This window comes from Aythya ferina (assembly GCF_964211825.1).
Source record: "Aythya ferina genome assembly, chromosome: 4".
NCBI lineage: Eukaryota > Metazoa > Chordata > Aves > Anseriformes > Anatidae > Aythya > Aythya ferina.
In genome coordinates, this window is record NC_140300.1 from 42419146 (window position 1) to 42626359 (window position 207214).

The 207214-nt window shown below is 41.6% G+C and overlaps 4 protein-coding genes and 3 long non-coding RNA genes across 20 annotated transcripts; 4 read left to right on the forward strand and 3 right to left on the reverse strand.

Moving 5' to 3' along the window:
- Window positions 1-3101: 3101 nt before the first annotated feature.
- LSM6 (LSM6 homolog, U6 small nuclear RNA and mRNA degradation associated) lies at window positions 3102-7956 on the forward strand. Of its 2 annotated transcripts, none has more exons than XM_084518668.1 (4): window positions 3102-3191; window positions 3356-3467; window positions 6041-6154; window positions 7797-7956. In XM_084518668.1, the coding sequence occupies exons 2-4, from the start codon at window positions 3374-3376 to the stop codon at window positions 7829-7831; spliced, it is 243 nt and encodes an 80-aa protein (XP_084374794.1). In that variant the 5' UTR covers window positions 3102-3191; window positions 3356-3373; the 3' UTR covers window positions 7832-7956. The 2 variants fall into 2 exon arrangements, with proteins under 2 accessions (XP_084374794.1, XP_084374795.1); XM_084518669.1 differs by having other exon boundaries at window positions 3186-3233.
- A 7222-nt stretch (window positions 7957-15178) lies between these two features.
- Window positions 15179-26087, forward strand: REELD1 (reeler domain containing 1). Of its 5 annotated transcripts, XM_084518653.1 has the most exons (8): window positions 15179-15587; window positions 16657-16988; window positions 18101-18323; window positions 20246-20415; window positions 20529-20594; window positions 21111-21408; window positions 22134-22197; window positions 24284-26085. In XM_084518653.1, the coding sequence occupies exons 2-8, from the start codon at window positions 16769-16771 to the stop codon at window positions 24872-24874; spliced, it is 1632 nt and encodes a 543-aa protein (XP_084374779.1). In that variant the 5' UTR covers window positions 15179-15587; window positions 16657-16768; the 3' UTR covers window positions 24875-26085. The 5 variants fall into 5 exon arrangements, with proteins under 5 accessions (XP_084374779.1, XP_084374780.1, XP_084374782.1 ...); XM_084518654.1 differs by lacking the exon at window positions 20529-20594 and having other exon boundaries at window positions 24284-26087; XM_084518656.1 differs by lacking the exons at window positions 15179-15587; window positions 16657-16988 and adding an exon at window positions 17374-17425 and having other exon boundaries at window positions 18070-18323.
- A 95-nt stretch (window positions 26088-26182) lies between these two features.
- Window positions 26183-30740, reverse strand: LOC311436454. The gene is made up of 3 exons (XR_014692865.1): window positions 30578-30740; window positions 28822-28912; window positions 26183-26549 (listed from the first exon to the last, which is right to left on the reverse strand). It is a non-coding gene; the product is annotated as an uncharacterized lncRNA (long non-coding RNA).
- Window positions 30741-30943: 203 nt separating this feature from the next.
- On the forward strand, window positions 30944-37252 carry LOC311436457. Its single transcript, XR_014692868.1, has 2 exons — window positions 30944-31076; window positions 34264-37252. It is a non-coding gene; the product is annotated as an uncharacterized lncRNA (long non-coding RNA).
- SLC10A7 (solute carrier family 10 member 7) lies at window positions 36719-178259 on the reverse strand. 9 transcript variants are annotated; one of them, XM_084518659.1, is made up of 12 exons: window positions 178007-178256; window positions 174817-174899; window positions 169603-169739; window positions 164903-164978; window positions 129983-130021; window positions 84850-84885; window positions 71366-71449; window positions 61547-61712; window positions 58550-58601; window positions 56954-57027; window positions 41791-41936; window positions 36719-39419 (listed from the first exon to the last, which is right to left on the reverse strand). In XM_084518659.1, exons 1-12 carry the CDS (start codon window positions 178104-178106, stop codon window positions 39375-39377), a joined length of 1038 nt encoding a protein of 345 aa, XP_084374785.1. In that variant the 5' UTR covers window positions 178107-178256; the 3' UTR covers window positions 36719-39374. The 9 variants fall into 9 exon arrangements, with proteins under 9 accessions (XP_084374785.1, XP_084374787.1, XP_084374790.1 ...); XM_084518661.1 differs by lacking the exon at window positions 71366-71449 and having other exon boundaries at window positions 178007-178257; XM_084518664.1 differs by lacking the exon at window positions 174817-174899.
- Window positions 178260-183976: 5717 nt separating this feature from the next.
- Window positions 183977-196526, reverse strand: LOC311436408. The gene is made up of 3 exons (XR_014692822.1): window positions 196344-196526; window positions 187580-187687; window positions 183977-186235 (listed from the first exon to the last, which is right to left on the reverse strand). It is a non-coding gene; the product is annotated as an uncharacterized lncRNA (long non-coding RNA).
- A 4765-nt stretch (window positions 196527-201291) lies between these two features.
- POU4F2 (POU class 4 homeobox 2) lies at window positions 201292-203091 on the forward strand (the record flags this gene model as incomplete). The annotated part of the gene is made up of 2 exons (XM_084518586.1): window positions 201292-201585; window positions 202105-203091. 2 exons carry the CDS (start codon window positions 201292-201294, stop codon window positions 203044-203046), a joined length of 1236 nt encoding a protein of 411 aa, XP_084374712.1. The 3' UTR covers window positions 203047-203091.
- Between the last annotated feature and the right edge of the window lie 4123 nt (window positions 203092-207214).

Consider the following 207214-nt stretch of genomic DNA (forward strand, 5'->3'; position numbering starts at 1 on the left):
TGTTTCAAAAAATTAAAAAAAAAAATTGAGTCTTTACTTAATGTAACAGAAAGCACAGTTTTCACGTGATCTATTAAACTATACTTGAACCAAACAGAAAGCTGCAGACAAAAACATGTTACAAAAGGTAATCATGTCACTTAATCCGTATCGGATGACATGAACATCCCGGGTTGGGGAACGCAAAGCAAGAACCTGAAGACAACAGAATTTTTTTATGCTCTTTGTCTGAAATCTGTGGCACAGAACCTATATATATGTATATATTTTATTAAGGTCCAATTTAAAAATGCATTAACTTTTTAATTGAGAACATGGCTGGGAATCAGCAGTTCTGATGATCTTAGCATAGCATTGGATATAATGTTGGATAACTAAGCCTTCATTTAAGGGAAAAAACCTTTAATCTTTCACTGCATAGGAGCAGATAGAATGTCATTCAAATGCCAAAAGGCTTGAATTCTCCCATCAAAATGCATGCAAAGAGAATTTCAAACCTCTTAAGGCTCACAGGAAAGCTTATCCCTTGGGTGAACCAAGGAGAGCACTGCCAGGAACTCTGAGGGAGTTACATGAACTCTGAAAGCTTCTAGAGACCTTCCCTTTCTTTTCTACAGACCTGAAAGTCCTGGAGGAAGAGAGAAAGCCTTGGGCTGGGTTCTCACGTTGTTATCCTCGGCTCCCTGAAGACCTGCCACTTGGATTGAAAAAGCCTTTTTGCCGTGACACTGAGCAGCACGAGGCACCAATGTGCTCAGTTCTTCCTCAGGGATCCTCTGGGATTGCTTCGGAGAAAACACCTGCGGCGATTCCTTGATGCAAACAGCGTGGCACGGATCTGAACCTGAGCCCCCTCAAGACTGTTGGATCAGGCCAGTGGGCCTGGAAAAAGAAGTTTCCCTGGATTTGGTTCTCAGCCCCATATTTCCTTGCATATTTTTCTTTTTTATCTAAGTAGGTTCCAAAGTTGATTCTTAAAGTCTTGGGGTATGCCATGACTTTGGCCCGAATAGGTTTGTCCTCTGTGACAGAACTGTCAGGTGAGGATTGTTTCATACATCTTTTTTCATCCACTGATTGTAGCCAGGGATTATTTAGGCTGAATTCAAAGCCTTCCCACAGATATTCTTTTGTCATCTGGATTGTTGTTCTCCTGCATTTAACTTATGTAAATGGTGTTCCTTTCAGAAGAGCTAGAAGAATTGGATGACCCTTTTTAACACGTTCTGTGTTACACGGCCATCTCGCTCTACGGAAATGCTTTTATTTCAACTGGCTGGAAAGAAAAATCTCCCTAACTTTGAAGTGTTTTTTATTGCATTGAAAAGAGAGAACGAGAGACTGTCAAATCCCATTTCATTTTTTAAAGCTAACTGTAAAGTTTTAATTAGGTCCTCTGAACAAAGATTCCAAGATGCTTCATGTTTAAGAGTTAGCGATAGTATACGAGCTGCCGACTTCCATCATTAAGTTCAGTTGACAAAGGCCAATGCAACTTTTTCTTTGTAACTTTGTAACCATTTATGTTTGAGGTGAAGATGTTAATATGGAAATTTTGCGAGCTGGGAATGAGTACGAACTATCATTGTAATTTATGACCTTTCATCTAAGGCCAAATGTAAAGGCAATCACAACTGTTCTATATCTCAAGGCCAGCACATAGCAGATGTATGAAATTTGGAAGTGTTAGACATAAACTTTTATTACCAAATTATAAATAATTTCTACCACTTACAATGTTCACCTTTCAAGTTCATCTTGATTAAAACACAAGGGCAGCATCTCGCTGACTTCAATGAGTTGCACAGCTGGAAAAACTCTCTCAGTGCACTACGAAAGGATAAAGCAACACAGTATTTAGAAGAATCTACTCATAGCAATGCACACAAAGTTTTAGATTTAAATCCTTTTCCATCTAGATGACCGAAACAACAACAAAAAAAGAGAATCATTAAACAATGAGGTCTGAATTTTATTTTAATTCCTGAAGCTTTGAATTCTGTAAGCAATCTGCTGGATGTGGATTACTTAAAACCTTTGAAGACCACCTTCCTGAGGTCATTTGGATTTCATCACTCAGGAAATAAAGCATTCTTTAGGTTGTGCATTAACAGATGTAGATTCAGGAAGATTATGTAATCACAAGATAGGAATTTTCTTTCCAGGTCAAATCCCACCACACCAAAGTGCTCGTTAATGTATGTCTTATTGCATGAAGGTTAATTTACCCCTAAGAACAGCACATGAGATTGTTTAGAGACCTATGGCAATGCTGGAAACATTAACAGAGATTTGGACTCATGACTTGGCCTCAAAGCATGGGAGCGGGGAGGATATGAAACCGTTGGCCATTTCGATTCGGGTGTCTCAGAATAGACACATTTGTAAACGCAGTAATGGTATTAAGAAGGGAATTAGGAGGATTTGGGTGGCATCAAACACCCCAAAAACAAACCTGGCACCCACCTGACACGGTGCCGCCTGCTCCCCGAGGTGCCCGTGCGTGAGGCAGCGACGGGCCCGGTGCTGAGGGGCGCCCGCCAGCACAGCCATGGTGGGCCTGGCTGCCTGACCGCGGCTGGTCTGCAGCCCCAGGATGAAGGCCTCCTGGCCCGAGGTTTCGGCTGTTTTTCTTTTATTTTGAGCAGTGTTTGGGGGAGATGTGGCTGAAATTGCGTTTAAAAAGAGAAGGCAACTCAGGAAGGGCGAACGCTTGGCCGTGCTCTGAAGAAAAAATTTTTCCCTGTTCTGAAGAGCACGTTTTCTGGAGCAAGTTTTCCCTCTATTACAAGAATTAAAAAGTTTTTTTAATCAATACTGGAAGAATAAAGAAAAAAAAGTCAGTCCAGATGCTTTCACAGAGGGTCAACTCCACCAGGAGTTTGGGTCACGCTACCAAACTCCTAAAAACCAAGGCGTTTTGTTTGCTCGTTTTTTTTTTTTTTTTTTAATTAATTATTATTTTATTATTAATAAGTATTATTATTCGTAATCTTCTTGAAGAACAGAACTTGGCACAGTTCCTAGCCGTGGGGACCAGCCCCCGCGGGTTCCTGTCAGGGCGGGCCGGCTGCCGCCGTTGCCCGGGCGGCGCTGCGCGCGCGCTGCGCTTTGTCCCTACCGGCGCGCCGTAGCGGGGCCGCCCGCATTGGCCGCGAGCGGGCCGGGGCGCGCGCAGGAGGCGGCGGCGGGTGAGCGGCGGCGCCCAACGGTCCCGGGCTAACGGCCGCGGGGTAACGGCCGCCGTGACAGGGCCGGGCGGGAGGGCGGCCGGGCGGTAGGGAGGGAGGCTCCGCGGGGGGGTGCCGGGCCGCCCCCACAGGGGCTCAGCCGCTGCCCGCGCCTCTCCCCGCAGCCACGCTCGGAGCCCAGGATGAGCCTGCGGAAGCAAACCCCCAGCGACTTCCTGAAGCAGATCATCGGCCGGCCCGTGGTGGTGAAGCTGAACTCCGGCGTGGATTACCGAGGTGAGCGCGCGGCCCCCGCCCCGCAGCAAGCCCCGGACAGCGCTGCTCGGAGAGATGCACGGCGAGACCCGGCCGCAGGGCGGGGACAGCAAGGGGAGGGAGGGAGGAGGGTAACGGCGGGTTTACTGATCAGAAATACCCATCTAAGTCATTACAACCCCTAGCCGCAGCGGTTGACTGCAGTCTCAAGACGAGCCTGAGTTTCTAAATCAAGTTTTTTAGAGGTGGGCTTGAATCACAGCTCCTGAAATGGTCAGGCCCTCATTGCGCTGACAGCACGCCTTTTGGAAGCCACCCCTTTCCTGTGCCTTCATGTTCCCCAACTCCTGGCACAGACCTTGGTCCAGAAAAGCTTCAAACAGTAACCTGTGCTATCAGCAACTACATGGGGATGAAATAGGACGAGTTGTGTGCTTGGTTAAACAGCTCCTAAACTCCTGTTGGATCAAGACACACAGGGATACAGAAGAAAGCTCAGTGTGTTTTTTGCACCTCTGTGCCCAGTGTTTTTTAAACGCAGTCCAGCAGTTTTATTCCAGAACTCCTTGGCTTATCTGCAGACCTTCATGCACTCTATGTAGGATTATAGGGTGTTTTTTAAGCAGTAAATTAAACTTCTGTTAAGTTTAATTTACTGCTTAAAAACACCCTATAATCCTGGGATTATGTAAGGGGAGTATGTTAAGTTCATACTCCCCTTAGGCTAAGACTATCAGCCTGCCAATTTTTTTTCCCCCAATAGCATCCAAACGTAACTAAAACTATCACAATCTCCTATCGAACACAAGCTAGGCACTTTATTCTAGAATGAATTAAACGTTACCATTGTGCCAGAGATACCTGTTACAGGTAGGTTCAATTCAGTGGGCAAAGCTTAGTGCTTGTGAGACAAGACTGGTTTGTCCTGTGACAGGAGCCTTTGCATTCTGACAGCTTCAAATTCTTGCTCACTGACAGGGCAAGCAGTGCCTTATTATCCCTTCCTGTTCCTCTTCAGTGTCTCTCAGCTGATGAAATTTGCAATCTGTCATTTCTGTAAATTCATTCTTGCAGGATTATGTAGTGGCAGCTCATTCAAGTTAATTAAAGCAAGTCATCACTTGCCTAAGAGTACGTGCAAGGTGTTTTTTGATACACTTCCTATGTTCCATAACAACATTGGTACCTTTTACTCATTAAGATACATTTGTAACCTGCCCCCTTAGCTAGGCCTGGAACTCTGCTAGTTTAATGTGCCTACAGTCAGGCCTACAAGGAGCTAAAAAACACTGAGCAGTCAGGTTTTCCCCTTTGTGTGGAAACAGAGAAGAAAAACACATACAGGAAAATAACAATCCTCAAACCATTACAAGTTGGCAGAAAAACCTAAATTCCTAATTATTTAATGGAATATATTACAGTAACACTTCTGGAAAATGAAAACATGCCCCAGAGGAAGATTCTCAGTCTGGAGTTTTCTTTCTCTCCTCAATACAGCAATGTACCGTAATTCCTGAGTTTTAATACTAGGTAAATAAATGAGGTTCTTCTCAATTTTAGTAGTGGCAGTAGTTTTAGTGGTAGGGTCTGTGCTGCAATGAAGTTGGAAAAATGCACAGGCAAGACTGAGGTTAGAACAGCTTGTTAGAAGTTGTTTCATGTACACACAAAATCAGAGTGCATTTTCTGAGCAATTCTTCTGTTAATCCCCACGTTCAGTTTGTTACAGAAATGGTCTGTTCATTAGCTAAGTTTAATTTAGCTCTGGCTGTAGTGGTGAGTGCAGATCCCGAGGAGTGCTTATGAATAAAAATGCCATTGTACTGCCAGCACAGTGCAAGTACTGTGTCAACAAGGTGCAGCCTGAACAGGGGCTATGAGAAGTCAGAATACCAAAAACTTCTAAAGGCAGTGCATGTTATGCATATTTTGCAAATGCATATTTTCCTGATCAAGAGACCATCTAGTATAACAGGTATTTTTTTTAAGCTGTGCATTAATTAAGCAGTGTAATTTCATTTTTGTGGGAAGATATCAGTGTCATTTGGAAACTCCTTGCCTGTTGAAAGTGATTTAGAACTTTGCTCACACAAAAACAGACTGGCAGCCCATGTTATTCTGGGTCTGTAAGCATAAAAATCAATCTGAAAAATGTATACGGTGTCCTGTATTAAAAGGGTTATTTATCAGATACATCCTTGACAAGCTTTAATTAAACTGAACTTAATAGTCTTGTTCTTAGGCTACCCCGTTACACCTAATGTCACAAGTTCTTCTTGGGCATAAAACAAGCAAGAAGGGACAACTAAACTTTCAAGTGGAGGTTGTTGATCTTCTGGAAGTTGTGCCTCAGTGACTCCTGCCCCCCATCCTTATATCAACTGATAAAGTTGCTGCTAGAGGACCTGGGGTTCCTTACTCACAGCTTCATTCTTTTAAGAATACTCTGATCCACTGACTCACCTGCAAGCTTGGGCTTTTAGTTTGTTGTAAAGAGTTTTGTTTTCTTCCCTGTACTGTTCGAATGCAATGCATTTTTATTTCTTTAAAAGTAAGTTTAAGCTGATTCACTGTTAAACTGTCACTACCTTCAGGTGTCCTGGCTTGCCTGGATGGGTATATGAACATAGCTCTGGAACAGACAGAAGAATACGTAAATGGACAATTAAAGAACAAGTATGGGGACGCCTTTATCCGAGGAAATAATGGTAACTCCTCCTCCCTGTGTTATTGCTCAGTAAAATAATGGTATTCTACTTCTGCATCTGAGATGTGACTGAGGTGTTAGTAGGTTCCCTTTAAGAATGTTCCTTTCATACTTCCTTGGAAAACTTAATGTTTACTTTTTATAGGACACTTTTTCAGGGTCTGTGCTTTTCCTCATTCCCATGGCCCTTTTTGCCTCTGAACTCAGAGTTCTTTAGGAGAAGGGTGCTCTTTTCTATTCATTCACAGACCTCAAGTTCCTGTCACTTGACAGAATTACTTTTGCACCCGCTGCCTGCCAAGGTGACCTCTCCACAGGAAGTTCAGTGTTTTGCTAGGTAAACTGCCGGACACATGGATGATACGGACAGCACATGGGTACATGGAGACACAGAGAGCTCTGTGTCCCTGAGGTGTGAATGCCCCAGCCTGAACACACCTGGATGAGTGGTGTTCATTAGTACTGCAGGCTATTTTTATAGTAGAGGTTCTGTGATCAGTCAAGAAAAATCACTTGCCCTTCACTATTGAACCTTGAACTGTCCCAGTGCAGTACATGAATTTTAGTGTGCTGCAAGGACAGTTAGCATCCTTCCCCCTGCAAGAAACTTGCTTCTAATCATGGGCTGATGGTATCCCAGGCTCCTGGAATGATGCTGTGGTATCAGACAGTTAGGCTGTAGCAGCAGGACACGCCAGGGAGAAGAATATCTAAAAACAGAAAAGGTTCAAAAGCCAGATGTGAAGAGACGACTTGTAGAAAAGGTAAGTTAAGCAGCGTTTGCCTAAGTTACTAGAAAAGAAAGCACAAGCCAGGAAGGGGAATAGAAAGAAACAAGAACTGAATCTCGCATTACATAAATAGTCAAGGAGACTGTGTCACCAGCGTGAAAGATTCTGTTCTGTTTTGGGAGGAGAAACAATCCTTGAGCAAGGCCAAGTGCTTTTTTGCAAGGAATTTAGCTTATTATGATAGGAAGTACTGTGGCACTGCAGCTGGACAATCAATTATGGAAATAAGAATTTATAATAGAAGTTAGTAACAATTGGATAAGAGGGAGGAAAATGAAGTACAGGCTGGGCAGAGAGCTTAAGATATCCCAGGTTTAGGAGCACGATACAATTTCATGTTGTGGACATTCAAAATACAGTTTGCATAGTCCCACTCTCAGGTAAGAAACATTCCTAAGAAGTGCCTGGGAAACATTGCGTCAGACGGTGCTCTGGTGTCACCAGCCAAGTAGGCGAGAGATGCCTGCTGTCGCATGGGTAATTAGCTTTGCCAGAAGTGCCTGGGATTTCGGCTCTTGTTGAAAGACCGTAACACTCGTGTCTAACACCCTTAATTCTGCTGCGTAAAGATTTTATCATGCTCTCCTCAGTAATGCTGCAGGGTAGCTGGGTTTATTCTCATCTGCTGGAGTGTATGGTTTGGTTCTGGATATAATACTGAGCCAAGTTAGTACATAATGTATAAATTTAATAACATTTCTTGAAACTTGAATGTTTCAGACTTCGTTCATGCTGAAGGGGATTCATTACACTTAGTTTACAAGCCATGGAACTAAGATGTTTTAAATAAACAGTCTTCTGCACGGCATTTACTGGAGCCCTCTTATGTGTGCCATTTTCTCGTTTTCACAGTATTGTACATAAGCACACAGAAGAGAAGGATGTGAAGATGCCAGAAGGAGGCTAATTTGTACTTGTGAACCTTTCCAAAGGGATGAGAAGTATTTGATTTGCAGTTAATAACTCACAAGTGTTTAAATATTTTTTTTTAAATAAATGTAAATGAATCTAAGCTTCCTCAATGTTTTTGTTTCAAAATACTGCTTTGTTCCACAATACAGAAATAAGTAAAAATGAAGCATGTAACAGTACCACAAGACTAATTCAAAGCAACAGCTCATTTGGTTACACTAGCAGTCACAGAAATACTGATTGGAGGTAAGCAGGCGTAGAATCACAGCCATGCAGCCATGGCAAAATGATCATTTAACTGATATTGGGAAGGAAAAAGAATCAGGTGACAGCGACCTGTCTTTTTTGGAAAAGATTCAGCTTTAAATGCCAAACTGTAGCAAGAGTCACTGGGTAAAAAGTTCAGCTGCTGACTGTTAAATTACCCAAAACATCTTGAATTGTGGATTGGAATCAAGGGATGCAACAGTGACAGTTCAACAATTAGGGGTGGGGAAAGAATTGAGTCAAATGGAAGAAAAACCCTAAGGGGGAGCACTGCACCCGCTGTGGAAGTCAGTCACCAGTGAAAAGCTCTCAGCTGGTAACCCAGCACAGCTAGCAGCCACTTCACCTCCCACTCCGTACTTCCCTCCCTCCCCGACTGCAGTAACCTTTGTTTTGGTTTTGCATCTCTTTCCAAACACAAAGGACTTCTTCAATAAAAAGCATTTTAAGCTATTATTTAAAGCTATTCCTCAAAACAGACAAGAAATCTAAAAGCTTTTGCTATCATATCACGCGTATCCTGTTCAGATAGCTTGCTCTTTTTCCTCACAACTTAGCACCATCCATACATTGTTTTCTTTATGTGCTAGCCAGAAATGTGAAAAAAATACATTGAGCTCATAGCATGGGGTATGCATAAGAGAAAGAGAAATATCTGTGCAGGCAATGAAGTCGGAACTGGTTTGTTTACATTCTGCAGCAACCCTCCCAGTTAATCAAAGACAAGCAAGTAAATCCAGCTCAGTTTTAGATGGATACTTGCATCGATTTATAAAACCTCTCTTCTCCTTTTACTTGCAGTCAGACAAGAAATAAATATGAAGGTTCAGGTGTTTCTTAGTCTGAGCATTACTGCACTTAACATCCAAATTTTTCAAAAACACTTTCTTGTTCCTCAGGACAAGGTTATAATTTAGGGTACTGTGCCTCATGGTGAGGTTATTTAGCCTTTTTTTTTTTTTTTTTTTTTAAATGAGTTTTCTGAAGCCCTCCTTTATTCTTTGAGTAGCTTACAGTGTCTCCAAGAAAATAAGAAAATACTTCTAGCTGTGGATGGACTAACACAAGACAATTGTGTTAGTGTAACATTGCCCCATTCTTTTCAAGTACCAATAGCTCTAATGCGAGTAACATTTCAATTATCCAAGGCAGAAAATGTAGGTTGCTTTTCTAAAAAAGTCAGGGAATAATTCCAAATTATTTTGCAATTAATAGTTAACCTTTCTACATTAAAGACTTCAGAAGCCACTACAGAACACACAAATAGAGACGTTACTTTATAAAATGCTTCAATAATTTATCTTTCTTTGACAAGGGCTTGAAAATGGTCCAGGATGTGAGTACAAATCACCAACGTGCTCTTCTGTAAGTGATTTCTAAAAAAGAAGAAGATGTGCTCCAAGTGGAGCATGCAGTTGCTCATTTGTTTTGTCATTTTTATACAGCTGGCAGGTTACTGTGCTCTTTCAGTCCCTGAGACTTTTTTTTTTTTACCTGCTCTACCTACCCAGCTGTAGCAACACATGTTGTATAGACTTTACATTATTCTCAAGTGCTTGCACCTCTAACTTGATCACTGCAGTTCTGTTCCTAAATGGCTGATTACAGAACAAGTTTAAATTGTGATTGGCTACTTCAAAAGGCAGTGCATGGTCTAATCACAAATTAAACCCCAACTTTGGAAAATACTGTTTAAATACTGAGATTTTAATGTGGTTTAGATTATGAAGTCACAATTTGCTACACGAGATTGATAAAATTTGTGTTAAAAAAGAGCTGTTGCAATCCACATTCAAGTTTAAAAATAATTAAATGTTTAATTCCCACAATCACTGACCTTCATGTACATTTTTCAAGGTTTTCCTCTTAATTCAAGCTTCAGCCCCTATGTTGAATCAAGCGAACATTTAAGCCTTACTTCAATTATTCATTCCAATGTTTGTTTTGAGCTGGATACAACGTTCATCGTGCTTTTATCTTACTTCTCTTTATTTTGCCTATCTTTTAGATTTTGTTTTGACTTATAGTGTTGTATGTGACAACATACCAGCTACAAGTAAATCAGATGCTGGGCAGTCAGCTCTCAGAGTAGCACATGGAATGCTATCCAAAACTTAAGGCAAGCTTTCTCATGATACATGTATATAAACGCCGTAGAATGATGCATTTCACAAACTCTTGGTGCTTAGAAATCACTCAGCCACGTTTATACGATCCTTACTCCACTGGGAGAAGATCCACCAACAACACGATGCATTTTGCATACTCTTACAACTAGAAGCGTATCTTCCTGCAGACAGGATCAGGCAGTAACACTTACATCCTTCATTTTACCTAACTTACTATGTCCTGAAGCTCTTTCCCTAGCAGCTAGGTGTCAAACTTAACCTGGAGCGACTTACACGTGCTTAGCCATAACAGCAGTCACTTCACTTAAAAGAATGCCTCCAAAATCAAATAATCAAGAACTAACCAACAAATTAATTGAGTTTCAAAGGACAGAGCTGTGTTTCCCTACCTTAGTAACTTCACACAGGATCACTTCATGAAACCAAGGCCACCCAAGCGCTTCCCCAGCCCCGCCCCCTCCCATGCTCTCAGGCAGACCCTGGGAAGAGCAGTAACTGCAGAACCAATCAAGAAACCAAGTGGAAAAGCCCAACTACACCACAGCACCTTCAACAAAACCCTGCCCAGGAGCAGCAAGGCAGCAAGAGGAAGCATGCCTGGAGAAGGAGCTGGGTACTTACCAGCAGCAAGGAGCAGGCCAAGGTGCGAGGTGCAGTTCCCACTAGGGCCCCAGTGCCCTGCAGTGCCCTCTCTGCAGGGAGCAGGGGGAGCTGGGAGAGGTTTGCTTTAAAGGTGCACGCGCTGCTGACCACTCACTTTTCCGATCGCCACCTGGCTCCTTGCTGAAAGGAAATGTAATGTAAAAGCGCTCCGAATGGTATTGCTGTGAGCTCTGCACAGCTTTCTCACAACATTATGGGGACAAAACAGCCGCCCAGAATGCTTTTGGGCACCACTTGCCCATGAAGCCCTGAGGTTCATGCCCGGCTCCAAAATGGGTTACGCCACAGCGCTGCAGGTTTTGGCCGCATTGTTCACGGTAGCCAAAAGAATGTGTGGAAGTGTTTGCGAAGTGACGCCTTAGAGCATTTGACTGATGGAACCAGAGGGATGCCTGAGCTTTAATATGCCAACCCATGCCTGTGGCCGGCCCCAGCTCATTGTCATTTTTGAAAGCAAACAAACTGCAGAGCCAGTGGTTTAATGTCTGAGGTTCCTGTGCCAGAGAAAACGCACGGGCACGAGCTTTCCCTGGCCGGTGCTGATCCTGCCCATGAGGCTGCTTCGCACGCAGGGGCCAGTGCTGCAGTCAGGTTACCCTGAGCAGGCGTAGCAAGCCTCCTGGCTGTGGGATCGCCAGCGCCAAGCAGCACAACAGGAGCCCGCGGGCAGCTCCCCCTGCCTGTGCCACCTGCCTGGCCTTGCCCTTATCGAGCAGGGCAGCCAGGCGTTCTCATGAGAACAGCCTTCAAGAAGAGAGTTGTTTTCACAGGAAATCACATAACAGTTCAAATGGCCGAAAGGGAGAGCGTCTCTCCTCAGACAGGGTCAGATCTGCTCTGCACAGCATGACATGGGAAAAAAAATCCATCCAGGCTGTCTGATGCTACCTGAATGTGGGGTGCCCAGCACCTGAAGGGATGTGCAGTTTACTCACTATCTGTATTTCTCCTGTTCTGCCTCACTAAAGCAGTTTTCTTAGTAAGCTCTTTGTTGCCAGGCCTCTCTTACTGAAATCCAGCAAGAGCCCTGCACCATCCCTCCCCGCTAATCCCCACCCGCACCCCCACGCAGGCTCCAGCAGTTACCAAATAAAATAAAGTGGCAGGGGGTGGTTAAGCAGAATTTGTAAGAGAATGAGGCTCAGGAGGCCACAATGTATTTTGCATGTGTGTGTGTGTGTGAGTTCATTCCCACCAGTAACATTTGAATGCACTGCTGAACCAGAGAGTCTGACAGAGGAATAGCAAAACCAGCTGATGGAATAGAAGCAGGAGGCCCTGCTGGCACTTCTGACCTTCCTCCTAACTAGACATAGAGAAGCATCCTGCTTTCCCTGATCTCCCCAAACACAGAGCCACAGACATGCACGGGTCAACCCTGAGATGGCAGTTTGCAGGCATTATTCTTCATTCTCCTTGTGGGACTTCTCACAATTTTTACCAACCTCCTTCCGCATTTAAATGTTGGCCACTGCTCCCAGTTTAAAGATGACACGAAGTACTTAAATAAGACAGTACTTGCAGCTTTGTGGGTTTAGTGATCAGTTCCTTGTGAGCCCAACTCAACTAGCTGTTGCCACCTTCTGTCTCGCTAATTGATCAATCTGCTCCTACTTCTCTAATCTCCCAAAACCGTTCAGAGGACTGAAGTGGCTGCTGGCTGAGTGGGAAGGACTGCTAAAACTTGTTATAACCCCGATTATCTTGCAGTATCAGAGCATTTCTCAACCTGTTAATGAAGCAACCAGCTTGCTCCAGTGTCAGCTCAGGGTTGCTTGCGTCCATGCCCGCATTACAGAGTGACCTTCGTGGTACTTCTAAACATCCGCTGCTCCATGCCTGCTGTCGCTGTTGCACTCTGCTGCTGTGGAGGTGTACAAGCAACCTGCAAGAAGGAGAATGTTTCTGCATCAAAGAGCCTGGACTGTTGCTGGGTTTACAATCTTTCTGTGCACTACGTTGCTGAAATTTCAAATTACACGGTCTACAGACTATTTTAATTATCAAGCTATTATGGAGCATGTACAATTTTCCCTAATTCTATTTTGAAGCCTCAACTGAGTATTTTTCTCTTCTAAGAATCTGTAACACAAATGTTGCTGAGAAATCAATGAAGAGGATGTAAGTTGTCTCACATCCCTTCTCTGTGCCAGCTTCCTACTAAGAAAGAAATTTATGACAGGAAAAAGCCAAAACTCTTGCTAGTGACAGCAGTGCCACATGATCTTTCCTAGTCTGTGTCTGGGCCCCATCACAAGAAGGACATACAGAGCCTGGCTGAGCAAAAATGACTCCAGTAGGTCACAGCTCTGGCCAGAAAAGGCTGAGGCAATGCTGTCCTGTTGGGTGATGCAACCAAAGGCTACGGGGAGGACTATATTTCTTAAGGAAACATATGCCTGTCACTTGGCATTAGAGCCTGCAGCTGGGGGCTGCTGGTAGGTGCTCATGTCATGGTAATGACTGTGACGGGATTTTTCCATCTCTATCAGGAGGTGGTGGTGACGTCTGGTTTGACTGCGGCTTTGAAGCCACTGAGTTCTCTGCTCGAGAGCAGACAGCAGGGCTGAACTCTGCGCCAGGCTGTATTTCAAACCTGCCCAGCACTTACAGCTGTGCCCGGGCTGTGCAGATCTCTCTGACCTGGCGCTGAGCAGAGCGGGTGTACCTGCACACAACACACTGCATGCAGCCCAGCCCCAGCTCCAAAGTGTGCAGGGACAGCTCCGTGCTGTGTTACATCCTGTGCTGGTGCAGCTGGGTTGGTGCTGGTCTCATCAGTTTGAGGCTCTGCTGCTTTCCCCCATACCTTTGCACAGAGCTACAATGAACCCTCGGTGCCACTTGCCTCAGGACCTGCACACTCCCTGTGCTGCTGAAAGCCTCTTGAGGCCTGGAGCTCACTGGAGATGGTACAATGAAAATGTGTGCTCGAGGCAAGCAGCAGCTGCAGAAGGCCGTGTGGTGCTGTAACTCCACACGGTGACTCGGTGACACACTTACCTGCAGCGCTGGTGTTTGGTGGATTCAGTTGTTTTCCCTACACATGGGCAGAGGTCTGGAGCTGCTTCCTTATTACACTGGAATTACAAGAAAGGGATTGTTTAACTTGGGAGTAAGTTAGTAAGGAATAGCCAGAAGAGCCTGCCTTGTTTCAAGAAAGGATTAGGCACTAACATAGCATTACTTAAATGCACATATTTTTTTTTTTAAATATATAAAGTATGGGCAATTGCAAACAGAAATAGAAGCAATAAAACAAACTATCCCTCCCCGCAACTACTACAGCTAAGACTTTCTGCTTTCACTGACAAAAAGAAGGGAAACTATAAGCCTTACATTATATCCTGAAATTCAGTGGCTATAAAGCCTTTTTCACGTACAGATCTCAGATGAGAGGCCAGTACCACCAGTTCTGCACTTTCAAACCAGTCAAGCAGATGAAAGCTGGGCTCTCAGTGGTCACGTCTCCCCAGCACCGTACAGCAGCTTCACGCTAAGGCACGTATCCACCACCTCCACTCAGCAGGGCAGGCTGTCGTGGCTGAAGCACCTGCAAGAACACATTTGTCAGCGGAGGAGGACTGCAGGTACCAAACCCTCTTCCATCACCCCTCCGTCAGTAAGCGCTACAGCCGTGTGCGTTGCCCTGCCGCAAGGACAGGCCCCAGCCCTGTGGCATGGCGGGCACCTGATGCTGCCTCCTGAAGAGAAGATGGCCGCTGAGGTGGTCGGTGCCTTCATCCCTGTCTGCCTGAGGCCGCAACGCTATGGCACTATGCTCAGCCCCTTCTAATGGGGGCTCTGGGGCGACGAGGATTGGGATTGAGATTTCCAAACAGGGCTGCCAGAACTGTCAGGGGGCTCCAGCAGCAGCTGCACCAGCCTGGTGATGGTGGCCACGAGTCCATGCCAACACAGCAGCCTGAAGAGACCAGGAACAACCCAAAATTGAGCTGGGAAGTGAAGGGCCAGGACCAGCACCATGGCTGGGCGCTGGCACAGCTCAGGCAGGGCCCAGGGGTGACCAAGGACCAGGTTGAGGCAATGAGGGGACACTGGTACGGCCAAAGCCACTTTGCTGTCACCCACCGTGCCGCCTCCTGAAGTACAGCAAAGCCGATCACAGGCAGGGTGACGACAGGCAACAGCGATGCTTTTATGGCCGTGTCGATTTCGTACTGGCACGCAGACAGGCTGTTTATGCAAATCTGCGCACAGCACAGCCACAACAAAGCCCACTTTCAAGCTTTTTGGCTTGAGCAGGGTAATCCCTGGTCTCACCAGGGACCTGAGGACGAGGGGAGCGTACTTGGAGGAGCTGGCACCCTGCCCCACCCAGAGGGCTCCCAGGGTGTCCCACGCACACCCCATGGCTTGCTGCTGCCCCCCTGCCCCCCTGCTATTTGCCTTTGTTTTCGCTGCAGAAGCTTGGAGATTTTTATTTTTTTTTAAAAAGGGGGGGGTGGGAATGGGATACGAAGGGGAAAACTAATGTGATTAAGGCTGGACTTGGGCACTGCCGGCGCGTTCCCGTAAGCAGCGGGTGTCAGCAGTAACAGCTGCTGCACTCCCCATTAGAGGAGAAGGCGAAGAACTTCCCTGACGGGATGCGTCGCCGGCAGCCTGAGGGACGCGGCGGCAGCGAGCGGGGAGGTGCGTGTGTCCTGAGGTAAGTGCGTGGAGACGGCGTGGGTCTGGACCTGCACCCAAACCCAGACCCCAAACCAGGTGGCCAGGGCCCTGGAGGTGACATCCCCGCTGCCTGCGAGCGTGTGGTGAAGGGTGCAGGAAGCAATGGGGGTGGGATGGGAAGGGGGAAAACGCAGCCTGGGAACCTCCCGAGGAGCAGAGCTGCTGCTCAGAGGTACTTGCATGAGCTGCTGAGAGAAATCTCACCCAGCAAGGGAGATTTACGTGTATCTGGAGGGGAAGGTTTGCTATAAGAGCACAACAGCATCCTGCCTCTAGCACAGGGGCTGGGGTGTTTGGCAAAGGCTCCCGTGAATCCCAGAACGTCTTCTGGAATGGGAACATGATGATGCTCGGTTGTAGGTTAAACTGCATCCATCTGCGCCCAGCTCCAGGCGGGGCACAAGCTGTTTCATGTGATGTTTTTTTAGAGTCAGCTGGTGAGTTTCAGAAGCGATGTAAATGGAGGTGCAGGCTGGACCTCCTCAGTCTCTGATTCCTTTTGATGCATTTGCATCTGTTTGTTGATTGAGTGTAATGAAATCTAAGCCAGGAAAAGCTGCGTGTTGAAAGGATGTTAGAAAGAGCTACATTAAAAGCAGGGCTACCTGCTTTATGCCACCTTACCACTCACAGTAAGTGTGGTGCTCTCACTCCTCATCTTCACTTTCAAAAGTGCAGTCTAAAAAATGGGAATAAAATACTCGGTCTGATCTGGAAATATGCTCTGTGCCTGCCACCGAATCTGAGTGACACTAAAAGCAAGGCATGCAAAATATTGAACTTCTAGAGTTCAGAAGAGGTAGACGGTGCTGAGCTGACTCCCGAGCATATCCTCACAGAGCCTTCTCCTCCCGCTAAATGTGACCCACAGTTCCGGAGCATATCTCTCCCAGCTACTCGCTCCACAGATGCTTCACAAGAGATGCATCCTCTGGTGGGATCTCTCCCCTCCCAGCCCCAACAATTTACTTCAAAATGTGAAATTCTGTGGATCCCCAGAGAGGCTCCGTATGCTGCAGAGATCATTTATTCCTCTTCATTTAAAGGCTGTGGGAACGGCTGCTCAGCTAATTCAGAGGCGACGGACGCGTGTACAGACTGCAGCTGCCAGAGGGCCCTGCTCTGAGGTGAACCTGCCTGCTGTCCCCCCAATGCGGCATGGAGGATGGGAGGAAAGCCCACCTGGTGATCGCTGGCTGGCTGTGCACAACCCTCTGCCTGGCTTCCTACACGGCCGCCTTCTCGCATGGTGCCAGTCTTTCCGCCTGTGCTGACATGATGCCCAAGCACCTGAGAGCTCAGCTGCACAGCCCCAGGAACAACTACGTTACCATCCACACCAACGTGTCCTTCTACTTCCCGGGAGGCAAGGTTCCAGGTGAGAAACCACTGCTGATTTTATGTCTTAGCCAGACCTTTCCAGTCATGGGCAGAAAACATAAAGCGGTTATTAATTCTAGCTGGTGGCAGTTCACAGACTTTCAAATTATATCCATTTGTGACTCAAAACCCTGTGTACTGAGCTTTCTGCTCTGTGCTCCTGACTCAGAGGAGCAATTATTTAAGAAACTTCCATGCGTCTAAAAAACACACGCTAAGTAATCACAAGTGATGACATTAATCTTTGTGAGGGATGGGAAGAGAACTTCCACGTGGCACTGCTCCAGGTGCGCTGTGCTGGATGTCTCATCACTGGGAACCGAATGTATTTACAGAGAGATTCTGGTTGCAGCACTTTGCCTAAAGCCTCCTCAGGTGGCGCCTGGCTCCAGATTTTCACCGTATTGCAGACCAGGTGGTTGCCAGAGCAAGCTGGTAGGTTCGGGTCCTTCGGGTGGGATTTGTCTCAGCTGCACCTCAACCACACAGGAACCCATCACACAGGCACGTGAGAGGCACCTCCAGAGGGCAAAACACCTTCTCTGCCTCTCATACCTGCATGGGGACAGGAGGAACCATTCCTGGCAAGGGATGGGCTCTCTTCAGGCCATGAAGGGGGCAAGGGGACTGCCTTGACTCTCAGGGAGAGTTGGGCAACGTGACCCACCCCGAGCACTGCTGCACCCAAGGAGGAGGCAGACAGAGCTGCGAGGTTCTGTCCTGCAGCCTGGCCACCTGCCTGTTCATTCCTGTCCAAAATAATACTGCTCTGAGGGCTGCAAACAACCTTCTGCACAGGCATAAAACCCAAACCTCACTCCTTAAAAATGGCTGCATGCTGCCTAACGCAGCATGGTTAGCATTATAATCAAGGGGGAAAAAGACTGAAGCAAATTGTCCGTGCAAGGTCATACGGCAAAGTTAAGGGTAAAGTCTGGCCCCCTGTAGCTAGCAAATCCAACATAGATTGTAAGGACAAATATTGTAGGATGCTGGTTTCTTTTTGATGGCTTTCTTTTGATTTCACAGTGTCAATGGAAATTCCATTTTAAAAGATTAATTTGAGCACTGGAACACAGCTCCCGTTGTGTCCCATGTCTTGTCTTGCAGTGACGGTGAGGAGCAGCCGGGATTTCATGGGCTTTTTGCTTCAAGCCCGCAAAGTGTCTAACGACGAAGTTGCTGGCACGTTTGTCTTCATTCCTCCTGGTTCCAAGCTGCTGACGTGTTTTGAAGATGGTGATACTGTCACCCACTCGGACAAGTCCCTGAAGAGAAACCTGTCCTTTGTATGGAAGGCACCAGACCAACCCATTGGAGACATCAAATTTTTGTAAGAACATGCTGGCTCCTAACCACAACCAGTGTCTGCGCAGTTTCAGGCTTTCTCATCTTTCAGTTTTCAAAGACTTGGCTGTATTTTTCCATCGCACTTGTCCAGCATGGTGGTTTAAAGTCTTTTGAACCCCATATAGCTAAATACTTATTGAGTGATGCAACAGTGCCCCAGCTGGTGTATAAATCTCCATTTGTATCTGCTGGGTAGTGCTGCTTTTTATTTACATGGCCACTATCTTCTCAGAATAAATGCCGTGGGAGATGACAGCCTAAGCACTAAGGAAATAGGAATATTAAGGCATAAGGAGGGAACTGTGATCACTCTGTCTGCCTTTCTAAGTAACACAGCCCATAGGACTTCCCTGCCTACAGGACAATGTCGTATATCATTGCTGTGTTGATGTTTTTTTTAACTTGGTGTGTTTTTTTTTTTTGTTTGTTTGTCTGTATGTTTGCCTTTTTAATGTTAAATGTAAACAGAATTATTCCCAGAAGGATTAATTCCCTGTTTTTTGACCCCAAGCTTTGCTTCCTAACGGAGCAAAGCTTGGGGTCAAAAAACAGGGTCAAAATTTGGCATTGCTGTTCTGCACTGAAGTCCAAGTATTTTGGTTCTGATCTGGAATGAAGTTAAATTTTTTCTAACTGGCTGTCTTAGAGGGAGAACAGTGATTTTTCATTTTGGAATAACTTGTTACGTTTTGACTTCACAAAATTACTCAGAAGCTGCAGGGCCAGCTTGCTGGCTGCTCCCCGAAACACAAGCTTCCTGGTGAGTGCCACGGCTTGAGCATCTTATCGTGATTCAACACAAATTCATTGAAACAAAAATATTTTTGCTCAGCATTTCCATTTTGCCTGCTGCTTCAGAAAATACTATTAAAAACATGGAAGGAAAAAAAAAAAAAGCAGATTAAAAATAACCCAAATGCAGCAGTGCCTATCGCTAGCCACCCCCTGCAATTCTCCCCGCACCCTCTGTCTGTTGCCCCCCCAAGCTGACCACCCGCAGCCCCTCCCCACCAAGGCCAGGCTGTGCCCCCACACGCATGCCATGTCTCCAGCAGAAACCTCCTCCCCTGCTCTCGCCCCATCTCCTGTGTCTGCTCTCGCTTCTGCTCTCAGATCCCCCTCAAAATTATTTATAAATCAGTAAAATTTGGGCAGATTTAAGGCAGACAGCAAGAGGCACATCCCGCAAGGGTGACCCCAGCCACACCGTAAATCTGTGTTTCGAAACTTGTGTCACGGCATCCGAGAAAACTCCTCGCTGCACTTCGAAACCTCTCAGAGGAATCAGTCAGCCTAGGAGGAGCAGGGCTGCCTCCCCCTCATCTAATTTGCAGAAGCAGCTGAGCAATCTGGGTTGAAATTCCCCAAAAAGATCCAGCTTGAATAAGGCTCTGGGGACGACTGGCTACGGGCTGGCCAAGCGCAGCTTTGGCACCTGACAAAAAGCAGAGCGAGAGGCAGGCACAAATATTGAAGGGCTGAGAAGAGAGAGCGCCTGTGGCTTTCTCTACCTATTCTGCTGTTTGTACAAGTTACACTGACTTGTTTTAATTAGTAAATACCTCTGTTGTTTCCCTGCCTACGGAAGATTATATGTAGAGCTATTCAAACTTCTCCAAATGTGCTCCTACAGACACAGGCTTATAATGGCTTTTTTTTTTTCTCTTCCCTTTCTGTTCCCACACATTTTTTGACTGATCTTAATTATGAGTGATCCTTCAACCAGTATCTTTCACTTGGGACCTGCTATCTTTTATTTGTAATATAAGATGTGCGATGGGCTAATCCTTTAAAATATTTGTGCGCTGCCTTTGGATTAAAGCACTCCTTGTGATTAGCTAAGCGTTCTGATCTTTTATTAACGGGACGGAGTGAGTAAATTCCTTCCTCATTATCTTTTAACAGCATCTCTGTAGTCCAGTCATACTTTGTTTACTGGGCAAGGATTGAGTCTGCTGTCGTGGCTCAACAAGGGCTGAACACCACGTCTGCTGGCACCAAGAAGGCCGGCCCCCTGACGTCTGCATCCTTGCAGGAACGCGCTGACCCGCGTGTAGCTGGCACAGCAAGCAAAGGTACGTGGTTTGCTGCTGACAGCTTCAAGCAGAGTATTTTTATAGCTTATTTCTTGCAAGCGTTGAAGACAAGTGAGATAAACAAGCTACAGAGGGCCATTTAACTTTTTTAGCTGCCAGCGAGATCAGCGACGGCCATGAAGAACTTCCTGAGGTGAGGGCACAAGTCGGCATCCAAGGTAACAGAGACGGTCCCACGAAAGGTAGCAACAAGACAGAGAGAGCTGCCAGCTCCTATGATTTAAGAGCTAAAATGCTACTGAAAACGCTAAACATACTTTGCCTAAAATCCCATCTCAAATACAAGCAAGTGCAGTTAGCAATACTGCCTAAATAACATCTCTAAATGTGACTACTACCCTTCAGGCATGTAGTTATTTGTATTTATGCAGCCTCTGATCGGTAAAATACTCAAAGAATTTACGTATACTACAATGAGATGTGTTTCTCAGCCTTTTTGGCATGGCATCAAGACTGAGTTGTAATTATTTTACTTGAATGCCTTTTAGGCAGTGGGCTTTGTTGCTTTACTCTCCATCTGGGTTCCTATTTAAATTAAGAGACTTAAAATAAAAGTCACTGCTATGATCCTTACTAGTAAATGCTAGCACCAGGTGGGATTTGAAACAAACAAAGCAAAGAAAGTCGATTGCTGCTCCTCGTCTGCTTTGTGCTCTGTCTCCATGTCTTGCAAGGCTCCAGCTCTCCTGCTGCTGCCCCCAGCTCTCCCCAGCACAGCAGCCCAGCTCCTGCCAGCCTCAGCCTGACACCAGCAGCGGGGCCAGGTTTTGGTGCACACCCAGATACATCACCTGCTGCCAAGCCAACGCAGTCCCAGCCTTTGCTGGATGCACGCAGCGGGAGCAGAGGGAGCAGCAACTCCAGCGGCCCGGGGCTGGAGCCATCGCTCACCTTCCAGGAGCCGGGCATGGCCAGTGCCCTACAAAGCTTCCTCTTCCAGGACTACACCTCCAGCCAGAGCCCCTCTGACGGGTACTGCACGGACACCCCATAACCAGGCAGTGCGAGCAGCCGCTTCCCCAGCAGTCCTGGGGAAGGAAATCAACGCTGGTTTCACTGCGGGCGGATGAGGGGCCATGGAGCAAGGCGTCTGTGGCTGTGGAGGGGATGTGAGAAGGTGTTTGCTTGCTGAACTTACCAAAAATAATCTTTTGGAGATGGCACACGCCAGGCAGTAGCAGCGAGGTAACAGAGCAGTCAGGGAACAGCCCTTCTGCTGATTAGCCAGGCAGAGCTGCCTAGCCAGGTGACTGAAAAATGTGATAAAAGCTATTGACCACAATTGATTGCTGAAATATTCTTCTATAAGTGTGCAAATGTTCAAAGAAATGGTGAACTTAGCAGAGCTATTTCTCCACCTGCAGGGAAAAGGAAGAAAGGATTTCAGGCAATTATGAAATTTTGCCTTGAGGGTGTCTACTCAGATGTCTTAAAGGGCTTGGGCCACGTGACCTTTCATGCAAAGTTTTATACAGGGGGTGTAAATGAGTAAATGATGAGGCTAGGACTAAACGATCAGACATTATTAAAAATATGACCCTGTATGGTGGGTGTTGGCTGTGTGCATCACGAGGTTGCTCCAACAAGTGGCACTCCTTACAAATTGTGCATACTGTAGGCCCCGGGGGTTCTTATAACGTGATCTGAAGCAAGAGATACTGGGTATTAACCGTGTCTTTCCTGTTTCAATACTTTAGAGTACAAAGCACTGCCAGCACCACCAGACCGTACCCATGTTTGATGTGTAAAGAAGACAGGCAGGTAAGCACTGGGCATGGGGAGGATGCCTTCTGCCATGGCAGAAATTGTTGGAAGCTGGTGAAAGGTCTAAGAGAAGATGAGGATAAAACCTCTCTGCTCCTTCACAGGACCACGCAGGCTGCATAGGACTCCAGAGTGACTAAAACTACTTAGAGATTATTAAGTTTTATTTGTTAACCTTAACTTGGAAAGGTTTTTTATTTATTTTTTTTTGTTTGTTTCGTTTTGAGCCTGATGGCTGGATTTCTGAGTCCTTCTGCAAAACCAATGTGAGATAACTTTTCCATATGTAACCATGACTCCAGGCTGCTGGATGTTACGGGGCTGGAAATGTGCATTTTATTCCAGTGGAAGGCTGAGATATTCCTTTCCAGAGGTGCCCGTTACATTCACTGGAGGTCAAAGATTTCATCCATTCTGGTAAAAGCTGAGGGTGCTTTCAGAGGGTGGTTCCGCAGCACTCTGCACACAACAAACCTATATTCTCCTCAGCCAAGTGAGTAGAGACACACATCTGGCAGTGCTATGGAGAGAAGTGAAGAAATGGCAGAAGATGGTAACTAATGGACAGGAAATTACTGTGCAATGTAAGACCGGACCAGCATAATGAAATAAAAATACTGAAAGGAGAGAAGCAGTACAAAGAGAAAGAAGAAAAATGGTGAGACGGGGCAAGGACATGCAAGGAAATTCCATTTCCTACAGCAAAGTCCCAAGTCCTGTGCTATATGCCTACCTCAGCTTCCATTATGAGGTCTTGCAAACCATACACACATGATATAACTTTGCCAGCCAGCTACCCTACAGCTTGCAGTTCAACCACTCAAATTCTTTTATTTACTACCTGTGCTTTACTAGCGCCTTCCTTTCTTCAGAAATTGTCTCTTCCACAAAGGATGCTCTGACGCCACCCCTGCCCCCCATTGGTTCACAGCTTGCCAGGGTTCCTACCTCAGCTTTGTGCTCCTGTCACACGGCCTTCCCAGCAAGCTTTAGAAATCACTAGTGATGGGAGAGGGTGAGATTTTTCTCCGCTGTAATTAATGGATGTGTGAAAAAGCCTGCCAGGCTGGACAGGCTGGAGAGTAGCCAGCTACTAAGGGCCAGATCCAAATCTCAGTGGAGCCAAAGAAAAGACTCCAGCACATTTCACAGGTTTTGGATTGGGCCTCAGGTGCGCAGTGAGAACGGAAAAATTCTGTGGGGGCCTCCTAAATTGCGAGATCATTTCACAGTTAGTCTTGGATGATATTTGCAGCAAAGCCTGGACTGCAGAGCTGGCATGGGGTGGCTGTCATTTTGTGACTGATGAAATAAGGTGCCTGGCACCAAGCAGAGCCCCTAGAAACGCACCGGAGCAAGGAGCACTATAACACATGGTTAACCAGTGCTGAAGGGCAGCAGATTTCAAACCGGCTGTGCAGACTGAGAAACCAGGACAGGCCTTGGGGAGAGTTCACAGCTTTTATGGGCTGCCCCCAAAATGCTGATGCCAAGGGCCATCTCAAGCCTTCTCAAGGCCTCTCAGCTCCATGGCCTGATCCACAATCTCAGAAGGGCAATGCTGAATTACAGTGGGCCCACTGTGACCCCCAGCACAAAGCTTGGCTGGGAAGATCACATCTGTCCTTTGAACATGACCGTGGCATCACTAAAGGCAGGAATTTATTAAGTGATTTTTCTGTGGTAACAATGCCTGTGAAAAATACCACTACATCAACAATGGGACCTGCAGACCTTTACTTATGCAAAGCAGTGACCTTCCTCTCTGCCCGTGCCCTTCATCTCTGCCCATTCAACACGCTTACCTTGCCCCTGCAGGATCAGCTGCCTGTGCCTCACCTCCCGTGACTACATGTATTTGATACAGAAGGAGCAGTTCTGAATCTAGTTTGTTTGCTAAACACTACTACTGAGTAATGTAGGGATGAAACAAGAGTTTTTCCAAGGCCAGGGGATGCTTGAATCAGAAACAGAGTCAGAATCAGAATCAGAAACTACCACTGGAGTTGGTAGTGGATGAGAATCTAATTGTCCTCCTTTCTGTTCCCTCATTGGATATTTTGTCATGTTTTTGCTTTCAAAGGCAAGCACTGAGAACGGGGCCACCTTGAAAACCTCCCTGCAGGCAACAGCTTCGTGGTCTGCCCTACAGATGGGCCATCACCTGGGTGAAGCCACTGTGATGACAGCCTGGCTTGGCGAGGCAGACACTACCAGCAATTTGTCACTGGCTTCGAGGCAGATGGCAGAAAGCAAGCCACCACTGCCGCTGGAGGAGGCAGGCTCCGTGGGCGAGGAGGAGGAGGTCAGAGAGGAGGTGGGTGGGAATACACTGCCGTGGGTGACCAGACCAGCTCCTGAATCTGCCGTTCCTGGGAAGGGAGAAGGCTCTCGCAGAGGGACCCGTCTCATAGCAGCACAGCTTGGCATCCTCCTGGTCTGCACAGCTGTCCTGGGCCTGGCTCTGGCAGCTGGCTTGCGCTGCCTCTACGCCCAGTACTGCCACAAGCGGACGGAGGTGTCCTTCAGCGAGCCAGGCAGCGACGTCGTCACCGTCAGGGAGAACGGGGAGATGCTGCACTTCCGCAAGGTCCGGGAGAACAGCTTCGTGCTGGTCCAGGCTGAGTACAACTGGGTCAGCCCCTCCAGCAGCGGGAAAAGGAGAATAATCTAAATGTTTGCAGCACTCAGGGCAGAGCCACGTCGGTGAGCCAGCTGCCCGTAGAGGTGAAAATGGCCCAGGTGTGCAGAACACGGACTCTAGGAAGCAGTAGTGTTGTTTGTGTACATGCACACGTAGAGGTAAACAGAAGTGACGCAGCCAGTTCACACAGAGGTGTTAGTCAAAAATATCTAAGCTCCTGCTAAGAAAACAAACGTAGATAGACTGTTCTGTGTTACACTTACCACAATTAATATTGTATATCTACTCATTAACTGTCACTGCAGCCATTACACTTCCCCTGTTGCCTTAAGGGTGTAGCCAAGAATAGAAATTCTTCCTGTGCACTGTACTGTTGTCTCCTGTTTAATCTCAGCAAAGGTTTCAAGTGTTATATTTTCTCCTCCTTTCTAGGAACTAGAAACCCCTGATTTAGACAGCCATTCTCATTTAGAAGCTTACAGGTTTAGGTCTGTGCACTTGGTATGTCTCAGATGACAAAATATTTGCCACTAGATTTAAAGTTTCAATTTAAAAATAAAAAGCAATAACTCACTAGTGGAGAACATTGATCCAAAGGATGCTGAATTGATCTAAGGGAAGGAAACACAGGGTAGCCGACACCAGCTTTTGGGGGAGAAACATGCTGCCTCATCAGGTGCAAATGGAAGAAAACCTTTTCTATCCATTTGCACCTGATGAAGAAGCTTGTTTAAGTCTGAGAGCCATCATTTACCTTGTCTTTTATTTTGAGCCAGTTCAGTAACACTCTGTGCAGAAACACACACTGAGAAGTACCCTTTCCAGGTCACTTTGGAGGTCTCCAGCAAATGGTAAGTTATCTGCATCCTTCTCCGAGTTGGCAAACTTCCCTCCGACCGTGTGATTTTCTGCAGGAGGGCACTAAAACAGCCCTTGGAAAACATGAAGACCCTTGACAGGTTCCAAGAATTAAAGGTGATGAAGGCAAGGGCAAAGGTTTGTTTTACTGAAGCCTTAAAAGAGCAAAAAGTGTAATCCTGACAATAATCCTCCTGAGATGTAAACTTAAGAGCCGTTCAGAGAGCAGTTATCCCCTCTTCTGGTGTCCTTTGCTATGGCGCAGGGGCTAGGTGGTCCCCTGAGCTGTGTAATCCAGAACAGACTTAAACCTTGGTGCTGTGACTTATGTTACAGCCTGCAACACTCCCGCCCCACCAAGCTAAGCAGATACTGATGGGATCCTGATAGCTTTCACTTCCTTCCCCAGGATGGGGACACCAGACAGCTCTGTCAGCAGGGCACTGTGGCCGTCTCCAGCTAGCTGGCCATCTTCATGCTTGATAATCAGTCAGTGCTCTGCTCTCAGTTACTCCCTTGCACTGCCACTGACTTCAGTGGAAACGTATGATCTCCTGTTCAGACCCCTCGGGGTAATGTAGCACATCTTTGGCTAACAGAGACTTCCATCTTGAGGAAGGGCTCGTTTCTGACCATACTGCTGCACTGTGATTAGCAACATGAAGCCTTGCAGCCCCTATGTGGCCAAACTTCTGTCAAGTAACAATAAAGTAAATGAGTAAGAAAATAAGTGTGCTCACAAATGCAGCTTGCAGAGATGACCTGGGCAGTCTTAACCACCGCACTTTGATGAGAAGGGTGGCTGCACCGGGGCACTTCTACTGCAGAGTAGCCAAGGTTAGCCAAGCTGTAATTGAAAGTACATTTGTTTCAGGACTCCAAAGGGTGTTAGGTGAATGCTTTTATGTTCAGTAAGTCCAGTTTAAGCACTAGCTACTAGGAACTTTATAGTTTTTTAAGCACAAGTCTAGACACACACAATGAAGTTTGCCTGCTATGTCATGCTTTAGAAAGAAATCATGTTTCTCTATCCCGGTGTTGCTGAACTGTCTAGTGATTGAAGCAGACTGCATTTAATTCATTGTTAATGCAGCCAAAAAAATCCTAATTAACTGAGAAAATAGGCCAACAAACTCTTAAATATTTAAAGAACTATCACATATTATTTTAAGAAGTTTCTCATGAAGGCATAGTTGTTTATAAATAAATTACAAATACCTATGTCCTCTTCCTATTTCTCTCTAGGTTTAATGTTATCAGACTGGTACAGCTTGAAAACTGTACCCTTCTCCCCAGCACCTTCCCTATAATCCAGCACTGCTTCCTACCAGACTGATTGCAGGAAATGAAGGCCTGTCTGAAAGAGGGAGATGTTTGATTAGGATAGGAGCACTGAAGTGCTCCTCTTGCCTTCTGCCAAACTCTACCTTCTGTTAAATTTATGCAGCTCTAGTATTATTAGTAGTAAAAACAGTAATGGTGAGCTCTGAGGGACACATCTCCTTTGAATTAGTAATGAGTTCTGCTGCTTTGTGGACTTGGCTGAGACTGAAAGTGCTTGTGTTTTTTTCTTGACTTCTGAATGACGTTTCGCTTATTGTAGTTGCCGTGGCAAGAGGGATAGAGGTTTTATCTCTTCTTAATGCTGCTAAAAACATGAGCAATAACTTATTAAAAGGCCAATCATTCAAATGCCCCACATTCTTAAGCGACTCACCTTTTAGTGAAATTAACCTATGCTCATATTTGTAGCAAGTTTAAGTGAAAAAAAAAAAAGTCAGAGGTAGGGAGAGAAAGACACAAACCGTTCTAATACTTATTAGAGTGAGAAGTGAAAGAATTTCCCTCTCCGGGTGTACGACTGTGTTGGTCACAAATGCAGTCAGTCTGTTGGCTTTATTTCAACAGTGGGGAGTCTCAGTTCCTCCACTGCAGGTCAGCCTGAAGTAGTCTGTGGCCCACGTGAGGCCGCCATCCCTCAGGCAAGTGACAGTGCTTTGTCTGAATTGCTGACAGAAGGTGGCAGAGGAGCTTCCATTCAGCTCTAATTCACACCCATCCTAAGCCTGTCTCCCCACCAATCAAACAGGCATCAAACACAGTTCACAGTTTTAGCAGTGAAAACTCTTATGGCTGAAATACTTTCTTGTTGTTATGATGCATAAGCTATCCTAATTAAAAAAAAAAAAAAAAGGTTTAGAGAAATAACTACTGGACATGCCCAGTTATCACTCCCTTACTTGCATACTCATTTTCCCATCTTGTGTCACTGTAATTCCCACTTTCTCCCTGCTTCATTAAAAAAAAAAGAAAAAGAAAAAAGAAAAAAAAGCAAGCACTGTCCCCAAATCATCAATCCTGTGTACTGAACACGTAACACCATCACTTATTGATTCTTATTGCTTTTTCATGGTATCAGCACCAGTTTGGATCAAGCCCTTCCGTGACTCTGTTCCTCTCTGCCCGGGAGATGATGTTGTCTCACACTATGCTGCATCTGCTCTATTAAAAGATTCCTGACCCAAGTGCAGTTAGCAGGGGATGGCAGCCCTCCAATACATTAGTGGCATTAAACGTAGTGCAGAGAGGTTACATTAAGCAGAGCGTTTGGCCCAAAGCTTGGTTAAGTCATCACAGACATTTCCTGCACTGGTTGAATTGTCACTCGTGAGAAAAAAGCCAAACATGCACTACTTTTGCAGCCCCAGAATGGGTGATGAGACTCACGCGAAGCCTTCCTTGTTGAGGTAAATGGGAGTTCTTCCACCAACCCTTTTTGAAGCCCGGTTCACGTCCCTGCCCCAAGTGTGAAACCTAATGCCCACCCCCGTGGGCCCAGCTGCAGCAGTCCTCAGGGATGTGCAAGCTCAGGCGAACCACTCCGCAGAGCAGAGCTGGGAGAGGCCCTAGGTGTTATGGAGATCTGGCAGGATGGCTTGGCCAGCTCTTTTGGCAATAGTTTCTGCAACTACTGGAGAACATATAAACCAAGGGAGGCAAAGCAGCTAGGCCAGTAACCCAGAGACTAAAACATTCAGCACGTCTCCACAACACACTGAGCACGGGTTGAGGTCACACTAGCTGCTTGCTGAGGGGTGAGGTTTTGACTTCTCTCTCACCTCTGTGGGGTCACCTGTGCTTCAGCCAGCTCCTTGGTCTGCAGACGTATGCATTGTTTATTTGCTCAGATTACCTAACAATGAGAAATGCCTGTAAAAAGAGGGGACGCTTTAATGATTTCTTGCAGCATTCAACTGCAAAAAGACATTTGCTTACCAGCCAAAAAAACCCTGACAAAGTAGTGATTTGACCTACCCAGCTGGTGAACAGCCCCGTCATTCCTCCTGATAAGCCAGACTCTCTCCACTGCCTCTGCCATAGTCTCAATAGTCTGAAAGTCAACAAGCCTGAGCAGCTCTGCAGTGCTCCCTTCCTATCTTTTCCCTCCCCGTTCCCTGCCATTTCCTCCCAGGTACCACATCAGGCGCAGTAGGGCAGAGAAGTGCCTTCCCACCCAGCTCTCCTGCAGGATCTGGGGAGTCACAACCACCTTGGACCACGAGCTTATCTGGAACCTCTCCCCAGCCTCCCTCCCACCACTGAATCATTTCCCCCTTTCACGTCTCATTGCAGAAGTGCTCTTTTCTCATTAGTGTATGCGTGACTCTCTCAGTAAACCATTTTGTTATATGATGTATGAAGGATCATGTCTCAAACCACATTTTACTGTATATTTAAGTGCATGTTTTGCTGATTTACTGCTGTTCTAGAGAACATCTCCTTTTCTTAGCAGGGCAGGTCCGTAAAGGATGTATCAGCTCTGACTAATGATTATTAGTACATCCCAAGGTTATGTACTACAATCAAATAATGTGCAGAAGGGAAGAGAGGCTCCAGCTTACTAGGCTAAGGACAAAGATCACAGATAGTCTCTTTGAATCTTCAGATTGCAATATCCATTACAGATTGCCACCTTCTAATGTCAAAGCATAATTTGTTGTTCAGAAAATGTGTCCCTATTTCAAAGGCAAGTCAAAGATCAGACTTGCTGTATATCACTGCACGCTGATGTACATTAGGAAGTGGTGTCCAGGTACCAAGGACATTATGCTGTTGGTATAGAGGGAAACACAGAAGATATGACTTGCTGATCTTTATTATGCAAACACGTGGCTCAAAGTGGAAAAATATTTAACCCAGTCAAGTAAAATGTCACCAGTAATTCCCAAAGCTTAATGTAGCACAAACACTACATGTCAGACAAGTTAACTGCGATCTTCTATGCTGTTAATAGACATGGCAGGCAGACCAACCCTTTGTGCTGAAATTTGCCGGGAAGGGTTAAAGATACAACAACAAATAAGAGAAACTCTCCTGTGGGGAAAGCATAGCTTGTTCCTTTCATACACCCGGACAATGAAGTGGGCAGTGTGGCACGCAGAAACTCTGGCATAACTCGCTAGCTCTTGGCCAAGCAAGCACCGAGTGTTTGGTTTCCAGCCTTACTGTAGATGCGACTGGCACTTGGACTACTGCAAGGTGTATGTGTACAGTGCACAAGAGAAGGCAAATATACTCACACGCTGGTTTCTAGACTTTAAAAAAGGGTTTTATGAAAGCTTCTCACGCATATTGTTTCAAAAAAGAAAGAAATTAAAATAAGACTGTGATTGTCACCTTATGTATATTTCCTATTTATTTCTACGAGAGGTAAAAGTGACCTAGAAAAATGCTGGTGCAGGCTTTCATGCTCACTCCTGTGACAGTCTGCGCACCCCGCTAATGAGAACATTTTCCACTTCCAGCATCTAGCGCAGCGGGGCTCTGATCTGGGCTGTAACTCCTCACGCTACTGCAGTAAAAATAACAGAGTACCTGCTTGACTCTCGCTTCACTCGGACGTTTGATCTGTGTAAGCTCTTCTGCCGTTTGAAGCAAGCCAGTTACCGGGTGCACACACACAGGATTAGGGATGAACCTCAAAAAACACAGTCCCGCATGCCCTGAGCGACCTGTGAGGAGAGAAGCAGCGCGCTGGTGAAGGTGTGACGGTGAGGACGGGCCATAGCGAGGCGCTTGTTCCCGCCAGGGGGCAGCCTTGTCCCGCCGATGGCGGCGGCTCCCCCGGCCCGGCCCCGCCGCCCGCTGCCCCCGCCGCCGCCATCTTCTGGCCGCCGGCACCGAGCCCCTGGCGCCTCCCCGGGGCTCAGCGCTGCTAAAGCGGGCACAGGATGAATTTGAGGGCACAAATTCATTCTTAGAGACCGAGAGCCCAGGCTGAGCCCTCCGCCTCCGTCATGTCCTGACCCGCCGACACAAGAATAAGGCCCCCGACAACCCTCAGCCCAAGCCCGTCTCTTCGCTTCAGGTCGAAGTATGGGCTTGACTCTTGATTTTTTATAGCACCACTATCATGATTTTTAAGCTATAATATGCGCGAGAGATGAATAGCACACTTAGTGGATTTATTTGGCACGGCCTGTTAATTCTTTCTGGAGCAAATTAATAATAATTCTCATCTGTCAGCGTGAATTTAATGCAGGCTAAAAAGTCATGGGAAGTTTTCTTCAGATGGAAGTCCATTCAAAACAGAACAAAAAAGATGACTGAGAAAAAAAGCTTAATAAAGACTTTTTTAAACGAAAACCACTCAAGGCTTGACTGTTAATCAAAAGAACATTACTTACCTTACTCAGCATCGCTGGAACCAGAAGCTGCCAAAAGGTTTTAAAAAGGCACCCTTTTGTCTTTCTTTACAGTCATAATTTATAAAAGAGTTCAGCTGAATTATTGGCTATAAATACTCTTTTCTCTCTGCTAATGTATTGTGCTTCTGGGATTTTGTTCAGAGCAAACATTTTGTTACTAAGACAATAAACCCCTAAATTTGGGCTTCTGAAAAAATTTCAAATGCGTTCCCAAACAGCAGCTATGCAAACAACACTGCGATACCATCTTAACGAACTAAATTGTGAATATTTGCACTGATATTGAAAAATGCATTGAAATTTCTCGCAAAATTTAATTTTTAAATACAGAAAGCTGCTGCTTGCAGTACACTGGGGCATATTTATTTATAAGTCCAAGCTAAAAATTCAAATGGGATGAATTACCAGAGAGTTTGGTGCCAAAAATAATAGCTAGACAAGCACAACTTACTATAGACATGCAAAATTTTAAATTACAGAACATACAGGGTAGTGGTTTAATACACATACTGTTACACTGGGAGAGTGTTTTTTCTACATGCAATATGCACCTTACTTTAAAAAAAAAAAAAAAAGTTACCTAAAAATCTGCCCAGGAATGGTACCAGTAAGATTTGAATGTTGCTGTTTTTAGAACAATGCCCTGTTAGATACTTTAAATGAGATTATTTGGGCACGTTTATATATGACTGTATAACAACACACAGCTCTTTATGCCCTTCGTAAGTGGAGAGGCTACGTGTTAGCGCCGTGCATCACAAATACACGCTGCCCGATCTGAACCATGATCAGGTCAAGACTCCACAGCCTGCAGCACTCATGTTCCACTGACTCACAAACACCTCATGTATCACAGCTCCGCGATGGTTTTACATTGGGAAGGGCCAGAAGGAGAGGAGTTTGTAAACACAGGGTGGCACAAATACGAGCGTGCTGGGGAAGTACTGCTCCCACGTTGCTGTTAATGGGGCTGTGGGATTTGACTCCGGCTTGGAGAAAGAGCCGTGCTCGATGCTTGTAGGCAGCTGAGCTGAAAAGACACAGACTTCCCACGTTAACACTCCATGAGCTGCATCAGAGTTACTGTATTAGCTGGCTGAAATTGTCATACTCTTATTTTTAGTACACTATTATGCCTCTGGGATATATTTTATTTATCGAGGAATTGGACCTAAACAGAGATGTTATACCATTTTCCTAAAGGGCACTTCAGACAACTCTGCAAGTACTTGAAAGGCTGTACACGTGTTCTGGAGAAGGGCAGAGTGAATGCATCAGCCAATACTGTACATGCATCTGAGTACTGAGCCACTATTTGGAAATCACAGTTTATTTTTCAGACAATCTGAAACAGAAATATATAAAATATTTCACTGGAAATAAAAGGTTCTTTGTAATTGTTATAAATATTGAGTTCCTCCTGAAATTATTATAATTTAAAGCAACACCATGAAACAGAACAGGCAACAGTTTGCTGAAGATCTTGGCAAAACATATCACACCAGAATTGATACATACATTTTACATGCTGCCATCAGCACCAACGCTGGGTGGAGGCTTTGGCTCTGGGGCATCAATGCAGACTCGAATCCCGCTCCGCAGTGCTACGTTGCATCGGACAGCTGAGAACGCAGAGGAGGGTTAGACTCTGCTCTTGGAAAAGCGTTATCTTGACTCTGGATTTTTTTCCTAGAGAATTCTTTGATCCCCGACTGAGATGCAGTTTTTCCAGAATCCCTTAGCTTTAGCAGCTATATATACAGCCTAGATTACCACCAAGGCTAAAGGAAACCATCAGCAAAGGTAGGACTGCCTGATGGAGCAGCAGTGACCGTGATAGATCCGACAGCCAGCTGCAGGCCCACATGCGTGGTGGCACCATGGCACAGGGGAGCAGCAAGTCCTGATGAAGAACATAGGAATAGGAATTTGTGTGTCTAAAGTTCTTCAGTGTCAGGTTGAAGATAGGGGAAAAAAAGACATTTTACTGCAGATGTCATCAAGCACTGCTGGTGAGAAACAGAACTACATGGGGAAGGCCCCAGGAAATGAGAGACAATTTTGGAACACCGGGTATGGGCTGTGCAGCAGACAAAGGACGCTGATTGGGAAGGACTGCAGTCACAATGCGAAGGAACGGACAGAGCAGAGACCTGTAAAAGCTTTTGTCAATAGAATTTCATACCCAATTATTGTCACGGGACTCTCAAATTTTATTTTCCACAATTCCTCTGGCAAAAGGCCAGTTCTCACATGACCTCCATAATTTTTTAAATCGTATCAATGAAATCATCTTTCCTTCAAGGCAGCCCATTTTCTTCCTGTTAAGAGTTGATTTCCTTAAGAATTTGGAAGCATTTCATAAGAAAACTGACCATAAATAGTAATTTTTCCTCTTACAGAGATGAACATCTGCATACTGACATCTGTAAGCCTTTGATTTCATTAATTATACTCACTGGAGACCACCCATGGCTGATGCTGTCCAGAGAGGGTTTTTTCTTCTTCACTGGGTGAAAAATGGTTTTGCCAGGTGGCACCTCTGAACACAGGTAAAGAGCAGACAATATGCACCAGCACAGGATGCCTTGGAGACAGACGGCCTCTTCTGTGTGCTGCGGCTGCTAAGTACTGGCTGCCTCTCTGAGCAGGGATAACGAGTTCCTAATCTCTTGCTTGCTTCCAGTCTGGGCTAGCAACACAGAGCCAGAGCTGATTTGGACCTGCCAGATATGTTAACAGTTAAATAGGTTATTTTAATAGCCATGTTGTTCTCCTTGATTATATTGCTTTTCAGTAAGAGTTTGCACTGACTTTTTTTTTTTCTTTCTTTTTTTTTTTTTTTTCTCTTAGGTGAGCTGAGCCCAGCTTCAGGAGAAATACTGAAATCTAGGAACAGTACTTTACTTAGGAAATGCTGATGTTGGGATCAACTCAGTGGGGCTCTTTTCTGCACAATGATGACAAAGACCTTCAGTCTACCTGCCCTCCATGCCCAAAACAGCAGTCAGCAGGGTAGGTGGCAGGGAACAGAGTGTGATTCAAGAGCAGTTACTGCTCATTTCGTTGTCAGTCTTATAGGTCACTGGCTGGCAGAAATCTCTACAGAAATGCATCTAAAAATATTTTGAAAACTTGGCCTCCACTGATGAGAAAATTAAGTGGTGACTCATGCTCCCATCAGCTCCAGACTTGATTACTGCAATTTGATGGACTGAGAAGCCGATATTCCACTGAGACTGCAATTTGCTTAGGGGAGCAGCTGAGAGGCCTCATTGGCACCAATTGCTTCCAACACATCTCTCTTGTCCTTTTAATCACTAGCAAATTTAATTTCACTTCTCACTGAAGATCTCACTCTCCACCTTTCTGGCAAAAGAACAATTTAGAGGCTGATTTTGTGACCTCTGCTACAGCTCTACATGCCAGCATGAAGCAGACCTGCCTGTAGCAATGCGTCGCACCTCTATTTCCTGGCGTTTCCTTTTCTACTCCTGCAAATCTACACCCACTGGATAGTACGTGTCCCTACTACTCATGATTACTTACCATCAGGTAGGGTGTTCTCTGCTGAATGAGAATTGTAGAGTAACTGTACATAAAAATTAAAAAAAAATGAATTCAAAATGCCTCCTCAAAAGAGCTCACAGTCTAACGATTGCAAGTGATACGTGGTTCACAAAAGAAAACTGCAAAGAGGAGACAATCTCACTCTTCAGACATTGTGCCTGTCAGATGCCGTACCTTTGGTCTGGGAGACTGGGGCTACCCGTGGAAATAGGGACAAAAGAGATTAGGTTTGTTACATGCTGGAAAGAGCAGGCCATCAAATATAAAATATAAAATACTCTTTATTTAACTCTCTTCATAGGCTACATTATCACAGAGCATTGTTAGGCAGGGCTTTTCAAACAGCTTCCCTTGGGAGCCTACTCCACAGCTTAACAGCCTTTTCATTGGAGATGTGCAAGTGAAACCAAGGACAGAATTTAGTCTCTTGTCTATTTAACGTGTTTGCAAAGGTCTCTGTGTGCTCTGGCACTTTATAATAATAGTAATATAAACACATTTGGATTATAACAGAATGGTGAAACCGTGATTTAGCCTCTTACTGTGTTGTAATTCCCAAATGCATCAACATCTATTTAAGTGCAAAATAGTCCACAGTTTACAAATACAATGCTGTGATCATCTGCTCTAAAGGCATAAGAATACGATTCAATACAAAAGACGATTCGGTGTCTGAAATTTCATTTTTAATGTCAGAATAACAGCAAAAAAAAAAAAAAGAGTCTCTTTCTCCATATGCAAACTGGCAAAAAATATATACCAGGGACTTGGTCCTTTCTAGTATTTCTACATATGTAACTGCTCATATTTTATGCACGTATGCACTTACACATAAATAAAAGTGCTTGCAGACAGACAATATTTCATCTTTCCTTCTAACCTCCTGCTGTCGAGATATTTTCACAGAAAACCATACACAAATAAAAGTTCCTCTTTCTCTGACTGCTAGTATAACTGAGGGGACTACTTCTGTAAAACCAAACTGCTAGATTACTCTCCTTTTGGTCCATGAACAAGCACAACTGCCCAGCTTCTGCTGAGACTGTGGCTCTTCTGTCATATAACCTATTCACACGAGCTAAAGGATATATAAGAAGAATTACAACCAGAAAATAAAGATCTTGCTTTTAAATGTGTAAAAAATGATTTATCTTGGACCTATTACTGGGGTCATCATAAGCTTCTCAATTTACTGCACAAAAGGGAAAATTAAATGTTTGAATAACTCAACACAAGGTGCCAAGATTCCCTGTGAACTCTGAAGTGCTGTTTTATTGTCTTTTTTTTTTATTTTTTTAGCTCTGATAATGTTAAACAGGATTACAGATATGTAAATTTAAGTATTAATGATCAAGAAAATCCGTATGTTTTATAAACAAAGTCCTCATTTGTCACCAGTTTTGCCTGGTTATGTTCTATACCAGATCTCTCTGTTAAATTTAAGGCTAAAAAAAAAACAAAAAACAAAAAACCACGTTTCTAACTCTCTACTGAACAATTGTTGGAACTCAATGAATTAACTTCCATTTGATTATAATTTACAGTATTCTGAGAACTTTCTTTCCCCAAGTTTAGTTCATAAAATATTTCAGTACAGATCACAGATTTTTTTAAAGGACAAGCAAACAATTTAAAAGCTTACTCACAAAAACAAACAAACAAAAAACAAAACAAAAGGTAATAAAGGTAAAATGTTGACCTCAATAAGTAATTGTATCTTGTTTTCCTCTTTGCAAAATTAAATTCAAAATCATTCTGTTTATTAAGGACATACCAGCATAGCAAGTCAGAAAACAAACATCTTAATAGTCTTTAAACATAACAGAATTGATATGCATTAATAAAGTTTCATTAAGTATGGATTTAATACATGTATTTCAGTTTTGCTTCATATTCCCTTTAGATCAACACCTCCAACATTCATACACAACATTTACGTTGCCCCAAGCAAAAATGACTTTGTAAAGGCTTTAACAGAACTCCACCTTAAAACAGTCTGAAATATTCTTAAATGCAGAAAGTATGTAACAAAGAAAGGATGTTTTCAGTGGAATCTAAGCAAGTTGTTGGATGTACTGAAAGTATGAGATTCAGTACACAGAGGTAGCTCAGTAAGGGTAGCTGCAGTGTTCTGACTATTTAGTGCCAACACAACCACACTAAATTACTGTATGCTTGAACTTGTCCTGTATATTAAAAAAAAAAAAAAAGTCACTCTTCCTGGGACTGTTGCTTTGCCATTCAAAACCAATGGAAAGAGACATTAATTTCAGTGGGATTAAGTCCTTACAACATTCTGGATGTTCAGGTTTATAGCAAACAAAAAGGAGCTGTCCTGAGTCTGGACTCTGCTGCAAGGAGAGTTTTTAAGCACAGACAAAGGAGTTTTTAAGAAAGGGCCCAGGAACGTGCATGTTACTCTCTCCCTCTCTCGTTACCTCCCAGGTTAGCCGGTTGGTGGATCTGACTGCCATCTAGGGACATACTAATCCAAACTGTGAGCTCACTGCCTGCTGTCCTTTGCATTACTGGCTAGTGAGAAGACAGCACAGCCCTAGAGGACACTGGGGGTGTCTCTCAGCCCTCCCACATACTCAGTGTGCAGAGTTTGATTCCTCTCCAGGGAATGGCAAGAATTCAGCTTATTACCACATCACGTACCTTTGTTATGTGGTTGTTTTATCAGTGACGACAATTTTGAATAAGGTGACAGTGTTGGCTCCTGATAGTTTCTCATACAGATGGCAACAGAGCAGTCTTGCACTGACAGACCATCAGGTAAAGCACTGATGATTGGTACCAGACTGCTTTCCTGTTATTCACGGGAATACCAGACTAGAAAAAACACACTAGGTAAACCAAAGATGATTTGTTTTTCAGTAAGGCAAAAGGATATGAATTTCACATGCCTATTCTCATTAAAAAAAAAAAAAAAAAGACCTTTAGCTTGCATAAATGCCTATAGCCCTACCAGAGCTATAATAATTTACATCTGCTAAAGATCGGCTCAGTCGCATTTGCTGCAATGTTACCTGTGACACACATGATGTTTCTGCACTTACATTGATCTGTGTTTGACCAATTTCTTTCATTCCTTTTAATGTTTTAACCCACAATTGCCAGCACAGCTTTTGCAGATAGGAACCCTCAGAGTCTAGTGTAGAGTTCTCTTCTGAAATCTCAATCTCTCAGGCAAAATGCAGTGCTGGCTAGGTGCTTAAAACATATGCCTGTGTTCCCATCTCTTCAACTCTCCCATTAGAAATAGTATTTTGTATATGTTTTATATAGTTTCACTAAAAAAGGTAACATTTGATTTTCTAAAAAGTTGTGACTGATTGTCAAATTAGCTAAGATAGTGTTCCTGTTACTGTAAGGATCTTTTTAATTGGCAACAGAAAATAATTGTCAACTCTTATCCTCACAAACTATTATTCATTACCAATGCAGCAATACAGAAAACATAGCTTGGCTTACTACAATAAAGACTTTGCTTCAATATTAACATCCTAAATTCTGTCACTGTAGATCTCTGTGCATTGCACCAGGGGAAGAAAAACAAAAACAACAACAACAAAAATAAAAAAAGAAAAAAAGAAAGAAAAAAACAAAAATGTGTTCTTCAGGGGTAAATTATAAAAGATCTCCTAGCTGCAAACACAAATATTTCACTCATAACCCAAGCACCAGACCATTTCTTTGAAGAAGCTTATGAGGCATTTAAGATATACAATGGCACAATATCATACAATGGAATTGAAAGAATTTTCTTGAGATACCATTAACTTTGAAGGAATGTCTAGACAACTGTGTCAACAAATGCAAATAATTCATGCTTCTCAGCTTCTATCCAATAGATGGCCCCATGCTGAGTATACACAAACTCAGAAGAAAAAGGCATGTCACAGTCATATGACTAGGGAGTGTAACAGAATCACACAGGAATTCAAGTCAATCTTGAAAAAAAACCTTCAAGAAAGCTCTTCTCCAGGGTAAGCCAGCAGTGGGATAGGCTTCTGGTCATTTTGGCTAGTTTAAAACAGAAACTTACAGCTGGTGCACCCTGGCATCAAAGCAGGGGTAATGGAAGGAACAGCTACTAGTCATGACCTCTTCATTTCACTCTGTTAGAAAAATAAAAACTAAAGGACTCCAAAATACTGTACAACTTCTTGCAGTAACCAACAAAGTGGCTTCTGGAAACAATGCTTTTGCCAAAAATGCATCTGTAAGGCACTTAACAGGTATCGTTTTAATATATATATATAATATATGTATATATAAAAATAAAATATGCACTGAAGCAACATTCACAAATACCCAGTTGTCTCAATTGTCTGTGTGTACAGTATAGTACATATATACATTCACTGTGACACAGGCCATCTCCATCATTATACCTTCACAGGTACTTTGGGCTGCCTGGTTAACTTCAGTGCCTGTGAACAGGGAAAGAAAAAAAAACATCACTTTTTTTATATTAAAAGAAGATCAACAGTACATGACAAGCTTTTTATTGAGGGTTGACAAAATGCTCCATGTACTTCTGGGATGGTAAGTTATCAGCATGCAGCTAATAGGCCACTCTATTTTGATGTTCTTTTTATCTCTGATAGCCCATCACAACCTCCTCATATACAGACAGACATAACAGAGGAACCTTAAGGAATACGGCTACATTGGCAGTGAAGGAAGCTGGGGTGGGTCTCAGATGTCTTTTAGAAAGCAACTGTTGGGACCCCAGTCAAGAAACCACCTGTGGCATGGATACAAGAGCTTCTGAGCTACTCAGGGTAAAGACTGTGATGAGAACTTCTGCAAACACTTTTTTGGTCCTTGGCCTCTTTCCATGTGGCTCAAAGCCTGCTCACAGCATAGTCACTGTAACAGTGGTGGATGTCATGCACCTTGGGTGTTTACACCTTCCTTTCTGAGGGTATGTAAGAGTAAGCCAAGTCCAGAACTGATCTTATGCCAGGTGACTGATGCCTGAGGATCTTGTTTAAAATGTCTGTAGCTTTAGTCTGCTCTTACCAAACGTTTTTACAAGGAGAGGAGAAACCCCATGGAGAAACGTTGAAGCAATGGCAGGGTCAGCCAATTATGGTAGCTGAACTACTCAGTATGTGACAGAGGTTCAGCTCAAATAATAAGTGGTCGTGTTTCCAGTTTGGCAGGAAGCACCCTCTCTAACCTAGGAGGCAAGCGTGACAGGCTGAAATGGGGTTAGGCTTTCAGCTGCAAATTTATACAGATGTGTGCACTGTGCAGGATGCCTTCTTTTGGTGTGCTGTTCAACAAAAAATACTTGGTGTTTCTTGTGGCCTGAGAGGGAAATTCATCAAATTTGGAACCTTTGCTTTCCGTGTCCTTTTGAGGGAAGTGCCCTGACAGACGCATTTGCTTGATGGGTAAGACACTTGTTTCTGGAGGATTGTTGGCTAAACAAGCAATTTTCAGTCTGAGAGATAAGTCTGATGGGTCTTCTTGTTGTAGATATTAACCTTTAATAGTGTACATTTCAAGCTTGTATACACTGCTGAAAAAACACTCTAGCACAAATGTAAACCCTTTAAAAAATCTAAACCTTTAAAAATAAATAGGCTATATTCCCCTCAGAAACACCAGCTTTCAGAAACTCCAGCATTTAACTATTGTTAAATCTAGCCATTTGAGATTAGTCTTTTGGATATTATTCAGCGAGAGACTTTGGAGAGAGACATCATCCCACATTTTGTTTGGGGAAACAATATTTTAACTTTGTAGTTTGGCAGATTCTGTTGCCATATTTACGAACTAGAAATACCGTACTGCAGATGAACCTCTAAATATTTAAATTCAATTTCATACAACCAGATCACATGTACTATCATAATTAAGTAAGAATGTCACTGCAGTTGAGTACTGTGACTGGATAACCGTCTCCCCCTGCAAGAGAGATGCCAAAACGAAACCAAGGTGTTTATAGAAAATAAACATCAAGGGTGATGATGACATGTTTATTTTCAAAGCGGGAGACCATTATCCAGTCACAATATTCACTTCTATTATACTTATTGCAACTGTACCAACCCCAACCTCATTGATTTTTCTTATGAGAGTAATTAAAATAACATTTGTGAATAATACAGAAGACCAACTGATAAATCTGCTGCAACAGAACAACAATCCCCTGAAGTGGCTCTATGGTAGCATTACAGTCTGATTAACACAGAAGGTTTATTTGAAGCTTAATGAATAAGAAACTAGTGCTGGTGAACTGTAAATCTCTCCAGTACTGGTCTGACTTTTCTGATGCCCTGTTTAAAGGCTGTGCTAACTTGCAGCAACTGACAGCAGCCCTTGAAAGCCAGTACCACCCCTGAGGACCAGGGAGGTCTGGATGAACTCCAGCCACACTCCTGGTCTTGGCAGCAGGGAGCAGCTAGACAATGAAGCCAGCATTGCAGGGATTGTTCTGCCACTGGTAGCGTCAACTTTGGGCTATCATTCTTCAGGAACAGCATGCAATTTTCTTTAAACAACCTGTCTCCTGATTATGTCTGTAATTATTTAATTTTGATAATTAAGTAGTTATCATTACATGAAACTGATGGAATCTCAAAATTAAATATGATTCACAATTGTCCATTTTTGGATGCTAAGATAAGTATAGCTTAACAAGACCTGATTTCTGGACTCAGTTCTGGAAAACTGGGACCTTTCCCACTTTTCATAACTCAGGTAACCAAAATGGAGCCACATACAGTGAGTAATTTAAGGATTAGAATTCAAGTTAGCAAGGTGATTTTACTGAAGTGAAGCTCTTACCTTTTGCCTAGAAACCATCCAAGATTTTATCGTTGGTACCAAAAGACTGCCAAGAAGAATCTGAGCAGGATGATAGATGAGTAAGGGGACAGAAATTAAGGACAGGTGCTCATATCCCGCAAATACTATCTTCAGCATTGGAATCCCTGCAGGCAGAAAAGCAGGAGACAGATTCTCAATTCAGATTTCAAGTCAAGGACAAAAGCAAAGCATTTTGCAAAACAACCCAACCATCCAATACCCTCCAAGAAAACAGAACATGAAGGCACAGAGGTTGTATATATATTAAAAAAAAAAAAAAAAAAAAAAAAAAACTACCAAAAAAATCCTGTAAGAAAATGAACAGCAACAAAAAAAAAAAAATACATTGCAGAGAAAGCTCTATGCCAGAAAGGAAGCAGTAGGGGAATGCCATAAAGATCTTTTCTAATTTTGCTGATAGCTGCAAACTCCTGCTGAAGATATGCTATAAAATACATCAGTGCTACAACATGATTGCTCAGTTGCCAAGCATAGGTCTGTACTGTTTATTTATAACCTTATCTTGCTATGCTGTTTCATATTTTCATGATTGTCCGCCATCCAAGCAGCCCAACTCCTGCTTGTAACCTTTTCTTCAGTCCATTCACCTCTGGAGGAGGGTTGCGTTTTCCTGGCATACTCCCTGCCAGTTAAGTACCCAAATGACATCCCTAGACTGATTCACATAGTTAAGTTGGAGAGTCAAGTATTGTGCAGGTGAGTGTTCACGTGTTAGAGAGTAAAACTCTCTGCTCTACCTGTATGTTTCAGAAGAGAGACAGCTTGAGAGAAAAAAGGTTTAGTGAGCAATATGAAGAGGCCATATGCAGAATTGGAGAGCAGCTGGAGTAGAGAAGTTGCTAGGTGTTGGAAGAGGTAAATTTTAAGAGAGAGACATAGGCCATTTTTCTGAAGAGCTTGAATTTATGCTCAACAGTGCTACTTCTATTAGACATCTCCATGCGTAATCTTCCCACTTGATGAAGTGATATGTAAGGTTACGTTTGATTTAGTTCTTGCAGTAATGAAACTGATTAAGCTGACACTGAACACTTAATTGTTCAAAATAGTCTGTTTAAATCTTGCAGCTTTGTTACCTGCTCCACAAAGCATAGGCAATCCTCACAACCATCTCTTGTCTTGTTTGACCAGTTGCAGACAAGAGTCGCTGCTAGTCCTCAGGACCCCCCTGAGAACATACCTTACTTTTTCTCTGGTTTACATGTCAGTCTAGGAATCTTCCACCAGCATCAACCTTGCAGCGAACGAAACTAGACAAGAGTTTTCACAGAGTTTATCTGCGTCTTCTTTCTTGGCAGTGACAATAAACTGAGCACTGTGGCACATGACCTTCATTCCCCCATTAGTAGATGATTTAGATCAACCAAATTTGCCATTAAAAAACCAACCAACCAAACAAACAAAACAAACAAACAAACAAAAACTTATCTATGTCTTGAATAAATTTCTGTTCTCAACAACCTTTCCCTTAATAAAGTGTCTCCCTTCCTTTGGGAGGAAAGCATATCTTATTTGCTGGATATTTATGCTGCCAGTACCTCTTTATTGCTCACACATAGCTAAACTTGCCAAAATCTTCACAGTTGCCACAGCACAATTTCTTTTAATTATTTTAATTAGCTTCATCACATTAAACCACTAACAACCTCATCCCCATATCAGTTGCCTGTTCTTATGTGGCTATTTCCAGCAAAAGACTAAATCAAAAAAATAAAGGCTTGCATACTTAATTCAATATTAATAAATAATTACCCTTAAAACAGTATCAGGGACATATCACCAACACAATAGGACTGCTTATTATTAACACTGATTTCTAGGGCTTAGGAATATACAGTATTTTGATAGGAATTAAATGGGAATTTGCATTCTATTATGGAGTATAATTTACTTCAAATACCCATCATATTGTTTTTGTAAACAGATAATGATTTTATTGTCTGTTTCCAGTCTCAACTTCCCCCTAACATGTCTTTTCCTGTTTTCTAACCACAGAAAAATAAACTAGAGTCCCAACCTATGAACACGTTATATTTATGTTCATAAGACAGGACCTGGCATTTGTCATCCATAGATTTAAAAACACTTCAGTATGCTGAACAGGACTCCAACAAAGAATCTGGGAACTCTAAGATGACCAGCCTAAGATCACACAGAAAACTAATGGTGGAGACATGAACAGAATGGATCCAAAGCGACTGAGGCATTCTTTAAGTTACTGTACATTTTCTGAACTGAAAGAAAATAGGAGAAATTCTAGACTAAAAGGTAAATTCTCTAGAGGAAAGCTATTTCAGTAAACTAGGAAAAGAAAATTAAAGTTGTCAAATATAAATACAAAATACTATAATTAGTGTGACAATGTAATTAGATTGCAGGGTGGAAAGAGGTTCTTAATTCACAGCTTGTTTAAATACATGTCACAACAATAGGTTCTTGTAAGCCACTAATGTGCAATTAAAGTTCCTGCTATTTACTAGGAAAAACTAACTGGTGAAAAGAAGAAGTAATATTTTTTGCAGGTAAGCAGTAGTTTAAAGAAAAGCAAATTCTCTGTTCCCTTTTTATGTACGTTCTGGTTTTTGCAATTTCAACTTTGCCAGCATGCAACTCTCTCCAAAACTATTTCATGACAGAGATCCATAGACTACAGTCACAAATGCTTATGTCAGTCATAGTACCACAGAGCTAAACAAAACAGCATGGGATTTTATTTTTTTTTAAATATTATCTAAACTTTTTTTATTCCAACATATAGCAACTGCAAGCATCAGGATGATTGATGATGTTTTTCATGAGCATAAAGCTCACACCAATTCCTTTTTAGGAAAAATTTTTTTTCCTCTCTTAAAAATATTAGTAACTGGGTGTTTGTTTTTTTCTTGCTTGTTTTTAAATAAACCATTTGAAAACAACAACAACACAACCGGAAAAGAATGAAAACCAAATCCCAGCTGATGATTGGGGTGCTGCTGTTTGCTGTACCTTAGAATGCATTTTCAAGATGAGACTATGAACTAGCATTGTAAGAAGCTATTGTAAGAAGAGTTTAAATCTTTTGGATAGATGGCAAGGAATAAAGTTGCTAAGCAAAATGGAGCTTGCTGTCTTTATTTTGGGCTGTCCATTCTTCTTTTCCTCATTTTTATAACATATTGTTCTCAGTATTAATGGAGTATGATAGCTATATCTTTAGTCTAAGGTAAGTAAAATTTTGCACGGGATCAAATCACTTGTTGTAGAAAACAAGCCACTGGCATAGCTATAATTCTTGTTTCCTCAAAGTACACAGCAGACGCTCCCTTCCCCCGTGGCCTTCCAGTAACACTAGGGCATTTACTTACAGAATGGAGCATTCACATGTGTAAGGAATGACACCTGTAAGGATCTGTCATTCTGTTTTCACAGAGCCATTAAATCATGCTTATCTGCATTTCAGGGAAGTTGGACTGACTTTCTTGGGTCTTCATCCTGACTGACACTGACGGAGGAATGCTGGAATTAACAAAGGTTGTATACAGGCTGGTGAGTTTTAAGACTGCCGTCATGGTCTGAAGTCTCACATCACAGACACCAATCCATGCTGCTCCAGTTTATGAAGTTACAGGCTTCCAGCATCTTGGTTCAACTCCTCTGCCAAAGACCCTCACTCACTATGTCTGACGAGAGGACAGAGAGCAGAAATGGGGTACAGGCCCACTGCAACTAAGACAGGGAAGTAATTCCTGTGACATGGGAGTACTGTTCACTTTTCTCTTTGTCTCCATCCTCATCCAGCCTCTTCCCATCACGCAACAACTTCGCACACCTGAGGAACTGAAGCAAGGAGGAGTGAGAAGACTGCTCATACGGTCTGGGACAGGAAAGTCCTGGTTGCTTTCCATTGCTCTAGAGTATCCCAATCTGGTCTCAAGGCTGTAGTTTATCAGCCCTGGTCTAAGGCCACTGTTCCTGTAGTAGTCTACAAAACGGAAAGCTATTTATCCTTCCTCCAGCTCTGCACCCAGTATAACCTCCCACATGCTCCCCTTTCCTTTTTGCTACTTTCATATTTTGTAGTCACCTTCGTAAAAGGCCCATGAAAATATTATGCTGCACTTCTCTACATTTAGTTAACTGTAAAATAATTATAATAAAAATCCTAAAAGATTTGAAGGTATTTTTAAGAGAATTTAAATATAGGTCTCTTTTCATCTAGCTATCATGGCAGTAATATAAATGAAGCAAATTAATTTTAATGCTCCAAGGTACTGATTCTGTGTCACTGTCACTGACAGGATCCAACCAGACTTTATGAGATGGCATTTGACTTTATGGAAGTGAGCACTATGCACGCATTTACAATTTTACAGGGACTTTAAGCTGTCATGCTGAAAAATGTTTATAAAACATTAATCAAAAAATGCCTCTTTAATACAATGCATTGTCTGAAAGATGTTAGAAGGCACATATTGTAAATGGATTCTTTTTCTGACTAAAGTAATTTCTACCAAAAGCCTTTCCCCACTGCTATACAAGTACACAGCGCGGAGAGATAAAGAGCACTTTCTCAGCACATTACTACCTGATCCAAACACTTGGGAAATCACTAATGTACAGCATGCCATATTTCCGTGTCACACATGACACATTTGTCTAAAATTACCCAACAGAGTTTGACATTGCAGCATATTCCATAGCAGAGCTTTCAACTGACATCTGCCAAGTAAGAACTTCAAGTAAGAGCTTTCTTCTTCTAACAAGCAAGTAAGAGTTTTCTTTTATCCTATACCCATGATGGAAGTGATAAAACAATAAGTACTGGAAATCAGTTGTTTTTTTTTCTATTTTAATATGTTTATTTTATGCTCACTGGATGTGTAAGCTCCCCTCAAAGCAGTGTTTCATCATTTGCTGTTTTCTACCACATTGCGATGGATTCAGAGAACTTAATAGAACATTTTTATTACCACTGAAACATAGGCCATTATCTCTCACACCCAAAGCAGAATTATTGCTAGATGCTCTACTTACATACTTCACTGTATAGGTTTTTCCCCTTAAATGTCTTTATAACAAACAATTTATCCTAAAACTTTATAGCTTAAATTACTGAAACATATTCCAAATCACAAAATGCTCCTGCATTTCTTCTCCGGAAAAGAGATTTAGGTACAAAACAAAGAGGTCATCACTAAGGCTATGAAATCACAAGGAATCAGAGCGTCAAACAACTGTTAGAGAGAGGCAGTGGAAATACTCAGAAGAAAATCCTTAACCTGTGCATTTTTCAGTTCTCTTTTCTCCTCATCTATACATTTCAGAATTCGCAACTGCCATAATCTTTAACTGCAATATACAAAATGAAGCAGGTGTATGAATGGTGGCTTCTCTGACACTCTCTGTGCTATGCTGTCTTTCTGAAGAATCCTCTCAGGAGTTGATGTGAAGGGAACATCAGTAGGCCAAAAAGCTTTTTTTTTTTTTTTTTTTTTTAAACTGAGAAGCCCGCAAAGGGAGGCATATATTGCATTAAACCCCTCCTAAACTGCCAAAACAGGAGATTTCTGAGTTTCTCTCTGCAAAGACAGTGCCAAATGAGCACCTGAAATTTTACTGCTGAATTTCAGAATAGCATCACATGCAGTCCAGTGACTGCATGGTAGGAAAGGGTGGTGAGATCTGGAAAAATCCAGTACACAGGATGAGAGAAAGGTTGCTCATGCAGATAGCTGCCAGAATGGCAACATACTGCTAATCTCCAGTTCTCAAACTTTCTTAAAGATTTCCTTGCTTTTCTTCCAGGTAAATCAGATTGCAATGGTTAGTTTTGAGGAGGCAGAAGTTCATATACTGGGCCTCTCCTCAGTGAAGGCAACCCAGGGATAGAAGTTACTGCCCTTGTTAAGACTCTGCTATGACATACTGATATCATGATGCTTTTGACAAAATAACCAGATAAGGATTCTTTACCCTCACCTAAATATGCACTGAACTCAAGTTAAATGCTTTTCCCTCAGGACCAGTTTCTTTCAGTCTTGGGAACAGCTGAATGATATCTGACTACCAGTAACTTTACAAATACGTGCTCTCTGCTGAGTGCTTTCAGCTGAAGAAAGCATCTTCCAATGTAATATGAAATCATATTAAACTATTGCACGACACTAGGTGACTTACCTCTCTCAGAGGACTAGAAATATTGGAAAGATTGGAAAGGCTCTGTACTGAATTAGACTGATGTGATCACACGGTGTGGTCCATGCAATTACCCTACGAGTGCAAGAATTTCACTGAGACCCACACTATGTTGTAAGAGACTTAGCTGGTCTAATACTCAAATAAAGAAGGAGAAGAAAAGGAAATAAGGAATATATATTTATATTTTGTCATAACTAAGAAAAACCAAAACCCTAGTATGGTTTGTATGCTTTTAGTAATTCCTGTTCTTCAGGTAACTGGCTCACTATACTCATCATAAATCAGCAATTTTAAGTGAAATCTAAGTAGTTACTAGAAAATGACACATTGTGATACTATCAAAATTTTAAGTAAATAAATGTAGAAGATGGAAGAGGAAGAAAGTACAGTTTGCCTATTTCTGGGTTTTCAATGCATGTGTTCAGATTGGAAGCGATGTTTAGTGAACAACACAGGCGATCTTACCAGCTGCTAGCAATGAAACATTTAACATCAACAACTGAAGACTAGTGCCTCAGACTCTAGAACACCTCCTCCACCTGCCTGACAACATGGTAGTAATAATTAGTTAAGAGGGAATACACGAATGAATTGAACCATCATGAGTCATATTTTACAGGCGACTTATCCTTAATTTGGGACCACAGTGCAGGCACAGCAGTGGTGTAAGCTGACCATAACACTTCACTGCTTTTTATTGCTTAAAGATCAATTCACTCTTCACACACATATTATATTCAAGGCATAGGGTAAAATCTTCCTTGTAATTCACTATTAATATCTAAGCTATGAAGTTTAAACAAATAGAATTTAAACACTTCCTTCCCTTCTCTACAATTCCTGTATTCAATACTTTTTGAAGGTTTAATATGTTAGATCCACTATTGAAAGGAATTCTGGACAACCAGATTGACAAATTTCCTAAAAACATAAGCTGAGATTTGATTAATTTGATTATTTCCTTGAACGTTACTGCCCCTTCCACACACAGCTGAGGCTAACATCTCTCTCAGCATTAGAGTCTTGATTATGTGGATTTATTTACATATATATATTTTTACAAGTATAATTTTATTTTATAGTCACACCTGTTATTTTTGTAAACACAAGAAGGAAAGGATTATATCCCAAACTGTTTCATATCTTCTAATTTTATTATTATTTTTTTTAAGTCTTTTTCTCCTGAAGCTTTGACACAAAGGAAAACATGATACCACAAATTCATTATAAATGATAAAACAAAAAAAGATTCTTTTCACAAAGAAAGAAAAATGTTAGGAATGCTAGCATATTTTTCCTTCAATCATCTCTTTACCTGATTTCTGAGTCCAAGAAAAAGAGCTATGAGGCCAGAAAAGCTTAAATGTTGCAGTCATTTGGGAAGGCATTTTGAGAAAACAGCATACTACCCAGAAATACTAAGGGATACTATTTCCCATCCTAAAATTCCATGAACTGTAGGATTTCTAATTTTTGTTGCTGTTGTTGGTTTTTTTTTTTTTTTTTTTGTTTGTTTGTTTGTTTGTTTGTTTTTTTACATCTTTGCACCCACTCTTTCAGAAGTGTCTGGAGTCAGCAGCTCAGACTGGCTGCCAGAAGGTGCACTGAGAGCAGCAAATGTAGATGCAACTCTCTCAGGGAGACTCAACATCATCTTCAATACTCAGGTTTAGCATGGGTGACACTTGTAGCCTCTGCCAGATTGAAGTAAAAAAAATTCTTGAGTCATGTCCAAATGTGGATCTTCCCGAGGGTAACCTGTCAGCTGTCTGCTGAGTATAATGTAGTTTCTTAAAGCAGATAAATTAACTTTAACTGTTTTTGGTGGGGAGGGAGGGTTGGCAGGGCTCTTGTGTCATTATCATTTTACAGATGGATATGTGTTTATTTTTTTTATTTTTTTTTATTATAAAGAGGTACGAGCTTGCTGTCATTAAAAACCTGCAATCTGGTTTTTAGTGTCTGATCCAATTATGTGTACATCTGGGAAGACACACAACCAAATAAATAATTGGAGAGGTGCAACTCTGAAATGACAATTGTTATTCATCGATCTCTTTCTGTAAGTCGAGATTGAGAGATGTAAACTTCAAGTGAATGAGATCTCCTGGGTGAGATTCTTCAGTTCAAACACAGTAAACAACTGTTGTCCTCTGATGCACATTTTAGTACTGCTGGAGGCAAACTTTCTAAATATTAATAAAAAACCTACTACTGGCAGAGTATACAGATGAAAAGGAAGCCCTGGGAGCTGGTGCAGAATTTCTAGCCACATTCAAAGTCTAATCAAAGAAACATACGTTTCAGGTCAGAAAGGAAGAGATTCCCTAATTTCCTCCAGTATTTCCCTTCTGGAATCACAGAGAGGTCAAAATTGAGTAAATTGCAATATATTAGACATGCTATATTGCCAGTCTTGTGATAAAAAAACGGAGAATCAGGCACTCTGCGTCTGAGAGCCACTAGAACTCATTGGACTAAAACACTTCCCACTTTCGTGTTGGCCTGCTAGGGCATGTCCTTCCTGAAAGCACAGCCCCTTGGGATGCCCTGGTATGAAGCAGACGAGCACTGGGTACTTTCCCAGCCACATATGTCAGTAGCAAGGGGGAAATAAAAGACATGTTCTGATATCCCAGTGACCGCACCCTACTCAAAACTGTCAGTTTGACTTCTCATGGAGAATCTCCTTAAAGCAAGTGGTGGGATTAGTATTAGAGAAATGTTTGCACATGCAAAATGGCACGTCACCTCGCGTGGATTAGGCAGTCTGTGCAAGCAGGAAACATATATACTATTCCCAATTATATAAATCTTTGCCTTGAAGATTATATTTCGTTTTGCTAGTATTCTGATCTGGCAGCCATACTGGAAATAACAGAACTCCCCAGGCTTCCTTTAGGGGTCTGCTAAGAAAAAAGACATACTGATTACATGATAATGACCTCTTTGATAATATCATTTGGTAAGAACTAAACATTGCTTCTACAAAACTAATGAGCTAGGAAAGACAATCCAGCTGCCCTCAAGTTAGGTTACAAAGAAAGATGTGGACAGGAGAGAAGTCTAGTGGATTTGGGTGCTTCTGCTCATCCCGCTCTCATCTCATGTAATACAAAATCCTCAGTTCTTATTTTCCAGAGACAAAGAGGTGGTGAACTACAGAGAAGAGGAAAAAGCCCAACCAATGACTTGCTGCTTCTTCCAAGCAACTGCCGCGTGAAAACTGAAGAGATGAGAAAAACTTCAGTTTGACCCAAAGAATCACGCTAAGAAAACTAGTGAAAAGTAGCCACTATATCCCCTGGGATCTCAGAAGCAGGCATGGGATCAAGAGGGCCCTTCTGTTCCTAACCCTCTGGAAAAAGTGAGGGATGCGCAGCCCAGATGTGGTATCTACATGACACACACTCTTTCTACCACATTTCTCCCATTGGCTTCCCTTCTTCTCTGAAGGTCAGCACCCTACCAATTCCAGTCAGAGTAGCAGCGAGATCATTTTCACTTACATCACTCTAACAGCTGGGTAGGAAATGAGATTAAAAGTCTGGAACAGGTAAGAGTATCTGCAAATTCAAGCACTAATAACATGGGGAAGTATAACAGGATACCAGCAGTAATGCCTCTCGTTCAACATTCACAGGAAAATTTGGAAGTAGAAAAGACTATCACAAATCTTACTCTTGAAAACTTTTAGAGCGCAATTAACCGGGATTATTTTTTACATCTTTATGGAATTATTCACACATTCACAGATAACCACAGTTAGTCCCTTGGTGAATAACCACCTTAGAGGACAATTCTCTGCCAGGAGCAGAGAAAAACAACCACAGAGTTTGGCTTGAATATTCACTTAGGGCAATGCATCTGATTTTGCAACCTTACTTTCTATCACAGAATTATTAAGTGAGGCCTCCTTTTTAAAATCAAAGTGACCTACCTTTTATCTTAACACAAGTTAGGACACTTTGGCATTTTTCTGTCTAAAGAAAAAGGTGATTATCACCACAAAATAAGAGTCTGCTTTTGATTAGAGCAGCATTTCGCAGACTTTGGGTACAGGAACAACCAGATGAAGCTAATATTAAACAGCAGTGGCTTAGGTTGTGCAAATATAATTACTTACCTCTGAAAAACTTGCAAAGAGATCTGTAGAAAACATGAGCAAACTCTAGATAGCTGTGAGCAGATTAGCGCTATATGTGAGCACTATGCACTCTGTCACATTGTGCAGCTGGGGAACTTGAGGGAAGGCATGGGCTGATTAATCCATAGCCTAGATGATCTGCTCACACACAATTGAGCTGTCTGTGAATCCACTTGTGCATTACACAGTGCTTTTAAAAATTGTTCAAGGACAGACTATCAATTCTGCACTCACAGAGTAAGCAGCTGAGTATTTAAAAAAAAAATGAATGAAATTAAAACAATACAAAGGGCTTTGTCTTTTATTTTGAAAATTATTCTTTCCTGGAAGTACTTTGTACCCTAGAAACTTTGATTACATTACCTTAAGAATTCCGTAATGAAAGAACAGCAACATTGTTAAATACAAATGAGGAAAAATGTACTATGCATCACAAAATACCCTGATTTCATTATAGGTGTTTGTTGTTGTTTTTTGTTTTTTGTTTTTTTTTAAACTAATCTGCTGTTCATCATACCTACATTACAGACATTTGCACTTGTGAGAGCCAAATAAGTATCACTACTCCATTTTCTATTCATAAAATACATTTACTGAGTAAATTAAAAATATCACAAAGTAAATTAAAAATATTTTTTTGACTATCCTAAATTTTCATTTCAGAGTTGTAACTTCTGGCTAGTAATTCACACTGACAACTCTGCCAAAGATAAAATAATATTCCGTACTTGGCTGCAACTTTCGTGTAAGTCCAAGCAACAACTCTGCAGTATTGTTTAGATGAGCCACACTGATAGCTTTGCACTTCCTTGAGGCCTCTTCTCTTCTTACTGAATGAACTCCAGGGAATGGCATCATGTCGGGCTTTCCAGATGGATTATGTGAAGCCATAGCTCAATGTCATTTTCAATAGCAAGGCTCATAATTAAAGGTCAAATAGTCACTTCATCTGCAATCAATCAATAGAAGAAGTACTAATACTAAGTACTAATCAATCAATGGCAAATGCACTAATAAAAGCCATGCATCAAATGTCCGCATATGTGTGTGCTCACATGCACTATGCATATATGTGAGTAGGCGGAAGGAGAGAAAGAGAACAAAGTGTGGGTGAATATGCCAGAGGGCATTGTGAATGCTATATTTATCTTCACTACTTGTAAGTTTATATCCCGTTTCACTCATTACGTGAAATCCAAATAACATTATTTTTTCTGCATGTGTGATGTACTGTATTCAAAAACTGCCAAAGCATCCACCTCTATTCAGAAATACCGGCTTGTGCTCCTAACTAAGAAACACAAAGGCACCTACCCTGTGTAATTTGTCCTTACACAAACATGCCCTGCACTCTGATCTGTGAGACAAAAAGTGTGTCAACTGTTCTGTCTACAAAATAAAACCCAGCATATGGGAACAGCACTCATCTCCGTGCAAAGCAAGCACTTATTCATGGATTCAACACTGGAAGTGGCAGTTGGCCTCATGAGCATGCACTGCATGGGAATTAGTTGGTTTCATAATATGGTGTGGGAGAAAGTGACTTATAAAAGTCTTCTCATGCCTCTCCTATTACCACTTCTAAAGCTTTAAAGCTGTCAGCTCTTCTCCCACTTTTGTCGGTGCCATCGTAAATTCCCCAGGGAAGGGACCAGACGTACCTATCTGGAGCTTTACCTGCCAAGCTGAGAGAAATCAATTTCAAAGTGAAAGAACAAGTGTTGGGGGGTCATTTATATACTACCACTGGAATCTTGAAGACAAACAAAGCACAGCTCCACAATGGATATGAAACCAGACCCTGAGCTGTGTTTGTGCTTTCAGGCACTGAAACGACTGTGAGAGAGAAAAACTCTCTCTGCTACAAGAGAACAGAAGGTTTCTTGTTGAGTGGTTTATCGTAAACACCTCTGGACATGGAGAAATGTGACAGAACAACAAAAGAATAGGAGGTAAAATACATGTGTCTGTTCTTGTTTCTGCTAAGATCAGGGTGGACAAGACTACTAGAAATAGATTTAACTGTCATTCAGAAATGGCTGATCCTTAAGAACTAATCGTATCTACTCTGCTTTCAACTTCAGTGAAGAAATAAATGCTAGTTGCTCTGGTTAACAATTCCTGTTTACATCATCAGCTACAGGGGCATATCTCGTCTCACAATGGCTTTACAAAACCCAATCCTCTTTATTTACACAGAAATGTGTACTTACACAGCTCTGTCTTATCTAGACCTGGTACTAATACCAAACAGAGCAGAATATGCCTTTAATGAGACACAGGCTCTTCAAAGATGAAGGTAAAGCAATCTGTCCTGAAGCTCACAAATGAAACTATCTGTAGCCAAGAAACAGTCCTGTAATACTGTGTTCCACCATGAGTCTGTTTCATTTCAATTTGCACACTTATTCATATGAGACATCTGTATGAGATAAAAGTATATATGGCTGAGGAGAAGTTGTAGGAGTCCTTGAAGTCAAGGTAGTTGAAATAATTTTTTTTGTTGTTGCTGTGATAGGGCAAAGACAGCAGCAAAATATAAAGTATATCTGACTCCTCAGGCTGTGCTAATCAGAGCAGTAACCTGGAATTGGGAAAACGCAAGTCAAAAAGACAAGCAAACTACAAACCTGGAAATAATCTCTTTTAGATAAGAAAATAAAATACCAAAAGTAGAGTGTATTAGCAGATGAAATGTGCACTGACTGAGCTGTTCACATAGCATACGAGTCAAGATGGTCTACATGAGGATGCTTGGCAGAGCAAGTCAAAGATATGAAGAGTCCCTAATGGTTTTTCTGGGTGAAGGTGAGCAAGGCCCTTCAGGACTTAAATATTTTTAAAAAGGCTTTGTGGTTATTTTCTCAGTGCCATCACATGCTGCAGAAGTATTCACAGAGTGTATATAGAACTATTTTCACTGGGGAGGAAAGAAGCAAATTACACATTTGTGCTGTCAGATACAACCAACTTCTCTTCTGTAATATCATGGTTGTGTCCTAAGTTCCTATACATCTCCATATAGCAGCAAGTACAGTAGTGTGTTATGATTTAGGTGTGGAGTTGCTTTCTATAAATGCAAACATAACCGTCCTCCTGAATGCAAGCACATTTACTAGTTGAAGCTTCAGTTTCACTGAACAATCGGCTGGAAAGAACCTCAAATGTCATTTAATCTATCTACTGCTCCAAGGCAGGGTCAACTCCAGTTTATCTAATTCCTGACTGAAGCTTGTCTACAATGATAAGATATTTCACTACACTGATAGGCAACATATTCCACGGCTGAAGTGTTTTTTTACAGTGAGGCTTCCCTGACTGCTTGAATCTTCTTCATTGTAACAAAGCTCTTCCCTTTTCAAAGTCCACTGTAAAAGAGTCACTTCTCCTACTTTGCATCAACATTTTATGCATTTGAAGATCATTACTGTATTTCAGCTGTTGTCTCAACCCAGTTGTTTGAACCTTTCTCATGGGCCATATTTATGAGACTTAGGATCATTTATGGCACTCTCCTCTGCTCTCCTTCCAATTGGTCCACATCATTTTTGAACTACGGAACCCAGAACACCATGCAATAGTGTCAAAAGTCAGGATGCTCTTAACCCATGCAACTTTTGCTACTTTTCCACAAACCACAGGACCTTGTGTGAAAGGAAATTAATTTGGTTTGATTTGATACGCATTTGACAAATCTCATTTCCCCATTTCCTCCTACACTGTTAAAATTATTTACTTGTTTCAGTAGTTTCCTATGAAATTAAGTTAAACTCACTGTCTATAATTCCTTGGCCCCTCCTCAATGGAAAAGAGGCATTATGTTTGCCTTTCCCTTGTATTCCTGGAACTCTTTCACCTCCCACAGCCTGCCAAGGGTGCTTCCAACCATTCTGCAGCACAGGCCTGGTTGAAGCAAAGAACCCTGGGATGAATTTTACCTTATCAAACTGACTTGAAAACATCTCACCTCTCTATCTTTGAACTAGTTCTTCCCCTGCTTCAGGCCGAGCTTTTAACTCCCTTATTGACACTAGCTGTGTTTAGGTCTTGAAAAGGCATACATCTAGTTGCATATGCTCTATCAAACGTTTTCATATTTCAAAAAACAGCACAAAAATATTCAAGTCATTTCACTGACTGAACATAATGAATGAAGCAGTATCAAGTGAGGCTAAGCAGGACTCAGAGACAGTATTTTGTGACTTTAGAACATCTTATCACTAAAAGATTTTAAATGACAAATATCTCAATAATATTTTGATAAATTAATTCTAGTAGTTAAAACACTGCCCTCCAAAATGTGCAGACTTAAACACAGACATTTCGCTCATGTTAAGTAAAAGACTGTATTATCTGTTTGTGATTACTGAATACACTACATGCTTTGTTTTCACTTCTGCATCCTAGTTTTGAGGTTTAAGGAATTTATTGTGAGACTGCGAAGATATACCTTAGAATATTTTTAGTAACAAAGCAGAAATTTTATCAATATCGGAATAGGCAACAGAACAACAATATAAGAACAGAAAGAAAAATCCAGCTTTCCATAAGGTCTTAATGATATTCCTGAAATCTGAGCTCAGAAGATTACGTTGCGTGTCCTGTAATAACCATTTATTTTATGTATGTAAAAATATTATCCTATGATTAATATCATACTGGTAGCATTACTTGCCACACTGAAATTAAAAACATTTAAGCAGAAAAGCCAGCAAACAACTACTTTTATTTCCTTTTCAACAAAACAGGCTATGAGTGTTACTGTTATTTTGCTCAAAAGCTTATCTTCTGACTTACCAAGGGTGAGGGATTTGTGTGTGGAACAGAAAATGATAGCCACTGTGTCTGCTGGTGTGAAACCAGAGTCATTCCTAGAAAAGAAAGAGTTTTAATAACCTCTAATAGCAAAAACCTTCTTAAAACATCATCAATCAAATATATTACTTTGAGGATCCATATGCAAGTTCACATCACTTTGATCAGTTCTAGTGACAGAAATAATTCTACCCACAAATGAACAGTAGTGTTTGATTTATTTTTTTTAAGCAGAATTGTTTCTCAGTTGTTGCAAGCTATATACTGAATATGCTCCTGTGTGAAAGAGAGGAATACAGTATGTAGGACAAATTTTATTCCAGCCAAGGCTATTTTTGCAAACATGCTATATCACAGCAGTGGCTGGCTTGCCTCTGTGAAGAAAAACAAACAAACAAACAAAAAAACCCCTATGATTTTCTTTCCTGGTATGTAACGGTTACAAGATGCTCAATTTAGACAGCAAACTGAGTCTACACTATAAACATTGCTTAGAACATGTCATTATCTTCTACTTCAGAGAAAAACTTCATCTAAAGGTTTACACATTGGAAGAAATGCCAGAAAAGGTGGAAAAATGACATGCAGAGGTCGATGACTGGTTAATGGATCACTCTTTGGTCCAAATTTGGAATGATTTTCTGAGATACTAAATATTTATCATACTGTCTGAACTGGTTACTACTTACAGCACTTTAGATTTTACAGTTGGGGCAGATCTTTCCTCCAGATCAAGTATAGCCATTCAAAAGTTATATAAAATTGCCTTCCAAGGTCACAGTATGACCTTGTCACAGAGAAATTTCCTTGTGGCACTAAAAAAAGCATAAGTAGCTGTAAGACATGGCACCTTTCTTTATGATTCCCCCTTACAGATATTGTATAATTTATATAAAGCATATGTCTGGAGTCTGCTGTATTGTGACACTTCACGTTCAGCAGAGTGCTGCTGAGGAAAATACTCCAGGAAGCACAAATCAGAGGACAGTGCTGGATATTCTAACTAGCTCAAGTGATGCACTAAGCCTTCAGCTAACACCAGTCTCATAGTACTATTTTTTGAGAAGTGAACATACAACTGTTCTTCTTAGTTGATATTTAAAAAGAAAAAGAATACCTATACCAACGTTAGTTTGGGACAACTGTCTTTTAAGAGTCACCATATAAATGTAACAGATTTGACATATACAGAGAAGAGTGGATTGCCAGCCCAGCAAATGTATCTTGAGATGTAAAAAGTCAAACTGAGTTCTCTCTCTCATATGTCATCAGCATGTCTGCAGGGCAAATTATACCTTCAGTGACATCTGTGCAAATCCATTTTTTTTCAGTGGATGAGGTATAGCAGTGATTGATTGAGATTTAACAACTCTGTAATTAACACACAAGAAAGGACAGAATTCAGGTCCTGCTCTCTTAGTCTATGAAATGCTAACAGAAAATGCAGTAAAGACAATATGAAATATCAAAATGAGGTCACCCCTATTCAGGAACCTGTGCTTTCACATTTTTGTATCACACAAAACCAAAACATCACACAAAAATATTCAAGCACTCTGTTATAGGACACTCATTTACCTTGTAGAGAAGAGGAAGGTCAAAAACATGAAGCTCATCTGAACAGAAAATACTGAAAGAGAAACAAGGTAAAATTGGACTTACATCACAGAAGTGAAGGTCATTTAAATCTCTGTGAGTGCAGTGTATGCGCCTCTTGCACTCACACAACAGATCAGAAGGTAGGCTGGACCGAGTCAATTGAGAGAAATCCAGTGACAGAGAGACAGCCTTTAAAGGCTGGTGATTAGGACAATCATGTCTGCAAGAACAGTATGTATCATCACATCCCAGACAGAGCTGGTATTCTGGCTACACAAGTTCTTGGCTACACAATGAATTACAGAGAATTCACTGTTGCATGCTGCACATCTGTTTTCACTAGTTTTGCTTATGGGATCAACAACATAAAACCTCTTGGAAGTGCTCTGGTTGCCAAGTGTTTAAATGCAGCCCCTTTCTATTTAACAGAAGAAAGTACAATGTGTAAGCGTGATTGCAATAAATATTCTCATGCAGTGGGTATATTACTCTCCTGATGAATGATCACTATTAACAGGAGATAATCATACACATTTAATTCCCTCGGAGACAAAGGCTAATTCCTGAACTGGGCAGCATACATCAGACAAAGCAGCTGTTCATTCAAGCTCAGTCAACTTTGTAAGTGTGGATGGGTTTTGTGCATCCTGAGGGGAGGTCTCCTCTCTGCCAGCTCACGTGATGCCCGCAGGGGTTCTGGGACACGCAGAGCCCTCACTCGATCTGCAGAGATGTGGGGAATGAGCTCAGGGAGCAGAGGCGGCTTCCCAGCTGTGCTGCGAGTAGCTGCTGGGGCTGCAGAGACCAGCTCCGCGCTGGAGGGCAGGAACTCCCCGCAGAGCTGGAGGAGAAGCCCTATGACCAGTACGGCCCTTTTCGGGGGGAGCGTGCTGGGGGGAAGGCTTTTTACTTTCAGCAGAATCTGGGGATGAGTCCTCTTCCTTCTCCTTGCAAAACTTGTGAATGCAATAAGGCTAATGTGTCCCTGAGGGTAGTGCAAGCCAAGACAATGCATTTGATTTTGACCCCAGTTTATAACTGGGCAACATGGCAGGGATATTAGCTATTACCAGTGACATTTTCCATTCTCTTACATAACGTTTCCTAGGATGTATAAATGTCACCTCAGCATGCACTTAATACTTCCTTCGTGAACTACGGAAGCAATCCATTGTTCCCGAATTACAATATTTCTGCAGCTAAGTCCATTAATTTAATATGCACAGAAAAAAAAATCCCTTAATACGTATACCTCTGTAAAGCAATATGCATGTGTTACTACCAATTATCCCTCGTGCATATTTTGCTGTGGCTAGCATATTAACATAAAAATTCCATGACAACATGCATCAGCAGAATAATAAATGCAGTTTCATCTCAAAATCCTTGTGCTAATTTCACATCCTGGTAATAACATAACACACGCATCCAGCCAACACATCCAATGTAGGTTCAAAAACTTTTTTCTAGAATATAGCATCCATACTTACCTCCACAACTTCCTTATCGTTCAGTTTTATAAATGTTTTAGCAAAAACAAATGCCTAATATGTTCCTAGCAGTTTCAAGGCTTACATTAATATTTTTACTAAGAAACTCCAATTATGCACACTGGAAATAAAAACGTATATATAATCATTTTAATGCACTGCACTACAAGTGGTGCACCTAATTACACATGGCACAAATGCAGAGCTGTCTCTGCAAAACGAAAGTAAAAGAAAGGCAATGAAAGCAACCACTCTACAGCTGTTCAAGGAAAAACATGCCTTTTTATCTCAAAGGCAACTTTTTTTTCAATGTAGTGGTCATCACAGCAACAAAATTACTTTATTCTGTTTCTCTGCACTTTATGTCAGAGTTGGAGATTTCCATGTCCCTCTTTTTCTTTGACAACCCTACACTGATTTAAGCATATGTGGTCCTTCTCAGGTGCCTGTGCAAACAAGTATTTCCTCCGTTTTGCAAAAGCTTGTTAGAATGGCTTCTTTCTTTGCTTTCAGAATAAAGCAGTTATGCAGTACCAGTTATAATTCCATGTAATGTTTTACACACACATAGTGTTTCATGATAAAAAAAAAGCCACAACTAGAACATGTAATACGAATAAAAAGTGACCCACGAAGTGCAGGGGCGAATTTCCCACTGACTTCAGTGAAGGTTGGATTTATATAATATAAATGATTCTTATTAGGTAGAAACATGTGCACGTACACATACTTCAGGAAAGTGATGCACTGATTTTAGAAAACATAAGATATGATTTATACTGCAGTTACCTCTGCTTCAAGCAAACAAATCTCTGCAGTCTGAAGCAAGACAGGAAATACCTACAGGGAGAGAAGACAGTGCCTGTATACCACTGCCCTTCCCTGGGAGGTAGTGATCTGCAAGTGTATTTTTAACTGATGGCAAAGATACCAGCAGTCTATTCTCATGTGTGCATTATTTAAGGCTGAATGAATAGAGTGCTTCTAAAACAAACTCTGCACCAAATGTGTTCATCCACAGAAATGTATCAACACCTTCGAACTCCCAACTAGTTTCTAGGTTTGTAACATGGTCAGGAACTATTTAAAAGTTTTGACAATGCTTTTGAATAACAGCTTAAACCCAGATATTTCCTTTCTGCTTGGAATGTATCATTTGTGCAAATATGGCTGTTTAAAAAACAAGAAGACAAATCAGAACAGTCAGAAACACTTGGAAAGTAATGCCATGCCCCTTTACAAGGCAAGGTCCACTGAGTAGTCTCAGGAACCCCTACGTAGCAGGGTTCACCTTTCTCAAAATGCTTACTCAGTCTCCTAAAAGCATCCAGCCCCTAAGAAGTCTGGTAATCTATTTTGCTAGACACGTTAAAAGTACAAGCTCTAGCCCCATTTCAGCATTACTCCAGCCCCATCCTTTGCAATACCTATAGCTCATTGCGCCCATGAATCACTGATAAATGAGAAGTTTTACGACTGAACTTACTTATGAACACTATGACGATCAAGCTAAATTTGTCAAGGTCGATATTTGGATTGGCAAAAGTATCACAGAATGTGGTGTAGATGATCATCAGGAGCACACAGCTGCTGATAGCGCCAAATGGAGGCTTCTTCCTTTCAAGCCAGTCCCTGATGTATCTTCGGACAATCTGAAACACAGAAATCAACAGGTTGCCTCTTTTCAAAGATGCAGGGAGCCAAGTTGGGCATCACAAAGTGAATCTGACAGCGGAAAGACACAAAGAGAAGAGAGTAATTTGGATGACGGCCACAGTGGATTTCAAAGCTTCCCTGCCACACAACTCTTCTTCTGGGGAATTTAACATTTGTAGTGCAACTTCCACTGGGCGTCCATAATGAGAGTATATTTTCAAGTACATTCAAATCCATCCTTAATCATGCCAAATGTTCTTTGCTAGCTGTCACCGAGACATGCCCATTAAGCCTCCCCAAAGTTTATCTCCTCTGCTGATACTAATGGATGTATGTAATTATCACAGTCCCCTTTGCATCAACAGACAATTCCAAGTGCAACTTTGGGAATCTTAAAAATCTGACATCTTCAGGAATTTCATGACGGTAGATAATCGAAAGTGATCCATGGAACATTTTAATATTTAAATAGCTAGCGTTGCACCAGAAGTTTTTAATTAAATTATAACTCAAGCTTGAAAAGCAAAAGTGCATGTGTTGTGGGAGTTTAAATAATTCAAACTCTGAATATCTAGAGTTTTTGTAAATCCAAAGACAAATGCCATTTGCACGCTTTCAGAATACGAGAATTAACACATGAAAACAAGCAAAACTACTCTACTTAGCCTAACTTTTGCAATTTCAGGAAATTGAATCTGAAGTTGTTTTTCAAGATTTTTTTTTTAGAAACAACTATAAATTTTAAAGGAAATTCAACTCTCAAATTATGCCAAACACAACAGGACTACGCATCAGCAGATACAATACATCTATTTCAGCCCTGCCTGGGGAGTCGCTTTCATTTTTTCTCTTCACTTTATATGGCTTGAAAAAACTTTTTAAAGCTTTTCTCATATAGCTGTGACTTCTGTTAATTTTTCAGCGATCCCATTATCTTGCCTAATTTCTCCTGAGACTTCCCGATACTCTCTGTTACCATACTCTTTCAGAAATAATAGCACAAGATCCTGAAACAACTCTACCAAGAAGGCTCTAAAGGTGTCTCATTACCTTCCCATAGTGGTACCATTAATAAGCAACACCCCTATCCGTTTAATAATACAGAGCGTTTTAGAGGTATTCAAGATTAATATCAAAACATCGTCACCAAAGCTACCACAGGACCTTTTCACACACTAACCGCCAAAGCCACAGGATTGACCTCAGAGCTGTCAGCTTTCCTCACTGCCTTCCCAGCTTGTTTGCAAATCTCTCAGCAGAGAAGTCCTGTAAGCAGCTATCCTGGTAACCACGGAAAATAGGCTTGGTAAGCCACATGGCAGGGCACCCACTAAAAACTTTGTGTGTGAGGTTCACAAAAAGCTAAGCAGGCTGAAGCCCAGTGCTCACCTCACAGTACGTGTAAGCTTCCTGCTGATAAAGAGTAAGAGATTTACAGGAAAACACACAAAAAGCTCAGCACCTCAGTGAAAACACAACTTTAAAATTTCACACTTGCCAGATGTTAAAGAGAGAACACAACTCAGGGATACAGCCAAACTTCTGAAAGAGCACTGAGAGGAGTCCAGCAGGCAGCTCCCTACAGGCCAGCAGGTAGGAATACACCGCCACGCTGATGGAGGGGAGCTGGGACAGCTGCGTGCACAAATTCAGTGTGCAGCGTGACAGAGATCAACCAGGAAGACCAGATGAGCCTATTCTGGACTTTGCAAGCAATAAGCACAGATTTTCACCTCTAAAGTGAGTGTTTTCTAAGGAAGTTAAAAATAATTCCTATTATAACTTAAATTAAGGTCAATTTGGGGAAAAAGACAAGCTAGGTGAGACCACACATTCATGGTCCTTCCACCGTGCTCATTAATGAGATGCTGAAAAACGAAAAGTTATGGTTAATTATGCCTCAGGTATAATTAACTGGAGGTATTTATTATGAGACCTATAACCTTGTGTCTGTACAAGGTATAAATACAATGTGCATGACAATATGAACTTCATGCACGTATTTAACGCAGACAGATGTATAAGAGAAAGGAAAAACATTTTAAAGCTGCAAGTTGTACTTCCTCAAAATCTTCAATCAGCTGACACCTTCTTTAGATAGCCACCTTCACTGAGTCTGCAACTATTGTGAATGAGCAAGCATAACTACCACTATGGGTTTTTTATCGCACTTTATATAAAACTACAACAACAAAAAAGACGTAATCAGATTCTGAAGAACTGAACTGTGGCTTTAGAAAATCATCAGATCAACCCAGTGTCATGCTACACATAGATTGTAAAAACACCGTTAAGTCCATCCTCTCTAACACTGTATCCAATACCTTTTGATTCTCTCACAGGTTCAAAAAAAATCTAGAATTTCAGAGGTGGATTCAGCCTATGATCATTGATTCTACGTAACCCAAATTCTTATATAATTTAAGAGGAGAAAAAAATAACCCTACAGGTATTTGTAAGAGCTCAACTAGATTTTTTAACAGGGAAGCTCATGTCAGCTGATTCATTTTGACTGAAAAACAATCTATTTGTTACTTATTCATGCCCTGCAGAGTTGTTTGAGGACAAGGATACTTTGAAAGCCTTTTAATTCTTAACCCTATAACTTTCCAGTGTTAAAATATAGGAGCTTAAACAAAACAAAACAAGCTTATTATTTCACTACACATCTTGGCAAATCCCACAAATACAACACAGACAACACACACTAGTACAGAGTCAGCCAGGGAACCTGGCAGCTCTGTGGCGACAGCACACACTGACAACAAGTCTAATAGAGGTTGAAAAGCCACGAACAACACAGGTTGAAATGATTAAATAAAGAACCTGCTAGGTAAAGTTGGAGCCTGGACAGAAATGTTAAGCTTCATTTGTCTGCAAACAGAGAGAGCTACCACAATGATTTTTGCATGTTATGAGCTGTACTAAATACGCCAGACTCGAGCACTATGCTGGGGTGCTGCTTCTTAGTTGAAATGATAGATCCCACAATTTTGAAGTAAACACCACTACAAGGGGGGACAAGAAAAGGACAAGCACCAGAGACAAGCACTTGAGAAAATGTCTGAAGTGATATTCCTGTGAACAGATGAACTCACAGCCTGGAGCAGAAATGTGAAGGACTGACATCCAAAACAGATGCATCAGACTGGCACACTGATGAAAAAGAGCAAAAAGGACAGTACTCTTTAGATGCAATAAATCCACGGATCCTAGTGAAAGGGAATTCCTCACATAAGAAATGCAATTAAAAAAAAATGCGTTGTTAAGGGATGGGAGAAAGGGCAGAGATGTTGGAAAAATAATCACAGTGAAATATAAAAGCATGAAAGTTAGGTAGTAACTAAACAAAAATGTGTCCATCAGGCAACCACCTCCTGCTGCCTTGGTCCTGGTAACCTCCAAAGGTTCTTGAAAAGGCATTGGCTCAAATTCACTTTGAAGCACAATTCCAGGCTCAAAATTTCCTCTTGCACTGAATTTATTTTCCAGCAACAACGGAATGTAATAATACATGAATTAACAGTCATATGTCCATTTCAAATTAGCTCTTCTACCAGAGTGGTTACATCTAGAGTATTTTTCCTCTAGACTGCTCGGTATCCTGCCATACCTTCTTGTTCAACTACTCTTCCCAAGCAAATGGGCTAACTGCTCATCTGCTTAATTCACTTAAGGTGCCCTGTACAAACACGATCTGCTCTTCCAGGAAAGCAGGTAAATAAGACTCATCCATTAAAAAAATCTTACATGAAAATAGTAGGAGATACATTATAGAAAAACAATTCACTTATCTTATTATACTTTCACAAGCCACACTATATACCTAGAGAAATCCATCAGTAAAATACAGTTAGACTGTTTCCACCTGCCTGCTCACATGCTGGACAGGCAAGATTTTTTTAAAAATGTAATAAGCAATGTAATTCATTAATGTTCATTATTAATTGAACTAAACAGAGCAAGGAGCTTTTTTCCCCCACCAACAAATATGCAATGGAGCCATCTCTGACATATGTAATAGAGTACATCTTTTAAAACCTACCTAGATCTTTAACTTTTCTTTTTTTTTTTTGTAAACTCCTGAAATGACGAACTAGGGGAAATGGTTATGAAGCCACTTTTTCTGTTCCTAGAAGAGTATCTCTTGGTATTTGCATCATTATGCAAAGTAGTTTTTTTCTGAATTTATCTATTCTTGGGGTTTAATTTAGCCTTTAAGAGAATTTACAACATTTTTACTGCACTTTTGCTCCTCTTGATTTTTAGCTGTTGGTATGGACTTCAAAATACCTGGACAAAACACCTGGGCTTTAACAATTCAACAAAGAAATGCAAGCCACTTCTTCCTTGTGTTGAAATGCACATGGAAACAAGCTGAACCAATGCTGGATTTATCACTATCCCTAAATGCCGCAGTTACCTTATTTACTTTGTATTTTGAGGTAAGATTACTAACTCATTCCTAACTATTACTTATAGCAACAGAACTTTGCAAAGCAACATTTTCTTTTGAAAAGCTATAAGCTTGGCTCAAAGGATACCTGTAAGAGTTCTATGACTTCTCAGCAACCCTTCTTACATAGTGACGGCGAACTAAGAAAGAAGCCTGCACGGAATACTGGGAACTACTGCAGTAAAGCTGGAAAACATTAAAGGGGGGAATATACTGAAAAATTAATAAAGAAAGTGAACGAAGAAGGCAGAGATTGTGAAAACCACTAGGAAGCATTAGATACTGGGATAGAAGGGAGATTATATGGGTTGTAAGAAATAATATAGGTAAGTTGCAACTTCTCAGATTTATGTTATGTCATAGCCCTCCATGCCTCCAAGGTCCATATTGCAGTTCAAATGCACAGACCCTTTTTCCAGAGTAGAGCCCACATCGGTGCAGCCAGACCCTGCCAGGACCATCTGTCTGGAGCAGTACCTGTGTCCAGGTGTGCATTCTCACCTACTCCTGTATGTTTTCATACAGGCCCAAGCTTTGTACCAGCTCACCCACCATTCTGTAGCTTCTAGGACATCAACAGATGTCAGATCTGCCCTTATTTTAGAGCATGCAATCTAATTTAGTTTTTCTTTTCTGAAGCTAGGAAAGAGAATCACAAAATTATTTTTGCGATCTGGAAAGTAAATATTTACATTATTTGTTTTCTTTCCTCAGCTTACCAAATTCCTCTAAAAGCTACTTCATTCCATTTTTCCCATCAATTTACTGCCAAGAGGTAACTCCTGACACGTATACACCTTCAAACCAAGCTTTATAAAGCCCATATGAGGCCATTTTGAAAATTAACTTTCACATTTTGGAGCAATTTACAACTGTTGCTTTAAAACATTAAGAACAGATGCAACATGGCAAGAAATGTGAAGTGAGTCTGTAACAGCAGTGCGTTACTTTCTTCATATTTCTGTAGGGATTAGGTTCTGTTCCCTCTTTGAGTCAAGTGTCAGTAGGGAATGCACTGTGGTACAAACGTTTATCTGCCACCTCAGTTTTCTGCAACAAGCTTCCAGAAGCACTCGTTTCCCAGGACGGCATTCTTCCTCCTCCTCTCCTCCCTGCAACTCCCCAGAGTCTGAAGAAAAAGCAGGGTTGCTTCTGTATAAGTTACAAGAACAAAAGCATTTGACACTGCTCCCTTTTTATGACAGTTTCTTTGAGTATTGTTTCCCCTCTCCACAATATACAAACATTATGTTTGGTGAATGGTTCCTCCTGCTCACTAGTAACTGCTACATGACCTTCCCTTTTGATTTCTTATTCTTTAAAAATAAATCCATTGCTAAGTCTTTTAGCTTCAATTTCACTGACAACTTGTATTGCAACGTAGAACTCTTTTTAAATTGCATTTATAAACACACCTCCAAAACGCTGAGAAGGTTCCTCTGGAACATTCTGGGCAATGACGCAGAAGGCACTTAAAATCCTTTACTTGTAGAACATCAAGATTTTTAGTGTGACTACGTTCAGCTAGGATTTCTGTTCAACTGACTTCATTTTATAGATTTGGGAAGAAGAACTACTAGAATCATAACATTAATTTTAGCTTTAGTTAAGGCCTGTTTAATATGAAGTGCCCACTTTACGCTGGCAGACAAATTACCAATGGGGCAACTAGAGAATGCATGAATGATAATGTACAGACAAGCTTTTTATTATTTATTCATAGAAAACAGTGGGTTTTGGTGTGCTGCTTTGAAAAATGTTCAAACTAGTAGAATATAATGAAAGCACAGTGAAAATTCTATTTCATTAACATTTAATCATAAATCGCTCTTTAATATAAAACATAAAATAAGTCTGTCATAAGCACTTAGGTGTAGAGAATGGAGAAAGTCTGCAAAACGGGGAAAGGAAATATTGCAGTGGCTTTCGCTGTTCCTGTTATCTGCCACTTCAGAAGACAAAAGTAAGCACAGAAACAACAGTCTTCAGCCAAATTCTCAGAGCTGGTCAGGAAGAAACCGTTTTGACATTTTATGAAACCACACATTTTGCTGCCTAAAAGTATTACCAACACCTAAAACCAAGGAAACAATTATTTTTCTGCAAAATGACAGCTCAGGACAGCAGCAATCTTCATCAGACTTTACAGAACTCTGCTGCCCAGAAAAAAAAATCAGAACTTTAAGATACCAGAAGAAATTCAAAAATCTTATCCACGACGATCTATTAAGCATGTTTGTTGTGTAACAAGTATTCTCAAATTCCCCTTAGAGGTGTTCAAGAGTGGTGCACAGTAAGTTCTTACACACTACAGATGTTCAAGGATTATAGCACATTAGGTCTTTATAAAATACTATCGATTGTATCTTTCTTTGAGATCTCTTCTCAGCGGGATCTTATTTTTAACTCTGTAAAAACAAATGCAATATTGTGCTATCCATATCAACTTGCATAATATCATATTGCCTACTACCAAAACACATTTATAGACGCAGCAGATGCAGGCCACTGCAGACACCCCAAACATCTCTGACCAAGAACAGAGTAACCCTCCTCATTGAAGACAATGCCTCAGCAACCTGTGAGCCTTGGTGGCTTCCAGATAACACAGTGTCTTCCTTCTTTACCAGTTCTCTCTTTAACTATCAAATGGCAGTCACCACCTGAGCAGAGGCTGTACCTGCAGCCCTTTACACATTTAATTGTCAGCGGCTAGAAAAGCATGTTTGACTTCTGTCAACAGCAGTCTTGCCACATGCTAAAAAATTGTTAGAGACAGCAGAAAGCAAGCATCGATTACACTATTGTGACTTCTTTCTACCAGCCATCATTAAAAAAAATCTGACAAGTCAGCCAAGCAACCAAAACTCTAGATACGCTTTGCCATAAAGCAAATACCACCACAAAACAAATGTAAAAGCACCTCCTCATCTGCTTTGCTCATATCCTTGGGGGCTGCTCAAACAGGCAGCTTTGCAGCCTGCTCAGGAAATGAGCATTTAGGCAACACAGGTTTTCCCAGAGGCGAGATTTTTTTAAAGGAAAATAACCCCCTTAGAAAACGCTCCCTTTAGCAGCCTCCTCTGTTTTACACTGATGTGGAGAGAGCTTAAAGCCTCTGTTGATCACAGCTGAGTTCGGAAAGGTGATGAGCAGTAACCCTCCTCCAAGCAGGCAGCTTCCAAGCTCAGTTTTTCCCAATCAAGCTCTTTGCTTCTAGGGAACCTTAACGGGCATCCTCGTGCTGACTGTGCTGCTGAACAGCGTGGCTCTGCGTGGTAAGGAATTGAGGGCATGAAATGATAAATTAGAAGTAATTGCTGAAACTGTCATTCATGAATTGTGGGCCATTATCTCTTAATGCATCTGGAATCCCAGAGTGAGCAGCCTGTGATTCACAAAGCTTTGCTACGTTGCTACACCACGCGTTGTGCAACAGTCCAGGAGTGAGTGAGCAGTGGTCCACACATGAAATGAACAGCCTCCCACTTAATTCAAAGCAGATCCGTGCCACCTCTGGATCAAGAGTAATCTGACATATCCCCGCACCTCCTGATGTTAGTGCTTTACTTGCTTATTGTTTTTCCCTGAGTTACTGCACATTACTTTTGGATATCTGCCTTCAAAAATGGCTTCTATTCCCATCTGGGCAGGTTGGTTTACCTTCGTACAGTTCTACATGATCAAGACAATCAATGCAAACTATCCTTGGCATTTCTGATCTGCAGCTACCCTTAGCATTTCCTCTCTTCCATATCCTCTAAATAGATATAATCAAGCAGAGTAACTTTCAAAACAAAGTCTTTATGTTTAGAGGAAAGTGAGCTATTTCTGTTCATCATTTATTTCCAGATGCTGCTTCGAACAATTGTAAAGGAGAATCATACTTCTGTTTCTTACTGAAATGTATTCAAAAAAAAAGTATTCAAAATGCAACTGAGTTACATAAGCTCAAAAGATTCTCTATTTTCTTTCCTTTTAGTCTTTTTCAAAGCTCCTAAATCACATCTGTTCCCGGTTAAGTCTCATCACGTTTATGATTTTATATTTAAGATCATTCAGAGTATTTGTTTTGTATGCTTACTGCTCAGTTCTCCACTACAGATTCCAATGTTATTTACCTATATATTTTAACCATGCTTTGCATTTCAAAGCCTGGTTTGGGCTTACAAAATTAAGAAAGTTCCTGCTGACCCCAGACCAAAACTCTGGATTCCAGAGACAGCAACAGTACTCCTCTGGAACTACTGGCATATTCCTCTGATGTTCTCTCAATGCATTCTGAATGCCTGGGAACAATAAATACTGACAAGTATTAAAGATTTAGGCTCCAGGTGTTTTGGTATGCAAAACCAAAAAATATATAGTGGACACTTCTTATGATTTTTGGTCTTAATATAGCAACTTTCCACCATGAAGTGAAAGAAAAGACATAATATTAATATTTCTGAAAAAACATATACCACAGACAAGTGTTAGAGAAAACCTTATATTGTAATTAGTATATTTGCACTTGGTGAAATGTTTCAACCATACACCATGAAAAATAAGGCCTTGTGTTTCAATATGAATAATGCGTAAAAAATGAAATACCGAACAGCTGCTCATTCCATGAATACCCTCCATCCAGTGTTACAAATGATGGAGGAGTCATGTAGGAAAAAATAGTTTGCAATTGTACAATTACCACCCTTATCATAAAGGATATGCTAAATGGCTCAAGCAGCCTTAATTTTACTATTTCTTAACTTCTGGCTGTTTAGCTCTTATATATATATATTTAAGGTAGAGAATTTTTGATTCCTGTAATTAATAGCAGATACTACACAGGGAGAACTTCCCTCATCATCCAGGCAAAGGGCATGTGACAAAAGGACTATATAGTATTCTCAAAGCTCATTTGTATGGAGCTGGAATTTCTCACAGTCTGGGCTGCCATTTTTCCCGCTTTATGTTCACAAACTCCCTTCTCTATATGCAGTAGTGTATGTTTGTGGTAGTGAGGGACAGATGCTCAATCTCCACAAAGATCAATGTGGCTCCAGGGAGTACTGTAGCATCTTTTCTCTGATATTAGACTTCACTATCCTGAGGCTGTTTCCTATGTGGAGCACACAGTGTTGCCAGTCTGTCTTTAAGATTGCTTTCTTTATCTTATTTTTTTAAATAAGAATGTATATTCAAAAGACATACCTGTCCAATAATAAGGGGGACTACAACAGTCATAAACAGCTGCGAGAATATAGATGTAAAAGGCACAGAGGAGGATGATCCAAGCTACAAAATAAAAACATACCATTAATATTCAACTTTTTCTTAGTATCTACAATTACATAGATATTGCATGCTAACATGCCTTTATTTTATGCATAAAAACTTGGAAGTATGTGCACACGTTTAATTGTTAAGTCCCAATAAAGCATTTGGTATTCCACAATACAAAAGCAAAACAATCCCTGGTTGATTATTTTATAACCTCAAATGATAGTTCCATCAAATACTCATTTACTTGAATCCCTACTACACACATATGCAAAGTAAAGCATATAAGCATTTGTAGGATGATACTCTACAAAAGACAGGGAGCGAACGTCTTCCTAACTAAGCAGTTAATTCAACTAACCGTACCATCTATACAAATATCAAGCAAAAAAAAAAAAAAAAAAAAAAGTGTCATTATTTTCAGAATAAAAATAATAGAAAAGTTAATAGTGAAGATATTCAGTTTTTATTTCAATGACATTAAAATAAGAGAGATCTACTGAAGGCATATTGCTATTCTCTCATTATGACAACTAGACAGTGACAGGCTTTGTTTTCAGACAGGTGATCTCTTAATTACTATTTTAAAGCTAGAACTGTGTGTGTTATATTTTTTAAGACGCAAGAAGGAAAGATGAACCAAACAACGTTAGTGGGATTTTTTTGCAACTTAGTTCAGGAAAATTTGGGAAAATACTATTTTTTAACATTCTGACTGGAATTATTCTATGCTAGATCATTGAAAAGTTTCATGTAATTTCATTTAATACATCTTTAACAGCAATAGAACATACATTAAGAAACATATACTAAGACAACTGAAACAGCACTGTCAGAGCTTCCTCAGACAACCTTGGTTCAGGAGGAGGGTAAATGATATTAAACTGAGGATTTCACAGATCCACATTATTCTACATTTTGCACATCACCTTAACAATCCTCAAAATGAAAACAGAATTCAGAATCATTCCTAAATGATGTTGATTTCCTACAACATTCTCACACAGACATCAGTCTCATAAATTACGTTCTGACAGCACATTACACTTCTGACATGTGTCTTCCTTTCAAAGCCACCTGCAGGCATGATAGACAAGGTGATCACACAGTCTAGTCACTTCCTATAACTCTGCCTAGAAAAAATCAACATATGCCCATAAAAATGGGTTTGGCATAAAAACATTCTTCAGAAATTCAAAGACCAGGACAAAAAAAAACAGAAGTTTCCCATGGTGAAGCACTTCATTTTATTCAGAAATGTAAAACTATAACCTGTATCTAAAGAAAGTCATCTGAGGAGTAAAGGGCAGGTAGATCACTGTTGCAGACTTTGTATGTACTGCCTGGGAGAACAGTGTACACACCAGTCGGGCTGTGTATGCATGCAAGCTGGACTCTTGGTGTACATGGGTGGCAACTGAATTGGGAAAAAATACAGCATTGAATTCCCTTTCAGCACCCTAGGAAATCATGCGACTTTGAGTGGGACCAGACAAAGTCTGTTCTCCTGTAAACATACTCCACCACTTTCTTTGATAAGACCTGTTCTGAATGTACTCTAGGTAGAGAGCCCTAGGCAGAACACCCAGGGTAGGACTGTTTCTTATGTGTTACTTTGACTGGCAGCACCAGGTGAGATTCAGCCTGGCCATTTAACAAACTAGAGCTCATCTGTTTCGTGCACAGCCCCACCATCCCCAGCTGAGGGATGAGGGTGCAGCAGATGGCTGGAGAGGAGCTGAAGATAATGTCACTGCTGAGGCTTTCAGTCTGCGAGCAGGGTGGTAAGTGAGAGCACCGAGATTACAAAGCCTAAATTCCCATGGTGGCAAGAGGGAGAAGTGCTTCCAGGGGAAGACTCGGATCACCCACACAAGTACCTGAAGTTAGACAGTACTGGTATCTCATTCTCAAGGGACATGGGGCTTGTCTGCATGATTCCTTGCAGAAAGCAGAGCATCAAAATGCCATCACAGCACTCATGTTTGAATTATTGTAAGGAGCTTTTGAAATTTTAAAAGGTTCATAGTTTTTCAAACTGTATTTGGACTCTTTTTTTCCTTCTGTATGCTGAGGAGTTAAAAGCATTACTTACTGTGTATTCAAAGAAGCTTTTTCAAGTGAAAGTGAAGATTTTTAAACTTTAAAATCTGCCTGAGTCACAGAGGAGAGAATCTAACCAAGCAGTCCACATTCCTTCATGGCTTCACGAAACTGTGACACTTTGACAGTGGCTCTTGTGCATTTTTATAAAAGCATTGATTGGACTTCTCTGTTTTAAAGTTTTATGCTTAGTGGGTGTTTAATCAGTTTCTAAGTCAAGAATGAAAAGCTGTTTAACAATGTAACACACTGCTGAAAAAGGCAACCGTTCAAACATCAATTGTCTTGCCAGATTTTTTAAATATTACTTCTAAAACAGCATCTTCAAGTTATCATGGATTTGTAGCACTGGGTATATATACAGATAGACATATTTTTACACAATTAGAAACTGAATTATACGTACTGTGGTTGGATGCTAAAGGAAACCACTCATATCACAGATTGATTTCCCTAAGATAAATTCTCTTGGCAAAAAAAAGTCAAGTTTTGTTGCTTCTAACATGACTCGTCCCTCTTCTGGATGCTCCTACGATCACACTATTTTTGATCCCATTTCAGTTGTGTAGTTGAGAATTCCATTTTTCTGGAACAGAGTGGAGCTGGTTTCTTTCTGGGGTCCCAAAACTCTGCTACACAACAGACAGGCACAGAGGTTTGGAGCAGCATGTTTGCTCAGCTCCATGTCCCCTTCCTGCACTGCTCTGGTGTTAGACTTCCCTGTCCCATCTACGGCACTGACATTATTTATTCCTCAGGCAGATTTCTGAATTCTACTTCCCTTCTGTATATTGTGATAATAACTTCAGTGGGCTGTTTGTTTTTTGGTAAGAACATGAGACAACAAGCCTATAAAAACTCCTGCATCATCTTAATCTTAAATCTACTCCCAGAGAAAGACACAGGAGATAGATAAAAGCTGAAGAAAAAAATAAGGCAGGAACTTTTCAATCACCCAGAAGAAAAAGAATTTTTAACTCAGCCTCTGGACATCCAGAGGCTAACCATGAGGAATCGCACATGCACAGGGAGCTGCAGATAATGGATGCAGAACTTGACCAAGAACTGCCTCGGTGTTTGTAGTATGCGAACTCATCAGGCTCACAAATGTAAGTGTCCCATGGGATCTCAGGTGCTGCCTGTGTTCCAGACTTACTTTGAACTTGGCTCTGCTGGTCCCATCCATTATAAGGATGAGCAGTGACGATTTAGGAACAGAGGAAACAAAGTTCAATGTAATGTTGATCAAACCTTTTTACACATTTACAAATTCAAATATTCTGTCTGAATGAATAATTATGACTTTACTCGGGTTTTAGTGGGATCAAGCTGAGGTCTGTACTGCATTTGCTGTCAAGAAACAAACAAAACACAAAACAAACAAAAACAAACAAACAAACAAACAAAAACCCTAGATCTTCCACGTTGCACTGAAATTAGCACTGTGTTAAAATATCTGTTTCTATTTGGCTGCCCTCCTTGTTATAACAACATCCATGACTAAATAGAAAACTTTCATCACAGGGAATAAACAAGCCCTGTTAAGAATGGCTGTAGGAACATCAACAGATTCAAGCTGATGATTTACAGCTGTATAGAGAAAATCTGCTTGCAATCTCGAATGGAAATAAGACATACCATTTTATCCAGTGATCAAAATTTTTCATGCCAGCATACTGTCATGCCAGCCCTTGTCTATGCTTATTTTAAAGAGAAGTTTAATATTGTAAAGTGATTGTCATGTTCTAATCTGGATAGCAGCATTTCAGTTAAAAGTCTATTAATGAGACCGACCTGTTTGAATAAAACTGTTTGAATATTATAAATAAATAAATAAATTAATTAATTAATTAATTAATTCTGAGTATTCCTTCCTGTGGGAAGGAACAGGCACTTTTTACTTAACTATTCTGAGTGATTTCAGAAGGACAGCTCACATGAGCAGGGACTGGGCCTTCTGCAAGTATTTGCTGGATCTGGCTGTAATAAGAGAGAATTCCAGGGACACCTTTCCAAGCAACTCAGACAATTCTGTCCCCATGCAGTACTTCAAACCTCACCTGCAGCATTCTTGCTAATTCAGTCTCAGACTTTTCTTCTCAGCAGACTTTTCAGAAAATCAGATTATTTAGTAGGCTTATTTATGAGTTCATGGTAAAAACCTTGGCTTATCCTTAACTGATAGGATGTACTCAATTGGTTGTGGTAAAAACAAAACCAAACAAAAGCCTTGCTTGCTTAACACTGAGACAATTCCACTTCCAGGCCTGACTGCCTGCACAAGCCAGATGCCCCCTCCACTCACATCTTTCTGGCAGACTGGGCAGGTCTCACAGCGGGTGTTCCCATGTCTACAACTGCCACTGATTCAGAAGAAACCGACCTCCCACCAGTCATACCAAATCATAATCCAGTGTCACATGTGTTGCACACATTGAGTCCACTTCAGAGGCAGCTGTCCTCTGGGACCTTACTCCTCCAGTGCTCTCCTCTAATTAACATGTTTCCTCAGATTGTGTCTTTGTACTCTAAAACACTGTCAGCCAACTTCAGCCTCACCATTTGTTAAGAACAGACAAGGAAGTAAGGTAGGGGTGAAAACAGGACTGAACTGTCAGGGAGGATCACTGGCTGCTCTCTTATGTGAGATGTTAAATTTAAGCTTTTCCTTTCCACCTTTGGGACAGAGTACTTCGAGACCTATCTTTCTAATTTTTTTCTTCAATGCTGTCTTGTCACTGCTTCTGGTTACTTTCATCCAGTCCAGATTCAGCTGCCTCAGAGGCCTGCTTGGACCACCCTGCCCTTTACGCCCTGCTGTGAATGACACCCCTGTTACAGAAAAGAAGTGGAAAGTGATGTGCTTTTAGAAAAGATGTGGATGGGGTCCTCTTCAGTAATGAAGGACAGCGAACAAGAGCGACCAGCTAAACTAAACCCTCCCTTGCTTTGACTCCTGCCAGAACCCTTATCTTGACCCAGTCATTGCAGTATGCTGTGTTACAGCAGAAAAGTATACACATCACCCTAAGTGACCCAGGTACTTGGTCAGTTACTGCAGTGATCTTCCCACTCTGAGAAGTAGAAAGCAGCTGTGCTGCTGCATGGGGATGGTGCTGACAGGCACCTACAACTTCTACATTGCCTGGCTACAGGTTTCAGGCAGGAAATGGAGCTTGGATGTCTGACAACAAGCAAAAGAAGTTCCTTTGATCTCTTCAAGCATGCAAAAAATACGCTGGTAGGAAAGTATAAATCAGCCTTCTGACAAAAATTGAAAAACTAAAGACTGATCCTCCTTCCCTGTTCTGCAATGTAGATTTCTATGAAAAATGTCTGAAGATGTTTCAGTAAGAACATAGCAAGCCAAACTATTTACATTAACCAACTACCAAAGGGGAAGGAAAAAAAAAACCAAAAAAAAAACCAGTAAGTCTTCATTTTATCTTCTTGGGAATACAAGCTTGTCTGGCCTTAGGTCCTTAATTTATTCTGATCATGGGAATTGCAGAAGGAGGTTGAAAGGGATGAAGTAGTCATTCCTGCCTAACATTTCACAACAGTCTACACTGCGCTGGCAGGTCACTAGGATGTTCCTCCTGCTCCACTGCTTACCCTTCACAAGCAGTGTTTAGATAGCTCTGTGAGGCAGAGGTGCTGTGGAAGGGATGCCAGCTCCCAGAGACTGATCAAGTCATTGGTACTGAAACTGTCTGCCTCTAACAGGTGCTGACAGCAGGAGAAGGAAGGAAAGGGGAGGAACGTCACTGAGAATGGAGCTTCTATACCATGAGAAGAAACAAGGTTTGGTATTCAAAAGCAAATAAGCTTCAATTTCCTAGCACTGGCAGAATTGGAGGTACCAAAAAGAATATAAATAAATTTTAAAATAAAGCTTTAAAGTCTGCCTATCCAAACCAACAAGTTGACTCTTCCCTCAGAGAAAGGGACTAAAGGTACGACACGGATCATGTCCAGTGCTTTGGCAACCCTGTATTTTAACAAACAGATCTTTTATTGCTATTCTTAAAAATTAAATGCAGAATTAGTTCTCTAGTTCTGCTAAGGAAAAGGATGTTCTGGTCTCATGGTATACATGTATTTCCATACCTCTATACACTTCTGTGGCCATGGGAATTCATTTGGTACAAACATAAAAAACCCTGTCTGCATATATCCTCCAGTTCTGTTTCCAAAAAAAAGTCAGTTTCATAGTCAGATGTGTAGTAAAAGAAAAGCTGACAAACTGACAACTTTTAAAATACTTTTTTTTTTTTTCTTTGTAGGGCAAGGAGACTTTGCAGTATTTCTTGTTGAAGTGATCAGATTCCTAAGCCCATGCTGGGTTCCTCTATGACACATTAAATACCAAGACAACCAAAACATACTTGTCAATTTTAAAGCCTTTTATAGAGCTGTAAACATAACCACAGGTATTCTGAAACTATACCAGAGTCACAATTCTGCTTCACCACAGAACAGTGATCTTCAGGGCTCCTGTAATGAAAAGAGACCAAACGTACAACCCAAAGGCACCTAAGCGGGAGTTTGATGGTTAGTACCCTCAGAGAGCTGCGACTTTGGGACTAGCATCCAAAATTTCTGCTATGAACATGGGGTGACTAACTGGAAACAAATAGATTAGTAAATCACAGGATAATTAAGAACCTTGAATATTATGCATCCATGAAAAAGACAGCAGCGATGTACCAGAAGAAATAAATTATTCAAAATTGCTTGTACAAGGCCTGGATAAGCCCTTGTGAAGAATTCTCTGCTACTGTGCACAATCCTTTTTACCTGAATGGAAGAAAGAATTACAACTAGAGCAGGTGCAGAAAACCTGAGAATGAGGGTTCTGTTTTATGAGCAAAGATTAGAAAAGCATGGTTCGTTCAGCCTAGCTGAATGAAGTCTGGGAAAGGGGATAAGATGTGCACTATGTCTGAGCCAGGAAGCTAAATCTCACAGAAATGGTGTTCAGGTGCATGTAACACTGGCAACAAGGACAAATGCACAAAAGACCTGTCACAGATACTTAACAAGGGGAAATCAGAAAGTATCTACAAGATAGAAAGTTATCTACAAGACAGCAAGTTTCTAGCATTGCAAGGATGGAGGGGAAAGCAAAAATGTTAACTTTTAAAATGAAATACGTTCCATTTTGAGATAAATTGCACAGCACGAAATAGCGGAGGACTGGCTGTTCTGGGACTGGTTCTTCCCAGTGTCCTGCTTCTGTGCATCCTGTCAAGAAGTACGTTCAGCGTCTGCTGCGTAGAAGCAGGATGTGTGCATAAAAGACTCCCCTAGCACTGTATAGATGTAAAATTCCAAGAGCAAAAACAAAGTAGATAAATGTTTTCCACAGAAATATTACATATATTAGAGCTTTCTGCCTACACAAATATACGATAATTTGTACATGCATCAGGAAGAGAAGGACCCCCTATTATTCCCTGGCTGTTATTTGTATGCAATTTTATATAATAAAGCCATAAAACCTGCATTTGAAAATGTACTAAAATGCTATGCAAATATTTCACAATAGTCATTTCAAACTTCTTGTTAATTGTAATGGGTTTGGATCAGATCTGAGTATTTTGTCTTCTCAGTGATTAAAGAGAAAGTAAATGGTGAGGTAAATAACCAGGTAGAAATGATGATGCACTTTAAATCTTTCACATGAACGAGCTAATGCACTGTGGTGCTTCTTTCCTTGCCCTCCCTTCTCCTGTAATCAGCCTTTTGTCACATACTAGTGAAATCCATTATCAACTTCCTTATCAACTTCCAAGGCTTTCCAGCTCCTACAGTATTTGCATATTTAACAATTCATCTGACTAGTATCAACTTTCATTTACCAAATGTGTGGGAGGAAAAACAAGACATGGTGTGTAGAAATCCATTTTTTTTTTTTTGTTTATTTTGAGTAACGAGAGCTCCTTTTAATAAAAAGATTTATCTGGAATACAGTAGCATGGGATTGGAGAAGACTTGGTGAAAAATTGAGAATTATTAACTTTTAAAACAATGTTTTAATTTAGGGATTTTGAATTTAGGGGGAAAATTTTTAAACTTCAATATTTCAATCAACACCTAGTTTCATTCATGTCTTTCTTCACCAGTCACCTTCCTTCTGTTTCCTCTGCAATACTTGCACAGAATTTCCTTCACTGACTACACCCAAATTTTTGTCATTTATGACATCACCACGACAATGCCACCATGAAAACATCTACTCTAAACACCAAAACTTTTAGAAGTTACCAGAAAAGAAAACATCGCTGAATAAATCAAAGAAAGGAGCAAGCTGATAAAGCCTTAGGAAGACTCCATTGTGACACAAACATCACTGTAACCCCCCTTGGTAAATAGCAAACATGGGAGCAGTGTGTGACACTTACAGGAAGGTTTTGCCAAGTGTATTCTTAAAAATACACAAGGATTTTGTTTCCAGTTTTTAACATTCCGTGTTGACTGGTTTGCAGGCACACTTCTGAAGACTGTACATACAAATCTAAAACACTTTAACATTTGCTTTGATAGCTTTCAATAACGATGCGTAGCTTCATGCAATTTGACTTTTTCTTTGACAGCTAACTGACCGTGCTTCCAACAACTGCAGAGACCATTTCTGTCAAGGCACTGAACCTCAACAGTAATCAAGAACATGGCAGAGCTGTGATGCTGTGCCATAAGAACTGCAGCTTCACATTTGGCCGCAACAAGTGTGCAGATGACTGATTTCTTGTATTTTGATAACAAATGCAATCACCAAAATCATAAGCCTCTGTGCCTTGGTATGACTGTGAGTCCATGTGCTCAACCAAATTTCAGGACAGAGAGGGAACCTTATTCCAGTGCAGCTGGAAAGCACAGAGCCATGCTCAGAAGAGAAAGGTCACTGCTTCCTCTTGCAGTGTAGTACAGTATCTACGCTCGCTCTGATTCCAGGGCAAATCCAAGGGACGTGGACCTTGCTGAAGCATCGGGCTGCCCTCCATCCTGGGCAATACAAAAGCATATAAAAGCTCTAAAGGAAAATAAAATTCCATTCATACCTACATGTACTTCTGCTTTTCAGTCACAGACATGCATGTGTGATACTATAGAACTGCTGCAGAGCACAGTACTCCTGAAGTTCTGTTTTTTGAATGAGACGTTATAAAAAGGCACTGACAACTTGAGGCTATCAGAGATCACAGCACTTATCTCTGCAGCGTGACAATACCTTTTGTTTAACTGTCTTTTAGCAATGTCAATATGCCCAAATGCAGCATACTTATGAATTCAAATCATAAATACTTGCAGGTGGATAGGAGTTAGCCTCTGCCTCAGCCACACATCAGTATGGACTGGAGCTTCTTTTACCTATATTTATGGAGAGTTTACGTGAAGTCAGTAGAACTAGGTTAAGAAATACAAGGTTCAGTAGTCAAAGCTGGAGTGTCAGATTTGGGTCAGTTCCTCTTACCTCCGCTCCCTCTGCTAGCTCACTGGATACTTGGTCACCTCCCTGAGTAACCACCTTGCTCAGCTCTCAAAATTTGCTCAGAAAAGGTGCTAGGACAGGCAGTTATTTAAACCACTGAAATGTAAAGGTTCTTTACAAAAACTTTCTTTTGAAAGATTACAAATAAAGGGGAAATGTTATTACAAAAATAAAGGGAAGTAATAGTACTGTTTCATGCCCAAGTGACTAAATTCCTCAGGAATTACTTAACTATATCAATAAATAATGATTACAAATAGGTTATTTCCAAAAGCAAAATTTCTTCTGTGCTACAATTTCTAGCATTTTTTTCTCTACAATATACTTTTGAGCAAACAAATCAAAACTTATTTCTCTGCCTTAAAAATCTTCACGATCAATTGGTTTCAGCTACGTACCTGACCTGACAAGAAGAAGACAGACAGCATCCTTCTCTGAATGCTTTGGTATACACACTCCTAATCACCATTAATGAAACATTGCAGAATGTTGCAAAGAAATGTGAACAGCATAAACCTATGTTAACTTGAAACTGATGTATCTTACAGTACTTTGTTTCAATGCTTCTCCTCACCATATATATGAACCCTAATCAATTATATATAGTTTATGGGACATTGCCCATTTATAACACCATTGCTGGGAATACATCATATTAACTGTTAATAATAAGAGTTAACATGAAGATGATGATATTGCAGATTAATGCATCTGGAAGCCAAGATTCAATAGCTTCTTATTAGGTAAAACGTTAATCAGAGGTATCCATGCTGAAGGCTGCTATTCTTTCAAGTCTAGCTAAGCGTTCTCACAAGGATACAGGCTGGTAATTACATGCACAATATTTAAGGTTTCATTAAATCAAAAACCTCTTAGAAACCTTTTTTTTGAGTAAGCTTTATAACCAAAAGTTTCATAACAGAAATACAGTTTTCAGAAATGTAACTGACAATCTTACATTTAACACCATTCATTTAAGATGACAAATTATTTGCATTAAATGCATTATTTATTATAAGCTTCAACATGTCTTTATCAATGTTGTTTAGACAACTTACATTTACATTACCAGGCAATTAGGAACTGGAAAGGCAGCACAGAACACTATATTCTCCAGTGCACGTGGGACAAAATTTAAACCATAAGCACTACCACAGGTTAAGCTATATAACAACAACAAGCTAATGGACAACAATCTATTTTATTTCTGGCAGCACTAAGGATATTTTATGTGCTATATACAAGGAACCTTACAAATAGGATCACTAATTGAATATAGCATTCAGACTATATACTAGCATGACTCCGTGGAAGAACTAATCCCAGTGAGCACCAAATTCATGAATCAAAATTCACCGGAGGCATTGAGTTCACAGCTCCCTGAATGCTATTCAGAAGCCCAGCTCAGTTACTGTTGAGGTAAACGGTATCTTCAAACTTGAAATCCCACCCTGTATTAATTAAGCTCTAAAACTAAGTTGGCATGACTAAATTAATGAGTGATACAGAAAGCTAAACAGAAAATTACTAGTCATAGTTTCTCATTCCACTGTAATTATGCAGTACGATATGAAATGATAAAGCAACAGGTTTAAAACAAGCCAACAGAAGCATGTGAGCTATGTCCTTGCTGCCACTGCATGTTGAGGAAGTCAGATGTAGCAAGGAAATTCAATGAAAAATTAGAGAGGTTCACAAGAAAAAAAGTGTTCAACAGTCCAAACCATACATTGCCAGGGTACAGGAAGACTACAGAAGAGCACATACATTTAGTTTGCTGTCCCAAATACCTGCCACTGGATAAACTGAACCTTCAGAGAGGGCCACATCTTGGCAAGATGTGTGGCTAGTCTGATCCGAATGACTGTTCTTCGTGTGTCAAGACCTCAACAAAGATATCAAGGAGCTTTAAATATTTACGTAACTCCAAGAGGAGTCCTCAAGTTTGGGGCTGTGTGACAAAGACTGCAGCTTTGGCAACTCCCCCCACCCCCAGACTAGTTTGTTTACTACTCTGATGAAAAAGTAATACGTGTTTATCTTCCTCAAAATGAACAGCTCGAAGTCATGTTACAAACAGCAGAACAATTAATGCACATTTTACACACTTCTTATACAAGCATCTCTAGGGCTTGTACGAAGAACAGAAGCATATGCTATGCCTTCTGGTTCTTGCACACAAAAAGTTTTACCATCTCTACTGAGAAGTAATAGTGAAAATTGCAGTTTAGGGGACAGAATATTTTGTTTTCTGTCCATAAAGTCACTGAAAGAAAGATCCTTATCTTGCTTGAAAGGTATGCAGATCATTCTTTAACATTTCAAGTTCTACAAAAAACAGTCCTTTCTTAGGTTTGGCTGTATAGAGCACCATAACTCAGTGAGACATAGCAGGGGGAAAGTTGCCAGAGAGATAAAGTAAAAAGAGATGAAGTTTCAGTCGCTTAGAAACAAAGGCACAGGTCTCCAGATGAGTGCTTGCCTGGAAGATACATGTTCCATATGGGAGGTAAGAAGAGAGGAAAACAGTGAGACAGATCATCTGGAATCAATTTATTTGGTGAAAGAACAACAAAACATCCATTTTTCTTAGAATAATTGTCTTTCTCAACCTGCAGTAAGTCCATGGTCCCAAGAATATGAGGAAAGCTCTGCTGGTGTGTATTGATATAGATGATGTAGTCAAAGCAGGTCTTGTGTAAACAGAGCTGTGTCATATAAATTACAATCTGCTACAGTAAAATAAAAATACTCTAAAATAAAAATCTTCCCACACAGCTTTACTGAAACAGTAGCTGATGTTACAACTACTCTCACAGTACTATTTGTCCCAGTTTAGCAGTATACACTGCTATATGTGTATATAGTACATCTGCTGCTTGAACATCCCTACTACAAACAACCTGCTGCTTACAAATTGCTTCAGACTAACTCCACACTTGCTTCCCTTTCCAGGGTGCTGGCTTACACGTCATATGATTAGTAACATAAATAAGTAAGACAAGTTACGCCTCTCCTGAAATCCTTGAAGTGCTTCAGCCTCCTTCCTTCCTCTTCATGAAGCCACAATCCCCAGTAACTTGCACCATACTTTGCCTGCAAATCCTTCACAAGCATCACGACTTGCTGACGCAGGACTTACTGAAGAGCCATCACCTGTCTGTTAACGTCCCTTCATTGTATATTCACTAATATCTACTAACATCCTGAAGATAAAACTAGGTCTTTGCCCTTCTACCCCAGACTGTGAGGATCCTGACTGAGCATAACAACTGAGAAAGTCCCGAACTAACAGGAATGAAGCAGCATCACCTTAGTGATAAACAGGGGCTCCAGTCATTTGTCTTTCTGCTTCCGACATCACTGACCATTACCACAGAAATACCCATGAGCTAAGTTGCCCAAGAGTGCAGCTTCGTTGATCTCAGCAGCACTCTCTCCAACTGGCCTGTCACCCATTCCAGAACATATAATCTTGTCCAACTCCTGCATGTGAGAGCTCTTCAAGAGATCACCTAACTGGGTGATCACCTTATGTGGCAAGCCTTTGCATTTGACCCAGCCCAGCAGCATAGGGTTTTGTGGTGCTGCAACAGCAACAGGTTTTGGTCTTCTTACAATAAAGTGCACTTACTGTTTGCTTTCATTGTGACACAATTTTATGTTCCTTCTGGAAGGCAGTTTATTTCAAATATCAACCAGAAAAATCTCCTGTTACTTAAGCATGGCTATACCACCCAAATCTCTGTCTTAAATATGCTATTTAATAGATGCAGAATTACTCAGTAAAAAGACATCTTAAGATCAAAATACTTACAAATAGCAGAAGCAGAAGTGGAGTTACAACAATGCCCTGGAAGAAATAAAAGAAATTGTCTATTAGTCAGGGAAGCAGAATACTCCTTTCTTCATTTTACCACGATGCGTGGAAATAAACAAATGCCATTCAACATCATGGAAATTAAGTGAAAAAAAAGTTCAACTTCAACTCTTCAGTGTACATTCCTTAGCACTTGTACGTCGATCATTTTATAAACTATACTCAGTACAAAGTTTTGTGTTTTGTTTTTTTTTTTTTACCTCTAGCTTTTCCCATTTTGGGCCTAAGCCTTTCTAATCTGAAAGACGGAAATACAGATCAATTATTTTAAAAAACATATTAAAGCTCTCCCCTCACTGTGCTGTATCTTAACTCCACTAGGCTGCTCCTCCTTAGGGGGAGACTTGTGATTGAGTCCCGTGCTACCCAATCCCAAGTCTTCTTCTGAGCAAAAGCCACATCAACTGTGATGAATTAGGTGTCGTGACTGTGTAATGTAAACTGATACTCCCCAAGGAAATGAGCTGAGATCTCAAAACTCATTTCACTTGATTAGACTTCGTGTCTCACTGGTAGAAGGCAAGTCTTTCATCTAATTTAATCACACAGGACCACCTCAGCTTTCCACATCCCCCAGGCAGACGCAAGCAAAAGGATTTTTTGTCTTCACTGACAAGGAACAGGTTTAAAGCTGATGATTGGACAAAACAGAGGGTTTTAAGTTTCATGAGAGCAAATCTTTAAATGAATTGTTTGGGTTGGGAGTTAACATGACATGCATCAGTTTCATGGCTGCAAAGAGCAATTCCCCATCATCCTTCCATCTGACTTCAATATTTTATTGTTGCTCAACAAAATTATTTTATCATTTAATGTATGCTAATTCACAGAGCTTGCTCAGAATTTCTCTAAGACAAGACTGTTCTTCATCCAAACATTTCTCAAGAATAATTCCTTTGGCTATTCACAAACTTCATGGTATAAAGGATGACAGTACAAAATTTGCTTATGTTCATCTTAAAGGATGCTTATTTTCTATTTGGTTTTGTCTCCACACAAAAAAAAACAATTAAACAAAAAGGCAGCTTTTCATTTAGCCTACAGAAACACACCTTTACTTAAATATTTTGGAAGCCAATATAAAGAAAAACCTTATATGACTAGTTTTGTATTTACTTTCTGGGTCCACAAGTCCCTAATCCAGACACTAGTGCCCACTATGCACACAGAGTTCCTCTTGTGCTCTTAAAACAAAATGCAACAAGTAAATGCCACAAGAAGGGTAGAGGAGACAACAGATAAGCTGCGCAACTTGAAGACTGCAGAATTTTGAAACATATTTTGAAATTAATAATATATGCTGTATCTGACTGCCCCACAGCCTAGCTATCCATAATCATTTATCTTTTTGCAAATGTCACAGCTGAGATGGATCATAAAAGACTAGAAATAGTAAGAATTGCTTTAGGGAGTCGCTCACTGTTTACAGGGGAGCCTAGACCAAAATGCAGATACAGTTATAAAGAAATATAGGTGTTCAAGTACGTCAGCTGTAAAGGATGAAACAAAAGCTGAGAAAGGGAGGAGGCACTAAGAGCTGAACTTGTGAACAGCAGCATCTACGGTGCTTGGAACAGAGAGCTGACAGTAAGATCTGTATAAAGCAGATGCAGCAGTCACTCCATCAGAATGGGCAAACTCTGGAAAAACTACTAAGAATACCTGAGCCTCTTCTTCCCTTTTCCCCACTGACAATGACATTGCACAGCTCAAACAGTAGCAAGTGGCTGAGTACTGCCTAAGCACCCTGCAGTTTTGGGATAGCAGGAAACAATTGCAATAGGCTTTCAACTTCAGATTTTTCTGGGCATGAGCGACGTGGAACATGAATGGCGCAGGAGGCAATGCACCTACATCATCTCCTCTTTTGTTTTTACCTTTGCTTATGATGCATCTCCACTAAACCTGAAGGATCTCAGTGATTCAGCACCATTAGCCATTTCTTGCGTGCTTCGTGCCTCAGTGAATCCCACAGCACTTTTATACATTACAGAAAAATGCAAAAACAGAAACAGAAGAAAACAACCCTCTGCTTTATCTTGATGATGGATAAAGACAGCATCCTTCCTCTTTAGGATGGGATCTCCGACTTGTTATATATTTGCTATGGAAGCTTTGAGATACTAATGCAATGGGCAGCAACAGCTGCTAGTTCAAAGCACATTATTTCATAAAAGAAAACATTACCTCCATGACAGTAACACTTCTTCCTAATTCTGTAAGTGGAGGGGAAGAGAATCCCTGCTTACATCATAAATAGAATCCTGACTGTGCTTGTTGAAAATCTAGTGTTCAAAAGGTCAATTCTAGCAATTCTTTAGAAAGTTTTGCAATTAAACCTGGAGGTCTTGATAATCAGAAGGAAGTTTCCCGTTGTCTCACCACAGAAAGGATTCACGAGGTTGAATTTGCCCATTTGCAACACACAGGCAATTCCCTGGGAAGCTAAACAATTACCCGACAGTACAGACAAGTTCATATTAAAAAATAGATACTGTTGCAGAATCAGATTAATTTGATGTTAATGTTTTATTTTGATAGGGAATTCTCGCTGGAAAAAACAAGGACTACATTAATACCAAGGATTTTTTTCAGTCTGTTGTGCTGTGCTGACTGTGATTGTTTACGGGGGCAAACAAGGCAAGATTTGTTAGGGGAGAGAATCTGCCATCAGGCTGCCTGATAGAGATGGAAAAGAACAGCCAAACCCTGTGTACATAAAGCCCATTTATGCGCTATATGAACACACTGTTGTGCTTTTATTTGCAAAAACCCTTTTCTTTAGGTTTCTATCCCAGGCTTGAAGGATTCACATGACTAAAGCATAGCTAACAAAAGGTATTATTACTTTTCCCTGCACACACCACCTCACTTCAACACATTACCTTTTCGTTAGAAATGTGCTCCTCAACACGCTCATAAGCACTACGTGACGCATCTCAATTCATACCCACCAAAGAATAACATACAGAGCACATTCAGTCTAAAACCAACTGACAGAAGTTACAGATAATGACTTCGGTTCCTAAGGTAAAAACAAAATGTAGTTCACTCAGGAGAAAAGGAGGAAGAGAATGGTTACTCTACGCTGTTCTGCTCATGCACTAGCAGGCTGTTAACCAGGCATGTTCTGCCCTGTCTGATGTGGCTACCTTCAAAGTAAAGACAGAAAAAGAAAAAGAAAAAAGGAAAAAAAAAAAAAGAGACTATTTTTTTTAAGTCAATTGGAAACAAACACCATCAAAGAGGAAAAGTATCTAACTTTGACTGCTCTTCTCCCTGCCTGGCTTTCGAGGCAAGTGCTGTCAAACACCCAGTGTATGGAGATAAACAGATTGGAGATTAGCACTTCCAGCAGAAGCCGAGCAGCTGCCCTTGAGAATGCAAGGTCATCACACAGTTTTAGCATCTCCAAAGTTCGGGTGGAGTGTTAAGTTTTCTGACTGCTGCCCACAATGGAGTCAAAGTTGTAAAGTGACTGCCGTTTGCCATCAGCAGAAAAACTTTCAAGAAATCCATTTACACCTCTGATGTGAAAGACTGACAGAATATATTTCAATGATTTTAATGGAAAAGGAAGAAAACAAAATCTCAGCCTGACCTGAGACACTGATACAAAATAGGAGTCTGAACAGTCAAATTGGATACCTGCAAATACACTTCTTTTTACGGTATCAAGAAACACATCTTCACGTTAAACTATCTTAACAGAGTTTAAAGACGTGTGTGCGCATGCATATGCACATGCCCTGTAGCAGGAGGGAGGATACCTGGAGATGCACTTAATTGCTATTTGCCCTGTACAGATAAAATATGTTCAGAAGGTTTTTAGAGGTTTCATTCAGTACAGCACTGCTGTAGAGCAGATATTAGAAGGTGTTTTATTCTCCAAGATAATACGTAGAATCAATACATGTAATTGGCTGCCAAATTGGACAGCAAAAGGAAGTAACATAATGGATTTGAATCTATAATGGCAAATCATTAAGAAAGAAATTATGCAAATAGTAAGAGCAAGGTGGGCACAGATCCAAAGGGACACATGGTAGAAGACAAGTAAGGATTATTGTAATGAGGCATGAAATACATGTGAACTTTCCTTCGTTTCCTTTACCCACAAATTTCCCATGCAATTTTTCTTCATTCTCACAGGTCATCAGTATGACACACATATGGCAATTACTAAGTGGGAAAAAAAAGTTTAACCAAAGCAGCCTCTGGTTTGTTAGAAGTAGGATTAGAAGGCAAAAAATATATATAATACCTAATACACGTATATTTTTTATATATATATATATATATATATTTGTAATCAAGGCACAGAAGAAATGCATAATTTCTGAAATCAATTACCTACTCATGTGCTTAAAGGTAATTTAGTGCAGGGCACAAAAGGAGCAAAAGCATAAGCCTCCTTAAGTTATAAACTGAATAAAGGTTACTAACAAGTTAACTGGATGGCTTTTCCATTACTACTGATAGGGTAATATGTGAGAAAACTGGCTATGAACTCTGGAGAAGGTATTCAGAAAACAATCTCCACGTGTGTACAACAGTACTGCATGTTCGCTGTCCCCCTCAAGAGTCAGCGCCACTTTTTGGAAAAGAAAGTGCAAGTCCCTCCCCACCTTACCTCCCAACAAAAACCAATCTAGGCAGTTTTTCTGCTTGCAGTGTGAGATGGACTTTACCTCAAAACACATATTATTTCTATTTCTTTTTCTGTCATTTGTTTGCTTGCTTTTGTGCTTGGAAATGTTTGGTGGTGGTGTTTTTTTTTTGTTTGTTTGTTTTTTGTTTTTTTTTTTTTTTTTTTGTGTGTGTGTGTGTGTGTGCCACCCACTATATTTCTATTTTTATTTTTGACAAATTTGCAGACCACTTCATAATGTTTTTCATTTTAAATAGTAGCCTTGCCTCTAGTAAAGTACTTCTAGGTCGGAATTAGATATGTTTGTGAGCAATACAGGTAAACTAGTACCAAATTTCTGACAATACACAGAAGTTCTCAAAGTCTGGTACCATCACAACAGGAAAACAAGCAGGTGATCCCAAAGGCCCAAAAGCTTATAGAAGATGATACAGAGATCGTAAAGACCACAACAGCACTTAGATTCAACTCCATCTATTCAAGAGAAGGACAGCAAGAATTCCCCTACCTTCAACCCTCACAGCTCTACAATTCCACATGGTGACATGGCGCCTGCATAACATATTGCTTACTGGATAGGACATTACATTACACACCCTCTTCAATAGGCTGATTTAAAATACAGTCCCATGCTGACCTGTTCTGTAGTAATCTTTATTTTAGACATTACAACAAGATCGACTCTTACTTCTGAAACAGGGTTTTCACATACCTGGGTAACCAGCCAAAAGTCCCAGGAAAGAGTAGCCTTCCCCCTTCTTTCACCCACTCCCAATTCTCTGGAATGATGCATAGCCTCACGACACACACCACAGAACAAGTTTAAAACCTCCATGCTAAATATACTTCTTTGGTTTCAAACCAGAAAAGTAAAAAAACTAAAAGTTACATTGGGAAGGCCTGTGCAAGGCCTTATGAAAGCATCATTCTGTGTTTTATGGAGTCCTAACAGAAAAGGGTTGCATAGGCAACTGTAAATTTTGCACATCTTGATGTTTCGAGTATTAAACCTTTTTAATACGATTTCAAGTCTGTAACTGAAATACTTTGGAAAAAAATTCAGTGCATTAGTACATGGACTAACTGACTGCAGGTGCTTTCGAGACATCCCTTTTCTGGATTCTTTGAGCAGTTTTTAGTATTTGTATAAGCATGGCTATAAAGACGATGCTATTCATTTGTTCCTATTTAAAGGCAACACTGGAATTGACAAGTTTGTGTTGAATTAGATGCTGAACTAGATCTCAATTTCCACACTGATGCATACATTCTCCTCACCCCCAAACAAAGCTAACTGTCCCCATGAATGATGTGTTGGTTTTCACCGCTTCCAATTTCAGAGATAGCGTTAGAACTAGACTTTCCGTTGTGCTTGTGATTTCAGTCACTGCCTCACAATGCATCTTCAGTGTTCCTGTGTTGTTCCCCCATGGACATCACAGAAGCTCATGATTCCAAAATAACCACTTGTCTTTTGTTCTCCGATTTTATTATTTTCGAAATTATTAAAGTTGCAGAACACGGGCTTTTAAAAGTCTCCTATCTCACATCCCTTCCATGTCAGCTACTCCAAAGATGTTATTTGCCCTGAGAAGTCTTCTACAATTGTAGGTCTTCAAAGCGAAATAGTTAATTTAGCTCATTACTGTACTGTTTTATATCAAATGACTGATTTGAATGCTGAGAAGAACAAAGGCTTTATGAATTGATACTTTTTAGAATGCTAGATGCACCCATTCTCCCCACAATATACAATACGAAAATGCAAAAGGACATTGAGAAGAACATAAAGTTAAACTCACACGTTTTGTTAAATTCACAGTCTACAGCATGAAGTCAATGAACTACAGTACCAAATTGAAAATACAGCTTTGCATAACCCTAATTCAACTATAATTATAAATAAGTACAACAATAGCTGCAACTCATCGAATTAGGCCAATATTGGATTTTAATAACAAAACTGTAAAATTAGAAGTCCTGTGTCAAATGGCTTTTCCTTTATTGAAGGAGACAAAATAAAACTGATTTCACATCAACTATGAGATTATGCAGAGTACTTTGTGAATTGTTCCAGATGTTGCACCACCTTTGTTCTGTTGTGACAATCCAGTGTTCTCTACTACGGGAAGGGAAATTTGAAGAAGAAAAAAAAAAGAAAAAGATTAGATTAAAAAGCATGTTAGCATCAGATACTCGTAGAAACCAAACGAATTTTCACTATTTATTAGGAATTACTAAATACGAATGTTCCCCTTACACACACTTTACACAAGTATGAAATCAACACAGAATCAAAATGAATTAAAGAAGCCAGAATTCAGTACTTCCAATGTAACAGAACCTGGAAAGAAATACAGTGGTCTGAAATACTGGCATAACATTACTACCTCTGTTGTAAATTGAGTGCAAAGAAAAAAAATCAGAAGGAGAAATTATTTTTTCCAGTAGTTTTGAGGGGTCAGGCTCCAGTACAGGGTAGAGAGTTAAGTGAAGAGTATGAGTCTTTCAGAAAGGTAAAACTCCATATAAATATAGTTTGCCTGGCTTCCCAGCAGAGGGCATCTTCAACACATCAGAAATTTTCTTTTTACACAGCAGTAAAGTCAGTAAGGACCCTGAGTTTTCAAGTAACTACAAAAACTTCTTTGGGTTTTGAAAGTGAAGAAGAGCACTTGAAATGATGCACAAAATACAAAAAAAAAAAAAGTCTGAATCAGAGTCGTAAATAAGTGCTTCCATCAAGCATCCTGAAACCTGATAGCTTACATTAGCATGAGTGAAACTCAGTGACAGAGGAGTTGTCTGGCAGCATGTGGAACAGCTCCCGGGATGGGCAGGGAAATGCTGCTGGCTGAGGAAACTGCTGCTGGCTGCACTTCCCTTCAGCTGCAGCAACCTCTTGCTACTGTGTGTGACCAAAGGGATCATGGAGAGCCTTCGCACACCTGTCTGGGACAGGAGCGAGCCACGTTCCCTGCTCAAACCTGCAGCACCCTCCTGCAACTTTTTATTAGCTCTCTTTTGCACAATGGAAGAAGTTGGGTGTCTTGTTAACATCTTCGGTGCATGCAATGATACTGCCAAGCCAGTAGCTCCAGTTCTTTTCCATATCCTCTTCTGTCACTCTCGCTGACCATCATTCCTGGCCCCAATGCTTTCTTCCTCTCCTTCACGTCCCATCCCGAGAATCTTTTACACTTCCTCACACATGCAATACTTTTTCCAAATACCAGCTCATTAAACCACTGTCTGTTCCTATTCAGGATTATTTCTTGTGCAGTGTCAACACAGAACAAGATCACTAATTCTGTATGTCAGCACAGGAACTCAATTTATACATTGCCATTAGGTGGGTCTTCCCTAGAGGAGGCATAAAAGGAAGAAAGGGATTTCTCAACCATCCCCACCTGTGCATTTCTCAGATTGATCCCCTTCCCTTTGCAAAAATCATTTAGACACAATCCTGTAACTTCTTGCAGGCAGAAAGGTTCCCACAGCACCTAGCAAGGCCTCAGTGGGACTGAGCGGGAAAGCAGAGCAGCTCAGGGGATTAGGGTGCCTGCAGGTGTAAGCATGGCCCTTTCTCGATAACAGCTGCATACATGATAAGGATATAAGAAAGAGTTACATGCTTTGGAGCTTATGTCAAGTGCAGCATGTATGGTAGTGCAGTGCTAAGAATGCACTACAATTTCTCCTTGTTTTGAATGTAGGAAACAGAAATGCAGTAACATACACACTTTAGGAAAAAAAAAGTTATTTTTCCATTTAATTTTCAAGTATGTTTTCTTGAAAAAGAAAATTACAAGTGAACCTACCTACATTAATCAGCAAACCCTAATTTTAATTAATAGGAAGACATTAGGTAGCAAAAGATGCCAGCCTCAGCACCCCTGCCATCACAACACCATTTGGTAGCAGGAAAGGATGGCACACTAGATGGTGCTGTGGGACCTTCCAGGGAAAAGAACTTCCTTCTAAAAGAGAAGTTGTAGTATTAAATTAGCCATATAGTTGATTCCATGTTTTGAAACACATTAAAGAGTATTGAGTCACAACTAAGAGAAACCAGAACCACAGAAATTAAACCAATGCACTAAACAAACATCATGTGTTGCCTGATCCTGCTTTTTGGAATAGTTAAGTGCCCCTCTTCCATGGCAATGGTTTCTTACCTCTTCTTCCCCAAACAAGAGAAAGCAGGTTTTCTTATGCTTTACACCAGCCTCCTTTTTTATTTCCAAAGGCTTATTCAACATGGAAAACAGAATTAGAAAAGTGATGTCCAAGGTCAGAGATCAGATACAGACAAAGGTCCCTACCAGCCTTTTCTGATCTTTTTTATGAGCTGGACCTAATTCTGTCTAGAACTCAGTATTTTATTCTGTGAGGGTGTGTGTCTGTATGTGTATATATATAATTATATGTAATGTTTTAACACAGTAAGCTTTGAATTGACTAAACTTTAAATTAACTTTTCCTGCTGCGATTATCAGTTGTGTGAAAAAAAAAAAAACAACACACACAGAAGCATAAGGAAAAATTACAGAAACCTGAAAGAAGAGCTATAACAAATACAGAAATAAGCAGTTATCAAAATTGATTGTATTTATTTCTTTGATAGCCTTCCTTGTAACTGAAAACTATTTAAATACAACAGTGTCTGCATGAACACACCATCCATATTTGAACCAAAGAACACTTCATATGTTCAACACGCATACTTTGTTTAAATAAACTCCTATCTCCCAATTTTTCTTAAAGCCAAGAACCTCAAACAGTACAAGAAGAAAGCCTTGTACAACTCTTCTATGACATACGGAAGAAAAACTTCATGTAATGGGCAGGAATGTTGTCCCAGTAAAATCCTGTAAGCATTAATTCATTTAACAGTAGCAATAAAACACTTAATTGGGCTTGAAAAGGTCTCTTGGTGACTTACTATTCAGAAATACCACTTCAAAACCTATGAAGTGCTGGCATAATTACTCTCACTCACCCAAACCGTGGGTTTGGGCTGTGGTACCTGTGAAATAAGATACTGCCCATCCCTCAAATCAGACCAACAGCACTGTTAGTCTGTAAGTATCAATACAGACAAATTAGACAGCTTACATGTGTTTTGTCAGCAAAATTCCTCATCAGCAATGGTACTACCTACACTCTGTAAGGTGAGAAATACTCTCCAAATTCCCTTACGATAAATGATGCTCAGGACCCCTCAGGATTGCTGCTAAGACTGCTAGAAAGTTAAACTAATAGTAATTAGTTTGTGAGCGAGCTCACTCATATATTCTCTTTCTCTTCCTTAGTCTAAGTGCCCCAAATTGTTTTATTAAAATGTATGACAAAGCTCATTCGATCTGTTTCCCTTTCTTATTCCCGGATATGATTTCTGTTCAGAATTGAGCATTTCCAAAGCGTTAAGCCAAACCCAACCAAAACACACGCACACGTGTGTGTGCGTGCGCACGCGTACACACAACCCCCCAGACCCAGCCCCCAATATGGTAATCTATATTGCTTGTGTTCTCTGCTGCCTGCCTGGCCCCAAGTCATCAATAATGAATAGAAATGTACAGCTACAGCAGTAGCCTGTGTCATGGGCTTGTCAGGGATTTTTGAAAAGGAACAAAAACACAGGTTTGCCATTTCATTGTATCTTCTTTGGCAAACACAAGACAGAGGAAACAAAGGGGTATTTTAAAAAGGGAAATATGATTAACCCTTTTTGTACTAATTGGTGGTTTCTCCTACCATACAGAATAAAAAATTATTTGCTTGTAATGCAACCAGTATTCTCTTAGGTCTGGGAATTCAACAATAATGTTGATTTTGAGCACAGGGAGGGGAGGTTGCTCCTATTTTAAGATAATGAATACATACCGAAGAGGAGTCAAATAGCATGGTTTACATAGAGGGAGGGAAAAAAACAGTTTAGTCTTCCAGGAAACCCAGCAAGTTCAGCCTCAAATAAAATTGTTTTTGAAGAAGAAACTTAATGCACGCAAACACATACCCACACAGCGTTATTAAAGATATGCAGATCCCAATAAATTAGTTAGACAATGTTAGAAAGGATGCAGTCATTTAATCTATCATTTCCTTTTAGTGTTCCCAAATACATTTCTACAGACATTGTGACTGTAGTCTTGCAGTAGTGATTATCTTGCATTTTCCAAACAGACCACACCAGCTGGTACACTACCAATCCACCCCCTGGGGAGGGTGGGTGGCAGATTACAAAATGTCCACAGGACATGCAAAAACTAAACTGATTGAAAACCCAATTGTAACCCTAAATCTTTCTTGCTTTCTGCCTCTGCATAAATTCCAGAGTAACTCGTGCACTGTGTTTTGATAACATCAACTTCTGTAGGAACTTCGGTAGTAGGTGGGTAAATATTCTCCACTTTGGAAGATGGGACTGAAGATGCAGCCTTCTTTTCAAAAAGCCTGGAACTAAATAATTCGTGTAAGAAATTAAATGATAGAAGCATTTGCTTTCAAACGGGAATCAAAAGCAAGATGTCTCAACTCAAATTATGCTGCCACACCACCTTTTCCAGAAGCAAATAGTAAATGGTTTAAAAACAACTGAAGAAAATCTTCAGCAATCAGTAATACGATTTGAACAGCCTACTCTGTGTGTGCAGACCTAATGTTACCTTGTGATAACTGTTTTTACTGCTTAGAATGGATTATTACAGTATTCAGCTGAATTGTGCATAAATTGCTGAACATTCACTGGTTGAATATGTTAGCAATGACTGAATAAGGAAAAAGGAACATAAAGCACCTTTTTGTGGCAGACATTAAAATAACTGCCTCAAAAATCACAAATCACTACAGCACACAAAGGTTAAGAGTACCAAACTGCAGAACAGTGATTCCGTTTAGATTAACTAGGTGCAGGCAAAGATCTTTTAGTTACAAAAAAAAAAAAAATCTCACTTTATTCTGCTTAAAGAGTTACTAAACTATTTTATAGCAGAGAAGTCGTTTCACAGTTCTGACTCCAAACATGCTTTAGCACGACTGCAGTGATTATTATCCATTTTGCCGATTCTATACAAGCAGTAAAAACTGCTTCTTTTCTCCTGGTGACAAGTTTTTGTGCTCTTGCAAGAGCTCAACCATCTCTCTAGCCTATTGTCCAAACACAGGGCTGAGAGCATGAAACTTTGGTATTGCCTTTTTTTTGCATTGTTTTGGATATCCCCACAGCACGGACATCTGCTTAATACACGTCTTAAAATGCCCAACATGCACATTTGGAACAAGAAAATGTAGCTTTTGTTCATCTGGAGTAGGGTGGGCCAAAGCCCACGCTCTTGTTATCAACAATGCCATATGGGTCTCAGAATATCTTGTAATTTTATTTTAGTTTAACCATCTACTTCAAAGATGTGCATTTTTTTAAAATGTTATTCCTTAGGTACGGATGAGGATCTCATTCATGACACACAAAAAAACCCACCATTTTTTCAATTACTTGCCATCTCTAAAGTCACAGATGACCCAATCGCATGAGGTCTTGCTTACAGCAGCCTGCCACTTAGCTGAGCACCCTAAATCGCTCATCTCACCGCCTTAAAAAAATGACAACCACTTTGAAGCATGCACGCAAATGGTGGAATCTACAGCTCTCTCTCATCAAAAGAGAGCTGTCTACACTGATTTTGTGCAAGCAGGTCCAACAAAAAACCACCTCCACAAGTCACGGGGTGCTCACCATTGCCATCTTCCTTGCAAGCAGAGAGAGGAGTGCTGCCTAGGAAGGCTCTTGGGTTACACTGCTCAAACTTGCCGTTAGAAGGAGCCTGCTTTTCCACCCTCTGATACAAACACCAGTTTTGGCTTAAATCATCTGCTCTGAAATGTGGATCCTTGATTTTGTAACATAACAGAGTATTTCTTGAGGGGGAAAATTGTTTCTGAAAACAAAACAGTCCTAGTCTAGCAGAGACTGCCTCGGCAGGAAAGGGTAATTCACATGAGCGGAACCAAACAGAGAGAAAATACTTCCTTCACGGCCCCCACAAGACAGCCTTTTTTGATTTGCACTCCCAAGGGCTCAAATGGCAAGACAGTATTAACTTGGAAGGTGTTTCCTACTTTAGAAGAGATAAAACAAGGAAATGTTTTACAAAATGGAAAGATGTTGTCCAAGATCTCTACCTTCCCCTTCTCAAGTTATCATCATACTTTTTAGCTCTGTTCTCCCTCCCCAAACTTTGCCCCAGCTCTTTACACAGCACCACCATCAGGCTGGAAGTTCACCGTACAGGATTAGATCACTGTGTACTTAAACCTCAAAAGGCCCCAGTCCTCCATATCCAGGATAATTCTCATTCTGCATGGAGAATACTTCCCTTTTAAAAGTGAAGTCCCTTATAATCGATCAGTTAAATGACAGGCATTCACAGAACCTCATTAGCCGGACAACACATATCCCTAATGCTCTTAATTTTTACGGAGGACTTCTAGGACTCTCTAATCAACAAGAGACTTGTTTGTGTCTACTGTCATCATTAACTTCTTCCATGAACTGCCTCACCTGGCAAACAGTACTGCTCTCCATAGAAGACAGGGAAGGAGTAAATCAGCCGCTATCTCCACCCTGAATGTGTGAGTTACTGAGAGAACTGCAAGATTTAAGCCATCCCAAGATTAATAAGTGACTTGATTTTCAAAGTAGTTCTCAGGTTCCTCAATTTATCTAACAGAAATTCAGGTACACAAGCTCATGTTAGTGTTATACACCATTGAGATCTACCAGCTGAAACTATTTCAAAAGAAAAAATAATGAAAAATAAAACACCATCATCCAGCTCAGTATCAGTTGTTAATAACTATTGCTTATCCATTATAAAGCAGCTTTAGTTCCCACCAGATGAAGGGTTAAACAACAGCCTCATCCTGGTGTTAAATACAAATCTTGGTACAGTATTTACATTGTCTACAGTATTCTGCAGACAATGCCTTACAAGTGAGAAATACAACAGCTCCTGTCTGAGTACACAACGTATATTTCAGAGAAGGGATCCTGACCCCCTGATTTAGTCACCATCAGTTTATTATCAGCCTTTTTTTGTTATAAATGTAATTTCAGCGTGAAAAAGACTCGATTTCCGATTTTTTTCCTGAAGTTTTGCTGCATGCTCACACAGGCGGCAGAGTCAAAAAGGAAACTGCATTGGCTATTTACAATTGCACATAACTGTTACATCTCTAAAGCAGTTACACCTGTACAGCAATGCAAATGCGTGTTCAAGGCAGGCTTGTAACATGACAGTGGCTAAATCAAGGCCCTGCTATTAGAAGGGCACAAGGCCATTGTCACCCTCATTTCCACACCTGACACAAGAGACCAGCCTCTCTCATATCAAGAGCAGAAACAACCACCCTGTAGGTTAAGGTAACATAACGTGGACTGGTTGTTCCCAGTATTGGTGCTGTAAATGAGCTGCCAGCTCTCAAATGTCTTTGGAAATTTTTAAGCACCCTGCTTTCCTGAGAAGGTGCATTAACCAAAGAGCTTCGGGATCTGTGAACAAGCAAGCACTCCCAGGGAGCTGCCTGCCAGATGCCTGCTAGAGCATTCCACAAAAAAAAAAAAAATATATATATATATATCAAAAATAACCTGGCAATTTTATAGCACATCTTATATAAGAGAGTTTTTAAAATGTAAATATTATTTTAAAATTAGCATTTCTGTTTTGCCTACAATCAAAAGCATCTAACATCACAAATCATGACAAGTAGGTGGCCTAACAACCTAGACAGACAGACAGAGGAAGTTCAGTCAGTCAGTAATAAAAAGCTTTGGCTGTCTGGCTTCAGGGAGAAGAAAATTGCTTGGATGATCACTTCAGTACTCTACTAGGTGATGCACTATTTTATTCTTTCTGATAGCTGCAGTTTAAAAGAGCTCAAAACAGGAAAATGTACATGTAAAGGCTGAGCAAAGATGTGGACTGAAGCTTTATTTTGTTTGGTTTCAAACTCACACTTTTCATAGAGCCATGGGAGCCAGAGACAGAAAAAAGGAAACTGTCCCTGAGCGCCTGACAGTAGCAGAAATGAAAACAGCTGCTTAAGTTATGAGCTACTTGTAGAGCAAGCGGGTTTAAGAGCAAAGGGCTCTGCTGTGTGGGGCAGCCTTTGCAACTATGGCAGGTGTCACTGCAGCGCACTTGCCAACAAAGCAAAACAAAACATGTTTATTAATTGCAACGCATGGCTGCAATTAAACTTATCATAATTCACTATAATATGTGAAAATGCAGTTTCATTCTAGTCACATGTAACTGGGTGGCAATTTTACATTGCTGCTTATTATGGATCCAAGCCTAAAGGTGTCAAACATTTACATCTAGTCCTGGATAAAGAAGGCATTCTGCACCTTGCAGAAAAAAAAATGTTGTTGGCTGTTTTGTTTTGTTTTGTTTTTCCCCCATTTTAAAAATGAAGCGGTATCAAGGCTGACACTTCATTCTCCATCCCTTCTCATTCTAGTTATATCTAGGCAGTTAGACTGCTAAACTCTTATGCTATTGATAAGTTTTAAATCCTTCAGTCTCTGTGACTGGCTTTTCTCTTCCCAGGCTCTCCCCTTTTTGCTCCTCTCTGTCCTTTCCCTCCTCCAAATCTTTTCCTAAATGACTAACAAAGTACAGTCTTCCAGAGTGTTTACTTCCAAGTGTACCTCACACCGGAGCCTATATCCAGCAGGACGCTGAAGCTCTCCCCATTTTTTCCCATAGATATGTTTGGAAGAACCCTCACTTAGTGATGAGATCAAGAAATGCCTTTTAACTTCATTACTAGTATCAATGTCGAAAAATCTCCAAATGTCAGCTTGTCTTCAGTCTCTGACAACTACCATCTCCTCGCTCAGACTCCGTGCTCTGATGACAATTGGCAAATAAATCTGATTTGGTCATTTATCCAGCAAGCACAGAGCATCAAGACGAACATTTCCAGACTTGACAAGTAATTGCTGTATTAAATACCGCACATGTACATTTCTCAGAAGTTGATGGCCCATCTGTAGAATACTTATTACTAGCAGCAATAACCATTCTGGCTAAGTGACTATTCTCTTCCAAGGGTAATAGCATCTGCTTACATAAAGGGATATTTTTGGCACATTCTCAAGGTCTTCTTTCTTCTGCCCTGCTGTCAGAACTCTCATCAGGTATGCATGGCACCTCCAGCACTCCTGCATACGCCAGGTAATTAGCCTTTCCACTAATCAGAGAACATCTTGCATAGCTGCAAACGTACAGTACGCTGCTTGTTCCTTAACCCTCAGGTTTCCTTCGCTCATTTCTTAAAGGATCGACTGAATGCTGGCTACCTTGAACTACTCATTCAATGCACACCGTTTAGAGCTTTCCGCATAAAATCATTTCTGAGCATTTTGCTGGGAGCTGAATTTAAAGACATGAATTATCAATGTTTCAGCTAAAATATAGCCCTGATCTTTCCTTTTTCTTCTAATAGTTATGAAAACAAAACCTCGCAAAGTGTTTCCTTGTGACCACCTTCGCATGCCTCTCTGCTTGAAAAATTGATTACCTTAGATAAAAACTAAGTGACGCCAATGGTTTATTAAGACAAGAAACTCACGTTTAAAGGGAAAAAGGCTGCAGTAAGTGTCTATGCTCTGACAAATGGCAAAAAACACAGCTGATTTAACAAATGAGTGCTCAATCAATGATGCACTGAGGCACATGACAAAGGGAAGTCAAAATCCATTACATTCAAGAACCCCCTTTAAATTCCACTTCAGTGCACTGACCCTGTTGCTCAATGCTAAAGACTTTACAAGGTTTTCGGAAACATTTAGAAGAGCTTTTGTTTTGGCATTCACTCAGCTGCACCTCACAATTAACACTGCCAGACTCCTTTCTAATCAATTATTCATTGCGATTACTAGCATATCTTTTGAGCATCTTAACTTCACATCAGAAGTGTGCGAGGGATGACACATGCATGTGTACTTTACAGAATAAAAGGCAGACTCTAAGCAGGTTTTAACGCTAAATGAGAACAAGGCTAAAAGAAGCGAAATCAACACTTTTAGTCAAAGTTGAGCTTCAGGCGAGCTGCAGGCAGTGCACAGCATGAGAGAATTTGGCTCCAGAAAGTGCCCATGTGTTGACAGCTGAATAAGAGTTTGAAGGCTTAATGGTAAGATATGTTCCGTCACTGATAATGTTACACATTACTTACTCACTTAACTACTCGTCTTCTGCAGCCCTGACAGCTAATGACGCAAAATCCATTTGATAGTTTTACTATTAGCTATACAAACATGTTTATTGTGGTTACCATGCCTAATATTTCTACCAGCCAAACAAAAAGGAGGAAATAATTTGCAAGACACAACTACAATCCACAACAGTACTGAGAAATTAAGAATGTGGCACGATCTGAAAAGCTGTTCAAAATAAAGAAAAAATGTGAAATAATTTGAGTGTATTTTCACAAGTCTATTGGTATGTGTGCAGGATAAATTATTACCAATTTATGTTATGGTAGAACCTACTCTACTAAACACCGTGTGCTGGCAGGGGAAGGCTCTTTGCACCATTTAGCATTAAGGCATATAACTTAAACTTATAGGTTAGCAACCTGGGCTTTGCATTTAAGCTCCATCAGAAATCTAACTCAGGCACTGAAGTTAGATGGTATAAATGTGTCTCCTCAAGCACGCAGACAATCCCTGTTATGAAGTTTTCAGTCCTAGTTTGCATCCACCTGTTTTACCTGGGTCATAACCAGCCAGCTAGGACACTCGCTAGCAGTTAGGAGCACCTAGCTAGTGCAGTGTGGCATACAGAAGCACAGCTAGGTACAGGTGGCTAGGGTTTGTGTGTGTTCAGCTGCACTGCTGGTAGCATTATGCGATGTACGTGCACACATACATCTCCAGACAAATACAGCCTAATTGCCCAGCATTTGTGCATTTCCTAAGCATCACAGCATGAGCAAAGTATAAAGAAAAAAACAGAAGAGAAAGAATAAAATTACCAAAATTAATGAAAAAGAGCCACAGTCATTTAAGTCACTACAGTGCTACCAGAGCAGAACTGTGGTGCCCACTCTAAGCTTGTACTCTATAAAATCCCATTGCCTCCAAGTGCAAGCAAGTCTGTAGCTGCCTAGTAACACATCAGCAGAATGGCAGAGGTGCCCCATATCCCTCTGTTCTGCATACCCACAGCTGCTGCCCATCTGGGATGAGAAGAGCACCTCTACGTTTACTTTCCACACACAGTGACAAGCAATTGTCTGACCAGAGCATCTATCAAAGGATGAATATTGTGTTCTGGTACCTGCTTTTACATTACAGAACCAAGAAATAAAATTTATTGGCAGCTGGAGTGAAAGCCTGGAAACAGCAGCCACAGATCCCAGCACTTAAAGTGCAGTGATACTTGTTGCAGCCACACCTCACTCCTTAGGTTTTCAAGGACCAAGCGGCTTAGATGAATAAGTACTGCTACTTAGTTCGTTAAAGGACAGAGGGAGCATACAGAAAGCTACTGATGTATATTTAAAATGATAACTGCCTTCCAGAACTAATATTCATTATCACACTAGCTGTAAATATTCACATAAAGTTTTAGTCTCAGTGTATCAAGATGTATGCTTGAAATCTCGACAGCAAAAGAACTTACTGCCATCAGACCTGTATAACTGTTCCCAAGCCAACAATGAAGAAATTTAAATCATCCTTGGAAGAATCAGCACTTAACAGAATTATTTAACTGTTCAGTTCATTTCTGACCGTACTTCTGAAATAGGGGTAAACAATTAAAAGACAAATCCAGCCCTGGAATTATCACTCAGGGCTCCCACTGAAGAAACCATTTGTATAGAGCTATGGGCAAAGCAAACGAATATGCACACTTTGCTGTCGTGATGTTCCAGCTTTCCATCACCGTAAATCCACCGATTCCAATGGATTTAGAATAAGGAAGAATTAATTTACATTAATTACAGTATTGCAATTAATATACAGTATTACAAAAGAATACATGATATCTTAGAGGATATATGGTTGCTTAGAGGAAAAAGAAAACAAGACAAAAAAATCCTTACAAAAGCATTACCAATATTCTGTTTAGCATCAGAGGCCTGAACGCAAACTCAGGCCCTGCAATGTAAAGAGAAACTGTGAGCCCTTTTGGATTGTTTATTTCTGCTATAACACACGGGTCTGTTTCCATTATCAGTTTTACAAATTTTCATTGTCAAGTTGAACATCATCTGTAAAGCAGATCAAATGGTACCAACTAACCACACACCCACTCTGTTTATAACTTCGCGTAGCCCTGTCCTCAGGGTGTATATGAACAATGTTTAAAAGAAAGCAATATGCCCAGCTGATCAGACCGGCAGCTGATCAGTATTTAATCACCAAATCCAATAAGGAAACAAATGAGGCAGAGCATGGGGGTGGAAAACAAAGGTAGATGGGAAATGTTAAATGAGCCACCGATTTATGGAAGATAAAAACACTCTCGGAAACAATTTACAAAACAATTTTCTTTTTACACATTTAATAAACATTCTGTCAGAGTAAACGAAATCTCAGAAGGTGGAAGTTTAAAAAAAATCAATTAAAATGAAGTCACGGGGAATGGTGGGGAATTGTTTCTGGCAGTTATTTGATATAGTATGGTTAATATTTCTAGTCAGGCAAATTAACAGTTCTGCTACTGTAGACTTGTGCTCACAATGCATGCCCTCTAAGGGTTTGTTCTTAAAGTTAAAGAAATATATGCATAAATATTTTTATATAGCTACATTTTAGATGTACAGTAGCAGTCATTTACTCTGCTAACTTTCATACTAAGCAATTCTAACACTGTTAAAAAAAAAAAAAATGAAGAAAATGCATCTAAAAGAGTAACAAAATACACAAGTCATTCCATGGGTCCCATTTCACTCGAACCTTGAAAGCTCTTAGATAAAAACTTATTTCTCTATCCATCTGTATCAATAGATAAGCTTTTCTTAAATACTATTCTACTGTATAATTTGTATTGTGTCACGCTCATATTGATTGAAGAAAATTCAAGCAAGGCAGTGTCAGTTTCTATTTCTACAGGGAAACCACTGAGCTGAACAGCCAGGCACGTAAGGTCAAATCAGGATTCAACTTGCTGTGTTGCTACCTTAAAATTATAAAGCACAAAGGAAGAAAACAATGATAGGCTTTGCAGATGTGATATAAATACCAATAATTCAACTTTTTTCTTTTCATTATCTAATTTCTGTATCTCAGATAATAACTTTAATTAACGATTTTATTTTCCATACCCTTTTTATGTATTAAAGTAATTTAAATTTGCAAGCAGAAGATGTATTTTCTTTGTATACTTCAAACTTTTATTCCTCTTCTATGCTGTCAAATGTGGCCACAGAAATAAGTTCATGTTTGTTTAGTTTACCAGTTTATCTCCACATCCTGCTTAGAAGCTTCCTTGGCTTCAGTGGCTCATGGTTTCATCAGAGATTTACTTCATGTGCAGGAAGGAAGAGGACAAGCAGCAAATCTTTATCACTTTACAAACACATTTCACTTTACATAGATGGCAAAAGTATGGATAAGCAAATTGAACACACCTCTCTTTGTTCAGAGGAGCACACAGGGAGTAAGTGCTTCACTTGCATAGCTCACCTTTATTTATGCCTGACCTATAGAAACTGAACAACTCGTTCGGGGCTGTCATGGCCCTCCACCTGCAGCTGCTGGAGTGTGGGATACAGAGTGCCTCTAGCCTGTGCGGACACCTGAGCCAGAGCCAAAAAATGGGACTTCAGACCTGCCCAGTGTGCAGAAAATAAGTATTACCCTGTGGTGTACTCTGGGCCCTCACAGCTGCAGCTCTACTGTGATATTCCGAAATCCTCTCAGCCCAGCTCTTAGCTGCACTGTATACATACCCATTCCCTATTCTTCTAGATCAGAATGCTGCAATAGTATCATAGAGCAGGGGCTGTGCGTGTTTCCTGAGCCTGTCACTGCCTACCAGTGACACTTTTCCCTTAACCTGCAAAAACTTTCAGAATTATATACAAATTCATTAGTTCATAACTCAGAGTCAACCAAAACTGCTGTATCACAAGTAGCAGCAGAAGAGTTCACTCACACACATGCAGGCTTTCAAGCTCTAACACAACATCATGAGAATTGAGCTGACAATACAATCATACAACAAAGGAAACATATCGATAAAAAGACTTGCACCTGAACTAAAGATTGTGCAAACTACAGAAAGTTAGTAAAAACTACAGTTAGTTAGTAAAAACTGAGAGAGGATCTGCCTACTGACATAACACCAAGTTTGAGCTGGTTAACTTTTTTCAAATAGAACAAAATAAATTAGTAGAGCACAATGCACGCTTGCTCACCTTTCATACCATGTTAACAGGTGGCAGTGTGTTTTTCTTTGATGCTTGTTGTGAAGTGAAATTCAAAGAGCATGGTTAGTTACTCTTTGTCACATTTGTGTTTCCCTCTTCTATCAATAACTACGTTAAAAAAAATGAAAACCGCACACATTTTTAACCTTATGAGATAAACTTGTCATACAATGCACGCAGCATTTCTGTAAGCTCATCTTACTCAGTTGGGCACCTCTGTTTTTTAAATAACAAATATCCTAACTTTTTAACAAAAGCTATCCCACTTTGACATCATGGAGATGAGGCCAGTAATTACCTTTTGGTAAGATGAGCCACTCCAAGTATTTCTCTTACAAAGTTGCCAAGTTGATAAAACACTTAAAGGAGGAGAACAGTAATCAACAAAAGAGTGAAAACAATAAAGAAAGTATAAAACTAGGTAAAACATGTATGCTATGCAGTCACTAACTTACACTTCACTGGAATAGCAAGCAGTGAAAAGGCTGTGAGCAAAGATCCTCTGCCTGTCAAAAGGACGGCTGTATGAAATGTACCCAGCCAGTTAGGTGATTTGACAACAGCAGCATGGCAACAGAACAAATGGATGGGAAAGCAGAGTTCAGTTACCTTGACTCCCATAGATGGCTACAACAGGAGATCAAAATGACTGTCCACCACAGTCATTAAAGACATTGGTTTTAAACCAGCACCTTACCTTTCTAGAAATGCATGCCTGTGACTTCGTTATCTTTCTTTCCCACCTCCAAGGAACTCCTGCCTCATTCCCTGCCTTGTTCTTCCAAAGACATCATTCAAAGTTTGTTGTCCCCATGGCCAAGTTCAACTTTGTTCCATCAGTAGTTTTGGGAAGTACCACTTATGAGTATTCACAAACTGACTGAAAGGTGCGTCCTTGCACCACTGCAAACCTAAGTTAATCCGAGTTATCTGTGCTGTAAGAAATATGACAGATACATTCCAGAAGCTCACAGGCATCTGTCTATGAAAGAAACTATCACCACAGGGCCAGTACTCAACCTGATTAACTTGGGCCAATATCACATCATAAAATCCTCAACACTTGTCACCAACCATCCAGAAGACTCATTTTTAAAAGGCCTCAGGAGCCAATTCTAGTTCCCTGAAACAGTGTAATGCACCAAAATGCTGCTGCAGTTGCCGATGCAGTAGCCATCAGGCCCTGCACCTTTCACTGTCATTACTGTCACCCACATCACACACATCTGCCAAGAGCACCTTCTGTGGCTGCTATGAGGTAATAAGGATTTAGACACATTTATGTCTACACTTTTTTTTCAGCAAAGCAAGAGAGCAATGATTAAAAATGCAAAACATCACCTGGAGATTAACCCAATTCTTTGTGATTTGTTATTAACAGTGAAGAAATTCCCAGTGAGTTTGCACAAAAATGGCAAACGGTGTCACATTGCCCATGTTCCAGTATGTGCCCACTTGATTTGCCAGTTTGATAAACTTCATTCTCTTTCCCACAAATACTGCCAAGTCTGATGGCCATTTTGTGTTTTGCTTGTTTTTAAATAAAAAAAAAAGAACCAAACTTGCTTTTATTATTATTTTTAAAGTTAGCTCATCTAAACCAAAATGGAAAAAAAAAGGGGGACCTATGATGGCTGGTTTTTTTGTTTGTTTGTTTTGTTTTTCTGCAATACAGTTCCAACAATCCATAAATAAACTTATTTCCATCAAAAATATCTATATATAGTTTCCACCCAGACTCACAATACAACCTAGCAGCCATGGAATCTCTCTCCATTGTTCTACTACCTACACATTAGGTGAACTTCAGAAATTAAGGAGATAATTAAATTATAAAGTGTAATTAATCTAAGTAAGTCACTGAAGAATAATGGATCCAACAGAAAGCTCCCTTATAATCTGCAGATAGAACTATGAAAGAACATAGTGAGTACGAAAAATAGGCTGTAAGGTCAAAGAGGCACAAAAACACTTTTTTCACTGAAGTTACCTTCTGAGTAGTTCAGCAAAGACTCTAGAAATAAATACCTTATCAGTACACAAGCCTTGGTGAGGGTATCTGCAGCTACAGCCTTCAAGACTGCTTGGTCAGTCTGAATATTATTTGAGAAATGTCGTCTCTGTTGGCAATTAGATGCTTTCTGCTGATCCACTGCCTCGGTATCGCGCATCTGCTTCTTATACAGACAGCTACAACACCATAAGGGAGGACACTGTTCTCTTTCTGACTGAACACTTCCAGGCTGCAGAGGAAACAAAGCCTACCCATTCAGCATTTTCTAATGAATCAAGATGTACCGCTGGTGGCTGAGGGATGTAAAATGTCCAACAGCTAGGAGAATAGCCCCAAGCTCTTGCCAAATTATGCACTTCAGTGTTATAGATCTGCTAGCAAAATGTATCAGATTTTCCTCCAACATGATACTTATTCCTTTGGACAAAGAGAACAGATAAAAATAAGTTGTTCAACAAAATCTGTTACCCAATGGAATAAGGTATTCAACAGGGAAAGGTTTTCAGGCACAACAGAATACTGGAGAATCTCAGATGACCAGGAGAAGCTCACAGTAAATGCAAATGTATTCACTGACATAAGAAACATTGGAAGACTTGGAGAAATAAATTGCATTAATATAAACATAAAATCTTGTTCTATTAGAGAACCTTCCTGAAAAGTTAACCATCCAGGTAATGTGTATATACAAGGCAAAAAATACAAACTTGTATCATTTTCAAAAAATTTCCTGTGGATCAGGCATGATGAAAAAGTTCCTTATTTTACTGAAACAGTATGATCACCCATGTGCAACAACATACACAAAACACAGCTCTCTGTATGCTTTGTTTATCCCCCATCTTGGGATAACCTCAATCTCAAAATGAAGAAGAGTAGTAACTTGATAAAAAACAACAGGGAAAAAAAACAACACCCAGAACACAAATTACAGTACCAGTTGGTTCTCCTCCAGTCTACTTGGATTTACTTGGATTAAGGGAAAATTTTGCAGATGCATGTTTGTGCATTTGAGTTACCAACAGCAGTGTAATGCCATCCAAAAGCAGGATTTCACTTATCACATACTTGCAATTTGAAGGGAAAACCTGTAAAGAGTCCTCTAGTAGCCATCTGTCCTTCTTCTGCCAATACAGTGCAGACAATTATAGCAGGACTGCTTTCAACCTCTTGAACAAAGTACATTAAAAAGGTTTGATCAAATCCTCTTTATGCAATATATGTCACATTCAGTGAATACAAATTGATGACCCTGCCCTTTGCCCTGGCAAACTGTCTTTGTCTTCCACTATGAAATGGCTTATTTGAACACAGTATTTTTTTTTTTTTAAATGTTGCCTTAATTGCACATGGATAGAACACAGACAGGTAAATGTTAATTAAAAAAATGAATAGGGTTCTTTAAATGTTCCTGTCCACAATTTTAACACACTCTCTCTCTCACATCACAAATATTATCTTTATAATCAAGTGCCAGAAAGGAACGTTATACAAGTAGGTTAAAAAGAAATGACATAGCCTCAAATTATTTAATAGTCCAGTGAAAACATAAACGCTCTTTTTTTTTTTTTTTTTTACTCAAAGCACAAATAGATTATCTTTAAAAGGAATACAATAAACTCTTAAAAAAGTAAGAACTGTTTTTAATAATTTACAATTTACTAGGCTGCTGTGACTGAAACAGACTGAGCAGCATCGCTGCTTTTTGTTCAGCTCACTATGCAAATGGTTGCCAAACAGCCAGAGTTGCTTCTTTCACAGATTCTTCTACACAGTCAGTTAATCATTTTCCTATTTCATCTGTATCCAACCTCCACATACTAACAGAGAAGAAATAAAAGCATAAAAAGGAAGATATAAGTGCTTACCTACAAATTAACAAGGGACTTGGAGCACTGAGTTATTTGCATTATTTGTTTCACAGTAGTGTTAAATGGTTAGATGACCCGATGTGCAAAGAACTGTATGTATTCTATTTATCAGGCAGTCTCTTCCCTCAGAAGTATATAACCTGTCTTATGAAACACACGTTAAAAAATCCCAGAGGACAAAAAAGAAAGCCAAGAGACAGATAGATATATGAGGGGGTTTGTTTCTTTGTTTTGGTCTTCTTTTTCTTTTTTACTGGATTTCTAACAGAAATCCCTGAAGAGTCAAAGAAGTTACCAGTAACGGCAAGAAGTGAACAAGTGTGCCTATCTGTTCGCCTGCTCCAGAATGGGATGGATTCAGCAGATATTTATATAGGAAATTCAAGAACAAGGTATTGAGATCTAGCACAAGATAAGACTTCTCAAAGTGCGCACCCAGAGCATCCAAAGCATTTCAAACATGAAGCAAAGACCATGGATTAGGAAGAAGTGTTAAACACCTGTTATTTTTGTGCTGACTGCCATTGCTTGAGCACTAAAAAGCGAAGAGCTGGCATTTAATAAAGGCCTGGTTACTAGCAGGAGAAACAAAGAACACAGTGTTGACATGCATCTCACAGTTCATATTGACAATGACTAATACGAAAGACTGTTTATTCATCTTTCTGGGGGAATTAGAGGATCTGACCATAAATAAATGAAGACTGAAGATTCCCCCACTTTGCTTTACCAAGCAGCAGATAGGATCGGTAAGAGGTCCCCCACTAACAAATCGTGTGAGATGGGCATGACACCCATATCACAGATACTAAAAAATGCAACTGGAAGATTTAAAATAACTAAAAAGAGTAGTTTTAATAATATTAGCATTGTTGTTTGCATTTATATACCCATTTTGTAATATTTTATATCTCAACTCTTAACATTACCATTTGAAAAATAAGTGGTTTAATGTAGCACTATCTTAAAAATATTTGCAGATGTTCCATTCAAGCAAAAAGGGGTTGAAAGCAGTATCGTTTCTCCAGCTGAGAACACATTCATCCTAGTTGGGGAAAGAAAGAATGCTCTGTACATGATTTGTCACGTGGTCAGGAAGGGAATCCTGCAGAGCCATGAAAATGACATTATCAGAAAGGCTGTGTAAGGATATGTGAACGAGCATATAGCACTTCCACTTTTCTAACCATGCTCAGACCTCAAGACTGGAATAAAATATGAAGCTGGCCTGGTTCTTTCCTCACTATGGCTCCGAGCTCTTCAACACTCGATAAGAGAAGCTTCAAAATTCACTAAAAAACAAACAAACAGAATCAACTACTGCTTCAAACCTTTCTGTTTTCTAGCAAAACATTAATTAAAGAAACCCTGCACCTCTGCACCAGAACAGCTTTTTCCATTGATTTTCACCAGGGCAGAAATTCTACCTTTTAAGTTTACACAACGCACAGCTTCACTTTAGTCTCTAGTAGCAAAGCTGACTTAAATTGTAATCCTTAGCCTCTCTTCTTTTGGCCACAGTTAACCAGCTCCTGTTCTTCAGGCACACTCTGGAGACCATTTCTAAAAAGGATCACAGACATGATCCAAGTGGGGAAGATAAAAACCAAGGTTTTGTTTTTAAAGACAGTTCATTTCACTGTACTGGTTTAAAACATGGCCCAAGAAAGCAATGTATTGTCACCTCTTTTGCAGTGTGAGGAGGGTAAAGCAGGGTTGTCACCTCTTAAATGGGTTTTGTCACCACAGAAGTCAGTGAGGAATTGCACCTCAGATTCAAAAAATATATGTATGTATCATATATACTTATATATACCTACATCCCATTTTACCAGATCACACTTCTTTTTTGAAAGGGCTTAACCGAGTTGGTTCCAAAATATCCTGACACGTGCTGGATAGGAACATTTGACATTGTGAGCACCTGCAGCCCCTGCCTCCATCTACTAAAAGAAACCTTAGAAACAGGGTAACTTGAAATGAACCTATAAATACATTTAGGAAAAGCTAAGGAAAAGTTATCCCTTATTTGAAGTATGTAGTATAATCCCACATGACTGCAGCATCTGAAGCACCTTTGCTTGCTCTGCTGCTTTGATAAAGCAAGCAAGTAAGAAGCTTAGTGTGCATCAAAGTTGCCAGGCATCAGCAATGAACTGTGAACAGCTGGGATGTCATCACTGAAATATATAAAATTCCCTAATGCCCATCTTGAATCACTTTGGAACCCATTTTCCTGCCCCCATTTTTTTTTTCCAAACAATATTAGTTCTCAAGTCACAGCATTTCTTTTAAAAGGTCACTTTTAGATGTTCTGATACCTTTTGTAGTTCTATCCACCTAGACAACCTATCAAAAATAATGCATTTCTAATGATCCCAAAATCACGTTGAAGTGACTCTGGTGTGACTTACTGCAGAAACCCTACCCAAAGCATCCCACAACATACCCCTCAGCCAGCCATTTCAGTTACATCACTGTTCAGGGCTTTACAAAATGAAACCTGTACCAGTGAAGTCTTCTGACCCCACAGAAAGATCTCACTGTGGCAGCTACCATGCTGACCACCAGTCTCTGACCTAGCAGTCTACAATTACGCTGAGAAGCTTGAGAAAAAGAATATAACTGCAAGCTTGTTTCCTGAAAAGGCTACCATATATCTTTGCTATACTGAAGTAACTTTTAATCACTCTAGGATTACAGTGAAAGGCTTGACAGCTCCCTAGAGAGGACACGAGACTTCCAGAAGTTATTTCTAGTAGGTGCGTTTACTAACTTTATTTGTGACTTATCTGGAGATGCTTCGCTCTGTAATCCCCTGCCTCATTTTCACAGCTAACTTTGCCCATTCAGACACATTTTCAGTCCTCCCTGAAAGGAAAAGACACCCAGAACAAGTAACGCAAGAGTATAAACATCTAAAATAAATTTTCTTCCAAATACATTCTCATACACAGCAACTCTCCCAGTGGTTCTGCAGTCCTCATTGATATACATTTTTTTCTATTGTAATTATTATTTTGCCTGTGCATTAGGCATGAGCATTAAGAAACCTTCAGCTCATACCCCACAGTGCCAGCACAACCACAGTGTCCTCACTGTGCTACAGAGAGGCCTGACACCGAGCGGATGGTGTGGCAACTGTGAGAACTGGGCACACCACTACAGAAGGTGCAGCCAGCATTACAACAGCATTATTTGCCACTAGTTGTAGCGTGGCCTTTGAATTACAGAGAGGTGGAGGGGTTGGGGAGAAAAGGCTGGAAATTAAGATATGGGCTGGGACCTGAAACCACCACCTAATTTGCAGCACACGGAGAGACTTGGGGACCAGCCAGCTTTGACAGGGCAGCTTCTTTAAGCAAGAGAAGTCAAAAACACTGCCAAAAAATATGCCCACTGAGCCAAGGGGGCAGGAAAAGCTGCTGGGCATAGATCCAGGACTCCCACCAGCAGTGACAGAAAAACAAGGGGACTGAAGTCTGTGGTCTTCCACAGGCTGAAAGCCTTTAGTTATGAGAACAGAATTATGAAATAAATGTGAAGTACACAAATATATTTGTAAAATGCTAAGATCAAACTACAGCCCTTTGGTTTTGTAGGGCACTGAGATAAAGCAGCACATAAAGTTATTCCCATGGTCTGTTTACCCAAGCGTTGTCTTCAGCTGTAAATGTGTTCCAGAAGATCTCTTCCATCCAGCCTTTCACTTCTGCTCCCACAGCCTGGAATACCATTTTCTCGCTTGTCCGATTTATCATGGCACAGTCAGAATGTAAACCAGAACAAAACACAAGAAACCACAACAAGCACAGAAGAGGCTATTTCAATAGCCAGACCAGGTGTGTCCTCCAGCCTAGCCCCACAGCTAGTTGCATTAGAACAGAAGACAGCCCGGCAAGCTGCGAGGGATGTGTGGAACAAATGGCCCCATGGCGTGCTAAGGCGCAGGGGAAATTCACATGTTCTCTTCTTTTGCTTCCCTGGATTTACAAGATGCTACAACTCCAATACCACTACAAGACTGTCAGCAGCAGAAACCAAAGCAATGAAAGGTTCCCCCCGGCCCCCTCTTGCCCCACCCCCAAAGAGTAAGTGAAAGTGAAGAAAAAAATCTTCTAAAGTGTCTCTTCCTTACAAGTGTTAAACTGATCCCTCAATTATTGATAGCTCACTTTCTCAAGTGACCGCGAAACTGGAAGCCGTCCAAATCTGTATTTATATTTAAAGATAACAACAGTCAATGAGAAGTATACTTACAGCCTTATTAAAAAAAAAAAAAAAAAAGAGTGAGCAGGACTTATGTGAAGCATCTTCACAATCTGGGACAGGGAGTGCACTTGCTGTTTTCCACTATAATTAATCTAATTGAAAATTAGAAAGAGATTAAACCTACTCCTATTTAAAACTGGCAGCCTCACATTAAATTGTCATTTATACCAGTACGTTAAGAGCAAAATGAAGCTTTTGTAAATATTTTTGCTTAACATGGCAGTGACATACTCAGTGTGAAGTTGAGCTTTATCTTGTTATATGAAACAAATGTAACTTGTATAACATCGCTCTAAATATTATATTGCTATGAAAAAGAACATGGGAATGTGCAGATTAGAATTCAGAAATAAAAAACAGTGAAAAAATGATGCCTCCAGAAGTTAAATTAATCGAACAATAATTCTCTGTGGCTATACTTTAACAGTTTCACCAGTCAGCCTATCAGCTGTGAATGCTGGGGGGAGAAAGAAGAGATATTGCATAAAGTGAAAATAAAAGTCTTCTCTTGTGAAAGTCAATACATCATCTTAAGCTAGAAAAAATGGTCCCTAAACATCCGTAACTACAATCAGTAATTGTCATTAAAAGCTCTCATTATATAGAGTAAGCGTAATTAGAGCATCTCGCCCGCACAGGGTGCAGCACACAGAGGATGCTAGAAGGATTCATAAATTAGTGCCAAATCAGTCTCATTCCCATCTACCATGTAATCTGCTGTAAAAGAGAAAAATTGTATTTACACGCATTAAGGCAAAGCCCACTGGCCTCTACAAAATTAGCCTAAACACGAAATGCAGTTATTTGAGGGACTCCCTATTTCATTATGTGTCTTAGAAATAAAGGGATAAAGTTTGCCATCAATAACACTGAACATATCTGCTGAACCCCGCAGATTCCAGGGCATTAATAATTTAAACTCTTATGGGAATTTTGTCATGGTGGAGATAGGACTTGTCTGCAAACGGAGCTCAGGGGATGTTCAATATGATCTATTCTTGTATACACACACAATTGCTACATTTATCATGATGCAGAGGAAAAGAATGGCTCTTTCTTAAGGACTTCAGAAATGTGTTTTTTTCTGTAATTTACACAATAAAACCTCTGAGTATTTCTAACAACAACAAAAAAAAATCAGCTTCTAAAAAGATACTGTCATAAGAATTACACTGAAAAGGTTTTTTCTCTCCCCATCTCTATCACTCAAGCATGTACACCGGTGTTCAACGCATTATAAAGCAGGATGAAAAGTCAGCAATCCAGCCAGCTGACGGTAGTGCTGTCTATGTAAGATGTTACTGTAAGCACAGATGGCGTATGGGATTATGGCCTAAACAAATACAACTGCATGTTTGACTCATATATTTATACTTCTAAATGCAAATCTCATAGCTCTGTATGTAAACCAGCCAGTTGTGTGCACAAGTACTAGACCTCGGTGAAAAATCTCCTTTTGCACTTGCCAATAGGAAGCACAGAAAGCAGATATCCTCTTGAGATCCTTGTGCTGTTTGTGTAACACAGACTGAATTCAGGCTTTTGTGCAGTAGCTAATCCAGGGCAGCTCCAGGTATGGACACATTCATGCTGGAACAGGAGTTCCTGTGTTCTAATTTACCAGAACCATTTTTCATACTTCTGTTCTAGGATAGAAGTACGCTCAGAGTTCAAAACAATTAGGTAAGAAAAACCTTCCTTTTTACAAGCAAGCCCTAATTCTTACAAGAGGTTTTGCAGGAAAACAAACAAACAACAACAACAACAAAAAATTCTGTCCACACACTTCTAATACACTCACAAATACCCTCAACTGTGCCAGACATACCCAATTCAATCTGTATTGCAGCTCCTGCATGGCACAAGGACTGATACTCTTATCGCAAAGCTGGGGCACTAGATATGCTAATGAAGTACTTAAAAATGCAGGAAGTACGTCACAATATTTCACTTGCTAAATCTCCATTAAAAAAAAAAAAAAAAGCATTTCAATCAATGAATTTTTAAGTGATAAGAAAAAGAACCTTAACAGCACAAGGCATGCCTCAGCATCTTAGTCCTTCTGCTGGCTAGGTTTTCACCATGATTTTAAAATAATCCCTGTAAAACCTGAAGAATAGTGTCCGAAGGCTTTACAAGATTACTGCCTGATTATCTATAAAAACCGAACTCCCTATGAATTCAGTTCAAGAACTTGATCATATAATTTCATAGAGCAATTATTTTTCTATTGGGATATTCGTAAGAGAATCAGTCTGGAAAATCTAATTCCGAAGTTTATCACCATAGCAGCTTCTACTTGAAGTCAGCACCCTGAAGAGCTATGTTCCTGTCTCAGATTAAGCGTGCCGTGTTAGTGTTGGCTCTCCACTGATCACTTGACCGAGGCCTCTGCGTTTCTGACGACAAGGAGGAGCCACAGGAGGGAGAACAACAGACAGGCAGAGGATGCGTGGCAGTCACGCTGAGGGAAGGCTGGGACGGCTGCGGTGTGTGTGCCCCTTCCTGGAACAGGAGCTGCCAGATAGGGGATGCCTCAGGGTAACCCCACGGCCTGACCCAGACCTTGCTGCTCGTCCTTCTGCGCCGAAGCCACCGCAATCCAAGCACTCCCCAGAGACCTGCCAACCCTGCTCCTCCAATATATCATTGTAGCTTAGACCTACCGTGCTCCAGGTCCCTCCTGTCCCCAAACCCTTTTCTGTCACAAACCTCTTTTAAACTGCTTGGACACATTGGTGCTCAACTGAACTCTGATGGCTGATGGATCTGCCTCTTGCTCACTCTCCAAAGAGGAAGAAACTCCTCCTTCCTCTGACAGGACTATTAGAAATCTATGCACCAGGTGTATACACCCTAACATTTACCTGTGAAACCTATGGGCAAAGACAGTGACTTCATCTTTATCACCCTAATTTAAGGTGCTTGAACTGCATTTGTAAAATGTTAAGGCAGTAGCGGGTTTATCCCCTATCAATGATGGCCTTTTCTGCCCCTAAAAGAAAGCATGGCAATTGTTTGGAAGAGGCTGTAGAGGGGTTTAAGGGCCTTTATAACAATTGCAACAGCTAACACTGAGCTTGAGATGTTCTCAATACAAGCTCAGCTGCCACGGGAGCTGGGCTGTTGTCTGAATTGCCAGAACAATTTTAATTCTGACAGTTAAAAGAGATCAGATTGAAAAAAAATAAAATAAAAAAGAACCAACAAATGCTTTGCAAGCATTTATGATGCAATAATTATGTCACAGCTTGTGGTGGTAGGACTCTGATGATCTATTTTTCCAAATGGCTTTGGAGTGATGTATCCCATTTTGACAGACCTTTGTGAATGAGGGCAGCATCAGCCCCCCATTAACTGTTTGCTTTAGGGTAAGCAAATTGAGAAAGTAATGATGGAATTGTGTTTTAGTTTTCTGACTTGAATACATAAACCAATTGGTTATATTTTGGAACTGGAAGACAAAACAACTAGGACCTAAGGCACACAGGACAGTTTTGCTGGCAAGCCCACACTGCAATTAGGAAGGGACCAAAAAAAGAAAAAAAAAAAAAAGCAGTAAAACCATACTTGCATTTTAATTGACTGAGTAAACTATGCAATACAGCCATACTCTAAGTATTAAGCTTCATCTACACGTTATTATTTTGCAAGCTACTTGTGTTACAGTGATGCTCTTAGCAATAGTAACAAATGCATTTTACACAGAATTTCTTTGTTGGGGACACCACAGTCTATAAAACGAATTATCAATACACTTTTATCTCTGCTTTAATTGGCCTGCAAACTAAGAATGAAAGATGGACGGAAGCTGGTCCTCAGACTTACTGACCAGAAAAATCTTACTGAAGCACTACATACGAATTAACACCAGAATAAAGTAAGCATCATTACTTTCATGACTACTTCATTATAGTGCATTATCTGGATTATGAAAGCACCCAGTTGTCTTTCTGGGGACTTCACAGGACTTGATATAATTTCGCCCTCACTATAGGGAACCCAATTCTGCAGCACAGCAAAAGATACAATGACTGCCTCTGAAGGAACAAAAGCGTGCATCTCTACACACCAGTTCACAGAGACTGTAGAGAAAACAGAGTTTAGTCCAGGTGCCTGTGGTTAGACTGAACAGGTAGTGAGAATGACTGAACATCTGGGACATATTCATTGCTCTTACGGAAAAAGCAGATAAATACAAGACATTTATAAACATTTATAGCCTTTTCAAACTTCAAATGATTGGTTTGCCAGCTGGATGCTGTCTACCTAGAAGGAAGCATTAGACAGACACTTGGATGCATTCCACCCTTTACAACCAAGTTTTCTCAGCCATAGGCAGGATATTTACAGACTTACAGAGCAGCTCTTCCAGTCTGAGCAGAACTGCTGCCAAAGCAACTATCACACCCTGCGAGCTGATGGACAAAACAATATTGTCTTAAAAAAAGCAGGAACTACCTACTAACAAAAATACTGCAAAAGTTGTCCATTTCTTGTAGTCATTCAAAGTGATGGAGACCTGCTCTATGCCCCTGTTATCGTCTCTCTCGATGGTCAGACGCTCCCCAGGCTGTTGCTGAGCTCCTACCTCTCTCTTCTCCTGTGATGGTCACAGGTGAGCAGAAAATGGACTGTCCCTTATGCTAAGCAAGGGCCTCAGCCCTGTTCCTCTTTCGGAGTTCAAATCTCTCAATCCACTTCCAATTCTACTTACTGAGAATTAGATCTCCTACAGATTGATTACTAGCTCCAGGCACCTGATAAGTCATGACAAAATTAAATTCACAGGCTAGTACAGTTTATTAGCAGGTCACTGAGTTACTAGAAGAAAAAACCCTCACCCCTCTCCCAGTGCCGTCCTACCACAACCCTAACAAGCTTTACACCAATAAGGCACCTGTATGGTGAGCAACACCATCCACACAAAGCCTGGGAGGTGCAGTAAAGAACGACCTGTAAATGAGCACCTTACACCACTTTCACAGAAGTGTTCTAAAGAATCAAGTGAAATTAAATTACCCAGTGTCTGCAGATTTGTACAGCAACACTACTAACGTTGTCTTCCCCTTCACTCACACAAATTGTCCTAACCCACAAATGTGTGCTTGCATTGTATGTTCCTGTAAAACACCTAATTGGCAAATAAACTAACATTGCAAATATACCTAGCTCCATTACATAACCCCTTTCCATGGGGAAGCTTATACAGCAAAGCAAATTCTGTTAGCTGCTCAACATGTACCTTTAAAGGAATTACAAGGGAAAAAAATCTTAAATGCACAAGGACCTTCTCCCTAACTGCTGCACTGTTTCACACAATAAGATTAATAATTTAACTATCTGCAACTTCATATGTGCAGGGCACTGCAAGCAGACCAGTGGCATTTTCACTTCAAATTTATATAGCCTTTAGTCAGTACACTTCATCTGCATTTCTAACACCTGCTTCAGTTGGCTGTGAAGTGCAATGTTATCTTTAAAATCTTCTTTCATCTTTGTACTGTCCATCTAACAAAAAATTATATGATGGGGGATAATTATGTGACTTTAAAAAGGATATGAAACTTTTCAGGTTTTTTGATCATTTCTTGAAAGACATGCTCATATATTTGACGTTCTATTTTATTAAAAGGTAGGATTAAAAAAAGGAAAACTGGCTTTCACATTATTCATGTTATCTAATCCTACGTAATATATTTCTCTTTTGAATAGTTAACGTTCACTTTCTAGACAGCACTAAAAATGTGGGATATTAACCACATCACAATTAAGCAGTGAGGCATGACCAGGTGTGCATTTTCAGGGCATTAGCACACGCCTTAAATGCCCGGGGAAGAAGAAGTTAGAGTGACTTTTCCACTCAGGTAGGCATCAACACCAGCACCTGTGGCACGTCACAGTGCAAAGTGATACATGAAGAGGATACAGAGGGGGTGAAATGACATGCAGCATTCATCCAGTGGGTTTATGTTGGGCGTAAAAGCTGTTCCCAGTCAAACACAGATGCATGGTCTCAGTCAAGATAAATACAAGCAGAAAACAGGTATTCAGTGGAAGAGTTCATTGCTGAGCTTTCAAGACATTGGTTGGGAAACGAAAGATAGTACACAGCACAGTTCATAAAAACAGAAACAAGATCCCATCTTCATATAGTAACATAGAAAAATTCCTATTTGACATGGGGTGGTCACCACATTTGGATACAAGTGAAAAGAAACTATTGTTTTTATGGGAAGTAAAAAATGGCAAATTTTCACATGCTTAACACTGTCAGAGCTCACACACTTCTTTCAGTGCAAGCCTGTTTTATATGACTTACTCAAGTTTCAGACGATCAAGTCAGATGATCATCTAGCCTGTCCTTTCCCTTTGACCAAGATGGTACCTTCAGAAAATTTTATAGAAAAGGAATTTTGTGGAACAATCTTTTTAACAAATGAACAACTTACCATTACAGGAAAGTAAACAGAGGGTGGGTGGGTGGAGAATTAGAATAAAGTCTGAAGATGCTATGAGGTGGAAAGGAGCCAAATTTGCTCACGTCTCATCCCAGAAAGGTGATAAACTCTATGAGCAGACCTAAGTCTCAAGGGAGGTGAAGGAGCAATCTCCAGGACAGTACGTACCCTCCCCCTGCTTTTTTTTTTTTTTTTTTTTTTTTTTTTTAAGTCAAAATGAAAAAATAATTCTACTGACAGAACATTGTTAAAAGAAGCCAGGTAATGACAGACCTTCAATAAAAATATTTCTCCCCCTCTTTCACAATAACTGTCATTCCCAAATCTGTACCATTAAGGATGAAAGCTGTAGGTTGCTTTGAATGTTTGAAAGAGCTTAAGTATAAATAATAATGAAAGAGGCCTCTCCACAACATGAGAACAGCCATTCAAAAAAATTCATGAACAACTGCTGTCTCATACTAAAGGGTCACAGTGGTTTCCCCAAACTGCTTTTTTTAAAAGGTCGGTAATAAATAATAAACAAACACAAATTTCCAAAGGATGTTACAGCTTTATGATAACCATGCCTCCCTTGCTTAAAATTTTGTGAAAGCTTTTGACTTAGCCTCCAGCACTTCCAGAGGATGTCATGAAACAGGCATACTGCTTTCTAGGATTCAGCTGTTGCCAGCTGCTGAATCCACATTTGGTGGATACAGAAGGAGAAAGAGCTCCATGCTCCATTACTGATTACTGCATCCATGTAGGTGATTCTACAAAATAACACTATTTTAGAACAAAAACAGATGCAAGAAATAAGTCCTCCATGCAGTGTTATCAGTTCCACATGCTGGTGAAGTAGCAAAAGACAGGCATTTAAATACTCCTGTTCCAAATTAAGGGGGGATTCCTCTCTACCCATCCCTGCTGCCCCAATGCAGACACTCTTCTTGTGCAAGAGGCTAACAGCTGCAGGACAAAGGAAGGATCATTGCTCCTTTTCAATCAGAAGCCAAAATTTCTGGGGAGCACATTAACAGTAGAAACCAAAAAAAATTTCATTTCCTTTTGATGAATTTTTTAAAAAGGAGGAGGGAAATTATATATTTTGTGCATTTCCAAATCTTTCTGCAGGGAACATTTACCCTTCAATCAGGCCAAATGACTACATGCTTGTAGACAACCACAGCCCTGGAGGAATGAAGTTTTGTTTCTTCTAGTACTAAACGATGCTACATAAAGAGCCAAATAAAAAGCAAATTGTCCTTCAGACAGTCTCCTTTCTCAATTTCTCCTTCATGCACCAACCTAAGGTAAAGAACCAATAAATTCAAACATCTGTTTCCCAGAGGTACAACCAATTACTTGCAAGAAGTTTAAATCTTATTTTGCAAATAAACTGTTTAAATTTTTGTGTAAATTTTCACCTTTTTAAACAAAGCATACAAATAGTTCTCCAAATATTTCTTGGAAACTTCACGGGGCAGCTTATCAATGAAATATATATATTTTTTAAACTAGCTTTGAATAGGTAATATGAATGACATCATCCCATGATAAAAACTTCAGTGACCTAAATAACATTGAACATCTTGATCTTAAATTTGTAACAGAACTACTGATATTTCTTCCTGCTCGTTTTATTTTCTTTCTCTTGGAGTAGAAAGACAGGAAATCCTAAAAAAAAAAACAAAAGCCAAGAATGATCACAAACTAGTATCAGGACCTTTTCAACGTGATGACCGGCACAAAACTCCACCCCAGTGCAATCATTTTATCAAATCCTGGGCACTAAGGAAAAGCAAGCGGAACCAGAAAAAAAAATCCCGACACATTCTTTTGACAAAAATGGTGCATTTTTACTCTGAAGAGGATAATGATGAATTCTACAAATTATGACAAAAGTAATCTTAGACAACAAACTGATTTTATGCTAGAACTGTGTATAGGCACAGACGTGATTTCCATACTAATCCAACAAATCGCCTGATTATATAACAATATTAAACACATACGTCTCCTCCTCCAGATGTTCCCCAAATGATAGTTACCAAAGATGCATATTCTCATGACTGTTATTCATTAGCATTCATTTAAAATGGAATCAAGCTTTTTATGTTTCCAGTATTCAATTTCCATTAACAAGAGAGAAAATTGCACCATAGTCAGTCCGAGGGCACTTTCATCTCTAGTTTCAATGCACTATGTGATCAGAAGAAATATGCCAGATCATAAAATTTAAGGTACTTTGAATGCTCGGTTTTAGCTCCTGAAACTTCACACCCTTTACTTTGCAATTCATAAATGACAACTGGACTGGAAGAATAAAGCAGCCTGAACTCTCCTGCTATCTTTCTGATTTACAACTAGCAGCCTGAGGTCTGCCTCTGAAATTTCTCCAGCAACTTCCACTTTTACTGCTTGTTTTACTAACTCAGGAAATGCTACTACAAAAATATCCTCACCTACTTCTTTCCCTGAGAGCCTGTTTATCTATAAAACTGGCAAAGATTTTTATTTTTTTATTTTTTTGCGGGGGGGAAGGGGAAATAACATGACAGGGAATCAACATGCTGTCTCAAAACCAGTCACTAAGTTCCACGCCAAGGTAGAGCACTAGATGGTGATAATGACCAAAAAAGTAGGTGCAAAAAAAAAATCCTGCCCACTGTTATTTATCGTGAAAAGGGAGAAAAAATGGAATGCACAAATCTGTTTATCTTTCAAAAGATGGTGGTTAATTACTTTTGGGCTGCAAAGAGAATGCAAAGAGAGATATTTAATTCTTGCTACCTTTAAATAACCCTTTTTTGGAAGAACTGGATGCTTGAGTCCCTTAAGACGAACAGAGATGAATTAATTAAATGTTCAGTACCAAAAGCTAATGGGAAAACTATGAAAGCGCTAAGACTAGCTACAGCCCACGCCATTTATAAACAGTTGATGGCTAATAGATTCATTTTTTCTTACTATGTAGATTTCAATGCATTTTCCTTTTAGCCATTGAAAAAAATGACAGGGACTAATCATTGGTCTTCTAGAAGATACTCTTTTTTTTTTTGAAGGCTTAATAGTACATTTTCTTTCCTCCTGGTTACTGTTACCTGCCCCTCCTCTCCAGGACTTTTCAAAGATAACCAAAGGCAAGGCTGTTGTTTTTGAACTGGTTCTCAGATAGTCTGTGCCAGCCAGCTGTGTAAATCCCTACTGACTTCATTGGTCTTTTCAAATAGACTGTCAAACACACCACACATCACCTAGACATTAATACTCAGATTTCCAGTTATTCCTCTACATTTCTCTCAGTCCCTTGGCAGTAGGATCTAATTTGCTTCTTCTTAACTTTCTGACCACCATATCTTTATATTTACTTTTTTATTTTAAAGGAGATCAGCACTGCTCATAGAAGATTTTTTTTTTTTCTAAACAGTTTTGTGTCTGTTTCTGACGCCCATTCTGTCAGCCCTGCTTTTGGAGAGCGAGAGCGAGAGAGAGCGAGCGTATACTGGGACCAGTGCACTTGGCTAGCCATCCCTCACAATAGTCATGTGCATCCAGGGCCCTTAAGCCCACACTAACCAGTTAACAGGTCTCTATCACAGCAAGATTTGTTACTCTGCCTTGCTTGTATCAGAAGTAGTATATGCTAACTCAAGCTTAAGGATTAAACTAAACATGCTGTACACTGAAAAAACAAGTACACAATAAGAGTCAAGACCTACATGTTTTAAAATACTACTTGGTAGGCCTGGAAAGAGCTGATGATGTCCAAATTTACAGAGAGATTTCAGATCAAGCTGGCAGAAATCCAAATGAGGATGCTAAATAACAAGAGAAAGTTACAGTAAGACAACATAAGTGGCTCCCAAGACAATTTAAATTCCATGGAATCCAAACTCTCCCTGCCTGGTACAGAATACCTGGCCCAACAACTCACTGCTGCTGAGATCTGCCATCTCCTTCCACTCATGCAAAAACCCATCCTTCAAGGCTGAGGTGGCTTCCCAAGTGGCTGATTAACAGGGAGAACTTGCTTGGGATTTTTGAGAATTCAGACCAGCAGCTCCACTGCACCATTTCACAGAGGAAGAGGAGACAACTAGGAGACAACTTCCGAAAGGGCGGTGGCACAACATAACGCAGCTCCACTTCGCAATTAAACTCAACTGAACCTAGAATTCAGCACCTGTTGTGAACAGAGCTCCTTGGCAAGGTTTTCTTGTAAACAGCTAGCACACTAAGAAGGGAATCCCAGAAGACTGCTCTGCCTCCTTCTCATACTGCAAAGACACAAGTAAAAGGGAACAAAGGGTATACATTTACCTGATTTTAGAAAAATATTTACAATGTTCATGACAGAAATCATTAAGCCAGGTAAGATTATTTATCCCAGAAGTAACTAAGATGAAAAAATATTAAAAAACAAAACCAAAACTAAACCATTCAATGTCCATTAACGTAAAATAAAGTAAATAAATTCAGCCAATTGGTTATTTCCATATGGGTGGATTTCTTTAAATAGTAATGAAATCATTGCTAAAAAATCCATTGTTATTAAAATAAAAAAAGTTGGCTCAGCCTACCAAAATTAGATTTGTAACTTGCTGGTCATTCCCATAATTAAATCTGTGTCACAAATTTGCAAGAAAAATGGACACTATGACTAATGCATTTACTTGCTGCACTAGTGCTGTCAGGCTGTGTAAATCATTATGCCTGCTAAAACAGAGTAGATAAGAATTCCATACATTTTCATTAACCGACTAGGCTTTGTGTATGTGTGAGAAGCTAACTTCCATACTCCCTTCCAGATTTAGCTCTCATTTGGAAAACAATGTAAATAAAAACACTAACTTTGGTTCAATTAGCCAAATGACTGCTCCAAAAATGAAATATTTGAGTTTTTTGAACAATATGACTATTTTGAACCAGCTCTGTCTACTTCGAAAGATGTCAGATAAAAAAAGAAAGCCATACGTGCATACACATTTAATTTGGACAAAGGAGATTAATGAAATGAAGCACACCTGGAATGGGTTCCTTTCTTCAGGCTGACTTTTATGTATACTGGACAATGAACTTACGGTACTGCCGAGGTTTCAATACAGAAAGCAAAGCTAATCCACAACAGCATCATAAGAAGTCTCAACCAACATTCACTCATTCTTTCATTTTTGGGTGCCCTTAGCTCTATTTTTTCCACGAGTGAAGCCACATCAGAGCCCTCTGAATCCCCTCTTCTCTACTTGATTTCCTGGCACCACAGACCTTCAGATTTTGGTTACAGTTCTTTGTTTAAGATGAAGTTGATGGTTGGTCTTTTCATACACAATGTTCATAATCCCAAGGTGCCAAAGAATGAGAACATTCACTCAAATCACAAGCTGGATATTGTTATGAGTTTCTAACCCACTATCTCAAGTAGAAAGTAGATAAATGAGACACAGAAAGACGTAAAACAATAGATTTTCTAGTCTAGCACTGCAGAACATTTCATGAAGACGTCGTCTTCAAGGTTTTCAGCCCTCTCCTTCTCCCATGCAGATGGCATATATCCCATTGAATTGAGTTTAGCTCTCAAACTGAGCATGCAGCTCCACTTCAGTGCAAGAACAGCCTCTATGACAGGCTGTGCCTTGCTGAACTTAAAGCTAAAGAAGCTGAGACATCCTGGTAAACAAAGCGGAACGATCACTGGCACAACATGTTTTGCAACATTGCTCTGTGCTTTGGACTTTAACCAGCATTATTTTTCTGTGGCAGCACAAGTTCTAGAAGCAGAATATACATGCTTAGAATTGTGGTAACACATACAGTAGTAAGAATTTCAGCAAACTCATACTGAATATCCCAGTCCATCTTTAGGTGTAAATGTATCCTCGCTTGGAAGTGGAAGCAGCTACCTCAGTGCTTTTCAACTCAGCAGACCCTGCCATGCTTTTGCATGCTTTACAGAAGCACCCTTACTGATAACAAACCACCCAGTATTAGTAAAACGCTATCAGATTTTATTAAAACCCCATTAAGAGGAAAAACTGAAATCACTTATTAAGTTCCACAATTATTATAAACCAAACTGCTTAAGTGAGAGAAGGAGATAATGATATTAACTACCCAACTCAAAGCAATCCTCTGTGGTATGATTTTAAATATTCTCTTGGCTGAAATTTATGTAAATTGAATTCATCTATCGTTAGTTATTACCAGTCTAGCTATATAAAAACACTTTTCTGTAACAATTAGTTCTTTAAAATCCTGTGTTTTAATTAGACCTGGGACATTATTAAATTAAGTGTAAATATGTACAATCTCCTTCCATGCATTCTTTTGCCAGCATATTTACAGGAATATAGGTTTCAGAGGAGTTTAAGAGGAATTACTTTGCAGTTGTTTGGTAGTTTATTTTAAATCTCCTTACTAGTGAAAACACCTCTGAGTACTTAATCTAAGAATATTGAGCCCATCAAGACATATTTGGTGGCAGAACAGTTTGCACATCACAACGTGTTCTTTTACATCCAAATGAGCTCATCTCAGTACCACTAACATTAAGCTGAGACTTTTCCTGCAGACATTTTGTTCCACGCTTTATTTTCATTTAACTTGTTTAACTTCTCAGGGACCATTTACCAGGAAAAAAAAAAAAAAAAAAAGAAGAAGAAGAAGAAGAAAGCATAGCACATCTTTCTGCCCTTTTCAATCAGTTTGCTTTACACTACCACACACAGGCCCTGGCCCCACTGGGCACAGCCTGAGAACAGACAGCAACGTACTGTCCTCCTGGCTTTGTCAGGGCTACATGCAAGTGCAGCAACCTGCTCATGTGATTCAGCTTGCAAGATTGGGAAAGGAAGGAAAAATGCAACCTTGTCAATAGTCAGATCCTCCCAAACTAGCTCTAGGACATGTATATGGCTATGGTCACAAAAATACTTTAATGCATATAAGCCTATGCACAGACAACATATCAGACACTAATAAGAAAAGTGCAAATACAATTTACATTCATTACGAAGCAAAAATATATGAAGTAGGATCTCCACCTATAGCCAGCTGAGCCTCTAAGCTAGACAGTGATACAAACTGATGGATTTCCAAAAATACTGCCTGGGACTTCTACCATTTTCTCAGTAATACGCCACTTATTTTCATATTTTACAGAAGTGCTTTGACTTCAAATGAGCTGATATATGTTTGATGCTCCTCAGGTTGTTTATGAAAAGCTTACAGAAGAAGTAATTGATCAGATCTAGTGAACATTCAGGACCACTCAGTTAAAGGCCATGTAGACTACAGCACTGTAAAAATTGTAAGCAACTCTGGCAACTTGCTACAGTCCCTGTCCTACTACCTATCGCTCCTGCATTTTCAGTCACATTTCATCCTATCATTATCATAAATGGAGAAGTTTGTCACAGGAAAGCTTTAAGTAAATATATCTGTGATTTGTTTTCTGTCCTATATACGTATCATCCTACATAATCATGCTTTCAAATTAGGATACCATAGTAACTGTCTAAATGTTTGTATATATTTCTGACTTAATAGTGGCCACTTTCTTTAATTTTATTTTAAAAATCAGTAAATGGAGAAAAATAGCTGGTACTATGGCTTAATTTATTTAAATAAGGTCCACAACAATGCTACTCCAAGATTTTAAAAAACTATTTATCCAAAGCCAGTAAAATATAAAATATATGCACATTTTGAAATATATGTGTTATATATCAAGAAATACATGGATCTCTCCAGTGATCAATTCACAGAACAAAGATGAAAATCAGGAATATTGCATGAATCCACAAACTACCCCAGCTTCTTTAACTGACATTTCTTCAAAGAGTTACAAACAGGTAATAGAAATTAAAATATGTATATGTTGCTTTACTAGGATCCATCATTGCAGTCAGATGCTCTGGGGCCTAAATTCTTATTTGAAGTCAAAAGCCATTCTCCTAATGACAGCTGAACTGAAGCCTTTGGGTATTCCAGGAAACCTCCTGAACTGAAAGCTAGGGACAGCAGAGAAACCGGAGCTCGTGCCAAGCAACAAGACAAAATGCCAGGCATACACAAAGACTTGAAAGTCACATTAAAACTGGGATTCTGCAATCGGAGGCAGAAAGCACTTTCTTCCAGAGGACACAATAGGAGACAAAAAGGAACAAGTATTTGGGGACTGATACTTTGAAAACGTGAATGGCCATCCATGCCCACAGAATGGATTTCTATCCTCCTAATTTTAAACTATTCCCTAAAAACAAACAAACAACCAAAAAAAAAAAAAAAAAAAAAAAAAAACAACAACAACCAAACAAAAAAAAACTAACCACACAGCAGTACAGTGCACAACTTCACAATGCCAGGCACCTTACTCTCTTGGTGGTATATCTTTACACACCTAAACTTCCCAACTCCAGCTCTTCCTAATAAAAATACACATGAAGTGAGTTGTTTTGCACCTGCAGTTTTCGTTTTAATTTCCTAATCTGAACTGCGTTGTCATTCATTTATTTTATATGTCATCATTCTCTTTCTAGAGACACAAAATTGGAATCACAAATGCACACTTTTAAATGTGCACAGATTTTAGTAAATATGAGCAAATTCAATTATTAGCTGCTCAAGTAAATCAGTCACAGTAGCTTGCCTACATATAAAATAATTAGTATTTAATCCTTAATGTCTCCCTAACAATAAAATAAATCTATTCTTCTTTTCTTCATAAATATACCTATTTAGTGCTCTTAACAGCATGCCATCTGAATCTTGGCAGACCACCAGGCCCACAAATACTGTTTTAGCTTTTCACAGAAACAGCTGTATTTCCAGCGGGATTGATTGCTTTCCCATATCTAGCTATTTTAGTGTGCTCCTCAGAGACACGGAGTGGCTTCACTGACAGTGAAATATGCTAAACAAATGACATGTCACTGAGTAAATTAGCATCTACTCTCTGATCAGCTGGGTCATGTTTTCTTTTCAAAATCCACGGCCTCCTGATAGAAAATAATGAGTATTTGATGGGCCTTATTAGAAAAATCAATATATTGATGCCCATGTCTGAAACATCTGCATAATAATAGATTCTGTTAACCCATTAAAGAGAAAATTAAGATGTGTTTACACGTTATTAATTTACCATGATTAGAGGCAATTTATTCAGCACTTTTCTCAAGAGTTTAACAAAAAGAAACTGTAATATCTGTATTTAATGACACGGTGAAATAAATTGAAAGACAATTCAGATTTCTGCCACAGGAATAGCACAATTCCGTCAACACGAAGGTGAAAAACACAAACACACCAATGGCATTGTTTTAAATAAGATTATTAAAGCGCTTATAAATACGGCATTACTCACCAAAAAACTTCCAAAAGCAGAATTAAATATAGCAGCTGCCTGAAGAGAGAAAAAGTAAATATCACCAATGGTAAAATAACTACAGCACAAGAATAAAACGTTATTCCCCCACCCAACAAGCTATTAGATTCTCCAAATGAACACATACACAGAGACCATTAGGCAGTTAGCCACTGCTTAAAATATTGCCAGTGGCCTGTAACTTATGAAGACTGATAGGTTCTGGTCTATGCATTCATAAATAATGTGCTGAAACAGACAAAAGCAGGAGAAGAAAATCCTTGCCGGTAAACTTATGAGGAATATCCACAAAAACTAGGAATATCACACAGAAGTTTAATCTCACTGATTTTGTTCTAATTTGCTCAGAATATTTTTGCACATTGACCTATTAAAAAAAAATAAATATATATGCATATATAAAATCTGATTTAACAAAAACACTACATTTTTGCAGACTTTCAACAATTTTTAAAATGGAATATTAATTTGGTAAACAAGCTAATTGTTCATCACAATAAAGTATCAAAATAAAGTATTTACAGAAGTTTCTGTAGTTTGAACAACAAATTCCAAACAGGAATAACAAAAACAAAACACAAACAAACAAAAACAACCACCACAAACATCCCACATTTCTAAGGCCAAAAAGTCTAATCATTACTTTTTACTCCACGGTCTTATTAAAAAGGAAAATAAACAATTTTGATAATGACTTTTGAAACCTTTGTGCTTACCTAAATATCCAGGAAATGTAAGGTAGTAGTATTAGTTCTTAACATTAACTCAATAAATTCCAGGAAGTTAAAACTTGAGTCTTGAAAAGCTTCCCCCAATTACCAAGAAAGAACAGAAACTCTTGTATGGCCGTCAGTCTGATGATGAAAAGCCACACAGCAAAGGTAAGAGGCAAGGGAGGAGGGAGACCTACCATTTACATGAAGATTTAGAGGAGAGTCAAATTAATCACCCTGGACACTTTCAGTCACAGATTAATAACAAGTGGATGCTATTGAGTTTAGCAAGTTTGAATAAAGTCCAAATTCAGGGTAGGAGCTGTAGCTGAACCTGCCTTCTGCTCCATAAGAGGATGCAATGAAAATGAATGGGTAATGAGATCCTTGGCTCTAGAGAGCTTAGCTTTCTTATTCAAGTTCATAATTAATTCAAAGCTTTGATAATTTCATTAGATTCCTCCTCTGCTGGCCCTATCAATAAAAGATGGCACTGGACTGCAGCTCCTCAGTGGCCCAAATACAAAAACAAATGCAGACTGGGAAACCTTCGCTGACTTGCTTACTAACAGGGACAATGGCATATGGCACTCCGTGTTGCGGAGGGAGCATCTCAATAGATACAGCTAAATAAAACATTATAGTTGACAGTTGTAAACTACAGTAACATATTTTAACACCTCTTCCTCATCAGCATTCCTTTTTTGAACATAAAAAAGAGGCACAAGTCCAAACAGCTTCTCTTGCCAGAGATCACAGCTGAAAGCAAGACTGAGTATTACTTAAAATGGTTCTTCAACAAGTGTGAATTAAACCAGGATTTTCACCTTGTATTTGAAGCTGTACAACTGATACTTTTATGTGATACTTACTTTTTATGTGGCAAGAGAGAGACACATTTCACCCACGCACACAACCCCACTGCACACGATCGTCTCCAGTTCAGGAGATGTCCTTGCGGGTACCTTTCGTTAATGTATCCCTCTTGCAGTTCCTACTATTGCTACGTTAAAAAAACAACCAAGGTTTACGGGGTCTCTTTGGTACTTGTTGGCCCCATGCCATGCTTTTACACGGACTGATTGCATTTGATCACTTTGAGCAGACAAAGATGCAGAAAGCTGCCTTTTGTAACATCCTGCTTCCGACTCCACAAAGGAGAATCAAGACTTTTGTTTTTAAACACACTCCAGGACCTCTTCTCTGCTGTATAAAACTTTGTAAATCAGCTGTTAGATCTGAAAGATACAAGCATCTGGGCTCCACTCCTGCAGCAGAAGGCTGGGAGGAAACACAAGGGTCCCCACCTCCCCACACAGACTTTGTGTGCAGAGCAACAGCCACGTTTCCACCTACTGCAAAGAATTGTACTCCTCGTCTCCTTCAAGAAAATTGGTCAAGTCCTTTCTATGGACAGGGATCATAAAAAGTAGCCATTCCCTCCCTAACACGCTCAATTTACCTCCAGGTCTCAAAAGCACCCAGCCCTATCAGAAGCTAGCTCTGCTAAAGCGCATCTCCTGACACAAAAGAACCAACTCTGGCAGCCCCGAACCTCTTCTCCGGGCACTTCTACAACGCACAAAGAACAGAGCAGTAGCTGGCAAGAACCGATGCACTCAGCAAGACCCCGTGCATCTATCGTTAGCCACACTACTGGCCACTCCCGATCTGACAGTCATTTACAGACATGATTATTTTTTTTAAGCTTACCTTATGCTGGAATTCTACTGCCAGGAAAAATTCTGTACCCAGAAAGGTACCAAAGAGACAGCAGATGGTTCTGGTGGTATATATTTTGACCACAAACCAACTTCTTCACTTCCTCCCTTCCTGACTCACCAGAAGGATTTCTGCTTTATTCCTCTCAAGCATTTAACAAGTACTAAGGACACGTTATGCTTGAGGTATTTAGCCAGTCACATGCAAAAGTCATAATTCATGACTGGTCCAGGGGTACATTTGTTTGGAGTTTTTAACACCCTTTCTCCAAAGCATCAGGAATTGTCCATAGCAGAGGATTAAACACTCACTACAGTCAAAAGGAGGAAAAAAAAATCAGGAAGACTACAAATTATGCTATAAATTCACTCAGATGATTCACCTCAGGGAGTGAGGACTTACACATGCCAGCTACCATATTCGCAGTTTTCTTTATAAACCTTTTTTCCTGCAAAATAAACTTAGAAGTAATTTTTCTCACACCCACAAAAACGAGGTTTGTATTTGTGATTCTGGTTTAGTGTTAAGCAAACTGGTAGTAAACTGAATCAACTGCTCCGGTTTGTAATTAAACATACCTAGTAGCATGACCCTGTAGAATTTAAACACTTTTGTGCTTCCAAGCTCCTTCCATCAAGAGGGATAATATTGCCTACATACCTCACAGGGCATTGTCAAAATTAATTCATTGCTTAAAAAGCACTCTGAGATCCTCAGAGACACAGTACCAACAAACATTAGTGCTGACACACGATACAGATAGTCTCTTCATTTTCTGTTTGAAACATTTATTAGTCATTATTACTGTACAACTTTTTTTAGTGTTTGCTCCTTTTGTGCTATTACAGATATCAAACTATCTGCAGTCAACTTAATTGAAGCAGCACAACATGAAAACATTTAGATGTCCTTATAATACTCCAAGTTCAGATTTGCAGGTGTTTGCAAACCATACATTGCACTTACCATTAATGGGAGGGAAGAGTTCTCTCTAAAATAATGGTAAGATCCTTTCAAGAGGTAAATGCATTGCCATGTATCGAAGCGCAAGGTTAGGCTGCGTTCTAAAGCAGCAGTGGCAATAACCAGACCACTTACTCAAACTTACATCAACTCGCAGACAACAAAGACTGAAAGTCACTGTCAGTACTCTTAACAGGACTAGTACTGAAGAGTATGGACATCTCCACTTGGGTTTGAAATAGTAAGCCTTAGTGCCACTAAACAACAAATTCACTTAATATTAAAGAGGTACAATTTCAGTCAACTCATTATGGCACTAAGCTTGAGGGAATTCTTTTGCTGCTCTGAACTACCAGGGAGGATCGGCTGGCCAGGAACACTTTCAAGTGAGAAGGAACTAGCCCACCTCTGAAGGAAATCTACTTGGCAGTATGTGGATGAAACTTTCTTCTTCCCATACCTGAGAATAGTGCAAACCTTCACCCCTTCATCTCCCACCTTATGCTGGAACATATATACAGAAAACACTGCTAAGATCTGTAACAGTGATAGCAACAAGATCCAAGACAGTCTTCACAGCTACAGAAGTTATTAAAAAAAAAAAAAAAAAACAAAAAACAACATCAACAGACAAAAGAAAAAAGCAAAGCCATAGCCAAGGGGCTGAGCAGTCCCCCAGAGGTGGGTGTCCAAGCACCACGGCAAGTACATGCAGCATTCAAACACGTGATTCAGTGGCAAATCAAACAAGCATGCCAAGGTTTTGATAGAATTAAATATTGAATACATCCTAAACTCTGCTCCATTTTCTTTTCTTTTGGTATCAAACTACCCTGGAATACTTAGACTCACTATCTTTCCCTAATAATGCAGCAGAACTACACTAAAGGAGAGGAAAAGATATATTGGCAACATTTGGAATGCCTGGGTCCAAAAAAAAAAAAAAAAAGGCATTTTATCATTTTTGTCAAGATTCAAATGAAATGGTTGTGCACAACTCAACTATAACTACAGTTTCTTTTTACTGCAGTGTCACAGGAAAACAATGCTGCCCATAGCTTTACATGTGGGCCATATAAAAAAAAAAAGGCTTTTTCACCTTTATATATATATTTTAAAAACAAAAATAACTCATTTAAACATTCGAATCTTGAGTGTCATTTGGAAGCCTTTAGGGAAGTAACCTTCCCAGCTGTGCTGCTCTGAAGCTTACACAGCAACTGTATCCCCCAGGCACCCCAGAGAGGATGCAGAGCACATGCCATGCACCAGGACCTGCGTGGCCATGAGCCATCCCATCTTCATCCCCTCTTCATGGAAAGGGCCAAGGCTGCAGATACAAAGTAAGGAAACTAAAACGCCTCAAAGCATCTCAGTAGGAAGCAGTCTGGCCATTGTACAAAGCTGCTCTGTGTAGGCCTGCAATTACCTCCAGCTAAAACCTTATTTTCAGACATAGACTAGTGGTAAATACAGTTCAAGTACTAAACATAAGGCTAAATATCCATGTTAACATGCATGGCACAATGCAGGAGAGCAAAAAACCTAGAAGCGTAGAAAAGATTTGGAAAAGGAAAGATAAGAACTCCACCAGTTCTATTGCAGGATTACACAGAGAGCGTGATGTAGTACAACAGATTATAGTGTCCATGTTATTAATGCAAAATTTAATAGATCCATGCCTCCTATTTGTCAGAGAAGAAAAAAAAAAGCTGAAGAAAGTAATGGAAATGGCTTGACCAAACAGGACAGAAAAGGAAATTTTATCTACCCAAAGAGATCAGTGTAGTTCGAGAAGGTGGAGGAAGAAGGCAGGACGTCAGAAGTAGCTTGAATGAGTCGGCAGAGTCCCTTTAAACAACTCCTTCCATCTCCTATTTAAAAATAAAATCTCATGTGAGTGTTACTGCAGCTCATGTCTTAACTGCTGTTTCCATTAATAAGATGTTACAGCTCTGTAGAAAGCTATTTGCCACAGCACTGTTACTGCAAACAGAATATAAATATACCTAATAAGGTTTAATCTGTGTTGCTGTTCATAACTATTCATCTGAGCTCAGACGGGAAAAAATATATATATATTCAAGTTCCTGGTTTTGAGCACTAAATTGAATCAGGTGTCCTCTTCTCTTAAGAAAATTAAGTTGCTTTTGTGCAAGAGTGTTTTAATGAGAACAGAGCTTGCCGACATTGATAAATGGGAATGACACCAGAGAGAGCATGTAAGCAGGACAATATGTGCATGTTACAGTCTTACAGGCTATTTTTCACTGACTATCCTGAATGACTTCGCTGTTTCTTAAGGGGCCTATTAATCTCAAATTTAGTTATTACACAACGTTTATTTGAACATATATTCTGTGGATGATGACAGTTAATAAAGGAAATCTTTTACAAGCTGTATTTTTACATATTGTTCCAACTGCAGCTCCCAGTCATTCTACTGTATTGATGGAATAACCTAGTTATGATGCAGCTTTAAAAAAGGCACATATATTCAGATTCTTTTCTAAGCATGTGGGGACTCTTAAATAACTGTTAAAATGCATATAAAATCCTGCTACAGCAAGGCAAAAATAAAAGAGCTAGTGTTAACTGTTCAGCAAAATCTCTGGCTGCACAGTTGCCCACTCAAAGGCAAGGCTCATGCCTTTTTAACCCTCCAGCATAACCTTTGAGAAACAAATAGAGCCTGGATTTGACCCTGGAGGTGTATATACACTCCACATTGAATTCAGCAGAAGCCATAGTATGCATCTTACACATGAGTTCGGCCCTAGGTGTTTACATACATGATAGGCAGTGGTATTTCATGGAGGAAAAAAAAAAAAAAAAAAAGAAAGAAAAAACCCAAAGACAGTGATGATAACTAAATTTTTCATCCACACAAATCTTATAAAAATATGAACCAATGTTTGAAAAGCATCCTAAAAGTACTGAATTACTTGCATTATTTTTTGGTGGTGGAGTGGAACTGCACATATAATCTTACCCTCTTAAAAAAAAACAAAACAAAACACAATCTTCCCACCCCCAAAACAACGAACCAAATAATAAAAATACAAAAAAGCCCACCAAGATATGGAGGGTATTATATCTTTATCCGCTGCCATGTTCCCTGTGGTCCAACACATCTGTTCCCTGTGAAAAAGTTACCAGCTCATCCCCAACCTGCCTTTACCACTGTGCTGACAATATGAAAACATTTCTGTATTTCAGTAACTTTCAGTAAGCATCAGTTTTAAGGAAACAATGCTGAAAGGGCTCTAGAAAATGAAAACAGAATAACCAACCCGATGTTTGCAATTTAGCAGGGGAATATCATCCAGAGAATGACGCCTCCAGAACACGTCATCGAGCCAAGGCTACGAGGCTGTGCACACAACGGATCTGCTCCGTGCTGGCAGAGGTTGCCATCACCTGAATAGGAGTTTGTGCTGCTTCAGCCAGGCTCAGTGCTCTGCCACAAGCAGCACACAGAAACGAGCTGGGGACTCTGCTGGCAGCAAATTATTGCCTGCTGCCTACTCGCAGCCAAGTTCTCTCTGTTGAAAACCAGCCTTTCACTCACCCGTTTTTGTAGTTCCTCATAACCAGCACAGCCTGTTGGTAATAATATTTACAAATACAAAACCATCCATCAAAAGGTGTCAGAAAGCAGGTCTTTTAGACTCACTTGTGCAGTGTATTTGCTGCTCCACTGAAGGATTTCTCTGTTCACCGATAGTTTCAGCGATACTGAGAGAACCAAAGAAAACTGTCCTGCTCTTTGCTTACATCAACAAATGGTAACCTATTCTGTGAGCAACATGCACAACTCAAGGGAGTTCTGAAGGGTCAGTCTGCTATTTATTGTACTGAGGCTATAGGAGATGAAGGCTAAAACCCAGGATAGTACTTACATTAAAGACAGAATAAAACCAGCGTGTTAACATTTGTTAACAATTCAAACAGCAAACATTGAGCATTCAGACTTGCAGAACGTGTGTGTCAGTCTGCAAATTTCCATTGATACTTATCATCTATAGAGTAGTGACAGGAAATCCATGCTGAGCAAGGGTTGGAAACCAAGCACAATGAACGTGAAAGCCTTCAGAATCAGCACAAGAAAGGACACATGAACAAAGCCAGGAGGGCAGAACCTCTGTCATGAGAACGTCCATCTCTTAAATGACAGGACCAAGATACGGTCTCCTCAGGTACAGACAAAATGCTTCATGAGACATGAAGTGCACACCACCTGCCCAGCACATGCTACCTGCAGTACAATGCTGAGCTGCTTTGTCCTGCAGTTTTGTTGCTTTATCCTCGATACCACAGACCCATCCGTATCAGATGCTTGCGTGGCTGCATAGCATGCAAAACCAGGATGCTATCCACATGACTTACCAGGAAAAAAGGCTTATCCAGGCTCTATCCAGAATCACAAATGTAGCCAACTCAGCCCTTTGACAACCTCATGTCTATGCCTTTGTGAGGTTAAGGAGAATGGAGGTTTCTTCTTTCTAGCAACTGTGACCCATTTCCTTTTGACAACTAGAAGGGCTGTCAGCAGAGACGGCCACCACAGCTCTCACTTCATCCTTGTGTCAGAGTCCTTTACCAGCCACACTCCAAGTCCTTCAGTACCCTAAAGCTGTAGCTTAACTTTGTAAGTCTGCTGCCCTCTCACCAGCTGCAGCACAAACCACAAAACCATACTATACTTATAAGACAGAGTGCCTTCCAGCAGCAGGCCCTACACCACGCACCCCACTGGGGAAGCAACCTGAACATCTACAGTGGATTTTTGAATACTGACATGAGTAAATAGAGGCAGGGTGTTTTTTTTCTCCTGTACTTTTAGAACTTCAAGTGCAAATACTAGATTTACTGTCCAGTGCCAGTGTAAACATTCAAACAAGAAGTGACTTAAAGCTGACAGCCTCATAACAACACACGCTTTCTCACACTGAATACACACATGCCTAACTATCTGCAAACTCCTTCTTCTAGCATCTGACTTCCTCCTCCACAAACTTCACGAAGGCCTGCTGTGACAGTCATATAGCCAAACCTGCTGTATGAAGTTTTGCCCAAATGGAAAGCCCATTTCCATAGTTCTCCTAGACATCAGGACACAAAATGTAACTTCTCCCTCCTACCCAAGTACTGTGAAGTACGAGCATTAGCAGCCATACATTTGACATCCAAATGTGAACCAGGCTGTGCTACACAATTAGAGGGTAAACAGGAAAGAACATAAGCAGTCACTGACACTTTGGTATGAAAGCTACACAAACTTTTTTCACATCTTGTATTTGTTAGTGACTTGAGGCTTACTACCTTAGCAGTGAAGACACTAGCTCTTGTACCAGCAAAAATGGACTGCTGAACAATGATTTAATAAAGGAGGCTCAGCTAAACAACTGTATATGAGTGACTCTGCCAACTTGATCCTCTCTTCTGGTCAAACATTTCATAACTGTAAGTGACTTTCTCTAAAAAAAAATAAAAAACATACTGTAGAAGGTATCCTCAAAAGGATACAGAGCAATAACAACCTCCCAAACATACTTTTATTTAAGTTCACATTTTCTGAGATCTTAAGCTGTGATAAAAACACTTAAAGGTCTTGTCCCCTGATTCTCCTGGAGACACATCATCCATAACATGATTAGAGGTCTAGTTAAACAATGCGTCCCACAACTCCAAAGAGTATTACTTCCCTGCTGAAGTGAAATGAAAGCACAAGGCCACTTTTTAAAAGGTGCCCTTTGCATTAACTGTAAGGCTGTGCCTGCACCAGCATCTTTCTATAAATATCCCACTGTCATATTGCTTTCTGGGCAGTTAGTAGCAGAACCAGACATTTCAACTGCAACACCATCCAAACCAGCCCAGAAAAACATTGTTATTAAAGTCCTCGTCACTACCGCCACTGGGAACAGCTTCACCATTACTCGTGCAATGCCAGGAGCCAGGAAATAAAGCATTAATCTAAAGGAGGTGCACTGTGTAACGTGGCCCACTGCACAGATCCATCTCTGGAGCTTATATCAGAATGTGTCACAGGTCCCAGTTACAAAATGCAGAGATTTTCATCTCATCAACAAATGTCTGCTCCTATCATGAAGAAATACAGCTACTTTATTTATTTAACCATAGCACAACATTTGGCTTTCCTGCAAACCAGTATTGTATGGTACAGGAAATTCCCCTCTCATGAGGCCAGTCAAAGCTCTGCATGCTACAGCATTGTGGCAGAAATGCAAAGCGATAGGAAAGAAAAGTAGTATACTATAAGGAAGAGACTAGCAATGTAGTCACTACCTGCATGTAAAAGAAACCTTTTTTACGTGTGCAACAGTGTGTTCAGATACCCCTGTAATTTAAATTCACAATTCACGTAAGTTTAACTAGAAATAGTTATACACGTACACACACAGATGGGAAAAAAGAGGTGAAAAGTGCGTAACTGCACATCTTTAAGAGTTACTTATCTCAGAAATTTGTCCCAGGAGTTCAGCAGTGTATCAGTACTAACTGAAGCTCCAAATTTGCTTTCAGAGAAAAAAGCCAACTATAATATCAGTATTTACCACCACCATCCTTTGGAAGCACACCCAAACCACCTTTCGATTCTGATCAGTGAGATGGCCCCATTTTCCATGGGACCTGCTGTATCCTCTAACCCAAAGGACCAGGGGGGCAGCTGGCCTTCACTGAAGTTCAAGGATAAGCACTCAAGTCTCAGTCAGGTCTAGGTCATGGACCTGATCTCACAACTACCCGGCTAGCAGTAGCAGTACATCATGAACTACAAAAACACTAAATCTGTTCTTTGAACTTTTCATTCCTACATATATAATGTACGCTTTTTTTTTTTTTATATATAACTTGTATACATATAAGTAAAAGATATGTAGTGACTCAGCTAAATTAAAGACATTTTTATAATTTCCTTGAAGTAATTTACTTTATTCTCTAATGGGACAGAATACTTTAAAAATGCTGCTTCTCTGAAGAAAAGCTGAAAACATCTGAGGGTTTCATGTACAGAATTCCATTCACATTCTGCAGAGAGCAGAGGCTCACCAAGAGCTGTGCCGGGTGCTAGTCTAAGAAATGCACAAGCTTGTTTTACTGCAAGAGGTCACAAACCTGCCAAGTGCATTAAACATGCTCTTAGTGGCTGCATTCACTGAGCTTCTACACTCTCCATTTACACCCAGAGCTGGCTGAAAACTGGAATATCCACCATCAGGGAGATTCCAGTATTCGAACATTTGCTTTAATCCCAAATTCTCTTCCCTAGAATCACAACTTCCCATACAGTATTTGAAGAAAAAAAACCAAACACCAAAACAACCATTTTATCTTGGTATTTTGCTGCTTCCTCCTGAATTGCTCAGGTACCCGGTAGAGGATGGCCTCTGCCCCTATTAGTCTCTGCACAAAGCTTTTCAGCTGCTCCACATCTCCCAGGGTGCAGCACTGTTACCAAATTCTTATGAGGCACTGAGAAGGTAAAGCCAGGCAGATCACTGATCAAGAGAAATGAAAGCATGAAGCACCTAAATTACAGTGAAAAACATGGAAGACGTCACCCTTGTTTGCAAAACTGCAAGACTGACCCAGGTTAATTTGACCTGAAACAAAATATTTACACACAGATTTTCCTGAGAGAAAGAGGAAACACTTCTAAACAGTCTCAATTGCACATACACAAGAGAAGGGAAAAAAAAAAAAGTCCCTAACTATTTCCTACTAAAACATGGTTTGTAGCCCAACTTCTGTTATTTCTAAAGCAGTTACTAAATAATGAATTGCATGTACAATGTAAAAGAAAAACAAAAACACAATTATTGAAAAAAACTCTAAGTGGAAAACACTTACTCTATAATGTGTCTTTTTTACAGTTATAGTGTGTCTTTTTTCAAGTACTTTGTGCTTAAAACTATATTCTCACCTTACTGAGAAACCGTAGAGATGAGGCCAATACATTTTGAATTGCCCACAAGGAACTCCAAGGAGAATTCAATAAAAGAAATAATCAATAACTTTGTGTTCAGTGCAAAGGCTCCAGGAGGAGGCACAGGCACTGCTACTGTCTATTTTGTGACAGTTGCTCATCACAGGCACTGAATGAGGCAAAAGGCGTGGAAACAAAATTGTGTTCTGTCACACCATTTAAGCCCAAAACATAACATTAGCTACCCAGTCAGACCAAGTAAGTTTGCAGAAGCAACCCAGATTCAGAATGTTTTCCACCTTAGAGCACTTCAGTAATGTAAGATGCTCTATGATACATAAATGGACAGCGTTGTGCAGACAGTACAGCCAGGTCAGAAGTGGAAGAGCTGCTCACTGTTCTGTACTGCTGGAGGTCCTGGTTCCAAGACAGGCGTGCAACCTCACCAGCAATGCAAAGTGCCACCACATGCGAACACAAAACTGAGGAACAAAATTAGGATGCACAAACAAGTGTAAGCAGCAGAAAAAGTCACCTTGTACTCTACAAGCAATTCAAAATTACATCTTACACAAACACAAAAGACCAACTAAAGATAAGCACTTAACAACTTGGTATCTGGCTGATAATTGCTTTTCATAAATACAGCTCTCACTTTAAAAAGTTTCGTTTAGGTTACTGTTTCTTTGAGTTGTCTGTGATCAGCACATTTTGGGTGAAACAGACAAAAACGGATGTTAGAAATCATGTCTGGCTAGTATTTTGAGTCATGTTTTGCCACTAATAAAAGCCTGATAAAAGGTACAGAAAGCCTCTGCATACCAGTGATACCATCAAAGGGGAAAGCAAAAAGCTGTTTACAAAACATTTTTTTCTCTGCTACATACATTCATTCTAAACCTGAGCTGCTGCTTAGTCAAGTCTATTATAAAAAATGTCAGAAAAACATCACAATATAGTCACCAGCCAGTCGATTTAAAGTTCAATTTGCTCTAACACCACAACAAATACATTTCTATAATCTGTGTATCTCCTCCTCCTGTGGAAGTATCAACAAAATTCAGAACGATATACTTCTCTATAATATATAAAAGAATCATATCAGTGCTATAAGCCATAGTGTAGCTATATAGTAGCAGAGCATGAAACAGTAATCAAAGTCCTGAAAAATACACCATTGTCAGCATTGTACACTGGTACCAGTGTGTTATAGCACCTCGGCTTAACATAAATCAACCTAAGTGCCTGCTTTGGTAAGCACTTCGCACTCAGTGTACATCAGCACTGGGGGGGGCACAGAGAAACAAATCAGAAAATGGGACTTGTAAATAACAATTCGATTAGTGGATTTATACTACCGGTTTCCTAATAAACTCTGTACCCACACCTAGAGAGAGCCCTACCGCAGCCTCCCTCCCGCCGTCTGCACAGGTCTGCTTTTCGCTGCCGAGCCCTTTGCCCTTCCAATTGCTGGGTGTGTAACTGCGCTGTCAGAGCCAAGCCACCCCTCGCAGTAGTGGGCAATGGGGCTGTGGGGTCACTCTATGGGCCCAGCCCTCAGGGGGCTGTAGCCAGGCCCCCACAGGTGCCTCCGCCCGGGCCTGAGCATCAGGGTGAGGAAACAGGTGGTGGGTGTGGGGCTGCCGCTGGATGGTGGGGCACAGCCATGGCTGCGTGCCCTGAGCCCTCTGAGGGCTTGGAAGCTCACCCGTGTCCCTGATGCTGCCAAGCCCCTTGGATACAGGGAAGGTGTAAATCCATTGTGCCGTGTGTTTCAGTGCTGTCCTGCCCCATGCCGTTGTACTTATGGCATGTGTGCTGCTTAGACGGAGCATGAGCTCGGGTACCTACTTTGCTGATTAGTTTTTCTTAATTTTTTCTTCATTTCTTCTTAATTAGAAGAAAAATAAACACATGCACCAGTAAAAGATACTACTTAGTTCACCTTCTAAGAGATGATCTCAAAGAATACAAGGAAAAAAGACTTAGGCTCTAATACAACTTCTAATTTTTGTTTAAAAATACACATGCCCTAATTCCCCATAACGACGGAAGACACAACAGAAATGTAATACAGTCTTATTAAAATCATGTTTTGCAGACTGTACAGAGCCAGATTTACGTGATCACTTGTGATGCAGAATTTCCCTAACCTCATTAATTTTCATTTATCTAGCCCTCTCAAAGAAGGAGGTAATCAGAAGCAAATTTGTATTTTATTTTAATTGCCTCATTGTTATATTATCAGTGCAAAGAAGTCTAATAGATAGTAATTCATGTCACAATACTCTGTCAAAGAAAGACCATATGAAATGATGCTAACAATGTAATTTAAATATTTTAGAAAGCAGACACTATGGAAGTTCTGCCTGCTACTACTCCTCTACTCCACAACAGTAATAAAAACTACACGTCGCCAAAAAAACACACGTTGCTTTACAAGCAGCTCATTTCCAAAGCACAGCCGTCCACGCCTGTCAGCAGCCACAGCACCTTGTTAGCAGCAGCACCGCTCTGAACTGGGTAGAGGAGTGCTCAAAACCAGCCCCCTGCATTGAATTCATTCTCGGTCACAAGGGTCACGGACAAAACACCAGGATAAGCCAGGGGGCTGCATTTATTATCATACAGTCAAGGGTTTTTTTCTTACACAGCCACCAGCTTGTACACCTACTGTGATTTAGACTTTTAGGGTCTGCAATTTAAACCCTCTCCTTTGCCTCACAAACCAACTGCTATCACATTGGTGATGTAAGAGTGAACATCATCCAAGTCAATTGGAACACCCACTACAGGCTTTCTCCTTCAACATCACTAGATATACATGACTTTGGTTAGCTGTAAACTAGGAAAAGGAACGGGTGTATTTTTAATTACAAGAGATTAGAAGAAAAATGTCTTCCTAACAATCAGTTTTCTTAAGACCTGTTCTAATTAACTTCCTCCTTTCTCCAAGCTACTGGTCAAAACCTCCACAAACCAAAGTAAAGGTAAGTTGCACAAGACATGCTGGAAAATCAGAAATTCACCAGCAGGAGTTGTCTAGCAAGATTCTAAGCATAATCAAGTCCTCGAGTACCTTCTGCTGTTCGTGGTAAACATTTTGTGCTTACAGATGCATTGCCACCAACCACAACAGAAAGCTGTAGCGTTATTTACATTCCTCATTTTTCACTTGCTGTGAATGGAACATGTAAATGGAAATACATTTGTGAATGGAAATGCAGATTTTCCATTGATTTCATGGCCTGTACAGATCAGGCTTGTGTCTCAATGAAGTTGGTAGGAGATTTTTGTAGCTGGTTTTACACAGCCAAGGCCAGATGTTGCAATAGCTGAGATATAATAAAAGGAAACTGCGACCTAAGCTTCTAATAGAGGATGTACTCAGGTTATGATGGGGTATTTACAACAGTTAATACTCCTGAAATTACTGAATATAAAAGTTGCCGCATGGAGGAAAATGTATATATGTTGTCTAAAACATAATTCTTAAGTCAACACCCCTATAAAGACCGTATTTCCTTCCAGAAACAAACTATTGGATCCACACTGATGATGTATTTTAGTTTCCTTCACAATTTACACTTGTGTTCACTCACAGTTTTCTTCTTTCCATTTGCAAGACTCCCTCACCACGTTCTCGGTACACTCCCTGCTCTTCAATAACACTGTTCTATGGTTTTATTCTTACATACCCAAGAGGATGACATTAATGCAACAGACAGATGTTTTCTTCTGTATATAACTCTGCCAGCAGAACAAATACCACTCCCTAGCCCCCAGCTGCTCATCAACTGTTCTCACAGATTTGTAGGGGGCAGACTTTCATTCCTGTGCTTTTCCTTTCCAAAAGTTATTTCAAATTCATAAAGACTCTTCTGTAATGGAAGTGCTCAGAAGCAAGCAGTATTCATAATACAGTGTAACACCTTAAATATACATGCATTTAGTCAGCTTATATAAGGCATTTACACCTATCCCTCAGTCTACTCAAGCATCTTAATTGCTCTGAAGCCTGTTGTTTTTTTTCCTCAAGTCCAGCTTTGGACTTGAAAAAACAAAGAGGGAGATGGCAGTGCTTCTAATTCTCTCCTTTCCCTCGCATCTCTGAGAAGCACAATACCTGTTCTCTATCCTACCAAGATTTTAATGAGGTTCAAAATATTAATAAGATGATCAACTACACCTGCTGACAGCCATAGGGCTTGAAAGGCTAAATATACCTGCATCACTAGAAAACGTTGCCCTGCCATTTCTTGAGGCACTAGATTTTTATTTAGTTGGTTATTTTTAAACACTGCTTTGGGTGTAGAGCAATACTGATAATGTATGCAACTGAGCAGGAGGGGGGAGTCAAAAAAGCAGCAGTTGTGGCCATGCTGGAAGAGAGACAGGCAATACCTGTCCCAAAGGTAAAAATGTAAAAACTCAATGTACTTTCATTTAAGTCAGCTTTTTGGGGGTGGGGGAGGTTCTTGCTTGAGTAGCATGTTTTGAAAATAAACTGTTAAGACTGAAACAAGTAGTAAATTCAGTCTTTTAAATCACTCCAGGGATCATCTTCCCACTGATGACTCAGAAGTCTCTGTTAAACATATGTAACATGGGTAATCAATTGCAAACACATATTTAGTATGACTAGAAATTCACACCCTCCCACTCAAACACATACACAGTATTTACCACACATGAACATTACACTATGAAACAGTGAAATTGTAGCAGTCATAACACAGACAATAGGTCATGTCTGATAACTACAGTTTATTATTCTTAAGCTGTGAAAAATTGTTCCAACTCTACAATTCTACAATGACAGGCAATGTTTTCACTTAGCAAAACAGCCATTCCACTCATAACCTTGATATTTTCATTTGGAGAATAAAAAAAAACACAGAAGGCTGCAACCGGATTTTTTTTTTCTCTCCCTCCAGGAGCCACCCACCCTAAAAGCATTACAAGAAATCAAAGACAACACTTACAATCTTAGTTGTTATTTTAGACTACATAACAGAAACGTGTTGAGCACTAAGAAATATTAATTAGCATTTCATTAGAAATATTGATATGGCAAAAAGCGGTGATGTGCAGACACCCTGCCTCTGGGAGTAGATTTGAATTCATCTTAGATTAGGAGGCAGTGCTCTAAACCCACTACCCTGACAAGTTAACTATCCTAGCTGACACAATCCTGGATAGGAATAACACCAGCACTGAGAATGGCACAGTAAACAAGAAGTCATGCTAACTTCTGCTGTTTACAAATGACAATTAGGGTCTGAAAGAGTTACACAAATTCGCTACTTTGACAGTATTGCAATTTATTTATTTATTTATTTATTTTGTGTCTTTAAATTAACAGCTACATATGTAACAGTACCAAAAAGAGCAAATAGCTATTACAGGCAAGACTGCACTGGCAAGAAAATTTAACCAACAAAAGGGTTAATTAGGGATACAAATTTTCTCAGACTGTTAATAATGGGAACAACACATAGTATGTGCCCATAAGTAATTCTCAGGTATCTTTGATCTTCGGCCCCAAGCGATTGCTGTTGCCTACCATACCCTGGCCTCTGGGACTCTCTCAGAACCAGACATCTGGCTACTTTGTTGTTTTAGACTAATCTCTTCCCAGGAGAGCTCAAGAAATGACACCAGGCAAGGAGGGTCCTGGCAAGGGAAAAAACATTACAGTATCAGCAGATTTTTGAGTGGACTAGAGTATCAAAATTGTCTTCGAATTTCTATAGGGATCCTGTGGCTTCTCTGCTCTCCAGCTCGGCTTTCACGCAGAACGCACATGATCCCGTTTTAAGGAGCTGCTAATCTCTTTGGGGAAGCTAATGAACGATAATCCAGGAGAGAATGTGTGGCAGGGCAAACAGACGTAGAAAAAAGCAAGGAATAGGTGGATTTTAAAAAGATTTTATTGAAAGGTCAACACACTGCATGATGAAATAACGTTTTCAAAGCCCTACAAAAATAACTCCAACATCCAAACACTCTTTTTGACTAATTCACTGTCACCGATTTTAACTGCCAGCAACGTTATCATTGAAGTATGACCCTCTGACAAGTGCAGCAGTATCAGCCTAGTGCCTGACTGGCTGCTCTGGACTTAGAAAAAGCACACTTCACAATGCACAGGGGTAAAACGGGCTGCTAACATGAAGGAAGGAAGGTTTAATGTTAAGGCTAGAAGCTTCCACTATTTCTACCACCTGAGGCTAGCTGGGTTTTGCCACAAGTCTGTTAGATTCCCATCCTCCCCAAACCAGAGGTGTCATCAGATGTGACACTCTGGGCAGCTGGACAAGAATGGCTGTAGGCTTCGAGCTGAGCAGGCAGCCCTGAAGGAGAAGACCCTTCTCCTACACCGAAGGCTCTCTGTCCTGGGTGATCCCAGGCAAGAGAAGGAAACAAGACCTGGAAGAACTAAAAATCTTACACACCTTTCTCTGAGGGCAGTAAGCATGCCTGTAACACGAACATCATCCCAGATACATACTTCCGAGCAGCATCCTTTATAAAACCTAGGGGTGGCACATAGCAGCAGTAATAAGAGATCACTTCTTGACTCAAAACCACAACCCCACCTTTTTTGAACTTCCCTTGACAAAGGCAAGTTAAAAAGGACACTAATGAAACGCAGATTCTAATCCTCTCCCAAGATATCATACAGGCCTGTATGATCTAACTTTGCCTCATTTCAAGGTACTTGCAAAGCATTCAAAACAGAGCTTTGCCGAAAATTCTGAATACTCTGCCACATTGCATCAGCCCCCAAAGTAAACAAATCCTTGCCAAAACCTTACGCAATTGTTACAGACAGAAGCAGACTGAAATTATGTGCTAAACTTTCTAAGGGCCAGGCTGTTACAGAGTCCCCTACTTTTATCTTCGTATTTCTCACAACAGATACTCCGCTTCTTTCCATCTACAGCATTCCTCTGTGGGAAAAGCGTTGCTAAAAAGTTGCTTCAATGTATTTTAGCAGTTTCTTAATGCACTCTAGTATTTGGATCAAGAAGAAAAGAACTTGTGCTTCTAGTTACAATATGAGGACAGATTAAAAAAAAAATAGTAATAAATAAAACCTTCTGCGCAGCTGAGTTATTCAAAAAGATACTTTTTCTTTCTTTTCTCTGAATATGACTGGAGTCATATTCATATGCTCCCAGTTCTCCAAATTGTCCCTGCTTCCTCGCACCAAGCAGGTACATTGTTCAAATGAACATGGATTAGTCCAAACCAATTTTACAATACCAGCAGCACCAGGACAACACAAACTGTTTTGTATGCTGTCTATAAAAATATTTGCTCAACAGATGTTTCTCTTAAAAGCTTTGCTATGTCAGCCTGTTACAGTTTAGTTGATGCCTTCTATGACTGCTGTAGCTTGCAAGTAGCTATGCAGCTTAATACAACAGAAACAAGTCAGAAAAACTCATAAAATAATCCACACTACCACACTAAAAACTTACCCTGTATTTACCAGTACCTCATCTATTGCAGAACAATCCAAACTACAGTGTAATTAGAAAAGCATTTGAGGTAAACCAGGTCAAACTTACATGCTTAAAAAACAGCATGACTACATCAGTGAAGATTGCACCAATATAAGTAAGAAAAAAAAAATGAAATAAGTACAATGAGGACTTTTAATTTGGGTATTTTCTGCTTTGTAAATAATTATAAACCTGCTGTCTTCACTTGCCAGAGAACCCTTAATGGTGAGTCCTTCACACTTACCTTCCCTACTCCTCTTAAAACAACACCAAACAATATGCCACACACAAATATATAAGATCACTTCACAAAATATACAGGAGATAAATGCTTAGTCAATAAAGCAAGCAAGCCCCTTACTAATCCTATATATTAAAGGCAGAAAAATACAGAGGATATAGATATAGATTCTAACAAAGATTTCTTGCAGTATCTGAAAGTAAGCACATTTTTATAGGACCATCTTAGATACTACAGCTACAACTCCACATACAGTTAACAGACATATTTTCAAAGCTGTATGCCATCGCCATAACTCCAACAGCAAATAAACCAATGTTTCAGCAAGTAAATACTCCTAGGTTTACTCTGAGTAGTAATTAAGGTGCTACAGGTATCCAGACAGTGGAAACTAAAGCTGTCTTCCACTATCTATTAGCAAATCACAGCTATTCAGTGAGGTTTTCTAACAATAAATAAAAACCCTCACAGCCGTTCTCCAAAAACTCAGCAGCTGGAAGAAGTGAACACAGCAGCATGACAGGAATGCCAATATATCCATACAAAGGCAAATCAAATATGAAAGCAAACTCCAGAGAAAAAAAAAAAAAAAAAAAAAAGGTCTTCAAACAAAATTCACATTAACACGTCTCCTAATTTGGAAATGGAATGGAATACCTTCTATGCATCTGACATAACAGTGGAACAGAGAGAGGAAAAGCCATTTTGGACATCAGGAATGTCTTGAACAACATCTGGAACTTTTCCAAGAACCTGGTCAGTCTACACAAAAGCAGTTCATGAACAATGTTTTTAATGACAAGCATTGATCTCACTGCAGATCCATTAAGCCTGCCAAAGTATGAATGTCTATCTAGGGTTCCTGATTTCAACATGTACATGAAATGCTGTGGGTACAACTGTTACATCCTCTCTTTATTTCCTAATCTAAGACATTTAACAGTATTACTCTACAGTTCACGGCTGACTGCACGTACGTTATGCAGTTCTTCATTTGGATAGTTTCTGTATGTATGAGCAAGCCTTGGAGAAAACATCCATAAACAACTCTAATAAAAATTCACCCAGGTTTTGGAGGCTGCCTTTACCTCTCCAGTGAAGGTTGGAGGGAAGAGGCTTCTGAATGGAGGTGGAAGAACTCCACATTTCTTCCACTCAAAGCTGTTTCTTATCTTGTAATTAAACAGCTCATCAGCTAATAAAATGTCTACATATGCCTCTAATACCTGCATAAGGGGATGGCAGAGGGTAAGCTTGGTGATATTTCCTGACAAAGACACTTCCTGCAGAAAGATAAATATGGTTACTTGACCATAAAATCGACCTAATGAAATACACTTAACCCAGAAATAAAGCTCCACCTTCAGAAGCATACATGGCATGAAGAATACCGATACTTGTCTTTAATTTTCTACTTTAAATTTACAGGCACAGTTTAATTTCTTTGAAACAAAGACATTTGCCAACTAGCAGTAACACAATGAGAATACAGTGGGCAAAAATGCAAAAACATACTTATTTATATATCTACCTAGTGTTTTACATCAACTGCACACTTTTGCTTAATGAGACGAGTTAAGACCAAATACTACTGCTGGAATCCACCTACTGTGAATCATACAAACCCCAGTTTTCATTTGTGAGTCTTACTCTGACTTACTCAGCCCATTGCTTTGATTTCAACAGACGCATAACTGATTTACGCTCAGATGAAAGAGAAGAATCAGGCACAAGTTTCCAGGTAGCCTCAACAGCAGCACAGGTGTTCTGTTGCTGGTAGCAGCTGGCATGTGCTAATTGGCAAGAAAACAAAATTCAACTATTTCGAGTTTTGTAAAAACATCTAAGAAGAGAGATGGCTCAAAATAAAGTCTCAGCATATTACAATATGCTCCACAGGCAGAAATAACCTGACAAAATTAAATTTCCCATTGCCTTGCACTGCACAATTCAGGAGCTTGAAGTTTGAAAGACAGGAAATCTCCTTAAAATTTGCTTGTATGGCAGATCTGCATTAGGTGCGAAAAAATTATTACAGAGTATGAAAAGACTCTCTTGCCCCCTGCCACTTGCAAAACAAAACAACACAAGAGCTGATAAAGAAACTATGAATATTGTGTACTGAAAATGTTGCTAAAATAGCCATCCACCTCACCAGATACTTTATGATAAACTAGCATAGCAAGCAATTTGCTCGAGTAAAATACTCTTGAAAGTTAGAAGCACTGACTGCTACTAGGACTGAGCAGTCTGGGCAGCTGGGAAATAGCCTACTGCAGATTTCAGCGTGGCTGTGTATTAGTAAGGAAAGACAAGCAACATGCTGGAACTGGCTAGCGATTTGAAAGGGGAGAAAAATTAAAATCAGGGTGATCATTTAAAGATATGACAAAATGCTTACGGGGGTGCAGTGACTAATATGCAAAAATACTGGGGCAAGGGGAGACTGACAGGGTGGTAAAACATAACATCATTGATAAGATGACAAGAAAGAAATTTTGCATGGTTTAAAGAAAAAATGTGAATACATCTGAATCCTGTTTACAACTCAGGGTTCAGACTCACAAAATACTTGGGCTATAAAGCATCCTAACATTCTATAATTCATATTTCAATAAAACAAGATAAACAGAACTAAGGCAGAGGCTACTATTTTGAATGTACCTTTGTCTAAAAAGAGAAAAATGTTACTCACAAACTGATTTAACGTCAATGTAATACAAAGGAAACTGAAAAGTAAAGTGCTGAGGAATCAACTAAAACAACGAAATGTGAGCACAATTTCGTTGTTTTAGGTAAGTATTTTGTTGTTATCTGCTGATGAAGATAACTACTGTGAGTTTTATCTGCTGGGAGTATCAGGAAGGTTTGAAAAAGCACAAGTAACAATACAGACATTTGTTATTCAATCGGTCATGACAGCAGACCCCTTACAGAGCAGAGATGTCTTTGTGGCTTTATTTCATTTTCAGAAGGGATTTGCAGACAGCATTTTACAACACTGCATATTTTCTGGGTATGCCATACTTACAAATAACGTCTATTGTTCTGACTTTCTCAGATCATAAACTGCAGAGAATCAAGCCATGCAGAAGTTATCGACATGGGTGGTATGAATGGCAAAAATGTGCTAGCATTGATAGGTCACAGAAGTTTGTGTCTATGCTTAGAAATAGAAATGCCTCACAACTATACAAAAGAGGCTGCACTGCTGGCAGTAGAGAAAATGTATAAGAGAGGCCATTGCCTAAATTATTAAAATACACACCTTAGAGAACATAACCCATATAGAAAGTCTCACTTGACACAGACAGTCTGTACCATTTGGATAATGAAAGTATAGCAAGTACTTTTAAGATAACACGTGATATCAACATTACAGAAAAATATGTTAGAGGATATGTTTTTGAAAATGGCATGTGATCACGCAATTTAAAAACAGAATCATAAAATATATCCATAGACATAAAAATTCCATTCCAATCTAACTTTAATGTTGTCATCTCTTGAATTCTGGGTAACCTGTCAATCCAGCTCATGCTTCTTCTTCTCACAGGACTTTTAAGAAATCGTGTATATTGAATATATGAAAAGTTTCCCTATAAGCACATTCATTTTGAAACAAAGTACTTTAAGTAAAATGAAACCTAATAGGCATTCCCTGTTAAAGCTTTCTCTAGTTCTAGGTATAAACTAATTCTCTAGAAATAAGGTTTTGTTTTCATATTTTCAAATAAATTAAAATATCACTTGCTAAAAATACATCTCCTTGTCATTTATAGCTGTAACTCAGGGAACAAATAATCCTTTTAACAAATTCGTCTTCTTAAAGTAGATTAAAGAATTTACGAAAACAGAACACAAACCTGAAATTTTATCTAGATGGGAAATGGCATAGAAATGGGACTAAACAGAAACTTCTGAATAAAATCACTACAGATGAAACCTTCTTGTAAATTCAGTAACCTCCGTGACAAAGTACAAATACAAAGGGTTTCATTTTTGAGTATGGTTGCTTAATATTCTACTTATAAAAGCAGCACAACCCTGGCAAATTTCAACCCTTCTGCAAGCAAACAAATTGAGCACTGTAAACTCTGTGAACAAGTGAGTGCTGTTATTGGCAGGGATATTTGCCAAACCATTCCCAAGACACAGTAACAGAGTTCAGACTCTGCACTACTGAGCAGATTTCTATTGCTCATTGCTATCACCAAAATGCATGCATGCACACATGTGAAACCTAGAAACAATGTAAAAGTCTGCTGAATAAACTGACAAATGAATATCTATTTCTGCTGACAGGATGATGGTCTGGGTCACTGAAGACCTTGGTTCTACTCATGCTTTTCTGCCCTGTTTGTTTCATGGCAATATTTGTCTCTTTTTATGTGGACTATCAACAGATCAGGACAGGGATACCGTTATTACTGTATGCAAGTGTGCTTTGATTAATTCCATTGGGATCGGAACATTGTTCAGGTTTACCACATTATATTTCTATTGAAGGAAAGAACTATTGTTATGAACTGTTATATATATGTTATATTGTTATTAACTAAGGAAGGTATTTGCCTTTATCTTGTAACAGAGACCAGGCTAGCTGAAAAGCTAGGAAATTTTCCAAAAGTCTTTGCAACATTATTTTTAAAAGTGTGTTGTTTTTTGTTGTTGTTGTTGTTTGTTTCATTTAAAAAGGTTGAAATAAAGCCACAAAGGATGGCAAATAATTACAACAATTCCCATCTTCAGTATTGGGATTAGAGGTTGTAAACTCCCCGTTGATGATGTGAAAACCTCAGTGAACGTTTCATGCCCTGGTATTATGTCTGAGAAAGAACTTTTCAGACTCCATTATGTCCGCCATGAACTTGATCTTTCACCTCTAGTGAAAATCCTCTTATAACTAGAATTCTAAAGTTAATGATGAGAGATTTCATTTGCTTTCCAAGCACAGATAAAACCTTTTTGAAATACACTCTCACTGCCATGACCTTGGTCTATGACTTAAGAGTTCACCACATGTAATAATTTACTTCGCCCCATGGGACTCATTGAGATTTCCTTTTAAAAGGTTTTGGATATGCAGTTAGAGCTGAAACACTCTCACAGTATGCATCAAAGCATACATCCTGTATACGCTACAGATGTTTTGCAACAATATCAACAAACTAAATGAACTTAGATCATTATAAAATATAAAAACAAAAAGGTCTAGCTAAGCAAAGCCATCCACATACTAGAAACTGAATGTTTGGGGAATTGTGCTGCAATAATGCACAATATCTGCTAGAACAGGGAGTTTCAAAATTTCATAGGAGTAGTAATATATGTAAATTGGCAAATTAATTCAGGAAATATACCGTTGCTCTGAACTTACCAACTCAAACACAGTAATATTCAGCTCAAGCACATGCTTTTTAGTTTATGAGCCACATAATTATCAGAATTGCTGCATTACAGCAGCAGTCTGTGGCTGCTGACTTTTCTTCGATAAAGCGTGCTATTTTCTTTATTTGCTCATGTATTTCTTATTATACATCCTTTTATTACTAAAAATACACGCATGAAATCAGAACTACTGTATACATCTCAATATAAGGCAAGTTTTTGCTCTCATGTATCTCTGAGAAAATTCCTTCAGAAATGTTATTTACCTTCAATTCCAGCCCTGGCCTGCAGCCCTAGTTAAGAAGCAGTGTAAAGTGCACTTCCCCGAGCAGTAACATGCTGCCAGGCGTGAGCACAGCTCTGGCCGGCTCCCATGTAGCACCCTCCCTGCAGTGCCTTGCCGAGTGGCTGGCTGCCACCGGCTCCCTGGGGACACGTACATGGGCCTGAGACAGAGCAGCATGTGGAGGCAAACACCACGGGGCTTGAGAGGCTGGCCTGAGGGCAGCAAGGGGCACTGAGGGCACCAGAGAAGCAAATGGTTTGGAAATCCAGCTCATAGGGAGTGTGTGTGGGGGGATAAGACAAGGTACTGAATGCGTTGGCAAAGATTCTATTTAATGGTAAAACTTCCACTCCCTCATCACACACAAATCATTGGGGGGTGTTGTGCTTTCAGGGCACCCCATAGTAAGCTGGACTCACTGATGATCCTTTGCTATTCCCTTGCCTCTCAAAATTTCTTATCTTCTACCATCTTCTGTACTCACATGGGTAGCCCCTATGAGGAGTTCAAGTCCCTACTACAGCTACTCTGAATGTTGTGGTTCCCCCCCCCCCCATCCCTGTTAACCTAGAGGTATCAGCAGAACCGGTACATTTTAGACAGAAAAGGCAATACACACAAGGGAACACAGCAAAAACCCTTGCTGAACAGGAGAGCGCCTGGCTATGGGGACCTTAAAACTGAAAAACAGTTCCCAGGAGGCATGTGGCTTTTCTTCAACATCTCCAAAAACAGTTTAACAGCAGCTTGCTATTTTCAGAGTCATAGTAGGGCCAATATTTTCCAGAAATTGGAGCCTGAAGTAACTCTTTTGAATCAGAGAAAAATTGCTGCTCTACTGCTCTCCACAGTTTTGCCAAATGTTCTAACAAATAAAAACAGTCTAACAGAAAAATACAGACTGGAAACGCTTAAAACACCCTATCTTCTCATAAGAGTTCTGCAAGAGAAATAAATTTGGGCTAGTGTATTTTTATATAAATAAATGTAAAAAATTGTTTTCTTCACATAAACGAGGTTTTACAGTATTTAAGACAGTTTTCCTTAAAATGTATTGAATATAATCATTTGACAATTAAAAAAAAAAAAAAAACAAACTTCAGTGTGCCTTCATAATCATAAAGATAGGAAAGAATAAATTGATAAAATCAATTTAATTTATTTGAAAAAGAAGTGAATTTAAAGATAATAGTCATTTTAACTGAAAATCCTTCTTACTGCTGTACAGGAGTGATTTGTACAAGTCAGGAATTAACTTGGATATACAAAAAAGGAGCTGAAGAAAACAAACACTGAATTTGCAAACACGATCACTTTCTTTCCTGTATATTACTGTTAGCCACTATGTGAATGTATTCACACCAGCTAAAAATGTGCTTGAGTAGATACAAAAACCTTCCCAAGTGAAATACTCTTAAGTTTTGATTTTAACAAGCAAATGACAGATTCAAGGAAGGAGAAGCAATGTAATATCTTGTTGCAAGTCACTGTTCAGAACTTGCAAATTTCAAGAACCATGATTCTATCCTTGACTAAATCCACTACAGATATTCCTTAAGGGCAGTTTGTTATCTCAATAGACAAGTCTGATTTCAGTTTATCTGCAATGAGATGCAAACAGTCTTACATAAAAGATATTTCTGAGATTTCAAAATGTTAGCAATGTTCTATATATTGTCACTTCAAATGATCTTTTTTAGAAAGAAATGCTGAATTAATAAGGTATTTGACAACTAATGTCATTGCATATTAGCCTTTGCTAATCTTATAAACACATTCCTTCAGTTAGTCACAAAGCTGAGGCCACCAACCACCATGCTAAGCCATTTGCAGCAGCATCCCTTCATGCAAGAGAGTCCAGGCCCACATGGACAGACAGGCACATTAACACAAGTCAGAGGAACTGACTTGTTCATTAAGGAAAATAAAACACTTAAACGAAAACAAAGCTGTAAAGTTTGTCTTCTCCTGAATCAGTAATTTAACACCAATCCTAACACACACAACAACTAAGCACTTCACTTACTGTTAAATGAAATATTAAATTAGCGTGTGCTTTGCAAGCCACCAAGTGAGGGACAGCAGAACCAGAACAAAGCATGTTCCAGGGATTCATGGCCAGCAAACCGCCCTGCTTTGCCAAAAGGTAACCATTGAAAATGACCCCTGTACTGTGAATGTTGTCATCCTGCGGGCATTCAATGGAATTATGACTCCACAAGACACTCCATTGCAAACAAATCTCCTGTAGTTTTTTTGAAGTTGTCACCTTTAGAGTAAGTATTGCCAGTCTCCACCACTCTGCTAAAGGTGGTCTTTTGTTTTAAAGGCTGTGGAAGGGAGAGTAACATAGCTCAGCAGTAAAGATCTGCAATTTCTTTCAAATAGCTATAAAGATTAAAAACCAAGCTGACTTTTAGCAGGGCAGTAGACCCCACTCTCCATAAATACTTTAGTAAGAACATTACTGACTTGTTCAAACAGTGCCTATCGTCTTACATTTGGTTTGTGACCTCAGTGGAACAGATTTTTTTTCAAACACGCATAGAGATAGAAACAGGGCACTCACAGTATCTTGGTGAATAGAATAGTTCAGTTGGAAGGGGCCTTAATCATCATCTAGTCCATCTGCCTGATCTCTTTAGAGCTAAGGTGAGGAAGAGGGAAGAACAGAGATCTATTGGTTTTAAACCCAGTAGTACAGAGGCATAAAATACAATCCCAGAAATGCATAATGATGCGAAAAAATTCCAGGCTTCCAGGAGTGTAGGAGAAGGGCTTTTTCCACTGATCACCTTGTGAGCCACATGAAAAGACCCTGCGTTAGAAGTACTGGCAGCCAGGAATAAAATTGATTATTTTTTCGCAAGTCTATCACAAGGCTAATTCATCCACTGATACCTTACTGTAGCAAAAGAGCTCCTTGTTAAATGTGTCAGCAAAATATGAAACTGTGTACAAACAGATGCAAAGAATTTGAAGGTGACGTGTTCAGGTTTGGGGATCTCAGAAGTCTCACTATTAGGCTGAATTTGCTTCCACTGAATTAAGAGCAGTGCTGAATACCTTTGAAAATCCCGTCTGCTCTGAACTGTTGTAATAGTGGACCTGTATTAGAAAGATTCATGATAAATGAAAGCAGAGCAATGGGTGAGGGAAAAAAAGAAAATAAAATCCACAATCGTTTTAAGGTTACAGAAGACTTGAGATGATGAGGAATTCCAGAGATGTCTAATGGAGCTGTGTGACTGGGACGCATTATAGTGATGAAATTCATATTGTAAGTAATAATTTGGGCTACTCCTATGCATCGATGGATATAAAATGCACTCACTATTCAGGGAAGAAAAAACCCTAAGTGTCAATAAATAGTTCAATAAAAACCATCTGCTCAAAGCACAGTAATGATAAAAGAAAACTCTTAGGATACATAAAAAATTAGACTGTAATACTAGAATATAGTGGGTGAATTTAATAGCACAACAGTTCCCATGTAGATACAAGGCTTATGCTTACAGTTATTTCTTTATATTGCTACATGTGAAGTACAGACATTTTCCCTAAATTTGTCCTTTGACACCTACAGACATTTCCCAAAGACTTCACTGTAGCATCGGCAGAATTAGTTACATTCTCATCTAGAAGTACTTAGTCTACATGGGTAGACAAAATTTATTACTTAGGAAATAATAATAAAAAATTTTCATCATAGAATTTCCCTTTACAGTATTAAATTTTAAAAGATTAAGTCACTTCATTCTATTGTTTTTAAACAAAACCTAAAAATTATCTACTACTCTTTTAAGTGCTATTTAGAAATCAAATTTTAGATAACGTTATTGCAAGTTTTGACTTATATTTAGAGAAGAAAAAACTATATTGTCAAAGACAACTAAAGACCAGGACACGTACAGTTCATTTGAAAATCTTAAAACAATTTTGTTTCATAATGTTCATGTGTTACCTTCCAAGGATAAACATTCTTGGTATGCTGGTGCACCGTATGACTCACAAACCATTAGAGTTTGTTCTTTTTTTTATTCATTTCAGTTGTTTTTTTTTTAAAGGTTAATGTACATATATACACAGTTCAAAGAACTTTGGATATTTTTAGAGAAATCAATCTTTTCTGGGACTTTGAAGCACTGTTAGGGGTTCACCTTTGTGTTTTTACTTAAAAAGAAAACAAAACAAAAAAACAATACTCATAAACAGAGGAATTTTCCAGTGTTTATTTCTCGGTAAGAACTTAAATGTTCTTTATTTTAAAATAGTTAAACTTCTTGCATGTTTTTATTTTTGCCAACAAATAGTTGGCAATTATAACAAAATGTTACTATTCTCCCCCAATTCTTTTCCAGAAAGGCTGGCTGTGGTTCTTTAAAATTTATAGTAAGTTCTATGGTCTATATTTGCTTCATAAAAACAAATATAAAAATCACTCTTAGAACTTCCTTCTTACTTCATATCTTACTTTGGAAATATGTTTAGAACTTTCTTCATTATATTCTGTTGTACATTTCAAAATTTTGCCATACATATGTGACACTTAGTTTTACGAAAGCCGTAACATTTGGAAAGATGTTTACATAACATTTGGAAAGATGCTACCCATATGGAATGTGAAAAAAATTTAAACAAAACACCACTTTAAAAGATTTTGTATAAGCTACAGTTTAACCAAGCAAAAAAAAAAAGTCAATAGCTTTGTTGTGTAGGAGATAACAAAATAGCCAAAGTATTCTTCAATAAAATAAACTGTCTGCCACGATTTATCTGTACAATTGCATCACAGCTCTTGCCTGTTATGTTATACTTTTCAAAAATATGCCATTAAGTTGCCATAAAAGTTATCACAATTTTTTTTTTCCTCCCAATCTGATAATAGACTTACAGATTTAATTTTCAACCTCTCTTTTCTTCATTACTTTGATTCTTAAAGAGAGCATGACATTAGCTGTCTGAATACTTTGTAGTAATATCTGGCATTTCTACAGCATTTCTGTCTGAGGATCTGCAAGCTCCGAGTAGGTTTGTCTTTACAGCACCTTGAAATGCTGACATTTATTTGTCACTCATGCAGAAATGGATAGTTAGAAGTAGACTTTTAAAGAAATGGGTTTTATAATTTCATTAAAAAAAAACTTTTTCTTTTTTTTTTTAATTTTAATTTTTTTTAAAAGATGCTAAGCAGCTTTTGGTACCATCAAATACTTATGTCATTAAAATTCTGACTCTTCATGGCTTAACAGGAGCTAAAAACACAAGTGAGGCCTAATTTTTTTCATTCCAATTTTTTTTAACTAGCAAAGAGTGTCCACTTCACAAATCATGAGATTTCATAAACATTACTGATGGTAGAAATACTTAAGTAAATGAGAAAAGGTCACAAAATTAAAAATTAGATTTTGATTGTTCATGGTGATACCTCCTTATTTTTGCCAGTGTACAAAAATTCACAGAATGGTTTAGGTTGGAAGGGACCTTAAAGCCCACCCAGTTCCAATCCCCTGCCATGGGCAGGGACACCTCTCACCAGACCAGGTTGCCCAAAGCCCCATCCAGCCTGGCCTTGAGCACCTCCAGGGATGGGGCATCCACAGCTTCTCTGGGCAGCCTGCGCCAGGGCCTCACCACCCTCAGAATAAAGAATTTCATCCTAATACCTAACCTAAACCTACCCTCTTTTAGTTTAAAGCTATTACTCCTTGTCCTATTACCACACTACCTGACAAAGAGTCCCTCCTCCCCAGCACTCCTGTAGGCCCCCTTTAGGTACTGGAAGGCCACTACGAGATCTCCCCAGAGCCTTCTCTTCCCCAGGCTGAACACCCCCAGCTCTCCCAGCCTTTTCTCATAGGAGAGATGCTCCAACCTTGTGTCCCTGCTCTGGACCCACTCTAACAGGTCTATGTCCTTCTTATGCTGGGGGACCCACAGCTGAATGCAGTGCTCCAGGTGGGATCTCACGAGAAAGAGAACAGGTTTTTTTTGTTCAAATAAGCTTGATATGCACAAAATTCTGTACCTGACATAGGTTTTATTGATGAAATAAGTCTATTTGCAACAAAAGCTAGGAATGGACCATTTAAGAAAGCTGTTTGCAAAGTTAACGGAAATAGCCACATATAGGAAGAGATCACATGAGAAATGATGGAAAATTCGGAGCTAGAGGGAGAAATTGATACAAGAAACTAGAATGTAAAGAGTTCAAAGAACAATCCACACATCCAGAGATCAGGGAGGTGAGCTGAAGAAACCCAAGAGTAGGTCACTGAGTCAACAGGTAGCCCTACTGGACTCAAATTGGATTTCCACTCATCACAGCAAGAACACTTACTTCCACCCCATGAGAAGAAAGAGTAGCCATTAACAACCTTCCTCTCCTCCAAAAGCCAAGATTTTCAGTAAGCACAGAAGGCTTCCCCCTACCACTTACATTGCTCATTTGCCAACACCTCTCAAGACAGAATAGCAGCTCTCAACTCATCTGGACCACATAGGTAGATATTTGCAGAGACATTTTGATCTCCACTGTCTCTTCTTCCAGCTCCCACAGCTAAATTCCTTGTAATGCTCTATGTCAGGTATTTCCAAGATGTGGCACCTGCATCACTGGTGGTATGCAAGTTATTCTGAGGCACTGGAGACACTGTCTTGAACGGCTGAACACCTCTGCTGCTGCCACTGCTGCTATCACTGGTGATATGTAAGGAAACGAGATTTGAAAAGCCTGTCTTTAGTCACGTTTAACAACCAGTACTGAGTGTGAACTAGGCATTCCAGTATTTTCTTTGCAGCCACAATCTCCTGTTCTTCCACTTTAATGCCAACATTGAATTTCTCCTCCACTGACAGCAGAAAAAAAAGAGAACACACCTATAAACCTTGCTCCTGTTTTTCAGCCTATTTATCTGTTCTCTTTCCATTTCTCCCTTACACAGCTACAGAGATCTTTTTCCTCCTATAGTTCCTACGACCTGTGAAGGAAGCTCTTTCCAGTCCCCCAAGCCACCCCATCACTCACATATCAGAGCTAGCTGAAGATGTTCATTTCCATGCTCAAACACTAAAATGCTTGGAAGCCTCTATCACAGCATGCTTCTCCCCACCTTAATGCCACAGCTACAGCAAGCAAAGGTGCCAATACTGGTAAATTGTATAGTTGCTAATAAACACTGACAGTTAAATAAAAGATTTTTAGTTTACCTGGTTTTACCCAAAACCCCAGAACACTAACTTTTGAAACGGTAAACCGTTTAATGAGAATTCTTACTATAAGCTTTGCTGATCACATATTCCTTAGCCAGCAAAGGCAGAACATTTTATTTGCTGCCCTCTGGCATGTATCAACTAAAAAACCTATCCTTGTAAGATTAACAAAACTCTCAATTTTAGCATCTCACACCCAAATTTTCTAATTGGTATACAACAAAATCCAGTTGATATGAAGCAGCTTCTAATGATGTAGACTCTTTCTAAGCACTTGACCAGATATTTAATCACCTTTTCCCAGAATGATGTGTTTTAAATAAGGCTTTTCAGCACCGATCTTCAAACAATCCACAAAGAAGTCACCAGTACCCATTACTGCTAACCCCAGAGACACAATACCCCACTCACTTTCACCGAAAAGGTTAATGACAGAGCTGAAAACAGAAACCATGTCTCAGCCCCACCTGAAAACTTGTCCCACCACACCACAGTGCCTAATATATCCACAGGAATTACCTAAGTCCAAACTGATATTCAACAGTCCCTACTACTTAAATAAAGAAAACCTAAAACCCTCTGTACACAGTCAGCCACCATAACCACCATATGATGTCTCTCAAGAAATCCAGAGGTCTCCACAGCACTTATTCAGGGCGTGCCTGCACTCTATAGCAGCAGGACACTTCTGAGACTAATTAGCTCTTGTAGTGCTCCCTCACTATATTGCTTCTGAGCAAGCTCATTTATCTTCATATTACATTATGCAGTGTAGATACACCCTCAGACAAATCAATTTCTCCAGGTAAGGGAAGCACACCTGATGAAGCAAAGGCAATTTAAGGGACATTGTTATGAACAACTGCTCTCACAGTACAATTGCTTATATTTCTAGTCAACTGCCACATTTAAATTCTTCTTCATGCATGAGAATTGATTTAAATTAAAATGGGGAAAAAAAGCATTGCTCTGCTCATGTCATAAAGAGAAAGGTATCAGCAAAAGCTTAGGTGAAATGTGGCAAGGACAGATAAGAGGCTCTTCTCCCCTAGCACAAAGGATATGATTTGCTGCTCTTCAGAAGAAAAACTAATAATATGAATGACAGAGAAGCATTGTATTTCAAAAATCTGCTTGCACTGGAAACTTGCTCAATTTTAGCAATAAATTTGCCACACACTTTGCCTACAGCAAACACATTTAAAGGATGTTTCTCTTTAGCATACTTTCATAGAATATCCGAAGTTGGAAGGGACCCACAAGAATCAGAGCCCAACTCATGTCCTACCTTCCTAGAACCTGACTGAGAACTCACAGGTCCCAAGACCTAATTCTTGACTCACTTTGCCTCTGCTGTCAACAGTTACCTGTAAAAATCACTAACAAGGTACACATTTTTACGTTCCTCCAACACCAGTTCAGTGCAAAAGAATTAGAGGTTCAAGCTTACTTTGTCCATGACGTATACAATTACGACCTGAGCTTCACATGACAGAATGTCTGTTTTTCAGCTGGTATAAAAAACTGACACATACACTGCACCAAAAGAATATTACCATATAAAAGTAAACTCTAATCATCAAGAAATGCAAGCATCTCTCTCACTCCCGCACACAGATGCTTTATGATACTGTCTTCCACTAACCAATCACACCTTTTTTTTTTTTTTCCAGAGGATCTTTTCCTTGTTCTAAGGACAGGACAGACACTGCTAACAGAATGATCACTCATTCAGTACCTCATTTCATCCTCACTGTTCACTATGTGGCATCTCGTTATAATTTACAGAACCTAGATCTAGAATCACAACTAGAAAACTTATTTCTCTTTTGCTCACTATTATGTACCTGAACGATTTCTTTACACTAATTAATCCACTTCACAGCACCTCCATCAGACAATTTTAAGATCCTTGTTCTCAGGTAGCAAAGTGAGACAGTGATGTGCATCAGGATTGCCCATAATTAGAGATGCTTGACTTGAGATGCTTTGGGTCTCTCTTCAGAGGATAGAGCAATTAAACAGCACTTTGTCAGTACAAAGTACAACTTCAATCTATTTCAGTGCTATCATGTGTTTTCAAAGCTGACACTAATCGGTCCCAGGAGTCTGAACTCAGAAAATGAGAAGTACACAACTAATGGCCATATTTTAAAAATGCAATTCACCCAACCTCATGCAGAAGCTCTATCACTGAATTAAGAATTGGCTCTAAGAGTCCAGAACAGCACCACAACAATCCTAGCTTTGAAACCAACCTCTTCTAGTGTTTTTCTCCCTTCCTCACCCAGCATGTTTCATCCAGCTTCTGCAGATACAAGGAAGCAGATCTAAAGGAAAGGACCTTATTAATTATCACGCTTGCTTTCATTTCCTAAACAGCGGATACCTGATATTCCTAAAAATTGCATTTTATAGAGAAAGAAACAGTCTGAAATGACACTAGCACTTGTCACTTCAAGACAGAAACATAATATGACCAAACTGAGTTTCCACAGACAACCTCAATTCCAGCATTTCCTTTCTGTTGAGAACTTTGTATTACATCACTGACAAAGAACCCCGAGCTCCCAGAAATTTCATTTCATGCAGTCTCAAAAAATGCTATAGGATTCAAATTCATTTTTGTGTCTCTGTCATCTCACTTGCTACATTTGCAGCTTCTAGCTTGGGGAACTCCTGCTACCAGGTCCCTTAATAATAGACACTCTTCAGACAAGCACTGCGAGGACATTTCTTCCCCCAGAAAGCTAGTGGTCTACAAGATAACCAGTACACAGCATACAAACATTATACAGTTAGGAATTACAAAGCAATTACAAGCAGAAAGATGCTTATACCATTTTTTTCCACACTTATGTTAAAAAAAAAAAAAATTAATTCCAGAACAAATGAAAACTCACCTCATTTCCACCAACAGCTTTGGTTAAAATTACTGCAGAAGACACAGGAGGTGGCATGCAGCCTACGGTCTGCAAGCTGAAAACAACAAAAAGAAACATTATGTTCCTCACAGGTGGAAATACTATGCAAGATAAAAATCTTAAAATACCACATAACTGAGCAAACACAATCATTTTATCCCCTGTGCAACACAATCAGTTTGCGTTGCAGTTACAGCCCTGTATCAGCTGGCATGATTTCTATGCTTTCTCTCACCAACACCACACTGAGGAGTCTTATCACCATTTACTAAAAAATGCTTCATCTCTCTGTGACTTAATTTCCCTATACATATCACTATATTTACCATTCACAAATATATATACATATACACATATATCTCAAAGATAGCTGCATCATATGTCCTAACGTAGTTAAGTTTGTAGTGTGCTGAGAGACAGGTATCAATTTGGAAAAAAAAAAAGAATAAAAGGATGCAGATGTTTATGTTAAAAAAAAAAAAAAAAAAAAAAAAAAAAAAAAAAAGCTTAGTGATAAAAACATTGACTGCTAAGAAGTGTAAGGACAAGAAGAGCCATGCCTACTATTTTAGGTTTCCACTACTTTATTTTTCATCAGCCATTACTACAAAAATATATATATCACAATTAAGCTTTTTTATTTTCTGAAAGAGGCCATCAAATGTTACATTTTTATATATGTTTTCACTTCATGGTAAAATCATTGACTTCCACTAATAGAAATGTCAATAACTTTATCCAAGATTTTAGAAGTCTAAAATATACCATCTGTCATTTCTTCCACTGTTTGTGCTGCAAAATTACCAACGTATATAGTAAATGTCGTTGCAAAGTGAGAAATTCGTGAGCTTTCTTTTGTTTTAAATACAGTCCACAAAAAAGTGGTTATTACAAAACTGATTTGTTTTATACATGTATTGAGAAAAAAACAAGAACATACCACAAAAGGTTATGATTAACTTAAGTAAAATAATCCTTCTGGGGGAGGAGGGAAGTACCACCTGTGCTGAGTTAGAAGGAACAGGAAGGCAGGAAATTAAATGATCTGTGAATTCCCCAAAACATGGAATCTACTTATGTTTTTAAAGCATTGGAGTTTGAGACAGTATTCTAGTTCAGAACACAATACTAGTGGTGACCTACTTTGTACTTGTAACTATGTTAGTCCATCCCCAGGAAATGCAGTGTCAAAAATCTGTAGCAAACAGAAGTACTAAATCCAAACAACAGGAAGCATATCACAGTGCAATTGATATACTGCAAAAATACAACCAGCTTAAGTAGAAGAAAAGGGTAAATGACAACAAAAGTATTCAGTCAGCTACAGACACTGTGGAAAAGGAAAAAGGCAACCAATGTAAGCATTATATAAATTCAATCTCACAAACTGCCAAGCACCAACCACCTTGGAAGTACATAGGACCTCCAGCTTACAGCGAAGTCTATAGAAGCAGGGAGTTGTCAGCGCTTGGCAGGATGAACTCACATTTAAAAAAAAAAAAAAGAAACACAGGAAAAAGAAATGGTCTGGAAAGTTTAGTGTGTCCCTCCAAATACATACAAAAATATACAGCAGATGAACAAATGGTGACTCTGATATTCATCCCCTCTATCAGCTGCAATACTATCATCCCTCTTCCTGTGTGGTCTCTTGGCAGTCAGCTCCTTGAACTTCTCACCTGCACTAATAAGGGTGGATTAAAGTTCAAGGTTATCCAGAAAGGTATGAAATGTGTGCAAGTGTATTCACGTCAGTTGGAAGGGATTTTCCACACTGTAAGAGGAGAAAGGTTTAATAACACAACCTTCTCAAATTTGTAATAATGTATTTGGAATTAAAAAATAAAAAGCATTATCAAACTACGGGACAAAATATCCGTTATAGGGAAATAGCAATCTAAAAAAATCCTGGTTCACTAAAAGGAAATACTTTTAATCATGTGTATCTAAACATTCATGTAAATAGCCTGAGCACCTTTTTTTCTTACTTTATATTAGCTATATGCAACACTAGCAATATACAAACTAGTTCTTCTAACAGATTATTACAGACAAACAAAAAATTGAAATATTTCTCTCATTCAGGCAGTGTTATAAGCACTAATATCAGGGGTCTAAACCCTTAATGAAGTGCAATAAATAATACCTGTTCTACTGATATACTGCAGACAGCTGAGTACTAAGCTCCAAATTCACTTATTTCAGATATTAACTACCAGAGCTGTATCTTGTACTAGGCTTTGCATCTCATGCCTTACCAACGGTGCTGGAAATGCTATATGCTAGGAGTAGAAGAGGTGAGCCTGTGCAAACACTAATAAGCTGCATTATGTTCTTTTTCAAAGAGATCCTGTCATTGCAAAATCTAGTCAGTTAACAAAAAAACGAACTTCAAAGATGCTTGGTAATGTCAGTTCCTCCTCTATTTTATATATTTCAAAATAACTGCAAAACAAACCTCCTAATATCACCCCAGACACAGAGAAAAACAAAACAAAACTGTAGAAACAGAGATGAAAAACCGGTAACATCTGAATTTGCCTCTCAAATAGCACAGCAAAACAGACTGTTAGGAAGGATGAGAGAATCTACCACTCATTCTGAAGCAATGCAGGGAATTACCTGTGGGCTTGACTGTGCCCTTTAAGCATAACCTTGTCTAGAGAGTAGAGCAGAACTACAGTCCCCAGGTGTGCCACCCTGCCAATAAAGGAGGGTGTTGCTGAACACCCTCGGGAGCATATGCCTGTTTTCCCAGGCCTTTGTGAGGGTGATCAGCCAGCTCCCACTAAAACAGTGATAAACATACATGATGAGGAAGTAACTTTGCCAAACCCCATTTTTGTTTGGGTATTTCAGTATTTTTAGAGAATAAGAACTGCAGCTGTGGGGCATTAGGATGAATTCTGGATATACAGAGCAGGCAAGGTACAGGCAGTTCCTCACTTCCACTCTTCACTCCACTTTCATGTACTCATATGTATATGTGTGAGTACCTGCTTTAAAATGAGTTATCCTAGAATTTTAGCTAATTAGAACAGAGCTCAATAGCTTATCCACCACACAGCACATAAGGTACAGTTGCAGTGGATGTGTTCAATGCTACAAAATGGCAAGTGGTCTAAGCAGTGTCCCAAAAAGCAGTATTTATCAAGAAAGCTGTTTTTCAAAATAACCTTTCATTAAACTTCTCAATCTGACCATTCTTTAGAAGAAATCTCAACACAACAGATTTACTGTACTATAAGATAAGATGTGGCCAAAGCACAAATAGTACTCAAGGACCAGGTGCTTGCAAGGGAGCTTGAAACAAGTGTACTAGCTCGCTGCTAACACAAAACGTGGTAACATGAAAAATTAGGCTAGTTTATACTTCATGTGTAGCCAAGAGTCTTCTTCTTCCTTAATATAGCCATATTATTATATTACTTCATATTTAACGATACATATATATTGTAATTTTACATGGAGCTTCATTTGTGCATATAAAAGCTAACTTCCCTTAAATACTAAGCACAAAGGCAGCTTAAAAGGCATCAGGAAAGATGGGATGAGAACTGCTACAAAGAAGAAAAAGCACAAAACCTTCTCGTATTTTGCACTTCAGAAACCGGGGCTGCCACTATGGAAAATCCTTTCTCTATTCTAGCTGAGGAAAAACTTTGCAATAATTTAACCCTTACTATCAAACCCAAATTAATATTTTCTGCAACCTTGTCATTACCTTGATTTACTAAGCAAAACAGTAACTTTAAAGGAGTGTTTTTTTGTTTGTTTGTTTGTTTGTTTTTTCTCTCTCTCACAGATATTACCTTCTCAGTATCATTTGTACCACTTCAGGCTTGGTGTGAAGCCTGGAGAAGCCTCTCCAAAACAGAAGTCTCTTTTAGGCTCAGGCCTTGTAAAAATGTAAACATGAGGAGCTTTATCATTAAACTTTTAAAGACAGGGAACTCTCCCCAAGCACTAGGAAACAAGAGGGATTTTTGAAGTAGTTTTCTAAAATAATTGATTTTGTATTCACGCATTCCAGTGTAGCTGCATGGTCCTAGGTATTTACCTTTGATTCTCAAAAAACATTTTATTCTTTGGATTTTTCATAACATCTTGCACCACTGAACCATCAATACAACTTTGGAAGCACACACTCGCAGACTACACCACAGATTTAAATCATGTTTTCATGGTAGCATAGCTCCTGCTCATCTCAAATTTATTCCATCTTTTTTTCTTTCCCCCATTATTTAGCTAGGAGCAAATACTGAGCCCCAATCCATACAGACCAAGAGATGCTCAGTACAGACTGTTTAGAAACAAAACAGAATACCAGTATGTGGCATGTTTAGTATTTATTCACAGACTTATAGTTTCCTTCAGAATGTTTTCTTCTTCCCCTCAGTCCTCCTTGAGACCCAGCAGAGCACTTGAGGTGCTTTTCAAAGAAGGTAACCTGTTGCAAGCTCTCTCCATATGAAACTAATTGACTAGATTTTCTAGAAATGACACCAGGTTCCTGAAAAGGTAATTCTGTGCATACTGTTTTCAACAACAAAGCACTGTAGCACAACAGCAAACAGCAAATTCTGTTCATAATCTCTCTTCAAACACCTACTGCAGGACAAGCAGCCCTTTAAGAAGACAGCTACAAATATTGTTCACTCCATTATGCTTACACATACCCTTTTAAAAGCCATTCATTTATAGGTGTGATTGATAATAGCTGAAGGAAGAGCCATATTGCTGTTGGGAAGAACGCAAGTGTAAAAATCTGGACAAAAAGGTGTAGTTTCACGTGCATCAAAGCACTTGTCAGCTCCTGCAAAAGAAAAAGAAGAGAGGAAGTTGCAGTCATAACAGCTGAAGTAAGACCATATTCGTGCTTTTAAAACTAGGATTATCTTTATAATAGAATGACAGCGCATGTCAAAAAGGCACCTTTAGGGATCATCTGATCTCCTCTTTAATAACAAGTACAGCCAGACAACATAAAAGCTCTCTCTGCTCCTGGGTGTTTTTCCAAAAGAATTGTCCACCACTTCAATAATACCACAGCTCTTCTAACAACAGCTTTTCGGCAGGCAGCCTCAGCACTGTGCTTCAAAACCTGTGTTAACCGTGCTGACAGCCTGTTTACTTTATTGACTGCTGGTATCAAGAGGAAGGGAAACTTGTAGTTCTGGGTGATTTCAAGCTTCCCTAGTCTGAAGAGAATCACAGAGAATGTGATTCTCCTTTACACCAGGAAGGAAAAAGGGATCCTGACATTACAATTAAAATCTAACAATTATAAAAAGCAAAAAATCCAGTGGCAGATTTTGATTGTTCATTTTACCAACTGATAGGAAATTCATACAAAAATATTAGGCTCATGAAGAAGAACTAAGAAAGAATACCAAGGCTATGAAAACTTATCAACAGTTAAGCCACAAAATGCAGAGAAAAAAGGTGCAAAACACCTTAGAAACAGATTAGAAGACTGAGGAAATAAATAAAATGTTGCTGTTACACAGTGTCTTTCCTCAAAAGCAGTAAGAACTCTCCAGAGAGGAGACCAAGTATCCTTACACAACATGCTCTTCAGTTAGCTGTGTCTCTCTCTGTTTCTGTTTTCCAGGCACTACAAGAATCTTCTGCAGAGTTTTCAAGTATCAGAGAAAAGCCTTGTACATTTCAGCTCCCATATATCAAGAAAAAAAGGTCCTTCTCTTGTTTCTCAAAATAACTTGCACCCTCCAGTAAACAATGCAACATAAAAAGAACTGGTGACATTTTTATTCAAAATCTGCTAGGATTCTCCATGTATCTTAGGTCTGATACCACAAATGTACTAAATGTACACATATATATATCGTAGAGTAATACAGCAGCAGATCTTCACATGCTACCTCCCAGCTACAAGACAGCTGAACTGTTATTCAGCAGTTTTATTTTTAAAACAATCAAATGTTGCATTTTTGATCCTCCAAATGCACATTGATGTAAGCACACATCTGGAAGTATTAGCAATTCAGCACAATGTCCTCCTTTATTTCTTGGAATAAAATTATCTTCCAAATTTGGGTTTGGGAAACAAAAAAAAAAACTTCCACGAAAATCTACACATCTCTTCGTACCCCATTCTCACAAAGTTACATACAGCATGGACTTGAAATGTACATCTTGAACCAGTTTTAACAAGAAAGAACCACTCCTCTTGGTTCTTAGTTAACTGAATGAAACAACTACTTCATTTTCTAAATAAAGAAGGCTTTTGCACATACCACTATAACTCTGCATGAAAAAATAGGCCTTCTTCATACATGAGCTGTCATAGTACTGGCTGAGTTACAGAAAGCTTCATTGTAGCACTATTTCATCCTTTCTCAAACAGAAAGCAAAAATAAAATGTCTAGTAGTAGAAACACTGTATGGGGGAAGAAAAGATACTTTGAAATACCTACATAAAAATGTATCACTTACATTTAAAAATGCAATTGAGAAAAAAAAAAAAAAAATAATAATCAGGTGACTTATTTCAGCAAAGCTGCTTTATTTTTCCTTTCCTGCCATGTCACCTCCGGCCCCAGTTCTCCTAGTGGACCAAGCTCTGATGGCAATCCCAGTCTAGGCAATGTCACACACACAGAGGTGCAGACACTGGAGCCAACAGCATTGTACAAGATACTCTTTCTTTCAGTATTGCACCGTTGTTGCCTGCTTTCCCTTTTAATCCACTGTTTTTACAACAATTGGAAAATGCCTTAAAAACAGATGTTTTCAAGAAGCGCGCTACTTCCAAAAGCAAAATCCAAGCCAAAACTTTGGGAAAGGCTGGTAACAGGTTCCAGTGAGCAAGGAAGGCAATTACAACACAGCCAACCTAGCACATGAAGGAATGCTGTACTAGCAGAACAGGTATTTGCAGACCTAAATTACCAGTCCTTAGAATGTCTCTGGTGATCATGTTGTAAAAAGGTATTCCTTAGATTGTATCAGCATAGAACAAACACTGGAAAAAAAAAAACAGCCTTCATCCTCTTAAACAATCTACAAGGACTTATCCCAAAATGCCTCCATCACCGTGGCACTCAAAAAAGGAAAAATCTCAGAAATGGCTTTGAGAGCTGCCAGTTACAACTCAGGTTCTGCACACCAGGTAGAACAGGTTACCTCGTCTTTCCCACTAATTTAGACCCTTTAGAGAGTGTCTCCATGCTTCCCCTCTGGTCAATGCCTGGTGCCACCTAGTCACACTAAAATGGTTATAGGTCAGCTTTTCTGGGCAAAAACTTAAACAAAGCAAACGCTGTTTTCAGTGGCCTTCCAAATTCCTCATTGAAATGGATAACTCAAGTATGCAATTTATTTCTGGGGCCCTACAAGGAAAAAGCAAACTATCCAGGCACTGGAAGAGCTTTATGGTAAGGTGCAATCAAAGGTTCTTGTCATTCCTGGATACAGCCTATTTCTGCAAAGGAAAGAGGACCTTAAAGAGGATCTCTTTAGATTTGAAACTGTAACAAGGCTGTGTGCAGACAGACTCCCCCTGAATGCTGGCAATTATTCTGTGTACTGCTTTCTGAAGGCACGGTAAGGAATTTATTTACACATGCACTTTCACAGCAGATAAAAACATAAGTGTAACCTAAAAAAGAGCATCAGCTAGTACTCATTTTTATCAGATTTATCAGGAGGCCTCAGCTAAAGCTTACACAACTTTTTATCGTTTCATAAAGCATAGCAAACTCTAGTTCACTCCAATCAAAGTACTGTCCATGGTAGAACACACAGAGGGTGAAGAACTAATCAAGACAAAAGCAGAAACATTCCATTGCAAAGATGGATTAACTGATTAATAGCAACTTTAGGTTGTGCCATAAAAAAATTAAAACATGCCCCCAAAGTATTTTAATAATATAATGACCTGGCCTCCTAACATTTGAAAATTGATTTCAACACCCATTTTAGAAAGTAATAGCACAAGGTACAATGAGTGAAATGTTTTTCTTCCTCTTTATCTTCTACCCCTGTGGCAGAAATTCAAAAAAGGCTTAGCTTCTTGATGGAATACAGATCTGGACATGCAGCACCACCCCTAACCGGTACTTCCAAAACAAATGGAGATATGCTACCTAGACAGAAACACCAGCTTCTGTAAAGGCTTCACTGATACCTCTGTATCTTAGAACTGCAGAATGAAAGAAAGCTATCAAAGTTCAAAGTGGGTCACCATGTATCACCAAGGGATGTGTCAGTTGTATCACCTTAACTGGAGAAAGTTAGAGGTGCAGTAGCATTCAGAATCTAACTAAGACTTTGACTGTGCTACTGATTCCTCCCTCCCTCACAGCTGCTTTCCAAATATAATACTTCAAGGATTCAAGCTACTGAAAGAGAAATAAGTTTTACGTGTTTTTCTCTGCATACAAAGATTCTTAACCCTGAAAGCAGAAAACACCACTGAAGTTTTGTGGTTTTGGGTCCTCCTCTCTGTGGGAGAAAGTGCCTCTCTACAGCCTGTTTACATTAGGATGTATTTCTGTTCCAGGCAAATAGATGATATGGTTCTTTCTGCTTCCATATAAGACCACAAAGCTCAAAAAAAGCTGCTACAGAATTGACTACAGTTATTTGCTTCACTTCTACTGCATCTAGGCAGAACTATCCAGGCGCCAGTGCCAGCAGTTCCCACAGACACAGGGAGAGGGCTGCCATCAATTCACACACTGCCACCATTATTAATATTATCATTGTGACCATGATACAGGTACAGAAACGTTTGTTTAACACACGCTATTCATCCAGATCCCACTTTGCCCAGAAGCTCATGCAATGCTGGACAGTATCATGCTGCTTCCTTTAGTATCATGCAACATATGGACAGCATCACCCATGAGCACAGCCAACAGAGTAAAAGGAACCAAGAAACCAGAACAGCAGTGACATGCACTGTTTCCCTTCAGCTCTGGTTACTCCTCCTTTTTTTGGCACACAGCCATCATTTCCCTTTCTCCCTCCCTACTTGACAAACTAGGAGGTTTTCCCCTCATCTCTTTTTATTCACAGATTGCTCCTCTTTGAAAAATAAGCAACATCAAATTTGGAACAAGTCTCAGTGTCTGTGACATGCAGCAGCGCACAGGCACCTCAAGTCTACCTGCCCACAAACAAATGCCATAGGAAAGGATCACCAAGACCTCATACAAGTATATACTGGTCTCACATCTGCAGAGGAGAACCTCAGTGTTGACACAGGCTGTTGTCCTATTCCTATACAATGTGGTAACTTCCAGCCATTGATCTTGGCGTCGTGACTAGCCTCTCCAGTCTTACTTAGAGAACCAGCAGATGAGATGAAGGAGAGGAGCACAGAGAACTCACCTCTTCTCTTCATGTCCTACAGAGGCATGGAGACTCCCCAGAGCCCCTCTCTGACCAGGTCCCTGCAGAGCTCTACCCTAGGATTCACAGTTTTCTGCCTGGTAGCTAAACAGGGCAGTGGGGAAATGCAGGTGCGCAATGGTAGTAGGAGCCAGGTACCAGTGTGCTCCCGAGTCTCACCCTGATATGTGTTGGGATGCACCCCAGGTGTAGATCCAGTCTTCTGCACTCAACATTGTGCTCAACACTTAGTCAAAGCCCTACAGAATCAAGCAAAGTCTCTATGGATGGGTGAAATTCATTCACACTCTCCTTCTCAACACACTCACTAGCTTGATTCTTGATTTCAAGAATCTCTTGAAATCAAGGAGGGGTTATTATATAAATGTCTCATTTTGATCTTCTCTTGTCGGCCGTTCTCTGAGCATCAACAACAGCATAGTAATTAACTATTTCATTTATGTTCAAACCTGATCAAAAGCAACAAAACTTTTAAAGCAAAACAAGGATGAAGCAATGAGAAATTACAGTACCTCAGTTTTTAATGAGAGTCCACTGTTAAAGAATATAGCTGAAACAGCAATGTAAGTTATGGTAATTTCTGGTTTCAAGGGTCCTAAAAAATACAGAGAACAGAGTGAACTGTAGTCAAAGAGACAATTATATGCATATATTACATCAAAGTGAGAATCTGTAGACAAATATCTGCAGAAAACCAAATCATTCAAGTCTCCTTAATAAAAAGAGTGGGGTTTTAACCATTACGTTACAGAAAGTATGCTGCTCATTTCTAAATGAAAACAAATCAGTGAGTGACCAGTGAGGTATGGCGTCAGAAAGATTGGGCTCCCATGATTACAGGCCACCAATGGGTAAATTCTGCAAGAGTGAAAAAGGGGGAGTTTTCAGAGCTTGGCTCTGTCATCAGAGTACCCCCACAGCAACAAAAATTGAAACCACACACTGAAATGGAAGTGTGAGCTGCTCCCTCCATGAGGGTATCTACATCAATCCCATATCTACCTCTGATATCCCCCCTACAACACAATGCCTGTCTGGCTGCCTGCAGAAAGGAAACCTAGTTGTTCCTTGCAATGAGCTCCTTGAAGCAATGCAGTTCTGTGTTATTCCCCCACAACAGGGCTGTGGCGATAACACATTTCAGATACTGCTGCAGTGAGAGCAGCCAGGGCAGATGCCTGTACCTCCACGGGTTCCACAATATTAAAAGCTTATATTGGTATATATAGTCATATATTTATTTTAATCTCCTGAAAAAAAAAAGAAGTAGTTTTTGTACTCCTATAAAAGTGATGAATTATCTTAATACCCTTTGACTTTGAAAGCCACAAAATGCAAGAAGTATACATGCATATTTTTACAGGCATTCAACCAGGTATTTCAACAAAAAGAAAATATTAACAGCCTACTTAGGGTCAAACTAATATCCTAACTCTGCAAGCGACAATAAATTGTCATGAGCAAAACTGCAGCAGCAAACAGGCAAGCCTTTACTCCACAGACCAGAAGAGAAGATCCTTTCTGCTCTCTCGAATGAATGACACATTGATGTGAGCAACATCAATGATCCTTAAATTAGAGGGATTTGATCATACACTGAGTCTACTCAGGCTTGCACCTCAAGTTGTTTAAACCAAAAATCCTACTCTGAAATAACTTTGTTGATGACGCACTAGAAATGTGTGTGTTAAGTACAAAAAAAAAAAAAAAAAAAGGCAAAACAAACTGCCTATATGAAGCACAACGTAAAAATAAGCCAGGAAATGCAAAAGCTAAAGTTGCAGCAAAGCATGTGGCTAGTTGCAAAATCAATTGCAAAAAAAAAAAAAAGTTAACTGAAAAGCCAGAAAAAAAAAACACATTAAAATCCTATATATTTTTCTGTATAACTGTTTATAAGTTCTACATATACAGACAACTATGTAACTTTTCTAGTCTTGTAGAAGATTAGAGCATGTACATATGGGCACATAGGCAGTTGGTTAGGTGGTCTGGCTAAAATAAAGGTTCTTCTAGGACACAATTTTTCTGTCACAGGTTTTTCACTGGACTGCCTGAACCCTGTCACACGGGAGAAAACTCTACCACTAGAGCACTCGCACGTTCATGCACCCCAGGGAATTTCAATCAGGACAGATCCCCTTCATCTCATGTGCCAAAGACTGATCAGGAAAGCTCTTTTCATGAAAAACCAAAATAGGCACATTCACTGGCTAGGGAAACATGCCAAAAAGGGCTTGGTTTGCGCCCTGAAGGTGAGCCCAGCACAAATCTTTATTTGTGGCACAGCATTCCACTGGTATGGATGCTGGGCCCTCTGTGTCATTCAGCAGGGCTCTGCAGATTGCAGTGCATGGTTTTGTCCCCTGGAGGATGACAAACTTGGAGCTTTTTTCATATGCTGACTTTTTCCACCCCACCGCCTTTCACACACACATACCCTTTTTTTTTTCCTCCTCTGGTTTTAAAATGAGCACTGAGGTTCCATGATTTCAGAAAAGAGATACTGTTATTGGGAACATGTCTGACAATTTCTATCAATGTTTACAAGCTTTTTCAAGCTAGCTGTCCCAGGAACAACACCACGTCTATATACCACATGTGCTATCTCTTTACAGTAGAATTATTAAATTGAAGTCCTCCACAATAACATGCAGGAAATAAACTGTGGAAAAATAATCTCATATTCTAATTTACACGGTCTCCCACATCGCTGCTAACAATCAGTGTGACAATCAAACAGACAGGGACAAACCACTTAATACTATAAATTCAAATTTGTCTTTAAGATCTGCTAAAGACACAGCGTGGATCCTGCAAGAAGGTCCACGTGAGCCCTATTCACCTATGCAAAACAGCACACGGATGTTAGGAAGGATCCTTGCAGAGCAGGAATTTGCCTGCCCTGAACTCCGTGAAGTACCGGAGCCTTAGCCGCCACAGCAAGTGTTTAGAGCCATTTTTAAAACTTTTTTTTTTTTCCAGAACCTGAGGAAAAAAAAAAAAAAAAGAAAAAAAGTTAACTCCTCAGCGAGGAGCTGTCTATCCTCAAACTTCAGCTGTAAAGAAAAAAAAAATAATCTCCACGTATAAAAGCACAGCTAGATTCTTCCTCCAGTCCTGTAACGTAGAGTTGCTAAACAAATTCTGCTGAAGTGTTCTGCCTTCCTTTTCTTAAGTCTTTGGAAAGCAATCAGAAAAAAAAAAAAAAAAAAAAAAAAAAAAAGTATAAAATGTAACCTGTCTTTGAAGACTGTGAGCATCTGGAACTGAAGTTACAACGTAAACTAAGCGGCTGATACTGCCGCTGCGTGTACCTAAACACACGCTGTTTATCTTAAAGTAACGCTGGCCGTTTCCTCAGCTCCGGCTGCAACAAGCACAAAAGGCTTCGTTTCACCACAGACGACAAGCCTTCCTTCTGGCTCCCTCACCGCGGGCACTCCGCACCGTTTCGCACCGAAGCACCTTCCGCGAGGGGGTAAAAGGGGGCGGAAAACCCATCCTCAGAGCACGAGCGTGTGAGCCCAAGCTGAAACCCCCCCGGCTCGGAGGCAGCCGAGGTTTCCATGAGCTCCGCGCTGCGGGAGGCAGGCCCGGCACACGCCGAGTTCCTCAAGTTCCCCCTCAGCCCCCGCGAGCCCGGCCGGGGCAACGGCCGCCGCGCGCCGGTTAACGGCCGCCGGTAACGGCCGCACTCACCCCCTTTGACGCCGACGGCGGGCTCCAGCCTGGCCGCGGCGATGACGAGCACTATGCCCGCGATGAACCAGTCCTTCCGCAGCCGCTCCAGCAGCCCCATGGCGCCGCTGCCGCCGCCGCCCGGCTGGGCAGGGCAGGGCAGGGCAGAGCCGAGCCGCGCCGGGCAGGGCCGGGCCGTGCCGTGCCGTGCCGGGCGGGGCGGGACGCAGGCTGCCTGCCCGCCCGCCCGCCGCCGCCACGAGCGGCCGGATCGGCTGACGGCGAGAAGTCGCTCCCACCGCCGCCATGCCTACCGCGCGACTCCTAATACCGCCGCGCCACCACGCAGAAGGCGGCGGCCGACACCGGCAGCGGCCGCCGCGGGGTGCGGGAGGCAGCGCCCGCAGCGGCTCGGAGCGCCAGGAGCGGAGCCGCCCGTGAGGCGCGGGGCCGGGCGGCGGCGGGCGGGAGCGGGCGGGTGCGCGCCGCTTCGGCACATTACGACGGGCGCGTGACGCCCGGCGCCTGACGCGCGGGAGGGCGGGCGGTTGCGGCCGTTGGGCGCCGTGTGGCAGCGGCGTCCCGTCAGGAGCCCCACGCCCCCTCAGCACCCCCAGGCGCCTCAGCCCTGCCTGGGGTATCCAGCTGCGCTCCGTCGCCTGGCTTCCGAAGTTGGGAAATTCCTCTCGCGGCACTCAGCGTGTTCGACGCTGGAATAAACCCACCTCCATTAAATCACGCTGTCGTGTAATTCCAGTGCTCGACCCACGCGTTCGATTTCCCATTCCTCTCTTGTCCCAGCTTCCCGGACGGATTCACGAGCCTGGCCGTGACCCCCTCGCTCTAAATCACCATAACAAGGAAATGATAAAGTATAAAACATTCAATCATCACAGCTGCTCGCACGGCCACAGGCAGCTTGTTCCAGGGCATTTTAAACACGCAACACTTCTGCTGTGCAATTTCTACACATTCAGGTAACTTCATACTTCAGTGTCTACAGCTGTGTTCAGGTTTCAAGGACTAGCCACGCCACATGCTTTCTGCTACTAAGGACATAAGCATCGATACCTCAGCTGCTTCAGGAAGCACATACTGCTGTATGTCCCACGAGATTCACTCCTATTAACACGTATACATCATGGCTGCTTTTTATTTATTTATTTTTGAGCATGGAGGGAACATGCCTTCTTCCTCTCACAAGGGGACCCCAAACAGGCACTTTAAAACCATCAAATACTTCACTGCTTTTCTCCAGTTCACTGGAGCACACCTTAGCCCTCGCTCCCTGCTCAGGTACGAGTAACCAACTGCAAAGCATTCCTGTACTTGCTTGTGCAGCTGCCACAGATCAGCTCGCAGAGGGCCTCACTCTGCACCAGCACAGCTAAAAGGTGCAAACACCTTTAGGGCAATTCAGAAAAGCATTGTTACTGGGGAAATGCAGAACACTGAATAATCTATTGAGGCCAAAAAGTTATGCCCCCAGAAGTTAGAAGCAGCTTCATTTTATACCAAGTGGAGTTGCTGCAACACCGCTTGCTGCAGAAGCTGTAGATTGATGCAAAGAAGGAGTGGGCATAGAAGGTGTTCGGTCTGGCAATGAAACTCCCTTCTGCAAAGACAGCATCTCCCTGCATTTGCATCGCAGTTTTTATACAGTGCTAACCCTGCCTCTCACTCTTCACAGACAAATACTAACTGCTAATTTCTACCACTGCCCACTTGATTCAAGCTTCATTTGGGGACAAAACTGAGGATTCACACTTGTAACTGTAGCTACTCAGAACCATGATATGACTACAGCAAGGAGTATGGCTGCTGAGAACTCTGGAAAATCATTGTTACCTCAGGATTCCCATCCCTGTTAAAGATATTCTTATACACTCCAATAAAATAATAGTATTCCTTTGTTCCAGATCTGAAAAAGTGAATTAATCTGTGAGGCATTCAAGTATCTTAGTGATGGGGGACCACTGTACATAGAAGTTTGTCTCTGAGTAGGGCTTCAATGATGTGCAGTAAATACATGCATGGAACACCAAAGTGGGTATCAAAGAGCTGCACAGGGAGTTGGGGAAGGCTTCAGCCTAGAGTTCATTAGTTCAGCGCCAGCCAACCTAGCCAAGGTGTCAAATGACAGAGATCCTCTGGCAATAAGCTGGGATATCACTTAACCCAGGACTGTCATCCTGCACACAGAATCCAAGAGGAACAAGTAACATTTGTAGGAACACCTTAACATGCTTCACATCAAAAGCATTTATCAGCTTTTGAATGCTTGCCCCAAAACATTTCTATGCACAGGGCTACCACTGTATCTCAGATCTTTAGAGTCAGAGCACAGATCTCTGCCATCTGAGCTGCCAGCAGGAACCAATGGTAGCTGTAAGCAGCGTGGGGCACTAGTGTGTGGGAGGTAGAGCACACACATCTCCTGAGAGTTGCAGATATTTGCTCACAGCAGATCCAACTGGAGAAAGTTCAGAACTTCAGGTTCTCTCCCCAGGCTCTGGAAGATTCTCATCTTCTTTCCCAAAGGGTTACTCCTTGTGCATCATCCCAGCCCACCTCTCCTCCTCTAATCTTCAGTGAGATAGCTTATCCTTCTCTAGATTTAGAACAGTTAAGAGAAAAAGAATGCTACTGGTTTTCCAGCAGTCAGAAATCATAGGAAAATGTTAACTTTGTCTATACTTGCTAAAGAAAAAAAAATGATTTAACACAGCTCCATTGCTTTCAGTGAATGCTTTGTCTGGAAGTTTTTCCAAGAGATCTGAACCTTGTAATAATCAACTTTTGCTCACTGAACTACAGACCACAGGCATTCACATAGCTGTCATTTTCTATAATCTTTAAGATCCTATGCAGATATTCCAAGCTGCATATCAAAAGACTTGTACAAAGGTATTTTAGATGTTTTTGTTTAGAAACTGTTCTTCATATATCATAAGAATATATAGATCTTAGATGAACGTGTTACTGCTTTTATAAGAGAGCTCCATAAGCCCTGCCCTACCCCACCAATGTGGAACAGGAAGGAAGAAAATACGAGGGATGTATTGTGTAATTCACAGGACTCTCATGGGTCCTAAGTCTGTTTGCAAGACAGCATCACTGTTTTTATAAGCAATTTGTCATCCACGTTGAAGCATTTGTTCGCTATCTGCCATCCAGAACCACATCCTGTAACATTTCACTTTCCTCGACAGGTTCCCATACAGATACCGTGCATTACCTATTTAACCACTGGGACTGCATCATGTCCCAGAGTCATCTGGCACCTGTGTAAGTGCATTCTCCATTACATCATACAAAACAGCATCAAGATATATTTAGCTGTGGCTTAGACACAGTATGAGAACAAGAATTTAGCATCTCTGATTTCACATGACCAAATTTTCGTTTTTGTACAATTTATTTCAAGAACAGAATGCAAACATACCTCAGGGCTTCCAGATGCTTTCCTGCCTCTGAAGGCCCTGTTGCTTCCTTCTGCATAATACAAAAGCATGGTGACAGGAGTAGCTATATGACAACAGACCTTCGCTGCTCACAAGTAGTCTGGTGAAATCAATGAGTCGGTGTGAGCAGCAACCAGTTGTCACATTTGCAAAGATACAGAAGTGGACTGTGTGTTTCTGGGCTTCACCTCATGAAGGATCAGCCTTATGTTGTTCGTAACCGATGCAGAGATGTTGGCTTCTGTTTGTGCCAGATGGAGCCTGTTCCTTCCGAGTCCTCAGCCTCTTAGCTGCATGACATACCTGGCTGTCTAATAACTACACAGTTAAGTTACTTCAGGGAATGTGCTGGGATTTTCAAGTCCTATAGTAGCAGGTGTCATCTGATTATGCATTTAGACAGAAGAGATTTCAGTATAAAGGAGAGGGGATCATGAGATAAAGGGAGCTTAAACGAGAGGAAGAGAGTAATAAATAATTTAGCTTGAAAAGAACAAAGATATTCAGAATGAACAAGATAAAGCGAGGTGTTAATTATAAATAGGAAAGTTGAGAAGAAAAAGTGGAACTATATGGGAGACAGTTTACAACACATTTATATTTCTCACAAGCACTTAGTGGAATAATCTCAGGTTTTCTCAGCAGCTGGAAGAAATGGCTGTACTGATCCCATTAGCTGGTTTTGCTCCTGGAAATGGAGTGCATGGCGCTTACTCTGTCCTGGTCTAGGTGCTCATGCTCTTATCTGTACAGGATCATTTAGCTGCTGCTACTGGACATTATAAAATGCCCACGAGCACTTACAGATTGCCAGCTGCAGAACTTACCACCATTAGTGCAACGCAGTAGTAGGAATTATGTACAAGTTCAATTTAGTACAGCACTTAATGGGACTTAAACACACAAATAGGTATGCTTTTCTAAAGAAGCTATAAGATGGTAAAAGGTTTTCTGGATCTTTATTTTTATTTCTATAATGATTTGATCCCACCCCCTGAGACTTTAAATGCATAATGCTCTTTCTTTTTACACTAATAATAAAGGCTCCTCAGATATTTAGGTATCCAACAAATGAGCAATTATTATTTTATTTAAGAGCCCAATGTGAAATTTTCATGCAGTAGTCTTCAGCATTAGGAAGAAAATTTGAGGGAACAAACAGGGACCCCTTTCCTAGAACCTAGTTGTTCCTAGGAAGTCACAACGCACTGGCTTCATGCTCCTATGCTGACAATATTCTCTTGTCTAGACCTCCAGGACAGCCTATAGATGAGACAGGAGGCAAAAAAAAAAAAACTTTGTATTTTGCACTTCTTCAGATAAATGTTTCCACACTGGACAGCAAGACTATAATGCATTCAGATGTTAGGATTTTTTAAATGATTTAAAAATTATTATCACAGCATGATAAAATTGTTTGAAATAATTTTCAAACTTCCTGAACTGCAATTTAATACTTCTTTAAAAACCATGAAAAGCTGTACATATTTAAACCTGAAAAATGAAAGTGAAAATGTAAAAATAGCTTTTCTGGATGATTTCACAGTAAACAGTGACATTTAACCTGCTAGATATTTCAGAGAGAACATACTAATGCTTTTATATCTTTTTCTTCTTACACTTTTTGCAGATGACTTTTTAGTGTTGCAACAGTCATACCAAAACCCCCTGAAATATGAGTAGTTTCAGTATCAACCCTTTGCTGTATTTGCAGAGGGAAGCAGCAGCCAAGGTTTGTTCCTGGGTGTGCACAGGTGTGCAGATGCCAGCTGGTTACTACAGTTTCAGAGTAATTAGCCACTCACAATGGGAAGAGCATACAAGTTGAAGAACAAGGAGAGAGATCATCCCCGCCTATGACCCTTGTCACAAAGGTCAGGTTTGCAAGGAGCAACCACCAGAGAAACCAGAAATACATGAGCACATATAGACTTGAGAAAGAGGCAGCTGCTAGAAGGGTTTGTCTTCAGGATGTTGAAAACTGGGTTTTAGGAGCTTAATGTGTATCTTTGATGAAGAAGGAATGGTGGGACTTGTCCATGAGGAAGGACAGCCCATGCTCCAAGCTTTGTATTTACCTAGATGGACAGAGGACAGGGCCTGATTTCTTTTGTGCCCGTGCCTTTTGATTTTAACAGAACCAAAGAGTTTAAAGGTTCAGAGAAAGAGGTGCAATACAGATGTGCAATAGAAAGACAGAAGCATACACACATCCTTTGTGCTTACCTTGGCACGTTGACTTCTGTTGACTAGTTCAAGCATCAAACCAGTTTCATAACAAAGCCTGACCATTCACTTCTCACCAGCCACCATGATTTCCCCCAGCAGGATGGAAACTAAAAACCTTGTTATACATATGAGGATACAGATCTACAAAGTGAAGTTTCACCTGCCCTCCCCCTAGTAAGCCAGGCCACTCCAGGTGCAGGGAAACACAGGAGCTTGCAGTCATCTAGCTTGATGATGCAGTCCTTTACCTGCATGGAAGCAGATTCTACATTATTCACAAATCAATTTCTTTGATCACAGCCCTATCTGGCATTTGCTTAGAAATGGACTGGAAAGTGCTCCCAGAGGAGCATCTGTGCATGTGCTGCATAGGCCAGTCCTCAGAGCACCTGCTCCCACCCATCCCTGCAGCACCAGGCTCCTCTGCAGTGCTGGAGTTGGGCTGCCTGCTTTCTTCCTAAAATGTTATTTGTACCAAGACAGAAATCTTGATCAGACCACAAGGCTTCACTGCACCAGCTCTAGCAGAACTCCAGGCAATATGTTAGCGTAATTTCAGGCATGTTTGCACTGCAATCAAGGAACTGCAGCGCATGTGCACACAATGCACCTCATTTTAACGGAGCCCTCCTTTGTGCCAACCACAGGGATTAATGCCATTGTAGATTCAGGCTTCCATACAAACAGGCACCACCAAGACAAAGTTATCAGGGTTCCCCCTTTGCTCTGCTCTGAACAGAGTCAAAATCCAAACTCCTCCACCTCCTCCTGCAGACACCCTCACCAGCCCTGTCCTTGAGGCACCGGGGTGTATCAGGCCACATCTACCACTGGGGATCAGGTCCACTCTTCCTCTCCCCTCAAAGATTCAGAGTTAAGTGGAAAACTCATCAAGTGTGAAAGCAGACAACCAAAACCAAAAGTGGAGTCAGGTAGGAAGACAGGCTAATGGGAAGTACACTAACTAATGAGGAAAAATATTGCCAGATAGGAAGAGATCCTTTGAAAATCATTAACAAATCAGCTTCTGTACAGTTACTTTATCTGTCAATAGAAGAAAAAATGAGGATGCTGACAAACCTTCATCCCACGATCTGTGGCATTAATAAATAACGAAGTGCTAAAAAACTGGGACACTTTGTGCCTATAACAATATCACACAAGGACGAGGGAATAAAGCTGAACAAAAGAGGACATAATTGTGTATTGCTGGTAAATAATGACATGAATAGAGAACAAAACCACAGAAACAAATCCAGTCCCCCCACTACAAGCATCTAATAGAAAGAAAACAGGACTGCCTCTTGTTGTTGTCAGTAATCAGATCCAGATCTGGAAGTCACTGTGATTAGTTTTGGATGCAGTCATTATTCCAGAAGCATCCAGCCCAAACTGACTATTTAGATAAAGACAGAGGGGATAGAAGCTGAGGGAGGACTTTTGGGGTATGTACCACCCCAACGTAAACAGCACAAGGAAAGATACAGCCTGAAGGGAAAGCTTTTTAAACCCCTAACCTTGAAATATTCCAACAACGTTAATCAGATTTCACAAAGGTTTTTAAGCAGCACACCCTACTGCCTGCCATCTACACAGCTTATGCCACAGAAGCCATCCAATGTTGGTTTTGCATTGCTCATTTGTCAAGTCACATCCAAGCTCCCTGATTTTGTTCCACATAAGCATCTCATATGCCAAAGCATTGTGCTATTGAAAGCAAGGGAAGGGATTCATTTTTTTGTGGGTTCAAGCAAGTCAGAAAGCACTCTACAGAAACTAGGAAAGCAGATAAACACAGGGAAGGATCATCTGGTAACGAAGGTTGGACTAAAAAACAGGAGTCTGAGGAGGCTGAATTAGGTAGGGCCTTATATTCCCTTTATAGGATGTGCATCAAGCAGAGCTCTGCCTCGAACCCTCCAGGAAACAGGAGAGTTATGATGGTGCCTTTTCCCTGAGAGCATTTCTAAGCTTTCCTCACACGAAGCTTTCCTCGTGGTGCATTCTGAAGTAGATCAAATGTAAAGGAAAATCCCAATTCAGAATTAATTGGCATACATTTTTCTTCAGAAGCTGGAGAGATTTTTGAATTTCTTCCCTCTAGATGAACTCACAACACTCCCACAATCCCACATTTGAGGTTGTACCTGTCTTTGTAAGCATGCAAGCACAAGGCCTGCAACAAAATGCATCTGATTTTGCCACTCAACCTTGCTATTCAGATGCTTTCCAGTCTGCTGTCCATGGCCCGTGTTTGCTCCAGCTTCTCCTTGCAGCCTTAGCTTCCTTCAGCTTTGTTCTTGTTGCTGATGCAGTGTCACAGGACACGAGCCTTGTTTGGCATGAACCAGCTGCAGAGCCAGATGCTTGGCGGTGCCAGGAACCTGCCTGCTTAAGGAGTCCAGAACAACGTATCACTTGGAAGCACTTGGTACACTGAGCTCAGGATCATCACACCACATCCTTATCTTCTGGTATTTGATGACAGTGAAGGCATTTCTACCATGACAGACCACTGCCCCCTTAAGCCATGCTTCTTCTCTGAAGAGACAGCTTTCTTTTAAAGAATGGAAAAAAAAAAAAAAAAAAAAACAAAAAACATGCCAGCCAAACACCACATCCCCTGCCTAAGTACCACCACTACTTATCCAGACAGGTATTCACTTTTCATCTGCCATCCAGCAGCTATCTGTACAGGCACCAAGCTCCGTCTGAGTCACACACTAATAATCACTGCTTATATACAAGATCCCTTGTGTACTGTATATTAATGTCTGGCTGGTAATTTAATGGCACCTCTAGGCATAAACAAAAGTTTATTAAAACAGTAAGTAAAATGTTCCCAAAGACTGGCCTGCATTTTTAATTTTCTATTCAGCATTCCAAAATCCAGAGCCAGCTTTTTTATGCAAAAAGATAGCTACAGAGTTAGCACCAAGTAGCAGCATTTTGTGCGAGTTAGATACAGCATGGCCTAGAGCAATAGGATGCTTCATTTATATTCCCGACCCTTTCTTTTCTGATCATCTTTAACAATGACAGCCAAACAAAAATTTGGATTACTAGGAAACGTGTACAACTCAAGAAAGCAGCAGCATATTGATTACTCCTCACAATCAAATTACGTGTCAGCTCTTCGCTGGGAAGCCACATGGCAGCTGAAGCCTCAAGTCCCAGCCAGCAGTTGGCAGTGCCCCAGTGCCCTCTGTAGTTTAGACCGGGCTGTGCTCTGAACATTGGGCACACAAGTGTGATGCTGTGCCCTCCCTGCAATCCTTTGTTCACACAAGACACTCATTCCACAGTGTTTTGAAGACCAGCAGCTTTCTTTTATGAGAACTCCTTGAGCATGATAAATGCACACACTATGGGCTTCAGCTGTTACACATACTGTGCATCGCAGTGGATGAGTAGGTGGATATTTTTCAACAATATCTAAGCAGAAAAGTGCACTGATTTTCACGTTTTGGGTTAATTAACAGAGACCTGGCAATCTGCAGTAGGCAATTAGTCCATGAAGGAAGTGCAGCACAGAGCCACCAGCAGCCAAGCAAGGAGCTCTGCTTGCCACAGGCTCCTGAGACCACAGCCACATGTCCTAGCAGCAGTAATGCTCCTCTGCTCAACTCATCACATTTTAGTGGCCTGCAGCACTTCCCAGCTCCCAGATAGTAACGTGCCCCATCCCCACTCTGAAGGAATGTGCTCGACTCTCACCCACGCTCTTGGGTTTCCACAGCAAGGAAACCTGAGCATTCAGGCAGCCAGGTGTGCTCCCATGTCTGCTACCTACACGACCAGAGGAATAGGACTCCAGGAGCCCAGAGCAAATACAGATGTTGCCAGCTCTTTGCTTGGAGCCTGGAAGCATTTGTCATAACCTAGAGATTTGCCTGCTTACCAGAATCGAGTCATTCAGGCAGCTGAGAAGTCTCTTGCAAACAGCACCAACAAAGGAGAGACCACAGGTACTGCAGAGGGAAATCCACTAAAATAAATCCTTCAGTGCCTGTGTAAGGATAAAAATTGGTTTGTAAGAGATAAAAGCACTCGCAGCACATCAACTGCCTTTCTGTGGCATTCTTCAGTGCTGAACACAATTCAGGTTTTTATTGTTAAAACACATTTTCCTCGTTCTTAGGAGACATCCTAATATAAACAGATTTGCTACTGCCCCATTAGCCTTAACCTGCAGAGCTTGGTGTCCTTATTTATAGCAACATGACTTTACCCTTAAAGAAAAACTGTTCTCTAAGCTCCGCTCTTGCAGCTTCCACGGTCTTGTCAAAGATTAGATATCAAAGCTTTGAATATGCAGCAGTAAGTGTGGGATTTTAAGTCTTGCACATGTATCTTGTTTATTTTGTCTATCAGAAATTGATGGCACTCTTCATGCAAGAGGAAGCAAAAGGCAGAAGGTAAGGTGCCAGGAGCAATACAGATATAGCTGTGGTATTTCACATTTCCAGCTAAAGACCTGGGTCAATACTTACCTATGATAAAAGGATTCCACAGGGTATTCAGGCATAACGGACTGTTCATGCATATGAGTTTGCAGGATCTGGCCCAGAACTTGAAAATGAGCAGACTAACACTGCTGTCGGACCCCTCAGACTTGCTGTGGTGGCAAGTCCCTAAAATCCTCACGGAGGTCAAGGGGTGTTCCACGAGGGAGGGGAATTTGCATTCAAACCATTCCCTGGCAGAGGACATCCATTGTAAGGCCTTCCTTTCTAGGTCTTACCCCCTATAGAGGAGGATGGTTGCGTAGGACCTTCACCCTTTCAAGGAGAGTATTCCTCCCATTTTGATCTTCCTGTTGTGATTTAATCAATGGTTTAATGTTGCTCTGCCCCCACAAGGTCCAAGCTGCCCAACAGCCACGTGGTTTCAATGAACTGTGGATAAAATTCTGGTCAACGCTACACTTGCATACATTTTTTAAGGTGAAGAAGCAGATTCATTTAAATGCTCTGCTGAGTTAGAGACCTATGACCTTAAATCATATGCAACTTAAACCTAGCTAATAGCAGATACATATATGCACAATGACAGCAAGCCACTGACTCCTTCATTCCAGGAACAGGAAAGAAAAACGTTGGCCAGAGTCTGGAAGCTTTGCATATTCATACTTCTTACAGTTGTTAAATGTTTGAAAATTCAGGTAATGAGCATACAATACTCTGGCTGCCTTTGTATTGCTTGGGGGTTTGCTATTCTCGTAATCTCTCTACAGAAACCATTCTATCAAGTCAGTTTTTTTCCCCTCAAATTGAATTAGCACTTGTACATTGAAGTTTTCAACATCACCCATAAGATTTTTCAACTTGTCAAAAGAATCTGCGTGGTCTCTAACCATGAATAAAAATGATTTCAGATATCATCTTTATTTGAAGTTTTATTTCCTGGGATTAATTTAATTGATTGTGCTGGTGGCTTGTTAAGCAGCTGCTGAAATAAACAGACCATTTGTCTTTCTATGTAAACATATGGGTACCTGGTTTAATTACACTTCACAATAGTGCTGGAAGGGGAAAAAACAAAACAGAATAAAAGCCACCCTGTTTTCCAGAGAAAACACAGACCTGAAGTCATAAGGATTCTCCCATAGCAACAAACTTGGCTGCTCTTCTTCTAGGAGATTTTAATAAATCTTTTATCATATGGAAGAAAAATTATGAGGTTATATATATCTACTGGACTTTTTCCACATATAGCCACGTGCTTACCGAAGACATTTGTGTTTTTATCCTTTCCTGATATAACTAGGAATAGCCTCATAAATCTCCACTTCAATATAATTCTCATTTTATGCTTTGCAGACCTAATCCTGATCTGTGTCTATTACAATCACATTAACCTTGTTTTATAGCTGTGTAACAGATCAGGCCCTAACCTGGGAACTTGAGATAAAGCCAGAGGAGGGGCATTCCACTATTTTAACAGACATTTTTACTTCTCCCAGACAGTTCTGCTGAAGAAAATAGCATGGCCAACAGAAATAAAAGGATCAATAGTTCCAAATAATTCTTCCTGGACTCTTTTGCAAGAATTATTTAGTTCCTTTAAAACATATATATATATATATCTCCTGACTTCCCCAGCTATGCTCATCATACAAGCAATAACTCATGGACTTATGTGGGAGACGAGACAAGCAGAAGGAAGTGGAGACCCCAGCACTGGAGCTAAAGAAGGCAAAAAGTCACTTCTGTACTAGGAATCTGGAAAGCCATAGGGGTGTATAAGATCAGTTATCAATATCCTTTTTATGCCCAGATAAGCACCATTCCTAGCAATAAGCACATACTGCACAAATGCAATATTAACAGCATGTAGCTGTGTCCAAACAGCAGGAAACCACATAAACAAGACTTGTTACATTACACACAGCCTCAGCTTTTCCCCTCCAACCAACTTCGCCAGCTATTACAAGCTTTTGATGAAATTAAATACACAAACACCATCAAAGCACCTACAAGAATGGGACAAAGTAAATACTTCAGGACTATCATTTTGAGGCAGTCGGAAGGCCTTGGAAAGAGTGGAGAAGCATAGAAGTGTTTGGGATGGAAGGGACCCTAAACCCCACCCAGTTCCAGCCCCCTGCCATGGGCAGGGACACCTTCCCCCAGCCCAGGTTGCCCAAAGCCCCATCCAGCCTGGCCTTGAGCACCTCCAGGAATGGGCAGCCACAGCTTCTCTGGGCAATAGCAGAGTAACCGGATAACATGATGTGTAAACCAACTCCAGGAACCAGACCAGAAGAAAAGTGGCTGTGATCCCCAGGCCAGCGAGCTGACAGGTACTTCAGAGCCAGGAAGCTGGGCTCCAAAGTCATCTGCAAAGCCACTGCTGCATGGCTGACACTGCTGGTGGGAAAGGAGGAGGTCTCTAGCAACATGAACTAGCCTTGCAATTGCTTGCAAAGTGAAAAAAGGAGGGAAAAAAAAAAAAACAAAACAGGAAAGAGAGGAGCCCTACACCTTTATTACACAGGAGATGTCTGGCCATGAACAAACAACACTAAGCTTGAACTCAATAAATACTCCCTTTGCCCCACTGTGTCCTCATCTACCACTGCTTTTAAAGCAGCAAACCTTGCCCCTGGGGCTGTACACCTTTGTATCTACCCAGACACGTTCAGGTGACCGAGCATCAGCCCTGCCTCTGCAGGGAGTTCAAGCTCTGGTCCTCAGGAAGACTGCAGAGTAAGTCAGGATAGCCACAGATGCAACTCCTCCGCTGTTCTCAGTGAGATATTGAATTTAAAGACATACCAAAGATTTGCTTTTAAATGATACATGGATGAATATCCCACTTCAAGTAAATAGAACGATGTTAATTTGTCACTTAACTGCTAAAAAATAGAGGAAGGCAGTTAAGACGAGGCTGCAACCACATCACTGGCACCGCTTGCTGAAAGCGAGCATCCACCTAATGACAGACGTAAACTACTCCGATTTTCTCGGATCAGTTTATAATTTGGGATGCTGTCTTGGGATATCCTATTTTTACCTTTAACGGAGGAACATAAAAATTCTAATCAGTTTCGAAGTCTCAGGAGTCCACGTGGAATTTGCATTTCTGCATAACGAAGGACTGGGTACAGAAGAATAAAGTGGGAACTATTTGGATTATACAGAGCCAGGTAGGATGCTGCTGTGGTCAGTTCCTCAGCAGGATTTGGCACAGTTGGCAAGATTTACCTTTCCCCCCTCCTCTGGAATGAGGCCAGCTGTAATTAGACATTATAATGAGCAAGATGCTTGAATTCACAGTAGAGCAGCAAACTTGTTTTTCCTCACCTTCAGTAATGTATTTCTGCCCTCCTTCTTCATCTTTCCTGTGCTGTTTTGTAGTTTGTGTCAAACAAGCTTCATTCTTCTCATTACAGACAAAAATCTTTGCTTGTTGAAGTGCTGAGAGAGCTAATTCTCGTTGTTCTCACTTGTTACAGAAAGCCTCCTGCCAAAGGAGCCATTTGGCTTAAAACACTGTAAACAAGCTCTCCTTCTCCCCCCCACAGCTTGCTTCAAGAAGTCTGTTTTCATAAACACTACATCTTGTCTGCTCAAAACAGCCGAGCTTGGAGTTGCTAATATCAAATACATTTGTAGAAGGCAGCAATAAAGAAGCACCTCGACAGACTAATGATGGCCTCCCACAAGCCTGGCACTTAAAAGGCTCACAAAAGGCTCACCTCCCTGCCTTGCATATTAAAAGGTAACAGCCGAGTGGCACCATCGCCACGCACAGTTGTCAGGTGGAATACCTGCCCTGTTGGTCACCGAAAATTAAAAACAGGCATCGCTGGCAATGAAAAGAGGTGTCACTGATGGGCTGACCGTGAGTCAGGCTGTGTTGCTGCAGACCCTGCCTGTGCCAGTGCCTCTGGGCAGCAAGGCACAAGCCAGGGACGTGCTGCAGATGGGCACGGGGCCCAGGCACACCCCGAGCTGTTTCCCTGGAAGGTTGCACGCTGCCAAGCCAAGCCCAGGAGGATGAGGGGTGATGCTGTGCCCCTCCTTGTATCAGCTGTAACTTGGCATTTCGCTCTGCATCCTATTCTGTGGGGATCCCACACCACATGGCACACAGAGACCACCACCCTCCCTTGCATAGCATATCCTTAAGATGTTGGACAACCACAATGAGGAAACACAACTTGGAAATTCGCTGGCCTGTGGTCTTGCTGCAAGTTTGCCGTGATCACCACCACTCAGCCCACACACGGAAAGTGGGGGCGAAGTGAAGATCACTCACTGAATTTGATTTATTATTACAGGCTCTGAAGGTAAGCGGAAAACCTTGGTAGAAAGAGGTGAGGAGTGAAGTGTTTGTTCTGTTCAGGTTAAGAGGAAAAAAAACCTCAGCAAGTTCTGACCTTGTTGAAATCCTGTTAACATTTCTGGGAGTAGCAGAGACCAACCCATCTCTGCAGAAGGACCTGTGTCTGAACACAGAGCTGCATGTTTCCCATCAATGGGGAGATGAATGCTGGCTTCTGGCATTAATAAGCCACTGGACAAACCTGCCACCAACACCACTGGGCTCTTCCACAGGGTAGGAACGAACAAAGCTATCTGAAACAGGTGGAGTTCAGGCTTCGTCCCAGAAATCAGGATTAACGCTTAAAAATGGGAAAGAGTAAAGATAACCCTAAATAGCAGTCAGCTATAACACAACAACAGAAAGAGGGATGACGCTGAACCAAGCCATGTTTTAAACAGTCTTGTGCTTGGTACCTAAGACACTTTGGGTGATGTTTGCTTTCCTATATACAGTTTTGGAAAAAAAATTTACACCAGCGTCTTTTAATAGGACCCAACTCTTCATAACTTTCTTTGGAGCTGGTTACATGGGCATGCCCTAGGTTTACCACCCGAGCCTTTTCCCTCCATCTTCTGGAGCTGTGTAGGCCAGTATTTATTCATCACTTTGCTTTATTAAGATGCATTTCAGGTTTTCACCCGTGTTGCATGTTTTGCAACTATGAAATATGGATCTAAGACCCCAAAGATATGAGAGAGTAAGGAGACTTTCAGACACGGGTGGTTTTTGGAAAAAGCACGTCCCAGATGCAGGAGCAGCACAGCACTGCTCTGTGACCTACAGCAGCTTCTAACACACCCAATTGTCTTAGGCTTAAATGTCACCACATTAGAACGAGTACAGAGCTCCTTTTTTACATTTTCATCGCGTCCTGCTAAAATCCCAGGTCTGACAGTGTGTCTTGACGAAAGGGTCCACATGAAATACGTTGCTAATTATTTATGCACCTCTTCAAAGGCTCGGCGCTTCTACTTGTACTTCTTACTACTCCTACCTACCCAGGCCCTACAGCTGTTTTTCAATCACTGAACCGAAACCCCTTAGAGTAACAAGTTTGTAATAGAGGTTCATAAACCTGGCAGTGATTAACAGCACGGGTTAATCAAATGAGTGTAGAACAGGCTTTCCCCCTTTTTCTTTAAGGAAAACTGGCCCCAAGTGTTTTTTCCCTTATTGCTGTGCAGAAATAAATTTGCAATTAACTCGTACTTGCTGGTGTCACAGCAGGCTCTGCGGAGCCCAGCAGAAGCAGGCACCACTGCGCTCCACAGCCCCTGAACGAGCAGGAGCAATCCCTCTGCAGAGGTGACAACAGCACGTGGGCACCCAGGGACGCCTGGGGACTGGGCACTGCTCAGTAATTAACTACTGAGACCAAACTGAAGGGGAGGTATGCTGTTTGCTTCATCTCCTTGAGCCAGTTTCCTTTCCTTCCATTAACTGCTTCTGGAGTTTACCAACACCCCACAGCCCCTTCAGTCCGCTCCTCTTACCCCCATCCCCATCACTACATACAGTTTTTCCCTCCTGCATACACTTGGATGTTCCTATAGGTTGCCAGTATTGCTTTATTTTGGCAGTAGGTATGAAACTGGGTGCTTTAGCTAACCCCCCACACGCACAGAGACATCCTTACAGCAATAACTGCTGGTAACCTGGAGCAGCGGGCAGGACACATCACTTCCCTGCCCCTGGGTGAGCTTGCTGAGATGAGTTCTTTCATACAGGCAAGTATTAATGAAAAACAAATGGGAAAGAGAAAAGAAAGCTAAACCCTATGACACTATTTTCCACATTGCCAGACGAAACAACTGTCTTCATCCTGAAGATGCAGGTGTTTACCTTCCCCCTCTAGCACTTTTTCTTTAAGATACTATCTAGCTAGGTCTACAAGTTGCCCTCAGGAGGCACAGGCTTCCTGCTAACATCCTGTGACGCTGTTACCTAAGATCCCACCACCCTCCACCCACTTCTGCTCTTGACAGATTAATTATAACAACATAACAGCAGAAAAATAAGCTTATTTGCACATAAATAAATATAAAACCGGAAGCAAGTTCTGAGTGGCACAGCTCCGGCAATCTGATGTAGATATAGACAATTCAGAACAAAGTTTCTTCTCCTTCAGCTATCTTCATACTAGCATATGTTTCAGAAACATGGTGTAAGAACAAATAAGACCAGACAAAGACTAAAATTATCTTTTCTGTCCTCTCTAAAGTTTTGGGGGTGTTTTATCCAAAAGATGATAATCTTAACATGCAGATGTGTGCCAGCATAGCATTCAAGGTCTGATTTGTATGTGCATGAGCCAACAAACTACGGAAACGCTAACAGACACGGGAATGTCTGCTGACATGATATGGAGAGGAGCAATGATAATTTCAAAAAAGTAACTCTGTATGTGCTATGCTAGTAAGCCTCTATAGCCTTTGTGAGTTACTTTTTAAATGGGGAAAAAAAAAGAAAAATCACAAGACTGCAAATTTAACTCTTCTTAATTTGAATAGCACTCGTACAGCCTAAGTCTATCCTCTAGACAGAGACTAAACTCTCATTTGACGCAGCAGCAACTTTGCCACAAGGAAGAACACACGAGCGCAGCTTTCCTTTGGAGCTCCCATCGCTCTTGCTTTACCGTAGCACCTTAAGTGCACGAGTCCTTGAGTAAGGAGACAAACATCCCCTGCTCGTGCTGATACAGAGATCTAGTGTTTTCACCACTTCACGTATAATGCTGGATTTACGTGTAAAAAACTGTGATTCCAATAAAGTAACCAGAAGACAGGTGTCACACAGAATTAAGTAAGGAATGCAGAGTGTTTTAAAAAATAGTTGTAACATCAGCCTGCATCTTTGAAATAAGGGGTGTCCCCAAGCTGCCCCTCAGAAGATGGCATCTCTTCCCTCAGAGGAAGGCTGGTCACCCATCTCCAGGCCAGGTTTAACTCCACAAGAACATTCAGAGTTCAGGGCATCCATGTGTGCATCCAAAGGAAGCATAGGTGCTTCCAATTCACCCAGTTACTTCTGACTTAAAAAGGAGTAAATAAACAAAATCTAGCTACCTAACTAAGTGTAATTAGCATTTCCCCCCTCCCTCTTTGCCTGGCCAAGCTGTTTTGAATGCACACGCTGTTTTTGGTCAGGACAAAGCTAATGTAGCAGCCCCTGCTGTGACCTGATACCCTCCCACCATCTCTCATGGCAGTACAGCACACACACAAGATCTTTATCAAACTATTACCTAGAAAAGTATTATTTAGGTACAACAGTAAGCCTGCCATCCCCTCAGAGATCATCCAGTTTTATTATGCCATGCTGTAAATTAACTTTACCACCCACTCACCCCACAGAAGACACAGGTTTGGAGCAACCACCCTCTTCCTTCCCTCACCTGCCAGCCTGGAGACCTCCTTCCCACCCACAAGCTTCTTTCCTGCCCACAGGCATCTAAAGTAGGTGGGCTCTGCTCACTGATGAGCTTTACTTGCTTTGGTGTCCAGGTGTTTAACCCTTATTTGTCAGGTTACCTTTCTTTCCAGCCTTTTGAGCCACCTTTAAGCACTCTGAGCAATTCAGGAGCACAGAGTGAGCCACTTTATTTCTAGATGGAAGCACCTCCTGCCTTTAGCATATTCATAAGGCAAAGGCTGGTCTTACTTTTTAAAAGAAGTTACCTATTTCAATAAAATAGCATGCCCACCTATAAAGTCACAGTATGGCACACAACACACTACGGCATGCCACAAGACACCACACAACACTGGGGACACAGCACAAAGCACCAAATAGCACCAGAACAAAGCCAGGTGCCACCAAGGCCATACCTCTGCCAAGGGACAGCACCTGACTCACTGCCACCAAACTCTCATCCTCTCACGCAGGGCATGGAGAGCCTGCTTCAGGCTCCACTTGGAAAAAAGATGCAAGTTATCCCCATCCCCTGCAAAACAGTGGGTAGGGGCAGCAAGCTGTAGTTACCACCACATGCCCAGCCCCAACATACACAGCTCCTGCATGGCCAGAGGAGAAGGGGCTCGCTGGGCCCTAATTAAGCTGTTACACAGCTGCTAGCACTCACTGCAAACGAGTTTTAATGCTAGTAAAAGCTTTGTCGAATCCAACCCCCTTCATTCAAAGAGTTTAATATAAAATATTACAATGAAAATGTCATAATGACCCCAAAATAAAATAATAAACACCGCTTTGGCCTACTTTGGGCTACTATTTACTGTATTTGCTACATATATATGTATAAACACATGGTTGATTATGATGTTTGAAAGTTTTTAAAACACATCTTCTTGTTGTCTCTGGTCAAACATCAAAGCAGTTAAGCACAAGCTCGGTTCATCCTAATTCAGCAAAATATTTGAAGCTGGGTGTGTGTACAGGGGCTTGTCTGAAGTGCTTTGCTGGGTGCCCAGAGGCTGTTGGAAAAGTGGAAAGTGTTTCTTCCAAATGAAGGGATGAAAGCAGAAATGCAGAGAAATCTTCCAGTCCCACTCATAACGCAGGACAAGACCTTACCAAGACCAGAGAGGCCATGGAAAGCACAGAACAGGGGACGACATGCACCAGATAGTGCAGCTGAAGGTTATACACCTCTCGTGTGGGACAGCAGATCTGTGGGATTTGTGATAATACATCTACAAGTGAAATGGATTAAAACAGTGTAATAATAATGAAGGGTAATCTAAGGCACCGTGTTATTGTCTCGATCAGCAAGAACAGAGTCCCGAGGACATCCACACTGTGATTTATAGGACTTTTTTTTTTTAATGATCTGTGAGATCCTAATGTTTTCTGTACAAGGAATGAGTGGGAAAGAGGTTGGGAACAGATGCCACCTGTGGGGCTATTTTAAGCTAGCTAGGTTCCCTGTGAGACTTACATTTGACATTCTTATCAGTTTTGTGTAGCCCATTACTTCCTTTTCCACTGTATGCCCCTTTATGTCTGTGAATTTCCCTCTTTACAAGCCCCAGGAGGCGTGAGGCCATCCGTGGTTTCCCTGCTGGACCAGGCCCATGCTGACCACCAACTGCAGCAGGACGGGGGACGAAAGCACCACCAGGTGCCTGCCCAGACGTCCTGCAGCCCCCAGCCAGCCTTACCCTCGGTGAGACTCCTGAGGGGTGCGGGGAGGCAGCCCCGGCGGGCGGTGAGCAGCTTCCCCTGGGTGCTGCTTGGCAGCCTGCTGGGCACCAGGGCTCAGCCTTGTCTGAGACGCTGGGTGGCTGTGAGCAGCGAGGACAACCCATCCGTAATGATTTTTTCACTTATTACCGGTTTTGTTAGATCCCCTCACTTCTGCGCGAGGCTGCTGCTCGTGTAGCCAAATCAAACGCGCTTCGGTTTGCAGGCGGCTCCCAAATGTGCTCTTCGCTCTTCCCCAGCATCGCTCCACATCTCCGTGAGGCAAACTTTCCTCCCGTCCCAGGCAGGTCCGAGGCGAGGCCGGGTGCTGGGGATGGGGATGGAGAACGGAGGGACCCGGGGGGGGGCCGGGGCCGTGCAGGGAGCGCAGCGAGCGGGGCTGGAGGGCGGCGCGGCGGGGTGAATGATGCGGGGGGGTTGCAGGATTTCTTGCAAGTAATTAAGTTTCGATTTCTTGCATTTGTTTTAGTGCCAGGAAGCGCGAGGCGCCACGGACGGCAGGGAAAAAAAAAAAAAAAAAAAAAAAAAAAAAGGAAAAAAAAAGGTCTCCATTGATCGGAGCCGGGCTTTGGGTTTGCTTTCGTGGCTCCTCCGCTGGGCGCTGCTGGGGGCAGGGTGCGGGGTGCGGGTGCGGGTGCGGGGTGCTGGGGGGGGTCGGCGCTCCCCGTCCAGGCGGGTGCCCGCGCTGGCAGCGGAGGTGGAGCGCGCCCGGAGCGCGGCCCCGCATCCCGACGGATGAAAAATTGATGGGGCGCATTAGGTTCGGTAAAATATGAATGCGCGGCGTTAAATTTTAATCGTAAATCAGAGCGCGGATACATGAGAGGCGACAGGGATTTCTCCCCTGGTGTCTGCGTGGGTCAGGCTGTGGGCGTGGGCGTGCGTGCGTGCGTGTGTGTGTGTGTGGGGGGAAATCTCCTTTGATTTGGGACCGGGGGCTGCGCGCCGGCCCTGACCCCCTCACCTCCCTCCGGCTCCCCTCTCGCCCCGGGGATGCGGCCGCGCATCTCGGCCGCGCTGAAATGACCCAGACCCCAAATCAATACGCGAAGGAAGAGCCCGGAGAGGGAAGCGCAGCGCTCGCTGTGCGGCGGGGCTGCGGGCAGGGCGCAGCGAGGCCAGCGCGGGGCGGCAGCGGGGGCTGCGCGGCTCCTGCGCGGCTTTTGCGCGGGCCGGCGGGGAGCGCAGCGCCGGGCGGCCGCGGCCGAGGGGCGGCGATGCCCGGTTTGGGGAGGGGGTCCCGGGACAGGGAAAGTTTCCTCGGGCGTCCCCACCGCTGCCCCCCGTGCCCGAAGCCCGTTCCTGCCCCGTCCCGGGGCGCGCAGCGGCGAGGAGCGGCCGGCGCTGCGGAGCGGGCTTGTCAGCCGCGATTAAAGTCAAGATTAATTCATATTAACGATATGCGTCCTCCGCTCTCCCCCGTGCCAGCATGCATTAGGACAGCGGCCGCCCGTAATTACCCTGCAGGCGGGAGGGGCTGCAGCGGCGCCGCGGGGAGGTGCCGGCCCGCCCGATCCGGCCGCCGAAGTTGAGCCGCGGAGCGAGGCGCACGGAGCCCTCTCCCCGCTGGGCTGCCCGCCCCCGGACCTCCGCGCCTAGACGAGGCGTTTGCCTTCATTTTTTCCCCTTTTTTTCATTTTTTTTTTCTCTATTTTTTCCCCGGACGGGAATGATGCTCCCCTCGCCCGCCGGGCCACCGCAGAGCCCCCGGCGCGGCGCGGGGGGCAGCGGCCGGGGTCGGGGGGGCAGAGGCTGGGGCAGGGGGTGCGGAGGTTGGGGTCGGGGGGGGCAGAGGCCGGGGTCGGGCCCTGCAGCCCCCCCGGCCGTCCCCGACCCTCGCACGGGGTCCGGCGGCGAGGCGGGCAAGCTCGGCCGCGGACTTTTGTCAGGCGTTGGAGGGGCTCGATAGTTTGGGCTAATTAGACAAGCCAAAAGGCTTTTGAAGATTAAGCAAATCGGACAACCCTTGTTAATTAGAACATAATTTAAAGTTTGAAATTATATCACTCACGAAGTAGCCTAATTAGTATGACGATATGTTAATAGCCTACTGAGACGCGAAGCGCGGAGGTTTGGCACGAACTCCTTAAAGGCTTGCAAGAAAATCCTCTTTCCTGCGTTGTCATTAATAAAAGATTTCTATAGACTTCAGCCTTTCAACGGTGACATACAATTTATAGTACACACAATGCATTAGCCCATAGTGCTGCTCAATTTTTTTACTATTATGAAAACTAATAAATTCGTCAAGCTGAATTAAGCATACAAATCAGATGAGGCATAACAGATTACATATTGAAGCGCTGTGTCTCCCGAGCCTAAATGAAATTTCAATCTAATAATTCCTTCCTGGCCCGGCCATAATTTGTTTAGAGATGTTGTTCTACTTCTTTCCAAGCGCTATTCGCACCATAATTAAATGATACTCAAGCTTTTAACTTTGATTTATTTCATTTCTCCGAGCTGGCGACAGTGAGAGCTGATACAATGCAATTTTTTTTTATTTCCCTTAAAATTACCAAGTCTGCTGTTTAGGTGAGAAATTAAACACCTAAGCACTTATTTTAACCTTCCTGGCGCAAAGCGAAAATTCACGGAAACGCACCCGGCCACCTTAACCAAACCCGACTTCCCCGCTTCCCTTCCCTTTCTCTCTCCCCATTTAATTTCCCCCCCTCTTTCGGCCGGGAAGTTGCCGGGACAGCGCTGCTCTTTGCGGGAGGACCCCCCCCAGCCCCGGGGGAGCCCCGGGGGAGCCCCGACGGCCGCTCCGCGCCTCCCCCCGGCGGCTCCCGGCCCGCGGCCGCTGCGCGCTGCGCATCCCCGGTGCAAGCTCCGCAGGGAGCCCGGCCGGGCCCCTGCCCTCCTGCCTTTTATTTCACGCCTTTTATTTCCTAACGGAGGTCGGATTTGGGGGCGGCGGAGGCGGGGTGGGGGCGCTTTTTTCTTTTTCTTCTTTTTATTTTTTTAATTTTTTAATTTTTATTTTTTAATCCCCCCCCCTCCTTTTCCTTCGCCCTCCCCTTTCCGGGAGGTGCGCGGCGCGGGGGGCACGCGTGGGCGTGGGCGCGGGGGGGCGGCGGAGGGGAGGGGGCCGGGGCCGAGGAGGAGGCAGGCGCGCAGGGCCCTCGGCGGGGAGCGGGGCTGCGGTGACAGCCGAGAGGGGAGGGGAGGGAGGGGAGCGAGTAAAACCCACCGGCGCGGCGCCGGGGAGGGCACTTGGCGAGCGGCGAGGGCCGGCGCCGGAGCGGAGGCGGCGGCGGCCGGCGGCGAGCGCCCGGGCGGGAGGCAGCCCCGCGCAAACCCCGCGCAAACCCCGCGCAAACCCCGCGCAGCCCCGGAGCAGCCCCGGAGCATCCCCCGCGCGTCCCCGGAGCCGCCTCTCCCGGCCGCCCTGCTGGGGACCGAGAGGGATTTTTTTAAATTTTTCCTTTTCTAAAAAAAAAATCTCGCTTTTTTTTCTTTTTCTTTTTCTTTTTTTTTTCTTTTTTCTTTTTTTTTCCTTTCCGCGCGGGGGTGGGGGGGGGGTGGTGCAGGCGGGGCTCCTGTGGCTTTTCCGCGGGGTCCGGGCCCCCGGGCCCCGCGCCCCTGCCCTCCTCGGCGGCGGCGAGCACGATGATGATGTCCCTGAGCAGCAAGCAGCCCTTCGGCCTCCCCCACGGCGGCGGCGGCGGCGGCGGCGGCCTCCACGAAGCCAAGTACTCGGCCCTGCACAGCGCCTCGCCCTGCCCCTCCGCCGCCGCCCCCGCCGCCAGCCCCCCCAGCAGCACCGGCACCGGCGGCTCCGCCGCTCGCGGCTCCGGCTCCGGCTCCGGCGGCGGCTCCGGCTCGGGCTCGGGCTCCGGCGGCGGCTCCGGCGGCTCCGGCGGCGCGGAGGCGATGCGGCGGGGCTGCCTGCCCACCCCTCCGGTAGGTGCCCGCCGCCCCGCTTTAAGGGGAGCCCCTCGGCGGCCCCCCGGAGCCGCCTGATGATTTTTTCATGGCCGCGCAGCAAATCACCCGGCGGCGCCGGGCCGCTCGCCCAACTTATGCATGCGCCGGGGCTCGGCGCCCCCATGAATTTTTATGACCTGGGGCCGCTGCGTGGGGCCGCCGGGGCGTGGGGCGGCCGGCGTGCGTGTGCATGCTCGTGTGTGCGCGTGTATGTGCGGGTGCGTGTGCGTGTGTGTGTGTGTGTGCGTGTGCCCGCCCGTGTGCGCGCCCGTGGCAGCCCGCGCGCCTCGCCCGCTCCCCTCGCTCCCCGTGCCGCTCCTTCTCCCGCTCCCCCCCCTCCCATCCTCTCCCCCCCTCCCCGTCCTTTCCTTCCTCCCCCCCCCCCCCCAGGATCTCTTTTTTAACATGCGGGGAAGGTTTTAGTGGCACGGCGGAGCGCGCGGGGAGGCGAATTCCCCGCTGAGCGGTATGTGCGCCTTCTATTTGCAATTGCAGAGCAATATATTCGGCGGTCTGGACGAGAGCCTGCTGGCCCGCGCCGAAGCCCTGGCAGCCGTGGACATCGTCTCCCCGAGCAAGAGCCACCACCACCACCCGCCGCACCACAGCCCCTTCAAGCCCGACGCCACGTACCACACCATGAACACCATCCCCTGCACCTCGGCCGCCTCCTCGTCCTCCGTGCCCATCTCCCACCCGTCCGCCCTGTCGGGCGCCCACCACCACCACCACCACCACCACCACCACCACCACCAGCCCCACCAGGCGCTGGAGGGGGAACTCTTGGAGCACCTGACGCCGGGGCTGGCGCTGGGGGCCATGGCCGGGCCCGACGGCGCCGTGGTCTCCACGCCGGGCCACGCTCCGCACATGGCCGGCATGAACCCCATGCACCCGGCGGCGCTGGGCATGGCCCACGGCCACGGGCTGCCGGCGCACATGGGCTGCGTGAGCGACGTGGACGCCGACCCCCGCGACCTGGAGGCCTTCGCCGAGCGCTTCAAGCAGCGCCGCATCAAGCTGGGGGTGACCCAGGCAGACGTGGGCTCGGCGCTGGCCAACCTGAAGATCCCGGGCGTGGGCTCGCTCAGCCAGAGCACCATCTGCCGCTTCGAGTCGCTCACCCTGTCCCACAACAACATGATCGCCCTCAAGCCCATCCTGCAGGCCTGGCTGGAGGAGGCCGAGAAGTCGCACCGCGAGAAGCTGGCCAAGCCCGAGCTCTTCAGCGGCGCCGAGAAGAAGCGCAAGCGGACCTCCATCGCCGCCCCGGAGAAGCGCTCGCTCGAGGCCTATTTCGCGCTGCAGCCCCGGCCCTCCTCCGAGAAGATCGCCGCCATCGCCGAGAAGCTGGACCTCAAGAAGAACGTGGTGCGAGTCTGGTTCTGCAACCAGCGCCAGAAGCAGAAGCGCATGAAGTACTCGGCCGGCATCTGACCCCGAGCCGCCGCCCCGCGCCCACCCCGCGCCGCCGGGCCCCGGGACGGGCAGCGCAGGGGGCGCGGGGCCGGGGGCCGCCCCGGCCGGCAGGTACCGCCGCGGTAGGGGGGGGGGAGGGGGGTTTGGGGAGGGTTTTGGGGGGATTTGGGGGGGTCCCGAGCCCGCCCGGGCCCCGCTCGGGGGCTCGGGACCCAGACTGCAATCCAGAGTTGAGGCTCGCGCCGCGAGGGACGCCTCTAAAGTATTTTGATTTAAATAATAATAATGATAAAAGAAAAAAAAAAAAAAACAGATGGCAGGGTTTTCTGCATTTACACTGCGTATTATAAATATATATATATATTTTTACTGTGGTTACTACCCCCCCTCCCCGTCCTCCTCGGGAGCCGCAGCGCTCGGGGAAGGGCCGACCCCGCTGTGTTCACCGCTCCCCGAAAGCTGTTATTAGATTGCCGCCAAGCAGCCCCTTGTAAATTATTAATTTATCTCTCTAGCAACTTCATTTCGTGCTCATTCGAATTAATTGCACCTCTTTAATCTAAGTCTTGGTAAAAGTAAAAAAAAAAAAAAAAAAAAAAAAAAAAAAAAAGGATAGTGAGAATCAAACATTTTGTGTTGGTAGGATTTCTGAACGTGAGCTTCTCTCCTCGCCTCCCGACCCTCCCTTTCGGCCGGCTGTAAATTGCCCCGCAGCGCCCGGCCCGGCCCCAGCCGCTCCCCCCCTCCTCCCGCCCTCGTTTTCCGCCTTGCACAGAGATTTGGGGGCGCGGGGGGGACCCCGGCTCGCCCCCTGCTCGCCTCCCCCCGGAGCTGGGGCGCAGCGCCCCGGAGCCGCCCCGGCCCCGTTATTTCTCCACCAGCCGCCGGCTTCTCGCCGCCTTCCACGGCCGTACCGGGCCGCCGAGGGTGGCCCCCTTTTTTTTTTGGGAGGCGTCTCCGCGGGGGAGCCGTGTGCAGGGCAGGGCGAGGGGCTGCGGGGGGCTGCGGGGGCTGCGCGGTGCCGCTGCTCGGGGCGCGGGGGGGGGCGGGCACTGCCCGCTCCCGGCCGCTGTAAATAGTGGGGGTGGGCGCGCACCTGGACCTCCTCGGACAGATTTCGCTGTATTGCTGTTCTAGCTGAGACTGCTGCCAGTCTTAAGTCCTGTACATGACCCGATTTCGTTGTTTTGGTTCGCTTCCCTTTTTTAAATTTTATTTATTTTTTATTGTTTAATTTATTTTTTAATTTATTTCCTTTTTTTTTTTTTTTTTTTTTTTTTTCCTATTTATTTATTTATTCGGGCGATAGGTTTATTTATTCTAGTCCTGTACCGCGTTATTTTTCAATGGTGTTGAATCGTCTTTCATTAAAAAAGAAAAAAAAAAAAAAAGATTTTAACGTTTTACTGGCACGGCGCGTTTGCTGCTTCTTTCTGCCCCCCCCTACCCCATCCTCTCCCCTTTTCCCATCGAAATCCTCTCCCGCAGCCTGCGGCCGGGGGCAGGGGGGGGACGAGCGCGGCGGGGACGCGCTCCCGACCCCCCCAGACCCCGCTGACCCCCACCTTGACGCCCCCCGGCCAGCTCCGCGCCCCCTCCCCGCCCCGCCCCGGGGGGACACACAGGGGACCCCCGGTCCCCTCCGGCCCCGCAGCCTGCGCGGCTCCTTCTGGCGTCGCGAACAAAAAAAATTACCTATAAATATTTCTAGATAAATAAAGCTGGGAAAAGGGGAAAAAAAAGAAGAAAAAAAAGAAGTGCTTTCACCGTGCGGCGCTCACAAAAGCCAGGGAAACCCGACGCCGGGCGGGGAGGGGAGCGGAGATGCTCCGCAAAGCGCTCGTAAATATTCATCTTTCCGCCCTGCCACCAGCTCCAGCTGCAGCTTCAAAGCCGCCCGGGCACGGCGAGGTGCCCCCCCGCCCCCCCCGACCCCCTCCCGGCCCCTCCGAGCCCCCCCGGGCCCCGCAGCCCCCGGCTCCGGCCGTGGCGGTGGCGGCGCCTTCCCCTGCCCGCAGCCCCCGCCGGGCTGCTGGGGAAGGGAGCGGGGTTTTGGGGTCGAGGGGGTCCGAGGGGGGTCCGGGGAGGGTCGAGGAGGGGGGGCAGGCGCTGTCCTGGCGCTGAGCCCCGCGGCGGAGCGGGCCGGGATCACGCAACTCCCGGGGTGTGCGGAGGGGCTGCGGGAGGAGGGGGCGGCGGGGCCGGGGCCGGGGGGGCTCCCGGGGGGCGGCATCGGCCGGGGGGGGACCCGGGGGGACCCCCAGAGCCCAGAGCCGGCGGCGGGGACGGGCGTCGGGCGGGCAGCGAGCTCCGCCGCCTCGCTTCGCCCTGCTCGGCGAGCCGCTCACTTCGAGGCTATTAGGGGCGAATTAATAAATTACACAGCGAATTATTAAATCCAGATAATTACAAGGAATAAGTAAGTAATCATTAGTTATCTCAGCTAATTACTGCGGGTCAGAGCGAGCGAGAAGGCGAAATCCTCCTCGGGAATTGAAATTAACTTTGCACGGGGAGTCTCCGCTTGACATCCCCCGTCTGCAGGCGCACGGCGGCTCCCCTGCGAGCCGGGCTTCCCGCTCCACGCGGGGAGAATGGAAATAAAATTAAGTGGCGAGGAGGTAACAGGCAGAAAGCAGCCGCCTTTCGTTTGGGTTTCTATTTTTTTTTTTTAATTATTATTACTATTTTTATTTTTTCCCAACCTTTCGCCGCCCGCAGCCCCCCGGCAGCGGGGAGGCAGCGGCGGGGCGGAGGCTGCCGGAGCCCCCCGGGCTCGGTGCGCTTTGTTTTGGGGACAATGAGCTGCCGGCCCCGCGGGGAGCCCCGGCCCCCTCCGCCGCTCCCCGGGAGCCCCCGGCCCCCGGTCCCCTGCCCCGGCCGGGCGCGGCCCCGAGCCGCCGGGCGCGCTCCGGGAGGGCAGAGCTGGCGGCGTCCTCCTCGCCTTCCTCCCTCGCAATTAGGTGGACGGTCTTCCCCCTCTTCCCTCGCCCCAGTCTGGGATGATAATTAAAATTTAATGAAGCCTGGGAGTAGCGGAGCTCTGCCTGGGGACGGCGGGATGGAATATTTTAACTGTACGTTTACACCAAGTGTCTGGCTTCAAAGACGTGACTGCTTTTAATCTCGAATTAGAAAACCACAGCCCTGAAATTAAATATTAGCCACCCCCGGCTCCCCGTCCTTCCCGGCGCGCTGTCACGGCCGTGTCTCCCTGCCCTGCCCCACGACACCCCCCCGCTCCCCAATTACCCTTTCGTTAATAATAGATGGCTTCGCGAGGGCGCGGTACTCCGGGCCTTGCCGATTTTTTTTTTCTTTTTTCCCTCCCCCCCCCCTTTTTTTTTTTTTTTTGTATTTAATAGGGTTAATGCAATATTAATTGCTGGCGGCTGCTATAAGAGCGCGCCGCGTTTTTCCAGGGACAAATCGATGGAGCGGGGCAGCCGGCGCGCAGGGAGGAGGCGGAGGCGCAGCCCCGGGGCCGCGCAGGGTGAGTGGGGGCCGCCGCGCAAATCCTGCGCAAATCCCGCGCAGGGGAGGCGCTGGGGGGGGGTGGTGGTGCTTGTGCCCCCCAGGGAACGCGGGTGGTTGGGTGCAGGAACCGAGGAGGGGCCAGCCAGCAATTGTCCCCGCTGTTGGGGCAGGAGGATGCCCGGAGGAGGAGGAGGAGGAGGCCGGGGAGCGAGGGAAGGGAGGGGGAAAAATCCCCGAGAAAACTCCGCGTGGTCGCGGCCGGGACTCCCCCCCCCCGGCGGGGAGGGGGCTGCTCGGGGAGCCCCCGGTGCCTCCTCGCCTCCCCCAGGGCTGGGCCCGCCCGCGGCACTTGTTGCCGGAGAGAGAAAGAAAAAAAAAAAAAAAAGAAAAACAAAACGAAAAAAAAAAGGAAAAAAAGAAGAAATAAACGGCAACACCAACATCCCGCTCCCCTGGCTCAGAATCCCAAAGAGAAACGGCAGGGGACGAAAAACGCGTCCCGGGCAGCTGGGCCCTGCCCCAGGAGGAGCCTTCGGCCTCCTCCTCCTCCTGCCGGGCTGCCGTCGGGCAGGGGCACGGGGCCGTTTCCGCGCAGTTTCCGCGCAGTTTGCGCGCTCCCTGCCCGGCGTCGCGCAGCGCAGCGCAGGGGCCGGCCTCGCCTCCCCGCTTATCCAGAGCCGGCTCATTTCCATAAAGTCCTTAAGGCAAA

Excerpts from the sequence above, each read along its gene's own strand:
- LSM6 (XM_084518668.1), top strand. The coding sequence starts at position 3,374 with ATGAGCCTGCGGAAGCAAACCCCCAGCGACTTCCTGAAGCAGATCATC. Across the intron at positions 3,468-6,040 it reads CTCCGGCGTGGATTACCGAG|GTGTCCTGGCTTGCCTGGAT; the intron begins GTGAGCGCGCGG and ends CACTACCTTCAG. Across the intron at positions 6,155-7,796 it reads CTTTATCCGAGGAAATAATG|TATTGTACATAAGCACACAG; the intron begins GTAACTCCTCCT and ends TCGTTTTCACAG.
- REELD1 (XM_084518653.1), top strand. The coding sequence starts at position 16,769 with ATGGAGGATGGGAGGAAAGCCCACCTGGTGATCGCTGGCTGGCTGTGC. Across the intron at positions 16,989-18,100 it reads CCCGGGAGGCAAGGTTCCAG|TGACGGTGAGGAGCAGCCGG; the intron begins GTGAGAAACCAC and ends CTTGTCTTGCAG. Across the intron at positions 20,416-20,528 it reads AGCTGGCACAGCAAGCAAAG|CTGCCAGCGAGATCAGCGAC; the intron begins GTACGTGGTTTG and ends TAACTTTTTTAG.
- SLC10A7 (XM_084518659.1), bottom strand. The coding sequence starts at position 178,106 with ATGGGGCTGCTGGAGCGGCTGCGGAAGGACTGGTTCATCGCGGGCATA. Across the intron at positions 164,979-169,602 it reads AATGAATGGCTTTTAAAAGG|CTTGCAGACCGTAGGCTGCA; the intron begins GTATGTGTAAGC and ends TGTTGTTTTCAG. Across the intron at positions 71,450-84,849 it reads CACTTCTGCTTCTGCTATTT|CTTGGATCATCCTCCTCTGT; the intron begins GTAAGTATTTTG and ends TTTATTTTGTAG.